Genomic DNA, 288,358 nt, shown 5'->3' on the forward strand with positions numbered 1-288,358 from the left:
GGTCAGTCCTGATTTTGCCATTTTTTCCTGTCTTTGGCGTTCTTCTTCTTCTTCTTTTTTTTTAAAAAAAAGGAATACTGGGTCAAATGGGGTTTTGACCTCACCAACCCTCCCTTGGGCACGTCACTGGAGATAAATGAGTAAGCATTTGATCATACTGGGAGACGAAACATTAGATGTGTTGGGGACGGAAGGGTTTTCACTGTGCATTAATTGTTTCGTGATCCACCTGTATTCGAGAAGACTTCCTTTGTTTCGTGCCGATACATGACAAGACAGCGGAAGCTGTGACAGGCATTTTTTAACACTTGTGAGTGCTAAGGCCTGAACCTGAACAATTTGGTGGGTTTCGGCTTTTTATAAGAGCTGCAAACATGGGAGGACAAGATACGTTAGTGGTGTTCAGGCTCGAATCAGAGAGAAATATTCGAGAGCTGTCTGCGTCCAGTTCGCAGCCCACAATTTGAATCTCGCGTTGTCGAGTGGATTGTCCATCCCGTGCATGTGTAACAACTTCGTAAAAACACTCAAAGACACCATAGATGTTTTTATCTCTGATGAGAAGAAATGGACAAACACACATACTGAGATGGTTCCGGCACACAATGTTAATCCATGGAAACAGAGGAGTCGGGTGGTAAAAAATGTTCCGATTTCACGTTCTGATTAAAATGACAGCCTTACAGTGGCGACGATTTAAGGGATAGTTGCTCCCCATTTTTTATTTTCTTGCCTCAACATTATGGCCTCTTAATGGTAAGCCTTGTCTACCAAGAGAAAGTAAACTTTCCTTGCAACGCCCTCCGCACCCCCCCCCCCCGTTTTGGAACCCAATTGCCACCACTGGTCTTGAACATACAATTGTGAGGTTCTTACTATACCCCTTAAAAAAATGGTGTTGAGCCCCTCCCGAAAGGAATTTCTGGATACGTGCCTGTCCACTGGGTATCGAACCCGGGAGCCCGTGATTATATATTACCACTGCACCATCGGGGAGATCCCGATGACATTGATTAGGGGACACTCACAATGAACATCCACGCCCGGGACTCCTAGTGTTGTAGTACGCTGTGCTAACCAATCCGCCACTTTGGAGTGGTTTAGAATCTGGAGTAATGCATCAGCTGTTTTTTCATTTCGATCTGTATTACTCATCAGGGGTGAACTTAGTTGAAGGCACCCTCAACTTCACTTCCACGTATAACCTATCCCAGCTAACAGTAGAACAGGGCCGCGCATATCAGCAGAAGAGGAGGAAAATCGAGTGGTGAAAGCGCAGCGCTGCCAACCGTACGGTCCAGATCTTAGTCCGTACGCTAAATGCACAGCTTGTCAAAATTTGCTCTTGCAGTTTTATCCCTAACATTTCCCTAAGAAATTCTTAAACCAATCGTACGGAACTAGACAAAAATACGGTCCGTTTGCCATGTGCGTTCGGTATTAACCTTTCAAAAGTTTGCAACGCTTACAGAATGAAGGAGGAAATCGGGTAACTCCCGCCGCCCATTACACAATTCTGTTTCTCTCAGTGTTCATTGGTGGAGCCGTATCGCGTCACTACTTGCGCAGAGACTTGTTCTCGTTCGCATGGTCTACAGTAAGCTGGTACGGAGTTTAGTTACACCTCGGTAACTTCAATGGTGCAGGCCAACGAGGCTCTGGCGCTTGGACCCACAGCGAATATAATCATCTGTGGTATTTGTGTTGTCCATGTGTGTTTATGATTGCCCTTCCACCAATTTCGTCACTGCCGACACCAGTGGCGGAGTGGTTACCACAGCGCGCTACGACGCCAGGGGTCTCGTATTCGAATCCCGGCCTTGGCATGGATGTATTTTGTGAGTGTCCGTTCATCAATTTCTTCATATCATCATTCATTCTCTTCTTCGCAATTAGCCAAAAGTGGAAGAAAAGCGAAGTAAAGTGAAACAAATCAATGTATAAAGTCCTAAGCCGTAAGTTGCATCATCTAAAATACAGTTACTTTCGACAAATTGCCGAAAACAACAAGTGTTATAACGATTATCATTGCAGATTTCTAATGTGTTAGTAAGCAGTAAGCGTGACTATTGTATTGGCTAAAAATTGGCGAATGACTAAAAAGAAAACTACGGAATTTCGCGGCTTCGACAGCAAAATCCAATTCCGTAAATTTTTCTGTCAACGCCTTTTTTTTCTTTCATGATACATGTGCTCGCCATTACTTTCTTGGATGCTGGAAATCTGAGCACTGCTTCCGTTCCGCAGACCACGTGTGATCTGCGGCAGATAAAGCTTTCTTCTGTGGGCTTCCTGGCCGTTCATCAGTTTCTGTCCGAAGTGCTTATTGCCTTTTTATCTCGGCAGCCAGCCTTGTTCAGCGATGCAGAACGAAAGATAACCTACCCGCAAAAGGGCATTGGGCGCCTCCAGAAAATTAGTTGTGGTGTAAGGTCTTGATAATATATTATTAGTTTCAGAACCAATCCATTTGAGCGTGTTAAAACTGACAAAGTTCAAGTTTTAGGGTAGCAAAAAGTACAGCACGTGTCAAACGGTGCGAACGAATGAGTCCAGTTGCGTACTCGTCCAGCTTTAAAAATAGTAATATTTTTGTTGGAGTCGTGAAAAAATTGTTTAAGATTTAAGGAACTTGTTATTTGAACTTGAAAATATTTCGTTATTATGATAAACATTTAGCAACCCGGGAAGGGGGTAAATGCGGCCGGAGCGTGGTACTGATCTCAACACCAAAATGGCCGAGATCGAGAATGTGTGGCCCTACACCCACATCCCCTAAATGTGCCTTCGTGGCACGGTGCGGTATGCGCGGCAACTTCACCATATTATGTTAAACATGAAGCAGCAGAACCTCCCACAGGAACATCAAGAAGGAGACACTAATACACAAGACAGTGATACGCCAAAACGGGGGGGGGGGGGAGGTTACGCCTCCCCGGAGAAAGGCAAAGGATAACACTGCAAGGACTCGACCCAGGAACCAACCGAATTTAACCCAGATTTTTCTTTTTCGTTTCTTTCTTAAACTGTAATCTTACACCCCCCTCTTATATTCTCGTTACTAAACACTCGGCAAACTTCTCTCACTGATTCTTGACAATTTTCCATATTTCCACTACGTACTAATGTACCCGATACTTCCCAGGAAATCTCCCTACTTCTTTCCTTCCTGATGATGTCCCGGGTGCGTATTTCACATGTGCACATTGAAATAGAGATTGGGGACGTGGTTTGTAATGGAGAAGTTTCTGGTTGGCTGGAGTGACTTTTTTTACTTTGTTGGTTATTTCTGTGGCGTGCCTTACAATTTGACTATAGTCTTGAACTTGTTGAAAGCTGAAAACCACTTATATTTTCCTTTCCAATCTATTATCTACTTTTAATACATTGCTTTCATCTTTTCTGCATGTTTCTATTACAGCTTCACTTTCACTAAATCGATACTTATCCTCCAACGATTTATTTACATTCTATTACCTTGTGCTGCCATCTACATTTCATTATCGAAACTCATTTATTTTCACTTTGTGTTCTTATATCTGGTTTGTAACAACTCTTTTTAAAACAAATAGGCGCGTGCTTATACAGTCAAAATTAAGGTTTTGGCGCTAAACAAGGGTCTGATAGATTTTTTTAAGTAAGAACTCAAAATGTTTCTAGCTTGCATCTGACGAAAACCGGAAAATGACCCAATATATTTAGTAATTGTACAAGAATTTTCATCAAACGCAACATTTTTAAAATTATTTCCTGTAATATTTCCAATAAGAAAGTCCATTCGCTTTCCGAGTATCGATTACTATTCGAGTACGTTGTCTTCCCCGACCAGATGGTTCTGCTTGTGCTGGGGTATAGAGTAGTCTGTGGTTTACAAAAGTGTTCGTCCTAGTCAATGAAAAAAATGGCAGTTTCCTATCATATAATAGATTATCACTGAGACAGTTTGCTAGCCAATAGGGAGCATTCATGGACAAACCACGCCCCCAATCTCTATTTCAATGTGCACATGTGAAATACGCGTCCCGGGTACCAACCGTCGTACCGATGTTCATCCCAATCCGACTAACTCTTGCTGGTCTCCCGCTAGCCTCCTTGCATCAGGTACCACTTGTTCTTTCATATCTCTTCCTACTATTAATACGTACATCTCAAAGCCAATAATAGTCTCACTATCTCAAACATAACATACTAGAACATAGACCCTGTTAACATTCATAGAATCGTGTTAATGTCTATTCCTCATCTCATCCATCAACACTAATGAACACGACACACAATAAAACTTATCCTAAGAAAACATTACCCACCCAATTACACACTTATGTAATTTCGTATCTGTGATCATAAATAATATTAATGTTAAACACTAACACTTATTTACTTCCTACTTTTTCTAACCTTTATCTTAATCTTCTTACCTTGTAGAATGATGTGAAACCAACTTTGTTCAGTAAAACCGAACGAATTTGGTTCTTCACACTGGGACATTCTTGCCAATGTCACAGTGAATTATTGTAATTTTAAAAAAATGGAAATCAAGGATGAATCAAAGAAAAGCGGGGGAATCCGTAAAAAATTCACGGAACTGACGCCCTGGGTTAATTTTCAGGTACCAGGGCATAAGCACATACCTCCGAAAGTAGTTTGACTACTTTTATCCCTATACATTAAATAATAATCGTTCAATGTAACCATATCTTGTATACTGTTTAGGAAATAAAATTCTTTAGTGTGTTATTATGTTAAACATTTAAGGCCTTGGCGTTTCTCTTGTATTTCAGATGTAAATTATTTACAGTCCACTGGTCAAGGTCATTCGCTTCATAAAATAGAAGTGTTAACATTGTTATTCATTACAATACGTGATATGTCGTACACTATAAGGTTGTTTATGTGCCCGAGTGGTTATCAGAGCGCGCTATACGACGCCAGGAGTCCCGAGTTCATATCCTTGCCTGGGCACGGATGTTCTTTTTGGGTGTCCGTTCATTATATCATCGCTCATCCCCATAGTTGCGATTAGCCAAAAGGGGCAGAGAAGCGAAGTGAAAATAAACGAAATCAATCAATCAAAAAACACTCTGGTCGTCTTGCTGCTTGCTTGCGCCTCCCCGATGGCGTAGTGGTAACGTCGTCGCCTTGTAATTAAGGGGTTCCGGGTTCGATACCAGGTGGAGGCACATAGTGGTTTGGATTCCACTTTAAACTGTAGGTTTTGTAAGTAAATTGTGCATAACGTGGACTTAATACAACAAATCAATAACATCAGTTACATATACTGTATTGTCTACACGTTGGGACACCTCACTCGCTTAATAATAGGGTTAGGGCATATCATACAAAATACTGTTTTGTATAGTCACAGAATCTATGTAAAGTGAAATGTAAGCGTAACCCTACTTCAAATAATAAAAATAAATAATAATAATAATAATTTGCAAGCTGTAGTTTGGTACCATAACTACCAAATGCAACCTTGATATAGCCCAGACAGAATCTATCGGCCCCAGTCTGAGAAAGAAGGCAGCGAGTGATTTGTTCTTTTTCGAAGCACATCCGTGGAAAGAGAAGTTGTAATTTTGGTTGTTACATCCGACAGGAGAGGAACTAACGTCCGCCCATATCTTTTACTTGTAGATGAAAGGGAGTTCAAAAGTTATCGCAGATGGTAACGCTAGGCTCGTGGATCTCTCGTGTCGTGTAAAATGAGCAGTAAAAACAGGTGTAATGAGTCTGAAGCCTTGGCTCCTATCCAGGCAATGTACGTCAACGCTGCTTGCCAAGTAAAAACACCCACTAGTCCCAGGGTTGGGCCAGGGACGAATGCCCGTACCCATCAAAACACGGGAAGTGTCTCCTTTCGGCAATGCGGCTGGCCACAGCCAAGTGTTGAAACGACTTAAATATTGATTTAAGGCAAAAACAAAAGCTTATTGGGCCTGCGGTGCTTTGGCGTGGTCCGAAATGTGCTTATCCTCTTCATCGTTTGCATTGCTACGGACGAACGGTGCGTGTGTTCATTGAGAACTTTCGCTCAAGCGTAAGCCTTTGGACGGGTTACATATTTACAACGAACTTGTAGTTCTCTTTGTTTATTATTCGCGTCTGGTTGTTTGCCACTACGGCCGTTGAGGAGTTGTGGCCTTCACAGGGCGAGAAATCATTGAGAACTTACGGGGAGGCAGATTTTAATCTATTAGCATATTTATAATGTTACTAAATATAAAAGTAAATTATTAAATATTTAAAAATACATTATTTTTTATACACAATTAATTTGTTACTTTTATATATAGGCTATATCAGAAATGTATAAAGTATAAAACTAATTCCTTTACTAACTGGCCTGGTTAAGAGATGCCAACAACAAAATAGTTGGATTACTTTTATTTGTAGGTTTTTGTTTATATTTGGCTTTCTATTTATATAAATCAATTAGATTTCATAATTGTATTTTTCTTGCATTGTATTTGTCTTTTTTTCTTCTATTTTGCGTATATTGTTATTGGTGATCTCTTGAAAGAGAAAAAAAAGTATTTAACACTCATAACCACACTACTGTGTGTGTGTTTTCTATATTATCCTTAGTGAAGTATATCTGGTCAAAAGTAACTCCTTATCTTTTGTTGTTACAACAAAAAATCATCCCCTGGAAATTTTTGGTGGTGGGTTTTTGAGGACAAGATTGTCGGGTGAATACCCCTCTTCCCAGGATTTCGCACCCCCTTCTCTATATTTTTAATCCTTCTTCTGTCCGTAATCTTCATCATCATCCATCCAGCCCAGCTCAATATTGATCTTTATCTTCTTCGTGTTGCTGATCACATCACCTCCAAAATTGCCGAGATCGAGAATATGTGGGGCCCTACCCCCACACCCCCTAAGTGTGCCTTCATGGCACTATATGTATGGCGAACTTTACCTTTACCCTAAATATTGTAAAAATCCTTCTGTCTTCTGCCATTCTCTCTACAGGTCGCCATAAAGTACAAAACAGCACATATGCTTAACGCAAAACATGCTTCACGTGCCCGCCACCAGTTTCACCGCACTTCTTTAACATGTTTTCTTGAATTCTCTTGAAAACGTAAAGATGCTGTGGTTATCCTTCTCGGAGATGATACAGATCCCAGATTTTTACAGCATACACCTCATATTTCAAAATATCTGGGGATGAGATCAAGAGACCGTGGTGCTCATCGACAGCAAGATTGTAGCATGTAACACAAACCCTACAGAGTATTGTACTGGCTGAGAATCCAGGCACCAGAGCCTCGTTATTCTGCAAAATACAATTCAGAGTGTACTACCGTGAAGAGAGGGTGGCATTGGGTGCCTTCCAAAAGCGTCATCCCGAACCCGTAGCAAGAGATCCTACTTTCAACAACAGAGAAAAGAAAGGAAGAAGCAGCAATATCTAGTGGTATTGAATAGAAGTATCTAATCCATCCATCATAATGAAGACAAGCGATGAATTAGATAATAGAATATCAGAATGGAAACACTTGATTCAGAGAGATAAACTCGTTTGCAAATCGTTGTGCTAAGCAATACAGCGGAAAGGATAGCCATAGAGTATTTTGGTTGGAGCAGTGATATTCTGCAATTTCTAAAACTAGAACAAGACACTACGAAATCATATTTAATGAAGTAGATTTAGTAAAAGTAGTATTTCCGCTGAAGGAAGCAGAGATAAGTTTTGTGTGGACCCTATCGAGATGAGCTGGTTGCACCACAAGTCTCGATAGGAGCAGTTCCGTTCTAGGTTCACAGTGGTTCGGATCCCACTTTAAACTGTAGGTCCGGTCCTGATTAGCCTATTTGAGCATAAAGTAAACAAACCAAAATTCGTTCTAGACACCATTCTATCGTTCATAACAGTTCTAAATTGATTGATTTGGTTTATTTTACTTCGCATTTCTGGCACTTTTCGCGAATATCGAAGATGAGGATGAGTGATAATTATATGATGAAAATGATGAAGGGACACTCACAGGCCAGGATTTGAAACCGGGACCCCTGGCATCCAACCACTCCACAATGGAGATCGGCCTGACCACTAAAGTTGGAGGGAATTTGAAGATCTCTTTCTCTATCTCTCTCTGTGTTTGTGGATAATTGACCGAAGAGTTGTATTTGATACACACAAAAACTTGCTCTTCAACGCGCGTGAAAGTTGCAACCAGCTCTGATTTGCATAATATTTAACAAGACCATGAATATTAAGAGACACATTTTCGAATCGATTACATCTTTTCGTTCCTTGTTTTCTTGAAGCCTTAATATCTCGCTTTAATTACCGCTTAAAGACTAAACGATAAGGACCTGAACAATGAGATCCTTATCGCATCGCCAAGGGTTCAGAGTCCGAACTTAACTTTCAGCGGTCTCGCACGGTTTAATATAGTGTTCACTTTCCTAGCGCTCACTTCGTGATCGCTTCCAAACAAAAGCCGCTAAAACATATCTGTTTTACACAATTCATTACCTCACAATTACGCCTGCTGATGTGTGCCAACTCGCTCTGCATGGTACTGTAAATTTCACGGCCTCGCCAGTTGCCTTTCTGGCTGCGGTGCTCAGTTTTGAGGTGGTGTCATTCTAATGCGGTGTCTTCGTTTGTTGTGGCGGGGTTGGCGTTATGCATATCAACAGGTACGTTATGGTTAAGTTTTCTTACTGAATCGATCACATTGTATGTTTTATAAAAATGTTGTCCGTCTCTGTGGCGGTGTGATTGGCGTAGCGCGATACGACGTCACAGGTCCCTTGTTCGAATGCAGGGTAAGCATCCGTGGCGGAGTGGTCAACACAGCGCGCTACTGCGCCAGGGGTTCCGGGTTCGAATCTCTTCCATCAATTTCGTCATATCTTCACGATTAGCTTACAGTGGCTAAAAAGCGAAGTTAAATTAACCAATTCAAACAGTCAGCAAACCAGAGTAAGGCATGGTTGTGTGTTTTATGATCCCATCATCTATTTAATGTACTCAACATTCATTCTCACCGTCTAGAGACCTAGTGGTAACGTCGTCGCCTTGTAATAAAGGGGTACAGAATTCGATACCCGGTGGAGGCACATGTGGTTCGGATCCCACTTCAAAATGTAGGCCCTATTAGCTTATCTGTGCATAAAGTGGACTTAAAAACTCAAATTCTCACCGTCAAGATCAACCCAGAGAGACAGAACAGTGACGTATAGTGACCGAAATGATAGATTCAAATATTATTTGTGAAATATATTAAACGTTTGAGTGTTTTTCCAACAACAGACATCTGTATTTTCACAAGTTTTTAAAAAGCGTTACTTTCTTTTGCTGGCAACATACTACTCGTACTTCGAGAACACTAGGAAAGAAAAATAACATTATTTTATTCATTCTTACTTTCCCGCGAGGAAAACTTAAACGTAGATGAATTAGGTAATTTGTATGTTAATAACATGGCTCGTTATAGCAACGGGCTTCATATCCTTTATTATGGCCTTCCTTTAAGAAATATTTCCTGTTGGTTGGAATGTATTCGGAAAAGTAAAGCTTTACCGAAACTGTACTTCGTGAATCCATAACAATTTAGTAAAAACATGTGGATTAGTGTCACAGTTGCAGGTTTTGTCTATTTCAAGTATTTATGCACTGTAGTTAATGAGAACTACGATGCTTGTAATTAGTTCATGTGAATCCAAACCAATGATATCCTAATTACATTGGTGAATGTGCATGTTTGCCACAAGCACACGAGCCTGATCCGGTTGTTGTGCAGGAGATTGAATGTGTATGTGGAGGGAGGGAAATATTGAATTACAAATATGCGTATGTGGAGATACAGGGGATATCTCGAAATAGAAAGATAGAGAACGGGTAACGTTAGAGATTAATTGGTTTGGTTATTTTACGTCGCTTTTCTGCAACTTTTGCCTTGTTGCAACGGGGAGCTGCATCGAGACGCAGAGAGAAGAGAGAGCCTCTCCGATGGTGTAGTGGTAACGCTGTCGGCTTGTGATGAAAGGGTTCCGGGTTCCATCCCGGCGGAGGCACATGGCATAGTGGTTCGGATCCTACATTAATCTATACGTCCAGCTCCGATTATCTGAGTCTACAACGGACTTAAACAACCGTTGGTAAACTATTTTTGAGAGAGATAAAGATATGATGGAGGGTGAGTAGATGGGAAGAGAAAAATTGTATGTAAGTGGATAGAGATATGTAAAAATGAGGAAGTATTTGAAACGAAAATTTTAAGAACAGCTTTCACACAGAACCGAAAGTGTGTCAGGTATATATTTATGTTGCTTTTTTGCCACTTTTGGTGATAGAATGAGATGGATGAAGAGAGAGTCACTACGACAACATAACCCATACCTCGCAGAGGATTATAGTGCCTGTGAGTTTACACGCCAGAGCCTCGTTAGTCTCCAAATTGCAGTCCAAGGTGTACTATGTGGAAGAGAGATTTATATTTTGCTGTCTTTTTAAGGGGTGACCTTTACTGAAGACATCCAAATGTCAACTTCTTTTCCACGTAGTCTTTTGCAGACTATCGAGCTTCTGGCGTGTGGACTCCCGGCCAGACTTATCAGTCTTATCTTATCACCATTCATCCTCATCTTCCACATTAGACAAAACTTGCAGAAAAGCGTACTACAATAAAATGAATGAATCAGTCAAGAAGAGCGAAGAGGGATGGAGAAGTTCGAGATAAGAAGATGGAGACCGTAATATGTAGTTAGATTATAGGCGAGGGAGGAAGGAAAAGGTAATTTCGTTTCGTTTATACGTTTGGTGTGTGTGAAAAAGTGATTCTAAGTCAGTCCTCCCTTTCAGAACCCGTTGAAAGCGGAAGGAAGAAAGGGCGAAGAACAAGAAATGCGAAGAGATCAATAAGAACATATATTGAAGCGAAATAATGTGGGTTTCCACGAGCGTAAACAGGTTCGGCGATCTTGGGAGATTTTCTGACCCGGCAGGCAACTCAGTTCCCACGGGAGCTTGCAGAACGGGCGCCGACGTGGTTGCCTAAGCAGCCGAGCCCAAAATGCCAGCGAGAGCAAGCCCTCGAGTACCATCACCGCAGTTGGCATAATCCTCGACGCCAACCATTGCGCCCTCTGTACTTTTCCTTTGTTGCACGCGAGTGGGCGGCTGTGAATATTTTACCGGTCTTGCCTCCTGAGACACTCCCAGACACCATTCCCTGGCACTGTGTTGTGATTCCTAGGTCGCCGAGAGCGTTTTTTTTTCTTTCTTTTTACTTCCCTTTCTCTTTTTGAGGGAAAGGGGTTAGGGGTTTCCGGTGTAAACAAATACATCTTTTGAAGTGAAGGAAAAATCTCTGCTTATTTGGGAAAATTATAAACCTGAGGGGCATAATGGACTTGAAGGACAATGGGCTGAGAACTTCCGAGAGCTCTTGAAAGGTGTGATTTGCTTACAATGAGCAGCGATGTGCTTGTGTAGTGTACAGTTAGTTGCATGAAAAGTTGTAGTAGTACATCAAAAGAAAAAGACAGTTGCTATTAACAACTAAATATGTAACTATTGCTGTTGTGGGGATTGTAATGTGAGCTTTGGACCAAATTTATGCGTCGATTTTTGGGTGTAGAACACGAATTTATAGTCGTTCAAAATGCCCTTAGTGCACATACACACACACACATACAGTTTACCCCTCCTTCAAAGGTCTGGTAGAGGGATATTGCACAGTGGATTGATTCGAATTGATTTTTATTATTTAGCGTTGCTTTTCTGGCACTTGGCTATTCGCGACGATGAAGATGAGTGATGAAATTGATGAAGAGACACAAAGAACACCCATCCATCCCAAGGCCCTGATTTGGCCCTGTCGTTGCATTCATTTGTCACACGTTTTGTCCGTAGTACACCGACCTCCGTGGCAGACTGGTTAGCACAGCACACTACGACGTCAGGGGTCTCCGGTTCGAATCTCGCTCTGGCATGGGTGTTCTTTGTAAGTGTCCCTTCATAAATTTCATCATATCAGCGCTCATATTCGTGATTAGCCAAAAGTGGCAGAAAAGCAATGTAAAATAAACCAAATCCACCAATCAATTTATCGTTGTATATTGACATACTTTAGTTATGCATGGAACCATTCTTTTTCAATTGAAGACTAAAATTGGTAAACGCTGTAAGTGCCACAATAATTCAAACACCGTTTTCCACGTCAAACTGTGAAATGTGCCATGCTTTATAATGTGGTAAACGTGAAATGTGGCTGGTAACCCTCTAAGTAGTTTAAAGGGCGTGTAAAGAGGTCACTATCCCTAAAATTTTACCAGTACTGACAGTAATTTGCAGGAAGTACAAAGCAGCTTTCACACCTGTCTATCTTGTTTCATAACGAACCAATCAATTGCGACCTTTCACAGAGCGGCGTGACATGCAGCATAAAATCCTGTATTTGATTGGTTCATCTTCATTCCACACGCAGCGCTTCGGTAGGTTGATTCAGAGAGATTTTATTTCGCATTTGTACTATTTTGTATCAATTGTAGTGCATATTAATGGACCGTCTGTTCATTCGGCATGCATTTACGTGATTACGTATCAACACGCGTCGATTTGCCGTAACGTAAAAAAAGCATCCTCCAGTGTATTATTACCTCGTGCGCTTGTCGCGCTCCGAAAATTCTGCTTCCTTCTCTCCTATCGACAACGACCGAGTGCCTACGCCTCCTCTCTTAACGTTTGAAGGAGCACAATATTGGCTTCGACGCTCGAGCCAAAATCGGATTTATTCGTGTGACGTGTTCTATTGGAATACTCAGAAACTCTTGTCGTCTGCTGAATTCTGATAACTCGGGCCATATTTTCCACGTGAAGCTACCTCACAAAGACGTCGCATCTGTGTCTAACACTCCTGTGGAACAATGTAATCATGCTCTTCTGTCGTAGCTAGAAATCCCCCCCCCCCACCCATGGGTATATTAAGAATATCGTTGCTATTAGCGTAGTTTTATTGGACAGTTTGCTCCGAAAATATCTGATTTATCAGTACAGTTGCATGTTCCATTCAACTTATGCAAAGGAACGCCACAAGTTACAAAATATACAGTCAGTAGAGTGATCATATGTTGCTATTCTTGGTTCTTGTAGTGATTGGAGAATAGTATATTATTAGAACGTAGTCGATTCTTTTTTCCTTTTGCGCACACTAAAATCTAGACTTGAATATGTTCTAAGTTGTTCTGCATAAGAGATTACATGTAGTATGGTAATATGTTATGCCGCATTTTTTTTCCTCTGTAGGTTAATCGCAACAATGAGGGTAAGTGATGAAGCACATGAAACAACAAACTTCTTTTCCTTACCCAGAATTCGACACTAGAAGCCCTATAGCTTTACATGGCTACTCTAGCTGGAAATTGGTGTTTAGAAGCATAGAAACCCTGCAAACCGACAGCTATAAGTGTGTACTAAATGAGATGATAAGCAGTAAGGATAGGCGCTAGAGTGGGTAAATAAACAATAGGAGAGGAGAGATTCGATTTACTTTACGCCGCTTTTCTTCCACGTTTGGCTCATCGCGACGATATGGATGAGCGGTAATGAGATGTATGAAGGGACAGTAAGGGAGAATTCACACCGAAGAGACAGGCGAGAAGCGACACGAGAGTTTCACACCAAACAGACAAGCTGCACTTGTGTCTTGCTCAGTTCGCATGATGATACCGATATAATTGAATTAATAAGTTTTTTTAGTCACCCGAAAAAAAACATAACGAGACATTGTTACATATAAATCGCGTTGTAAAATTTGTGCAAGTTATTGAAACTCGGGAGAGGCATGTTGTGCATGAGAAACGGAGAAATAATATGCACACCTCAAACTGTATACGCTAGACTTTCCAGCCTGGATAAAGCGAAGACCTAAACACTAGATAAATAATTCTCAACCTTCTTGAAAAAATGACCCGCAATTTTTAATTTTTTTTTAAGTCAATGCCCTTAGCCCAAGAATTTTCCTCGTAAATACCTTTCCAGTATTTAAGATTTTATGTATGAATTAACATGTACCCATGAAATTAAATATAGAAAAATAAATTCAAGCATAATCATAAAGAGTAATAATAGTTTGATTACGTGTAGGATTGTTGACAAATATAAAAATATGGATGACGAAGTGGTAACGCCGTCTGCATGTAATTAAGTGATCCCGGGTTCGATACCCGGGGAGGCACCGGCCAGATCCAGTTCTGATTAGTCTATTTGTACATAAAATGGACTTAAGAGACGAAAACTCACAACTCAAATATAATATTGGGTTTGTGTTATTTGTCAACCACTTCAGCAGAACCTTTCGCAGCTCAGTATAGTTGATACGAGGGCCCGGCGGTTGAGAAACAATGCACTAGAGTACTTTACCACGTTGACTGATCTATTTTGGACTAAACTGCCTCTATGAATGAAATCAAAGAACACAGACCCACTGAGAATTAATACTGACTATGAGTCCAGGCGTCAGACCCCAGTTAGCCTGCAAGAAGCAGCCCAGGGCGTAACATGTGGATGAGAATTTAACATTTGCGTTTCTTCAGAGGTGGTCACCCTGTACATCCCTAGAAGAGTACATATAATTATGTAAGAGATGTTACCCAAAACTGAGTAGAAACAATAATAAAGAACAAAATTATCGCGATTTAGCTAAAAGAGTTAGGAAATTTACGTATACGGTGACCAAATAAAAAAAAGGAGAAATCATTTGGGAGAACATACATTTTAGATGATGAAATTCATTTTCATATATATTATTCTAATTTATTAAAACTACATTTCAGTGTTATTTAATAGCGTGCGAGGTTGCCGTAGGCGCTCCCACAGCACGGAAAAATCACTCTATTACAGCGGGGCGCCTGTCTATATTGATTTCGAGAAAATGGAAAATCTACTTCCGCCTGAGGCTAGTGTTGACTGCCCGCTTGCACGGGAGGAAAGTGCACGAATCTTACATTATACATAAATTACGAAGATATTCCTCTGCGGTCGCGTGGTTTAAGCCACACGCAAGTGCCGTAGACCCCAACATGGAAAGCGAAAGCTTTAGTAAATTCATGCAAATTATGCGCCCATTTTCTGCGTGGACTGCCCGTACTTTACAATAGAAAAAAGTTTGTTTCTGTTCCAAGGGATTCGTAGCATGAATCTACAGATCGGTTTCTAGATATCTGTTATGGCTGCTCTTAATTTCACCACTCGCTTTCCCAAGTGTAGCCTATACATACTGCCAACAAATTCATTGTTTTCTTTTTAGATAGATCCGATCTGTTTTCGTGTTTGTTTTGTTCCGAAATGCCTTGTTTTCAAAGCGCAGGGAAATATTCAAAAGAGATAATGAAACTATTTTTAATGTTAAATAATGCCTAGTTCTGTATAACACGTATTGTACGGATTAAACGTCTTTCTCGGGAGCACAGCGCACTTCGACGCTAAGTGTCCCGGGTTAGAATCCTGCCCTGGGCATAGGTATTCTTTGTGAGTGTCCTTTTATGAATTTCATCATGTCATCACTCGTTCTCATCATCGTGATTAGCCAAAAGTGGCAGCAAATCGACGCTAAATAACCAAAATCAAATCAAATGTTGAGAGCTGGTCCGCTATCGCTGAAATCGCATATTTTCACCCACACATAACACACATTTTCTAATAATACTTATTTTTAAAGCACAAGAAAATTAATTATATTGGATTTTTTGTCTTTCGCAGGTATTTATATTAATATATAAATCCGTTGTACCAAACCATAACGTTTTTACACACAGGAACACACAACCTTTTCTACGAACCACGTTGCATTAACAAGTTCGAAAAACTTTGAGTTTCATGTACGCTGTATGAGTATGCTGTCTTTGCGAGAGCGATAAATCATAGTTGGCAGGAATGGGATGACCATTACTCTTGATTTGCCGTGGATAATCTATTCCATTTGGAATGGATTTCCAGTATTCCACGTTAATTCGCCCTCCAATTGCAGTGTAATTTTCCCTTAAGTGCTCCAAATAGATACCATTGTGTTTTGGGTGATTGAAGTCTCAACATGGCAGTGCTACAGGATCCGAGAATCTCGTGCCGATTGCTGCAGGATTCGAGAATTGGCGTCAAAACCTGAAGTATTCAAGAGTTGGGTGGCGAGTAAAAAAGGTAAAGTGCTCCCCTGTGCTTAGCACAACGCCATGAAGGCGTATAGGGGGTGCGGGGGTAACGCCCCACACTTTCTTGATCCGGTCGTGAGTGGGGGTGATGTGATCAGCGTCACGCCCCTGACCGAGTTGGGTGGCGAGTTCTGAAGGATTCCAGAATCAAATTACTGTGCTATAGGATTCGAGAATCGGGTGGCGAAAGCTGAAGAATTCAAGATTTATTGATTGATTTGGTGTTTTAAGTCCACTTTATGCACACTAAGGCTAATCGGGACTGGATCTGCAGTTTAAAGTGGGATCCGAACCACTATGTGCCTCCACCGGGAATCGAACTCGGGACCCCCCTGATTACAACGTAACGATGCTACCACTACGCTATCAGGAGGCCACTGAAGGATTCAAGAATCGTGTGGCGAATTCTATAAGATTCGAGAATCGGCTCGCTAACATTGCAGGAGTAGGTTTATATTGTCTTATTTTACGTAGCTTATCTTTCTCTTTTTAGCTAGTCGCAACGATGAGGATGAATGGTGATTTATTTAAATTTGTATTTATCGTTACTTTTCTGCCATTTTTGGCTAATCTCGAAATGAGGATGAATGGTGAACAGAGGAACTCGATGATAGGACACCCGGAACCTTCGGTTGTTAGATTGTGTGCTTGCCACTCAATGCGAGGCGGCGATGTAGAATTGTGTCCTCTTCATTCCTTATGTAACACTTTGCTAATTCAAAAGGCTATTTAGATATTAGGACGATATATAGCATGGACTAACTTGAATAGAACATGGCTCCTGGGGACGATTCCTGTATAAATGTATCCTGTGCAGGTATTTAGATTCAAGTAATTAATATAGGACCCAGACACGGCTCTATTACTGTGGGCGTAAGTATATATATTATATCCATGCCTTGCTTATCGGGGTTCAGAATTCGAGCCCTTGAATTCAAAATGTTTAGCTTTTCTTGACCAACCTTGCTGTTAATTTCTTCAACCCCCCTCCCCCACGTACCCTCGCTCTAACAAAAAAAACAATATTCAAACCAGAGATCAACGCCCTCGCGAGAACCTACCATTCTGAGGGTCCGTTGGCACTTGGCCTCATTCAAGGCTAATTTCCACTCCCTACCGAAAGCACACGCCCATCTCGTGAAGCACTCCTGTAGACAACAGGCGCCGGCTGTATTGATATGTATGGAATGTAAATCTGTTTATTAGTTATTTTATAGCTGGTCACAAACCACTAATGCTCTTGTTCCTGATATTAGTGGTTCCGAGTTCGATTTCCAGTAAGGACTGGCGTTGATCCAAATTTGCGGTCAGATTCGATATCTAATTATAAATAGGCTATTGGAGTCCCACACCGGTAGTATTCCAGCAGTAACCGTAAAATCCATAACATTCTACCGTTAAAATTTAACAGACGCAACGGTAAGATTAGGCGTATTCATGTTTTCACCCCCTCTGTGCTGTGGATAGAATGGGAAGTAATCATCGACCATGTCCGAATCGAAAGGATGCTTAAAAGTACACTTGCCACTTTTCCCGCCAGATGTCAGTTCGATTGTCAACCACCGTGCTCTGCGGCACTGGCGCACAATATGGAAGCAGAAGCCGGACGCCAACCAAACATCGCTGACTAAATTGAAAACATGGCACGTGATTTCTTATTTTACATTTTTTTTTAAAAAACACTGCCATGGCATTATGGCGTCTGACTACCATGCGAGAGACCCGGGTTCGATCCCCGGCGAGGGAGAATCTGGATTTTTTTTTGCACTTGTTGAAGCGGCTCCGGCGCCCGCCCAGCGTCGTATAAAGTGGGTAGCTGGAGGAAACTGGGGGTAAAGGCGACCAGGGGCGTGGTGCTGATCATATCACCCCCACCTTTGGCCGTGGTCAAGAAAGTGTGGGGCCCTAACTCCACACTCCTATACACCTTTATGGCGTGGTGCAAAGCACACGGGAGCACTTTACTTCTTAAACGTCGTCTCTACAAAGTGAAAGTTGCACTATGCTTACGGAACGTAGCGATACAGCGTGCTTAAACGCACACTTGTTGCAACTTCTGCCTCTTCCCTCACATTTCACATATGCCACGGATTCGGACTATAACGGTACAGAGATTCAGCGGGTAGAACGGTGCTTTAGGCGGCACCGGCTACCGATTGTGACAAGGCCACGAGTTCGATAACCGCTTGGAATATAAAACACGGGTACATATTCATACATGTTCTATACGAAAAAAATTGGTTCAAATTTAAGTTTAAATACATTATCGTACATAAAGATATATAACGATTATGAATTGAAGCTGTGTGCACCGTACTACATTAAAAATTATCATTGCAATTTTTTACAGCAGTTCATGGCACGAAAATTGGACGGTCTTTGACAGTCTTTTCTCCAGACAACAGGGTCCATTACTTTATACGTGGGCAGATCGGAAAGTAACGCACAATAATTTTTTTCGCAAAAAGTTTAATATGTAACAAAAACCAAACAAATCACAAATGAACTGACATCTTTGACCTACTTTTCTACATAGTCACCAAGTTTCTCAACACATTTCTCCCATCGTGGTACCAGTTTCAATATGCCCTGTTCGTAGAAGACCGTTTGGTTGGAGTATAGCCATCTGCGGACTGCTGATTTCACTTCCGCATCTGTCGCAAAGTGTTGGCCGGCCAGGAATTCCATCTTGGGACCAAACAGAGGAAAGTCCGATGGTACCAGGTCCGGACTGAATGGTGGTGGATGCTGGAGCACCTCCCACCCAAATTCGGTGAGTTTCTCACGAACAGGAGCAGCAACATGGGGACGGGCATTTTCACGAAGAAGTTTGACACCATCAGCATGAATGTTGCGGCGTTTGTCACGAAGGGCACGACGCAACTTAACCAAAGTTTTAATGTAGACTGCAGCATTCACAGTGGTCCCGTGTTCAGCAAAGTCCACCAATAACACACAAAACATGTCCCAGAACACTGTCACAAGCACTTTACTAGCAGATTGAGTCACTTTGAATTTTTTCGTACTGGGGAACCAGCATGTTTCCACTCCATAGAGGCCTGCTTGGTTTCGGGCGTGTAGTGGTACGCCCACGACTCATCACCAGTGACGATTCCTTTCAGAAAGTCATGCCCTTCTGCGGCGTAACGCGTTAAGTGATCCATGCTTGTCATCATTCGCTGGCCCTTGTGGTGGTCTGTCAGGATCTTAGGCACCCAGCGAGCACTAACTTTACGGAATTTCAACGTGTCATGAACAATGTGGTACACCGCACCATAGGAAATGTTGAACGTATGCGATAAGGTTCGCAGGTGCACACGCCGGCCGTTCACAATTGCTGCCTCAATGGCGCGGATATTCTGCGGAGTTGAAGCTGTAACCGGCCGCCCGGAGCGTGGCGAATCACTAAGGTTCACACGGCCCTCTTGAAAGAATGCACACCACCTGGAGACATTGCTACGGTCCAGACAGTCGTCCCCACGCATGTCCCTGTGAATTTCACTCGGTGTATGGTCTTTGGCTCACAAAAATCGAACCACACTTTGCTGCTCTTCACACGTGGACGACAGTAACATGCGCGCCATGTTTGTTTCGTAATTCAGGCTTCTCTCGCTAGAGCTGCAGAGGGGGAAAAATACCCTCTGTGGTGCAAACTTCAAACTTTCTCGTCGTACAATTTCAGCATTCCAGCTGCAATATCTGGGGAGAAAAAAAATATTGTGCGTTACTTTCCGATCTGCCTAGTATATATATTTCTACATAAAATATGCCAGGATTCCCAGGTTCGAATCTCGGCCTGGGCATGGGTGTTTGTGAGTGTCACATCATCACTTATCCGCATCGTCGCAAATTAGCCAAAAGTGGCACAAAAAGCGAAGTAAAATAAAACAATTCAATCAATCACACCAATAAAATCTACATAAAATATACTGCAACAAAGTTAAAAACGAGTTAAAACTTCAGAATGCCCTGAAAATGATTTTTTACAGAAGTTAGAAAAATGTGTATTTATTTATGCTACAGCGTTAGCCAGTCGATTATCTGATCCTGCAGGATACTCCACCTGATTATCGAATCCCGAAGAATTCTCTATCATATTGTCGAATCCTGCATGATACGCCTCCCTGTTGTCAAATCCTGTAGAATTCGCTACCATATTGTCGAATCCTGGAGAATTTGCTATCAGATAGTCGAATCCTGCAGAATTCGCTACAGATCCGCGAATTCCATTAGCATTCGAGATCCATCCGTTCATCGCTGTGAATGAATCACTGAGAGAACAAGCCTATGGTTGTTAACATTACTAGAATTACTCTAAATCCATTCGCTTCAAATTAGGAATGTGCTAGTTCTATTAGATTCGCAGTAAAGCGGAAACTATGTTTCTTCCGAAACCTTGCAGTAACGGTGATCTGCGAAATATCTTCAAGTGGAGAGAAGGTAAACAAATCAGGGGACAGGGCTTCTCGACTCTTGACAGAAAATTTGCGACGGTAATTACCAAACTTGACAGCACCATTCCATAAAAGTCTGAGAGTAAACCAACCTAATAGTAGCTCACAGGATGTCGTCAATTTGTCAATGGCCCTGCCGCCCATTGTGCAAACAAACTATCGACTTGCCGAGTTCGACCTCGTTGTTCAAGGATGATGCGGACCCACCTTTTTGGTAGCGGAAGTTTGGAAGAGCGTGCCGGGGCTCAATGGCTTCCCGCGCCTGTTCCGAGCGCTCGTTAATTCTCCTCCCTCCCTAATCGGGAACCACAACGCACGCAATGTGCTCGTGCCTTGATATATCCTTAATCAAGACGACCCGGGAATGAAATCTGGCGTTATTTTTAGGCATTATCCTCTTCTTGAATGGAGGAGTCGGGCTTCATCCAAATATATACTTCCTGTTGCACGCTGAAGCTTCGTTCCTGGTTCTTCCTGCGAGACAGAACTATGAGAAGTACTTGCCACAATTGTCTATTTCTCTGCAGGAAAAGCATTGCTGGAGCTTTTACGGCAGGCTAAACCTCTTCTTTTGTAGAATGTCGTGAGTCGTCTCTTAGTCTAGGCATGGTTTCGAGAAGAGATCAGACTTGGCATACGTTTCGAGTAGTAGGTATATTCGTGCCACGTTGTTGGTTTCGTTTTAAATACCGGTCACGTTCTTGGGATCATTTTCAGTTGTAAATTCCTGTCACGTTCTTGGTATCGTTTTGAATTGTAAATTTCTGCATGTTCTTGATATCGTTTCGAGTTGTAAAATGCCGGTCACGTTCTTGGGTATCGTTTTGAGTTGGTAATTCCTGTCACGTTCTTGGTATCGTTTTGAGTTGTAATATGCCGGTAACGTTCTTGGGTATAATTTTGAGTTGTAAATTTTCGTCACGTTCGTGGTATCGTTTCGAGTTGTAAATGCAGGTCAAGTTCTCGGTATCACCTCAGTACTCGAAATATACTGAGAAACATTCACAGCGTGTTACCGCACAAACTTTCACATCGCATAGAGGTCCTTAAACGCCTCGTTTCGGCATTACGAATCCTCGAGAAACGGAATTTTATTGTGGATAGATGCAGTCAGGCAGTAGACTCACAATTGCCAGTAATGTCTTTGTAATTACTATTAAAAAAAATATATATGATTTATTTATATAATAATCAGGCATATGTCCGCTTGCATGAAGAAGTCTTAAGGTAAATTTTTGAAATGTCATGTCGAACGAGATCGAGAATCTCGGTATCGTCTCGATTTTACAAGGTGTTCTTGGTCTCGAGACGAGACTCACTCCGTTTCGGTACTATCCCTATCGGATCCAAGACTTGATTTTAAAGCATGCTATGCAAATCGCTTCTTATCGTGTTATTATATTTCTTCCTTTTAAGATGAATAAGAAGATTAAAATGATGTACATACAGAAAGCATCACCCTAACCCGAAATCTTCGTCGACGATATCATGAGTCAATCGCTCAGTACTCCCGGCCATCGAGAAGACGAAACACTTCATATTTAACTGCTTCTATGCTACCGTGAGGTGGATATCAGCTAGTTCCTGCTGTCCTTGTAGAGGAGTGTTGTAATGAGATTTGAATAATTAGATTGTAAGTTCCTGTGCACAGTAAATGATATCTTCAATAAAATCGCATTAATATATTTATCCTCTCATGGATGATTTTATGGAACGCTTTCTCTTAGCTGAAAGAAGTTACATAACATCAAACTCCAGTTTCCAGTTGATATTTGCAATGCGTAGCTATATTATACGCATGCCGTTATTTCGCATACGTAAGTCCAGAGAACCACACAATCTCTTCATTTCGAGAACAATTATACTAATCAGTTGAAACTGTGACAATCCAAAACTAAGAATACGAAGTGGAACTAAATGAATTGGTTTATTAATCGATTGAAATCTGGAGCAAGTTAGAGTTACATTTACTATACTCTATCCAGGCTATCTCTGGAGCAAGGAGGGGGAGGGGGTGTCGAGTTGGCAGAACGAAGCAGTACACACTGCTGCGAAGTCTGGCAACTGCAGTCCTCCACGCAATCCTGCTCCCTCTCATGTGTTCATTGGTGGAACTGTCTCGCGTCACTACTTGTGCAGAGTCTTGTTTTTTTTGTTCCCTTACTCCATCGGTACTAATCAGAATATTGACACTCCCGTTGGTTTAGTGGTTATAGGTTTTATAGTGTACCACGAACGAAGATAATTTATTGGGGTTTGAATTGGATTTCAGTACACACAATTTTATCTTCATAGTTTTCTAAACAGCCAAATCGAGAAAGCATTGGGATGGGTTAAGTTATGTTGAAATGAAGCACACCATCGTGTTTCCGGAAAAAAATTCTAGCCCGTTTTTATGTGTCGTATTACACCTTTGATTTTAAGGCTCAACTGGGGTTGCCTATGTATTTGCAATAGTGTCGTGACTACAGAGGCCTACTAAAGTATTGTGAATATCTTGACAACAGTGAAAGTAAACCACATGAACATGACTGAATACTCTAGAAGGAATTCTAAGCAGATGTAATTTTTCAGAATGTTGCCTCGGCCAAAGGTCCAGCGAGTCTTTAAGAAAATACAGTTTATTCCAAGTTGGCCGCCATGTTGATAACGTTTTCTCCCCTTTCCTATATCATGTTTGTTTCAAGTTTCCCCATCCGTATTTGTTTTAAACTTGTGTTTATGAACCACCCTGTATATACTTGAGACCCGATCTTCATCATGACTTCTGGATTTAGTGCTCCTAAGAACTGGAATTTATGCCATGGTATGCGGACATTTTCCTACATAATCCATATTCATTTCCAACAATTTTAATTTCTTTCACGAAGGAGAGCGTCATAAATGTTGGAGAGTGTGAGAATTTTCCACTCCAACGAGTAATTATTATAAATTGCAGTTTGTTTGTTTTGTAAGTTGTAAATCACGACATTTATCAGCAACTTGTTTTTGACATATGGGAATGGCATGTGGTGATTGCAGCTTGTCAAGGAAGTGGGTTAATAAGATACAAGAAGGTTTAGCAGCGAAATGGATGAAAGGCTTTTCATTAGAGTTGATGAATGACAGATGCATAGCAGGCCTGAAAACATGCTGAGAATTAAAAGTACTGAATCATGTAGCGAAGTGAGAGTTTATTGTATATTTATATTTAACGGGTCAAATTGAGATCAATAAAGGAGAAACGAAACTTAACAGTGTTGTTCAATATTTAGCATAATGTTGATAATGTGAACCTTATAGGAAGAAGTGCCAGCGCGTTCACAGAAGCATATGAACTATTAGGAAATGGTTCAAGGAAGATAGTAATATTAAGAATATGACGAAATACATGGCAACAGAAACGAATTTAAGGACTTAATAGTTATACGCCAGTTGTATCTTAAAGATAGAACATCTGTTGAACACTTGGGACGCCAGTAATTAGAACATATGGTATGAATGCATAATGATAATGTTGGATGGATGGGTATAATAAGTTACTTGCTTCATGAACAGGTTTACGTTTACATTAGAAAAAGGTATCTTTGAGTTAGGGTCCCGCACCGTGGTCTAATGCGTCAAGTTAGGGGTTTGAGTCTCCTGGAGGAATCATGACAGCTTTTCCCGAGATTTTGGCCTGTGTATGGGACCGGTGGCCACCCACAAAGGTCAGGAAATTAGGGAGCTACTAATGAGTAGCGTAACCCGGCCATGTTAACCTACAACAACGATTGGGAGTTCGTCGTGCTGACCACACGTCATCTCTTAACTGGTAACATGATCTCCCACCGTGGGAGTGAGGCCGGTAATGGATAGGTAGGCCCTGGCTTTCACGACCTGTTATGCCATTGGTTATTTATATATAATATTTGAATGAGAAATTTGCTATCATGTTCCTGATGCGAGGGTGATAGTTATATCCATGGTAGGGGTGAAAATGAACCATTGTTTACCAGAGTTATATTAAGAGCATTTCTGGGAACCTTCAAAAATGGCCGAGATCGAAAATGTCGGGGGGTACTCCCATATCCCGTTAATGTGCCGTCATAGCACGGTGCTATATGCACGGGGAACTTTACCTTACTTTTGCCTCCCTTAGGTGGTTATCCTGGGTTCAATACCCGGTGGAGGCACATGACACCGTGGATACTATCTCACTTTAAACTGTAGGTCCAGTCCCGATTATCCTTTCTGTACATAAAAGTGGACTTTAAACAGCAGCAATGCTTGGATGGGTAGTCTGAATCGAGGTATGTCCATCTCGTTCATGTCGTTTCGGTATTGTCGCCATCAGAAGTTCGACAAACGATCACAGCAAGAAAAGAAAAAGGCCCGCGGTGATTGTTCTTCCAATTCGTTCCTCTTCCATCGAAAGGAAATTTGCGTGGAAGAAAAATCTTGCTTTCTGCGAATCGTGACCACATTCGCGAACTTACTGCACACGGACCATTGCTACCGGCTTGTCTCTCACCGCTGGCAGACACACTCGCAGGGAGCTCGAAACGAATCGTTTGTGAAAGAACTCCATCAGCCCCTGTGTCAACAGAGTATCGTGATGCCGGTTTCCCACGTTTTCACTCTTGCGTCCAACAATAATAAGATCTCGAACTCTGTGAGCGATGGTGCAAACCTTGGCGTGGGACAGGCAGTGCCAAGAAAGAAGAAGAAAAATCCTCATTTTTCCAGCCGTGTGCTTATCGAGTTCGATTTCGAGGCGTTCTTCCTGTTTCGAGAGTCGATATATCGCTGTGGAGATACGAGCTGTCGCCAGGATTCTTCATTTTTGACATTTAGTTGCAGTCACACAGATTGATTGATTTAGTTTATTTTACTTCGCGTTTTGTGCCTCTTGGCTAATTTGCGGCGACGAGGATGAGTGATGAAATGATGAAATTGATGAATGGACGTTCACAAACAACCAAGCCCGAGCGGGATTCGAACCCGGGACCCTTGGCGTCGCAACGCGATGTGCTAACCACTTTTTTTTTAACTTAAGAGGAATACCCCTAAGCGGTAGTATTCCCCGTTTTTCACTTTATTCTCAGTTTTTCATTTATCGGTTATCTCAATTTTCAGTTTTTATCATTTGGACAAACACAAATACCCATGCCTTACCCGGGACTTGAACCTGACCATTCGGTCACACAGAGAAAACTGACTTGTTTACATTAACAAAATACGTTTGGTTAAGCCTTCAATAAATTTAGTAAATTCAGTAACTTTAATTTGGTAACTGAACAATTTTTTTGCAACCTAAACAAATGTGCAGAATGACTAGAAGCATTTGATTAGTAGATTTGGTTCATTTTTTTACTTCATATTTCTGCCACTTTTGGTTAATCGCAAAGATGAGGTTGAGTCATGATAGGATGTAACCGATGGACACACAAAGAACACACATGCACAGGCTGGGAATCGAACCCGAGACCTCTGGCATCATAGCGTGGTGTGCTAACCACGGAGCTCAGGTAGAATAATTTGCTTCTGCCTATTTCAACAACGATTTGGTTACCAGAAACAATTTTTTGGTTCTTCCAAACAAACTTTTTTTCTCTCTGTTCACGGACACTGCCAGAGTTGTATTTTAGTTATTTTACGTCGCAATTTTTGCCAAATCGCGAAGATGGAGATGAATTATAATGGATGAAATTGTTGAAGGGATACTTACATAGAACCCCCACGCCGGGCTTCGAACTCTGAAACTTCGGTAGCGAGATCGAAAGTCGCCGACCTTCGTGGAGGAGTGGTAGTACAACGCGCTCCGACGCCTGGTGTCCCTGGTTCGAATCCGACCTGGGAATGGGTGTTCTTTGTGAGTGTTCCTTCATCAATTTCATTTCATCATTCATACTGACCTTTGCGATTGGCCAAAAGTGGAAGGAAAGCGAAGTAAAATTAACCAAACCAATCACTGGAATCCCGTTTCTTTCATTATTTATCAAGCAATTCATTATTTATCTTCATTGTGTGAATAACCTAGAGAAGTAGAAAGAAGACCGGAACAACAACAACAACAACAACATAATGCAAACAAGAACAACACGTCCTCATACTCCCTCCTCTAGTTTGGCAACGCAAGGGGGGGTGGTGGAGAAGCATAAGAAGTCTTTGAAACTTCCGTCGCCTCCGAGTGTTACACATTCAACACTACAGCCGCTGACTAGACATCATAGTTATAATAGTGCCGCCGTACGAACCGGTCCTCAATCACAGTCCAGAAAGGCTATTTTGACAAAATCCTGTTTCCCTGCTGGCTGCTTCGGGGAGGAGTGTTTGAAAGGTTTCCGCTTGTTGCCCAAAGAGGGGCAGCGGTAGGTCTAATTGGCTGTTTGACCGCAAGTTCCTTCGTGGGTAAATTCGGCAACAGAGGGTTACTGCCATAAAGGCGGTCCCCGCTCCGGCTGCTATACATAGTGTAGCATTAGTTCCATATTCCAACCCACTTTCACACGCGACTGTACAATCAAGCAGTAATATTTACATGCAAACAATTTTATGACTAAATTTGTTGCGCTAATGTACAGTTTCACATGTTGATGATTTGAACACGGCTGTCCTTGGACTTAACGTGCAAGAGGTGAAGGTTTATTCATGTCAGGCTTAAAAATAGCATATGCATTGTTTGCTAATGCGGGGTGCGATGTTACATAAAAGATGCTTCATTGATATTTCTCACCTGTTGCGCAACCGGAAGTCAGGGGAGGGGGAGATGAAGCGACGCTGTTCCTTGTCGTTACCATGACAGCGAATCTGCGTTGATAGGCTCGAAACTACGTTTCAGGCTGGTAATTTTGTGTTGCAATAGCCCTTGAGGGGGATTTCTATACAAATGTAATTTCCGGTGACGTTATCATCAAATTACTATTTTTTCCTGCAACATAGTGATAACTAAGTATATTCCTTCAGTCAATTCACATTTTGTATTATTATATACAGGGGTGTTCACTGTTCAACCGGTACACATACTTGTAGCAACATTTTACTTTTCGCCCAAGAATACGCTGTCATTTTATCACTCAAAATTCAACATTCTAAATCAATCAATGTGTTTATCATGTAAGATGTAAAAGAAACTAACTAACTATTAGTAACTATTTGCAATACGGCAATAATAAATTTTGTGATATGAACTGCTAGTTTTAGCCATGATAGGTAAAGTTCTCCGTGCATATAACACCGTGCCATGAAGACACACTTAGGGGATGTGGGATAGGCCCACACATTCTCGATCTCAGCCAATTTTGAAGGTGATGTTATCAACACCACGCTCCGGTCGCCTTTACCCCCCCAGTGTTGCTCCCAGGTACCAATTTATTTGAGCCGCTTTATGCGAGGACAAGGCCGGAAATGTCCGACCTTGGATCACCCACCTCGGGAATCGAATCGAACCCGGGTATCCCACGTGGCAGTCAAACACCCTACTGACTAGACCACCGCGGCTAGTTTTAGCCACGAATTTCTGGAAATTTTGGGTTCAAAACTGAATTTATACTTGAATTTTATCTTAGCCCGAGTAATCGTGCACTCTGTAAATATTTCTAACAATCTTCACTCTGGATATGGTTCATTTAATAAAGGTCTTGTTTGCACCGCTAAGATAATCACATGTAGGAAAGGAGAGGACGTTGGCGGAAAGAGCTTTGGATTTCTTTAAATGTACCATTTAAGAATTCGCCTGGAGTGGCTCAGGAAATCCAAAGGAAAATTCCTTCAGCTTGGCGGTTATTTCAGCTTACGACTTCGCGATCTGATAAAAGTTTGTTTGCTGTTAGCGTAAGCGGTGCAGAAATGCGTGACGAAAGAGCACCCAAGCATTGGTGTCGAGAGAATATCGTTTGGGTGTTGCTCCCCGAAACACAGTTTGACCGTAACTGTCATGACACTACAGTACTTTCTACTGGTATACCGCACTCTGCAACAAACCTGCCAGTGTTGCCTAAGTAGGTTACTAAAGAAGAGTCCAATAGAGCTAGTCCTTCTGCACATATCTATAAATACAAGGGTCGTTCAAGGTTGATCGGGACTTTTATTTCTAGACAGGAAATATACATACATAGAAGCACCAAACTATGTCAGTTTTTCGAAGTATTCCCCCTGAACATCCAGACACCGTTGCCGTCGTTGTGGAAGTTCCTTGATGCCTTTGGCGTAGAAAAAAGTAGGTTGGTGTGGTAACCACTGCAGGACAGCGTTCTTGAGTTCCTCATCTGTCTGGAAGTGCGTCTCGCCCAAATGCTCTTTAAGTGCCCCAAACAAGTGGAAATCACTGAGGCATAAATCTGGACTGTAAGGACTGTGTGGTAAAACCTCCCAGTCCACGCTGGCCAGTGTTGTTTGAGTCAAATGGACCATGTGGGGCCTGGCATTGTCATGGAGAAGAATTACGTGTTTCGACAACATTCCAGGTCTTTTCTTCCGAACAGCCCCACGTACAGCACCGTGAAGCAGTGTTGAGTAATACTTGGCATTAATTGTGGCACCCTTCTCCACAAAATCCACATGGATAACACCTTTCATGTTCCAGAAGACTGTTCCCAAAATCTTACCGGCAGACGGCAGCGCTTTGCTTTTCTTGGGTGGAGGGGAACTTTTATGACACCATTCGTACACTCTTGCCCGTGACAGTGTTTGTTCACCATACTGTGCTTGCAGTCTACGCCAAATTTGAGCAGGTTTCACCTTCTCCTTCACGAGAAATTTCATTATACACCGCTGTTCCACAGCAACAGATACACTACTTGCCGCCATCTTTGTTTACACTACTGCGCATGCGCCAAATGTGTCGCAAAGGATCATAGTTACTCGCAAGGAATCATGGTCTGTCCTGCCCTAGTAATGCAGTGCTACATTGATTCATTAATATTTTACGCACGAAAGGCCTGGTCAACCTTGAACGACCCTTGTATATTTGGCGAGGGGTCCGAACCGAAGCCTAACACATAATAATAATTGTAATAATAATAATCATGTATATAATTTACGCGTTAATATAATAGTAAATTATTTATTTTTGTTACTATTATTATTACATGAATAGGTAACAAGACGTTAAAAGAATAGAGATATATCAGCAGGTATTCCTTATCTATCTAGCTTACGTGTAGTTAAGATCGCAAACATTTGTATAAAAAACCCACCTGCTGCCCTCAAGGAAATTATTTGCAAATTAATAACAAAAACAAAGATATGTATTTGTTTATTAAACACACACAGAACATTGTTCCATTGAGGCATGCCTAGTTAATGAAAAGTAAAGTTCATGATTAATATTTTATGCATAGTATATTAAGTGTACACATCTTTCTTCGTATAAGTTCAACGTCAATAAATAACCCTCGATTATACAACAAAATCGAAACAAGTATTTTGCTTAATTAATTTTAATTCTTGGTAAGACTTTCGACGATGGGGGTCAGATCCCTTGAACCCCCCTCTAAATATGTCTTTGATGAACGTATCTGTAGTTGGACTTAAAACCAAACTTATCGTTTTGGGTTCAAGTGGTTCCGGGTTCGATACCCGGTGGAGGCACATGGTGGTCGGATCCCACTTTAAACTGTAGGTCCAGTCCCGATTAGCCTTACTGTGCATAAAGTGGAGTTAAAACACCAACTCAGTCAATAAAGTGAAACCAAACTCGGTGTGCGAGGAATTTTCTCTCTCTCTTTCTCTCTCTCTCTCTCTCTCTCTCTCTCTCTCTCCCCCTCTCCCTCCCCAGCTTTACCTTTATGATTTTTTTAGTGAGTTTCGCTTTCCAGTTGGCAACATTGCCAACAGTAAACGCTGCTTTCCTAGCGACTTCCCCAATGTGCTAATGCAAGCCGTTTGGCGCTGTATGTGCAGTGTACAACACGGCAACGTCCTTGCCACCGTTGCGTAAGAACTTACGTGACAATGTAGCTGTGTTTTTGCCCGACTGGAAAAAACGAAAGGTTCAAGACCCGAAACCTTGTCATGCAGTTACGTAACAGCCGAGTACACACGTAATGTCAGGATGGAAAAAGAATTGACTTTTTCTCCTCTCTCTCATCACAGGCCACGATTCCTGCAAGGTGACCTTGCAATGCAAGTTACGCGATGCTGATTGTCAGCTTGTTGTGAGAGCATCCTTGCGGGTAAGGAACGGGAGGAAAAGGTCACGCCATTGTAATCGTCTTTTAATTGAGGAAGATTTTTGCGCAACAATAAATATCTTGTATGGGATGCCTGAACGTCGGGTGAATTGCTGTTGCTGTTTCGTCATTGTTTATTGATTTGGCCAGGGGTCCCGGGTTCGAATTCCGGCCTGGCCAAGGATGTTTGTGAGTGTCCATTCATCATATCATCCATCACTCATCATTCGCAATTAGCCAAAAGTGGCACAAAAAGCGAAGTAAAATAAAGCAAATCATTCAATAAATCAATTTATTGATTTGGTTTATTCTACTTCGCTTTTCTGTCACTTTTGGCTAATTGCGAAGATGGGGATGAGTGATGATATGATGAAATTGATGAATGGACTCTCACAAACATCCATGCCCAGGCCGGAATTCGAACCCGGGACCCATAGCGGCTGTTTTGTCATGTATGGTGAAAGAAGAGAATTTATTTATTTCTTTGAACTGTTGTTTTAAGTCCACTTTGTGCACAGAAAGGCTAATATGGACTGGACCTACAGTTTAAAGCAAAATGCGAACCACTATGAGCCTCCACCGGGGTATCGAACCCGGAACCCCTCGGGAAGGCCCCGGTGGAAGCCCAGAGTATTAGATATTTACATTGATTCATTGAAATAACATTTTTGGATGCGTGAACGCTTAGGTTATTTGAACCCATCACATTGACGGCCCCTAAATCACTAAAATCAACGCTATGGTCTCTAAGTACTAAAATCTCCTTCACTCTTCCGATAATAACCATTAATAGGTATTCAAATGTGGATGCTGCATGAGGGACAATCTCATCTCCGAGTCTTTGGATCCTCACCAGCAATAGCGAGAAAGGGTTTCCTCTTACAGAAGGCCATCGTTTCACGTGTTTGCCTGCTCTGGCTGCAAGTCGCAAACTTTAGGAGAACCTCTCGCGGGTCGGCGGTTGAGAGACACTAATCTAGAGCGACACCCTATATATGTATGTATTGATATAATACACACCGTACGTACGCCGCATCTCAGTGCTAATCCCGATGTTGATGATTAAATTGTAAAGTCACCCATAATAGAAATGGGGCGCCTAAATCCTGTGGATTCCTGTAATGTGTGATACCTAACTGTACGGCGAGAAGCGAATTTTAATACCAAATGAAGAGTTAGGCGACACACATAACACATCACAGATCCAGCATTTCGCGATCTAGGTGTCTGATTTTTATTGCGGGTGACTGTACGTACCTTTAACAAAGCTGCAAGCGCGTGCTGGCACTTCAGTGCTTGCGTCCTTCCAGTCGATTTCTCCCTGTCAGCAATTATATTATAGATAAGCGCCGTTAATGAGGATTTTCCGAATAGGAATATTTGGTGCTTCAAGGAAACTAAACTCTATGACGTAAGTTTCTACTGTTCCTTTTCGAGTCGCTTCTCACGTGCTCTCGTCAACGCTGAGACTTTGGAATCGAACTCGAGACCACACATACCAAGGCGAGAATGCTCACCGTTCACCCATGAGGCTCCCACAATTTAAAAATAGCACTGAATAGAACAAAACACTTTTTTGGACGATTGTCTCTTTTTTCCTTTTTTTCTGTTTACTTCCGGCATAGGATTTTTTCCCATTTAATTCTTAAATTTCCTTTTAATTCTATTTCCTGTCTTTAGTGTTCTTTCACATTTGTTCGTTTTATTTCTTTATGCTTACGGTTCCTTTTTCTTTCTTTTCCATTTGTTTATATCTTATTTCTCTTCTTCTATTTCTTTAATTTCTCATATTGTTCCCTTTCTCTGTTTCCTTCTTTTTATATTTTCAATTTTCAAGTTCCCTTTATTCCTGCTAGCAAATACATGCGAAATTATATCACAACATGAAATCTTACAAGAAGTATCAGATTTTTATATTTCTGTATAACATGAAATAGATTTTGCGAATATTAGATTAGATATTGTTACTCTCTGGAGTAATATTGATTTAGTGCTCCAGGTTTAAGATTTCCGGAACCTCTGTCCAGGGAAAAAACAATGTTGGATTATTGCTTGTGCTTGCTAACAAGATCGAGTGCTTCGCAGCGCGTAAAACTTAATATGAAGATATTAAATTTCTTAAAATTACAAAAAGCTGGCTCGCGGGTGAAAGAACACAATGAAAATAAGAAGTGTGTGTGAAGGAAGAACGTACTTCAAGCGTAACCTGCACAAATTCAGCAGTAAGCAAGAGTAATTGGCCGAGAGATTGTTGTTGCTAGATTCGAGTACGGTATTATTATTATTTTAAATTAAAATGACTCTTATCCAATCGAGGAAGTACAGTCATGCGCAATAAAAATGAGAAACCTAGACGGAAGTTTTTGACTAGCAACTTCAGCCATCTCCGTAGAGTTAGGCAACACACATAACGCCAAGCAGATTAAGGGTGGCTACCTTTATGCAGCAATGTTCTCTACATTGAAAAGAGGGGCTAATGGAGGACAGATTCTCAATTTTTTTGTCAGCTGGCCAGTGTTGTATTTGGCATCTTAAGTCAAAGGGAGATAACGGGCTAGCTGTTGCACACGTTTATTTTAGTGGATATAATTCAAGATGCTATGTACCCGCAGCAGTTATACAAAAATAGCAGCCCCGTGCAAATGTGCATAGGTTTGGTGATGTCTACTCAAGTCTTGGGGTCAAATACAAGGACTTCCATCATATCAACTTGGGTAACTTCGTAATGTCTGATTTTTCTACAGGGGTGTATGTCTAGAAACTGCACTAATAGCAATCATACTGCTAATAATACTACTACCACTACCTACAGAGTGTCCGACAGGTCCCCGTACCCCTACTTGCATGAATCCTGTTGCGACTGTTTTGAAAATTGACCGGTATTCGGTTGCTTGGAAAGGTTTTTCTTTTCGTGGAGGCTTCCTTGCTCTGAATGTCACTTGGGAACACTAGCTCGAATTCGTATGTGTGGCTGTGAGAGGACATATACTCTGTCCCAGTCATCTCTGGGACAAGCGAACGAAAACAAGTAGTGACGCCAGACGGCTCCTCAATGAACACGTGAGAGGGAATAGGATTGCGTGGAGGGGAAAGCGACTGCAGTTACCAGCCTTCACAGCAGCGTTTACTGCTTCGCTCCGCCCACTCTCTGCTGCTATGCGCGCTCTTGCTCCAGAGATATCTGGGACAGAGTATGGAAACAGTGCTGAGGAACAGCTAGTGACGTGTGTGTCGGTGCACGAACGACAACGCACGGGGCAAACGATGTATTATAACGTAATGTAAAGTTCCCACGTATGTTACAATGTAAATAGATACATATATATGCTGTAATAAATAAATGTCATATATATCGATGTAATATTATCTAGGGGTATGGGGACTTACTTATCTCTATAGTTCATTATTCACCACAAAGGTTTCCTTCACCAAATTTAATCGTTTTATTTTCATCACGTATAAATATTATATCAGTCATATCATGATGGTGTGTTTGCACGACGTCAATCATTTCGTCTTCGTTGTTGTGCTCCTTTGTTTTCTATTTCCCTTGCTCCGTTCCTTCTCTGTCTCTCCCTCCAACATCCTCATCAGAAGTGAACGCTCCCCTTCTTCCAGAAAAGTGACAGGCTGCCTTGCTGAGGGCACAATCGCCCCAGTATGCATGAGAATGATAATGACGTCACGTTACCTTAGGATTCCTATTTTGCGAGACGGGACGACTCGAATATGGAAGTGAGAATTATGAATATGTTATAACCGTGGTTGTCGGGTGTATTTCGGCCAAGAGCAAGTCTTGGGTATTTGAGTAACATTGAGAACTTGCAGAAGTATTCGGCTTAGCTATCTTCCTAAAATCAATTAAATAGCATTAATTGGAGGTATGGTAAGTAGGTTAACAGGCAATGCAGTTATTTAAGGCTTTTCTTTGTGTAAACTGTAGTCCTCCCGTATATCTTGGACAGTAATATTTCTGTTGGTTGATAATTGTTTTAATAAATGAAAGGTAATGGCTATTTCAGGCTGAAATATGGAGCAAGAAACAAATTGCGAACTACGAAAACAGATTAATTTTCTAATTCTAATAGGATGGTCGGTCCTACTCGAATCCTGAATTCGATATCCGACAAATCTTGACTTTTGAATTCGATATCCGAATCTCTAGTCCTGTTTTGCTTATCCAAATCCAAGATCCTGAATTCGACTTTTATAAGTCTTGAAGAAACTTGCTTGAATATTGCAACATGATTTTTTTATATATAGTTTTGATGTAACGTTTTCAGTGAGAATGGTTAACTGTACTTATTGCGTCTTGTTTGTTACCATTGTCACTTTTTTCGAATTCTATAGGGTAGCAGTAGAATATTTTTCGTAATTGGTATTTATTTTTAATTTTGTACATTTTTAGTGCATATATTTTAGGTATTTACGGCATAATTGCATGTATATTTTGCTAGTTTTTAGTGCATATAAATCCTTAGTCTATATCAGTGATTCATAATGGAAGTAATACGTCACAAGTTTCTCATAATTATTGTTGTTATTAACTGACTTATTGCTGACAGTATTGCGCAGTACGCAGGCAAATTATTTACAGCAGTGGTTCCCAAAATGTTCGCCGTGTCGCCCTGGGGTGCCGTGGCTGACTTAGAAGGGGGCCGCCAAATGGTCCAATATTTTTATACTGAAATTACACTTATTCCAAATATGTACTTATTTAGTACTTTTTATATATAAAATGCTTGTGAATTTGAAATACGTGTAATTTTTTAAGTGGAGGCAAACAACCTATACTGAATGCAATTCTAACTGGCGCCTGGGAAACAGCGAATCAGCGATCAGTTGAATTTCCTTCGACTGAGATCGGGCATTTTCGAGTCACAAGGTGCCCAACGTTGTTCGTGGGACGAAACAAATGAGCGTTGGGTCCACCACATGTTGCCAAACGTACTGTAAAGCGAGAAAGAGTATTTTCGGGCAACGGTATTGCCAGCACCAGAAATCAGCGGGGTGTTAATGGTACAACTGCGAACGTGGTCACACGCAGACAACTGGCAAAAACAGAAGTACGCTTCGCAACGTTGGAGTTGCGTTCAGTATAACCACACTAACTGAGCGTTGCAAGTGTTAGAGAGGCCTACATTCTGACTTGGGCGCCGCGGAAAAATTTTGAATCACTACGAGCGCCGTGGAACGAAAAATTTGTGAACCGCTGATTTACAACATTCATCATCGCATTGACTTATGGGAACGTTGTAATTTTTTCATTGAATCGCCACACTTGCTTCGTATGATACCATTTACAGCTACAATTTTTCCACAATCTAATATATTTACTATTAGTTGATGTTAATGTTAGTTAATGATTACAACTTAAACCTTTTACTGATGCACATGCGAATACTACATTGATTTTTCTTCTTTCTTTTAGGTGAGTACACGTTTCTTCTTTCCATTTTCTTCACTCAGGTAAGGATGAAGGAGAATTTACATTTCAATATGTTTCCTCAAACATTATTCACAAGCTGAACATGATTGTCGAGTTTGTTGCATGATGACTGACCATTAACACTTTCGGAAATGAATGCTGTGTATTAATGATTAGTGCGAAAGTTATGAAAGTATTTTGTGTGAATTAACAAATGGAGTACATGGCAACAAACCTGATACAGTATTTAGCGCTGCCTCATTTACTAACTAACCTCTCGGCCTGGTAACCCGAGAACACCGGTTCGAAATGCCTCACCAGGCAAACTGTAATCCCCATTATCCTCTCGAATAGGGATAGCCATGAAAGCAGCACATATGGCCGACTAACAATGGAACCTGATTTTTGTGTGTGTGGTTTTATACCTAGATAATGTGTATCCAAATTTTAAGAAAAATATCAGATAAATATCTGATTTGTGAAATGCGGATTAAAATTATCCATTGTACGGGTGACAATTTTATTATGATTTGGCAACCCCTATTTAAATTTAGCCACATCTGGATTTTCACCGCTGTGAGTGCACCGGAACAGTCCATTTTTGGGCATAACTGCAGAATATACAAAATACTTTTCTGTGTATATTTCGGGCCTCTCCGATGGCGCAGTGGAAGGGTCGTCGTCTTGTAATTAAAGGGTCCCGGGTTCGATACCCGGTGGAGGTACATAGTGGTACGGATCCCACTTTAAACTGTAGGTCCAGTCCCGATTAGCCTTACTGTGCACAAAGTGGACTTAAAACACCAAATCAATCAATGCATATGTTTCGGATTAGGAAATTTGGGCTAGAATCAAGAAAAATTAAAATTGACTCCATAGAGTGTTATTAAGTGTATAGTTTTTAATATTTAGACCATCTGTTCCATTAATATAAAACCTTCTTCATCCGTATGTAATAGAAATGTTATGTTTCCAAGTGACACAACAGCATCGAGCAAGAAGCCAGTCTATTGGCGCTGGGTTGAGCTTAGGTCCAAGTGATTAGAATAATAATTTCAGTCTGAAAGGTTACGAAAATGCCGCCACTCTGCCGATAGTATTTGTACTGATGTTATCATCATTCCTCGCTGCAACTGCGTACCCATAGAGTTTCCAGAGTGATATTAGGCAACGTAAGAGCATTGAGACAGCCGGCAATTCATTTACGCTTAATTAGCCGCAATGACTCCGTGAAGCGTGATGTGTGTCATGATCTTTTATGATTATTAAGTATAGATGTTCAGGTATGCGAGACTTCTCAGACGGTTACATAATTATAATTCGAAGTTACTTTCAGAACAGGTTCTGATTTTTAGCATTCCCATTATTTAACTTCTTTCTCATTTGTGTTTTAATTGTAGGCCGTGGCATTTATTCTTTACAATGAGAGGCTTACCACTCCCTCCCTCCCCCTTCCAGGTGACAGTCGTAAGCTTATCTGGGTCGATCTTCGGTTTACGATCTCTGCAATTAAGTAGGATTGGCCACGTGCTTCTGAAGAAGAAATTTTCAACAAAGCCTTTATTTCCCGAGGGAAACGCTTTGGCGTTTTGAATTTATGCGATCAAGTTTTGATGAATGCATTTGTGGTGTTGCTATTGGTGCTACTGATATTATTTGAGAGTTCTAGTTTTCGGTTTTCAAGAAAATCGGTTCATTGAACTTTCCAAATCAAAAACAGATTTTGAAAAACAGAACAGAAGAAAAAAAGTTTTGTGAAAGATCTACAGAGTGGGTCACGAAAAAGTAGCCCCGGACTGGAACAACGAGCAAAGGGATAATGCATAACTACTTTATTTTTACCACTAGTACATTTATTACAATATTTTTTTTGTGGAGTGTTGGTAACATGTTCACTTGCTATAAGACGTACTATGTATGTGTGTGTGTGTGTGTATATATACAACATTACCAGATTTGCGCTAGAATGAAGATTTTTTTTTTTTTAAAAAAAAGGGCTATATACAGAGTGTTAAATACTATGTGGTAGACCCTATACTTTGCCGACTTTTGAATAAGAAAAAAATCGTGTATGGACTCCATGAACCGTTTTCTTGTATTATTATTATTACAGTCCAGCAAAATTTACATAATAAGAAACGCAATTTTACATTGCAAGAACGCAGAAAATAGCGTACATAGAAATTCTCCTGATCACTCTTTCAGAATCCGAAAATCGGAATATCAGGGCGTTTGTTGTAATCTAAAGATACTTATAAAAATATAATTCTGACGACGTCGGGCATGTTTGTTTAGAATTACCAACTAATTTAGTCAAATTTACTAATTTTAATAAAGGATATCATGCAATTTTTGTTTGTGGTAACCGAAAAGCTGAAATAAATCAGATTTTTCTGTGATGTGGGCTTCAATTTGGCCAGTTTACTAATTTCGTATCCTATGAATAAAGTTACATCTGCGGTGGAAAGAAGTGTGCGAATGAATACATTAAAACCAATCGGCAAGAGAACGAAATAAATTCGTGCACTGGCGGTTAATGAATTCATTGTTTGTCGGAGAATTTTTTATCGTCTTTCCTCTTAATTGAAGTTGAGAGGATTTTTAGGAAGTCGATTCGAAGAAAAATATTCATTCGTTTTCATTCTGCACGAACAAGAATTTGAATTAATTTCCTGAAAACAGAGATTTATGTCGACATTCGCGGGAACGTTTGTAAGGATACAATCTGAAATAGAGGGGGGGGGGGGGGGTACCAATCGAGAAGCCTAGCTGCATATCAAATACTTTGACTTATTTTCTCCATGAAAAAAGCCCTATTATGATGTCACCACAATTAGTGTAACATAGCACCTAATTGACTCAACGAATTCTATGCTTGGTGTTGTTTGACAGCCAGTGGTGTAACAAGACACCAAAGATGTTGCTGAATAACGCCAGTTTCGCATTAGTTGGCACCACTCTTTGTACAGTGTGGATGAGATTTTGGCATTCTTGTAGTTTCTTTAAGTCCACTTTATGTTGAGATAGGACAATCGGGACTGGTCCTACAGTTTCAAGTTTGTTTTAGGTTGTTTTTTTAAGTCCACTTGATACTGACATATGCTAGCCGGACTGCATATTCTTATCGAATGTGTCGGTTTTACTTTACGCAGACAAACTTTTAACCTTCCCAACTGTTTGTATCATCCATGTCGGGACATGATGACAGTGTTTTAACTAATGTTTTACGTGTTTGAGAGGAGTGGGCCCCTTTCATTGTCTCTGAGGAAGCTTTTATTGTCGCCTCACCTTTTTAATGTGTTGTGTTCATCCCGTGCAGGTCTTTTTACAACCTTGCACCTTTCACAAGGGGTTCTCTACACCCCTTTTCTAAATTTAAGGTAAGGGTTTTAGATAAGTAGATAAGAGGATTTGTCCTCGTATACTTTGAATGGTGCAAAATGACCATACGTTCTGATTCACCAAAAAATTTGAACTCATTCTTTCATTCGGGACTGGACCTACTGGTTAACGTCTAGGTTTGAGGTTTTAAGATAGGCTAATCGGGACTGGACCTACAGTTTTAATTGGGATCCGAACCGCTGTGCAGTGAGCCTTCGCTGGGAATGAACTCAGGGTCCCTAAGATGACAAAGCGGCTCTACGCCATTGGGGAAACCCGTGAGGTTTTGTCGACAAGAGGAAATTCTAATATCATATAGGTTTGGTGCGTTGAGACGAAATATTATTTTCAACATATTAATAATGCAAAATTCAACATATTATGTTTGTATTTGAAGAACCAATAATAATGTTGTTCCTCATACAGTAGGAGCCGATTCGTTGCAGACTAGATCCCTTGCTACACCCATCAGAGGACCGAGGTCGCCCAAATTACTTTTTTTTTTTTTGCTTGTAGCACGAGGTCAGCGGATCGATTCTCATCTCAGTGTCTTTTCTGGGCTTTCGAGACCGCAATCCTCTAGTCCTTCGTGTAACTACAGTGATCCTGAAACCAATAGGGTGACCAAACGACTTCAAGCAAAATGAAGGATATCTTCCCCCATATTGTATACCCTGTAGGCTTGTAATTTCAAATATACAACACAACTTTGTACAGCCAACGAATTACATTATCGAGCAATGATGAAAGTGACTTGTTCTCATTTAGAAAAATACATAGTATTGTAATAAGAAATAATAATGTTCATATCACGTCGTCTTTTAGATTTCTGGCCTTTGTGGGATATTAGTCGACTTAACACGCCACGTTCGTTTTGGAATTGTTTGTTTTGCCATAGGTTCATCGTCCATGCTCTTTGTCGCTCACTTTGACGAACAGATAGTGACAAAAACACGAATACCACATTATACAGAAGTATCATGGAACTCATAAGAATTAATACTATCTAGCTTTAGGACTACAAAAATCCTTTTCAGATGAGTAAAACAAGGAACCATTGTGCATGTTATTTTCTCATACCTCGTCTGAAAGTAATGAAGAGTTGAAAGCTGTAAAACGCTGAATGTGAACATATTTGGACATATGACAATTTTTGTTTCGGTATCAACAACGTAAAAGTACTAATTTATTAATTGACCTTAATTAAAATAGTCAATATTTGGTTTAGTCAGTAATTTCGCCCCTGTGACTAATTTTAATCTCATCTCAACTCCCTAATCCCTCTCATGACATCGACATTAAAGAATCGAACCCAGAACTGCCAGTTTCACACGAGCCTTTATTGTGCCCATCCTGCTATTGCGAAGCCTACAGTACTATCAATTTCCCGTTGGGAGAGCGGGAAGATTGCAACCGCTGGCATTCATGGAATCTCTTAAAAGAAGAATATGCCGAGCAGCAACCGCAGATCAATTTCGCGTTTCGGAACGGCAAGAAGCAGCGTATTTCAACCGCATCGAAGGACTGTTGTGATACACAGGTAGCGAACTATTAGCCTACTTTCGCCGTAATCTCTGCAGAAACAGGAAGTTTTGTCATTCCTGGTGCACCTGCTCTGAACAGGCACGCGAGGTTCCGAAGTAGAATCAATAACACAGGAGTAGACCATCCCGGGAGGGAAAATCCAACAGTGGTACTTTATCCTTTGCTAAACGTTGATTTAAAAGCTTTCTCGATGAATTTACCCAAAATTTTTCTTTCCTTCTGACGTGCTCAACCTAGAAGTCGGTGTGTTCGAGATCTTTTTGTCGAACCGGTCCGTCGATTATGTACTTACTTTGCGTCGACCCCCTGGAAATTGGAATAGTTCATTCCAACGTACAAAAATAGTGCAGAAAGTGTGTAATTTTTATTGTAAACAACAGAATAATTGATTGATTTGACCTGTTTTTACTTCGCTTTTCTTCAACTTGTGGCTAATCTCGAACATGAGGATGAATGATATGAAATTGATGAACCGGGACCCTTGGCGTCGTGGCGCGCTGAGCGTGTCCTCCCGTTTCGCCTTATTGCGTTTTCTCCTCCCCCCAATAGAATTTCAATACCCGGTGGAGGCACATAGTGGTTCGGATCCCACATTAAACTGTAGGTCCTGTCCCGATTAGCCTTACTCTGCATAAAGTGGACTTAAAACCACCAAATCAATCAATCAATCAATCAATAGAATTTCAAATGATTTATGTGACACGAACTTTCTAAGGCGAAACGGTACATCCCATTTCGCCTTACACACAAATAAATTTCCCACCTGGGAATGTTATCGACTTGAAGGGTAATTCATAATGGGAGCGCAGAGCTTGTGATGTTGCGTACCTTGGCTCCCATTGTCCTCTCGGTTACGTTAGGTTAGGTTAATAATACATTAATAATAATGACCCTTCGATAATATTCCTTGGTGGGAAATTTTTTGTGTGTAAGGCGAAACGGGCAGTAATCGCGCTGAGCTATTCACTCCGTCACATTGATTGATTTGATTGATTGATTTGCTTTATTTTACTTCGCTTCTTGTGCCACTTTTGGCTAATTGGCGAAGATGGGGGTGAGTGATGATGTGATGAAATTGATGAATGGACACTCACAAATATATATGCCCAGACCAGGATTAGAATAAAGTTAGATTAGGTAGTATTCGAAAAGAAAGACCAAAATGAAAACGTGTGTTAGATTGAAGAAATTGAGTGTAATAATGCATAAACCAGTGTATGTTTTTATATTCTGTCATTTAAACCAAGTAATAAATGGTTCCACAGTTTTCATAATTCCAAAAATTAGTTTTCTATGTGAAGATGAACTTTATGACTAAAGTTTCCCTCTGAGTTTTAAAAAAAAAATCCTGATCGAAGTTTGTCAAACTTGTTAACAAAATAGAAGTAACTATACATTTCAGTACAGTAACTGAATGAAATGTAAAAAGATAATGAGAAACACTTGTTCAGTGGGGATATTAATTCCGGGTAAACTGAGATGAAACTCCAATATTTTAAGAAAATTGGAATATGGTATATTATTGACATTAAAATGTGAAATAATTTCTACCCAATAATGCCATATGTCATAGTAACAGTGGCGTAGCATGGACATTTCGGGTGGGAACGCCAAGTCCGAAGGAAGAGTCTGCCCTTTCTTGCTTAATAATTTATTTATGGTATTAGTCGCCACAGGTATTATTTGCCTGAAGTAAGCTGGCTTTTCAATAAAACATCATCATTGCATGTTTTAGCTAGAAAATTAGATGCCCCACTATGCCACAAATGTTTTGAACTCTGGTGTTCTATACCTTTTTTTATATCTTTCTGCATGACGCAAGTCATTAAAAACCTACCTGAATCACAAGCACCTCTGCACAACAGTAGACGTCATTGTTGTGGATGATCCAACTACTGATTGATTTGGTTTATTTTACTTCGCTTTTCTACCACTTTTGGTTAATTGCGAATATGAATATGAATGATGATATTGATGAAGGGACACTGACAAAGAACATCCGTGCTCACGCCGGGATTCGAACCAGGGACCTCTGTCGTCTCGGCGCACTGTGAAAAGCAGTGTGGATGATCCAAATATCGTACACTCTACTGACGTAACAGTGCCGATTAGTAATTCAGACCACTGTTTATTACATCTTGAGAATGCTGATAAACATTTTAAAATAATTTTCTCCAGAGACCATTCGATGTTAAGAGTTTTCAAATGAATGCTAAACATTTCCATTCACACAATATTAAGTAGTTAGTTAATAATAACGAAAAGAAAATAAAAAAATAATAGTTTTGCGGGTTAAGTGGTAGAGCAGCCACAGGCTGAACTTCTACCACGAGGACTTCACCAACTTACTTCACAAAAACTGTGTTGATCTTTTAGTTTCTAATACACATCGCTGTTCGTGCGATAAATTATACAATGCAGTGCCCATTAAGAAGCAGTATATTTGAGATTGGTAAAGTTACGTCAGTCAATATTGCGTATTGTAGCATCACATAGCACGAGTTGCATGAGCGCTAAGAGCGAAGAACCGAGTAGGAATTCGTACGCTGGCGTAAGAGAGCCCATTTACGCGCGTGCTGTAGAAATGGAAGCTTTCCCTCCATAAAGGCAGCAAGGAATATAGGAGTCCTGTACGCCGAACCTGCTCGGCGTCCGGCCGGGAAAGGCATTGAAAAGAGATGCTAGAACGAGTGTTGAGAGTGGAGCGTTGCAAGCGGATCGCGAAAAATAGCTATTATAATGCCATGAAGGTCAAACATATATGAAATTAGTCACGTTTTACTTTATAATCACAGCATTTAAGCACTTTTGAAATTTTAAATGTGGGAACACCGGGCGTACGGGCGTACTATGACGCTACGCCACTGCATAGTAATAGTAGAGACGGTGTATTGTTGTAATAATTCCATGCCTAAAAGTCAGTCACAAAAAAAGGAACATTTTGGCGTCCCGTTTTACGTTAAAAAAAATCGGAACAGACTAAAAAGAAGGTCTGTCCTGGCTGATATGGGATGTCTGTTCACCTTAGTCTTGACCAAGAAGGTGTTTGAGATGTGTGCTATAAGTGAGTCCCGTTCTTCAGAGTCGCCACTGTCTTCGCCTACAGTCGTGGCATGGCCTTGGTTACGCTACAGCCTCCTTTGATTTTACATGCGTAATGTGTTTTCTTCCTGTCTAAATGGTTAATATGGAACCCATTGTTCCAAAAATGAACCTGCTGGATGGAGATCGGTGCGTTCCGAGCATTTGACGGGAGAGCTAAACTGTGTGACACGTGCTATGAATGATTGACTTCGTTTGAATTGCTCCGGCCTCGAGTCTGACGCCTACATTTCGTACAGACAATGAATAAGGCGTTAGCCTGGCTATTTCGGAGCTCCCTCTCCTCGTTTGCATTTGAACGAAAACGTCTCTACCGGAAATAGATGAGAGCGTTGCGGTACTCGTTGGACCAATCTGTGCCTGTTAGAAAAATTTTAGTGCGATGGAAATGCTGTAAATTCCATGCAGTAACAGTGATATGTGTTAGCTGTTTACAATTCGGCACTAATACGCAGAAATTCTTCACAACAATTTGGCTTGACTCTTTTTTTATTTTAGCGTCCCTTTTCAGCCATTTTAAGTTAATCGCGACGATGAGGATGAGATGATGAAGGGAGCTCACAAAGGACACTAATGTCCAGGCCGGAATTCGAACTCGGGATACCTGTCGTCGTAGCGCGCTGTGCTAACAACTCCACCTCGGAGATCGGCGGATTTCTATATGATTGTGTGTCTACGTATGTGGCAGTCAAACAATCAAAACTCGGTAATCTAACTAGGTAGGTATATATTAAAATAATCATTACATACGTATACATAAAAGGGGGGAGGTTATCTAGCGTGATTCCCCCAAAATGTCCCCAAACCAAAGAAAAAATATTCTTATTTTGTAAAACCGTATTCACAGTTTACAGGGTGCCCCATAAGTTATTGCATGCAGTAAAGTAATGCACTCCACACCACGAAATACTGGATGGCAGTATGTACTTGGTTTCAGTTTAGCTCTGTGTGTAATGATGGTATTACAGTAGGATATTCTTTTCTGTTGCTCTAAATGAAGACACATTCTTGTACACGTAATGCTGCAGTGACATATGGGACACCCTGTATATATTGAGTGCCGTAAGGATCAACTTGAGATACAAACATTTTTGCACGAAAGAAACCTTACCCGCTCTCTAAATGATATCGTAAATACGCTACTTGTAACCAATTTGTTGAATTGAGTGTTAGACCAAATTTTATTTGTGACAGTTAAATATAAAAAACAAACTATACTAAGAACTGGGAGTACTCACAAACTGTAAGATAACGTGCGTAGCTGCCAAGTTAAAATATTAGGTGAATTGGAGTGATGATGTAAATTTGTAAGGCCTGTTAACTCAAACACAAGTTTCTTACGTCATGGTAGTACGTCTCTGACCCGGCATTTTCCGTGAAGATCTGTTCGTGGGCGCCAAATCTCACTGAGAAACTTTACCTTAGTCCGGAGACCGACGTCCCCTTTCTAGGTGCCAAGCTAAACTGTTCGAGTCCAGGGTACGTGTGACTGGATTAGAAATTGTGAAATCGTGATTGGGCAAAAATTTTAATCAATACCTTTGCGACTTTTAATTTATAAACTGGTATCTTTTCGTCCGACGGCCGATCTTTGGAGTCCTGGGTCGATGATCACTCACACATATAGAAAAATAATAGTTGTGTACTGAACAATCTCGGCGTTCTAGAATTTGCAGCGACGTTTACCGTAGTCCTTTAAACGGCAGCGTGACGTCAATCCGCGGTCCTCTTCGCGACACTAACACTTCCCCACGTTACTTCTTTGTAGCGGCACTTCGTAAACTTCTTGAACACACCTTCCTTCTACGCTTCGACATCACGGCGACATAAAATGAGGGAAAACTGCTCTCTGCCATCTTGTCTGCTTCGTGGTGGAGCGATTAATTGCTTCTATATCGTCTCTCTCTCTGTACTCGGGGGACGGCGAAAATGGGCGAAGTTGCTTTACTGGGGGCATTCGTGGCTTCTCACCGCTAGTCTTTCGCGGGACGTCGGCGTCGTCTCGAGACGCAGTAAGTGTCGCTTCATCTCTCAATTTCTTCTTCTAGATGGTATGTACAAGTGAGGGCTGGTGTCGCTTCATCTTCCCATTCCACTCTCTTTCTCTCTCTGTAGAACTTTTGTCGGGCGTCGGTGTCGAAGTACTCAAGGACGCTGATTCGGCTGGCGGCTTTCGGCGGTATCATTACATGGCTTCATATCGGGCTGCGGACGTCATTTGTGGCGGCGAGGCGTATGTGACTTTTGTGGCGGCGTTTTAGTGGTGTGGCATCGGGACGCTGAGCGGTGATCTGCTGCGTCGGCTTCATGCAGGCTGGGAAAACCCATGGCCCTCCTTCTCTTGTGATTTAGCCCGCCATAGTTGTATTACTGTTCCTCGTCACAAAAAGAATAACACGAATCCAGTGCACAGGTCACTAATTAACACTGCGTATTTATACCAGTAGTCACTGTCCTCACTCAGGCAGGGTGAAACACACGGCGCGGTAGAAAAAAGACAAAGTCCCGAATCTTTACTCCGACTGTCGCAGAGGTGTTGCCGGAAAGAAAACTGGCGGTATACTGTGTGTGTTCGTCTGTTCTGTCACTGTTTAAAGACACCTTGAAATTTCGAATTCTAACAGAATGACTTTTAGGCGCGGAAATCTGAAGTTCCGTCGTTGGTGGTCAAGCGTCCCTTTTTTGCTTGGTCCAGCTTCTTCAGGCACACGTGTTGCGTTAGAATGGGGTGAAAAGAATAGTTCTATCGCCTGGATTCTCATCCGGTAAGTAACATGTTCCTCCACTAATTGGCGTCCCAAGTGGAACTTCCCGTCGCCAAATGCACAAAAGTCGCTCAAACAATGAAAGATTTATCACAGCACACTGTCGAAGTTCCCAGCTCCTCTGACCGAACGGGGGAAAAGTCGACAAAAGCAGAGAAACACAAAAGGTTCAGAAACGTGGTGTTTTTCTACCCAAACTTCAAGAGGATACGAAGTTACCCAAAAATATAAAATAATGAAAACCTATGATATAGAATAATAAAACCGTAGGTGACAAAAACTGATTGTCATACGTCATAATGATGCATTATGTTACACCTTTTCATCCAGATCTAACATTCAGTATGCTAAGTCTTATGTTCCGATACGTATCTGTTATATTCATCAGCGAGAACAGTATTTTTTTCAAATGACGCAAGTAATTTCGTTCCCAGAGTGAAAAAAACATTGTTTTGTGTGTTGATTCAATATATAATTTCTAGCAGTCGATATTTAAAATATGCAGTCAGTGTTGAATTCAGCCACTTTCTTCCCGGGGAATGAGGGGGTATCAAACTTCACTCCGGGGGGATGAAGTGTAATTAGGTTTAATTATCATTAAATTATCATTTAAATATTATCATTTAATTATCTGGTGAACGAGATCGCCATGCAATCGGCCCACCTCGACCTATCCATTGATTTGGAAAGCTGTTACTGAGGAAATCCCGGACGTCGTTGAGGTAGTGTGAATTTGCCAACTCTGCAAATAGTCACTGGAAAACAGTTAAGGCAGCCATTTTGGTACAACTGTCGCTAGCACTAGCGGTGCTGTGATTCGGAACTAAGCTACTACGTGAGTCAAAACTTGATGTATTTTGCTACAAAATGGCACCAAAACCAGCTCTGTGAGGCGTAAAGTTGTAAAGTCCTTTATGAAACACCCTGTATAATGGTCTTTACTACTTTGAGAACGGTCATGGCCTATTTTTTTCGCTAGTTTGATAGCTGCGGGAAATGATGGCCTTACTCCCCCCTGTCAATTTTTTACAGTGTAATGATAATGAAAATAAAGTCGGTTAAAGTACTAACAATTTAGAACTTCGTGTTAGTTTTTATTACATTTTGCCAAGACACCAGAAGAAATGTGTTTCAAACAGCTATACAATCAATGCAATAATATCGCACATATTTTAACGCTTGCTCAGCCTTAATGACAAGTTTGAAAACAACCACGACAACTTTCTGAGTGTCATCTTCATGTCGTTATATTTTATTACTTCATGTCTAGTTTAAAATTGCCGACCTCCGCGACCGAGTCGTTGGCACAGCGCCAGGGGTGCCGGATTCGAATCCCGGGCAGGGCATGGGTTTTCTTTGTGAGTGTTCCTTCATCAATTTCATCGTATCATCACCCATCTCCATCTTCGCCATGCTACCATATTATTGCGACGTACTTCGTTACACCCACATTATGTTAATCCTTGAATTTAGACAGTCTTAGGGTCAAAAAACATTTGAAGAAATAGTCAGAAGTGTCAATCAATCTACGTTAAAATAACATGGGCCTACAAGAACAGTATAGAGTAGCATCTTGACAATGTGTGGAAAACCAAGGACGCCATCTTACTGACAACTTATTCAAAAAATGAACATTTTTCAGGTATACTAGTAATTTCAACTCTTGTACAGTACATTCATGTTCAAAAAATAACTAATATTTCCTCTCTCTATTATTTGTGTATTTTTTAAATCTTCCCGTTTTACTTCCTCAACCTATACAACACACACACAAAGTAATATTTTATAACCGATATGAATCAGTACTGACAGCTATATTTTTTAAAAAATCACTACATCCAAACGCCAAACTCCTTCCGATTTTCGAATTGCACTTGCACATACGATTAATCAATACTCAGTACCTTGTATATCATAACATTAGAGATAAAATTGTTTATAATAACGGTCTTTTAGCAACAAGTATAGCCTAAACTTGCTACAGAAATGATAATATTGCGAGTGAAGCAAACGGAATAAAATATCAATTGAATAATTCATGAGGGACCCTGATATTTACACTTTCTCGTGCTCGAGACACCCCCCCCCCCCCGTACCTCCCCATTTACTGTACCAATGCCTCTGATTGGAAGAAGTGGGAGGAGTAATTATATATAATATATATATGCACAGATAGGTAATGTGTGAAGATATTAGTATTCAAGGATCATTTACGAAAATATCAGATTGGTAAATTTTTGGGCAAAATTACCAATATCAATGCTTCACCGATAGGCTGCCTGCTTGCAACTTGTTTTGTTTATTACGCTGTTATCTCTAAAGTAATTTATTATTTTAATAACTAGCAGTTTCACAAAACTGAAAAAAGAACTACGTTTTTTTTTGTCCATAATAATGAGGCTTTCAAGTAATATAAAATTTTCTCCGTACATTGAGTATATAACTTTTGTCAACAGATGTCGCACAAACACTTTTAATAAATAATGTAATTTTTTATATATGAAAAATGACATTTGCGAAACAATATTTGCAATATCTATTGCAATTAAATACACTAAATAAAAATAGAAAAGCATATGAGTTTTTCTGCCACAGTTTTTCGGGAGTTTGAAATTATTCTGGACTTCTTACGATCAGTTTTATACATTTTTCCTTGAAAGAATAGCTCTGGGGTTACATAATTGCTTCTTCAGTTGGTTCTTCTGTTGTCTTTTTGGGAGGCACGAAATTGGTCCGGTCCACCCGGGCATAATTTTCTGCCTAATCAGGAAAATAAAAACATGTTTGTTCTTAGCTCTAGTCTCGCAATGTGTAACGTGTCTTTTCTATTTTGCTACATAAGTTTTCCAGGTGGTTTGTAGAATATTGCACATACGGAATTTGTAGGTTTCAGAATCACTTTTGGTGAAAGTACATTGATCTCGTAATCATTGAATGGTGTTTATTAAGCTCTAAGAAAGGAAACAAAATATATGTACTTATTGGTTTAAGCTCATAGGGAAGGAAATGTTATATATAAACTGTAAACACACTTAAATTTCTCTTGATTTAAAATCCAGTAAATTTTATATAATAAGATTCGATTTAAGAAATCGCCAAAATGCAGCTACAAAGGCTAAAGAATATTTTAAGTTACAATTGTGTAGTATGTTTTATTTTCACTGGAAGGAAAGTTGTTATTATTATTATTATTATTATTATTATTATTATTATTATTTCATTAACGCGCTCAACAAACATTGCCATCTATATACAGTATCCGAAACAGAAAAATGTGATCATGTGTAATCAAACTGTTCAAATGTTTTGCAAGGCCGTTTACCAGAAAAAGCCTTTCTGTGAAAAGGGTATATCTATGTATGGTGCCAAAAAACATACAAGCAATTTTCAAGCGTGTTTTTTAAATAAAAAAAATCCGATTTAAATCAGAAAAATCATGAAAAAATATTGTTTTAAATTAAAACGTCATTATTTTTATCCACCTTGTTTGTTTTATAAGGTACGTGTGACATTTGTGAGTTATATATTGTTTTATATAGTAAGAGTAATTGCCATGAAAGCATTCCCCGGTCTCAATAGGAATTTACACTTCGAACACTGGTTGAATGAAAGTTTTAAGATTGCAACGGTCGAAATATCTAATGTATATAAGAATTGTATTATCATTTGTAAGGAAATTCGTTAAACTAAGTAGTAGAATGTGGAAGTGTTCAAATTAGTTATTGTAGCGCGATGAACCGAATGGAAACATCTGCTAACTAAACCTTTTTATTTTTTCGAAAGAAATGTTATAATATTAAATAATAAGTTTCTGTCATAAATATTAGAAGATACATTGATAAAATTCATTACAAAATAATGATATCCATTAACGTATATGTTATTGTAATATTAGTATCAGAGACTGTTTCTTTCGAAGAGCATCTTGGTGATATTCGAAATAAAGAGGACAAAACAAACATGCCATTATGCCCTGACTAGGCAGTAATAATACTTCATTATTTTCTTCTTCGTTACCTTCTCTTCTTCTTGGTTACCTTCTCTTCTTCTTGGTTGCCTTCTCTTCTTCTTGGTTGCCTTCTCTTCTTCTTGGTGTTCTCTCAGTGTTTCCGGAACTAATTTTGTGACTTCCTGGTGCACTGTTATGGGCGGTATCTATACAAGATGACACAAGACTTGTCGCAGTCTCGTCCCGTCTCGTGAATGAGAATGATCATCTCGGTCTCGCCTTCAGTTACAAACGGTTGCCTCGTTTTCAAACTCGTATCGAAACACCCGTTTACCTTCAAGCTAACGTTAAACAATGCACCAGATTCATGTACAGTCATGTACACTTCTATGGATTGAAACGATTCCATTGAAAGTTAATGAGATTTTTACAATCAAGAAGTGTCCATGACTGTACAATCACTCTTACGAATAGACATCTGTATCCTTTTCGGTCTCGTCTAACAAGCTACGAAGGGTACGTCTCGATTTTCGCCGACGGAGTGGTTAGCACAATGTACTACGACACCATGGATCACGGTTTCGAATCCCGGTGTGCATGTTCTTTGTGAGTTCTTATCATCAGTCATCCAAATCTTCGCGATTAGCCAAAAGTGTCAGAAAAGCGAAGTAAAATAAACCAATTCAATCAACCGTTTTGATTTTCAAACAGTGTCCTCAGTCTCTGTCCAGACTTGTTTCGTCTCAATAGAACCTCCTCATGATATTATTTTCAAGGAAGAATGAAAATTACTGCGGGTTTATTTGGTAACATAAATGGATGTTATGCATTGGCAGCTTGGAAGCGAGTCATGGCTCCCGAAGCACCCAGTCAACAAGCGAGCCGAACAGGCTCGCTAGCAAGAAAAGCGCGCACTCTACTGACCACAATGTGCACAAATTAAGCCAATGTGGAAATTTAAATTCAGGAAGTCTGGAATATGGCAGAAACCAACTAGTAAGCAGTTCACTTCGAAAGCCTCGTTATTATGGAAACCAGTGGTATTCATGGCTTAGTTTACGAGATTCCTCTGAGAACTTTAGGAATTTATTATTTTGCCTGCAAAAATTACATATCTTTAAGGAGACATAAAAAGATGCTCGAAAAACTAGTTCAAGTAAGAGTCAAATGCAAACCTTCTTTTGTTTTTGTTTCTTATCTACAGTAGTAGATTTCTGTATGTAGGGTTGCACAAGTTTGCTGCATTTTAGCACAGACCTATTACTGATCTACATATATTTTCAAGTTTGAATTAGTGCCCCTATACCTCAAGAAGAATAAATCTTTAGGGTCCACGTGTAGTGACTTACGAGCCACTGCGAAGGCCTTTCCACCTATCTGACAGCGAACTGAGGCCATTGTCGAACTTTCTCCTCCATTAGTAAACTTGCGGGTGTGGTAAGCATGTACACAGATATTGAATTTTTATTTGCCGAGAAATTTCTGTAAGTTTTAGGTTGACAAGAGGGCAAGAAAGCACTTCTCTTCACTGGTGTATAGGAGGCGCCATCTTTATAATAACAAATATGGCGTTTTTGGTTCTCACTTGATTACTGTTGCAGCCATGAGATTGTCTTATAAATAGCATTTGATACGTCATGTAAATTTGAGCTGTATACAGTTTGTAATTTTTGTCGGAATTTTAAGGTTTTCAGAATCATGTAATACATTCGCAATTTTTGAAAGAATCATCGTCCACGAATACTGGAAATTTGCTACAAAGTGCAAAATATACGGTGTACGCACTCTCCCTCTCTCTCTCTCTCTCTCCCCCTCCCTCTGTCCCTTTTTCTTCCTAGCTCTCTCTTTTTCTCCCTCCCCCATTTTCTCATCAATCCCTATTAGAAGTCACCGCACAACGCTGCCAATATGCAGACCAATATAATGCGCTACTGAAATCTAGAAAGCCGTACCTTTTTTTTTTTATCCGACAACAGTGTTTGTAATTATGTAAATCCTCTTTCCAAAATGAAGATGGTTAGCCATATTTCTGGTGGAACAATTGCAGATAAAACCTTATATGCCTAATAAATGTAGTCCCTCTGGGATGATTGTGATATTTTGGTAGTTTTGTTGCTATGAATACCATTGATAACAATTACTTTGGTTTCTCATTATTGCTGTTTCCTGGTTTAGTTGTTGTACAGTACACACAACAATTGCCATTGACTTATTGAAAACAGTCAGTTTTTATCAGAAGCTAAGTTTTTTCTTCTTCAAATATAGGCTAAGAAACCCATGAATCCAACTATCATAAAGCTATACACTTCGGAATATGATCTTAAAACATTTAATTCATAAATTAATACAAGTTTGGATTAAAATAGGGTAACCAGATTTTCTGAATCGAAAAGCAGTGTTTTCTTCTTTATTTCATTTTTGTTACTTAACGTCGCTTTTCTGTCACTTTTGACATGATTAAATTCATGAATGGACACTCATAATGAACATCCATGCCCAGGCTGGGATTTGACCCCAAAACCCCTGGCGTCGTAACGTTCAACCACTCCGCCACGGAGGTCTTCCCTTCTTATATATTTCCCTTTTCATTTCACTCTTTTTCGTTCTTCCTATTTGTTATCTTTTGAATTTTTCAGATTAACGTTCCTATCTCTCTCGTTCTTACTGTTTTTTTTGTGTTTCCTTTCTTTCTTACCATACATTGTGAAATAGTATTAATATATTAATCAATACTGAGAATATATTTGTCTCTTCCCGCAGCTGTAGTAATCATCTCATCAACACAGGCGCAACCATGATTTTTTTTGGCTGGGGGGAGGGGCAAGTACCAGGATAAACGTACCAATAATAATAATAATAATAATAATGATAAAAATAATGTTACTAATAATGTTATAACATTATTATTATTATTATTATTATTATTATTGATTTGCTTTATTTTACTTCGCTTCTTGTGCCACTTTTGGCTAATTTGCGAAAATGGGGATGAGTGATGGCATGATGAAAATGATGAATGGATACTCACAAACATCCATGCCCAAGCCGGGATTCCAACCCAGGACCAACATTATTATTACTATTAGTAGTGGTAGTATCAAAGATGTTGTTATCCTCGTAAATTACGCAAAAAGGGGGTAGAAGTTTGTGCTAACGCATTTGTGCTCGAACAAACTATTTGAATTATTTTTTAACACGTTCAATTCCAAATTAATAACGGAAAACAAGAACATAAACTATTTTTGAAAGATAGAAAATGCTTGATAAATGCATTCCAAATATAATTATTTTTTACATTAACATAACTTTTATGCACGATATATGTTTCACACATATGCAACGTGGACACTAAATTGTGTACGTATTCAAAGTTTCTTTAACAAACATTATATACAGCATATATTATTTAAATACATTACACAACCAATTCATCCATCTCACAATAAACCAACAGCAAAAATTACATAAATTGTCTCTGAAAAGTGCACGCTTCCTTTCCTCAAAACAATTGTTCATGCATTTAAAACAAAAATGAATTCAGACAAGTTTTATTTGTCTGTCTGGTGATTTATAGTGCATTACAGCGAATAAACATAAATTGCCAGCGAAGCGAGCAAGAAATTTTTTGGATCCAACTTATTGCAGGCTGAAATCAATATTAATTTAATAGGGCGCAAATAATTTCACGGAACGCCATGGCATTATATCATGTACAACTTTTGTGTCTCCCGATGGTGTAGTGGTAACATCGTCGCCTTGTGATCAAGGGGTCCTGGGTTCGATACCCGGTGGAGACACATAGTGGTTCGGAACCCACTTTAAGCTATAGGCCCAGTCTCAATTGGCCTTTCTGTGCATACTTTAAAAAAAAAAACACAATTCAATCAATCAATTTTACAACTTCTTTTCATTTAGATCGTTCGGCGCTCAGGGTCGTCTCCTGCGGTTCCCTAGCTACGGTTCTGAACTTGTTAAGACTAAGAAAAGCAGGTATTGCAATCGAAGCGAACAAGAAAATTTTACGAAAAGTATTTTCATTTGCATAAAATTTGAAGTTTTGGGCGGTAATTGCTCCCTGCAGGTACACTTGGCCGTCAATGTTTGCCCCCCTAGAACTCATTTCCGACAAAGGTTGCGGGGGGGGGGGGGGCAATGCTCCCCTGCCCCTCCGCCTGTGGTTGCGCAACTGCTCATCAATGCATCAAACATGCAAATCCCCAGAATTGGGCTATTTTCAATTTTCAAAGCGCCCCTGCACTCTGCACCTTGCATGTCCTTTCAAGAACAGATAGCATGCAATATCTGCTTCCATCCTCAGACCATTCCGCTCCCTCCAGGTTGCAACACTGCGAACCAACGTCGCCGCAGAGAATGGAGTGGGGAAATGTGGTGTGAGCTGCGCAACAGCTATTTGCAGCGTCTTGTTTTTAAACTTGTCAAGTTATAAGCAATGAACATATGCTTTACAGAGCGAAGCGAGCGTGAACATTTTGGGATCTACAAGTATTTCTATGCAAACTAACAATACTATTAATTTAAAAGGCACCAACAGTTTCACAGAAGTAAACAATTCGTATGTTTTGCAGGACATTTCGCAGGACGCTGTTGAAGAAAAAGGACATATTTGTTTTTTTGGAGCGTCATCGCAGACAGCAGGATATAACCATAAAAAAAAAGGACTGTCTTGCGAAAATCAGGACGTGTGGTAACCCTAATTAAAAGTAATTAATTCTTGCGCGGAAGGCTCTACCGGTAACAGCATGAATAACTATACTATACTTTATAATATGTTCATGGCTGACTATACCATATCGCCGAAGATTTTAAAATTCGTCTAGCAACAGTGCAAAAACTTATAATGGCATGTTTATTATTGAGATTTAATTAATTGGACACGTGATACAGTCTAATCAGGACTGGTCTTTCTGTGTTACTGGGGATCGAACCGGAGACAACTTGATTACACTACGAAATCGGGGAGGCCCGTAATTTCACTTGTAAAAACAAAGCATCACGTATAAAGTCGTCTGGAATATAATTGGCTCAGTACTTTCCCTAAAGGCGTTGCAATTGAATTTGACATTTTATAGAATTTTATGCAGTCACACTTGCAAGTCTTCAACCGTAATGATAGCAGCAATATAAATTAGTAATAAATATGCGCGATTCACATTCAATTTGAAATATCTAAAGTGACCTACTTTTTCAATATTCAGTTTTTAAGCATTACGAATTATGACGAGCTGTCATAAGGCTTTCTGGTAATTTGAGTTTCGGGTGTGGGTAAAGTAGACCATCTCACATCCTAAGACGATGAACTCGTCTAGTGCAGAGAATTCACGATAGGTGGAATGCCTATGCAATATAAAAACTTTGCTGCTTTAGTACTTACGCGAAGAATCGCTAGATGGCTCTGACCGTTGTGCGCGTTTAAATTGTGAATTCCTTTGTTTGATATCCGATTTTCTCGCGGTTTCTTTATGCACAAGGACATTTTGATGTGTCGGTCACTGCACGCATGGGCAATTCGCAGTAATGGCGCAAAATAATAAAATTTACAGCGTTTTGGTCTAGATGCCATTGGTTAATTAACAGCAAAAAGTTTATCTTAATAAACATTACAATAGATTCTTAACACATACGCATATTTGTTAACGTGTGATTTCTTAATCAAGTAAATTGTTGGTTTGGTAAAGACAATCGTGCTCTGCACAAAAGGTTGGGGGCAACGAGGACTAAAAGAAGAAGAAGAAAGGAGAGAAAAGCGGGTTAAGGATTCCGGGAAATGGACGCTAAACAAACGGCATCGTGAGGAATATACGGTGACCAAGATCTGCAAATTTCGGCGTGGACGCCTGAGTTGCACGATTACCTTACTTGGCCATAGGGCGAGAAGCGATGAGCCAATGTTTTGGAGTAAACACGGATCATTGGGAATGCGAGCTGGATTTGGAATACTGAAACATAACAAGGTGGTATGAGGAGCGAATTTTGCCTCGTGATATCTCAAGTGAGGTAAGCTGCATATGTACTTTTAGTATTGCATGAGCTCATGTTTCAACGCTTGTAGGTAGATCTACCCGTCGGTCAATGTACTTCGAAGCATGCTAGCGTGTGGTCAGTGTGGTTCTTTAGATAACGAACAAATCGTTATTTGCACCGCGTGAATGAGCGCGAGGAAAATGGACGCCATTGTAGTCTGAAATTTGAATTCTTGACAGCTTGAGCGAAACGCGTTTGACATTTGATAATATATAAAGTGATGATTTGGCCATGATACATATTGGACGTTATATGTCACAGAATTGCTTGGTTTGATGTATATTTGATATTGTTAATTTCACGTCGATCACAAATATCATATGTATATATTTTCGCAGTATGTTTTGCATGGTGTGCATTTGGTATTGATAAGTTCTTGAAGTTCACATGACCATATATGGTGGCTTTCACGATCAACATATTGTCAGTTGATTCGTATATCATAGTTCAATAAGGAGATTCTCTCCTTCATACTAAGAACAATACATGCTTCAATAAGGTTGAAAAAATTATGTTAAAGCATTTGAAAATCAGATGACTGATAATGCTCTCATAAAAATGATACGGGTGTAATTATTCAACTCAATAAATGAGTTCATTGTTTCTTGGTGTTCATATTTGCAGTCTTTAACATATACATTAATTTTGGTTATTCGTGACAATGCTTATATGTTTAATTCTTCCTTTTCAGAGGGGGGAATTGCGCATGTGTCAGTAAATTGGGTTAGTGTCATTACTATGGAAAGTGGTTATTGTTAGTTGTAAGTCAAATATTTACTGTTTAAAACCCGAAGGTATAGAAATTAAATTTCCAGCGATCTGCACGCGTCACCAGCGCTATCAGGCAAAATTTCGTAAAGTTAATAATCTTACTTAGCCCGTCGCAAGATTGATGAGACTCAATTATTGAGTCGTTGTTGCTGGGTTTATACTAATAAATTTAATCTAAATCTCATTTAGTCCGTCGCAGAATTCTGAGAGCTATGTTCTGTATGGTGTGTAACAGGCCTTCGTTCTCTTATTCATACTTTATGATAAAGACATATTCAAAATAATATTGCCCTTGTTACACATAATTACTGATAAAATACAAAGGAAAACTATTTTACCGTGAGAAGAAAAGGCAATAAAGCAGCGAAACCGTACAATCCGTGGGAAGCCATTGAAGCAGGAACAATATATAATGTGGTAAACAGTATCTAAATTGAATGATTCGTATTGGGAGTGCATCAACTTATTTTTCATTTCACACCTATACACAAAGAACGAATTGTAAAACGCGATAATGACAAAATCCCTATAGGTTATACGATGCGTATACACAGCACGCCACATAAACACACATAATGTCTACAAATTGAGGAGAGGTGGTGTACAGGGGTACATTTTCCCTCCCCCGAGATTATTGGAACGGACTACAATACCCCCATAAATCTTTTGATCCGAATTGTACCATCCCCTTCAAATAATGCTGCCGTTCAAAGAATATATTTATCGTATAAATACTAAAACTTTATTTTGTCTACATTCAAACCACCGTGAACTCCATTTTATATTCACATGTGGTTACTTCCCTTGTTCTGTGGTCTCGGAAGACGTCATAAGGAAGCAAAAATTGTTTAAAATGAGTGCAAAACGAGGCTTATCTGTTCTTGAATAGCACTTCTTAAAATCCTGTTAAAAGATTTCTTCAAAATGGACATAATTTAAAAAAGAAACAAATTAAGTTGTGAATATTGCTTTTTCATTGGCACTACAAAGTTATACAAATTTCATTTTGATTGATTGATTGACTGATTTGCTTTATTTTACTTCGCCTTTTGTGCCACTTTTGGCTAATTTGCGAAGATGGGAATAACTGATTATATGATGAAATTGATTAATGGACACTCACGAACACCCATGCCCAGGCTGTGATTCGAACCCGGGACCCCTGGCGTCGTAGCGCGATGTGCTAACCACTTCGCTACGGTTGCCGGCAAATGTTATTTTGAAAATTGAGAGCTATGTGACCTGTCCTAAAGTGAAAATACACATGCGCACACAAAACGCAAATATTTTTTTCATATGGAAATTGAACTTTGTACGCCCCTCAGTCAAAAACCTTCCTTTGGCGCTGACCTTGATGGATTGATTTGGTTTATTTTACTTCGCTTTTGTGCCATAATCGCGACGATAAGGATGAGTAATGATTAAAAGTGATGAAAGAACACTCACAATGACCACCGACACCCAGGCCGGGGTTCGAATCCCATACCTACTGACCTAGATATTCGAAAATTTTCTACTGACAAGAATTTGATTATACTTGAATTTCGCATTGCCTCCAGAATAGTACACGTAATGCGACACGCAAAGGTCGTAGGTTCGAATGTAGGACAATACATACATGTTTCGTTATTTGAGCAATCCATCATCGCTGAGATTGACCTAGAGATGTTCTCTAACCAACAATACAAATGAAACGCTGTTAAATGTCTGCTGTGCATTACTTGCTTTTCTAGCGTCTGCAAAGACGACCAAAGACCTTTGTTAAGACACAGCTCAGTCTGCAGCCTTTACTTTTTCGTCGATTTCCATCTCAAAGTGTCTCTTTGTTGGGATCTCGCCTAAGAACCCACGAGATCCGACTTTCACAGCTGCCGACGCTTCATAAAAAAAAAGGAATGACAGGGGGGGGGAGGGGGGGGATGTCAAATAAATACCCAGGCGAAGTCATCAACACAAGAGGGCACCACTTTCTCCCTCGTTCTTCTGTTTGTTTCTTCTTTCCATAAACAAGAAAATTCGTGCTGGGAAGCGGAAAGAGGATTTCCTTCGTCGATTCCGCTCGGTTTCAAATCTTTAATCAGAACTTGGCCTCGAATTGGCAGCAAGTAATGATTTTGAAAAAGAAAAGGGAAACAGCTTAAGGTTGGGAAACTGTATGTTCGATACAGTTCCTCTGCCATGATAGTGAATGTCCGTGCTGGTCGCATAGTTTGCATATTGTACGCCTGTAGTGTTCATTCTGTAATTTTGTAAGATAATTAATTGATATCCGTTTTAATCGAATACCCCATGCTTTCAAAGTATATGCACGTTAACAGTTTTCGAGGGACGTTAGATGTTCTTGGGGGGGGGAGGAGATGAGAACATTCATTCTGTTTCCTTTATAACTGCTTACTGCTTGCGCTTTCACCTGACTTAAGAATACAAAGCACTTTGTTTACATGGTAGATTTAGCTTTCCAACATCTTTATCAGGGAAGAGTTTGAGTTCTTAAGTCCACTTTATGTACAGAGGCTAATCGGGACAGATGTTCCCAAACTTTTTCGTTCCACGGCGCCCTTAGTGTTTCAAGTTTTTTTTCGCGGCGCCGAAGTCAGAATTTAGGCCTATCTAAAAGTTCCAACGCTCAGCAAATGTAATTAGGTTTCTTGCCTTAAGTTAAAAAGTAAACACACATTTCAAATTCAGAAATATTTTATGTGTAAAAAGTGCTAAATACGCACATATTTGGAAGTACGTTACATTTCAGTGGCGGCGCACGCTTTGGGAACGAACCAATTACCTGCAATTTACAGTGGGATCGAAACCACTATGTTTCTCCGCCCGGTATCGAACCCGGGACCCTTTTTTATAACAAGGCTACGACTATACCACTACACCATCAGAGAGACCTTTCGGGTAAGAAGCTGCCCTTTGAACTCCCAGTGCACCTTTTAGCACATTAATACAGAGGGGTCCCAAAAAATGTACTCACTGTTTGTAATACAATAATTTCGAAACAGACAGACTTATACGCACTAATCTCATGTGGACGTGTAGTGTAACTGTTTAATTTGTCACAGGTAGGTGGCGCTGGCAATTTGCGCCGCGCATGCGCGAGTGTTGGAGCGATCACGCCAGTACAGCGGAAGACAGTCGAGTAGCAACAATGGCTGCGGTACGATTATCTGTTGTGGAACGCAAGGCTGTATTGAAATGGTTCTGGAAGTACGAGAACATTCAAGATGTTCAACGGCAGTGGCAGAATGAGTTTGGAACATGGCCTACAACACGTCGAACAATAGCCCGTATTCGTGATAAGTTCGAATCCAACCGAACTGTTCATGATGTGCACAAGGCAAGATCCATTCGACAATGAACAGCTACAAGTCCAGAGTCCAGTGCTGCGGTGTTGCAACATTTCACCCGATCACCGCAAAAATCAGTGAACCAGGGAGCACGCGAAAGTGGGGTGAGCCGGTCAAGCGTAAGACTCATTCTGAAGGGTGCACCGTGGAAAGTGTACATTCCAAGACTGCTAGACGCGATCAACGAGGACTATCCGGATCGTAGGGTCGAATACTGCGAATGGTTTAAGCACATGGTTCGCTTAATGCAAGGACAGTTGTGTGGTCTGACGAGGCGTAATTCAAACGTAACGGTACTGTGAACCGCCACAAATGTGTCTACTGGTCGCCCGTCAAATCTCACGTTTATGTGGAGAAGGCAGTCAATTTACCGGTGCTTAACGTGTGGTGTGGTCTGTCATTGCGTGGTTTGATTGGTCCCTTCTTCTTCAAGGGTACCGTAACCGGTGAGGTGTATCTTGAAAAACTTCAGTCAAGGATTTTGCCTGCCATCCGAACCCTGTTTGGAGATGAACTGTTTTACCTGCAGCAAGATGGAGCCCCGCCTCACTACCATCGGGATGTCAGGTCGTTCCTGGATGACACTCTCCCCGGACGGTGGATAGGTCGACGCGGTGCTATTGAGTACCCACCTCGGTCCCCTGATTTGACACCACTGGACTTCCACCTGTAGGGGACCGTCAAGAATGACGTGTATCGCCAAAAACCAACTACACTCAACGAGCTACGTGAAAAAATAATAGTATCATGTGCTGCCATTACGCCAGATACACTGACGACAGTAGTACGGTCTGCAGTTCGGTGCCATCGGAGTTCTTTAGAAGTTACTGGTGATCATTTTGAACATCTAATATAACTCTCTCTCAGTGCCAAAAATTGTACCCACAAGTCAATTTTGTCAGAAGATATGGACTATCAAACAGTGAGTACATTTTTTTGGACCCCCTTGTATTCGCAGTAGCCTCTGCGCATGTGCGAGTCTACGCTGCAACGTCAGAGATAGGCTGATTCAATGTGCGCTGGTAGCTTCGTGCGCATGCGCGTGTAGAACAGACACGTGCGCATGGGTCATGTTTTATGACAAGCCATCTGCAAGTACCATTTTACCGTATTCAATCGTTTACACCCGTCTGTTCTTCAGTTAATTGGGTGAGAGGGATTAATGTATTTATGCGTACCGCCACTCGTCAGTGGAAGGCTATTAGTTCTAGCGACTGTTTACTTTTGAATGGTTAGCATTATCAGATGGTCCCAAGTGCGTCGAGAGCGATTTATGGACAGGACAGCTCTAAGAAGCGACATTCTTTTCTCTCTCGAGCAGCGACATTTTCTTCCTCCAAGTTTATACTGCACGCTTGTCTTTGACACGATACGGAGTGGAAAAGAAAAGCCTGCATGCTCCGAGGTCGACGACCTGGCCACACTGTATCTGCATGCAACTCCAGCGAAGTTGGTATACTTCTACGAGAGTGAGAGAGAGAGAGAGTCAGTGTTATCGCCCGGTATGTGAACGAAAGAGTTCACACACACAAACACGTATACAAATATACAGGAAAAAGAAGTAGGAAAAGAAAAACAAAGGAGTGTCGGCGTGTGAGAAAGATCGATTGCTAAGAAACGTGCCGAAATCGCTCACATGAGGAACGTGAGAGTTCGTTATTACATTCCCCGCAGTCGTACCCTACCGATAGTGCTGCGCAAGTCGTCGAAGACAAAGATACCCTTTTAGAACAATTTCCGCGCTTTTTTTCTTAACCGTGGGCGATTGAGTGGAGAGGATATTCTGATTTAAAAGTAGGTTACACATGCTGATCCGTGTTCGCACGTTATAATTTTCAATTCAAGGAGCCGTGGCGGAGTCGTTAGCACAGCGAGGTACCACGCCAGAGGTCTCGGGTTCGAATCCCGGCCTGGTTATGGATGTTCTGTGCGTGTCTCTTCATCGTATCATCCCTCAACCTCATATTCGCGATTAGAAAAAAGTAGCAGAAAAGCGAAGTAAAATAAACCAAATCAATCAATCGATCAATTTAATTCAAGGCAGTTGAAGAGGAAACGCCAGGTTAGAGTACAGTATTGGCACCAGAGTGGGGGGGAGCTATTTACCGCCCCTTCCAGCAAACAGAATCTAATAAAATGCTCATTTGACCCTTTTTGTGGTTTTTTGGGAGTATAGTAGTCGAGTGCCGCGTTGATTTGCCACCTCTCTAGGTTAATCGGGACGATAAAGATGAATTGATGAAACATTTGAGACAAACACAATTACACATCTGTAAGATTCGTAGCAGATTAAACGTACGATAGCTGAAAACTAAAGCCAAATTTCGGATCTTTGCAATTTTTTGGATTCGTAGAGCGCCTGGAGCACTTGGACACTCATGTATATGTCTTAAATTACATACATATTAAATGCACACACACATACGTATATTTATTGGAAAAAATACTATGTTCGATGTACGAGTATACATATGCACACAATTTACTCTGACACGACTTCTTTCACATCTGATAACTTCTCTACATAGTTGGTAACACTGACTCCCACGGTGTTCCACGGAGTGCGTTGAACACAATTGCTGTGCGTGTTGCATAGAGCTGACAGCTAAGGGGCTGTTGGCCACTATACACCGAAGATGTTCACTTCGCTGTGCGAACACTGATGCAAGCGGCAATACTTCTTACATTCGGCATCAGAGTGCTGCATATACAAGGCATGTCTAGGAGGACTCGAAAAGGTCTGTGCTAAATAGTTGCAAACTTTAGCGAGAATTCGCTAAACCTGTCGGATTTTAAGGGGAGAGGGACAATTTCCCCTAGGTCCTTCTTGTATTAATTCAAATAGCGTGATTTTGGGGGAAAATTGTTGAAAATAAATTGAACTGTTATTCTCACTTTTTCAATTGAAGATGAAGTTACAAGGCAGAGGAGTAAATCTGCATTCAGTACAAAAACATTATTCAGAACACACGTATGCGAACCGCACGAGACGCCACTGCTGACAATACATGTTTTGCATCCATTGTAAGGTATATGCCTGTAGCGTTTGTAAAGAAATGTAATAATAAGCTCTAAAAAAATGGCAATTTTCTCTGTATATTTAAGCAGTCACCGGCAATAAAAATGGGACACCTAGATGCTGTTGCCTACCTCTACGGCGGTGGTAGAAGTTGCCATTGAAAATTTGATATTAAAATCCACTTATCGCCGTAAAGTTAGGCAACACACATAACGCCTTGCTAGGAAGCGTGCATTTCAGGATCTAGGTTGGAAAAAAAAAGTAAAGTTCTGTCCTGTGCTTTGCACCACGCCATGAAGGCGTATAGAGGGTGTGGAGTTAGGGTCCCACACCTTATTGATCACGGCCGAAGGTGGTGATGATGTGATCAGGACCACGCCCCTGGTCGCCTTTACCTCCCAGAGTTTCCTCCAGGTACTCACGTTATACGACGCTGGGTGGGCGCCGCCGGAGTCGCTTGAACAGGTGGGAAAAATCCCGGTTCTCACCCGCCTGGGATCGGACCCTGGTCTCTCGTATGGTAGACAGACGCCTTACCCATTTTTACTTTACATGTTTCGTATGTTTTGGCTGCATAAAATTCCGCCGCTTTGTCATGAATTAATAAGGGCACATAGCATTTTCTAAACGTTGGCTTTTGTCGTATCGATTCTCCAGAAATGTATGCGTGAAGAAACAAAAATTCTGAATAATGCAATGGCTTGCAGGGAGGATCTAAGAGTTCAGTTCGTATTCTCCGGTATCTAGGAAACAAATTAAAAACGATATCCTTCCACCCAATTTGTGAGGACGTCATGCAGTACACTGTCTGCCTCGGGAATTGGAATACGCTTCGATCCTTTCCCTCTTTCGTGCATAAATCGATCGAGAGCGTGGGTGTATACTTTGTGTACTTATCGTTGTAGAGATGTGGGTATGCCGATGTGTAGATATGCGGGCCTAAATGGCCTTCGTATTGACCCGTGCGCACGCACTTTTTTTCTTTTTTTAATAAATGGGGTCAATTGGAATGTGGCATGTCATACTAGGATTGCACGCAAGGGGGAGATTTAAAGCACACATGCGTCTTGCATTGACAGGGTGGAGCGTGGGGAACGAATTTCTTACCTTTCAATGTTGCATTATAAGGCAAATACAAGTATTTACTCAAAATACTGTAATTATCTGTTTAAGGAATTGCCCCTCACAAAGGGGCCTCTGACAATAAATATCAAGTAAAAATGTTCTTTCTCGCTTCCCAGTACATAATGTTTCTAAGAGAGAGAGAGAGATAACATTTATACTTACAGCCTAAAAAGTCCTGCACCGTGGCCAGGCGATCTAAGGTGCAAGTTTTGGGTTCCGGCTACAGGACATGCGCAGGTTCGAATCTCCTGGGACCAGGGTTGTTAAAGGTCCAGGAATTTTAAATAAATTCAATTCCGGTCCAGGAGAGAAAATCAGCAAGCATAAATGGATTGTGGACCGGTAAGAACCTTTTTATCTGTAAAGTATTGCAATTTGGTCCAGGAGCCTTTTTTACCAGATCAATTTAAATACGGTCCAGGAACCTTTTTTCAAACTGAATTTAAATTCGACCCAGGAACTTTTTTCCGGCTCAATTTAAATACGGTCCAAGAACCTTTTTTCTGGATAAATTTCAATACGATCCAGGAAACCTTTTCAATGAAACAAAACACAACTTGTACCGAATTTAAATTGTGCGAGAAAAAAAGTTCCCGTCCTGTTACGGAACCAAATAGTGTAACGAGTGCACTCCCGGTCCCCGAAATGACGTGTCAATCATACCCCGGCACGGGGCCAAACGTCGTTATGTGTACGGGAAACCGGTCGTGACTCACGGTCCAGTTATCAAGTTCGGTACTGAGACGGTCGTTTATTGTCATACTATCGCGAGGCGGAGATTAATACCTTGAAATGTTACACTGTTTTGTTTACCTTTGATATGTAGATTCGAACAATCATAAAACACTAATAGCATAATATCTGGTACCTGAAAAACGTCAAATAACAACACTGACGAACGGTAAAAAAGTGAATATATATTGTAACAACAAAAAATATTGCAATCAACAACTGTTTACAAAGCCTCCTCAAGCTCTCCCAACATTCACTCTATCTCTCTTTCACACACATGAGGTATTTTTACATATGAAGTATGGATACAAATCATGGATCTCATTAACATATCATTCCTTTTAATTTTTAAACCTTTATGTGAATTTAAGGCATTTGTCTACCAGCTCCTGTGCTCTTTTAAATTAACTTAAGTGCCAGCCCTCGGAAAGCGGTTAACTAAGACAATTGGGTCGGCGTGGTTAAATCTTTCGTTCGAATGAACGTATGCATCGAGTCGTAAGGACGACATATTACAAGTTTCCCGGACGGGGGCATTACACACAAGCCTCTCTCGTCCCATGAGAACAACCACTCAATTACATAGTGATGCAAAAACTTAAATGGCTCCAGCTGCCGGAATACACTAATCAATCGTCGGCGCGAGCAAAAATTACCTTAAAAACCACTATGCAACAAATAATACTATTTCACGCACACGACCTTGCAATAAAAACAACTACGCTTTCCACAATTAAAAAAAACTCATCAGTCAAGTATTGACAAATTAAATGGCGCGACGGGGCGGTTGGTTACACAAAAAATGGAGCACACCTTTTGACAATTTACACTAAACATTAAAGAAATGAAATGGAGCTTGTAACGCTGAATGCAGACAATTAAATTAGAATATCAGAACATGAAATAACCCTTTTTTACAACAATACCAAAAATTATCAGACGCGGGGTTAGGTTTAGGTTTTTCCTGAGTAACTTTGCGAATAAGTGAGACTTCGGCGTTAACTGTACGGTGTTGATACTAACGACGCACGTTTACATGTACATGAGACCCTCTGAAGTATACTGTACCAGACTCTGCTACATGGCGTGGTCATTCATCTCTCCTGGACGCGGGACTTGCACACGGTTCCTTTGTGGCGAAATTGTCCTCCAAGGTCGATCGCGACGAAGAATAATTGCGACGATCTGTTGTACTTGCACCTCCTCAGAACTTCGGGCGTTCATCTCGTCACTAGCGTCGGGTGTACGTGGTCACGCGTCGGTTCGGAATCTCTCTGGTGACGGCTTCGATTCGGCGTCGTTCAGGAAGCGTCGTTCTGGAGTCGTCCTTCAATCTCTCCCTCTGGCTTCGATTGGCGTCGTTCTGGAGTCGTCCTTCAATCTCTCCCTCTGGCTTCGATTGGCGTCGTTCTGAAGACGTCCTTCGGGCTTTGGTTGGGACGTCGATCTGAAAGCGTCCTTCGGGCTTTGGGCAGTGGTTGGTTTTGGCGTCGTCTGGCTGGCTTCGGCGTCGTTGCAGGCGTCAGGGGGAGCGACGGCCCCTCCTTCTCTATCTTCTTTAGCCCTCCATCCTTATGTAGCCCACGCTTGGCAAAAACAAATCACCGCGTAATCTTCACCAAAATAAGGCGCACACTGGTAACTCCCTATCTGCAAGTCGCTCACAGTACGTAAGGAAACAAAGTTCACGGACACAAAGCAATGATCACGCGAGAGTGTAGCGCGGAGATGCTCTCTCTATGAAATCCGGGTAAAAACTGTGTCTGGGATGGTAGCACCGCGTATTTAAGAGAGATTCAAATTCGTCCGTTGGGAATGACGCTAAGGTGGCTTCGCTTCTCTTTCTGAGGGGGTGGAAATGACCTCTCTCCATTGTCTTGAAACGCGGTCAAGTGCGCGTCGTCGATCCTTGCAGGACTTGAGCTCCAGCTGGCTTTCCTGGTCATCCGTGAACATGGGTTCGAACGCCTGCTGCGACTCAAGCTCGGTAGCGGCGAAAACAATCTTTCCTTATCTCCGTGTTGGTGCAAATATGTCCTGTCCTAAGCCGAAAAGACAGTTCCGCTGTCACTCAAGAAAAACCTGTCCCCAGCTCCCGACGTCTGGCTTGGATACAAATTTATCCACAAAATAAAGAACCTCACACTTTTAAGCTGGTGCATAAAATGAATCAATAAACAAAAATAATTTTTATCGAACTGCGTTTTACCAGTCACTAGATACCGTGACATTTCGCCCTCCTTCCGATCAAAAAATTCTGTAGGCGTATAAAATTTTTTACTACTCAGGGGCATGAAATTTTGACTACAAATTTTTTAACACCCTGTACAAAGAAAATTAACCAGTTCGATAACACAAAACACATGATATAAATGATACCTCCAATTTACATAATAAATATGCATATTATACACTCAATAATTTACACAAAAATAGGATAAATGTACCTCACATCCTTATCAGAATTCAAACCAAAGACTCGCTTGTGCTTTTATATCGCGCTAACCACTCTTGGCGCTTTTCGTCGGAGCAGTTCCACCTTTTGCATTTGTCTGCAAAAATACGGCCCGTCGTACATGAAAAACGGCTTCTTGATCTTTCCCTTCACTTGCATAGAGCGTGGAAAGTGCGTTAGGAAGGCTTCCCTAAACGCCGAGTACGAATGAAAGTGTCTTTCATTCTGATCCAGCCAGTTCTTTGCTCGACCTTGCATCCAGCCTTTCAGTACAAGCAATCGCTCTCCATCCGTCAGTCCTAACCCCCGGGCTGTTGCTTCGAATTCCTCGACGAGGGCAGACGGCGATATCCGGTCGTCCCCGGAGAACTTCTTGAAATGTTTTTTATATTCAGGCGGGAACAGAGCTCTTCTCGTTGGTGCTGGTTCAGACCGTATATCTTCCCGGGATGAAGTTTGGGCTTCGAACGGTCGCGGCGATGGAGGATGTAGTCCAGGTTCCACTTCGCTTCCTCCGTTGACAAGCGTAGTCGGTCTTGCGTCACTCGCGCGCCTTGAAGACGAAGGAACTTCAGCTGGCTGCGATGACGTCATAGCTGCCGGCTCTCGCGGTGATCCCGGAACGTCGGCTACGTTCAATTGTTGCAGTTTTTCCTGGATTCCCTTTATCTTCTCGGAATTCCCTTCCGCTGGGTTCGCTGCTCGCCGCACTTGTCGCTCGGGGGCATCGTTGCTCCGATTACAGGCTGACTCCAGCTGTGCACATTGTTGGCCGATGTGTTGCAAAGCTCCTTCCTGCTCACTTACGCTCTGCGCCAGTGTTGCCACCTTGGCTTCCTGTTCATTGACGCGAGCGTCGGTCCTGGCGATCCTGGATTCGATTCGAGCCTCGGATTCTTGGATCGTCTGAAGGAGTTGTTGCTTTATTTCTTCTCCGGAGGCGCGAACCGTCCCTTGGAGGCGTTCTTCCATCCCTCGTACGTCGGTCTGCATCCCTTGCACCTCAGCCTGCAATCCCTGGATGTTGGTTTGGACTCTGGTTTCCAATCCCTGGATGTTGGTCTGGACCCCTTGCATTTCGGTTTTCATTTCTTGCATGTTGGCTTGCAACCTCTCGGAGTCGGTACGCATCCCTTGGAGCATCTGGAGGATGAGCTGGAATTGGTTGGCACCACTGCCACTTCCTACGTCATCTTGTTCCTTGCTGTGGTCGCTGTCCGCACGTGACGATGTACCCCCTTGGGCACTTGGTATCTCCCTTTCCATATCCAACGGGCCCTTGCACTGGGGACAAGCCGGTCTGGCCCCCTCGCTGTCGATTTCGAAATCAGCAAATTCCTTTCCACAAGCCTCGCAAACCATCATGACGTCACTCTTGTTCAAACAGTCTATACGACGATTTCTTAATCTCATGAAGGCCTTTCGTTAATTATCTGCTCAATCTTCTGTCGCACTTTGGAACAGTTACGCAAACTTACGCGAGCTCACACAAAATGTGAATTACAAATCGATACATAAAAAGAAAAAGGAGGTCCGTCGGGAATCCCTTATCCCGCAACTCAGCCTGATGCCATAAATTACGCCAAAAACCAAAAAAAATACACAAAAAGTACATAAAAATGCCCTATGCAGCTGCCCTTGTTGCTTTCGCCGAAAAAAAATCTCTGCCCTATTGTTACCAATTACGCCCAATAACGTGTCCTTACACGTGAACATACGACAAATACATGAAAATAACCCTCGAAATACAAAACGAAAAACACACAAATAACCAGGAACCTAACACAAGAATTTTATGCATGACGTATACAACAATGAAATTTCTATCGCTCTCGCAACCTGGTTTTCCTGGAAAGACATGACAAAAGTTGCCGTCCCATGTTCGCGGCGCCAAATGTAACGAGTGCACTCCCGGTCCCCGAAATGACGTGTCAATCATACCCCGGCACGGGGCCAAACGTCGTTATGTGTACGGGAAACCGGTCGTGACTCACGGTCCAGTTATCAAGTTCGGTACTGAGACGGTCGTTTATTGTCATACTATCGCGAGGCGGAGATTAATACCTTGAAATGTTACACTGTTTTGTTTACCTTTGATATGTAGATTCGAACAATCATAAAACACTAATAGCATAATATCTGGTACCTGAAAAACGTCAAATAACAACACTGACGAACGGTAAAAAAGTGAATATATATTGTAACAACAAAAAATATTGCAATCAACAACTGTTTACAAAGCCTCCTCAAGCTCTCCCAACATTCACTCTATCTCTCTTTCACACACATGAGGTATTTTTACATATGAAGTATGGATACAAATCATGGATCTCATTAACATATCATTCCTTTTAATTTTTAAACCTTTATGTGAATTTAAGGCATTTGTCTACCAGCTCCTGTGCTCTTTTAAATTAACTTAAGTGCCAGCCCTCGGAAAGCGGTTAACTAAGACAATTGGGTCGGCGTGGTTAAATCTTTCGTTCGAATGAACGTATGCATCGAGTCGTAAGGACGACATATTACAAGTTTCCCGGACGGGGGCATTACACACAAGCCTCTCTCGTCCCATGAGAACAACCACTCAATTACATAGTGATGCAAAAACTTAAATGGCTCCAGCTGCCGGAATACACTAATCAATCGTCGGCGCGAGCAAAAATTACCTTAAAAACCACTATGCAACAAATAATACTATTTCACGCACACGACCTTGCAATAAAAACAACTACGCTTTCCACAATTAAAAAAAACTCATCAGTCAAGTATTGACAAATTAAATGGCGCGACGGGGCGGTTGGTTACACAAAAAATGGAGCACACCTTTTGACAATTTACACTAAACATTAAAGAAATGAAATGGAGCTTGTAACGCTGAATGCAGACAATTAAATTAGAATATCAGAACATGAAATAACCCTTTTTTACAACAATACCAAAAATTATCAGACGCGGGGTTAGGTTTAGGTTTTTCCTGAGTAACTTTGCGAATAAGTGAGACTTCGGCGTTAACTGTACGGTGTTGATACTAACGACGCACGTTTACATGTACATGAGACCCTCTGAAGTATACTGTACCAGACTCTGCTACATGGCGTGGTCATTCATCTCTCCTGGACGCGGGACTTGCACACGGTTCCTTTGTGGCGAAATTGTCCTCCAAGGTCGATCGCGACGAAGAATAATTGCGACGATCTGTTGTACTTGCACCTCCTCAGAACTTCGGGCGTTCATCTCGTCACTAGCGTCGGGTGTACGTGGTCACGCGTCGGTTCGGAATCTCTCTGGTGACGGCTTCGATTCGGCGTCGTTCAGGAAGCGTCGTTCTGGAGTCGTCCTTCAATCTCTCCCTCTGGCTTCGATTGGCGTCGTTCTGGAGTCGTCCTTCAATCTCTCCCTCTGGCTTCGATTGGCGTCGTTCTGAAGACGTCCTTCGGGCTTTGGTTGGGACGTCGATCTGAAAGCGTCCTTCGGGCTTTGGGCAGTGGTTGGTTTTGGCGTCGTCTGGCTGGCTTCGGCGTCGTTGCAGGCGTCAGGGGGAGCGACGGCCCCTCCTTCTCTATCTTCTTTAGCCCTCCATCCTTATGTAGCCCACGCTTGGCAAAAACAAATCACCGCGTAATCTTCACCAAAATAAGGCGCACACTGGTAACTCCCTATCTGCAAGTCGCTCACAGTACGTAAGGAAACAAAGTTCACGGACACAAAGCAATGATCACGCGAGAGTGTAGCGCGGAGATGCTCTCTCTATGAAATCCGGGTAAAAACTGTGTCTGGGATGGTAGCACCGCGTATTTAAGAGAGATTCAAATTCGTCCGTTGGGAATGACGCTAAGGTGGCTTCGCTTCTCTTTCTGAGGGGGTGGAAATGACCTCTCTCCATTGTCTTGAAACGCGGTCAAGTGCGCGTCGTCGATCCTTGCAGGACTTGAGCTCCAGCTGGCTTTCCTGGTCATCCGTGAACATGGGTTCGAACGCCTGCTGCGACTCAAGCTCGGTAGCGGCGAAAACAATCTTTCCTTATCTCCGTGTTGGTGCAAATATGTCCTGTCCTAAGCCGAAAAGACAGTTCCGCTGTCACTCAAGAAAAACCTGTCCCCAGCTCCCGACGTCTGGCTTGGATACAAATTTATCCACAAAATAAAGAACCTCACACTTTTAAGCTGGTGCATAAAATGAATCAATAAACAAAAATAATTTTTATCGAACTGCGTTTTACCAGTCACTAGATACCGTGACAATAGAACCCATTAGAATGTATGGATTTCTAGATCCTTAATAATCCCAGGGTTGTTAATTTCCAGGAATTGTAAATAAATTCAAATCCCATCCAGAAGAGAAAATCAGCAAGAGTTAATGGTTTCTAGGCCGTAAAGAACCTTTTTATGTATAAAGTATTCAATTCGAAACAGAAACCTTTTTTCAGGATGAATTTAATAAATACAGTCCAGGAACCCTTTTTCCGGCTCAATTTAAATACGGTTGAGGAACCTTTTTTCTGGATCAATTTAAATGCGGTCCAGGAATCTTTTTCAATGAAACAATACGCAACTTGGACCGAATTTAAATTCTGCGAGAAAATAGTTCCGGTCCTGCATCGGGACTCAATAGAACCCATTAGAATTTATGGGTTCATTGACCTTTAACAACCCTGCCTGGAACAAGCATAACAACTTTTCCTGAGATTTTGGCCTGCATATGGGACCGGTGTCCACCCACCATCGAGAGGAAACTGTGAAGATATGAATGAGTAACGTAAACCGGTGATAGCAAACTTACAACAATGACGGGGGGTTCGTCGTGCTGACCACACGTCACCCCGTAACTGGTTGGATGATATTCCTCCCACCTGTCTGCAGTCGGTAGGTAGGCACTGGCCCTCACTGGCTGTTACTCCACGGGTTATTATTATTATTATTATTATTATTACAATTTAAAAACAGTTATTGGATACGATTGGTTATTAATAGTATGCGCAGGAGAATCTTCGAAATTAGGAAATACATGTTTGACGTTTTGGTGATTATATTATCAGACATAAAATATATTTTCGTTGATAGTAATTAATAATTATTAATTTCAATTATGAAATATGGTGGTGTTATGTACGAGCATATATACTTCCAAGATTCTATTGTCTATTGTCATTTTTATAGGTCATCTGAGACTTTTGAAGTCTATCAGTTTCCAAGCGTTTAGCGTGAGATAAAGGCTAGTGTGTACCATCAGTCATTTTAAAGAACGTAGTGTTATAATAGCGATTGCCGGAGTAGAGCATTATATCAGCGTCCATATAGAATTTGCTAATTTAGCGAACCATATTTGGTCACTTCGTGCAGATGCTGAGGCCGAATTTTTTTTTGGCAAATGCGTCCGATCATTTATGCGGTAGGATCCGAAGTGACAGATGCGTCTCTAAAAGAGGCTGGCGTGTGGGCAGGAGGAGGGAGGGGGAGGCTTCCTGATGCGTGCTTTGGGGGATGTTGCCTTGTAGAAATCCGTCTGCCTCATCTCCCACGGGCCCCATCGCGGAGACACGCCCACACCAGAAATAGTTCTTTCCTCCCTCCGCCGCTGATCTTTTTTACCCCTTTGCCTGCTGAGAGCGGCATCTTCCCTGAGCTACGCAGCAGTGTTGAACAGATAGTGGGTAATTCATCTTGGAAGCGGGTTAAAGAAATTTCCCTCCCATAGTATAAATTTGGGATTTTTTTCATATTCTGGAATAGTGGAATCAAAACAAAACATTTGCTTCAGAGTTCGTTTTGGGTTCATTTTATGCACATGGAGTGTAATAAGGACTAGACCTTCAGTTTAAGTTTTGATTTTTAAGTCCACTTTATGCACAGATAGGCTAATCGGGACTGGGCCCTACAGTTTAAAGTGGGATCCGAACCACTATGTGCTGCCTTCACCAGGGACTTCTTGATTACAAGGCTACGACGTTACGGCGAGGCTCTGGACCTACAGTTTAAAATTGGATCCGAAGTAGAGTGCAATGCAGGCCTATCCCTGCTAAGAATCGAATCTGTTTATTTGAAGTACACGTATTTGCATGAACCAATGTCACAAGATCTTATAGTGTGGGAGTATCCATGGTCTATTTTACACTTTATTTTTAAATAAACAATTGTTACTCCTATACGACCAAGTCACAGAATGTAAACCTATTTGTTCAATCTGACATCGCTTCTTAAAACCTTTACTAAACCGTAGCACAACAGTTCCGTAAGGGCCAGGGACTGTTAGAGCTGCTTTTTCATTTAGCTATCTTTAATCGTGATAGAACCAAGAACCTCTTGATAACAAAACGACAGCGTAATCCACTACGCTATCCGGGAAACCCTTTGGATATCGTAGGTGATCGATTAATTTAAAAGTTTAATGAGTGCGTTAGAACTTAGGCTATTTGTATCCGTTATGTAATACGGGAGGGAAAGCCCCTTGTTAATAGTAAAATAAAGAACAAGCGAAACCTGTTTGCATATAGAGCTGGTAACCTCGTTATCAATAGTAAAGTAAAGACCAGGTCCTACGAATCAAAGCAAAAAAAATAAAAAAATATTAAAATTCTCTTTCGAAGATAAACTTCTTATCAAGAGCCGAACTGAGAACTGAAATCGTAGCTAGGAAAAATGTTTATTCTATAATGGGGAACTCATCGCACATGACACACAGCGCACATATGATTACACTGACTGTGGTTTCAGGCGCCAGAGTTCGTTACCTACAGGGTGTGTATTCCAGTGTACCGTGTACCCATGGGTATCTACCGAAAAGGCCACCCCTTAGAGACGAGGCATAATTTTAGAGAAAAGAAACACGAGGTCCAGGAGTACCTTAAGTGTTTTGGCTACGGATTCAGTGTTTTCTAACCTTACCAGCCTAAGGAAGGGATTTTTTGAGGGGAAGTGGGATTTTTTATTGCGTGAGGGATTTTTTTCAGGAACGATTCTAGCATCAGCGCTACGCAGCATCCCGAGTGACCGAAACCACATGGCGAGCATCTGTTTGCAGAAAAGACCGCCGCAGCATTAGGGCTTTAAGTGTCTTGCGGAGAAGATAACAGTCGTGCGAAGGAGCCATCGGGAGTGTTTTGTGTTGTCGTTCCCGCATTCACGAGAATGAAGGTGTAGACACGGGCGAAGAGGGAATCATCATGCAAGTGCCTGCCATCCTTCACGCTGTGTTCCTGTTGCCTCGAACGAAAACGCGGAGGTGGAAGATATGTCCCCCAAAAAGCCTTTGAAGAAATCTCCGCGCGCTCAGCAAGCATCCAGGTAAGGATCAAGATTATTGGCTTTCCTCAAAAGCCCCAGGTCGTAAAAAAAAGCAAAGTCGTAAAATCAACAGGGGACTATAAAATTTACAAGGTCTTTTCGAGCTGCATCTGATTGCATTGCCTTGAGATCTCGGATGTTACCTACCTTTGTGAGAATTTGACTCTTTCATGCCATTGTCGGTAGGCTCCGGTTGTTTCGTGCCATTGTTGTGAGGGTTCGGTTGTTTCTATGCCATTGTTGTGAATTTTTGATTGATCGCAAGTAACTGTCTTGAGATTCGGATTGTTTCCATGCCATTGTCATGAGATTTTGATTGTTTCCGTCCCATTGTTATGATATTCTGTTTGTTTCCATGCCATTTTTGTGAAGATTCCTTTTTTGCGTGTCTTTAAAACGAGGCTTCGGCTGTTTCAGTGCTGTTGTTGTAAGGAGGCCGGTTGGTTCCAAGCCATTGTTTCGAAGGTTCGATTGTTTCCATGCCATCGTTGCGTCGGTTCGATTGTTTCCATGCCATTGTTGCGAGGGTTCGGCTGTTCACATGCCATTGTTGCAGGGGTTTGGTTGTTTACATGCCACTGTTGCGAGGATTCGGTTGTTTGCATGCCACTGTTGCGAGGGTTCGGTTGTTTCCATGCTATTGTTGCGAGGGTTTGGTTGTTTCCAGGCCATTGTTGTCAGGCTAGGAATGTTTACGTCTTTAGATCTTACCACAGAAGATCCCGGTTCGAATCCAGGATAGGTTCTTCGTAAATGTCCCTTCATCATCCAATATAGCAAATCATCGCTCATCCTCATCACAATTAGACAGATTTGGCAGAAAACCGACAACAATTAACAAAACTGCATGTGCGATTGTTTCGGTACCATTGTTGTTGTATCTTTATATTATTTGGCTATTATAGTGCTTTAATGTATGTGGTTTATAATCAGGACGCACTCTTTGTTTGTATATAGTTTGTTTCATCCACTTTAACCGCGACGATAGACATGAGCCACGATTAAGTATAGTCAGATTACTTTCGGAACACCTCTAGTCAACCACATGAACGCCAAGGGTCCCGGGTTCGAATCCCGCTCGGGCTTGGTTGTTTGTGAATTTCCATTCATCAATTTCATCATTTCATAACTGATCCCCATCTTCGCAAATTAGTCAAGAGGCACAAAACGCGAAGTAAAATAAACTAAATAAATCAATCAACCACATGAGTCCATCTAGCGAGCCTACTAACAGTGTATAGCGTGAGCGAGAGGCTTAGCGATAGGTGCTAGGTTGAGATGACATCAGCGGCTCACTTGTTGATTGGAGACCTCGGGACTTATGACTCGCTTCCAACCTGCAGACTAACACTGCAAAGAGATATGTGCGTCTGTGAGGGAGGATTGACAGAGACAACTATAGACCATTTTCATGACCATAAAGAGTGGAATCATATCGAACACATTCTGGAATGAGGTTCAAATATTCCCTCCCTCCTTTTTCCATTGGACATTCCTTCCGTTCGGCTGACATTAATCAAACAATTTTCATTTTGGGTGCAGATATTAAACAAACAGCACTGAAGAATTCTCGCCGCCTTGTGCCAAGTTGTTGGCATATTTCTTGGAACGCAAGATAGGAAGAAGTCACGCAACCGTCTCGCGTATTGAAACATTTCGAGTTTGTCTTGGAAACGGACCCGCGCCATGCCAGGAGCTTTGATTGCGGAGGAATGCGCGTTCCTCGGTGAATCACTCTCGGACTTTTTGTGGAGACGGCGTGCATTCTATTGGAGCGGAAGCGAAGGCTGCACGTGATACAGCGAGACTAGAGAGGTCGTTCTTTCCCGTGGTAAATAAAGGAGGAATAAAACAAATGACTGGTTTTATCTAAATGTTCGTATTTCGGTCAACTTGTAATTGTGTGTTATGTGTTCTTTGTGTACAACTGTTGTCAGTGGCGGCAATTGTGTTCCAAAACCGCGAGGGGGCAAAGTGTCAAAACGAAGGGGGAGGGGAATACAGTGTATTTACCTTTGTACATAAGATTTAGTATAGTGCATGGGCAAAAGTGGGGGGACAACTGCTCCCCCTAATCGCCGCCACTGACTTGTAATAAGGCATTAAATGCTGTTGTCAGCAGTTTCAACTCCTATAATATACAAATGAATAAATATTCCTACACACACGTTTGTGTACATATACATGTAGTTAGAGTTTTGCTTTAAATCCACTTTTACGGGACCTCCCGGATGGCGCAGTGGTAGCGTCGTCGTCTTGTAATCAAGGGGTCCCGGATTCGATACCCTGTGGAGGCACATAGTGGTTCGGATCCCACTTTAAACTGTAGGTCCAGTCCCGATTATCCTCACTGTGCATAAAGCTGAATTAAAACACAAACTAAATTAATCAATAAATCCACTTTTACGCATAAATAGGCTAATCCGCACAGGGCCAACAGTTCTTTAAACTGATTGATGGAATTAAAATTTTTGGAGACATCAACACTTAAATGGACGTATTCGGATGATGCGAGCGGAATCGGGTTCGATTCCCGGTGGGAGTTCCAGAATTTTGGTGTTGACCCAGCATAGCGAGGACAATTGGGAAGCTACTCGGAAGGAATAGTAACGAACTATGGTCTCAAAAAGCGAGAAACAGCGGAGATGGGACTCAATGCGCTCTTGGCAGAACCTGGCTCTCGGACGGCTGTTGCACCACAAGGTATTTTTGTTTTGTTATGTGCTGTTCAAAAATGCATACGCACTTCTGAACCCGAACTCACCAGATTTTCGTTTTTACCGAGTGTTCTAAAAGTCTGAATCCGTTTCGCAGATGATATTTCTCATTTTTGGTTCTTTTTTTTTTTTTTTTTTCGCGTGTAATGCTGTTGGCAGTTGTTTCTTTCGTGGTTATTTCTGTTGGCGGTTCGTTTCTTTCACGCTTCATCATTTTCACGGTTGTTCCTTTCACTCTTCGTCGTTTTCACGGTCGTTACTTTCGTGCTTAATCTTGCCACATAACCTTTTTCTTCCACGCTTAATCCTTTCACAATTGTTTCGTTCACACTTATCGTTGCGATTAGTCAAAAAGTGACAGAAAACCGACGCATAATAACAAAATTAGTCAAGAAATCAACTTTTCACGCTTAATCATTTTCGCGGTTGTTGCTTTTGCACTTAATCATTTTAGCGGTTGTTCCTTTTGCGCTTAATCATTTTCGCGGTTGTTCCTTTTGCGCTTAATCATTTACGCTGTTGTTCCTTTTGCACTTAATCGTTTTTGCGGTTGTTCCTTTTGCACTTAATCGTTTTTGCGGTTGTTCCTTTTGCGCGTAATTTTAGAAGTTGTTCCTTCCCGGTTGTTATTTAGATCGTGATCCTGTCAACGGTTGTTCCTTTCATACGATTAATGCTTTCATTCTTAATCTATTTCGGGCCTAATCTTGCCCGTGGCTGTTCCTTTTACTGGAACTCTCCTTTACGCGGTTATTCCACCAAACCCCGGACATTGCATCAACTCGACCGTAAGTAAATATCGTTCACGGTCATATAAGGATGAAGAAGCTTCCAGAGCGCTGGACAAGAGCGCCCCATATGGAATCAACGATTGTGCAGAATCGCGCTGGAGCCCAAGACCCCCGTTCAAGTATGCCTACCCTCTTTGCATACGAAATTTCAGCGCTTGGTGCATCCCGGTCGGGAGTTCCCAACTTTCCCTCGTGGGCGTTTCATGCCCGGAGGAGCGTCTTTCGGAAGCGTTTTCTTGGAGGAAATTTCAAGGCGAGGAAAATCTTCTGCAGGGGGTGAGACGGTGAACTAAGCGCCATTAGCATTTTAAATCTCTTAAGCCGGCAGCTGTAAGGGAAATGCTAAGGGTGATCAGGAAGTCTGCAATTAAAGTAGGTTAAGAGGCTGTTCCTGACAACGGAGAAATGTGCAAGCATTATAAATGCGAAATTGGGATTCCAATAAGGAGGAAGGTGCGGCTGAATTTTGAGAGACTTCAGAGAATTATTCTAGATTAATTTCAGTTGTGAAATGGTTGGATATGAAAGCATCGTCCGATTCAAATTTTGGAATGCACTTTATGCACACACGGCTAATCGGGACTGGACCCACAGTTTAAACTGGGTTTGATTGATTGGTTTAGTTTATTTTACTTCGCTTTTCTGGCAGTGATGAAGATGAATATATAAGATGGGATGGACGAAGGGAGAACAAAATACGAGTCCCACAGAGGATTATACTGGCTATGATTCCAGATTCCAGAAGCTCGCTAGTGTGCAAAATGCAGTGCAGGGTGTACTACGTGGAAGAGAGATTGACATTTGGGTGTCTTTGTAAAGGGTCGCCCCTTACACCCCAGTTGAAAGTGGTATCCAAACCATTGCACAATGGGCCTCCACCTTAAATCGAACCCAATATCCCTAGACTACAAGGCGAAAGCGACCGTCTGATTCAACAGGTACGATTAGTGTTAAATGAAGGGTAACACCATTAAGCCTTGTTTCCCTGATAACCAAGGCAGAATTTATTTTATTAAAACATAAAACTAAACGTTACGTTTTAACCTTATAGAAAAAAAGACCCTTATAGCAAGGTCTTCTTCAGACTCTGTACCAAATACAAATGAAATAAATTACAAAACAGGAATATTTATATGCATACGAAAATCGCTCCCCTCCAGACACAAGATTATTACAAAGTTGTTTATCTGGAACATTCCCTTCCAAATGTTCCAGATAAACAACTTTGTAATAATCTTGTGTCTGGAGGGGAGCGATTTTCGTATGCATATAAATATTCCTGTTTTGTAATTTATTTCATTTGTATTTGGTACAGAGTTTGAAGAAGACTGTCAACTGTTGTTTCACCTGACAGAGGATTTAGGTAAACATTTCCTTTCATCTGGAACGTGGTTGGACTCCTTATCTCATGCTCTTTTTCTTCATCCTTTCTTTCTTCATTCCTCTTCCTTCTTTTCTCCTCCTTCGCTCTTGTCCTTTCCACTCTTTCTAACAACTTCTTCCATTCTTTGTTTATCTTCAGTTCCCCATTTCAGTTCATTCTGTCTTCTTCCCCTTTCTTCTCTATTTCCTTGGTCTCCTTCCATTTTCTCACTAGTACTCTCTTCTCCCTTCCTATCTGCTTAGCCTCATCTCACTCTATGTCATACCCTGTTTCTCTCGTGTGCTTAAATATCGCATTTCTCTCTCTTAAGTCGTACATCATCCCTAGGTTCTTTCAAACTGTCATTCATCCTCTTTTTTTGTTTCTCCCATGTACACTCCGACTTTTTTTTATACTTCACTTCGTAGAGTCCCTTCCTCTTCTCTGTTTTCCTTTTTCGTGTTTGCATTCTTCGCTATTCTTAAGACGAAGGTTTAGATTAAAACAGATCAGTTGTTTGAAGAAGAGGCTGGTTGTTGAAGAGCTTAACAACACTTATGATAGAAGAAGGCGCTGATTTTGACCAAATTGATAGCGGTTTCGGCGATGATTTACAATTAGGAAAAGGGTCACTTGCAGAACGAAGTCTAACACTAGTTCATAGTAATGAAAACAGTAGATTGTCTTATCCTCCATCACCAACAAATCGAGAGAGAACAAAATTCCCTGAAGGGTATTTGGCCGAGGCACAGGAGAGGAGTACTTCAAAATTTAAGCTTCTCATTTTTATTGCTGGCGACTGTGGTGTTGTGTGTGTAGAAATAACTTTCTGATGCCTTTAGCATTCATTGTGTTAATCGATGCCATCATGAAATCGACACTGAACTTGCTCATTTTTTAAAAAAGGGGAAAATGTGTATGCGTCACAGTATATTATTTTTAGTATTGTGGGAAATATTAGTAAATCGCGTATTTTCGCACAGTTTTAATCTTATTTATTTTAAATGTTAATATGTTGATTTGTTATGTCCAGATATTCTTAGAAAAACTATCTGATTACCCTGCGTTGGCCGGGTATTTATTTGTCCCAAACTTGTATTGGACAGGAAAATAATGAATTCTGACTATAGTGTAAATGTGATCGTGAATGTCACCAATTAGCTTAGCGACTTCGAAAAGTATGGATTCGACACTAATCTAGGTCATTTGTGGCATTTTATTTTTCACCCCCTCTCCCCCCCCCCCCATGCCGATAGGTGATGAACTTGGAGTTGAACGGCGTTGAGAGCGACTCCGAAAACTATGGATTCCACACTAATATCGGCAGTTTTCGCAACACAGTCATATCAGCCTGAATGTTAGACAACCCGAGAAACACTATCGTTGTGCGGGAATGCATAGAGTCACGCATGTTTGTTTGTGCGGAATTTAATATCGGTCGTTTTCGATTATTTTTACATGTCACCCTTCCCATCCCACCCCTAAGGGTGCCAGGGGTGTCTTACCCCCAAAGTATTCTTTCCAGATTGCAAGTGATACGTGTACCAATTTAGGTTGAAAGTGCTCCAGGCGTTCGAGAGTTATGCCGGAACAAACATACATACACACCCACACACACACATCCATTGTTATATATATAATAATATATTAAATCAAGATGACTTAGGTGGGTAGTCCATGTGGCACGAATAGGAGAGGAAAGAAGAGTTTACAGGATTCTTGTTGGGAAACCTGATGGTAAAAGATCAGTAGGCAGACCAAGACGAAGATGGAAGGATAACATTGAGATGGACGTAAAGGAAATCTGTAAGGATGGAAAAGATTGGATTGAGCTTGTCCAGGATAGGGACAGATGGAAGGCTCCTGTTGCTGCAGACATAAACCTTTGGGTTTATGAATGCTAGAGAGTTAGTTAGTATGCTGATTTGTATCGAAATGCGACAGTGAAATAAGTAGCTCGCATATTTTATGATTTTTCTCTTTATTGCAAGATTTCGTCGAGTTTAATCTATGTGATGTCACGTGATGGGTAATAGTTCTAAAAATAAGTTTCCAAGGTTGGTTACTATTGACGTCCACTTCCTCTTAATTGCGTTTGTTTCCTCCCCGTTGCGTGCGTAGACTAGGAGATGGAGTCAGTGGTCCGGAACGTATGTCGTCTACAGTGTGGGAAAAGACCCTGTTTCAAGGATAGGAAATTTCCGAGTTACGCGTAAAAGCGAGACTGAAAATCTTGGTAGCGGCTTTCATACCCGGATGCTAGACGCACATATTTCACCAAAGTAATGTGTAATTTATTTGCATTGTTGGAAAAACACGTAGAACGTATGCAAACTTGGAACAGTTTTGTTGCATGAAATGATAAGATCTGTGTATTTTTGCTACATCAAACGTAATTGTAGTATTTTTAGTCTTTAATAGTCTTTATTCTTGAGCGATGTTCAGCAAATGCTGATCTACCACCTAACCCGACAAAGGAAGATTTAGCAGAGTACATGTTTATACAGGAAAATTAGAATATACTACATACATGACAGAACTTATAAAGGGTGTCCGAAAAGTAACTGTGCAGTGGAAATGTTGAAGTGAAATTTGAATTTGTACTTACGGCAGTGCATTTTTCCCTACAGGAGATGCTGGAAATGTCCTCCTCCGACCTGAAGACAGGTCTGCACACGACGCTGCATGTTAAACACTTTATGGAGGGTTGCTATTTTCTCACTGCACAGTTACTTTTCGGACACCCTGTATAAAAACTACTACATAAAGAAATGACAACAAGGAAACAGATTAAATATATACAGTGTGTGTGAGCAAATAAATGACGAAAATAATAATATATGTATTATTATTTAGTTTTACTCCACAAGTGCATTTCAGATTTTAGGTGCCATGTAACGAAACGAAAATTGCCAAGCAGAGGTTGAGTTAGGTTAGGTTAGGTTTTTCATTGCATAAACCAGGCTTTCAGTTCACTTTAGTATGTAACTGGAGTAGGAAAAACAAACTGGTGTGCAGTTTTGTTGAATTTCTATCTGAACCTATTTTCGGTCCGCTATAAGAATTGTGTCACTATAAACAAACACACCGGACTTGTGACAAAACCCATTGGTTATTCAGCTGTGCAGAAATGTTGCGCGTAAGAATATAGTGCATTTTCAATGACTCAGAAATATTTGGATTGACTGTATGGGGGAAAATAGAGAAGTGTCAGATATGGAAGATTAGTGATAGTAGTTGTGCACTTTGCCAAAAGTATACGAAATATGAATAGTTTCGTAAACATTATATTTAGAGTGTATATTAATTGTTTTGTTAGAATCATTTTAAAACTTAGATGATGATGACATGGTTTTAACAGTTCCCAAGCCAAATTATAATTTTAAATTATGTCTGGTCTTTTTAGAGGGAGATGGGGGGATGGAAGGGTAATAAATTACGCAATGAAAGAAAGGAAAGTATTGAGTTTGAATTTAAAATGGAACCGGATATCTTCTATTTTGATTTTCCCTTTCTCCTAGAATTTCCCTGCGCTGGGACAAATTTCGCTTCGGGTGGTCTTAAAAGTGCTTTATTTGGAAGTTTCCTGCATGATCAGTGTCGGAAAGCAATTTCTTTAGGGAGAAATATTGTACAGTCACGGACACTTCTGTGTTGCAGGAAACCCCATTGAATTTTTTCAATAATATCATTACAACTCAGAAGTTTTGAGATTTTGTTTTAAGCCAACTTAACGCACAGAAAATCTAATTCGTACGTTACCTACAGTTTAAAGTGGGATCCGAACCACTATGTGCCTCCACCGGGTATAGAGCCCCGGGACCCTTGATTACAAGACGACAACATTACAACTGCGCCATCGGGAGGCCCTACAACCCAGAAGTGTCCGTGACTATAGAATTCGAGATTGTCACAATGTCTGGAAATTCTGACCAATAGGAAATTCCTGTCCCGTACGTGTGGTGTGGTCATACAAATCCCGCTACAAATTCTTTAGCGGATGAAGGAAGAAGTGTTTAGAGACTTTTGCAATCGTTTGTGGAACAGTTTGGCTCTGTACTTCCTCGTCCAGCGTATGAAATTCCGCATTCCCCATACGGAAACATGGTGCGCCGATGTAATTGGAAACACATGCGTGCCGTCCTGCTTTTTTTCTACTTCCTTGGCTGGAGGGTCTGCAGAAATTGCGACACCAAGACTCCTCTGAGGAGGACATGCAATGTGAAACGTATAACACGGAACGAAAGGTCTGCTAAAAACGTTAATGCTCTTCCCCCTTCCACCCCCCCTTCATCTGTTCGCTGAAACGGATATTGTCGCATGTGAACATATGCAAGTCTGCGTCAGTGTTGGCAAAATTTTTGAGTTTGAATTTATGTTTTACGTCCACTTTATGCATAGATAGGCTAATCGGAACTGGACCTACAGTTTAAAGGGGTATCCGAACCACTATATGTGCCTCCACCAGGTATCGAACCCGGGACTCTTTGATTACAAGGCGACGACGTTACGTTTAAATATAACTAGAAATAATTTTCATCTAGCTAGATTTGTAAAAATGCGAAAGACAACCATTCTTCTTGTACTACTCTTTTTGGGCTATTATGCGTTGCTTTTCTACTAAGTAGGGTAATCTCGACATGAGGGTGAAAGGTGAGCTGAAGAAATGACTATAAATCCAGTACCTATTAGCCTATCTGTGCATAAAGCACAAGCTGAAAAACAGAGGTGCAACCACTCATTTTTGTCTGTGGGGGGGCAAGTACCAGGATAAACGTACAAATAATAATAATAATAACAACAATAATAATAATGGCATTATGATTATTATTATTATTATTATTATTACTAGTGGTAGTAGTAGCAGTATGTAGTATCAAAGACTTTATTATCCTCATAAATTACGCAAAAAGGGTGTAGACGTCGGTGCATTTGTTTGGAACAAACTATTTGAAATATTTTTTCAACACCGTCAATTTCACATTAGCTAATGATGGAAATCAAGCACACAAACTGTATTTTTGAATGGCAGAAAATGAATGAGAAATGCATTCCGAAGATATTTTTTTTGTACATATGTAACATGTATAAGTTTCATGTTCAACATAAGTTTTATGCAACATGGAGCGATATAGCTACGGCTCTGAACTTGACGAAAATGAGAGAAGTAGGGACTGCGAGCGAAGTGAGCAAGAAAATTTTACGAAATGTATTTTTATTTGCATAAAATTTGAAATGGAAGGGGAGGATAATTGCTCCTCTGTGCAATTACAGGTGCCCTTGACCACTAATGCCCCCCTCCCTTGAATTGACTTCCGTCGAAGCTGGGGGGGGGGGGGCTGCTGTTTGCCGTATCGCTTGTAGATTCTTCCTTTCGAGCTAGTTTTGTCTTCCGCCGCCAGGAGTCCCAGGTTGGAATCCCGGCCTAATGGGTGTTATTTGTTAGTGTCCGGTTCGTCAGATCATCACTCATCCTCATTTTCGGGATTAGCCAAAAGTGACAGAAATGCAAAGTAAACCAAATTAGTCAAATCATTCAATCTCCTCTTCGGCTGCTTGAGGTTCCGTGTTCGGATCCCGACCTGGGCATTCTTTGTGAGTGTCCCTTCATCAATTTTATCACTGATCCTCATCTTCGCGATTAACAAAAGTGGCATAAAGCGGAGTAGAAGAGACCAAATCAATCAGGCAATCGTGTTCAGCACCCGGACAGTACGACTGGCTAGAACAGCTGTCGAATGAATTTAAGGAATCTTCCGTGGCTTCGCTGAAAGCACCATCCCAGCATTCAGTTCGAAATGAAGAATGAAATATACAAATTTATGGTAAAAGGGAAAAAAACCTATAGAAGTGTGAGTTTGAGTTTTTTGTTTTTTTAGTCCAGTTTATGCACAATAAGGCTAATCGGGAAGTTGAATGTGTGATCCGAACCACTGGGCATCGAACCCAGGATCCCTTGATTACAAGCTGACTAGTGTTGCCCACGGGACGAGACGGGACAGGCTTTTAAAAATTCGAGACGAGACGAGATTGACCATGTGTCATAAGACAAACGAATATTTTCGAGACGAGACAGCATTTCCACGAGGCTCCACGAGACGAGACAGGCCAAAGTCTCGTCTCGTGGGCAACACTAAAGCTGACGTAAACACACAGAAATGAATATTGCAAAGGACAAAGCCGCGAGTGCGCTGTGAAAAAAGTAGTTCCCAAGCCCTCTCCCGTGACGTGGCACGTTCGCGGGAATAGGAATCCCGCAGGACGCGGATGCATCAGATCGGGACGTAGTTGCCTTGTGGCGGGAAACGGGACATGGGCAGGGGGCATGCGGCGTCCGTGATGGATGGATGCCTGTGATTGACATTTCGCGTCTGGTCACCCAACATCTGCGAATGTGATATGGCTAATTTTAGAGAGAAGAAACTTTGTTCGCTACTTTTTTCTTTTTTGCATGGTGTGATGTAACATAGCTCGAGGCAGACCAAGGTTTCTTTCTTTTTTTTTCCTATCAGCTGCCTACTTGATATAGTTAATTACATTGTAGAATGAACATGTCTATTATCGTAAATTTCTTTAAGCAAGTAGGCCTATTGTGTCAATGAATATCGGTTTGAAATTCTCATCTGTAATGTCAATAAGTACCTCTGACCTTTTGAAGAAAAAACAGCTCAAAACACATTGTTTAAAAATGCAGAATTCACGTGCGCATTACACCGTTCCATGAAGTCTCAATGAGAATGGTGTGGTCGTACGGTTTCACACATTCTCGATCTCGGCCATACTGGAGGTGATGAGATCGACACCACGCTGCGTTCTTAACACTCCGCACGTTGCCCCACAATTTCCTATTTATTAGAGGCTATGTGAACCCAAATATTCGCACCTGAAGTCACTCACCGTGCGAATCGTAATCGTTGATTTCGTTAGTCCAACCTGTTCATTGTAATAATTTGATAAGGTTTCGTTCTTAATTATATAATGTTAGATCTTCAAATAATGTTTCTTTGAAAAGTGACGTTTTAACTAATCAGCAAAAACAAAGCCACACAAAACGATGCAGCGCACATACACGCACGAAATATTTAACCCAAATTACAGATTTTTTTCCCCCTCATAGCCTCATTTTTCTATTTGCATATAAACACGTATCAGTGCAGCATATTCGTTCAAAGACCAACAAAGAAACTATTCATTACCCGCATGGCTTTGACAAATAAAGCATTTGATGTGTTTGATCCCTGTGTGGTCCTAATGACCATGATGGAGGACATTTTACAATTTGATTATGTATTCTCTTTTTCAATTTCAACGCTGTGGTTACAATGGTGTGGTCGCCCTATAATGCCTTCTGACAAAATATTAACTATCCTCCTCTTTTCCCCGGGACCTCATCAACAGTCGACATGCACATTGATGGTTAAAAGTTACTGTTCAAAAGAAAGATGCACAATGAAACTGTGTTCAGAGTGCATCCGCGATATTCTGAAAGGTTACTAATCAGAAAGCTAATTAATATTTCATTACTTACAGTTTCTTGAACAGACTGATAAATAATGTGAGTTTCTTTGCAATAAATTTGTATATTATACAGTGTCGTGCAAAAGTAGGTTGACAGTAGTATTGTTATTTTGTTATAGTGTGGAAGGTTTTCTCCACTTCTGGCGCACCGTTTCTGCATTTTCATATTTTCAGTAATTCTTCAGGATCTTCTCCTGGACTGTTAGCTTGCTCGCCATTACGAATCACCAACCTGTAAAATACAAAAGAAAATCTGTCAACCTACTTTTGCACCACCCTGTAGTTCTGTCAGTAAAGTAAATTTTGTTTATATCTCCGATAGGTTGTGAATAATCAATAAACAAGTGTTCTCGTGTTATCAGCCAGGTTAAGTCATGTTGGCTTCCAACGTTTCGAGCGCATTCATTGCGCATATGCATATATTCCCTGAAGATGAGAGCAATGTATGCGCTCGAAACGTTGGAAGCCAACATAGACTTAACCTCGCTGGTAACCCGAGAACAGTTGTTCGAATCACGTCGCCAGGAAAGCTACAATTCCTAATCAATAATGGTTCGTTCGATTCGCAACAAATAAATATAGAGCTAATAGTGCTAATCTAGAACAAATAAAACTTATGCCACTTTTGAGCATGTGTGATGATGATCTGATGAAGTTGATGAGGCACAGTCACAAAGAACACCCATGCCCAGGTCGGGATTCGAACCTTGGCGCCCTGGCGTTTGCAGCGGGGTGTGATAACCACCCCACAATAGTGGACGGCGCTACGTGGAAGAGAGGTTGTGAATTGTGTGCCTTCCGAAAGGATTATCCATAACCCGAACGTGGTAAAAATTAGAAGCCAATACATGATGGCGAGATTGATTTCAGGATAAGATACAGAATCTTGTAGGAACTTCAGCGTGTTTCTCAACAAGTCTCTAACAACGGCAATTTTTTCTTCACTGTACAGCGCTTTTCAGTTGTCGATTTTGTTGTAGTTTGTTTTTAAGTCCACTTTATGCACAGAAAGGCTAATCAGGACTGGATCAACGGTTTAAAGTGGATGCAAATCGCCATCGGTTATCGAACCTGCGACCCCTTGATCACAAGGCGTATACGTTAACATCACACCATCCTGGATGCCAGATTTTATCTCGAACGCTCTGTTTCAATGTCATTTGGTTCGGCTATGAATGGATTTAGATGCTCTCTGAATTGTAGTCTTGATATATGCAGATAGATGTATGCAGAATACTTATTTCTACAGCTAAACAATCGCATATACATTATACGTTGCCTATTAAACTTTCAGTAAGCGAAGGGGGATGAATTCGCTTTTAAAATCGTATGGAAATTTCCGTCTCTCTTATCCTGAGAATATAATAGATCTCTTATGAGAGTCGGCGTAGGATGGAACTGCATTTCGAAAGCTATAAACTCTTTTATCACGGGAAGAGCTATTACTGGAGCAAGTCTTTTAATTTGGAAGACCCGTCATTTGACGTCATGGGAGTTTGGCTGAGCGGTTCACCCAGAGAACTAAACGAGTAAGTATGTGAGTTGGGGTCTAGCTAGCTGAACTTATATGCAGACATAATGTACCGGAAAGCAACCCGTCTTCATTGCAAGGTTTATATGTCAACCATAAGGAAAAATATGAGGCCCTTTCGTTGGTTGGATTGTTGCGTTGAATTTTCTTCTTCGAGATTATGTCGGAGAGAAGAGATGGTACTCAGGAGGTTTTTTTAAAAAATATATTTCACTGTGGTTTTCCATTTACGCGTAATTTATGTAAAGTATGTATCGTGTAAAATACCTATCCAATCATGGAAGTCCCCAAATCCCTCTCTACATTTCCATTCAATTGGAATACCGTGTAATCTGAAGGAATATTTATTTATTAACCTTCAACAGATCTAACTATCCAATAACAGGGGATAAAATAATCATATTATGCATTTATAATATGCATACTCATACATTCCCAACCTACCCCCCCCCCCCTCTCTCTCTCTCTCTCTCTCTCTCTCTCTCTCTCTCTCTCTCTCTCTCTCTCTCTCTCTCTCACACACACACACACACACACACACACACACACACACACACACACACACACACACACACACACACACACACACACACACACACACACACATATATATATTCACATATCTATGGAATACATATACAATATATTATTGTTCAAGACAAGTTTATTAATTTACTCTAATAATTTTAAGATATTTGTATATTTAGTTTGTAACGTATTAAATACGGAACAAATAGGAAGCTTTTAGACCGAAGCGGCATGTATGAGGGGCGCCAAAAATCCACCTCGCTGTTACGTACCTGAAGAGCTATACGTATGTATATAAAGTTTACAGAAGTCAAATATAGATGGCAGCACTAGGTCGAAAACGTAAGAATAACGTTGCTGCTTATAAAACTGTTTATAAAAATTTAAAATACGATGAATAGGATCGTTCATAATAATTGCTAATATAAAAAGAAAGAATGACTAGAATAATGTATGTATATATGAATATTTTAACTTAAACTAAAGTTCTCATATGTAAGAATATATAAAATTATAAGAAGTTGGAAGGCTGATAGACATTTGGGACTCCTAACATTCTACGAGATGAAAAATTTTGTGAAAATTTTGACTTGCATCAGTGGTAACGTGTTCCAGCCGCAATCCCACATCACAATGGTTGAACGATGCTACCGCTGCACCAAGTTTACACTTGTGGTTCAGAACAGTATAGTTGGTGTCGCGTTCCAGCCGACGCCCCAAGGTTTGGGAAAGTTACTTTAGTGGAATCTTAAAGGAATCTATAACATTAAGGATAATTTAAAGAAACGCCGCTAGTTTTGCTCACAGACACATTGGGACTTGCTTGTGATGAAGAATCTGAACGTTCATAGACGTCAAGGATAGACTAAATACAGACTGAAATCTTTGGAATTAAGTGACGACAAGGAAAGTACATACGAGGACCTGTCAATAAGTAATAAAAAGGATTCGCGTGCATATAAGTTCGTCCGTAGACGGAAGGATGATTGTAGACGCCCAGAGTAATTAGAAAAGTGAAATTAAACGATAGTGTAGCGATACGAATATTGGACCTATGTGAAGAATGTGATTGGACATATTTATATTGTAGAGGAAAGTGATATAAATATTGGACTTATATAGATATTCAAAAGATTGTGATACCGATATTTATATAGATATAGCAAGAGCATGTTAATTTAATCAAGTGATGTAAAAGAAACGAGATAATACAATGTACTTGTCTCCACTGTTTGATTCACAATTCCAACAAAGAACCCATTAACCCTGAGATCTAGCTGTGGAAAAGGTGTTGCCGAAATATAGGTAGCATCGCCCGGGTGAAAATTATGTCACAGTTCAAATATAATAAATTGATTTGGCATAATATTTGTGATTTGATTTGCTTTATTTTACTTCGCTTTTTGTCCCCCTTTTGGCTAATTTGCGAAGATGGGGATGAGTGATGATATGATGAAATTGATGAATGGACACTCACAAATACCCATGCCAGGATTCGAACCCGGGACCCCTGGCGTCGTAGGATTTGGCATAATATGTCCATTAACAACGATACATTTTTATCATATTCTTGATTTGTCGTTTCAGAAAAGAAATGCAATACAAATATGGTACAAAAGAGGAGGCAAACAATACATGAAAAACAAACAACAAAAAAGGGGTGGAATGCGGCTCTTTGCAAATGAACGGCGGCCCGTTCGTTTTCCCTCTGCTCGAGCAATTTGCGTAGTCCTGCACGCTCTGACCGTAACCGAGAAGCTCCATCGGGATGAAACCCTCGCTGCGACTAATGAACGCCAGGGCTTCCTGTTCCGGCAACCGATACATCCCGCAGAACTCACAGCGGCAGCTGCGACGAGAACGGGAAAAAAATCTGTTCCAAAATTAAATTTCACGCTCGTTGCAAGTGAACTGCTGATATTGACTGCTGCCAATATTTGTTAAAGTTTCCGCGGACGTCGAATTATGCTTTACATGTCGACAAAAAGGTTTACCACCAATGCTACTCCCTAAAATGATGATGGTGATGAGTAGCCACTGAGTTTTTGAATCGAGTCTTCCTGTTAACACCCACGTGGAGCTCAAGCCGCGTCCTGCGATGCGTAATGCCCAGCGGTTGTGCGTGTACGCTAGACAATGTAATCTGTAAGCAACATGGTAGAGTTATCACCGTAATGTGCTACAACATCAGAGGCACCATTGTTTTGTTTGTTTGTCTGAATTGTTGTTTTAAGTCCATTTTATGCACAGATAGGCCAATCTAAAGCCTAAAGCCCCTATCACATGGAACTGGATTTCTAGTAGGAATGCCCTAGTTGGCGGCGAACTAACTTTCTAGGTAGCAATCATGGCCGCCTGGTTAACTGCTTGACTGGTTTGGAGGAATATGACATTTTCTAATTGCTACTTGCTTGGATTCTGTGGAACAGCCAATCAAAGCAAAGTTTCGCCATGTGAAGATAATCTGTGAGTGTGCAAAGGAGCGTTTTGTCTGTGGTTTCCGAGTGTTACTCCAGCAATGTATAACGTATACAGCACGTTGAGTTACACCATTTATGCTGAGTGCACGGTGTTTACATTTGAAACAACTAAAATATTCTTCCATACGTGTACAATAAACGTTGTAAAGTACATGTTTAAACAGCGCCATTGTTTTGTATCTAATAACGTTTTATACGAAACGTTATTCCTCTCGGTTGAATAGTTATCGGCTTTTAAAAATGTGAAGTGATGCATTGTTTACATCTCACGCGGCCGCCATTACAACTTCCCTCGTATGGGAACAAAAGTCTATCGACAAGTACGCTGATAAGTATCGTGTGAGGCCAAAACTAGCAAATTGCTAGCCAGTCCAGCGCCAACTAGGGCATACCTACTGGAAATCCAGTTCCGTGTGATGCGGGGTTAAACCTAACTTTATTCCTACTGGAAATCCGGTTCTGTATGATTCGGCCTTTAGAAAAGTGACGTAAAATATCCGAAATAGGAGAAAAGAACATGTAATGGTGAAGAACGCAAGGTTAAGACCGCCCGTTGCCGACCTCCTTTGGTTACCACAACGCGCTACGACGCCAAGGTGTTTTGTCTCCTTAAAAAAAAATCAGGTGGAGCACAAGGTAGATTCCAATGTACGTATGTTTGTAATCTAAAGAGCTCCATCATTTCGTTAGTGCGTCGAAGCACTAATTGTACTCGAAAGCTGTCAATGGGTGGGTCTGAACAGAAACGTAGAATTACGGAGTGCATCAGGGTATGCGACAATAACAGACAAAAATAACCATAAATAATAGATAACCGAGCATATTCTGTCTCAGCACGTATACATTTCGATAATTCGTTTGAAGGAACGTACAAAGTAGTCGTTGTGTGCTCGTTATTACTGACCGTGAAATTTTGTTTCCTGGAACTGGGAACAATATACAAGTTGTCATCTGTTTCAATTCTATACACTCTTCGTACAGAATTGTTTACTATACTTCATGGGCGTAACTTTGGAGAGCGGGACAGAATCGAACTTGGGGGCTTAACCTTGGGAATGTAAAAGTTTTCCATCCCATAAAGAAAGCTTCAAAGACTATTTTTGCTAAATAACAGTTACATTTGCCAAACCACAAAAATTACTCTTCATTATTTTGCGCCTCAGATCTCAGGAGGTTAACAAAAGTACCCTTTATTTTTGAATTTTAATAAACCTGAAAAGTTTGGGAAAGGGGCTCTTATCCCCGCCAAGTTCCGCCTATGTCGAGCTTAGTGTTGACGTCTGAGTTAGTGCCGACCATGTGCGCATGCGCTAAATGAACGAGTCCAGTGGCAAAAATGGTGGCGGTATTTCTTTGAATGTTATTGACAGTGGTTCTTTATTAGTAGCAACCTAATTGTGTTGCCCTGTAGCTAGATATTTTGGCTCCCCAGACATAGAATGTCGTTCGGCGCCCCATCTCCAACCCGCACTACCAAGCACCGACATTTTATGTCCATCCTTCGATATTTTCTTCTCATGCCATGGTTTGTGATTTTTGCATCCTACAAAATTTGAAATGACGAAACAAAGGAAATTCATTAGAAAATATATAAAGGATTCGTAGTTTAGCATATTTAAGAATATTTCAGTTATGTCTTGGTGTCTGAAGAACATCTTTGAAAACGTACTTTTACTACTATTTTGGGAAACAGAAAATTCGAGCAGTGCGTTAGCAGAATATAACTCTGCCAAGTGTAAATTTCTCCGTCGCATATTTTTTTTGTCTTAAAAAAGAAGAAAAGATAAAACTTTGAATGGTGCCCTAGGCTTCACTCCCCCCCCCCCCCCCCCCCCCGGAGGATACAGGCATCTAGTTGTACATGATCCACTAGAACCAGTTCTTCTCTCGTCTTCAGGCGAAGATTTTTTGCTGGTGGTGAGGAACCTACTACGTATCTGTGGTTTTACTGCAGAACAAAAATGCTAACCAACTGAGAGGGAGAGAGTCCCCTCTCTCTCTCTCTCTCTCTACGAGAAAGAGGGAGAAAGACAGAGAGAGAGAGAGGAGAGAGAGAGAGAGAGGAGAGATGAGAGAGAGAGAGAGAGAGAGAGAGAGAGAGAGAGAGAGAGAGATAGAGAGAAAGAAGAAAAGAGAGAGACAAATGGGGAGAGAAAGAGAGAGAGCTGGAAGGGAAGAGATAAAGGGAGAGAGAGAAAGAGAGAGAGAGAGAGAGCTGGAAGGGAAGAGATAAAGGGAGAGAGAGAGAGAAAGAAGAAAAGAGAGAGAGAGAGCTGGAAGGGAAGAGATAAAGGGAGAGGAGACTGCTCATTCTAAAATCGCCTCTTGTCCGGACACACTAGTATTGAACAACGAATGTTAGTCGTTATAGGCGCTGTGTTTCAAACCTTCAAAGGACCTTGCAGAGTTCTAATGCATATTTATTTATATCATAATTTTCAGTGGGTATACGTTACGTAACGCTGAAGAAATGCGTTTGCAGTCTTATGCAAGGGGAAATTTTCGAAACAGGATGCTTTACAAGCGATTATTAAGAGTTAAAATAGAACAAAATTGACGTTATGCCATAAAGTGAAAAAAGTACAAATTGTTCCATTGTCTTCTTCTGTACAATGTTTTCCTGGTTATTTTAACACCTGAAACTTGAAGTAGTGTTCTGCACTATATAGCATTTATAGAATATCCTGTATGGAGTAAACTGACACGTTAAGCATTGCGAGGGGTAGGCAAGAGGGGTTGAAACCAAGAACGCCATCAATTTTTTCTTATTTTTTTTTCTTTTAAGTCAGAATATAAGATGGTGAAATTTACACTTGGAATTTGGTTTCCAAAAGTAGCTAGTACTAACGGTGCGTTTTTAAAGATGTTCTTCAGACACTAAGACACAAACGGAAATTTTCTTAAATATGTTAAACTCTTTTTTAATCAGAAATGCAAAGTACGAATATTTAAGTATAACCTATATTATTTTTGGAGTTTTTCTTGATTTCAAAATTTGTAGGATGCAAAAATCACAAAGCAAGGCATAAGATGAAAATACGTAAAATGTGGGTGATTGGTACTACTACAATTCTGCCTAGGGCGCGAAAATATCTATAGCTACGGGGCTGAAGTTTGTGTTGCGCGACTTTTGAAACACACTGTAGTATATTTGGAATTGTACAGAGTATTTTTTTAAATGGAAAGTTTCCTAAATATTCATACTTCTGCACGCTGGATTCAAATCAACATTGAAGCATTTCCTCGTGTGGTGAAATTCAACTAAGAGCTTCTGTTTACTTCTGTGTGTTTTTTCTTCTTCTTCCTCTTACAGCTCTGGTTAACCAAAAATTAACAAAAAATTTATCACTTCATCGACGATATGGTCTTCCTAAATTTATTTTTCCTTTTGGCCTGTAATTTAATAATTTTCGAGGCAAACGGCTATCTGGTATTCTCAGAACATGTTTATTCCACTTTAACTCATATTTATGAATATCTTCCACCATTGCTTTGAACTTCTATTTATTTCTGATTTATTCACTTCTAATTTTGTCTCGTAAGGTCACTCCACTTAAAGACCGCAACAATCTAATTTGTGAACATTTTTTTCTAGTTTTATCATGTTGACGAAGAGTCCCAACATTCGTTATCATATAGAAGAGCCGGTTTTGAAATTATGTTATGGTATCTACTTTGATTTATTTTTTAGTTTGTTAGCCGGCCCCGGTTGCGGAGTGGTTAGAACATCGCGCTACGACGCCAGGGGTCCCGGGTTCGAATCCCGGCCTAGGAATGGATGTATGCGAGTGTCAATTCATCATATCATCACTCATCCCCATCTTCGCAAATTAGCCAAAAGTGGCACAAAAAGCGAAGTAAAATAAAGCAAATCTATCAATTTTCTAGTTTGTTTTCCAAAGATTCTTTTCAAAATGCCATTGAATTCTTTCATTGAGTTGCTGGTTCGGAGTAGGTGTGAGTTGCTGGTTTTAGCTCGGACAGGAGGGTAGAGGGTGAGAGAAGTTTCAGGGGTTAAAAAAAAGGGTATTTAAGCAAAGCACTTTTATCCCCCACCTGCAGCTTTGAATAAGCACCAGGAGAGATTTCGCCGGGAAAAAAATCCTCTGACTAAGCCCGGCTGAAATAAATTTGCTCCCAAACGTACAAAATCCACCATGAAACCTGTGCATTATCCAGCTTGTTTAACTCCCTTGAACATCTGATGAAGGACAGGGTGCTACCGCGACGGTAGGGTTAAAGCTTTACACTGTTATATTTTGCTTACCTCTGGAAAAAAAAGAGAGTTTGTTTTTCAACCCCGCTCTATCTTTGCAATGCCCCCCCCCCCCCTCCCTCGTGCCACATTTCTGTATTTTAATCAGTGTTCATAGCAGAAGCTTTTTGGTGCGATTAACCCTTGGAAATATCGATTCAGTGCAGAATACCTGAGGGACCGTTAACAGACCGCGAGGAGAAAAAGTTGAAAAGGAAACAAGTTTTGGAACAGGAGACCACAGAAACGTGAGGGAATAAAAAAGTTGAAGAGAAAATAACGTTAAAGAAAAAAGCTGTAGAGGCACTGGAACTAAAATGCGCTTGCCCTCGTGAAGGATTACAAAAAAATGGCAAATTGTCGAGATTCTGTTTGTAATTCTTGTGGTGGAAGGGTGAGTTGAGAATTACTGTGATGGCTTGCAGGTATACATTTCTTCTGCACCGTGCAGCGAAAAGAGAATTCATGAATTTCAATCCAAGGTTTCGATCATGGGAAGTAGCAGCACCAGATTTTATGGTGTGCGTGGACCAAATCATCCACTGCAAACATTTTCGGTATTCGTTATTACGTCACCGAAAACGACGATTGGAAAATTAAGTATTGGAGTAAACATAAATTATTCGAACTCCTATGTTGCATTGCAAGAGTATTACAGTTTAGGTCCGTCCAGGCCTCCACGATCGAGGGGTTATTGTTGAGCGCGTATACGAAACCAGTAATCCTGGAATCGAATCTTCGAAGGTTTCTCGTACCAATGTACAGAGTGGGCCAGAAGTAACGTCTTTTTGTAGTTGTTAGGAAGAATTACAGTTCAACGATACCATGAAGAAATGAATCATTTGTTGTAAGTTAAATGTTCAATAGGCTGTCCTCGTTCGGGACATTCACGTACCCTACCAACCACAGTCAAACAAGCCTTACGACATAATTCTTGGCCAATGCCGAACCTTTCGTCCCGAATTGTGTCTTGCAAATCAGCAGTGGTTCGGGACATGGTCTGGTGCACAAGATCTTCAAGATCACCTCACAGAAACAAATAGGCCGGCGTTAGGTCCGGCCATCGAGGTAGCCACTCAAGTAAATGAGCCATTTTACTTCCAGGAATCAGGAAAACAAAGATTACGAACGTAATACTCCAGTTACAATTAAATCATCTCGACAGTATTCACTGGTAAGAAAAGGGTGTTATACTTCTGCCGCACCCTATACTTTCATTTTACTTTTATTACGAAATTTGCCTATTGCGTTTTCACAGTAGCGCCTCCCTTTGTACCATACTGAGAACTCCAAATGTGTTTGCTGATTTGTGATGCTCTCCTGTATTTTAAGTTGATCGCGACGATGACGACAAATAGTGATTGGAATGTGATGAGCAGGTGAGATGGTTAGTCCAACACTAGACGCGACCGAGCTCCAAATATGTCGAAACGAAATAAATAAAATACATAATCTGAATGTTACCGTGATTAAGGATGCGCTCAATATAATGCTTATTAATGAGACAATTAAACGCACCTCACGAAGACTCACACCCTACACATACAAGCAGTACAGATCATTAACTGGCAAATTAATTATGAATTAAATTACTAAAGGTAACAAAAGATGATGGATCTATATTACATTCACATATGTCTTCATTATCTCTGTCACGTCTTCTATGAAAAATGTTTTAATTTGTTGAAGCCAGTGCGAGCGAGAGAGAGAGAGAAAAAGAAAGATGAGGGGACTCAGAGATACAGACTAAAGACACAGCCGTTGAGTATGGTTTTATCACATGCACTCAGTGGCGCGATTAAGGGGCCGAGGGGGTGGTATTTCTTCCCACGTGTATTTGTTTTCATTGACTTTGGTTCTACAACGGACAGAGAATGGATAGGCTAACCGGGACCGGACCTAGAGTTTCAAGTGGGAACCGAACGACTGTACAATGCACAGTAAAACCTCGTTAATCCGAACCCTGATAAGCCGGACTTAGCTTAATCCGGACAGGCAAAAGGGAAAAAAGGGCAGAATGCAGGGTTTTAAATGTGGCAACAAGAGAACTTCCAAAAGAAAAGGCAGTGAACCAGTGATGAAATTCTGTTTCCCGCAGACTTTGTACTGTACTGTATAATGTATTTAGGTTTGATTGATTGATTGATTGATTTAGTTTATTTTACTTCGCGTTTTGTGCCTCTTGGCTAATTTGCGAAGATGGGGATGAGTGACGAAATGATGAAATTGATGAATGGACATTCACAAACAACCAAGCCCGACCGGGATTCGAACCCGGGACCCTTGGCGTCGCAGCGCGATGTGCTAACCACTCGGCCACAGGGTCGGGCCAATGTATTTAGGCATATGCCCTTTAAATACACCATAATAAGCGTGTTTCGTTGCTATAAAAGGAGTTTTAATGCACTTTCTACTGTTCTTTTAGGTTATTTCAGTTAATCCTGACTTTCGTTAAACCGGTCAACTTACCCCCCATTAGTCCGGATTAACGAGGTTTTACTGTACTTCCCCCCGGGACTCGTTGATTACAAGGCGAGAGCGTAAGCCACAAATAGGCGTTTACAACAACCTACCTCAAAAATGTTTACACAGTTTGCGAACATCGATCACAATGAATCTGTAAACTTATTTTTTTATTATTTTCCAGTGACACCTCTTTTGTTGTTACAGTTTCTTTTTTAGGCCTCCCCGATGGCGCAGTGGTTGCGTCGTCGCTTTGTAATCAAGGGGTCCCGAGTTCGATACTCGGTGGAGGCACAAGTTGTTCGGAACCCACTTTAAACTGTAGGTCCAGTCCCGATGAGCCTTACTGTGCATAAAGTGGACTTAAAACAACAAATCAAAAAATTAAAAGTTTCTTTTTTAGAGTAGGTACTGTATCTGAATTAATATTTACTTGCACTATAAAGTGAAGAAGAATTATTGGTAAGAGCCCTAGACAATGGTAAAGGTAAAGAAAAAGGTAAAGTGCTCCCCTGTGCTTAGCACCACGTCATGAAGGCGTATAGGGGGTGTGGGGGTAACGCCCCACACTTTCTTGATCCGGTCGTGTGTGGGGGTGATGTGATCAGCATCACATAGTATCCAATTAAAATTGCCTGCCTATAAATAAACATTATCGCTAACATTCAGAGAATTAAAGTGTGTGTGCGTATTCAGTCCAATGTGCCCGACCACGTTGACTCACTATCCAAAAATGCGTTGCTTGTATGGCTTGGATTGCAGTCAAGTCTGCGTGTCGCGTTCCCGCACGTGCTGCGACTTCTTTCCCGACCATTTCCGCGCTCGCACCAGCTGATCGTTTCATTTCTTTTATATCAATCGTAGTTATGCTGATTCCTGCATCAAGTTTCGCTCCGAGTATAGTGCAGAAACTGTGCATGAACAGCTCACATTTGTTAGAGGTTCCACATAATTTTTACGGGTATTGCTAAAAAACTGTTAACGTTTTTAAAAAATATTAACAAATCAACAAATTAGGAAACATTTTATATTACAAAATTTGATTTTCTTTGCTTATCTAGGGATAGAGATGCTTTATGGTATCAATAATTATTTGACTGAAAATTTTGAGTTTTTAGGAACTCCCCGCCCCCAAAAAAAGATTCTTCTGTACGAACACACTGAATAAACACAATAAAATACATAGAAATCACTAAATGAATCATTAACTTCGTTCCATCTATGAAAACTATTTATTTACTGTTTCACAAGGACGTTGGGTGACTTGGAACACCCTGTTCACTTGTCGAGACCAATTTATCTATTAGATAGAGCTGATCATGGACGTTCACAAAATCTTTTATAAAAGGCAGAGGGGGCTCCAAAAATATGTGTTCTCAGATATACACTTCAAAAAATATATGACATGTTCTAAATTACCGCAAAATAGAAATAATTGAGAGAAAGGGGAAGGAGGAAGGAACAAATAGATGCGAACGAATGAGAGAGAAGAGACAGAGAGAGAGAAAACAATGAAGCTCAAGCGAAAGGTGAATAGAGAAATAGAGGGGCCGATAGGGAGGAACAAATAGATGGGAACGAATGAGAGAAAGGAAGAATTTCGAGTTAAGGGAGAGAAGTAATAGGAGAGAGAGGGTCAGAGAGATATAAAAGAAAGGAGATGAAGAGGAAAATAAAAGTTCGAGGAGAGGAGAGAATACAGGAGAAAACGAAAACTAGTAAGACATCTGACGAGGAAAAGGTAGTGAAAGCAACAATTACCGAGAGATAGGGAGAGCAAGGTAAAAATGTAGAAAGAAAGAACAACAGAAATGAAAAAGAAATACGTATTTTAAATGTTTCCATTTTCCGAGGGATCGAGTGACCACCATGAAGATTACATAGAAAAAGATAGACAGAAATGACGTCACAAAATTCCTTACATCTCCTCCCCCCCATTTCATGTTCATCAAAATACCATCTGGGGAAACAAAAAAATATATATTTTCTAAACAACAAAACCGAGACAATCTGCCGAAAGAACATGAACTTGCACAATTTTCCCCTTGTGCATTGTATTCCTACTTTACTGCCAATTCAAGAGAGAGATATGTTGATTTAAAGAAGAAAAAAGGGCACACTTGACCGTCATGGAGGCTCGTTCAACTTTCTACAACACACGAGCAACCAGCGATCCTCTTGAGATACCGAGTAAACACATGTGAATCCCTCAATCGGAACGTTGCGTAGCGCCGTCTCGTAATATACCGTACTGTTTACTCCCGGCGGTCGTTGACCGTTCTTGACAACGTCGCTCTACTCCCGGCGTCCTCTTGCGCGGTGATATCTGGTGCGTCAGCGCAAAAGAAAGTAAACTTCCGAAACATGGACGTGCAATGTGTATGGATATGCATGCTACCGGGTCACACAAGTTGCACTTACTGAAATGCACCAATGCCAGCTCAGTGTAGGATCTTACGTGAAGACAGTAATGTGTGACGAAGTGAGGTAGTGTTATGTTACGGTTCTTGTATGCGAGTCATTCTTAGCTTCGTTCACTGGCGATTTTAACTCGTGTCACTCCAAAAGCTGCTGGCGCTATGGGTTTCGGGTTCGAATCCCGGCCTGGGCATAGGTGTGAACGTCCCTTCATCAATTTGATCATATCCATCGTCGCGATTAGCTAAAAGTGGCATAAAAAGCGAAGTAAGAGAAATCAAATCACTTACAAATCACACTCCAAAAGCAATAGATAAGCCTGACTTTTTTCATGAAGGGAGGCGCACATTATATATTTTTTTAAATTTATATTTGTGCAGCTGAGGTAAATACAATTAGTACTTGGGCCTCTCCGATGGCGTAGTGGTAACGTCGTTGCAATCAAGTGTTCCCGGGTTCGATATCCGGTGGAAGCGCATAAGGGTTCGGATCCCAGTTTAAACTCAAAAGTCCAGTCCCGAATAGCCTTTCTGTGCATAAAATGAACTGAAACTCGGAAACAATGAGTACTTATGAAAGGAAAACTGAATAACAAATTCTTCAAATTCATACATTTCTGTGAAGTTCGCAAGCAGGTCTTTGCAAGTAATACTACCATCACAGAAATTGACTCCAGCGTAAGGGAGTTCCCGATTGAGGCAATGGTTCGCATCCCACTTTAGGTCCATTCCCAATTTTAGCGTATCTCAGCATAAAGTGGTCTTAAAACAGACTTTGACTTTGGTAACGTACTTAATTGACGTTGTTAAGTACCTCTCTAGATTAGTTGCAACAATCAGGATAATTAATTAACTCATTAAATAGATAATTCAAAGTTTGTTTCGTCGCCCCCGGGACGAAGTGGCTAGCACATCGCTCTGCGACGCCAGGGGTCCCGGGTTCGAATTCTGCCCTGGGCATGGATGTTTGTGAGTGCCCATTCATCGTATCATCATCCATCCCCATCTTCGCAAATTAGCCAAAAGTGGCACAAGAAGCTATATAAAATAAAGCAAATCAATCAATCGAAGTTTGTTTCAAGGCAACCGTGCACTTTATCAGAGTATCTACCAAAATTCGTGACTTTTTCTTCCTTTTTCTTAACCTTTACCCAGTGGCGTCGATTAGGGGGGGCAGTTGCCCCCCACTTTCTGCCACTTTTGCCCCCGCACTGTGCTAAACTTTATCTACCAAGGGAAAGTGAACTGTCCTTGTCCCCCTAGGTTTGGAACCCAATCGCCGCCACTGCATTTACCCCTACTTAGGTAAAGTCGGAAATTTACAATTAAGAAAATAAATATATTATATTTAACGAAAAACCCATAACAAGAGGCCGGTCAAGACGAAAACTGAACCTGCACTTCAACAAGTATTTATTGATTTAATAATTAATGCCCCCTTCCATGTAGCCCCCTTCCTTCCCCTTTCCTGGACTGCATTTGATAGACTAACGAGGCACTGGCGTCTGGACTCACAACTACTAAGATCTTCTTTGAGGCTCATGTTGTCGTCCGTATATGCTTGTGATTGTCCCTTCATCCATCTCATCTTACCACCATTCATCCTCAACTTCGCGATTAGCCAAAGGGGCACAAAAGTGAAGTAAAATAAACTGACAGGAAACTTCTTGACCACAAGTATAATTTTTTGACTTCTTGATCTTTTTGTTTATTTCTTTACTTTGTCTTGACTTTCATATCTGGTAGACACCCTGTTTATGCACAGATAGGTTAATCTGGACTGGACCTAAAGTTTAATGTGGTATACGAATTACTATGTGCCTCCACCGGAAATCGAACCTGGGGCGCCTTGATTAGAAATAGGCAATTGATCAATTCAACAGACATATTAGGGCCTCCCCGATGACGTAGTGGTAACGTCGTCGCCTGATTAGACACAGCGACCCACTCAAATTTGATCCAGAATCCCTAATTCGTATCAACTCAACTACAATATGGGCTAAGTCAATAAAACTTGATGAAATATGGAAAAGTATGCGAGTTACGAATTCCATTAAAATTGAAATTTCATTAAAAAAAGAAGAAACAAGACTATTACTTGCGAAAGCCACTCAGTGTTGCCCAACAAAAACCGCCAATTGCCAGAAGAGTTAAAAGAAGGGAGGAGAAATGACATAGAATGCAGGAATTCTTTTTATAAGCGATTTTAAGCACCACTTTCCACTTAAAGCAAGAAGAAAAAAGAATTAATAGCAAAGCCCAACATTCTTCGGAGAAAGGGTAACTCTATAAAGAAAACAGAAAATTGATCTTAATTAAGAGAAACCCCGTTAACTTGCAGTGTAGCCAGGCGATTACTCTTCATTTTCTCAGACCCACCGTTCCACTTCTGCGGTCAAAACCCAGTAATCTGATTTCGATGCGATAGGTCGGCGCGAAATTGCTTTGTCCAGACTGCAGGGAAAGGTGGGAGAGAGATAGGGGGACAAAGCCTTAAATCTTCGAAGACCACTTCTAGTAGGATTGAAAGCCTTTTCGCTTGGATAGGAGCTTAATTCCTAATGTAAATGGCCCAGCAGAAGGCAAGAAATGAATCCAGTTATTGAACTTGAACAAGAGGAGATTTCACTTTCCCTACTTCACAAGGCAGATTTCATTGAATCCACGAGTGGAACTCTCTATTAACGATACAGTAATAAGGAATGGTAATAGTTAATAGAAGGGCTTAGTTTCTGCTCGTTAGTCCAGTGACAGTAAGGCCATCCTCCGTGGCGGAGTGTTAGTATAGCGTGTTACGGGACCAGGAGTCCCGGGTTCGAATCCCGGCGCGGGCATGGACGTTCTTTGTGGGTGCCTCTTCCTCATATCATCACTCATAATCATCTTCGCGATGATTAGCCAAAAGTGGCAGAAAAGCGAAGTAAAATAGAATAAACCAATCAGTGATTGTAAGGAATTGCTTCTCAATGCCTTAGCCAAGTTTGGCGAAGTTCCTTTTTTAGGTACGTCTAGTTGGTAAGGCATTTGGCAGCCATGCGGGAGACTCTGGTTCGATTCCCGGGGTGGGAGAATAAAGTGACTCTGGAGTTCACCCAATCTGAAATAAATGGATACCTGGGAGGCAAATGCGACTGGAGCTTGGTGCTGATCACATCCCTCCAAAATGGCCGAGATCGAGAATGTGCCTTCGTGGTCCAGTTCAATATGCACGTGACCTTTGCCTTACCTTGTGATCAAATAAGCTAATCGAGTCGAGCTAAAGTTTAATGTAGGATCCGAACCACTGTACTATGTCACTCCTAGAGAGGGTTTCAAGACAAGACGAGACTTGGCAGTATCTCGTTCTCGTCTCGATTTACAGACATCCCTCTCGTTCTCGTCTCGTACCTGGAAATATATAGTATAAACAACACACAGCGTAACACCGCACAGATGTTCACAGTGTAGAAAGTTCATTAATAGCGTTTTATTTTTTATTTCTGACCACGTAAAACTCTATTTTTATCGTGAATGAATATGCAACAACACACACAGTCACAATTTATGTCACTAATGGAGTGACTTCGCAATTGCTATAAACACAATATAAAACTTCGCTTTTCTGCCACTTGTTGCTAATCGCGAAGATGATTGAGTGATGATATGATGAAGGGACACTCACAAAGGACACCCATACCCACGTCGGGATTCGAACCCGAGACCCACGGTGTCGTAGCGCGCTGTGATAACCACTCCAACACGGAGGTCGGCTGTCACCCCTTGAAGTACGTTTTGAAGGCTTAAAGGCAAAGTCTGCGCCTATCGATTGATATACAGGGTGATCCGTTTGAGATGTTAGAAAAGTACACAAGAGGTTAATGTACGAATCTGTGAGCAGTTTGTTGTAATATAAGCACAAGGGATGTAAGTTTCGAGTGATTGGAGGTTTACAGACTTCAACTTCGTGGCGATGGAATACTCGAAAATTTCGCATACCATACAACATACTGTGTGCGCTGTTGTAACGTACCCACCACCTTTGTTACCATGCACATTATGGCCGTCATGTGGCTGAAGTCTGTAAACCTCCACTCATTCGAAACTAACATCCATTCTGCTTATATTACAACAAGCTGCTCGGAGATACATACGTTAACCTCTTGTATATAACGGTTTACTTTTCTGACATCTCGAACGGATCACCCTGTATATTGATTAATCGGTCTCATCCCTCGTAAAAATGACCACGATTGGTGACGTTTTTATTGCAACACCCCAAAAAGTGCTAACTGCATTCGTTCAGTTACCCACTAACTGTCGAATGAGATTTAGAGAACGGGCAAGAGGCGCTGATCTCAATCATCTTGAAAGATAGACCGACCTGTCGTTGCCATGAATACTGAAGAGAAAGGCATCATTCGTGTACCAGGAGATGGGGAAGCTTTGTACCTTTCCTTTTTACGCCCGGAGCTGTCCACTTTCGATGTGCAACTGCACCGAGCAGTGTTGCCATCTTCTGAGGGCACAATTTCCCTTTGAAAGAAACAAAATTTTCCTTCGCCCAATTTTCCTCCTCCATCTAAAGAAATCATATATTAGTAGTAGTAGTAGTATTTTCGTTATGGTCTGGGTTCCTCGGAAGACTTTAACAATTACTAAAATTAAGTAATGAAAATATACTTGATTAGCATTTGTTGAATATAATCTATGGTTATTTATCTCCTGTAAACTTATTGGGATCATACGGCTCTGAAAAACAGTACCAAAGAAAATTTATGCACACTACTACTAATAATAATACATAAAATATTAATCAGGAACTTTACTTTTCGTGAACTAGGTCTAGCATCCTTTTTTGTTATTCAATAAATATTCAATTCTTTATGTTTTTGACATTAATTTACTTGCAAGTACAGTTGGTTTAGCGATCTGCTTTACAGGTAATATAGATAATGAATACGTGCTCTTATACCGTCTTTTTATCTATTCATGTAATAATAACAATACAATATTAATTAATTTACATGTTACTATGAATAGACTTTTATATTATATTAACATATTAATTTTAACATTTGTATTATTGTTACGATTATTATTATTATTTCTAATTCACTTGCTACGGACCTCTACCCTCGAAATATATTTCTAGATACGTGGCTGGCTATCGGGTCAGATATCGCAGGTTCCAACCCTGATCAGGTATATATTGATGAGGTATAATGAGTGAAGATAGAGAAGACGCTCGTTTAGTGAACAAAGGCTTTCCACGCGACTTGAAAGTAACATGCTTTCCCTCTGGAATATTTGACAATTTTATTTCTATCTTTGCCAGAGCCAACACATCCGCTGCAGCACTCATGGAGCTCACAAACTCTGTAACAAGAACAAGCTCCATAGGCTCCTCCCACACACCCTCCTGCACCAATTAAGTAAGTAAAAGATTTGCGAACCTCTTCTTTATCTTCACTCATTATATAATAATAATAATCCTTTGCGCAACAGCCCTGAAGGGCCTTGGCTTACCTACCGACTGCCGGTCTCCCTCCCACGCTCTCCTTCGTCACCTCTAAGCGTGGAGATCTGCAACCAGTATTGGAATAGTCGGGGGGTCAGCCCGACGTATCCCCAGCCGTTATAGTAGGTTTCCGGGACCGGATTACGCTCACTCATTCGAAGCTCCCCCAATTTCCTCACGATGGTGGGTTGCCACCGGCCCTATACGTAGGCCGAATAAATTCCGACCAGAGCCGGATTCGAACCTACGCCGTCCCGCAGCGAACGATCTCAAGGCGAGTGAATCTTCACTCATTATACGTCACCAATATGTACAATTGTGTTTGTTCCATCACCCGTTTCATAAATTCATCATTCATCCTCATCGTCCCTATTAACCGCAGATGTAAAAAAAAATTACATAAACAAAACAGAAATATAAAATGACATGCCGACTTCCGTGGCAGAGTGGTTAGCACACGGCGCTACCACGCAGGGGGTCACGTGATGGAATCCCGGCCTGGGCATGTATGTTCTTTCTGATTGTCCCTTCATCAATTTCATCATAATCTTCGCGATTAGCGAAAAATGGCAGAAAAGCGAAATAATATAAACCATATCAATAAAAAAAATATGTAGAAAAATCAGTAAATTGAGGTTTATACTCACAGAGGTGAAACAAGAAATAACAGCTATGGATGTGTACTCTTATTGAGTATGATGTCTTCAAATTTCCCTTAATTTTTTTTCATGGGATTTTCCTTCCCCCCCCCCCCCCCTTTTTTTTGCCTAAAATTCTGTCCGAACCTTCCTCCATGTGGCAACACTGGTATCGAAGCGGTCAGTTTGATTGCTTTCCTTTCTACCTGACTCCACGGTGACCGCGGGAGAGCACTCTCTATGCACGTCATGAAAGGGGCCGGGGGCAGAGACCTGGTTGCGGACAGTTTATCATCCGCTATTTATTCGCGGGTGACAAAATGTACGGCGCTGGGAAGGCCGAATATTCAGAGTTTAATAACCCCATAATTCATGGCCAGGAGTAAAATTGAGCATCCGCAGAAGGTCGTACTTCATCGCTGCCATCTGCATGTCGGTTGTCGTCCGCAATGCAAGGAGTGGCAAACGTATTAGAGGAGCATCCCGGAAATGATTGGTTCGGATTTTACTTTTCAATTTTCAGTAGCACCCTTGTCATTTACGGGAGCACCAAGAATTGGGTCACTATGAACTCTTCACACGCTTCGTTAAGCCTTCTCAGAGGTAAAAACCTCACAGGAACTATAAAAATAGATTTTAGAAAAAGAAAAAAAACGTTACTTATGCTCACGCCTTTTGTTATTGAAACCCATTTTGTTATTAAATCGCGGCTTCCTTTGTTGTTTATATAGGTGCAGTTACATAATAAGTTCAAAAATTACCATAATATATAAAGAATAAAAAAAATATATTGCATATGACTACCATGCTAAAGGTCCCGGGTTCGATCCCCGGCGGGTTCAAATCCGGGAACTTTTCTAACGGAAGCGGCCCCGGCGCCCATCCAGCGTCGAATAACATGGGTACCTGGGGGAAACACTGGGGGGTAAAGGCGGTCAGGGGCGTGATGCTGATCACATCACCCCCACTCACGACCGGATCAAGAAAGTGTTGGGCGTTACCTCCACACCCCCTATACGCCTTCATGGCGTGGTGCTAAGCACAGGGTAACACTTTACCTTTACCTTTTTTGCATATGACTATCATGTACTTATTTTATCACACACTAAATATCAACAAAACATATTAATGTTGCATCAATGCTTTTTTATATATAAATGTGCAGTTGGATAGTAATTATAATAATTCATCATTACGAACCAGCTGTACAGTTACTGGAATGGGTGTCATGTCGGAACACATAACCTGTAGGTCCATCACGTGAGTTTTGCCTCCTATGTACAGTTACCTTTATCATTTTATGAACAAAGTAATCATTTTATGAACTGAAGTAATACAGAAGCACTGGTAATAACGTAAGGAAGAATGTAATTTATTTTCAGTTTTTTTTATAAAAATATTCACAGTTGAAAAATCGAAGAACAAGAGGTGGTGTGGCTGGCAACCTCTCCCGCCGTTCCTCGGTTAAACTAGAGTTAAAACTAAAAAGGAAAAAAATCAATAAACTTGCAAGTTTTCAGTCATGTTTGAGAATCAGGATTTCATATTCGAAAAAAATGTCCTTAGGCACCAAATTAAATTTTTGATGGATTAGGTTGATTTTACTTCGCTTTTCTGTTACTTGCTAATCGCGAAGATGAGGATGAGTGATGATATGATGAATTTGATGAAGCGATACTCACAAAGAAGCCGAGATTCGAACCTAATCCGCGACTCCACTCCGGCATAGAGCCCGGCTGTTGAATATTCATTTTATTCTTGGAGGGGGAATGTTAAAATTTAACTTCCCCTTGGAGTCCAGCTCTTCCAAGACAGAAAAACACGTTAAATCTTTAGGATAAAAGAGACGATCGCCTCCAGATGATGACGTCAGGACTGAGCGCTGCGGCCTGAACCTCCGAGATGTCTTGGTCCAACGCCCTGCCGTTGCAGAGGACCCTTCTTGGTTAATTCGGAGAGACGCCGATGAAGATATTGAGAGGACGAGAGTGGGCAGGGCTGCATGCAAGGCACGCGCCTCATGAGTCGGGCACCGATGCGCCACACGTTCACCCACCAGACCAGTTCTCGTTTGCGAGAGGAGAGTGGCTTCATCAGAATGGATGCGCCGTCACGACAGGGTTTATGCATGGTTAACTCCTTAGACCGGCCCTGCTCTTGTTACCGGCAAGGCGGCTTCTGGAACTTCTGTTTTCGGTTAATCCTGCGTTCAGTTTCCTGCCGTCTGCGTGCGAATTCTTCTTCTGTTCCCAGCTTCTCTTCGGCTTTCGTCGCGAGTGGCCATTTCGTTCGTAATCTTCTTATGTAATAACTAACTTCGTCTTCTGCCCGCGCTAATATGTTGTAAGCAGCTCTTTTGAAACCGTGCTGAATCTTCAAAGAACAATGGCAACGCTGGGTGGTGGAAGCGGACAGCCCCTCCCCCTTTCCCCAACAGACAAGGAAAAGAAAGACCTGCCAATTAAACGAAATTTTCTTCCAAGCATGAATAAAGATCATTTCGAAATATGACTTTATTTGTATGTAAATGTACTGCAGGAAAATGAAGAAATAGTCCGTGTAAAGCACAAATTAGTGAAATTCATTTGATGTTGGTGAAGGGTGAGTTGATAGGGTTTGCTTGTAGAAGGAGCATCCTGATTGGTTGAAAAATGTCGTTTCTAGGACTCTTTTGTGACTAGGTAAGGTTTACCCAGTTACAAATCCAAATTGGCCATTTATAGAAGCAAGCGCACCTGGCAGCGAGAGCTCGTCTGCCGGCAAACTTTGTGCAACATCCGCGTAACTGGAAAGGCTAGCTATGTAATGAAATGAACTAACTCTCTAGCCTTCTTAAACCCGAAGGTTCATGGCTGCAGCAACACAGGCCTTCCATCTGTCCTTATCTTGAGCAAGATCTATATACTCTTTTCCATCCCTACCGATTTCCTTTAGGTCCATCTCAACGTTGTCCCTCCATCTTCGTCTTGGCCTTCCTACAGGTCTCTTACCATCAGGTTTCCCAACAAGAATCCTGTAACCTCCTCTTTCCTCTCTCATTCGTGCCACATGGCCTGCCCACCTAAGTCTTCTTGATTTAATTATTCTAATAATATCTGGACATAAATACAAATTATGTAGTTCTAAATTATGTAGCCTTCTCCACTCACCTGTCTCCTCATCCCTTTGAGGTCCAAATATTTTCCTAAGAATCTTATGTAATGAAATGAGCTCGTACAATTACGTGGACAGTTAGAATTAGAATAAACACGTACGTTGTTACAAGAGGCGTTCGAAATGTTCTCCTCCTGCATCCAAACATTTACGGTATCTTTTTTAGCAAATTTCCACTAACACGTATCAGTTTCTCTTCCGAAATTGCTTCAATTTCTCTCCTGATATTTTCTTTAAATTCTTCTATATTTTCTTTAAATTCTTCTAATGTATGGCTTCAGGTTTAAAAGCTTGGTAGCTCGCAACGCAGACGACTTAAAAATGTCTGTTTCTTGTGCAAGGCGCCGGGGCAATTTTTTTAGGATTATGTTTAATGTCGTCTACATTTTCCTCAGTAAGCTCACGTCGTTTCACCGTTTCTTATCAAGAACAAACCCTGTTTCCTTAAATTTGTTTACAAGTTTTCGAACACTGTCTCTGTGTGGAACAGGAACATCTGGGAATTCTACTGCGAAACGCCTTATAACTTCCTTCCCTACAAGAATTCGTAATGACTTAAGAGTTGTTGTACATAAAAATTCGTTGTTTTAAATTGTACGGATAGCGTGGCATTATTAGACTGCAGAAAAGCACTAATATCTAAAGTAAAACAAAACAATAAAAAAACACTTGTTAACATCTTAACACTTCACAAACACATGCAAACGGGAGACCAGATATCTGGATGCTGAAGCACTGACGCGTCCAGTGTCAAGGTCAGCGTACAGCTTGTGGATCTAAATGCCGGCAGACGCGCTTCCACCTGCCCGGCGAGCTGGCCACCGCTCCGCGGACGACTCGACCGTGAAAGGCACTGTATAAGGTAATTTCCTGCAGAAAATTTCCGAAATCCTACAAATATCTGTTTTAAATAATGAATAGTGATAATAGATTTTACTTCATTAGCAGGATTACTCATTTTCTAGAATAAGTTGCAATATTTTTAGAAATTCATATGCAGGGCTTTAACCCCCCAATTTTTTCGCCTTTAGATGGCAGCTGCTGATAAGGGATGACATCCCCCCCGAAATCAAATTCCAGCAATGGGCCTGGTTAAGTAAGCTGGAAGATCCAAAACGATGCACTACTAATACTTGTTTAAGGGCATGTGGGACAGTCTCCACCCGACTTTTCCCTCCGAGTCAGTGTTGCCAACTTAGCTCTCTTGGAGCCAGATCTGGCTTTTTCGTGCACTTGTTTGCCTGTGAACTGGCCCACATAGGCCTACTTTTGCCATGATTATTGCCATGATTATAGATACATTTAGATATTGTTATACTGGCTGCGTCGCCCCATCCCCTCTTATATCCCTAGCTACTTTTTTTATAGCGCCGTGTTGACGTGAAATTGGCATAATATTGTTATCAGGGAATCCCTTATTTTCGATTTCGTACGACCATGAGATGGGTGATGCCGCCGGATCTAGATGGTGAAAACTAGGAATATATTGTCATCAATTTAGAGTTAACGGTAATAGCAGCGCCCCACCCTTTTGACAACTAACATTACTCTAGGAAGCACTTCATAAATCTAGCTCCTTGAAAGTCAGTTTTAACTCCATTTAAGGTGAAATGTAGCTCTTTTATGGGGACCAGGTTTGGCAACACTGTCAGGAGGCTAGGAGAAATGCATTGGGCATATGGGAGTATTTTCTGATTTGTTATCTCGGGAATATCAAACTTCCGATGGAATAGAAAATGATATCAACGGGAAGAGGGCAGTTTGAAGAAGTGATTACCCAGCAGAAAAGTCGAAACTCCCATTTGATTAGCCGTAACTTGATGTTGTAGTTGATTCCCCATAAGGAATACATGGGATTCCGAAAATTCTTATTCGTCATATTTTTTACAGGTCGTATCAACTTTGAAAAACGCTCCGACCTGCCACATGTGGAGAAATTCATACTCTCTTGTACCCCCCACGGTTTTCTTCAGTAGCATTGCCCATTCCGACGATATTCAAATAAATACACACATGGTGCGTAACTGTATCTCCTCCCCTTAAAACAAATTAGTATATGCAGTTTATATTTTTTGTAATGGCATATTGTGTTCTAACATATCATGTCTTCAATTCTTGTACAGTATCTGAGCAGTTTAATAGTAAAACAACCATTTAATACCCTCATAAAACTCTGGAAATACATAAAAGTAAGATAGAAATGACTATTTCCACTAAAATTGCTATTTTAAGTATCCTATTAAATTTTTACTTATTTAATCTTTTTATGTGCAATCGAAATTTGTATTTTTGCTGTGGTTGTTTTAACCGATATGATTGTACTTTCATGCTGTGTGTATTAGTACAAAAGTGCTGTAAGTTGGTGCCAATGTACAAAATTTTTCATTTTAAACATTAGGAAAGTTGTTCTAATACACTGATATTAATTTTTGTCTTTCTTTCTAGGTAAGTACCAGAATTATCAATTAAGTGCTTTTCTTCTGTACGTGGTAAGTACCTTTTTGAACGTGCTATAATTTATTACCATAGTCTAATTTGTTGAGACTTCAAAGGGGTTTTGTCTTCTTCAAACACAGGTCTCGTATTAATTGCCTTTCAAAATAAATGCTTTCTGTGCTATTGTGCTTGTTCTAACTGGAATCTTACAATAAGTAATCACAATATGGACGATATAAACCTTGGAAGTGATAGTATATTACATAAACTTCTCACCAAAAATTTTGGGACACACACTAACTGCCGACGGTTAGTTTACATTCCAGTAGTAAAGTAACTAAAGGGGACAATTGCTGTGTCCAAAAATTGAATGTAAAATGCAAGGAACAAGATTTTCATAGTCTACCAGTTAATTCAGGTTATACATGTTTGTACTTGATACAGAGTCTGAAGAAGACCTTGCTAGAAGGTTGAAACGTTACGTTTAGTTTATGTTTTTAATAAAATAAATTACTGCCTTGGTCAGCACATATTTAGTTTTTCATGTTTCCAAGAGTTTTCGAAATTCTAAAGATAGGATTTTTGTGTGAATGATCAATTCATGACTAAAACTTTTCCTCAACTTTCAAATATTTTTATTGAACGTGACGTACAAAAGTTAACAAAATAGAATAAGTATGCATTTTAGTAAATTAACAGAATGAAATGTGAAAAATAAAGAAATATTGTGTGTCAGATATTCACTCCTGTGGTGAATCGAGTAGAAGATATCCAAAGATGATACTAAAAATAATAATTGGCAGTAAATAATAATTATTATAGGTTTATAATTAAGAAGCTTTGCATTGCCGGGTGGCTGTGTAAGCACATAGGGGGTGCAGAAGTAGGACCCCGCGTATTCGCGATTTCATTATAGTAAAGTTGCTGTGATCAGCACCACGCTTCGGTCGCTTTGACCCCTTTTCTCCAGGCTGGGTGAACCCCAAGTCCTTTTTATGCAGTGATATTGCCGGAAAAAATCCTGCCAGAAATCACCCACCTCGGGAATCAAACCAGAGACTCCAGCGTGGCAGTGTGATGCCCTTTGTGATTTGATTATTATTTCTGTTTCCACTATTCTCTCTCCCTGCACTTGTACAAAAATTTCTGGGGTCGCCTAGAATTTGGAAGGAAATTACATAAGAATGTAGTGAGTGACTACTGAACAACTTATTTTTCAGTTCGTCGTAGTAAGCCCGGCTCCTTAAAAGACAGACGAAATCCATGGGGAACGCACAATTTTTCCTTTCTCGAGAAAGGAATTGAAAAGTTGAACGAGCCGGCTTAAGAACATAGGTCGGAGCGAACGCACGTGCTTGTCTGCAGCTTTTTAAGACCGTCTTGCCTTCAAACAGTTCACTCAATCCCCCTGCCTTGACTACAATTCCGCTTTAAACCCTCCAAGACTTAAAAAATACGGAGTTGAAGGGGGAGAGGAGGTAAGCAAGGGAACGAAAAAGGGAAAAAAAAGAAAATAGATAGTTCGAAGGAGACCGAATGGAAGAGCCCCCAAAATGGCCATTGAGTCGAAAGGAAAGCAAGTGAGGATTTTTAAAGGAAATGAAAAAGAAGGTGGCTCGATCGTGGGGTGGAACGACAAATGGAGGAAGACACGGAATACGAATTGTAGCTCCGGGAGAAAGTCGTGGCTTGCAAGACGGTTTGCAACAGAGTTCCTAACCCTTCAAGAAAGTTGCCAGGAAATATAATGTTCCGAGTTTAACGTACTCAAGTACACTGTTCGAAGTTACTGTAAAATTTACGATATTGTACTGTTAAATTTTAACAGCCTGCCTGTTACTTTACACAAACAAAGGGGGGAGGGGGGATAAAGATCAAAACTTACTATGGACGTTTTGTTTAAGGTGAAGTTTCAGCAACTTTGATGCGCTGCCTTCGAGTTATGAATTTTGGCCTTTTTTCCTCATGTTTGCTGCATTGACATTCTTCATGAAACACTTCTTTCACACAACTGTCGTATTACTAGAAAATTTTCCCCTGTGATACATGTCCAGGTTATTAAGCAAGACGTATATAAGACAATCTATAATATACGCATTGCATGGCAGAATCGGATGTTCACGGGTGTAGACCCAATCTACTTATTCTACATTTAGATAGAGTACTTAATTAATTGATAGTATGTGAAGTTACATGTAGTTGCATATCCTTATGGATCAAAACGCGGCATTTTGAGGATATGTCGTCTTGACTCCGTTTGACCCTTATTGTGGATTGTAGGGTTTGGATGGTGAGGCTGTTTCGTCCAGAATTTTATTCTTTCTCTCTGCATAAAGTCCAATAGGGGCTCTTGATCGCAAAAGTTTTTTATTTAAATTTGAATCAGTGGGTATGCATATGTCCAAGATGTAATTCCAGCCTCCATTAGTTGTGTATTCGTCACTTAACTACCTTTAATTTTAAAGCAGTTGCCAGCATTTGTTTTGCATGTCTTACTGGTTTATTCTTTTTTTTACTTATATAATACTTTTTTCTGGTTTTCTTCCATTATATATATGTTAGTTATACACTATTAGCGAATAATGTATGAGACAAGTATGAGCAGTGGCGAAGCGTCCTATGAGGCCAGGAGGCCGGGCCTACCCACGCCATTACTCTTTTAAATGTGTATTTACTTATTTCGTCAAAACACATGTAATGCAATGGAAAAGTTTGGAATTTTCATTTATGATAATTACAAAAAGATTCTAACCCTGTCCAGTCAGTATACGAACTTTCCACGGAGTGAGGCACATTTGCTGGGGCCTCTTCTCTTCACATTCCGTCCTACGGTGGTATATGCGGGAAGCCTAATCTTACGAGTACTGTACGTATGCTTATAACGCGCTCCTGAGGCCGGCCTCGCGGTGTTACCAACTAGGACGAACAGCATATCAGCAACACTGCATTTCCGGCAGGGTTGGAAATTTGTGGTGTACCGGCATTTTTTATAAACATTAGCCTGTGTTCGTGCCGAGACACTTCTATTTCATTGTACATTCTCCATATTTTGTACGAAACTTAGGTTTTCCTTCCTTTCATCGACAAGTGTAAGTGAAATTGAAAATTACGGAGTACTGTAGTTCTGACTTCGTTTTCTGGTCAGAGTGCTGATGGTCTTGTCGATTCACCCAACACCGTAGCGTAAATAGAAAGTCCAAAGAACTTATATTTGTAAAGTAAGTCTTCATACCAAATTACGTAAATTAAAATGATAGTTACGCCTTATATTTACAAAGTAGTTTTACTTTCACTGGGAATAGAATAATTTATTTTTATCGTAAACGGGGATTCCCCTCTCGTTCACCCTCTGGGAAAACTTGCCTCCTGCTCACGACGCTAGAAGGGAGCTTGGCGCTTGGCTCGGAGCGCGAGGTTCGTGGCGGTAGAGCTTTGTTTTTGATTGGTGTCGTGTGCAGCGATCAGATTTATGTAAGAAGTGCTGGACTGAAATGCAAGAACAAGAACAATCGAGTTCTTAATTGAGTGAAGAAGTAATCATCGGTAAGGTAGGACCCACTTTTGGTCTTTCATGTTTCCTTCTTATAACAATCATTTCTAAAATGTTTTCAAGTATATTTTCCTTTGCAAGTAGCAGTGGCAAGTGACAGCAAAATATTTTTAAAAAATTCAAAGTTGTTGAAACGTTATTTAATGCGTTAACACTGTCGTTGAATAAATATTACAAGCAGATATTTTTTTTATGCAGCCGACACAAGCGAAGAGGTAGGCAGTTTCGTTTACCCTGAAGGGATAACAAGAGAAGAGGGCGGCCAAATAAAGTACAATGCAAGACTTTTTTTGGGTTTAGGACAAAGAGGGTTATGGGGTTATTGCGCGGGCCATGTCTGTTTCAGGTCTGGCGGAACATGCCAGTGTTGTCACATTGGATTGGCAGAAAAGAACTAAATTGCGCCTAAAATTGGGATTCTATTCTCTCAAGCAACTACATTTATTATAACCTGTTTATATGTTACATAGTAACCTGTCGTGTTGCCGGGTCCCAAACAAGGATCCTATGTTCTGTTATCACGTAAGGGGTAGAACAAACTAGGATGCGAAGTATACACACTGAATGAGAGAGGTCACCTTTACTTATGTTTTTTTTTCTTGAAAGCCCCGTAGTCGTCATCCTAACACGTTACGAAGCCAGGTGACCTAATTGTTGTCATGTCAATGTTTCCTGGTCATCTTTAATTCATTCTCCATACATTCTCATCGTCACGATTAGCATAGAACAGAACAAATGAGACGAAAATATCCAAAATTTAAATTATGTTTACTTGCACATACAGGTGTCAGAAATTCATTTATCTAGAAAGCCAAGACTGGAATTAACTACAACCATTCCTTTAGTTAGACAACAGATAACAATGGTGTTTTCCTCGGTGCGAGGAAGTCTTGCTACAAAAACTAAGTTGGCAGCAATAGAACATACCTAACTGACAGTCGCTGAAAGTGCGGAATTCTGTCGTCTGCTCACGGCACAAACGTCAGACTGACCCGAAAATTATGGGGTTCTTCTAGCCCTTTTCACCTCAATTGCAAAATAAATAAATAAATTTAGAAAAAAGTGATGAAGAATTGACAACAGGGCTCGAGCACTATTCGTTGGATTTTCGCGATGTCTCATGATTGGTAGTTCTTTCTGGAGGTGCGTGCATAAATCAGGGGTTGAAAAAATACAAACAAATAAAAAAAACAGAAGTGAACAAAAATCTAGATCGATGACATCTGGTGGGTGGGGGAGAACGTCTAATACACAATTATCGTGCTGATGGCCGGTAACAACACTTTTGAAAACGTCACGCCACTGGCAAGTAAAGAAGCGGTCTGGAGAGACATTGAACCACTCTCCATGACATAGCCCCCCCTCCCTTTCTTTTTACAGATTTAAGCAACTAATGGAAATTATCGCACTTCTGTGCCTACCCTGCTAGGAACTCTACGCTTCGCCACTGAGTATGAGACACTTTTATGTGTGTAGGGCAAAAGTTACTTCACAAGGTTATAAATGTTGTAAAAATAATTTTGCAAGCACACCTGTAACCTTACTGCAAACAAGATCAACTATTTCTAATAATAATAATAGTAACCTGAATTGCTGTGTACAGTTCTAAACAAACATAAAGTAACTTGTATCTTATCTTTCACACAATCTCGACGACCACCTGTCCCGTCGATGTTGCCAATTCTTGTAAGGACACCCACGTCGAAAGGATGGTACGGGGTGGTGGTGGTGGGGGGTAAATTGGGGGAGGAGGGGATGAAACACAAAAATTGTAGCAACGCCGTAAACCTAGATCTCAAGCTGCTGTGTTCCTCTGTCCATCTCTTGAGAGAAGTAGCGGAGTTATTGTTGACAGTTTCAGATCTCTTCCAGGAAACGAACTTCCTCTAAGTTTTGCCCAGTCTTTATAAATCTAGAGATATATTACATGAGTCAAATTAAAACCTTATAAGTCCGACGAAAATTACAGGGCAGACTGTATATCAACTGTTATTTACAAGACAATCTCTGATTAAGTGAGCTTCAAAACCTCATTTTTGTCATTTTAGATATGACGCCTCCTCTACACACTTGCAACAGTGAAGAGGAGTGGTTCGTTGCGCTCTGTCAGCCTAGAACTTACAGAAATATCTCGGCAGATGAAAATTCAATATCTCTATGCATACTTACCACACCAAGTTTACTAATGGAGGAGAAAGTTCAACAATGGCCCCAGTTCGCAGGCAGATGGGTGGAAAGGCCTTCGCAGTGGCTCGTAAGTTACTGCACGTGGACCACAAAGACTTATTCTTCTTATATACATGCACTAACTCAAACTTGATAATATATGTAGATCAGCAATAGCTAAACTTATGCAATCCCACATACAGAAATCTAACTATCTATCTTTCTTCTATATTTATAATTAGCTGATTACCCGGCGTTGCCCGGGTATTTAGTTATCCCAATCTGGTATTAGACAGGAAAATATTGAAAACTATGGATTCGACACTAATCTAGGTCATTTGTAGCATTTTATTTTTCACCCCCATACCGATAGGTGATGAACTTGGAGTTGAACCGCATTGGGAGTGTCACGAAAACTATGGATTACATTCGCAACACAGCCTGAATGTTAGACAACCCGAGCAACACTATCGTTGTGCGGATTGCATAGAGTCACGGATGTCTGTTTGTGCGAAATTTAATATCTATAGTTCTAGATTATTTTTACGTCACCTCACCCCACCCCACTCCTAGGGGTGCCAGGGGTGTCTTACTCCCACAGTATTTCTTTCCAGATTACAAGTGATACGCGTACCAAGTTTGGTTGAAATGTCTCCAGGCGTTCGAGAGTTATGCCTTAACAAAGAAATATACACACCCACACAGATTTTGTATTTCACCAATTCATCATTCCTTAACGTCGCGAGTAACCCTGAGATAGAGAATAAAAGTGAAATAAAAACACAAGCAAGCAAGGTCTTGGGTTGGCAACTCTGGTCTGAACATCCAACGAAAGCTCTCTAGAGAGTGTACTGGGCCGGGAGGGGAAGAAGCGAAGACGAGAAAAAGTGGGGATAGGAAAAGGAAAGCACGGGAAAAAGTGACAGTGGGATTAGCACGATGGATGTACGGTTGAAAATAGGCCTATGGGCTCAAGGAGAGAAGCGTCACCATTGAAGCGTTCTTATTTACCAGCTTGCTGCGCAAGCAAGGTGAAATTTGGGAACCTGGGTGTTATACACTGCGCGATTTTACGTATGGTAGGACTCTTGGGAGGAAGTTTCTCCCCCACCAGCGATCTCATCCGATATCCTCCCAGTAGAATTTTCTGAGAATTTTTTTTGCCATAATATGAGGATAGTTTGAAAAGTAAGGTAAACGAAACAGAGATGGCAGCACCATAATCGAAATCGATGTCCGGTCGATAAGTTGGATCCTTCAAACGAGCCCTTGCAGAGTTTCAGCCCAGTGCGTTGTGAAGTTATTGTTTATAAGATGATTTCTCATGTCCTGCAAAATTGCCGTTCACAGCGTGAATCACTTCATCGTTATCGGAAAATCGTTGCCCTCCGAGCCATCTTCTAGGTTAGGTTAGGGAACAAATGGAAGTCAGAGGGAGCTAGATCGGGCTAATAGGACGGATGATCCAACAATTCGAACTTAAGTCTTTGGATTTTAGCCATAGAAACCATTGACATGTGAACAGATGCATCGTCCTGGTGGTTTTGACAATCATTTTTAAGACGCTTGCAAGTTCACCTACGTCGCGTGATCAAACAATAACCTCGTAACGCACTAGGCTGAAAAAAACTCTTCAAGGGCAAACTATCCTCGTAGCAAAGATAAGCAGTTACTTTGGACTTCATATATACTTTATGTGGACTCAAATTGCTTATCCTTCTTTTCAATGTTGACCTCTCTTATATAAATATAACTCAGCCGCCCCCCGTGGTGGAGTGGTTAGCATGTTTGTGAGTGTCCGTTCATCAATTTCATCATGTCATCATTCATCCCCGTCTTCGCAAATTAGCCAAAAGTGGCACAAAAAGCGAAGTAAAATAAGCAAATCATCCATAAATATAGCTCGGGAAGGAAGTTCTTTGTACACTCACCGACAATAAATGATACATAGCGATCCTGAAATTATCCACTTCGATGTATGGCGTTATGTGTGTTGCCTAACTACTGCGATTTAATAGAAAATTTTCAATTGTACCGCCGTAGAGTTATAGTGAAAATACCCGCCTTTCTGGCAGTGACCCTCTGTTGCCGCGTTTACCTACGAAATAACTCGCGGTCAAACAACCAATTAGGCCTTATGCTTGGGCAAGAAGCGGAAACAAAAAATGTCCTCATCCCCGCAGTAGCCATTAGGGATACCGGATTTTGTCAAAATGACCGTTCTGCGCAGTGATTGCACACCGGTTCCTAGCTTGTTTCTACTGTAGGCAACACACACTACGCAACACCTTGCAGGGAAACTAGTATTTCAGGATGTAGGTGGCTGTACATTTACAGATCCTAGTACACACGCACACTTATTTTTCGCTATTTTCCCTCCACTTTGACTAATTTCACGATGGACACGAATAATGATAAGCTGGAATGGATGGAGGGACACTTGACAAAATACCACTTATTGCAAGTCCGGGACCGTCGGCGGTGAGACCGTGAGTCGATTTCTCAACGTGCGAAACCTTCGAAGAGGTGTATTATGTGTTTGTGTCACTGTAAACTGTAAAACGTTGATGGGAGAAATGACTGTAAGAGACCGTAAATTTCCGTTGGCATCCAACGACCTAAAGAAATGGTCATGGCTGTTTTTAAAGTAGTAACGGCTATTTCGTACCTACCATAATTAACGTAATTTGAATGATTCATTTTTTTTTTTCAAAATTATTAATGTGTAAGCAACTGTAATGTACCGTGCGTCCATTTCCTAGCGGTGGCGCTAGCGTAGATGCCGACATTTTCGACCAGTAACGTCCCGCTTAAGTTTACCCTCGAAATCGTTTTGCTTCGCTCGGAATCGTTTGGAGTTTTCGAATGTGTAACACTGCATCAAGATTCCGTTGCAGACTAAACCTTTAAAAGTCAATGGTTTTCGTGAGCATTGTTTGCAATCTGAAAGCTCCGAACTTGAGTTGTTCTTTCCTTCGCGACTGCAGGTACCCTAGACAGAGCTGCGAATGGAGTGAGGAACAGACCTTGAACCAAGAGCGTGGTATAATCATTATCTATCTTTCTGCATGATGAAATAGTTAAATTTAACCCGTTTTTGTAAATTAACATGCAAACTGTTAAAATTTAACGGTAGAATATTACATTTACGGTAACTGCTAACAGTGTCACACACACATACTCGCACATAGATATATATGAATGTGTGTCGACTACCTTGCGCTCTCAGATAAGCCGCATACTTTGATTGTGAAGTACGCTTTTTAAAAATGTAATATCACACACACACAAATACACAGTCGTAATTATATTCAGTATCACGACCAAGCTTGTTCTTTAGTGGCAGAAGTTGTCTGTGTGAATTTTAATGTAGCTACATCTCTGCATTTTACAAACCTGCCATCTGTTGGTCTCATTAGAAACACATTTCTTATGAATTAGAATGGTCGAACCTGTTGAGAGCAGTGGAGTTGGGGGATGAATGATTGATTTGGTTTATTTTACTTCACTTACTACCACATTTCGCTTATGAGTGATGATATGATGAAATTGATGAAGGGACACTCACAAAGAACACCCATGGCCAGCCCGGGATTCAATCCTGGGACCCTCGCGGAATTAAGAGAACAAGAAAACAACATAATAGAGCGATATATATATATATATAATTGGCAAATAAGCCATAACACTGGATTCTTTTCACTTGAAACACTGATTTTAATGTGCATACATGTTGTTTTCTTTATTATTTGCTTTCCAGCTACACCATTATGAGGAGCTTAACAGGTTGCTTAGTTATGTATATAAATCGTGTTTAACTTGATTAGGGGCTCTGTGCACGTATAAACCGCACACCCTCATTACTACCATTCTGAAAAGATGTGGGCGGGTACTTGAGTAAATACGGTACACGCACACAACCTTCCACCCCCACTATTTTGTAAGGGTTTCCCTACGGAAGAGTCAATTCCGTCACATGGCGCGTAGAGGTCGCCAGTTCAAACCTTTCTCATCTTCGTAATTGCTCGACGAAAATACCGAGATTGAGCAAACGCAGAAAGTTGTCGGTTATGTCCCCCTCCACCTCCCCCGCCCGTGCCCCTTCCACTTGCCTTCCGATCGACGCCCCAGTTAGAAACGGAGACCCCAGAAATTCAGCTCGCTTTCGGGTTGTGCAAATTTAACGCGGAATGATGACCCAAAGGCTCGAAACATTAAATGAATGCGCAGTCACGTTGGCCATGGCTGTGTTTGGTCTGTCCTTTCATTTTGGCTAAAATGAAACGGAATATGTACGGAAGGATTACATGGACTATTCTCTTTGACGGACACGTTATGCAAGCCAACGCTCCGAGGGCGAGAGCAAATAATTTAGCGCATTGCAACGCCGTGCGACACGAGTGCCATCTCCTGGCTGTTTACCCGAACCAGTTAGCTCAGTGATTAACACACTGGGAGGTTGTAGGTTCGAATTCCGCGACCCAACATCCTGCCTGAATTTCTCCATAGCCACACACACACACCCATACATGTCCAGTTCGGGGTTCGAACCCGGAACCCTGGACCACACAAAATATGTCGCAGCAATCAATCAATCATACCCATGCACAGTGGTCCAGATGCATGGGAAACCAGGCCAATATTCATTTTTTGGTCTGTGACCTCAGAATGCAGATTTTTTTCACATATTCTATCATTTTAGGGAAGGAACACAATATTGGACAGTATTACGATATTTTTATACTAATTTCACTCACAATGCAGTATACCACGACTTATGCGTTGTTCAACGTATTTACAATTTCCATCTCGATCGGTCTCAACATCAGCCAGTGACTGGAGGGGACGTTTAAGGAAGTCGAATGCATCGTTTTGAAGTGTCTATCTCAGACTGCTCTGTGGAGATGACTGGATTTAAGGAGTCTAAGGATTACATGCATCATCTCCCCTCCCTCCAGAGAATTGGTCCAAATATGGTGTTACGGATAATACTTCTTTATATGCTTGTTTCCGGCATCTTAAGCAGCCGAAATAATCGCTGGACCGTGGACAAGTATCTTGTGAATGGAAGCTGGCATGTTGATAGAGCGAGAAGTGCAGCTCAATTTTCTTCTTGGTCCCCATCTCAAATTTCACCACGTCTAGGCCCAGTCCATAAGATATTGCCTATAGGATCATTTCTTGAGGAGGTCTCTGTAGGCTACATTCCCGTTATATCCACCACTTGCTTGGATTTCTGGGGGGAAAAAAATATTTTTTCGGTATTTGTGTCGGTGGACGTCCCACTTGCTGCATCTATAATGATGCCTAAATTCATCTTCATCTCGGCTTGTATTTTCTCTTTTACTTTCTTCATCAACTGTTTATTTACCTTTCAACTCACCTGCCATGCTTTGATTTCCAAGCAGTTCCACGAAGTGTAACGTAACCAGATTTTGGTTCCTGCTGAAACACATGCCACTATTGTGTAGATCTGGGCTAAGTAAGCGCATGTAACACTTTTCTGTGAGAGCCGCGGTTTCCTTTTTTAATTGAAGCCTGACCTGCCAGCAAGATCTTGTCGTTGAAGGTCAAAGATTTTGTCAAATTTTTCTTACATTCATAGTGTATCTTATGCTGCACGAGGGATGTGAAGAAAATGTCCGTGTCTGGAAATCCCTCTTACTTGGCCCTCTGCTTACATTCAATTTGCCCGGATGTCCATCCCAAGCCAACTTAAGAAGAATGAAGATCCCGCGTATCCAATTACATTTTACAACTTTTTATGAAAAGGGGCAAGAACGGACAAAAACTACTTGTAAACCCTGAAACTAGAAACATTATTCTAACATAAGATGGTTTAATCTTAACTTGAGGTTGTTTGAATTATCGAAAAGGAAGAAATCTGTGGCTTTTAGCACTAAGTTGAGTTCCGGCATATTAACAATTTAATACTTGATTAAACCAGATGACGAAAGTACCTTCTTACAATTAAAGCTTAAAACTAACAAAAAATAAGTTTCAAACCGCAATTGGCATCGGATAGATGTTTATAAAGACACAAATCTAACTACGTGGAAAAGTCCTTTCTGCAACAAACGAACATCATAGCAACGCTTCAAGGGTTGCTAGCCAACTGAGGGCGACACTTATTGTGTAACATGAGGTAGTTTTCAATAGAATGGACCTTTTACTCTAGAATTATAAGGATACCAAACCTACTTTCGCAATTTCAATTTTGGGATTTTGGCCAGGTTTTGCATTCACTTGGACCACTGGGCCATCCATGCTTGGATTCGAAACCGAGACACCTGTGCGCGCGCCTCCAGCGAATGTTGGGATGGTACTGGTAAACAATGGCGGCGCAAGACTTTCTAGTGTGAGCGGACCACTGGATAACTGTCAAGATAGTTACTACGTGAAATATTATCCAATAATAGAAAGTATACATATTGTAGTAAAAATTGTGCAAATTCAAATGTTCCATTGCTAAAATCATTCAAAACAAACTTTCAATACGGCGCGCAATCTGAAGAGTTAATAATATAGATTTTACTGTTATTGTTATTATTGTTTTGTGTGTATGTGTGTGCACTAGCATACGCAGGATTTTTCCCGAGGGGGCTGGAAATTTGCTGATTTCCAGTGCGTGTAAGGGGGCTGGATACACTGCAAAATATTTCGTAATTGCATATGCCAGTGTGTGTGCACATTTTATTACTGTTGGTATGGTGATATAAAATAGATTTGTCCTGTATTCATGATTTTTCAGATAAATAAACTTTTTTGCCAAGGATTTCAATATGGCGAGCTACGGTAACCACCCCGCAACGGAGGCTTGCTGCATAAAACACGTGCTGAGGACGTTACGTACCATTGAAACAGCATCAGATAAAAAAGGCGTGTGTTTGGGGTGAGAAAAACCCCGAAGCCCTCCTCTCTTCGCGAAAGCTCTCGTCTGCAATCGAATCTAAGGGAGACATTTTAACCCCACCCCTCCCCTCAGCTGGCAACGCTTCTAACGTCCCAACATTACCCCTTCCCTCGCATTAATTAACCTACTCATTTCAACCCTGGTGCCTCTCGTTATTGTCATAAATAGGACTGTAATTGCATTGCAGCGGTGCTTGTCGGGAGCCACAGCGCACCCCCACCCCGTTCGCCTCTGCTCGTTTCCCTTTAAACACATCAACCCCGGCTCATTCTTTCTCTTTCTAGACTGCCTGGAGGAGGAAAGGAAGCCATGGAGAGCCGTAACTGCCTTTCTTAGATCGGGGAGGGAATTCATTGCGGAGTTTTTTTGCTTCTGAAGGAAGGAAACCCACTCCATTATTGCACAGTCCCCGCTCCGAAAGAAGGCAGTGCGTTTGTGTGTGGCCACCATTTTCGTCTAAAGGAACTGACGTGTCTTTCTTCTCGGGAATTCTTTCAGGGATACTACTATCGGATTAAAAATTATAGATACTCGAGTTTGGACACCAATTAAAAATTAACCAGTAGACTTAGATAAAAACGAGTTACATCAAAATTTAGCTTATTTTATTCTGCGTTAATCTATGCTAACCTAATTTTTTTCCAGCATGCCTTATATTTTATATGGTCATGAGAACAAAAAAAGAGCCCTTCTTTTAGTTTTGCAACGATCGCTCTCTTTGAAATTCTATAAATAAAAAAATAAAAAAACAGGTGGTCTGTTTTGTGATGGAATTTTAGTACGGTGCAAGCAGAAAGGTTGTAAACACAATTATTAATTTTCAGGTTTTCAAAATTTCTCAAGAAAACAGTTTTTAGCAATTTTACGAAACAACGTTTTCTTAGTATTTGGTAATTTTACAAATACAATATTGGTCTTATTGTAGATTAGGCACACACAGGAGATGTACTGCGTAGAAATTTTCAGCGAAAAATCAGGCGAGGCCAGCCCGGCTCGGCAGCTCAGTGGTTAGAGCAATGGCCCAGAGACCCGGGTTCGAGTCCTGGTCGAGCCTGCACTTTTTTGCTGAAAATTTCTACGCAATGTTGATCTTGTTTTGAAGCTCTTTGTATCTGATTTTAAAATGCATTATCATTGTCAATTCACATTGCGAAACCGATTTTATACAGATTTTTATTCAGCGGAGTAAAGCTGGTCGCAGAACGTGGCAACACGACACACAGCGATGTCCATTGAACCGCGGATGTGGAAGGGCGATTGTTATTTTTTATTGTTAACTGTGGAAAAAAGGAAAAATGTACCGGTATTGCGTACCGTTAGAAAATAGGAATTGATGTTGTTTAATGTGGAAATGTACGTATGTTTTAAATTTGCTTTATTAAGTATTTTGTTTACAAATTCGTATTTACTATTTCGAAACTGGAGACGAGACAGACTTTCCGTCTTGGCATGAACAATACTCGAAAAGGACAGTCGCGAAATTTTGATTTGGAAGTAATTATCATTAAAATTGATTGTTAGATTTTCTCCAATTGGTTTATAAATTTTTGAGTTTTTGAAAATGTTCCATCATCTCTAGAACTTACTTTTGAGAAAAGTTCCTGTCAAGCCAATAACTTGCCAAACTGCATCCCTTGGGAACGAACTCTCTATCAGTTTTTCAGAAGAACGAACGAATATTGATTAATTGATGTTTTAGAATTGTATTGATGTGGTAGAGGAAGTGGAGGAACGCAACACTCGACCACTTTTTCATTTCATCTCCTCCAGAATCCACGGCGCCTTTCCTTCTCAATCCGAGAGAGATGCCAGTGGCGTATATGAGGCTTAAGTCCTTCACACTTATCTTCTACTGTAAAATTTGTATAACTAATACTTGAGGATGAATTGGTATTCACCTGAAATGCCATTTAGTGTAGATTTCATTACAGTAGTGTTGCTCACGAGACTCAACTCGTAAAAATTCCGTCTCATGTCTCGTGAGCAACATTAATGTATAGTATTTGATTTATTTTACTTCGCTTCTCTGCCACTTTTGGTTAACCGCGAAGATGAGGATGAGTGATGATGAAGGGAACTCACAAAAAACATCCATGCCCAAGCCGGTATTTGATCCCGGGATCCATGGCGTCGTAGCGCGCTGTGCTAGCCATTACGCTACGAAGGCCGGCAACAGTAGCAGTAATGAAAAGTTATTCAAAATATTGATCAGTACGTATTTTACTCCACTTGTATTCATCAATTTACGAAGAAATTTTGCTTTGAAATGTCAGGAATTACATCAGAATATTAAAACACATATAATCACAAAATTCAGTTTTCCACTCAAAACTGATGCAAAATTTTTAAAAAGTTCCAATTTTGCATAATTTTCAGGAGAATTAAACTCCTCGAAAGTGTCGCGCGACATTTTTGCGGACGCTTTGAAAGACTAAAATACCGGGAAAGTATCGGTTGGTATCGGTAAATAAATTCCAATCTATATTTACCGATACCAATACATCGGTTCAGCTACTTATTTATTGTTTATTGGTAGTAAATATTATGTTTTTTTGTTCCAAATATAGCAAACAACGAAGCCCATGTAAAATAATTGATAATACCTGCGCACTACTACGTACCGACTTCAGCACGTGCTGCGTGTACGCCGTGTCGATATGCGACAAACTAGCTTCTCCTTTTGGATCGACCCGCATACCTCGCAGTGAGGTACAGTTACGACCAACATTTTTGCCCGTCAGTGTGTGCTGTTTACGACCCTTTACGTGCGATAACAGATCCGCCACCGTCCCGTAAAAAAAAACGTTAGAAGTTGGCTCCGGTTATGTCCTGTCATGGCCGTTCCCCGTCGCCTGAATACACAAACGAGCTCGTGAAGCGTTGCCCATTGGTTAATCAACATATCGTATCTTTCCGAAATGAATTCAGGATTTTAAAAAGGCAGACACGAACTTTTATGTTCTCGACTCTACTAAACTTCACTCTCAAAGTTCGCTATATTGTTTTTCATGTACAGGGAGTAACTTATACGATGACCGTAGGTGGTGAGAGACCCTCAGGTATATGGAGACCCATAAATGCTTCCTTACCGAATTACTTCTGTCCTGCAGTCATCTGTGAGTCTTGACGTTTCAGAAATGTGCATCCCCCTCTTTTTATTGGTTTTTTTGCCATCATACGTCACCTGTCAAAGTCACTTCTACGTAGTTACCTCATATCTGCAGCCCTGCTTTGGCCTTTTTCTCATTTATGGTCCCAAACAATTTGATTCCTTGTACGTATTCTATCTTAAGTCTTCACCAATAGATGTCGTGTATTTTACAATGCATGCAACCGCTGATCGTACTTCTCTGCCAGCTCTCAGTTCGAGTCCTACAGATGTACTTTTAATGTCTATTTGTCTTCATTTATTGTACAAAATTCCATATGCTACAGCCCATATGCCAGCTCTTATTCCACAAGGTTATTTTATAATGTGTCTAGGTTCTCTTTGAAATACTATCAGAATGCCTGTATTGAAGAAAAGATAGTATAAGTTTAGGAGCTATATTGGAAGCATAAACAAATGAATCCGCGCAGAACAGCGTGTCCTATGCATTGAACTCGCACGTGGAAGGGAGGGGCTGAGTTGTGCAGACTTCCCAACGGTTCGAGCTGAACTGATGGAGGGGAAGGTGCGCGAAGGCTTCTGGCCGAAGGTTCTTTTTCTTGTGGTCGCTCAACAGCTGCGAATGGCAAATAAATTGATAATCAAAGAAAGTCATATTATGAAGTGGTGAAATAAATTCCCTTCAACTATCTCGAATCTTGGGCTTCCTACGAAATTCTCGAATCTTAGAGACTCTACAAGAAACTTAAATCCCCTACAAGAATCTTGAATCTCGAATTCCGTAGTAGAATCTTGAAGCCTGGATTCCCTACAAGAAGTTTGACTCTTGGATTCCCTACAAGAATCTCTTGACTCTCGAATTCCCTACTAGAATCTTGAAGCTTGGATTCCGTACAAGAATCTTGAATCTTGGATTTTGGATTCCGTACAAGAATCTTGAATCTTGGATTCACTACAAGAACCTTAGGATTCCCTACAAGAATCATGAATCTCGAATTCCCTACAAAAATGTTGAATCTCGAATTTCCTACAAGAATCTTGAATCTCGAATTCCCTACTAGAATCTTGAAGCTTGGATTCAAGAATCTTGAATTCCCTACACGATCTTCACTCCCTTTCAAGAATATTGAATCTGGATTCCCTACAAGAACCCTGATTCTGGAATTCTCTACAAGAATCTCGAATCGCGGATCCGCTGCTCAAATTTCAATTGCCCGAATCTCAAAAATCGAATCGACCAAGCCCTAGTTAGAACCACTTCTTGCATTTTCCTTATTTGCCTGCTTGTTGAAGATCAGCATGCTGCATCATTTTCATAGTTACCTTTAGCACACATCAATAATTAATAGACGCAAAGTCTGCTGGCGAAACAGACGCGGCGGCCGTGCACGAGCGAGGTCCGTCCTCTTTGGTGTGACAGCCAGCGCGAGGAACACAAAGGCGACGGGCTGCGGGGTTGCCTTTGGCAGGATAAATGATGCATGAAGCGTACAGAGATCGATTCCAGCGGCGCCAAGCGTGATCGTCACTTAGAACGTTAACTTTTTTCCTCTATCGGAATGGACGCTCTTCCTTTGATATTAAAGCTTCGAAGAAATTTCCCAAGAGACCTGTATTCACTTTTAATAGAGAGGTTTGGATTGTGAGACCCCCCCCCCCCCCTCACCCTCTTGTTTCGCACATAGGAAGAACAGCAGACGCTGCCCTGATCCCCTGCTATTGTAAATATATAATGCTCTGGGATTGGACATCCTGCGTACGACGTCATTGTCGCTGGCGAGCGGATTTGTTGGCCTTCCTGTCATTAATTAAACATTGCACTTTCAACAACTCAATGACTGTCTGTTTCGCTTTCCATTGCTTCGACGAGACTTCTTACAACAGCTCCTTCCTACGTGCTGCATCACCGAGTCTTTCCCGGCAACCTGGGGAGATGTCGCGCCTGGTAGGATATGCAACCAGCACGTCGTGCATGCTTGAGCGTGCTGCAGTTTCGCAGGCGACACGATAGATCGGTGGACGCTTGATAGGTACTCGGAGAGTAGCAGCATACGTTTCAGCGGATACTTATCCAGGTAAATACCCCTTCTATCACGTGAACGTGCGAGCTATAAATTCTAGCAGAGGGAGAACGAGTAGTTAACGAGAACGAAACACTCGGGGACAATACGTCTCGGTCTTGTTACGATTTTAAAACGCTGGTCTCAATCTCGCGTCAGATATTGAGAAAAGACCCAGACTTATCTCCTATTGATATATTTCCTGAGTTTAACAGTTCCAGATTTGCTAGTAAGTTATATAATATTGAAGTGTTGCCAACCCTCTCGGTGTTTTCCTTTGCTTAATTTATTGATTTTACTTCGCTTTTCTGACACTTTTGGCTAATCGCGAAGATGAAGATAAGCGATGATATGATAGCTTTGATGAAGGGACACTCCCAATGAACACCAATCCCAGGCCGGGATTCGAACCCTATCTCCTGGAATCGTAGCGCACTGTGCTAACCACTCCACCACGATGCGTACACGTTTGCGAATTTATGTTCTTGAGGTTCCTTCTGGAAACAAGGTTTTTGTCACCAAATTAAACTTGGGCCAAAAAGTCGAAATCCAATCTCAAACCTTGACTCTCCCTGGTTTACCACATTTGTTTCATGCTGATTATCTTATCACACCAGTAGCTCCATAAATATGCCTTTCTATTCGAATGTACATAAAGACTCGCCTTTATTATCACAGTTCCATGGCATCATTTTAGATGCACCCTGTATATTGTTTCCTGGCGACCTTGGCGTTCGAGAATTTTCGCGTACAATAACGTTACGGAATGTGGATCTGCTGTGTCCGTAAAGATTCGTTACTCCTGTGTGCGTGTCGTGGAACGAGCTGCCTGAAAGAAAGACTTACTTGAAAACGCGGAAGACCTTTTTTTTTCCACCCTCCGTACGCCTGAACGACTTTCGTCACCTTGCTTTGCAGTTTACATCAGCGGATTTTTTTTCGGTAGTTTTTGTCGTTTAAAGTTCGGTATTCCCATCTTGTGCGTGGAGGAAAAATAAAACTGGGACCATAAAAGGAACTCTTATTTATGAGACATGTGCGATTTGCATGTCGCGCAATCCTGAAAGCACCTTCGAACGTGTTAACGATGTTTAAGTAGGGAAAGTTGGCCGGTGTGTTCAGATAATAATAATAATATAACGTTGACCTTTTAAATTAATTTTATGTAGCTTAGGTGAGTTGAATTATGCATTTCGTAAGTGTTTTGTCACTTTAAAACTGATTCCAGCCACATCAAGAGCTGAAAATGATTCCTAGCTATTGATAAAAGTTATTACAAAAGGTTCATAATTAGATATACACATCCTATGTAAGTCTATCACTTGCGATTATTTTTTATTCATAAAATACTGCTTTTTCACGCAATGTTACCGAATACAAGTGCAGAAAATTTGTGGTTTTCTGTTGTTTTTCTCAGAATATGAGTAAAATATGAAATTACCGGGAAACACTAAAAATCACGCAAAATTCCTAAATTTACATTCTTTAGGACTTATTATGCATGCAAAAGTATGCATTTTATAAGCAAATTCGGACAATGATGATTTTTTTTCCTAGTTATCGCGATTGAGCAAATTAAGGTCTCTCCCATAGGGCATAGATTACAACATGTGCATGCGGTTTACAGCTCCATGCGCAATAATATTTTTGGCAGGTCCTTAAATTTAAATTTCAACTCGCCATAAATCCAACCGTCATGCAGGGAAAATGTTTGCATATTCATATTCTGCACAACGAGAGCTTTCGAACGATTCTAAAGCCATGAACAAAAGAGCAATCAGTTGAGGTTAATGGCACTTTTTAAAATCAGCACCTCAAAATGTAGTTTAAAAGAATACTATGTGTGTTTCTGTAAAATTTACAGAATTCCGAGAGGGGCCAGGGCCCGGTGAGCCCATGTTTAGCTACGTCAATCGTTGTAATACCAATTTACGGGCTCGGTGTGTGCGTGGGCCCTTCACTACACGAGGAAGCTGCAGCTTCTACTGGAATATAACTCGCATTTGTTAAACAAACGGAGGCCTGCTTTCAGAGTGATTCTGTGCTCTTACTGTAACGTAAAATGAACATTCCTGTATTTTTTAAACAAAATTTTTGCTGAACACAGACCAGAAACAAATGTAAATCGATTTGACTATACATACAGTTAGGTGTTTGTAATGCGCAGTAAATAGTTGAATATACACAATATAAGGGAAGGACTGCTATAATACACTCCTCGCAGAAAGTTAGGAATATTGTTACGTTAGACAATAGGCGATAGACACGGCCTCGGAATGCAACAACACATAGTATCAAAAAAAAAAAAAAAAAAGGTAAAGTGTTCCCTGTGCATAGCACCACGCCATGAAGGCGTATAGGGGGTGTGGGGGTAACGCCCCACACTTTCTTGATCCGGTCGTGAGTGGGGTTGATGTGATCAGCATCACGCCCCTGACCGCCTTTACCCCCCCCCCCCCCAGGGTTTCCCCCATATTATTCGATGCTGGGTGGGCGCCGGGGCCGCTTCCACCGTTAGAAAAGTTCCCGGATTTGAACCGGCCGGGGATCGAACCCGGGACCTTTAGCATGGTAGTCAGACGCGTTACCGACTGAGCCACCGCGGCCACATGGTATCTGGTGGACGTTTTCATCTTTTTACCGATATATGCCTATCACATTCCAAACTCATTGTATAATAATAATAATCCTTTGCGCAACAGCCCATGAAGGGCCTGGGCATACCTACCGACTGCCGGTCTCCCTCCCACACTTTCTCTCGTCACCTCTAAGCGTGGAAATCTTCAACCAGTATTGGAATAGTCGGGGGGTCAGCCCGACGTATCCCCAGCCGTTATAGTAGGTCGTCTCGACCGGATTACGCTCACTCACTCGGAGCTTCCCAATTTCCTCACGATGGTGGGTTGCCACCGGCCCTATACGTAGGCCGAATAAATTCCGACCAGAGCCGGATTCGAACCTACGCCATCCCGCAGCGAACGATCTCAAGACAAGTGAACGCCTTAACCTGCTCGGCACCGGAGGAGGACAAAACTCATTGTATACCTAATATAACAATATTCCAAACTTTTTGTGAGGAGTGTAGAAAGGTAATAGCATTTTAAAAATACATTATTATAATTAATATTAATACAAGTTCATATCAGTCTACATTGCTGGTGCACAGTTAGAGAATCGTTTGCCGCCATTTTTCACAATTGGAAGTCCACATTTAATTCCATATTTTGATTAGAATAACTAAATATATATTTACATGTCACTTTTTAGTGCATATAAAGCCTTTCCTTGCTAGTGACACCTGCCGGATCTAACACGAAGCTGTCAGAGTTATGATTCCCTTCCGAGTACGCACCTGTACTCGTAGAACCGAACCCTTTCGGGAAAAGGTTTTAAGATTCGCAAATGTTTTCTCGCCTGCTCCAAGCGAGGTGAGGACGTACCCGAGTGGCCCAAGAAAAATGCCGTCACCGGGAGAGAGTGAATGGATGCCCGTCAGCATTTCGTTCGTTTTAAAAGCCTCCCAACTTTCACCATCGCCCCGGGCAACATATTGCGTGCCTGAGCTCGTTTCGGTCATAAATATCGGCTCGTCTTGGTCTGGCAAGACTGTGGCGGCATTTGCGAGCTGCTCTCGGCCCATCTTAACTTCTGGAACGTTTAACGACTGCTTTTTATGATTTACGCTGCTCTTGGGAGAGACGGGACTAGAAGCTTGTTTCTCCACCGACTGGGAAACATCGTTTAACAACAATTCGCAGCGGAGAGATTGTAAAGTGTAGAAGGATAGTGCTTTTTGTTTCTTTAACTCCTAAAAGTATTCTTCTGGAACTTTTCCGCCATCCTTGCACATTGGTTTTCTTTCAACTTGGTAGAGGTTAAAGTTTACCTTCGAAATGCGTTACTAAAGCCACGTATCAGCTTGAAGTGAAAAAAAAATGTGACTTCAGGAGTAAATCGGATTAGAAATATAAGGGTTCCCACTGACCTGGATAAATGAGGGAATTCCATAAAACCTGGAACAGCGTGAAAATATCAATACGTTTAGCAAGGACGGCCGCAGGATGTGTCCTCGGGGTCGGCTATTCACCAGTCAAGAAAATTCTCGCAAAGCATCCCCTAAACCCACTGCATTTTCTCCATTTCCATCCATACAACCATCCCCAAACTGGGCAAGTCTCCCCGGTGGCGTAGTGGTATACCGTCGTCGCCTTGTAATCAAGGAGGCCCGGATTCGATACCCGGTGGGGTCACATAGTAGTTCGGATCCCACTTTAAACTATAGGTCCAGTCCCGATTAGCCTTACTGTGCATAATCAACCAAACGGCCAAGCATCCTCCTCCCTCCCAAGCTAAGCATTTCCACTTCGAGCACAGAGGGCAGAGTCAGATTGTAGGGGAGACCGGGGCTAGTTGACACACTTTTTTGTTTTTTGCCTACAGCTATCTAAGTATTTATCCAGAGTAAGAAAGTAAACTATTGCAAGAACTGCCATAGTGTCCTCTACTAAAGAGAAGAATCAGAGAGATTTTTCGTCCAATACGTTCGGAGCTATGAGCACAAAAATGGAGGCATGTGAAGTGTGTCAATGTGCCCCATACACGTGGCTGGTTGACACACTATGTGGGGTAGGTTGACACATTGAAAGGAAACATAAAAAAGCTGTTTTGTCTACCTCTTTTGTATTTGAAGCTCATACATTGTTCTGTTTTAAACGATACAATCAATATACAATTCTTTTTCAAACTATAGAATTGCTAATACTAGATTGAAGTACACATTAATTCTTAGTAATGAGATTAACACAAATTGGCCAATCATAATTTAGTGATTATACTAAAATGATGTACACTCCACTCTTCTACCTAAGCAGTGATCAGTCTTTTATCATTATGTTTCAGTCAGATAAATCATCCATGGAATCACATAGAAATCTCCTCCTGGGGTGCATGCTGTATGAGCCCAATACTTGCAACGGGAACACTGAATCGATGACTCTTTTGGCCTACTATTAGAATAAAGATCTGTGCAAACCAAGCAGAAGACATCATCTTCATCAGAAGATATATCTAAACTATTTGACTGTTTATGCTTCTTTGCTGACTTTCTCTTATCACTGAAGAGTCGCTTTGGTTTTGATGTTTTCTTCTTCTGTTCTTCTAATTTTGCCTTCACAGGTGTGACTGTCAATATAGCAGAACGACGTTTTCTTACATTCCTGTTGTGGCGTTCTTTTCTTGGTCCTGCCTTTGGTAATGGACGTACATCTTCAGGGGATTTTGAATGATTTGCAGGACTAATAGTGAGTTTTTGAACACTGCTAACAGTTTGTGATGTTCCGGGTGTTGCCTGTATGTCCATATTTCCCGAATCCTGAACAGAGTCTCCTTCTGTGCTGGTAAGTTTGTCTACTTTTGTTTCTTTAACACTTTCAGATTGAACATTAGGTCTGTCCGTGACATATCCTGGCATGAAATCCTCATCTTGAAAGATGTGTGGATTAAATGGCATTATTCCCGTTGCTACAAATCCTGATTGGATATTGATTTGAGTTGCTGCTAAAGGTAACGCTGTTTGAACTAGAGCAGGAACATCATATATGGTAACTGTACGTCCTGGGTTGTTTGCCATCCAAGCGTCTGTGGCTGAGTTAATAAACTTTTTCAAAGGACCAAATACGGATCTGTCTAGGGGCTGAAGTTTATGAGAACAATGTGGAGGAAATGATAATAATGTTACTCCATTTTCTTTGCAGTAGTTTAGGGCGTCTATTGAAAGGTGGGAATCATGATTATCAAGAAGTAGCAGAATAGGAGTTTCTTTGGTACACTTTACTTCGTTCACAAAGTGTTTCATAAAATCCACAAAGTTAACTTCGTTCATCCATCCTGATGGGTTGGCTCCTCCAACACTACCAATTGGACCCTTACTTACAAAATGATTCTTGAAATGAACCCTCGGGAAAACAAAATAGGGTGGTATTTTATTTCCGGTAGCAGAAACATCCATTGCCAAGGTAACCAACTGTCCCCTCTCAGAAGATGTAATCTTCCCTATTTGCTTCAAGCCTTTTCTAGCAACTACTTTGTCAGGTTTTTGAACGGTCGAAATACCAGTTTCATCCATATTCCAGACTTCACTTGGCCGTAACTTCAAACGATCATAAACTGTCCTCAGATTTCTGAAAAATTCATCAACATTTACTCTGTTAAAGCCAGATGCTCTTGCTAAACTCGTTGATTCTGGTGTCCTGATCGAAAGCTCTTTGTGACGTTTCAAAAAATTCGAAAACCAATCTGCTCCGGCCAGTTCAGTTTCACTCCAATTTAAAGGCATTCTAATATCCAATGCTTTAGCATACTGAAAGGCAACTTTCCGAACTTCTTTAGGGGTCAGTCCAAAATAAATGTCCGAAGCTTTCTTTAAATAATTTACAAGTTCTTCCTCCTGTTGCTCTGAAAACACCATTCTACTCTTCACATAACCCACTCTTAAAGTTATATTATCGTTTGCACCTGTACTTACATCATTTTTGTCCTTCAGCGTCTTCACGTATCTAGCCAATATTTTAAATGGTATCCCGAAGTCTTTGGCTGCCCCCCGAATAGATCTGCCATCGATCTGAACAGCTCTTGCTGCACGCAGCATAACATCTGCTGAAGTTTTTGCTCGTTCAGTCTTCCTATGATAATTGCGTACCATTTTCTGGAAGGAAAGAGAAGCAGATATGTAACACATGTACTTGATCAAATGAGAGTTTATTGTCATGAAAATACGGAATTACAAAGATAGAAATTTAAAAATCCTAATTTCAAAAATGATCATTCAGACAATGACAAATTCAGAATTTATTCTGAAACCGAAATTTAAACTGGAAAATATTATTGTAAAATTTAATTTTCTCTTTATTATATTTCACAATATCAAATTGTGGAATACTTGGCAAAAAGTGATCTACATGTAGCCAATACATCCAGCACTAGCAATAAAACATATATTTATTGCGGAAAAGTATTACCAACGAATATCTATGGATCATTATTTTGCACATGGGGCAAGTTGACACACTGTGTCAACCAGCCCCAAGCGCTTTGTGTCAACATACCCCATTGCGCCATTTTGAACAAAGAACTTTCCTTCACAACAACCATTACTAAGAAAGATTCTCTATTCATACATTTTATCAACGAAATATGGTTGCTTGAAAGCCAATACCCGGCATCTTCATAACTTCAAATAAACTATACAGAAAAACATAAAATCTGATGATGTCAAAATTTACTTACCCACTCGAAAAACAGTATTTTTCTTCTCACAAGCTCTGAATGGTTGCGATCCGCTCCAAACTACACCAGCAACTGCGTTTCTGTCGCGCGCAACCACGACAAAGCCATCAGGACTACCAACTGCAGAATATGGATTTTATCGGCAGCGTGTCAACTTACCCGTGTCTCAACTAGCCCCGGTCTCCCCTACATCTTGTCATTCAGAATGGAGAACGCATATTGTATCGTTTATTATTTTACAAATCATAAAGTTGAAATTGGATTAAAATACCTTGGTTGTCAAATCCAGACTTTAGTCTACTACTTAAAATAGAAACTATACTCGGACTTGCTTCCTTTCCATAAACATCTGTCGCTATGTTCATGGTCAGTTCTTCGTCTTCTTTTTCACGATGCACAGAAATCACTTATTCTGCTGTCCTTGATGGCTCCCCTCTCATCCATGTTTTCACGCTACACTTTCATCACTTGTTACATGAAGTTTTTCCTGGTATTCCTGGAGGAGGCAAGTGCCACCCATGGCCCCCTCTACGGGCACCCTACGTAGGATGTATCCACGCTACGCAGTCAGACGTGCCATGTTCGAACTGTAGGTGAGGCATGTGTTTATCAAGTCGTCAACTTTTTTCCATTCATTGTCGTGATAGAGTGGTAGAGAAGCTTCGTAAAATAACAGAAATAGAAACAAGAAAAGAAAATAACGGATGTACACCCAACAGCAAAAGTAATAGTGGACGAAGTCTCAGTCACCATTTTCATTCAGTCTGTTTTCCGAAATGTGATTATTATGAATTCAAATAAGAACGTCATTCATCACAGGACAACATCTACTCACGTCAACATAATTCCATTTCAAACAACATAGAATAAAATAGAATGAATACTGCGATGAAAGTTTGCCTACTATTGTTTTTGCCGTGAGCTGTACGTGGTTACCATTAATCTGAGTCTTCTGAGTCCTAGACCACGTAGGATTCTCAGCTGTGAGAAATTCTTAAATCCTTCATCACTTACATAAATTATGTTGAAATTCACTGTTAAACCTTTAATTAATTGTCAGGAAACTTATGTGTTGGTATTTTAAACTAAGGGTTGTTTGTAATTCACCAATTTCTCAAAGTTTCTGTTTGTGTCTGTTTTGGACCATCATTATCATAAGTGTGTCATTCTGGTTTCTGCTCGTTGGCTTGTATGAATTCTTTACTCTAATCGAGAGAGAATATTGTCTTAGACAAGGAGGAAGAAGCAACTTTGAATTCTTCACCATTTGTTTGGAAGTGATTTAATGATGGCGAACCGAGCTGGAAGTGGACGCAATTTTTTGGAGTAGAAGAATTGGAGCAGAGACTTACGTCAGTTCTTGAAAAAAATGTTCTTTTTTGTCCTACTTCTTTCAAACATCTTCCTGCGATCGTTAAACCCAGTTCCTTTCCCTTCATATGTGCCTCAAAACATACGGTTGTCTCTCTGTTGGTCTCCTTCATATAAAAGCATAGTCTACTGTGACGTGCTCAGAATAGGAATCATTTTACCATTTTTTTCTTGCATTCAAAGTTATTTTTTTAAGGAGGGTTGGGAAAAAGCGCGTGTCACCCTGCTTTACACTCTCCATGTTGTCCTGATGTACACAATATGACTGCATTTATAAAGATTTACTTATGTAACGTTACTTTTGCTAAAAGTGCACTACTAAAAATGTTCTCTTCTCGTTACTGGAGGTAGTTCTTGCATATTGCCACTAATAAAATGATTGTAAACAAAGGTCAAGCTAGTTGAAACCGTACAAAATGCTGTGGATATTTTGTAGGAAGTACTTGGAAAACAAAGAACCAGTGGCACCAACCCGTGGAGCCCGAACCCACTCAATAATTTCTCTTATTATTATTATTATTGACCGTGATTCGAGGTGGTGTGTTTGTTGCAATCGGTAAATAACAGATTTTTCTAGAAAAAGTAAGTAAGATCGCATTGTTGGTGTGCATTAATATTGTGATACATGATACATGGAAAGTAGGATTTATGACGTTTTTATGAACTTATAACTAGAAGTGTTTGAGCCCACCCGATGTTTTTCAAAAGTTTGCACCCCACGTGAGTGGAAACCATATGAGAGAGACTTACCACACAGACTATAGGCGCAAACATTACGTGAAAAACTTCCTAATAGTAGAGAAGGCAAGTTCCAGCTTCTAACGCTAATAGGAGGTGTAATTGTATCGGTTACTTCGGTGTCCAAAGACTAATTTTCAGCAGACTGCAACCTGGCGGTTTCCCCTTGAAGTGTGCGGAAATTCAGTTTTCCACGTTGAAAACTCCGGAGAGAGCAGTGTTCTTCTACTTAATTAGACGGTGACCCCTGCCACCGAGCTTATGGCTGATGCATGGTGCAGTTTTCGTCGCTGGGGGCCCCTTTGATGTGGAAGGAAGGAGGAAAGCGCCATGTGTTTTCTCGCGCGGCGCTGTCGTCGCACCGTTTCCCGCGCTTTCTTTTGTTCTCTGCTTCCTCTTTTTCTGCAATCCCTTTGACACAGAGAATTTCTTTTTCAAAGCAGTTCTACAAAGCAGTTGAAGTGAGCAAATTGTTAAGTGGAACTACTGCGCAACAAAAAGCCACAAAAGGATGTTTAAGGGGGGGGGGGATGTAACTCACCGTCACTTAAATTTAACCACTGCGAATTACTCCCCAAACGGACTCGCGTTGGCACTTGGTACGAGTAATTTGACATTTCGTTCTCAATTATAACTAAAGCCAACTCTCTGACATTCCTAAACCAGATGGTTTATTATTGCAGCAATAAGTCATGTGTCCCTCTCGTAGTCAAGATCGATGAATCAGTCTTGCTCTTGTCAAGAGCAAGAAGTTCTCAGTGGAGGCACATAGTGATTCGGATCCTATTTTGACCTGTAGGTCCAGAGACCGTGCTACAAGAGTAGTTTTAAGGCATTTTGAATTATGTTTGAAAATTTTGTGTTTTTAATTATCTAATTTTCAAATTATATAATAGGTGGTTCTGTATTAAGGTTTATTAACTGTTATTAACACCAAATATATAATTATATAATCAGTGGCGGCGTTTAGGGGGGCGAATGGGGCTGTTGCCCCCCCCCCCCTTTTGCCATTTTTGCCCCAGCACTATGATAAACCTTATCTACCAAGGAAAAGTAAAGTGTCCTTGCCTCCCTAGTTTTGGCATCTTGCCCCCTCCCCAGTTTTGGAGCCCAATTGCCGCCACTGTTTATAATACATTACCATATCATTAGCATTAAATATATGTGTGCGCTTAAGAAACAAAAATCGTCCCTTTACCCATTATTTCGTATGTCGTTTGCATAATTTGAGCTTGGTAAGCTCCCGTAGCATTTTGAAAACTGGCTAGAACTTGCAATTTTTCGCTGTATTCGTAGGTTCAGGGTTCGAGTCCAGGCGTGGCCCAGTTTTTATCCCTTTATCAGTATCATCTAATCATTGTTATTCTTCGTCGTCGCAATTAACCTAAGCAGGTAGAAAAAGCAACGTTAAATATAATTAACCCAAATACCAATACCCCCCATACCTTCAAGCTTTTCTAGGTTCATAACAGTTTCTTCCTATGGTTATGTAGCGCCGCTTTTCTACCTTTGTAGGTTAATCGTGACGATGAGGATGATTGATGAAATAGATCATGAGAGAAGCACACCCATGCCTTAGTCAGGATCCGTAACATGTTAACCACTATGTCACGGAGACTGGTTCATAACTTTGACAAAGGTGAAAAGTCAGGGGTCGTTCAATAAGGCAACTTTGTTTTTACGTCCTTCAGATTATCACCGAAATGTGATTTCTGGAACGAAGAACTTCTTGTCAAGAGCAAGAAGTTAACAGCAAAATTGGACGAGCTTGTCGAAAGACTCATTACAATAACAAAAGAGATCTAGCCTGCGGCTTCATCAACATTCTGAGGTCGAGAGGGAAAGTAATTAAACAAAGGCAATTATAATTTGAAATGACTCCCCCCCTCCTCTTTCCTCCTCCTTTCGGAAATTGTAGCGGATTGTGTTCAGACGAACACCAGAAAACGAGAATCGGGTAGGACCGGTCGTGTTCCGCTAATTGAAAGCGACGATTAATTTATGGAGGATGTTTGTCTATGCACAGCTCCTGTTTACAATGGCCTTGCTAAAGGGAACTCGTGTCCGGAAGGGGGCAGGAAATTTTTGCAACCCCTTCTTGGAAATTGAATAATAGGCGAGTGAGGGATTCCATACATGTAATCTCGGATTATGTTTCATTAATTCTTATATAATTATTTATTATCGCAAGAACAATTATGTTTAACCTGATCTATTAGAACAGTAGTAGGGATGATGCCGAGACAAGACTAGAATTTGTAAAGTCTCGTCGACGACGCTTTGTTGCACATGCCCATCTCGTCTCTTTATTTAAACTCTGTTCTATCTTGGTGTCCCCCAAAACTGAAGTGATGAATTGGTGTTCCTGCAAAACTCTGATGTGGTGAATTCATGTTCCCATAAACTAATGTGGTGAATTGGTGTTCTCCCAAACTCTGATGTGGTGAATTGATGTTCTCACAAACTCTAATGTGATGAATTGATGTTATCACAAAGTCTTATGTGATAAATTGGTGTTCTCCCAAACTCTGATGTGGTGAATTGGTGTTCTTCCAAACTCTGATGTGGTGAATTGGTGTTCTTCCAAACTCTTATGCGTTGAATTGGTGTTCTCTTAATCTCTGGTGTGGTGAATTGGTGTTCTTCCAAACTCTGATGTGTTGAATTGGTGTTCTCTCAATCTCTGATATGGTGAATTGGTGTTCTTCCAAACTCTGATGTGGTGAATTGGTGTTCTTCCAAACTCTGATGTGGTGAATTTGTGTTCACCCAAACTCTGTGGTGAATTTGTGTTCTCACAAACTCTGATGTGGTGAATTCATGTTCTCACAAACCCTGATGTGGTGAATTCATGTTCTCACAAACCCTGATGTGGTGAATTCATGTTCTCACTAACTCCTATGTGGTGAATTGGTGTTCCCTCAAACTCCGATGTGGTGAATTGGCGTTGCCTCAAACTGTAATGTGGTGAATTGGTGTTTCTTCGAACTGTGATGAGGTAGATTAATGTTCCTACGAATTTGAATGTAATGGATTGGTATTCCCTCAAACTCTGATGTGGTGAATTGACATTCTTCCAATAGACTTTTCCTCATTCCTTTACTTGTACTTTGTCAAGTAATGAATTGATGCTCTTGGATTTTGAGTAGATATTCCACCTATATTTTGAGGGGTTAAATTGACGTTTCCCGAGGCTCTGAGATGATTAATTTGTGAAGTGAACTCTTGATATATTGTTGTGTTCCCCTAAAATAAAGTGGCCTAAGCTCTCGAATTCTCTTATCCACAGGGGAACATTCATTGTTTGGGACTGCACTTAAAATAGTTGTCTCATTGAATTAGGAAGAATGCTTTGCTCCAAAGTTTGGAGAACTTTGACTGCCAGTTTAAAATTATTTATATTAAATACACACAAAAAATGTGCAGTTATTTTCATACTGTTAATAGGGAGAGTCGAAATCATAGTATGAGTTTACGCCGGCAAATATTTGGCATGAAAGCAGTAAAAATTTAATGAAACAGGGTTTGCAGAATATTTAATACAATATTAATGCAAAGCGAAACAAAGACAAGGAAGCAAGGAGACTTAGAAAAAAATACTAACAAGTATGACTGCTTGTTGTAGCAGGAGAAGGAAAGTTTGGGACACAAGGAAATGTTAACGTCAAGAAGGAAGTTTGTCGTCCAATCACAGATGGAATTTCGAAATTTTAAAGCAATTTCAGTTTGCATGGAGATTGTTGATAGAATTTTCAGTTTTGTTTCTCTCTTCTCGATTTCTTGGAAACTGGTATTTAAGTAAATCCGATTAATTTTCTCAACATGAAACGCTACATTTAGTGCACGTTATATGCTATGTATAGACGGCTCGCGCACTTTCGACGTGGCCGTGGGCTCGCATGCTGAGATTTTTTTTTAAGTTTATTTATTTATAGTATTTGACAACGTCACAGCATAATTTTCCTCTTTATGAAACATGTATAAAGCCCCGATCTCACTGACTCTCTCTCTCACGCACTCAGACATAAATTCTCACCATGAAGGAAGCCTTGGACCCAGAAAAGTTTCCTAACGACCCCTGAATTTTTTTGAGAAGACAGAGAAAATTCAAATATCGCTCATTTTCATGTCATATCATGCTCTTTTTAAAGTTCCTCGCAGCATTCGGAGGGTCTCCCCGATGGCGCAGTGGTACCGTCGTCGTCTTGTAATCCAGCGGTCCCTGGTTCAATACCCGGTGGAGGCACTTAGTGGTTGGGATCCCACTTTAAACTGTAGGTCCAGTCCCGATTAGCCTTACTGTGCATAAAGTGTACTTAAAGCACTAACTCAAACCAGCTCATCGCAGCGTTAACAACTCATTTCAGAATTTACTCTAGGCGTGACGTTCATTTTAGCAGGTGTGTTTCAACTAGCTAGATAGCGTTGTTATGGAAACATAATTTGCAAGTGGTTTGATGATTGTCTGCGAGGAACCCCCCCAAATGGGCGTCTAAACCCTGAAAACTACGGAAAATGAATGATTTTTAAAGATTTTTTCGGTGTTTTGAGACAATTTCATGGAGCAATGGAGCATTTTTTTGCGGCTGGGACTTCCTTCATGGAGAACATTTATGTCAGTGAGTGGTGGGATTGGGGCTTTATGTATGTTGGATGAAGGGACACTAATGCCCAATCCGGGACTCGAACTCGAACCCGGGAATTTTGGGACTTAAATCTCTCAGCCACCGAGCTTACGAAGTTCATTTTTAAATCATTTGGAGTTTGTTTAAGTTGTAAAATATGGACTGTGTTGCGCATTTTTGGAACACAGTCTAGAAACTACATATTAACACTTTTAGTGCATATTAAGTGTGTAGAACTAGAACGGCCTCAAACTTGAAAGTGTTCTAAAGTCATATTTTTTGCACACATTTGGAGCACATTCACACGTGCATTAAAGGTGACCCAATGCAGCTTCTGAAAAGTGTTGTATTAGACGCGTCAAAAATCATTCCATTCCCACACTCAATGCACCACACCACCAGCATTTATGTATTTCGTCCGAGAATTTCAGGAGAGGGTTGGAAATGTGGGCCGATAATTAGTTCTGGGGGTTTTGTGGCAACGAAGCAATTAACATCGATGAGTCGCATATTTCACATCATTCTGGAGCGGAATAATTTGAGCGAGGTCCGTCGCGACATGGGAGCCATTGTTAAAATAACCAACGATTGGCTGATATTGCATTAGAGGTGTAATTAAATGGACAAGAACCGTTGCCAACTGGGAAGAAACATTACTCAATCCAGTGTTACAAAACTAGAGCTAGGATTGCGCTCACATTTGTTTTTTCTGTGATGTTTTATGCCCGGTGTTCTTGATAATGCCCTGTTCTTCCCCAATTTATTGCATATTATTCTTTCAATGTGTTTTTTGTAGCTTCTAAGAAAGCCATTGCGTTCATGGTACCGGCCTCCCCGATGGCGTAGTAGCAACGTCGTCGCCTTGTAAGGAAGCTGTCGTGGGTTCGATTCCCGGTAGAGCACATTGCACACTGGTTCCGGATCCCACTTTAAACTGTAGGTCCACTCTCGATTAGCCTATATGTGCCTAAAGTGGACTTAAAACAATAATTCAGTTCAATTCAAACATTCATGATACTGAAAATAGCTCACACTTTATTTACAGAATACATTATACATTATGTACAGTCACGGACACTTGTGGATTATAACAATTCCATTGACTTTTAATGGTATCGTTACAACCCAGAAGTATCCGTGACTGTACCATTACCAAAATCCAATGCTGTGTTCAAGATTTCATTTTGAGCTGGTATTTTTTTTGTCGCACATTCTACGATGCAATTAAATTCATTTTATTGCATATGCTTTTTGGCTATTGTTAAAATTCCCTGTGAGGCAACAAGATAACATATTTCATATCCACCTGAAAGGGTAGAGGGGTGCGGTGTTTCTCAGGCAGGCCCACACTTTTTTTATCGCTAATATTCAAGAAACAATTTTGTTATTGAATCACTGCTTCCTTTGTTGACTATAAATGTGCAGTTATTTATTAATTATAATAATTACAAAAATTGCCATCATTAATAGGAAAATAACCATTGTTGCATGAGTGTCAGATTCACCATTCGCTTAAACTCACAAACTATAATAGTCCTATATTTATGTTTTTTGTTTATAGAGGGGCAGTTGTTTATTAATTATAATCATTACAAAATTACCTTCATTACCAGCCAATTGTATACTGTTACTGGCATGAGTGTGTCGAATAATACACATTCAAAGATGGCACCTGATAGGCCCACCTAGTGAATTTTGCCTCCTATTTACATTAGATTTATGTTTTTAGCAACAAAAGTAATACAGAAATATTGGGAAGACTCAAGGGAACAATGTAATTTATTTTTAGTTTTTTTATAAAAATGCACAGTTGAATCGAAAAAATGTGGGTGGAGTTGACAGTCCCTCTGGTAAGCTAAGGTTAACTATAATACTATAAAGCTGGGAACAACAATAAAAGGACTAAGACGACGGACTCCTTGTGGACTGAGGTGAGGCAGCAAGTTTCTACTCCTCGCATACACATCAACAGAGCGCGTTCACCCTGTATGTGTAATTGCTTCCAAATTATCTCACCACAATGGATGTTACGGTAGCTCCCGGAGAGACCACACAAAGAAAACATGTCAATTCCTCCATGAACAAACCTGCAGCGTTCACATCATCATTGTTTGTACTGCGGTTAGAAGTATTGAGGTAATTTCTTGGGCAGTTAAGGAGCAACGCATTATTGGTACGCGACACGCAACAGAGGCGGGTAATTGGGAACACCATTAAACCCTTTTCTTACGATTTCACAACTCGGCAATTAAGTTCGGCTGTCATGGAATTATAACAGTACTCGGAGACTGGTGTTACGCACGTTAAGTGTTGGTTGGAGATGAAGTTATCCTTGGCTTGGTTCGTCATACCGTCATGAATGGAATCTGAACGCTGTGGGGAAGAAAGGGATTACGTGAAATGAATAAATACCGGGTGGCCAGAATTAAAGTTACCCAACTCAGAGCCCTCTGTAGCCTGTTTGAGGCATCGTAGATCTCTGAAATTTTGTGAATCCACTATGCAGACCTTGGGAAAGACGATGGCGATAAAAAAATAATGTTCAATTTTCCGGCACCAGGTTGCAATGTGGCGCTGTACTTCCATGATGGGTTGTAAACTGCTCCAATTGGTTATGGATTTACCTTTACCTTGCAATCTTGCAATAAACGAGAGATTATTTTCTCGCAACTTCCAGCCACTAACAAATGTCTTTCTAACTCAGCTAAATCACTTAACGTGAGTCCTGAACAAAAGTTCGGAAGTGATCACCATGCCATTAAATAAGAAAGAAAGTGCATTGCTGGTGAAGTTGTTTTATGAGAACGGTAGTAATAGTGCAGCTGCACTGCGACGTTATCGTCGTGCGAAAGGTGCTATGACGACGCATGGGTTAAGAATGATGATGAAGAAATTTGTACATTATTACAGCGCCACATTTCAACCTGCTGGCGGAAAATTGAACTATTTTCTTATTTTTTTTATCGCCATCCTCTTCGCCATGGTCTGCATAGTGGATTCACCAAATTTCAGAGTTCTATGATACCTCAAACAGGCTACAGAGGGCTCTGAGTTGGGTAACTTTAATTCTGGCCACCAGGTACACCTTTTCGCTTTCGTCTCGAGTTCACTGTTTGTGTGGTTTTAGACAGCCAGGCACGTATCTATATTTTGGGACGGGTCCGAACTAGGGATGGCCAAATTCGGATAATATTTTATCCATATATAGGATAATTTTCTATTCGGATATCTGAATATGTGTATCCGGACAGTTTTATCTTGTGGGGGCCTCCCCCATGGCGCAGTGGTAGCGTCATTGCCTTGTAATCAAGGGGTCCCGGGTTCGATACCCGGTGGAGGCACAAGTGGTTCGGATCCCACTTTAAACTGTAGGTCCAGTCCCGATTAGCCTTACTGTGCACAAAGTGGACTTAAAACTGCAACTCAAAGCAAAGTTTTATCTTGTATCCAATTACGGGCTATCCCAGGGTGGCGACAGACCTGGAAAACCTGGAAAACCGGGAAAAGTCAGGGAATTTGAGGTGTCAAAAAAAGTCAGGGAAATGTCAGTGAATTTCGTCTTCATTGACATTTTTTTTTATTATTATTATTCTTTTTATTTATTTAAATATATCGTTATGGAACTCTGCACGGCACGGGAACAGGAAATCTCGTTCTTAAGTTTCGGCCTCAACTTGTAGGCCCCTTTTATGCGCAACACAACCACGGTGCCAGAAACTAGTGATGGCAGGAGGAGAGAGAGAGAGAGAGACAGAGAGAAATTTCTCTCGCCCGGGCTTCTCGGCGGGAATTATAAATTCGAACACTCTTTTGAGGAAAATTGTTATAACTCTGGCACTATGGGAGCAATCTACTTCGGATAAGTTTTGTTTTGCAGCTAGAACATCAGAGCATGCAACCGTGTACAATTCAGAACGCCGAACCGAGGAAGGGGGGGGAGGGGTTGGTGGCGCGACCCCCGAATTTCAATGAAAAAAACATAAAAATCTGGAGTTTGACCCTTCTTCTCCCGCTATTTGGGAAGATGGCGCGAACTTTAGTATTCTTTTCAAAGAATGGACATTTCTCAAGAGAATGAAACATGTTTCATGTTCTTGGGTGCCATACAAGTTTAATAATAAGCCAAAATGTGATATTTTTTTTTACGAAAATTAGGTAATTTGCATTTTTGGAGGAAAATTGTTATAACTCGGGCACTATGGGAGAAATGTACTTCGGATTAGTTTTGTTTTGCAGCTAGAACATCATAGCATGCAACCGAGGAAGGCGGGTTTGGGGGCGCGACCACTGAATTTCAATGAAAAAAAACATAAAAATCTGGAGTTTGCCTTGTCTTCCCCCGCTATTTTAGAGAGAAGGCGCAAACCTTAGTATTCTCTTCAATGAATGGACGTTTCCAAAGAGATTGAAACATGTTTCATGTTCCTGGGTGCCATACAAGTTGAATAATGAGCCAAAATGTGAAACTCTGTTCTGAAATGTGGCATGGATATGTTGCGGAGAGTGGGAGAGGTTGATCATCAATATGAATTTCCTAGGCTTGCTCCAGACCTGTATCAGATTTCCACCCAAACATAAGAGTATGGAGGTCCAAAAAGCACATTTATTTCGTAATTTGCACCATGGTACCATATGGTATCATCGGGCCAGTACGACCTTACTCTGATGATACCATATGGTATCATCGGGGGAGTAAAGGTTAAGCCTCTAAATTTTACGTGGAAAATGCATTGAATTATCATTTTTTTCTTGTGATTATGGGAGTAGTAATGGGACTTGTCAACAGATGGAGGGGATAAGAGCGGGTGGCGCCGTCCGATAGTTGTCAGACGTCGTAGTAAGGCATTTTGTTGGGCAAACTGAAGGAACATGGAAACAAATAGGTTCCATTGATACATACGATTTTTGTCGAATATCGCCACCTGACAAAGTATCTCATGGACTGCAACATCCAACAAAAATCGCATTCATAAACAAGAAGAGCTTTAGACTGCAAATATGCTGCTGGAATTTTATTACTCTTCTGGCTCACTTCACCTTATTTAATGTAGCAGTCCTTACGAAGGTTTTCTTTCATTATCCTGACGTATTACTGGTTTCGCACAAGTTAACATACGTTTACAATGACATTGCACTATTCTTAGATGTCAAGAAGAATCCAACAAAACGGGATATATATTAAATACTATCACGAAAAAGTTAAACATAAATCTGCATTGGCGAACGTGCATGCTCCCAACCTCAAATTTACTGCAACACTAGTATTGCAATGAAATTAACGCCACTCTCTGTCCTGTATGTTTAAACTCATGAGAGATGGTCATTTATGTCTCACTGAGTCAGGTTAATGTCCAATATTATGAAATAAAATACTAATAATAAATACGTAAATATTTTAATATTTACTCGAATCATTCAATCATAAAAGCAAATCACTCTCTTCAAGAATTGACTTTTCTCTGCCAGCCCTGCTAAATTTTCACTTTCCATCAACTGATTTATACAAGGGGTGGCCAGAAAGTGATTTCCGATTAGTAGGGACATTGATTTTTCGCGAACGCCAAAACCGTGGAAAATGGTAATTGCTGCGATGTTATGTTTAGGAATGTGCAGTGATGTTTGGACACATTTTTCGCCCGTTCGAAATATCGAAATAATGCGAATTGTTGGCGTTTGTAGCGATTTTTTTTAAAGAAATGTCCTAAAACAACGAAAAATTCCATGAAATCCAACATTCTTGTCTTTTCTAGGCCATGTTTGTGTACATAGAACATGCAAGTTTTCCAACATTTTACTCAAGAGTAAACTATAGAGTTAACCTATACGTACATGGAATAATTCCGAGAGCCACATTAAATCATGTATTTCCCACGATTTTTTCAACTTCTATCAAAGCCATTTGCATCACAGAGCAAAGTGGCAGGGTTCTAACAGGAGATCGAGTGCGTATCTACCGTCACACGGGAGCCACATCTTCGTATTTGTCGCACGAGATATGTTTTGAATTACCAAGCTGAGTGCGCACCATCGGCATTTGTTGAGCGAGTAATAATGGAGCTCAGTCGTTAGGGCGTCTGACTACTATGCGAGAGACCCGGGGTCGATCCCCTGCGGGGGAGAACCGGGATGTTTTCCACCTATTCAAACTGCTCCGGCACCCACCCAGCATCATATGAAGCTGGTACCTTGAGGAAACTTTGAGGGATAAAGGTAGCCAGGAGCGTGGTGCTGATCACATCACCCCCACCTTCAGCCGTGATAAAGAAAGTGTGGGGCCCTCACTCCACACCCCTATACACCTTCATGGAAAAGTGCAGGGAAGCACTTTACTTTTACTTCCTCAAAAATCTGTTCCAACATATTAAACTGTCACGAAAATACGTAGACCATGTGACCTACAATTTAACATAATAGTGTAAAAGCACAATCGAGTATTAAGTTTCGGTATATTTGGCAGATAAATGTTCTACAACAAAAACGCGAATTTTGGGAAACGTAACACTAACAAGTCAAAAAAAGATATTACCAATTTTTGGTGCCATAATATATCGGTATCTGTCACGTGAGATTGATTGATTTTAATTTTTTGGGTACGTCGCCACTTATGGTCATTATGCACCCTTCAGTATATACGGGGAAAATTCCATTTTCTCAAATCCTTACCTTAAAATTAAAAAAAGGGGTATGGAAAATAACTTTCCCAAAATAACTTTAAAGATATCAAACTCTCACTAAGAGGCGTACGCCATGTGACTTACAATTTGAAACAGTAGTTTAAAAACACCATGAAGGTATAATTTCAGATATTTGCCAGAAAATGCTCTCAAATGAAAATGTGAATTTTGGGAAAAATAACACCGTATAGTAAAAGATAAAAAATAAGAAAATACACCAATTTGAAAACAAATATCAAGATATCAAGGTCCCTACCGATTAGGCATAAATAAAACAAGAATATCAGTTGTAATTTATTGCATTAGTAACAGTGATAGGCCTAACCTAATTTTCGACATAACCACCACCTTTGTTCTAGCATTTGTCGTAGCATGGCACTAAATTTTGTATGCCCATGGCATATGTGTCTGATAGCAAAGACTGGAACTATCTCTACCGCAGTGTAGCTGTCAAATCCTTACCCTACCAGAAACCTCTACAGTTAAACAAAGAGATGAAAGTCGGTACATTCAAGTCCAGGGTTGTACAGGGAGTGGTCCAAGATCTCTCACCTGAAGTGATGCAAAGGGCCCGCGTGTACTCAGGTGTATGGGGTTGTGCACATTCGATTGGCCTTCCGTGAATTGTCTGCACCATCGTCTGACCATACTATCACTCACAACGTCCGGTCTGCACACCTCACACGATTGCTGGTGGCTCTGTGTCGAATTCTGAGCGTGCAATGTAGGCTACATCGCAGTCGGTGGGAGACTGTATGAGGGCCGCAATCTTTAACCTAGAACTGTCCTAAGACGGCTGCATTGCAACTGTACCAGATTACAGCTACATGCCACTTCTTCCTGCCTGCATGTGTGTGTATCTAACTCTGACCACTAGTGCTGCGTATAGGCACCATTGGAGCTTTTTTTTCAGGATGCCCCTCGTAATTGAACTTTAAGAAGATTTTATTATTAGTGTGTTTCTGTTTTAATGTGTGGTTAGCTAAACCAACTACCTATACAATGCAATTCTATAAATTCCTTGCGTTAAATTTCTAATACCTACATACGCTTTTCGTCAGCAATAATGGTATAACTGCATGTTGTCAGTTTCACAGTCAGTTTCACAGTACTTCACTTGGATAAACTGTACTGAAGCAGAAATCCCATTGATAATGTAAGGAAATATGACACTTTATTTTCTTCGATTCAATTGTTTCACTTATATGCAGGAGTTAAGTTGTTTGCTTTACAGAGAAGAGAGAAGTAGCTTTATGCATCGAAAAATGAGTCCGCACTCATGGTTCTTGCAAGCAGAGGGTTCCAAACCTCAGTGGAAATATCAACATATAATACCGAGAATGTATAAGGAAACTGATAAATTACAAATTGTATTTCTTATTCAATCACTCTTCACTCTTATCTCATTTAGTCGTAACTTTAAAAATAATCAAGTATTTTATTTTAAACTTACTGCATATGACAAAATTCCGTAATCCTTCCCTAGCTTGTGAATTGTAATAATTTTCCAAATTCACTATTTTGCAGTTTGAATTCAAATCATAGAGAATAGAGAAATTAAGTCAATTTCATAGAAGATAATATTGGTACATAACAAATCCATACCTGGATCTGTATGAATTTATTATTTCCATTTGCAAAAACATCGATTTAGTTTAGTTTGTAATTGTCAGGGAAAAATATAAATTTTGTCCTGGAAAACCTGGAAAAGTCAGGGAATTTCATTTCTGCTTGTTTGTAGCCACCCTGTATCCACATATTCTTTTATTCGCCATGTTCGTTTTCATTGTACGGATATTCTACAAATACTTCATCAAATCTGTACTATCCGAATATATTTGGATATCCGATTTATCCGGATATCTCTAACCTATAAATTACTACTTTATGTTTAATGCAATCTTTAAAATATTTTTTTGTTTTAAAAATGCCTTCTTTATTGTAATATGCCTCTTTTGTGTCAATCATCACCAGTTCTAATGTGAATGACTTTCTTTCTTTTTTTGTAAAGTTAATTGATTTTATCCATTTAAAACATAATCCAAAATTAATGGAAACATGATCTACTTTTAGAGCTTCACAAAACTTAGCGTATATCCTCTGAAAATGTTGGGACTGCAGCACTGCTTTAAACTGTACGTCCAGTTTCAGCCACCCTGTCTGCGCATACACAGAGAAACGTTTCTTCGCTTATTGGAAACAAACTTATGATAGGTCACCAGCAGACACGTATCTAGAAATATATTTCGGGGGTGTCCGAACTAAATAAAGTATCTCAATAATAATAATAATAACATACATATTTAAATAACTAAGTTATAATTAAATTAAATATTATTTAAATATGTACATTTATTAATGGTGCATTTTTATTATTACATGAATACGTAAAAAGATTGTATAAGAATATAGATATAACGTCATGTAATTATTATCCAGCTTGCGTAAAAAACAAGGAAATTAATGTAAACAGATAAAAATTTAATATTTATCGAATAATTTTAAAAAAATATGTTAAATACAGTTGACGAAAAGTAAAGTTCATGATTAATGCATATTATCATTAGTAGTAGTGTGCATAAATCTTCTTTGGTACTGTCCTTCAAAACTGTATGACCCAAATATAATAATAATAATAATAATATAATAATAACGCCTTGCCTTCAAAGTTCATAGGAAATAAATGACCATCGATTATAGTACAATCGTGTACAGTATTATGCTGAAAAGTACTTTTTCATTATTTTATTTAAGTACTTAGTAAGTCTTTCGGTGGGGGCTCGGACTCCCTGACCCCCCTAAATACGTCCTTGGTCATCAGGATTAGTGATCGGCCTATTAGTTCAGAATTACCAAACAATTTACTCAAAATTTCCAAACCTAACAAAAGCTGAAACGCATTTTTTGTTACGGTTACCGAAGAGTTGAAGCACTTTGTTGGCTTAAATCACCTGTGCAGTATTATTAAATCAAAGAATATACCGGTGAGATAGTCAAAAGAAGTGAGAGCGTATTATGATGGCAAGGTTACATAATGTAGCTTGGTTAGGACGTATGTAAATACAGCACAAAAGTCAATATCTCTCTTCCTAGCAGTGGAAACTGAAGATGGATGCTATTCGGGATCTGGGGATTTGAATCACAGTCAGAATGTTTTATCGTGTCTTTCTTGTCTCCATCTGTTCACTCTGCTTCATTTTCTACCGTGCGCATGAGAAACCGCTTCAGTACTTTCATTTGTTAGTTCTGTTCCTTTTTGAAAGTTCTTGACAAATAGATTGTCACCGTAACCCCTGATTATACGCGAGTTCTTGTCGCCACAAACTTGTCAAAGTGTCGTTTTTTTGCTGCACTACGTGTCTTCGTGTTTCGTGACGTGATCAGATACCGTAGCAGCACTGACGCATCCACGTACCATCAATCAATCCGCTTAAAATTGACTCTCCTGGCTTCAAAGTTTTCTTCCTATGGTCCGTACGACAGACGTCAATTCCTGTGTGCCGGGGAGATGATGTATTCGATGCTCAATATGGCATTTGCAGTCGAGTTTGGGTTTGCTGAGAGACAGACAGGCTAATCGGGACGACCTACAATTTAAAGTTGGATCCGAACCACTGTGTCCTTCCACCGTGTATCGAACCCTGCACCCCTTGATTACAATACGACGACATTACCACTACACCATCGGGAAGGGCCATATTTGCAATCGACAGCTAAATGGTTTTACCTGTATGTACGAGGGGAGAGTAAAAAGTTTTGAGCCTCATATGGAATGGGTGTTTGAGTTACAGTTTCACATTATGATTTCTCTACCTAATCACATAATCTTTATAATCACCCCCCAGATCAATGCACTTATGCATTCTGTCTTGCAATTTGTTTACAGTCATCTGGTACAATGACTTGTCCTGGGTGTCACACCTCTGAATGACCGCCTTCGTCCGTGTGGAAGTAACGCCCCCGAAGTGAATTCTTCATAGCAGGGAAATGATGAAAATCCGACGGCACAGGTCGGGGGTATAAGGAGGATGGGGAAGTGCGGTGAAGCCACACTCGACCAAAGCAGCCTGTGCATTGAGGCCTTGCCGACAGAGGTAACGAATCACGGCCATGTCGGCAACTGTCTTCTGACACTTCATTCATTTTCAACCTGACAAGAAAATAGAAGAAAACATGTGAATTTCATAAAACGTTCGCCCAGAGTGTCCTAAAACTTAAACCTTACATCCTCCAAAATTTTCACTACCTAGCGTCACTCCTTCCATGTCAGGCTCAAAACTATTCACTCTCCCCTCGTATATGGAGTCTGGGGTCATGTGTTTTTGAATCAGAGTTAAGACACGAGCGTATATTTGTTCCTTTGTTATTTTTTCATTGTTCGTCCTCATGTCGCGATTAATCGAGACACGTAAAATAGCAAAAAATTCCAACAAACACCAATTGTCAACATATCTAGGGTATTTTGTGTTGACGTTCACCTTCATTCATGGACGTCCGCAGGAATTTTTCCCGGGAGGGGCAAGCAGGGTATTTTTTTTTCAGACGGGGCGGCAAGGAGGCATATTTTTCCTCCATAATAGTGATGCCTCCTCAAGAAACAATAAATTACTGTGACTGAAATGAAATTATGTGTGACATATGTATTTTTTAGGTGAACATTCATTCGCCCCCCCCCCTTGCTCCCCCCTTCCTTCCGGACGTCCATGCACTCATTCACGCCGCCCGCCCTCAAAGAAAGAAAAAAAATCTTTAGAGGTTTATTAAAATGTTTGTTAGAGTTATTTTTTTAATTTTTTTTTTAACTTTTGGAACGTGAGGGTCACTTTCTGCCCTCCCAAAGTTTGGCCCCAAGTATGGAAAAGACTGTTTATGAGATAATTGTTCGTCTCGTTGCCGAGAACATGTTGCAACTTGTAGATATTACTGCTTCGCAAAGCCACTGAGTCGCTTTTCTCGTCATAAGCGAATAATAGCTCAACAGTCCATTATCACGCTGGGTGCTTTTAGTGCGACAAAAGATACTCGTAAAACCCAATGAGCATTCTTTCAGAGGAACGCCCTTTCTTCGACGGGAGCGCGCTCAAGAGTGCCAACATCCAGAGACGCATGGAGACAAAGTAGTTGTGTCGAAGGCTTGTTTAGTGTGGACGACTGAACATATCGATCCGTTAAGGATGAACCGAAAGAAGCTTTTCAGTGTGCTTCCTGGGGAAAAGGGGAAGAGGGTAGGGGGAGTACTTCTTTTAAGAGACTTGTATTTCTCTGACAAGATGTAAGACGTTGCAAATTCAATTCGCCCGTATCGAAATGATCCTAAAAATGAAACCGAAACGAAGTTTTCTTAAAGGATAACAAGATCTTTCGTACCGACATGAAATCAGTGCTTGAGGGTGTTGATTTCAATATTATTATAACAACAATTGAATTATGGGTCCCGGGTTCCAATCCCGCCCTGGGCATAGGTGTTCTTTGGGATTGTCCTATCATCAAAAATCATCACTCATCCTCATCTTCTCGATTAGTCAAAAGTGGCAGAAAGCGAAGTAAAATAGGCCAAATCAATCAATCAAATATATTGCATTATGGCATACGTCAAGTGGAAAGTTAATATATAAAAAAGTAGGTTTGTTTGAAGTCATATTTAGGCACAGATAGGCTATTCGTGACTGGGCGCACAGTTTAAAGTGCGATCCGCAGGACTATATGCCTCCACCGAAGATCGAACCCGGGACCCCTTGAATGCACGCCACCCAGAAGGTCAATATACTAAATAATACAAGCTTACAGCAAGACACAATTCATATATGGCTGATTTCAAATAAATAAAAATACAGTGAATGCATGGAAATGGTAAAATATATTTTAAAATTATAAAAAGTGCTACATTATATCATGTTATTTGTTCATTCATTCTATTTGAACACTATTGTTAACATTATCATCACTGAAGGGTTCCGGGTTCGATACTTGTGGAGGCTAGGGCCTTCCCGATGGCGCAGTGGTAGCGTCGTCGCCTTGTAAGCAAGGGGTCCCGGATTAGATACCCATTGGAGGCTCAAGTGGTTCGGATCCCACCTTAAACTGTAGGTCCAGTACCGATTAGCCTTACTGTGCATAAAGTTGACTTAAAACAACAAATCAATACCTGTGGAGGCACATGACACTGTGGTTCATATCACACTTAATCTGTAGGTCCAGTCCCGATTAGGCTTTCTGAGTATGAAGTGGACTCAAAGCAACAAATCAATCAATTATCATCACCATTATCAGATCATTGTTAACGTAAGGCAGTGTAGAGAAAATCAAAATTATTTCAATTTATAAATTCAAACTTCTGTCAATTTCTGAGCCTTATATAATATAATATATAATAATATATTTGTAGATAATACATAAAAATATATAGAATTATATTTAACTTAAGATTGATGCCAAATACATTATTGACTATCTTGGCGAACAGGTTATTCACATTCACATTTAGTCATACGTACACACAAGCAGAAACAAATTCATTAAGTCTTTTGCACAAGGTTTCCACCGAACAGGGCATGGAAAAGACCGGCGATGACGTTACCACTACGCCATCGAGGAGGCCGTGGGATCGTTATAGTCTCGTTTTGTAAACAGTCTAGAGACGAGCTCTGATCATTCACTCGCTGACTTAATTGCTCCATTGTGCAGTGTCCTCTACACCAGTGTTTCTCAACCTCCGGGCTCTGTTGCCAATTACACAGGGCCGCGAGAAGTTCTCCTGAAATTTGCGACTTGCAGACCAAGCTGGCAACCACCTGGAAAGATGGTCTTTGGTTCGGGATTCCACTGCGATAACAGAAAATGCTTCGGTGACCGTGGTGGTGAGCAATCAAACGATCTAACAGGGGTGGGGGAGTGCTTTGCTTCCCTTCCCGCCTCCAAATTTGGAAATTGACGTACAGGCACCATTGCCCATTTAGTTTGCGCAGCAATTTTCATTAACAAATATATCCAAGTGAAAATATTCTGATTAATAGGAATTTCCTGGTGTCATATGAATAGGGCTCGTAAGTTGAGGAAAAATCCTTTTCTTCCTAGTGTCCGAAGACGAGGCCCAACATAATATATATGTTCATTTTTGGGTCATTGTAGGCCAGAAAAAGGTGGGTTTTATTTGTCCTTTTTTGCCTTTTTCGGCGTTTTTTGGCTTATTGGTCCTTTTTTAGCCTTTTTTTAGGTCATTTTTTTTTGCAACTTCACCTTCCTTTACTACGTTTTTACTGCCCATTCTCAATTCGAATCATCATCAGTTCATCACCTCTTAAACATCCTTTCTGTTGTAAAGAGAAAAAAAAAGAAAGAAAGAAATACGTACATTTGAACCATCCCTGAAACGAGAGAAAAACATTTCTTGACTGAAAGAAGATGCATTTCATTCATATAGTTTTTTTGCACTGCGTGTTTTCCATACCACCAGATTTTTTTATTTTTTTTATTCATTAAATATGTAATTAAAACTGAAGTTATCAATTAATTTGGATCACATTTATACGTCCTTTTTTCCGTTTTTAGGTCCTTTTTTTTATATTTTTAGGTCTTTTTATAGGTCTTTTTTTTTGGCAATTTATAGGTCTTCAACTTCCGAGCCCTGCATATGAATATCAGCACTTACCAAATTAATGTAATCATATTAGCCAGAGGAAACTTAAACCTTTCATTAGATTCATTCGTATCAACAAATTTATCCAAATTTTATCTATTTGTCAACAAGCCTAGACATGATCGAACTAATGCTGTCTATTGTTATGCCATAATTTACAATTTTCAAGAGTACATATTAGTAGTAGCAATGTGAGTTAACGGATGTTAGTACTTAGTCTTTAGAACTAATTTACATGTATTTAGAACTAAATCAATTATTTTTTGTGCATATTTACAAGTTTTATGAATATATGAATATTCATTCATTTATGAAAAAATATGTAAATAAAAGGTAATTAGCGGTACTAAATGCTTTGTATATGGTTTTATGTTAATTACTGCAAGGTATAAAACGATAATTACCTTGTATTTACATATTTTTCATAAATTAATATATTCATAAAACTTGTAAATATGCATATAAAATAATTGATTTAGTTCTAGGTATATGTAAATTCGTTCTAAATACTAACATCCGTTAATTCACATTGCTACTACTACTCATATTAATTAACTTATAAAGTTTAAAAAAAATAGCTATTTACGAGTAAAATTATTGGAATCTGAGCATCAGCTTTTAAGAAACGAATTTACCGTGCTGCGAGCTCACGAAGGGTGAGAACTACTTCTCAACAACAAGGCGATGGATATCATCCCAATATTATACCATGGCTGTGCCTAAGATTACTAAATCTGCAAATCAAAACCTACAGAGGCTATCAACCAGTCCTGCAGCCACAGTCTTTGCAACAACAGTACAATAGCTTTCTGCTACTTCAGAGGAGAAAGAAGAAACGGACGCTCGTACGGGCAAATATTTGTTCAAACAAGCAAACACTCCCGAGTGAAACTTACGTTGCTTCCTTACTGTACCCGTAACAGGTTTGTTGGGCCTCTCATTCTGAAGGGAATGCTGGAATGCAACGCAGCACGTGGTCTTGAATACTAACGCGAAATTCCGTTTCCATCGCAATCCAATTATATAACGGCTGGGTGCACGTTGATGTATGGCGGAAGTACTCTTATTTTTGCCTTAATCGTATTCCTTTCAGTCTGCGCAGAATTCCACAGCTCAGGCTGTTAATTTCCGTATGTCGAACATCTAAGCATAAGGCAGCGTTGCTAACTGCCGATAGTACGCAGACGAAACGAGACAGTGTCTCGGTCTTGGAATCTCGAAATAAACAACATACGTATACATCTTGCCACAACATAAACTTTCAAAGCGTAGAAAGGTCGTTAAGACAAACATATTTTCATAATCCTTTATTTCCTGTTTTTGCTTCGAGCCGTCGAAAATCGGAATTTTATCCTGAATACATGTGCAGCCACACGTCACAGCCTCACAACTGCTAGAGTCGAATTACTCTCGGAACATCTCCAGCGGACTACGCGAGTATGTCTAGTGAGCCTAGTGGGCGTGTAGAGCCTGAGCAGGGGCTTAGCGATAGGTTCTGGGTTGAGATGACGTCAGTAGCTCGCTTCGTTGATTGGCTGCTTCGAGAGTTGTGACTCGTTTCGAAGCTTCAAATGCATAACAGCCAAAGATGATATGGAAATAATATCCCTCTACTAGTGGGTTGACATTACTGTAAACAAAATATATGACTTACTTTTAATCATGCGCCGACCTCCGTGGCTGAGTGGGTAACATGCGCGCTACACGCCAGCGGTCCCGGATTCGAATCCCGGCCTGGGTATGGATGTTCTTTGCGAGTGCCCATTTATCAATTTCCTGATATCAACTCTTATCCTCATCTTCAAGATTAGCCAGAAGTTGTAGAAACGCGACGCTAAATAACTAAAATCATATCAAATCAAATCTAACTAATCATGCAAACAGAAGATATGTATAGGATTGTGTTCTTGTTTTCATTATTTGGTTTTGATGATGTGGGTTAAATTACTTTTATTCTCAAGAGATGGCGTATGTGGACCATGTATCAGCGGTTTGCGTGGGCGCCAAGCAAAGAAAACGGTTAGTGAGTGAGCAACAACATGGCGCGAATCACGGTAACCACAGCTGGACATTACTAAGAACATACGTCGTCTAAAGTGATTAGAATTGCCTTTCAGTGATACTTCATGTAGTTAGTGCATTACAGGTAGAAAATAGATGTCTCAAAAGAATCAGCGTGTGCATTTGTGTTTGTGTTTTCTTACAAGAATCAACGCAACTCCAACATTTTTATGGTCCTCCAAGCCTTGGATGTCTTACCTCTACCTGACTGTGAACTGTAAACTTTGTGGTGAACGGTGTGTTCTAGTTTTGCATTGACATAGCGTGGTCCAGTTGTGTGGATTCGTGTCTCAAGAACTGAACGTTTCGTGCGGGTGGCAGAAGGGACATTCCGGAATCGCGATACTAAATTTATTGCGTAGCAAGCATATTCAGAAGGCGGGGAAGGAAATCAGCTGATTCTTGGTGCGAGCAGTGCAGCAGTGTTTCCAACCAGCGAGACGATTGTGTGTCCAACATCGGCAGCGCTGAAGTTTGCAGGTAATCAGGCTCATTTTAGTACCATTTCCTTTTCCTTTCTTTACATTACATTACGTTCATTAATTGCATTATTGTGAAACCTTATCAGTTATCCTTTCACCATGACAGAGGCAGAGATTAAACGTTTAAAAGTTGTGCGAGGAAGCTACAAAGGGCAATTGACCCGTATGAAAGCATTCGTCGATGCATTTGACATTAATATACAGAGTGTTCAGGAAATTAAATTGAGATTAAGTCACTTGACAGAGATGTGGGACAAATTCAATGACGTTCAAACCAGTTTGGAACTTCAATCGGAAGCAACCGAAGAGGAAGTTCACAGAATAGAATTTGAAGAAAAGTACTACAGCATTAGGTCTCAAATGGAGACAATAGTGATGCGGCATGATCAAATGAATCAGCCCAGTGTTAGTACTAGTTCTGTTACGTCAGTTCAGTCTCAACTTAGACTTCCAAAGATTTCCATACCCTCTTTTGATGGAAATTATGAAAACTGGCTTCCATTCAAGGACAATTTTAAAGTGTTGGTCCATGATAACAATACATTACCAGCAATACAAAAATTTCATTATTTGCGGTCCTCTTTAAAGGGACAAGCCAGTAAGCTCATTTCAAACTTGCAAGTCAGTGAGGCAAATTATACAGTAGCATGGAACTTGCTCACTGAAAGATATGATAATAGCAGGCTTATTGCATCACATTACGTTAGTGAACTATTACACATAAAGTCGGTGCGTAAAGAAGATGCAAATGAATTGAGACAGTTTGTAAATACAGCAACCTCAAATCTGAATGCTTTAAAGGCTCTTAAACTTGAGGTGCCTTTGGATGAAGTCATTTTATCCCAACATTTTGTATCTCATTTGGATCACAATACTCGTAAGGAATTTGAATTATCACAAGAGCATGATTACTTTCCTACCTTGTCAGAATTATTTGCATTTGTAGAGCGCAGGTGTCAAGCTTTAGAAAACATGAAACCGACACATAGTGACACCAATGCTAAGCAGTTTCAATCACATGATAAGCAAGGTAAATTCATGAAACAAAGCAACATGTATTTAGCAACATCCACTAACATTCAGTGCATGTACTGTTCCGCAAATCATACTTTGTACCAATGTGAGACTTTCTTACAGGCAAGTTATAAACAGAAGCAAGAATTTGTGAAGAAGAAAGGTCTTTGTTTTAATTGTTTATCTTCAAAACATTCATTGAAATTTTGTAAATCTGGAAATTGCAAAATTTGTAATTTGAAACATAATACTCTCTTGCATAGGGATACACCTGAAAGACCAAGATCGTCGAGTGTCAGTAACAATACAAGCAATAGACAACAATTGAATTCCAGGGTTTCTCCTCAAGAAAGCAACAATGGGGCAAGAGATGAAGCACCTCAATCTTCATATTGTACAGTCAAAGAAAGACACACTTCACAAGTTTTATTGTCAACTGCCTTAGTGAAGGTAAAAGGCAATAATGGACAATTTCATTATTGCAGAGTCCTCTTAGACAGTGGGAGTCAGTCAAATTTTGTAACTACATCATTAGTGCAGAAACTGCGACTGAAGAAAGAAAACTATGTTGTTCCAGTCCAGGGAATAAACAATTCGTGTCTTGAAACTAAACATTGTGTAGATGTTGTAATCCAGTCTAGAACGTCTAATTATACAACAACAGTGAAGTGTCTTGTGTTACCAAAAATCACAGGCGACTTGCCCACACAGGTAATCGATTGCAGTACTTGGGATCTCCCAAAGGATATTCAGTTTGCTGATCCTTCATTTCATCAGCCAGGCAGCATAGATTTGTTGATTGGATCTGAACTATTTTTCTTGCTACTACGTTCAGATAGAAGAACAAGAATAGGAAATTATCCTGTACTTCAAGATACAGAGTTAGGATACATTTTAGCAGGAGCTATGCCTCAACAATGTGAAACACCTACAACAGTTACTTCATGTTTTGTTCGTACTGAAGATAGCCTTCAATTACAAATACAGAGGTTTTTTGAGTTAGAGGAAGTATTCACGAAGACCAAGAGCAAAGAAGAAATGGATTGTGAAAGGCATTTTCAAGAAACAACCATCAGGCAGAAGGATGGTAGATTTATGGTTAGGCTACCATTCAAACCAAATCATACTGAATTAGGGAATTCGTTTCAACAAGCAGACAAAAGATTTCATCAGTTGGAAAGAAGATTAACAACACAGCCAACACTCAGGCAGAACTATTGTGAATTCATGGACAATTATGAATCATTAGGCCACATGAAGCAAATTAAAACTACTGATGAAGAGAACAAGGAGTCATATTACCTACCGCATCATGCTATTATTAGAGAAAGTACTACAACACCTGTGAGAGTTGTATTTGATGGATCATCGAAAACAGACAGTGGACTATCCATTAACGATGTTCTAATGACAGGGCCTACAGTCCAAGAAGATCTATACTCTATTGTACTGAGGTTCAGAACGCACAAGATAGTTTTTACAGCAGATATAGCACAGATGTTTCGCAACATTAGAGTCCATCCTGAGGACACTAAATATCAAAGAATATTGTGGAGAAAATCACCAAACGAAGAAATACAAACTTATGAATTATTAACTGTAACTTATGGCTTAACCTCATCGCCGTACCAAGCTGTTGCAGCATTACAAATGCTTGCAAGACAGGAAAACGAAAACTTTCCCAATGCATCCAGCATATTATTAAGGGATTTTTATTGTGACAATGTAGCATCAGGAGGTGATAACATTGAAACTATGCTCAACTTACAGTCTGAACTGAATGAACTCTTGAAACGAGGTGGATTTATTTTACGCAAATGGTGCTCCAATTGTGAGGAATTGGTGCAAGCAGTACCAGAAGAACACAGAGAAGTTCATTTACCATTTCAGTTCAATAATGAAGCAGAAATAAACACATTAGGCCTCATCTGGCAACCATCAACAGACAAATTTTTAATTTCGTGCAAAGTAGCGAAAGATGGAGACTTTTGTTCACCATTAACGAACATAACCAAACGACAAGTTGTGTCAATTGTTAGCTCCATATTTGATCCACTGGGACTTATCAGTCCAACTGTCATTTTATACAAGATGTTTTTGCAGAAACTTTGGAGTTGTAAATTGGAGTGGGATGAACAATTAGATTCAGATTTAAGAAACCAATGGACGAATTTGTATCAACAACTACCAGATATAGTTCACATCCAAATAGAGAGATTTGTACTTACAACAGAAAAGACAAATGACATTCAGATACATGGATTCTGCGACGCAGCAGAAGAAGCTTATGGTTGTTGCATTTATATCAGATCAAGAGATGAGTCAGGAAGAATCAATGTTAAATTACTGTGCGCAAAGTCAAGAGTAGCGCCAATCAAAAAAGTTACTTTGCCACGACTAGAATTGTGCGGTGCTCTTCTATTAGCTAAACTAGTTAAGAAAACAACACCAATTTTGAGAATTCCAATTGACAGTACATATTTTTGGACAGATTCAAAAATCGTACTTGGGTGGCTAGCAGCGTCCCCCACTCGATGGAAAACCTTCGTAGGTAACCGTGTTGCACAGATCCAGGAACTTTCTGTTATTAACCAATGGCATCATGTCACATCTAAGTGTAATCCAGCAGATTTGATAACAAGGGGAGTAGAACCAAGAGCCCTCAAGGATTCGGAAATTTGGTGGAATGGACCTACGTGGTTAAAAGAAGATACTTGGCCATTACATGTTATGGAAAATAGCGAACTTGAAGAATGCATAACAGAACAAAGAAAGATTGTTACATCAATGTTTAGCAAGATACATGGAACAGAAGCAGATTTCATGTTGAGATTTTCCACATTACAGAGATTGCTTCGTATAGTAGCAACATGCTATAGATTCATTTACAATGTTAAGAATCCTACTTCGAAGAGAACAGGAAACTTTTCTTATGTTGAATTACGTGCAGTACTAATGAAATGTATTTTAATTGTGCAACGCATTTCATTTCCACAAGAAATTCATGATCTAGAAGAAGGAAAACAAGTATCAAAAAATAGTCCTATCAAGGATCTTCATCCATTTATTGATGACAGACAGCTGTTACGAGTTGGTGGAAGACTCGAAAATTCAGAATTGCCATATGAGAGCAAATATCAATTAATTTTGCCTACCAAACATCATCTGACGCAACTCATAATTGAATCAGAACATCGTCGTTTATTACATGCAGGGCCTCAATTGTTGATAAGCTCTTTAAGACAGGAATACTGGATTCCACATATCAGACAAACAGTAAGATCTGTCTTGCATAAATGCTTAATATGTTTTAAGTTGCAAGCCAAGGCGTCACATCAACTCATGGGACAATTACCAAGCCCAAGAGTCACACCATCACGTCCATTTTTAAATACAGCAGTAGATTATGCTGGTCCTTGTATCATAAGAACAAACAGAAGAAGCAGAATCACTACCAAGGGATATGTAGCTATATTTGTGTGCATGGCTACTAAGGCAGTGCATATTGAAGCAGTTATTTCCTTAACATCAGAGGCATTTATCGCTGCTCTACGCAGATTTGTTTCTAGAAGAGGAAAATGTCAAAACATATACAGTGACAACGGGACTAATTTTGTTGGTGCTAATAGAGAACTGAGAGAGCTCATTCAACTCTTCAAAGCAGAACAGCTAAAAGGTGGACTTGAAGATTTTGCAATAAAAGATGGAATCAACTGGCACTTCATTCCAGCTAACGCGCCCCACTTTGCAGGATTGTGCGAAGCCGCTGTAAAGTCTATGAAATATCACTTTAAGAGGATAGTGGGAAATGCTACTTTGACATACGAAGAGCTTGCAACATTATTATCGCAAATTGAAGCATGCCTCAATTCCCGACCCCTGACCTCAATATCTGATAATCCCAGTGACACCTTTTACTTAACACCTGGTCACTTTCTTATAGGGTCACCTCTCATGTCCATACCTGAGCCTGATTTAACTAACTTGCCCCAAAACAGTCTTTCTAGATGGCAACACATTCAGCAATTACAACAACATTTTTGGAAAAGATGGTCGAAGGATTATCTCCACGAACTACAACAGCGTCGTAAATGGACGGCTTCAACAGAAAATCTTCAACCAGGCATGGTGGTTCTGGTCAAAGAAGACAACGCACCTCCACTTACATGGAAAATAGCAGTAGTGGAAGAGACGTTTCCTGGTAAAGACGGTGTAGTGCGTGTGGCCAAAATTAGATCAAAAACTGGTTTTACTAAAAGACCAGTGAACAAATTGATTCCCTTACCTAATGACAATTGAATTAGTAAATCTGTTGATTGGAATTTATCCAATCAAGAAGGGGGAATATGTATAGGATTGTGTTCTTGTTTTCATTATTTGGTTTTGATGATGTGGGTTAAATTACTTTTATTCTCAAGAGATGGCGTATGTGGACCATGTATCAGCGGTTTGCGTGGGCGCCAAGCAAAGAAAACGGTTAGTGAGTGAGCAGCAACATGGCGCGAATCACGGTAACCACAGCTGGACATTACTAAGAACATACGTCGTCTAAAGTGATTAGAATTGCCTTTCAGTGATACTTCATGTAGTTAGTGCATTACAGGTAGAAAATAGATGTCTCAAAAGAATCAGCGTGTGCATTTGTGTTTGTGTTTTCTTACAAGAATCAACGCAACTCCAACAAGATATTACATACATTTTGAATGCCATACCAAAGTCTCGAATGAGACCGAAAATCCCCGACTCTTTCCAGCTAGTCCCGAACGATCTGATCTCGTTCTCGTCTCGATTTTTAAAACGTTGGCTCGGTACCATCACTAATCAAAATCGTACATTGCCAGATGTTCCCTTTTTTTATTTCCTGCACTGTACGCATTTCAACCCACTTGAATTACAGATTAACTACTCACTGTAATATTACTTGACAGAGGAAGTCTTCTGCCAGCAAATCGAGAACGTATCTGAGTATCATGTGATCATGAACTTGATTTATATATATATTCGGTTTTTTAAAGGCTCTTCTCCTTTCTTATGTATTTCGCAATAGTTTCGCTATTTGGAAATCTTAAGAAACCAATAAAAGTCAGAGAATTTTGTTAACATCTTCAGGAACCTAGGAAAACCGGAAAAATATTATATATATATATATTCTGGCAAGTAAAAAGCACCACACATGAAGATCTACTTTTTACTCAAATATTTATACAATTCTTAATTTATTTGTTGTTGAAGGAACACCACTACATAGTTTATACATTTTGAAGATAGAGGAGATTGTAGATAGTGCCATCTGGCGTCGATGTGTTGCAAAACTTATTCACAATTAGAAAATGGCAAGTTCGTGCTGGGAATCAGTGTATACGTCAGCGCCAATTGTCTTCAGTCTATGTACATGAACGTTTTCCCAGGCCGTATGGTTTGCAACGCTGCCCGATGCAAGCGTAATGGAGGCACAGAGAAGGATTTGCGATTGTAAGAACATTGTGGCGACGTCGTCGGTATTTGACAGCCCGTTTCATAAGCTTAACGACGTGTGGCAGGTGCCGTGATGGTTATGGTTTTTTTAGCAAATGGAAACCGAGACGAGCTAGGATGTTTGGGAAGCTTCCAGAAGTTGACGAAGTAACCTTGAAACAAGTTTTCTTGCGTTCCCTTGAGCTTCCGTGATTTGTGCAACTCTGGGGCGTGATTTGACTAAGAAATGATAATTTGTAATTTAAATTATTGTTGCAGATGGCTTTTCCTCACCAGCGCCTTCGTCCAAGAAGTAAATGAGTGGATGCAGCACCTATAGAGAATACTCGCAATATACAGTATGGTGCTGCGTATTATTACATAAGGCCATAAGCAGAATGTGTCGAAATTTCCCCCGCAATCAGTCTTGAGATGAAGATCTATGAAGATCTTGACATTATTTTCCATTTTCAGTGTATCATTGATATGGACAATATTAAACTTCATTCTTTTACCCATAAAAGTGACAATTTTTAATTATTGCTAACGCGGTTCTTTTTGTTTACATTCTATATTCTACCCCCGATCTGTCTCTACTGAAATCAAGACGAAAATATTTTTTAAACACTTTATCACTCCGGTGATTAAGTATTATAAATGAACAAAAGTCATAAGCATAAAACATAAAGAGGAACAGTACACTCTGTCTCGGATTCTATAAATCAATGCCGCGCATAACGGTGGAGAAAGCGAGCGGGCGGAGCAAAGCAAACAGCTGGTAGCTGCAACAGCTTTTTACCCTCCATGCACTCACTTCCCCTCTCACGCGTTGATTGGTTGAGCCTTCTCGAGTCCTACTTGCGCAGAAGACTTTTTGTGCGCTTACTCCAGAGATTACGTTTGGAATTTGGATCCAGCTAATAGCATCTGTACGTCAACTTCTAAGAATTTGTTCTTTGTAGTTTTTCTCCAGATATACGAGTACATTTTGAACCAGAGGAATGCAGATGCAAGATTCCCCGTCACCTCTTACAAATATTACCCTTGTTATTAGCCACCGTTACATTAAATTATCAAACTTTCTTACACGTATTACATCGAAACTATATAACGCACATTTTGTAAAATGAACTAGATTTCCAGTGTACTTACGTTTCTGGAGGGCTAGGAATCGGAAGCAGAACAAACAAATGACTTTTGTGTCTTGTTTCAAAAGATAAAGAGCAAATGCGTTCGTTCTTATGCACACATAATCGTTTTACACGCCTCATTTCAGTATTCAAATTGCCGCATTAAAGCTTTCAAAGTCTTGTTCCTCGAATGTAAATGGCTCATGAGGGTAAGAGCTTACTTGCGAACCGTGAAATAATGGGATTTAGATTGCAAATTTCTCGTTTCAAAGTTGCCCGTCGTCCTTGTTAGGAAACCAGAACGAAATATTTGGGCCATATTTATTGTATCAAAAAAATTATGTCATTGGGTAACGCACAAGAGTGATGGCTTTTCGTATCTTAATGGAATGGAATAAAACTCTAAATATACAGATTTGGCCTATTAACGTGATGTTTTCCACGATGCATTGCGCGAGGCGAACGAGTTCCTTTCATTGTACTAGTGATGTCGATTTTGCTTGTCGAAGCAGGGTATCGCTAGTCAACAGCTTAAAGTGGTGTTTGTGTTAAGAGCTGTCAAGGTATTGAGTGTACAAGGGGATATGGCCACCTCGAGGCCCGATAAGTGTCACTACAGTGCGGGGAGAGTGTGTGAGGTGTGAGCATTGTCAACACGGGATCGGGGTGATGGCGAGATAAGGACTTCAATGTGTGGTGCAGTCAGTTGTTCAGGAAGTAACCATGGTGGAAATTTCAACAGGTGCAGAGGAGAAAACGGAAACACTTCTTCCAAAGAGGAATAATGATGAGCCACCAGAGTAAGTGATTTCAACATGTGAAAGCTCGGTTAGCATGGCCATAATGTCATGCACATCGACCCGTCCGTCGGCCCCCTGGAAATTATCATAGTTTCTTTAAAGTTACAAAAAAGACAGAAAGCTTGTTTGTTATTTTTATACTCAATAACATAAAGTTACTACTTCAGAACAAAATAACCAAAGTAAGAAATTGCATTACATCGAAGAAATTGAGTGTAGAATGCTGGAAGCAGGCGATTTTTTCTTCTTCTCTCCATACTTTGCCATTTAATACAAAACAGAACAGTTTTCGAAATTCCAAAAATGAGATGTTTGTGTAAGAGATCAAACATATACTTAATGACAAATAAGTTTCGCCTGACATTTAGAGCTTTTCCTTGAACGAGTTGTGTACAAATTTTACAAAAATCATTGTGGGAAGGAGACTGGCAGTCAGGAAATAGGCCCAGGCCCTTTCGATGGCTATCGAGCCATGGGTTATTATTATTATTATTATTATTATTATTACATAAACATACAGGGTGCTCCATAAAAATGCATACACACGTTAACAGGAATATCAAAATCAAGTATCAGTTGCATTTTGAAGCACTGGTATTGGAAGAGTTACATTCCAAGAAGAATCCATACTCTCAATAAAGATGATCCAGACCGGAGAGTGAAGTTTTCTGAGTGGTACTACTTGAGAAAATGTGTCAAACAGATGCATTGGATAAAGAGGTTCAGAAAAATGCTATCTGCTTCCATCAAACCTCACGCCACTAGATTTGTTGTGTGTAGAGATGGAAAACAGATAGAGTTTACAGCACAAAACCTGGCAAGAGTCGACAGATTGAAGGCAGCCACTGAACGAGAATGCGCCCAAATACCGAACGAAATGATTCTTGCGATTGCATTGCTTCGGATTTCCAGCAGTGACTGGACCACAACAGTCAGTTTGAAAATATGCGCTTGACCAAGAAAATTATTCATGTCTGTAGATTATTTTAAATTTTGAAAATGACGTTATAATCATTCAAAGTGTGTATACATTTTAATGGGACCACTCATTTGGTGGATCTAGTAGAAATCTTCCCAATAATATAATGATGACTCGCGTACTTTCGACGTGGCCTTTGGCCACGTCTTGTACGCTCGCATGCGTGACCTTCGGCCACGTTGTGGGCGCAATCATGTTATAGATGAGGTTCTTCATAGATCTTAATGACTTTGAAAATGTCTGCATGTTGAATTGGATGATGGGGAACATATGTATAACTTTGAAAAGTTTAGAAAGTAACTTTATGTGTGTATGGGCTCTAATAAGGTACAAATATTCAAACTATTATTGTCTATTTTCTTAATAATGAACTGATTAAGTAATAACCGTTTCAACATAAGTAGTTGGATGTTTTGCTTAAACGAATTGAATAGCGACTAAATTGAAAATGCAATATTTACCTATTTTGTTATTTTCACATTTTTTAACGTAATTGGATAATAACTGTTTTCTGTCATTCCCCTCAAATTCCTACCTTGCCTCTGTAATAAATTTTGATGCTCGTATTTTGAAATTGGAAAAGTCTAGCATAATTCCCTTGCAGTAGTTTTCGGGGTGAAAATAAACTTTCTTTAAGTTCCCTAGCAACGTCCGTTTCCATGGACAACAACAGGCACGGCAAGCTCTAAGGAATTGCATGTCATTATACCTAGTGTTGCCCACGGGACGAGACGGGACAGGCTTTTAAAAATTCGAGACGAGACGAGATTGACCATGTGTCATAAGACAAACGAATATTTTCGAGACGAGACAGCATTTCCACGAGACTCCACGAGACGAGACAGGCCAAAGTCTCGTCTCGTGGGCAACACTAATTATACCCCCTAAACATTTAGTTAAAACAAGCACGATGTAGATATTTACGAATTGAGTATAACGTAATTGTATCTGGGCTGAAACTCCTTATTATGTAGATGTCACCCTTGTTTCAGGCACCTTTTCAAAGCCAGGAGTTCATTCATCTGTGTGCTATTGATCTGTGAGAAATATAATGTATCTCGACAATTAAGAATTGAAGGAAACAATGTGTGCAAAAGAAATGCCCGTGGCAACGGTTGCTAAGGACGTGAAAAAAGGGCATTTTCACCCTTAAGGAAGGGCCAATTGAGAGATTTTTGAATTTTCTCGGCCTTTTGGGACGATTTCATGGGGGGTCGTAATCGGGCGTTTTTCGCCTCCGGGGCTTCCTTCATGGAGAACATTTATGTCAGTGAGTCAGTCAGTGGTGGGATTGGGGCTATATATATATTGGATAATTATTATAATAACAATATAGGGGAGAGTGGGGGATAAGAAACAGGGGTAATAAGAAACTTATTTTTTATTTCCATTATTTGTGAAAGTAAAAATTTGAAAAAAAATCACAAGCTAGCCTCATTAATTGTCTATCACTGTAAAAAAAATCAAGAAGATTGTGGTTATGTTAAAGATTATTCCATCATTTGTTTATGCCTGTGTGAAACTTTTCCATCGGAAAGTAGCGTTTTCACACTAATATTATTTTCTATAGTAAATTTCTTGATATTTTTTACGTTATTCTGTGGACAAAAGATAGGACTTTCTGGTCCTATTTTGTTAACTTTCTGTCACAAAAATAGAGAGTGATTATTGTCATGTATCTTATTACCCCAAATATGAAAAGCAAATGGGGTAATAAGATATTGATGTCTATTACCCCTTGCTTTTGGCAATAATCAATAACACTTTGATTTCTCATCATGGCAAGCAGAAGTCATCTCATGAAGATCAAGAAGATAGTGAAACAGATACTATTATGCCAGAACGATACTATGCCATTTACTATGACATCAGCTGGTATGTGGGACGAGTTACTAAGACAAGAAGACAGCGGCATAATCAAGTTCCTCAAATAATCTTTGGGTACTTTTAATTGGCCTTCTAATGACAACATACAAAGTGTACATAAAGATTTTATCTTGTGTGGCCCTATATCTTTAAACGGAAACGGACCATTTACTTTAAGCCGCTCAGACCTAGTTAGAATCAAAACACTATATGCAGAGAAGAAAAAGGACGTTATAAAGTCACAAATATGATTTTCTTTGTTAATTTACCATAAAACCTATTAGAAATAAGCATTTGAAGATGTCAGTTGCTTTCGCTTTGAAAATATAAAGCTGTATCAGAACTTTTGCCATTATATTTATTTTCTAGCATTTTCATTCCTTTGTAGTAAAAAATATATAAAAAAAATATATGCACCAAAATTTTATGGGTAAATAAGATACACATGTTGATTGTATCTTTTTATTCCAGCCAGTTTAATAGATAGAATGCATTAAAATACACACCTTGTTTCTTATTACCCCTATTGGGGGAATAAGGTGAAAACAATTTATCAATTATTTTATAATTTTTGTGTGCTCGTTTTATTGTACAATTGAGCTCATTATTTTTTTCTGGGTACATTGGGTTACCAACTATCCAAGAAACAATTATCAATGCTAGAAATTTAAAATTTTTGGCTATGTTAATTTTTCATGTTCCTTATTCCCCCACTCTCCCCTAGTACTAAGGAAAATAAGTTTGTAAAATTGTTTATTTTTGTTAGTTTGTGATAGTTATTTTATAATCGTCACAATAATAATTATTATTATTTCTATAAAAGCTGACCTCCATGGTGGAGTGTTCAGCACAGCATGCTAGCAAAGCCAGTGGTTCCAGGCACCCTGCCTGGGCATGGGTGTTCTTTGTGAGTGTCCCTTCATTAGTTTCATCATATCACTCATCCCCATTGTCGCAATTAGCCTAAAGTAGAAGAAAAGCAACCCTAATAACAAAAATAAAAATATTTATGTACAAGTTTTATCAATTAACTTCCCCCTTCCTTACAAAAATTTCTGGCTATGCCCATGGAAATATTTTGGTGGAAATTTTACATGAGAGACCATCAACAGCAGGGTACAGACAGGATGCCCCACACTAGACCCATTCATCCCTGGCAACTAAAGATTCATTATAATGTAATAGTCCCATTTGTAAGAGATATTTCCATAATGTAGACTTCTTTGCGATTCATTTTGTTTTTTCAGCTGCCATCAACAGAACACATTACGAACTTTTGATCTGATCTGAATATTATAATACATCACTGGCGAACTAATTGCAAAATATAAATTCTTGATTTCAGAATCAAAGTACCATGCTTCTCTTTCAGAAAATTTATTTGATTCATTGAATTAATTAAATTGATATAAGAAGTTGAAAAGATTTTCCCGGGCTATCGACCAGGTGAGTTGTGGAAAAGATGCCAAGCTTTCGAGAGCTAACGTTACTCTCATCTTCAGGGTAGAAGTCCTATAGTAGATGAGAGTGACTTTAGCTCCCAAAAGCTTGGAATCGTTTCCACAACTCGCCTGGTCGATAGCCCGAGAAAATCTTTTCATCATTCGTCGCCAGGAAAGCTTCAAGACTTACTTGATATAAGAAGTGTTCTGCTAAAAAAAAGTACGATTATAAATAACCGACTAACTTAAAATCTGGATTTTCTATGAATGTTAGTGTTTTGGGTGTGTCCTTAATTATAACTGCTGATGTCATATTTAGTTATATCTAATGAAAATTGTTGTATGACGTTTTTGTGAGAAGATGAACTTGCATTTCGTTTTTGAGCCACCTTCTTTTAATTGCTTTAATTTTATGGTGTCTTATCATTGTATATAATATCAAATAATTGAGTATAGTAATGGTAGATTCTTTTATTTTCAGTCATTTAACTCAGACATCAACTTGGCTACCACCGGCTGAGAATTGGATACCAGGCTATAAGGGATTCCCATACGGTTGGGAAGAGGCATTAGACAAGGATGGAAAATTGTACTTCATCAAGTAAGTTCAACCAATATGTACATAGAATATACTAGTTATATTATTAATTTATTCGTTCAGGTAAGCAAGAGTAATTATATTGTCTTGCCAAGTGATGGTTCTCATGCAGATGTATTGCAAGGCATTGGATGATGATGATTACTGTTGCCTGTCATAGTTACAAACAAACCTGCATGGGATCTCTTGTCAAATACCCCTCCCTTTTCTACCACCATATTTTTCTGTAGAGAGAAGAATCAGTGTGTTATGTATTGTGTGACCCTGTAATGTTTCCTTGATTTTTTTTTTTTGATTTTTTTTACCTGTAGGAGCAAGTTGGGTGTGGCATGGCAGATTCACTAGACTACCCTTCTTCTTATTCCCCTCTGAAAATATTGTTTTTTTTCTTTTTGTTTAGAGCAGTTCCACATTCCTTATTATACTTCTGTGTAGTTTGTACCATGGGGCCCATAGTTAAAGTTCCCCTACCCAAAGCCCTTTGGAGCCCGTTCGAAGCCATGGAGAGCATGTGGAAGCGAACGCTGACGGAAAAAATAGTTCAACATTTCACCACCAGGTGTAAATGTGGTACTGAAACCTGGTGCACACTGAACAAAATCCTGGGAAATACTTTGTGTGACTGCTGCATGTGACACTGTCTTACCCTTCCAAAGGGTCATTCAGGTTAACGCTGTGCATATTGAATACTGTTGAACTGACATAAACTGAAAATGGCTGACTTCTGACAGTTGTTATTTCAGCATCACATTTCCACCTGGTGGTGAAAATTTGAACCTTTTTTCCCATCATCATTCGCTTCCCCCTGTTCCCCAAGTTGTACCACAACTGGATGCTTTGAATGAGCTCCAGATAGCTCTCATAAGGGGAACTTGAATTATGACCACTTGGTAACACTAACATAATCTTCATAAAGTGCACTCAGGACATGCACTCATCATTTTGCGTCAGTAAACAAAGACACTATACAATAAAAGCAATACTCCTAAATATGTTACTGCCAGCATTTCAACAAAACAGACTGGTGCGTGCATGCCAGCAAAGCAGTGGTGATTATTTTTAATAGAAAATTTATTCGTTTGTTATGGGTAACCCCAGCCATCAATTAAATTCAATAACTAAGGATTATACGAGGGGGTATCAAAATTTTTTTGCCTGTTGAGGTATAATTTGTTTAATAATGGAAAGATTGAAACAATGAACATACATATAGTTTGTCTGTAGTGTCCTCAACTCAGAGTTACCCCTCCACACAGTTGCCATCACGTTCGATGCATTTGTGCCAGCGTTTTATCCAGCCCTCAAAACCAGCTTGGAAATATTCCACAGAACACTACCTGCCCCACTGTTCAGAGCTGTTTTAACCTCCTGTAGGTCATCGAATCTCATGCTACGAAGCACAGACTTAGCTCAGGGTATCCCAGACTCTCAATCATTGCATATGCTGACCCATAGGACATGTGCACTGCATCAGAAATTTCCTGGATGGTGATGCGTCTATCCTCTCAAATGAGCTCATCATCCCTGTGGCGGTTGTCGTCAGTCAACGACGATGGCCTGCCACTACTTGTCATGTCCACACTTTCTGTTTCTCCCACTTTGAACCTAACTATTTAAGTCTGAGCTAAGTCTTGCTTCGTGGCATGAGGTTCGATGACCTACAAGAGGTTAAAACATCTCTAAACGGTGGGGCAGGGAGTGTTCTGTGGAATGTTTCCAAACTGGTTTTGAGGGCTGGATAAAACGCTGGCACAAATGCATCGAAAGTGAAGGCAACTGTGTGGAAGGGTAACTCGGAGTTGAGGACACTACAGGCAAACTATATGTATGTTCATTGTTTCAATCTTTCCATTATTAAACAAATCATACCTGAAGAGGCAAAACTTTTTTGATACCTCCTCGTATATGCAACTAACAGCATCTAGAATTTCACCTTTTTTTTAAAAAAAGTATGACTTTTCGAAACATCAAAGGCAATGTATTTAGGAGACTCTTTTTGTTATTGTTGTAAAGTCTTCATAGTTTACCAAGCAAGGTGCGCACGCATTCAGTAAGTTCCATCATCATTGAGCAAATTAATACAAATCGTATTTATAGTTGAGGGAAGGTTGTACTTGTGCTTGTTTTTATAAAGTGCAAGTTCATTTTTGCATTTTGTTATTTGTTTTGAATAAAATTATAACAGAAGTAAAGGCATTCACTGCCTTTTTATCTCAAATGATCACCAAAAAGGTGACTGTTTTAGACATCAATAAAGAAGGCCAAACTAATGATAGGAAATCACGAAATTGATATCTAGATAAGATAATGCTGGTGAATATAAATTTTGGGAATGTCAGCAGATCATTGCATTTTGAACCAAATAAATAAATCTTTGAAGATTTTTACAAAATACTATAAACCATATCTTGAACTTGTATGCAAATTGAATTGCTTAGCACCATGTTTCGGCTTATCTCACAAAAAAGGCATTGATAACGTACCGATCATATCATAACTCATATGCCACTATAGCTTTCTTTTGTATATTTTGGAAGAAATCATTTCAGATCCTGTAATTAAGGTTTTATTTACACTGTCAACAATTAGAATAAGAGAGAATTTTCTTTAGGATGAACAAACAATAATGTGTAGTTGAAAGTAACATAATGCTATAGTTTTTTTTTTTAAAAAATGTTTATTTAATAATTAAATAGCAGATTTTAAATGTTAGATAATAATAAGAATGTAATTACTGTATATATATATCTTATTTAAAATATTTCAGTGATTTTAACAAATGGAACTAACAATAAAGGGAAAATTAAAGGCAAGAATAAATTCACGTTATTTCTCTATACTGAAATTCTTTCCTGCAGTTTAATATGTTTAATTATGAGGCCTAAAATGTACAGAATTATTTTTTTTGACTGTCATGAAACTTTGCCTCTTACGTTAAATGAGGAACAAAACTTAGAAATATTTGCAAACAATTTGGACTAATAGAACATAGGTTAATGGGAAGGATATTGTGATAATGGACTTTAAAGACAACACCGAGGACTATTGTGTCCTGCTATGTAGTGAAACTTCTTTGTTTTGTTTTGTTATGAAATTGGAGATTTGAAATTTTCAATATTTTATTTTTAGATTTTATTTTTAAATTTATGCTAGTAAGGTTTTTTACTTAACGTATAGCTGATGCCACATACCAACATATCAAAATAAAATGTGAAAATTATGTTTTTGTGCTTTCGTCACAGTCACATCATTCTTGGGGCATGTAAAAAAAAAGGGCCAATTGGTTATTACAGAGAATAAAATCAAGAGAGAAAATTTTTATTTTGATGCTATACAAGTCCATACCCTGGCTATTCTTCTACATAGTCACCATGATACTCCAAGCATTTTTTGTACCATGGAACAAGTTTACGTAGACCCTCTGCGTAGAAATCTGCCACCTGGGATCTCAGCCAGTCGAGAACTGATGACTTAAGAACTTCACTATCATCGAAACGTTCCGAAGCAAGCAACTCTTTTTGATGAAGGAACAGAAAGTAATCACTTGGAGCAAGATCGGGACTGTATGGTTGGTGATTAAAATGTTCCCATCGGAATTTTTGAATTGTCGCAACAGTACGGTGAGCTGTGTGTAGGCGGGCATTGTCATGAATAAGCAGAATTCCAGACCGTAACATTCCTCTTCGCCGGTTTTAGATGGCATGTCGCAGATTAGACAGTGGCAATACGCATCTGCTGTGATGGTTCATCCCGGTTCCAGGAATTCCACGAGGATTACACCTTTTTGGCACCAAAACACGGTTGCCATGATTTTGCGATGTGATGGTGTTTGCTTGAAATTCTTCAGTTTCAGTGAACTGGAGTGACACCATTGAATGGATTGCTGCTTCGACTCACCAGTAACGTACGATAACCAGGTGTCATCTCCAGTCACTATGTGAGAAAACATCCTTCTCCCAGCGGGCCAAAAAATCACGTGCTGATTTCATTCTTTCATCTTTGTGAGTGTTTGTCAACATTTTTCGCACCCACCTTGCACACAGTTTGCGATAACCCATATTGTCCATTACAATTCGGTGCAGTGTTTTATCAGACACTTCAGGAAACTCCTTGCCTAGATCAGTAATGGTGAAACGGCGATTGGATCGCACTTTCTCATCAACACGTTGCACAAGGTCGTCCATCTGAACACTAGACCTGCCGCTCCCTCAACATCATGAACATTTGAATGTCCTTCCCGAAAAGCACGGCACCATTGTCTTACCTTTCCTTCACTCATTACTGTTGGTCCGTGAACGGCACACAACCCGATGAATGTCAGCTGCACTCAGTCCTTTTGCGTTGAGAAATCTAATCACCGACATCACCTCGCATTTGGTGGGATTTTCTATTACATCAGCCATTTCAACTTCCTGCTACTCGCATGTACGCACCTCCACACTGAGAAATATACCTCTGTTGCAGGCACAGAATACTAAAGCATGCTTCCATGCACACACAGCTTCATCAGTGTTGCCAGGTACAAGTAAAAAATTATCGGCCCTTTTTTTTACATGTGCCTCGTACATGGCTTTATTTACTTATATTTTTTGTCAAAACATATTTTTGAAATGTGCATCAATAAAAATGAATTTGCATATTAATCCTCATCAACTTATATGATAAGAGAAGTTAAACATGTTAAAAAATCAAAATGTAAATATAGTGAGAGACTAGGAAATGTTTAAGTGTAATAGGAAATGACAGGTGTTTGTTTGCTTTAAAAAAAATTAGATTCTCTATTAAAAACGTTCTGGCAGAATTTCTTTTTTCCACTCTAATCTTCTGATTAGTGACAGATTGAATTAATCCTAAATTAGTAGAAATGTTGAAAGTTAGGATATAAGTACAGTTTACTAGCTTTGATATTCATTCCTAATTGGTTGACTCAATTGGCTTTTAAAAATTTTTGCATGATGGTTTTACCATACACCAAAGATAATTATTAAGTACAATCGAATAGATTTTTTAAAAAGTAACAAAAAATGACATTTTAATCTTAACTAACTTTGAACTTTGAAGACAATGCATGTGATATTTGTGCCTGATATGTGTGTGCTGATGAAGCGTAACTTACATCATGTTCCAACATTTTTAACATAAGAAGTAATATTGGTAGTCACTTTGCCTCACTTTGTCAAGTACCTATTTTTACTGTTCCTCCAAATATTTTGTTAAAAGTTTTTCGTTTTGGTTATAATATTAAATGATTAATTAATAGTTAATTTAAATAATTCATAATGAATAATTAAGATTAAGCTATGATTTATATTTTGAGAAACAGGAATGAATAAATGATTGAGTTATTAAAAGTAAGAAACTCTTTTAAAGCCCTTTTGAAAATGACCATTCTTCGTGCAAATCTAGCTTTGTTAAAAATTAATTATCAAATAGAATATTCCTTTTTATTTTAAAAAAATCGGTACTGTTTTATGTGGAGTGCAAGGATAAAAACCAACTGAGTCAAACTTTTCTTTTTGATAAAAATTGATATTAACTTTTTATTTTTTATGAATTATTTTATGAATCACATGGGTTGTGTAAATTTCAAAACCTTTGTGCACCAATTTATATTTCAAAAAGAGAAAAACTTTAAAAAAGAGTAATCATGTTCTGTAGTGCCTGTTTTGTGTGTGTGTGTCAATCACTAAATCATAATGCAAAATTACATATTTTTTAAGGGTAATATTCTTGACTCAGTGCTTTTTGTGCGTGTGATATGATAATCTCCTCTCTGTTTTAAATAGGCAGCATGGTCCGTCTGGTTGACAATACTGTGTATATTTATGGTACTAATAGTACACATGTAGACAGTTTGATACAGTGCATATACTTTTTTCTTTTTCAATTCTTCATTCTTGTAGGTGGTTGTGGTATGCACAAACATTTGAAAATTGCATAGGAAGCATTCAGTAAATATTAGTAAATTCTTGCAGATTTTCCATTAAAAATATTCTTGATTATTTACTATTATTCTAGCTAATTCAAAATATGTGCATTTTTAGTATTGTTGAGTGGAAGTAAAAGTATAAGTGATAATTAATCTATCAACTAGTTCTGATTTTATCTGTGTTTGTGACTCATTGTAATTACATCGTTCTGAGTGCATGATTTAATTGGATGTCTGCAGTTGGTACATGTAACATGTCAGTGTTAAAGGAAAATGGAAGTCGTAATTCATTCTTTCTTCAGAGCAGTTCTTGAAATTCTTTCTTTGTACTGGTTCTTAATGTTATCCTTCTACTATTGCTGTCTGTCTGCAGTGTTGTAGTTGTGTTTCCTCTGACAACTGTATAGAACTAGCAACCTCCACTACCCCCATCCATGGTTCCGCCAGTAAACAAGCTTACGTGTGACGTAGGTATTGGACGTACCATGTATAGACTAGCTGAAAGAAGACATAATCCAGGTTCCAATAAGAACGGTTGTCACCACTGCTTAGTACTTCACAGGCCAAGGTAGTAGCACGCCACTCAAATTTTACTTTTTTTTTCTTTCCTGTGAAAAGTGTAGTGTATTGTTATAGAGCAATTCTGCATTTGTTATTTTATTCAGTGCATGAGTGTGTAGCTTTAAGCTTCTTATATTTCACTGCCAGGGATATGCAGCATATCTTTTGTGTTAAGCATCCTGCTTCTTGAAAGTGTAACAGTATTAAAGACCATCAGTGTTATTAATTTCTTAAAGCAGAGTGTATTAAAAACCTTGAATATGAATTTCTTCCATAAGAATAAAGTGTGGAGATGTTTTACAAAGAGAGTTTTGGTTTCAAGTGAATGAATGATATTTAGCGAACAACTTTTATCACAATTCATTGTGCCATATTTTGGGCAAACAGCTCAGATCCTGCATTGAAAACATGCCAGGTGAGCATTGTGCATATGGTCTTTGCCAAAGTGATTCAATGCATTATTATCATATTAGGAATATGTACTCCGAAGTCCTACAGAAACCACAAAAAGTGTGCAAAGTGTTAAAATGAAAATTTTCATTATTAATCCTGTATTTATTAATAAATGTTGCTTTCTGCTTCCATGAGATCTTCATCTGCTTCCAGTTTCTAAAATCTGCAGAGAGTTAATTTTCTGTGTAGCTTTGAAAGCAATGTCACATGTAAATCTCATGGTTTGCCATACAGTGATAGAACAAAAAGAAGGATTTTGATAGCATCATATCTTTGGCACTGGTGTAATATAATATTCAGCTACATATCATTTCAATATTTGTGAATTAAAGTGTGAATGCCATATCCCTGGTCTGTCTGCATTGGAAGTTTAGGATACATACTAGAGCTTTTTAGTTTGTTTGGCTGCAATGCACAAATGCATGTTTGGTATTCTTTAAGCAAAAAGTGTGGAGGTGTGGAATAAATTGAATGAGTTTGTCAGCATGGTTTTTCTACATTTTAGTTATTTCATATTTATTCTATCATATAGTATAGTTTTAACAGAAATATCATATAGATTTAAAGTTAATGGAAATGGTGACTTTTAATCACAGTGCTTCTTTTTCTACAAATCTATCTTCTTGGTCTCTGTAATTCTATGCTTCTTGTCCTTTAGAACATGTTCCAATGTGAACGTTTCATTGCAGCTTGTGTGTGTACATTTTCTCAAAATATTGTAAAAAAAAAAGTTGCAAGTCATGAAAAGTAAGTACTCTTTCAAGCCACGCATGACTAATTTACATAACTGCATATCCCAATATGAAAGATGGGAATGCAACGTATTGAATCATCAATACAATGTTGTGCAATGAGAAATGATAGAGGGCAGTAAAATGACTGTACTATAATGAGGAAGTATATTTTCTCACTTGTGAACTGATTCAGTGTAGTCTCTGTGAAAATGGCATTTGGTGGTATGTGGAGGGACCTTGCATCACAAGCAGAATTTAATAAATAATTTATATGAAAAGAATTAAGCAACGAGGGCTTAGAAAGCTGAATTAGAACACTGTGGAAGTCAGTGTTCTCGCACAGTAAAAGCTACCTGACCAGGTCATAATTCTCAAAGGGCTGTTAAGTCATGAGTCTGTTTTCCTTCAGGTATAGACCAATCAACATGCTTAAATTTGCAAAATGTGTTCATGATATTTTGCTTCTGTTCATAATGTTGAAAATTAATCAACATTTGTGAGGAATGTTATACTTTTTTATCCAAACATATGTCATGCACAAGAATTTTGCATTGTATCATCCAAACATAAAACATAAATAGGAAGAAAAAGAGTTGGAGAAAGAAATATTGGATTAGATTTTGCGTATCTGCTTCTTTTGGTTAATCACAGTCACGAGGATGAATTGTAATTAAGCAAAATTAATGAAGCAACAATCACAAAAGGAAGATTTAAGCCCAAGCTAAGACCTTGAACTTAGCTCAATTCAACAACTTTCCACAAAAAAAAACTATCAAAACATACTGTCACCGTGTCACCAGGAAAAATTATGCAGTATGCGTGATTGCAAAGTAGAAAGATGAGAACAAACTAACCAACTGAAGGATATTGAACAATCAAGAGAAAAACTTAATGTAATTTCTTATCACTGAGGATAATAATGTCTAGTTAGAAATATTGTAAAACCTGCTTCTTTACTGGCATTTTGAATTCAACAAACCAAGCTCATTCAAACTTAAAGCAACATATTTAGTATTAGTTCCAATGTGATCTTGTCTATGAAAAGATTTAAAAATAAAGTATGTTATTATTATCAGAGATGTCTAAAGTTGCTTTCAAATATGCCATTATTGACAACATTAAATATTTGATGCTGAATTAAGTTTAGTTGAACTATTACAATCTTGATACTTGGTTCCATTAAATAATTCCAATATATCATAATAATGTGCCAGTGGAATAGAGAGAATGTGTTTTTGAAATAAGAGGAATTACATTAATATTTTTCAAATGATTTCAAGTTATAAAAATGCATTGTATGAAAGCTTCACAAGTTGTTTCAGTGTTAATGTTGCACATCAATAAATTATAATAAGCTGCACCTTGACCTGAAATATCATTTAAAAGAATGAAAAGATGATCTTTACTTAAATAAGTCATTAAGCCATAAGCCATATTGTTGGTCTTCAATTACAGTGATACACAAGGAGGTAAAAAAAGGTAAAGTGCTCCCCTGTGCTTAGCACCATGCCATGAAGGCGTATAGGGGGTGTGGGGGTAATGCCCCTCACTTTCTTGATCCGGTTGTGAAACCCCCTAGGGTTTCCCCCAGGTACCCATGCTATTCAACGCTGGGTGTGCACCGGGGCCGCTTCCAATGTTAGAAAAGTTCCCGGATTTGAACCGGCCAGGGATCGAACCTGGGACCTTTAGCATGGTAGTCAGACGCGTTACCGACTGAGCCACCAGGTTAAATGAAATTAAATAAAACGTGGAATATCAATTACGGGACAGGTTCATTATTGTTGGTTTGAATTTGTGTTTTTTAAGTCCACTTTATGCACAGTAAGGCTAATCGGCATTGGACCTACAGGTTAAAGTGGGATCCGAACCACTATGTGCCTCCACCGGGTATCGAATCCGGGAGCCCTTGATTACAAGGCAACGATGCTACCACTGCGTCATCGGGAGGCCCCCATTATTGTTGGTGTAGCATTCAGATTAATCTAGATGACAGTAGTGATGGCACTAGAAAAGGGGGAGGGGACTCATGCCAGTCTGTCACTCCCTGCTGCTCCCCCAGAAAACAATAAGAACTACTTAAAAATAATTCTTGAAGCTTTCCTGGCAGCAAATATTGAAGAGGTTTTCTCGGGCAATCAGCCAGGTGATTTCCGGAAAGGCTTCTGAGCTTTTGAGAGCTAACGTCACTCTCATCTTCAGGGATTGGAGTGCAGAGATAAGTCAAGGTGAAGTTATATGTATTTGGTGTGGGAGGGGACCAGTGTAGGTGGCGTTTCTTCGACGTCCGTCCTCCCCGTCGACTATTGCTAACCAGGCTGGGTCAAGTTCGAGTCCCGTGTCCCTGTTGAGGTTTTCCTTTTTCCCGCGTATGGCTATTGCTTCTTTGATGAGACGGTCCCAGTAATTTGATTTATTGATGATCTTGGTGGTTGTGAAGTCAATTGTATGGCCCTCCTGGATGGAATGTTTTGTGGATGAAAATTCTTGATGTAGCTTGCATGTTCTTTGCAGCGCTGTTTGATTGTTCTCCCCGTTTGTCCGATGTAGGCTTTACCGCAGGAACAGGTGATACGGTAAACCCCGGGTGTCTGTACTAGGTCGGCTTAGGGTTTTGAAATCGGCTTCTTACTTTTGATGGCGGTTTGTGGATCGTCTTGATGTTGTGTTTCGAAATAATATAGCTGATGACTGCAGAGAGGTAACCAGTGCATGGGACGATTGCTATCTTCTTGGTTATCAGGTGGTTCCGGGTTTGTTTGTTGCTTGTTCTTGTGTGTCACTCTCTTTAGTGACTTGTTGATAATGCCTTCACTGTATCCGTTCTGTCTGAAAACTGTGCGCAGATGTCTTATTTCCTCTTGAAGGTGCTCTCCGTCCAGCAGATGACAATGGTGTCATCTACGTATCTGTAAAATACAGAAAGTTTCTGTAGAGCTGAACTGAGTGCCTCGTGTTCACCTACCTGGCTTCACGGTGAGGCAGCGCTAATGACGTTCATGGGTCACCTCAACAATGAGCACCAGAACATTAAATTCACCATGGAAACAGAGACCAACGGCAGCCTTCGTTCCTGGACATCCTCATCACACGCAAACTGGAAGGGACCTTAGGACACAGCGTATACAGGAAACCTACTTACACCAACCTATATCTCAATGCCAAGAGTTTTAACCATCCAGTGCAGCGATCAACAGTATTCTTGACATTGTTTCACCAAGCCATCGCCATCAGCAACACAGAGCACCTTCAAGATGAAATAAGACACCTGCGCACAGCTTTCAGACAGAACGGATACAGTGAAGGCATTATCAACAAGTCACTAAAGAGAGTGACACACAAGAACAAGCAACAAACAAACCCGGACCCACCTGATAACCAAGAATACAAGGAGATAGTCATGGTCCCATACACTGGTAACCTCTCTGCAGTCATCAGCTATATTCTTTCGAAACACAACATCAAGACGATCCACAAACCGCCATCAAAAGTAAGAAGCCGACTTCGAAACCCTAAAGATAACCTAGGACAGAAGACACCCGGGGTTTACCGTATCACCTGTTCCTGCGGTAAAGCCTACATTGGACAAACGGGTTGAAAAATCGAACAGCGCTGCAAAGAATATGCCAGCTACATCAAGAATTTTCATTCCGAAAAATCAGGGTTAGCAGAACATTCCATCCAGGAGGGCCATTCAATTGACTTCACAACCACCAAGATCATCAATAAATCATCAAATTACTGGCACCGTCTCATCAAACAAGCAATAGCCATACATGGGAAAAAGGAAAACCTCAACAGGGACACGGGACTCGAACTTGAACCATCCTGGTTAGCGATAGTCGACTGGAAGCTCAGACATCAGAGAAATGCCACCTACATCGGACCTCTCCCACACCAAATACATACCGGGTGTCCGAGAAGTCTCTGTATGAAAACAAAAATTAACTGTATCCGCTATATGCAACATAGACATGAAAAAATGGTACCAAAATGTTCGGAAACTATTCAAGTTTTATTGGCAATAGGAAATAAATAGGTGCTCCACGTGAGCACCCTTGGTAGCACGGAGTACAGAAAAAGAATGGTCCGATTATTCTGTCATGCAGCAGCGCGCACCAAACATTCACCTTCGGGCTGCCCATGGTCGACTCCCTCACCTCATGAGGAGGCTCTTTACCCCAGATACGCACGTTGTGTCTATTCACTAAACCACTGACATGAAAAACCGCCTCGTCTGAAAAAGCAACACATTCCAGATAGTCATTATCAGCGTCAATGCGTGACAACATATTCACTGCAAAGTTATACCGACGTTTGCCGTCATTGGGCAACAAAGTCTGCAGGGTTTGCACTTTGAATGCACGAAACAGTAAACATTTGTGTAACACATCATGAACAGAACTTTTTAGCATCTGTAATTCACGTGAGGCCGTACGCACGGATTTCTTCGGACTGCGCACAAAAGCCACTCTGACATCTTCCACCCTTTCGTCTGAGGTTGATGGTCGGCCACTTCTCGGTGCGTGAGCAACAGATCCTGTGGTCTTGAATTTGTCACGACTTAATGCTCCTACCATCGGGCGCACCTTTCCGTACGATGTTAAAAACTGTCTCTGCACTGTTTTTTGTGACCTGCTCTCGTGAAACCACAGGACACACTCAGCTTTTTCCTGATTTGTGTACATTTCCGGTTTGCTGGACACTGGCACTGCTACACTACTGAAACGTTACAGAACCCTGAAACAAAAAAATCTTGAATAGTTTCCGAACATTTTGGTACCATTTTTTCATGTCTATGTTGCATATAGCGGATACAGTTAATTTTTGTTTTCATACAAAGACTTCTCGGACACCCTGTATAATTTCACCCTGACTTATCTCTGCACTTCAATCTCTGAAGATGAGAGTGACGTTAGCTCTCGAAAGCTCAGAAACCTATCCGGAAATCACCTGGCTGATTGCCCGAGAAAACCTCTTCAAGAACTACATAATTGTTCTTTTAGCCCAAATGTATATTTTTTTGTATGGTAGATATATTAAATGCATTAAATATATTAAGTTGCCTCCCCCTAGAAAATATTTGCCCCTATACTTAACACTGGTGCTATCACTGGTTGGCAGAGGGAAAATGTGTATTGCATGAATTGTACGAGGGCTATTTTTTTTCAACCTCCAATAGCTATGAAATAGAAACCACAGTGAATAGGAAAATGGATTTATTGACAAAAGTTACATACACGTATAACTACTTTTCAACTTAATCACCAAGAAGATTCAGACATTTATCGTATCGATGCACCAGGTTTCTAATACCCTCTGCAAAAAAAGGTGCTGCCTGTCTGTTGAGCCAGGTCTGCATGGTGTGCCGAAGCTCCTCATTAGTGTGGAAGCGCCATTCTCCCAACCACTTCTTCATCGCCGGGAAAAGGTGGAACTCACTTGGTGCCAGGTCTGGGATGTAGGGAAAGTCTTCAGACAGTTCTGAAATCGTGAACCGATGCTTCATCCGAACCACTTCATGCACACGTTGCATGAGTTCATCTGATCTCACCATGGACTTCCATCCCTGACCACCTTCATCATGAACTTCCGTTTGGCCATTTTGAAATTCCCTGCACCATTCACGAACCACGCTGTCACTCAAAAAGTTTTCACCGTTCACACTGCTCATTCGACGGTGAATTTCTGCTGCATTGTGCCCCTCGGCCTGTATCATACTAAGCACCTCGCACTTGGCAGTAGAGTCGATTGTAGCAGACATCTCTGTGTGCCTGTCGCTCAGCTTGTACTTGTACTGAAGCTTCTACGCTGCATAATGCCCCACTTCCTAGTGCTTCACGGGCCACCTGGCAGCGCCATCGGAGGTTGAAGAGAAAATAGCCCTCGTAACTAATTTATACATCATCATCTGGGCTTCTTTAAAATCACTGTTTGCTGAAGATGCACAAAAATTGCAATCATTCTCTTCAATTTTCATTAACACATTTCTTCTGAGATACCTAAATGCACTAATGACTAATGGTGTGATTCTAATGCTGGTATTTTCTGACATACAACTTTCTTCTGCACTACTATGTATCACTTGGAAATGACAACCTGTTACTATGCAGTGTACATGGGATCATATTCTTTTGTGTGACCAGTACAAAGTACTAACATGTGCGTGTGCATACACACTAGGGAAACTGACTGTTCCATTTAATCACATATTGTCCTGTAAATACGGGAAAATTTAGTGCTCACTTTACCACAAAACTGGGTTTTGTGTGTTCCATTAATTTCATTGACCCCTGCCACCATCTTTGTTGTGAGTTGCTGCACTGTTTTTGATGTGCTTCTGTTGTTTGCAGTGCTACAAGTTGCAACAAGAATGGTGGCAGTGACCACCGAAATTAATAGAACAACCAAAAACAGCTTCGTGGAAAAGTGAATACTAAATGTCTCTGTATTTATCTACCACCATATCTCATGAATATTGTCCTGGTTTAGACACATCTTGGACAAAACTTTGCTGGAAGGCGTAAAGTTTTGGTTTATTCAAAGTGCCTTTTAACAAGCTACAATAAAGGTTGTAGCCAGTGTTATTACGGTACTGAATGAATAAATTTTATGTGGAATGACTCATATGTCTTAAATAAAAATAGTAGAAATATTTGATTATACCTGAATAAATCTATGGACATAAAGAAAATAAATTTTAAGGCCAATGTTGATTTCTAACTTATTTTTAGAACATGATAATATTTGTTTTGATTATGTTGCAGTGCTTGTGATTTGCCTAAGATTTATGTAGAAAATTAAAATGGAATAATAATAATCTAGATTTACAATCATGTACAATAATATGTAAAATAATCATTTAAGTTTTAATTTTAAAAAGTAATATGTTTTGCACCCTATATTCACTATTCAAGTTTTTGTTTTTGTTGGATAAGGATTAAATATTAGGAAGCATCATATTGTATTTGCAAATGCTCAAGGAACATATATAAATAACATATTTACATGTATATACACTGAGTGCTCAATGAATTGTGACCACCTACCTAATACTTTGTTGGTCCACCTTTGGCTCGGCGGACAGCCTGGACACTTCATGACATGGATTCCACGAGGTGCTGATATGTCTCCACGAGGATCTGACACCATATATTCCTGATGGCATCCCATAACGAGCCAACTGACGTTGGTGCAGGATGCATGGTTCGAAGAGCTTGTTCCACAACATCCCATAGATGCTCTATGGGATTAAGATTGGGGGAGTTACGGGGCCAATTCATATGCTGCATCTCTGCGGAGTGTTCCTCCAGCCAAGCAAGTACAGTTGTACCTCGGTGGCACCGTACATTGTTGTTCTGAAAAATGTCGCCCCTGTGTGGGTAGAAGTGTTGCATTGGTCCCCTAACACCTCTCGATACACACAGGATGTCACAGGGTGGTCAGTGCACACCAATGGTCCCAGTCCATGCCAACAGAAGCAACCCCACAGAATACAGCCAACACCACCTGCCTGTACAGCACTCACCATGCAGGAAGGGTCCATAGCCTCGTGCTGTTGGCACCACACGCACACATGCCCATCACAGTAGTGTAGCAAAAACTGACTGGGTGACAAGTGGGTAGTCTACTGTGGAACATCATGCATGCCATTGTGCAGCGCACAGTTGCATGGGATATGGGTGTTGTGCATCCACTGTTGTATTGGTCCCGAATTCCCGGATGCTGATGGTGCATTCGGCTGTCACAGGCCATTTGGCTGGAAGCTCTCCCTGCAGTGTCACCTTCCGTACACATTTGCAGTTCTGCCTCTTGGTGGTCATTGGCCCGTTTTCTTGCCACTCTCTGTACACCTTCACTACACTGGAACGTGCACATCCGACCAGTGTCTCGGTCTGGGTTATTGACGCGCCTGATGCTGGGGCACCCACAATCGTGCCCTTTTGGAATGGCATTAAATCCTGACCACCTCCCATTTTAACGTGTGCTGTTCGACTAACATGTAGCGTTGTGTCTATACATTCACCACGATACTTCAGTCGGGGTGGTCATGTGATCAGAGCAGCTGCTAGGCCATTCCTTGTTGTTTGGACGGGTGGTTGCAATGCAGTGAACACTCAGTGTATGTACACCAGGTGTTCCAAAATATTCAGAATGATAAATTTGTTGCCATTTCCTTGGACAAGAGAATTATTTGTTTTTATACTTCCTAAACTGAACAGGAAATTAGATTTATTCACTTGTGCGAACCTAAACACGTTATCCTTTCTATATCAGTGTGTTTCACCTACGTCACAAACTGTTGCATTGTGGCTTCGAGCAGCCATGATTGAGGCCAGTTCTTGTAAGCATAAGGAATTCAAGCAGGCAGACGGGATATACTACCCCAGATATTCATGATTTTTAACTAACATGCAGTTGGTGCAGATGTAACGAACACATATATACATGTATCGTCTTAAGAAAATTCCAAGGATGCAACCTGCATTCAAAAGCTCCTGTAAACCCCCCTGAATTTTACAGTTGTGTACGTTCAGCATCTTGGGCAGAGAATTTTGGGGCAACTTATAATCTCTGTGTTCTTCTAAATGTGGTTGTTTATTGAAGTGAGCATCATTTACTGTTCTGACAAGTGTTACTTGAGCCAACTATTACAAATTGAGTGGTCTACCTTTTTGAGATTTTTTACATCATGTCGCAAAATAACTATGGAAATTTCCATGTCATGTGTAGCATTTTGTTTTTGTAACAATTTAAATCTATACACTATGTCCAATTCTCATGGATTATGAAGATCATGCAGTCATTTTGAACTGAATAGGTTGCTAAAAATGCCATTATTTGTTTTTTCTACTACTTTTTATAGGAATAGTTTTTTTAGAGTTATTTGTGTAGGTTCTTAATGTCATGCATAGTTCTTCATGTGATATTATATGTTAGTCTAAAAACATGACAAACAGCTAGAGGAGAGTAAGTAATTGGTTAAATTAGTCTCCACAATGTTCCATTTGCTTGCAAGTTGGTTGTGCTAGATTTTCATTGTCAAGACATTTTTTCTAATATATATACATAAACACACCATATATACAAATCAATCAGTGCATTGTAATAGAAGACTGTTCTATTGCAAAATATGATAGAAAATATAGGTAAGATGTGTACAATAGTTAGAAATCATCTAAAAGTAATGAGTGTTTCTCTCCTATATTATGTACCATCTTGAGCATAATTCACTCTTAAATCAAAGCAGTTTCAATTACTACGAAGAGGAAAATTTTAGAGTATACAATGTTCTTTTGTATTAATAACCATTTTTTTAAAAAAAATGCAGTTTTGGTTTTGCCATTTTTCTTTATTTGCTGAAGTTAGCATCTTCTGCATTGTCAATACACATAATAGATTGAGGTGCAAACAAGTGATTTATGAACTGCAAAATCAATGTCAAATATATTTTCGTTCTTTGATGCATGTAAATGTTAAAAAAAAACACAATAAAAGTGATTTTGTTCCATATATTTGATTGTTGCAGCATATAATTAGGAACATGCTTACTATTAGATTGAGATTAAATTAACACCTACGAGAGAGGGAATGGGAACCATGGAAAAGAAATGATCAAGTGAAAATATAGGATCTCAAAAGGCATGTTACTGTGATCCTATTGTTAGAGCATTCCCAGAAAAAAAAAACGTGAGGGGTTTTGACGGTCATATAAGGCCTATTATTATTATTGTGGCAGACACTGAAACAATTAATTATATATATACTATTTTATAAAATTACTACTGGATGCATATTCACTGGAGAAACAGAGATAGTGTCATAGTGCAGTGAAGCCAGATGTGAGAAGAGCAATGGGTATGTGGAAAAGAAAATGGAAAGATGTGGTTGGAGAAAGATTACTTAAAATCCATGGGCTATGATACTTACATAGTTATGTTAAACAAAAGGTGAACCTTATAAATGTTCACTTCTGCAATGACCACAATTTAATCAAACTGTAAGTGTTACATCATCTCAGACTTCCATGTGGATATTACGGAGGTAATGCACTGGTGAAAATGTTAATCTTCCTCCAGTGTAGGCAGAAAATTAATATTTTGTTTCAAACAAAATATCTAAGTATAACATTAAATTTGTTGGTTTTTACATGCATGTGTTGTAATTTACTTGTAGAAATTGTACAAAATTGCATGTACTGTGTCATCAGCCTTTGTTTGATGCTAATATCTAGCAATCATTTGTTTTAATCTTTCATGATACATTCTGCCTTGACATTTGTCAGTTCTCCATTTGTGCATTGAGAATGTGGGCTGTGTACAGTGAGGAGAAAATTGCCATTTTTATGGAATTATTAACATGTCCTAAATTCCCATAATTTATATTATTTTTGGGCAGAGATTTGAAGATTTATTTGTTTATTCTTATTAGTTTTTATTCTTATACACAGCACGGTAATTAATGAATAATAGTTGTGTTTTCTGTACTGTCCCATGATAAGGCCACTGTGTCCTTACTTGGGGCATGGACAAATTTCCATATTTATACTGAATGAATGGATATTATTTTATGATACTTCAAGGTTTTGTCCTATGATTTATTACCAAAAATGCCAATGTAAAGAAACTTAAGATTGAAAGAAATTAAACAAAACGCAAGCTGTTAAAGTTGGAAAGTGTCCTAATGACTGTAAATAAACAAATTTTCACCTGTAATATCTTTTGCTCATATTATTAATAATTGGCATACAGATATAACATAACAGTAAAAGTGACTGTACTCAAGTCTGCTTATCAGAAACTAAAATATATTTTATAAACAAGACATCTGATGGGATTTTTTCATAACGTGGCTATGTTGTAAAAAATAAAGAACTAAGGATGTGATGGTGATTGATGATGATGATGTATAGCATCCAGTAAAGGCTGTTGATTTTGCAACAATGCTGCTGCTACTTCCGTTAACATGCAGGCAAGAATGTTTATTGAAGTTACAACAAGAACGCCATAGCTGTAAAAGCTACATTCAGAGAAAATGCTATGTTTCAATACTGTCGAGTTTTACTTTTTCTATATCTAGTAATTATTTTGACTTGGTGGAAGATATTTCTGTTGGTACAGTTAGAACTTCAAAAACATTGTTGCTTTATTTATCTTAAGTGTAGTAAACATTGAATTCTGTGCTATCCTTACTTATATGTTTTCCTTATTTTGCAGCCATCTTAATAAAACGACAACCTATGAAGACCCAAGGAAAGACTGGACGGAGGAACCTCCACAACCTAGAGAGGTGGAGCTTACGAGGCACCCCGAACTTGGATTTGGTTTCGTAGCAGGCAGTGAGAAACCGGTCATTGTGAGGTGAGGAGAATATTACATATATTCATATTTTTTTATCAGTTTTACTTATTTGATAAAGAATGTTGAACACTGCTGAGATCAATCAGTACGTATATAAATATGCAGGTTTCTTATTGATCTGGAAAACAAGTGATGTCGGGAACATCAACTTGGGAGTAAGAATTTTCAAAAGTGTTTTTTTTTTTTGCCACACTTGCGGAAAATATGTATTTTTCTCAAATTAGTAACAACAAATGCTCTTGTGCAATAGCAGGTGTTCTTTATGTAATAAGAAATGCTGAAAAAGGAAACTACATCTTTTGCAAATGATGCTAGTGGTATTTCATATTTTCACTACGAGCATACTGTATACATGAATAAGTGTATAATATTTTCTTTAATCTTCAACTGGCAGGCAATGGAATGGAAGAAATTGCATTTTCACCTGCTAATTGTTGAAGGGTCATTTTGTGTTTTCAATCGCAGGTATCTAGAATTAGGCTCAGTAGACATTTGCAAGAATGAATAAGTGCTAGAACATTTCATGACAGAAACATTCATGCAGAAATTATCAATAATTGTAATATTTGTAGTTGACAGAAGTGAAATCACATTCATTACTACATTCCGTACATGTATGACAACATAATCATAGATATTCTGATTATTATGGCTGTTCTTAAGTTCATTTTTTCTAAGCTCACAACATTTTGGTGTGAAGCAAAATATTGTGAATGTTTGATTCTTAATCCATGAAAAATTTGTATATTCAGGAGCTAATGTAATTGTAAATTTTTGTACTTCTCCAGGTTTGTCACTGAAGGAGGTCCAAGTGTTGACAAGTTACAACCAGGTGACCAGATCCTGAAGATCAATGCCGAAGACGTGAAGAAAGCCCCACGTGACCATGTCATTCAATTGGTACGATCTTGTAAGGAGACCGTTCACCTGACAGTTTGTCAGCCTCCACTCGACAATGTACGTATCTGCCTATATTAATGTGAAACCAACTAGAAATTAACCTTCAGCTGAAAGCATTCACACATGAGTTCAATGCACAGAACATGTGGTTCTGGCAGGTCCTTTTGCCTGTGATCCCACTATACCATAAGATATACTGCCTTTGTTCTCAGATAGTGTTTTTTTCTGAAGTTTCTAACAAAAATCGGTATTGTATTGATTAACCTCTTTGGTTATATAGGTACTCACGTTTTCCGCGAAGCTGTTTTAAGTAATTTTATATTAATTTCGGTAGCCACTGCCACCAGCTTCATGGAAAACGTGAGTACCTATATTATCTTTTACCGCATCTCGCATTCCCATAGCATGAACTCTTTGGTTACTTGTGATAAATACATACTGAAATCTGAAAATGTAGCACAAATATAAGGTCCGGAACAAATACACTAAGAAAAGTGGTCTTACACGTTGGTTAAGAGTTTTAATTGAAAAGTTAACAATATGTTGTGAAAGATATCACAGTTCAGATACATAAATAGATTGATAAACACATCATGTATATATATAAATAAAAGTCACAATCTTCTTACTTTTTATGTTAAATTTTGTTTGTTTCTTCCAACTTATTCAAATCAAAATATCCACATTGATTTATTTAATCTGTAAAAATTGAAAAATAGTGTGAATACTTTGCCTAATTTTGTAAGTTTCATGGTGTTATGCAGTTATCCTGATATCTGTTATGTAGTGATTGAAGTAAAGAAATTATGACCTACATTTATCAGTAGTTATTATTACTGTTATTTTTTATAATTTATGATTTTAGCAAAATGTGATTTTTTATATTATATGGCATTTATATGGTGTTAATACGTTATGGACACTAGTACATCATTAAGTTGGTCCTCAAGTAGAACATGTTTAATACTAACTTAATAGGGAAAGTGTTAAGAAGAATGACATAGAATGATTGATAAAGCATGATTTTGTAACTTCTGTAACTAGGACAGCGATTATTAAAAACTGATATCACATTTTTTTTACAGTCTGCTCGAAAGTCTGCAATTTTAAGTGCAGCAAAAAAGGCCAAGTTGAAATCAAATCCATCCCGAGTTCGCTTTGCAGAAGGTGTTGTTGTCAATGGCTCTCCACTATTTCCTGTAAGTTCTCATAATGTTTGTTTTATTTATTTTTTGTGTAAAGAGATATTAGTGAAATGAAAAGATATTTAAAGAAATATTTATTTTGGTGTTGCAAATATGCATCGCATGTTTAAGAATTATTGCAGTTAAAATATTAATCTTTAAGGATTCACGTTAATAGCTCAATAAGCAAAGTGCAATATGCTTTGGAATAAATATTGCTATTAACAAATAATATATGCTTACCACAAAAATACCATAAAATAACATATTCTTTTCATGTATGATTTATCAAATAACACAAATAAAACTAGAAACATAGTTAGTTTCTACATAAAAAATGTTGAAGATATATTTTTCACTAAGATTTTTTTAAAAAATGTTACTCCAGCAAGGAATACATAAAATGTGGTTATTTACTTTTCCTTTTCTTTTATGTAGCCGTCCGACTTTTCAATCGGAGACTCTTATATCCCTTTCATGCCCAACGTGCTGAAAGTCTTCCTGGAAAATGGCCAAACTAAGTCATTCAAATATGATTCTAATACAGCAGTCCAAGATGTCTTAGAATCTCTTCAGCAAAAGCTCTGCATTAAAGCAATGGAACATTTTTCACTTGTTGTTGAACATGTCAAAAGTTTGCGAAGAAACAAACTAACATTACTTGACCCTATGGAGTCACTAGCAAGAGTAAGTAATTTTCTTCCATAGGCTTGCTTCTACTCATTTTCTTGTACTCATTTTTTAATCATATTTAAAAGATAGTAGATGTTGTTAAATAGAATATTGTATTTGGATGTGAATATCTTCAAAGATAATCCAAATAGACACTATTTTGCAAAACATGTTTCAGATTATAATTCTGAGGCTGTAACAGTGTGTTTTTATGTGTGGTAACTTGGATAAATTGTATTTGTTGGGTGTACTTTAATAAATTTTTAAATGGATATTTTTATATTTATGTCTTCCTTCAAAGCAAAAAATAAAATAAAATATTTCCACTTTTCATACTTGAAGAATTAGTGTAGTAGTTTATTAAATAAAAATTGTAGATTTTGTGCTTTTGGGGGGGAAATAAGTATAACAAAAATGTTGAGATTTTCATATAGTGTTAAAAAATCCAAACATCCAATTGCTGAAGGAAATTAACATTGCTTTCTGTGTTTTACATCCAGCCTCAAGAAAAAGAAATATAAAATGGAATTCAAGAAATATGTTCATAGACATGATGAAATCACAAGGGGAAAAATCTTATAAATATATAAATACAATAAATGTGAAAGTATTGCAAAATACTACTTTTTTGAGACTAGGAAGGCTATTTACATTATACAGGAAAATGTAAAATCTAAGTTCTACTATAAACAAAAAAGTTATAACAAAAATTGTGTAATTTTAACAATATTTCATGCATAATGTGAACTGGAAGAAGTTTCTTGTATGTTTCACAAGTACTTTTAGTAGTCATTTTTACTTGTCCTTCAGTTATAATATACATGAAATTACATCTGAGATAATTTGTATAATTGTATCCATTTAAATTGCAGATTGCAGCAAGACCAGGAGCTCATAACTTACGGTGCTTGTTTCGAGTCACATTTCTACCCAAAGATGCTTATGAATTAGTGCAGAAGGATATTGTAGCATTTGAGTACCTGTATATGCAGGTAAAAAAAAAGATATATTTTATTTTTGTAAATGAAAGAATCAAATTCTAAGCGCACATGAATAATAGATTCTACTTAATGGTAAATGTCACATACATTACAGGTGGCTGAACATGTTGATTGCTGGACTCAAAAACCTAAGCACCGATGGAAGATCTTTTTTTTTGTCATATGCTTAACCCTTAACTGGGCAACCAGTGTCTATCAGACAATTTTGCTTATATTTTTTGTCACATACTCCAAACGATACTTCCTGCAAACATGATATTTTTTGACTTTGTTTGTTTCTCACTTTTTCTCATTTCACAATATTTGACTTTGTTTGATAAAGAAAGTCAGGTGCAAAAAAATATTTTCCATTTCACTTACGCAATATTTTAATTCGAAGTTTGTGTAACATATAAACAAAATTTGTAATATTACTTGAATATGTATTAACAAATGTTTAATAAACAGTAAAGTATTTAATAAAAACATCACATAAAATAGTATTAACGCTAAAATAGAAAAAATGAAAAAAATATGAGCAAATAAAACAATTTCCTCACGCTACCTTCTGGCTTAACATATTTCATATACTATGCTGCAAAAAATGCAATTACGATGATGATGATGATGATGACTACAAGAATTATGGACATAACAATGATGATGAGGTTAAATATCATGTTACTCGCTTGTTTCCACAGCAATGAAACATAAAAATCACGCATTAGAAGGTCAAGATCCATTTAACCCTTAGTACGCCGCACGGTCTGACGAAAGTAAGCCCAGTGTCGCCGAGGCTTTGAGTGGGAAATTTGAATTCGTATACATAATGGAGAAAAATCGTAATAACTCTGGCACTATGGGACCAATCTACTTCGGATAACTTTTGTTTTGCAGGCAATACATCGGTGCATGCAACCATGTAAAATTTGGATGCCCCAACCATGGGGGGGTTACGGGCGGGGGCTGCATCCCCCAATTTCAATGAAAAAAAATAAAAATGTGGAGTTTGCCCCCTCTTCTCCAGCTACTTTGGGGAGAAAACCGGTACTTTTGCTTTTTTTTTTTTTTTTTTTTTCAAAGAATGGACCTTCCGCAACAGAATGAAACTTGATTCATGTTCATGGGTGCAATACAATTTGAATAATAAGACAAAACGTAAAACTCTAGCGAATTTTAGCCAATTTGCATATTATTCATAAAATTGTTATAACTGACACTATGGGACCAATCTACTTCGGATAACTTTTGTTTTGCAGGCAGAACATCAGTGCATGCAACCATGTAAAATTTGGATGCCCCAACCGCGGGAGGCTTATGGGCGGGGCTGCATCCCCCAATTTCAATGAAAAAATCATAAAAATATGGAGTTTGCCCCCTCTTCTCCAGCTATTTTGGGGAGAAAACTGGAACTTTTGCTTTTTTTTTTTTTTTAAAGAATGGACCTTCCGCAACATAATGAAACTTGATTCATGTTCGTGGGTGCAATACAATTTCAATAATAAGGCAAAACGTAAAACTCTGGCGAATTTTAGCCAATTTGCATATTATTCATAAAATTGTTATAACTGACACTATGGGACCAATCTACTTCAGATAACTTTTGTTTTGCAGGCAGAACATCAGTGCATGCAACCATGTAAAATTTGGATGCCCCAACCGTGGGGGGCTTACGGGCGGGGGCTGCATCCCCCCAATTTCAATGAAAAAATCATAAAAATTTGGAGTTTGCCCCCTCTTCTCCAGCTACTTTGGGGAGAAAACCCGAACTTTTGCTTTTTTCATTCGCACTTGCATCTTGTGTAGCTACTGTGAATCTATTTCTCCCCTTTGACTCGGCTCTTTGTGGAAATATGTCCGGAAGGAAACGTTTGTGCGTTAGGGAAATCGATGAGCTGTTATATGATACGAAGTGTTTATGGTGAGGCCATTGTTAGTCCTAACAGAGGAGGGAGGGAGCCTTTGCAATCCTTTCTTTTGTCTATACTTCTGGATAGACGCATGCTTTAGACTCATGCTTTTGGCCTCTGGCTATCGTCAAGCTTCATTGCATTTCTAACATAGAGGCGACAGAAAGCTGACACTGCCAAACCTCATCCAATCCCCTCCCTGCCACTACTTCAGCTCGATCACCAGGTCTAAACACAAAGAAGAATGTGTGCCTTATCAGTACTAAATCACAGCGTTGGAAGCTTGGAGGAAAACAGCATCGTAAATACCAAGCATTTCTTGTGTCTGTCAACTGAAGAGCGAACACGTGTCATATTCCGAGAAAGGAGGGTGTGGGGGGATTTGGAATTTTCGAAACACAATTGCAAAACATGTTCCCGAACGAACTGTCAGTGTTTCAACCTCAATATACAAATATAAGTGTGGCAAACCCTCGATAATTGTACCTAAAGCTGTTTGTAACATATGTGTTACAGCGGCTACAAGGGACATACTTTTTTTGTAACATATGTGTTACGGCGGCGAACTAAGGGTTAAAACAATGCAGTGTCCCAGACACTGCTTGCCCGGACATGTTACAAAAATAGCATGCCCGGATAAGGGTTAACAGTGCTGTATTTCACAGCATGATGTCATGCCCTTGATTAAGATCTTAGATTGAGATATTTTGAACATCATAACAAAATTCACGTTCTTCATGAGCAATTTCTTGGAATGGCAAATGATGATAATTTTGTACTAATTTTGGAACACATCAATAATGTGCAGTAGTAAGTAAATCATCAGTGAAGTGTTTTCAGGAGATATGAGGTAAATTTCACACCTGCTAATTGCATGAGTAAAATTTGTTGAATTGTGAACTTAGAATCTTGGGTACAAAGCAGCTAATATGATTTTTTATGAGATGGTATGTCTTACATTGGAAGATTACACTTTGAATTATTAATGTATACATTTATAACATGCTGTTTATGATTTAGAGTGAAATGTTAATTGGTTTCTTTGATTTCTTTTTAGTGTTGTAACGATGTAGTGCAAGAACGTTTTGCTCCTGAGTTGAAATATGACATAGCATTACGACTTGCTGCACTCCACATTCAGCAGCATGCACTTTCTAATAACATGACAGGGAAGCTCACTGTGAAAGCAATTGAGTAAGTAAACTAAAAGATAATATACTTCTTAAACAATAACATGTTGTATATTTCTGATATTTTTTTGTTGCCTGTGGTACAAAGCACTAACATGGCGTAATCAAATGCAGGTTTTAAATTCCAACTCCAAATACCAAAAAACTCAGGACATCATTTTATTTTCCCATTGCCTGAGTTGTGCAGTTACTTAGAGAAGGTAAACTACTTTCACTTTATCAGCTTATGCATGTTAGATAGATGTGACAATGCATAAAACAACAAATTGAAAATTTGAAAGGAAATTATATGTTTTGAGAACACTACATATAATAAATAGTAATGTTCAAATACAAACCAGCCCAAATCAATATTTTGTCTCCAATTCCAAATGTGCTAAATCTTACTTTTGAGATAAAAGCATTTTGAATATTCAAAGTCCTGGAAAAAAACAGGTTTTACATTTGAACCTATCAACAAAAAGTAGTCAGAAACTGTGATAAGCGAAAAAGTAAAAATTTGCACATTCGTGGGTTTGGTTGATGCATCGATATGGCTATTTGATATCGCTTTGTTGCAAACCTTTCTTAATTCATCCTGGTGAAGAAAGTGTAGAGAGCCTAATTTTGGTAGCAGAATTGTAGGAATTTGAGGACAAGTTATTCAAGAGTTATATTTAATGAATGTAGGTCAGTTGCATAAACATTTTGTCTGTAGAAAGAGTAGAAATTCAGGAGTTACGTGAAAATTGAATTTTTTTACACCATGACAGAAAATGTAAAAGTATTTGCCTCTTTTGCATGCACCGTTATTTTTATGTTTATGTTTATGTATGTGCTTTTATCCTTATCACAGGCGTGAGTTTGGATTGGAGCGATTTGTACCTGTTTCTCTGATTGATACTATGAAGAGGAAAGAACTGCGGAAGCTTATAAGTCATTTCTTAAAATTAAACCAAAACATGTCTGGACCTGGACAGAAAAACCTCACCAGTCTTCAAGCCAAACTTCATTACCTCCACATCATTGGCGAACTTCCTAGCTATGGAGCAAAGTGTTTCTCAACAAATCTCAGGGTAAGCTTCTAGTGGTTACTTTAAACAGATATGCAGATAGAAAACTTTGTAACCTCCAAATAAGTACAGTGTGCTTGGTATAGCTACACTTCATTTGGAAATGGAGAGCTTTGAGTGAGAGATGTTAGAAACATTACTATGCTCATGATGTAACAGAAAACACAGCTGTTATATGTAGATGACAATTTTCTGTATAGATGTGTAAGAATAAGTTTCAAGCAAATGTTTGTTTGTCAGGCTGGAATGTTGGTTTGTCACTTTTGCCATCTCAGGATAATATGTAGAGATTCATAGTTGTATGCAACAAGGGAATTAATAAACTTTATTCTATCTACTCCTCAAGTTGGACTGCTTTCTGAATATCAATTCTCCTGCTGCACAAACCTGGAGAGAAATGTCACTTCAGAGAGTTGCTACAGTGGAACCTCGATTTTATGTTTTTCAGGGAACCAAGCTGATAAAACTTAAAATGTGAGGAAATGTAAAATCGAGGAATATTTTATAATATTTTGCTATGTTAGGACCATCAAGGTTGAATGTATAATGCATAGGAATGTAAAATTGGGGTTCCACTATATTTTTCATTCTGAATATCTGAAAATGTCCGACTCTTTTTATTGTCTAAATCAGTGAAATGGGAAAGACACATATGGACAATTTTTCCAAGTGCAGAGCTAGTAGGAAAAGAAAAGTAGTTGTAAGATTTTTATAAAATATTATTAATAATAAAATGTAATTTTAAGTTCTGCAATAGTATTTCAGTGGTCTTTTTTTGAAGCTTTGTTTCCTTACTTGTTTTTGCTATGATTGTGTGTTTCTTAGTAGAAACTGATTTGTTAGCCAAACTTTGCTATAGGCAAACAATGATAGCAATGGTAATTGTGTTTTCTGTCCCAAAGCTGCAACCTTCTTTTGTGTGTACCTATTGTACAATGGTTGCATAAATACAGAGTAAACAAAACTATTGAAATTAATTTCCAGTCAATTTCATTAATATTTGTTTAAAAAATTACATGCTATATATTAGGTATCCTCACCCTCTATTTTCTTTAGTAGTTCAATTTACAATGAGATAGAAAGTTGTTTATTTGAATTTTCTTTCTTCTCAGGATTCTAATATGGAAACTGTCATTCTAATCAGCCCAAAGTTTGGAATCAGTCAAATAGCTGGAATTAGAAATAGCACAGTAAGTACAAATTAATTTTGTGTGTCTTGAATTTTCTCATTTCATGTTGATATAGCTTGATAAATGTGTAAAAACTCAGTAATACAATGGCATAGTTTCTGACTAATAATTTTACATAATAAATGTCCTAGAGTAAGTAAGATCTAAAAATGTGAGTGTCATATGAAGATTGGGTTGATTTTAAATAAATAAAATGGCAATCTCCTCCTTTTAAAGTGAAACTACAATCCATTCATTCCCATGAATAACTACAGTGATCTACAGGCCAGCTAAAGTGAAGTTAACGAAAATCATTATAACAGAATACTAATTTCTCTGCACAGGCATGGAGTGGTTTTTTTTATATAGTAACTAATATTACATAATCAGGTCTTATATAACTGCTACATTTTCATACTGTGGTTGTTAACACAAGAAGTGGAATCTTTTTAAAATCACAGATGTAAAAAAATGCTGTACTGAACGTTAATTTCATTGCCTGGTGTTATCATATTAAATTTAACATCATGAAACTGAGCTTTCACTTATCACATTTTTCTGTTCTTTTCAGCCTGTGACGTTAGCAGACGTAGAGCAGATGGCCCAAGTGACAGTGACAAAGGAAGACGAGCTATCTAGACAAGTCCATATTAATTTCACTTCTACAGATGAAAACGTAAGTTCGTCCAGCAAAAATCTTGATTTAACTACCAACTGGTATCTGTTGGTTCATGTGCAAATTCTAGTTGAAAAGCATGCGAGGTGAAATTTTAGAACTCTGCTCATTTATCACACGCATACTGTGTCTACATTGTTAAGGACTGTCAACATTTTTAAACTGTGCTTAAATGAATAAATTTGCAATGAGTCATTCCATGCGAAATCAACACAGCCTTTGACCTGACCATCTCCGATTTTCATGAAATTTGGGGAATTGAAACTATGCATGGAACTTAGTAAATATAAAAATTTTTAGTTTCGTGCGTCTTGTAATTGTTAAATTATTCAAGGTCAAAGTTAGCATAAATTGCCTTTTTTGAGCCCGCTTAGCTATACTAAATGTGCTGTAATTCCGCCCCTATTTCACCTAGGAAGCTCAAATAAAGCTTATTGTACAGGGAATTGAATAAACTTTCCAGTGATATATAACAAGCCTACCTTTGGATAAAAATATAATTTTGTCACGTGACCTTGACTTTTGACCTTGAATATCTCAAAACATGTCATCACCAAAAATCGTGAAAAAAAATATTTGGTCCCTCATACCATACCCTAAAACATACCAAAAAATCATTCTGGGACTGCAATGGGATCAGAAGATACAAAATAATATGTGTAACTATGTGACTGATAAAAGCCCCATTACATGAACTATGAAGAGTCAAATGTCCCTTAACACTCCCTACAAAATGTGAAGGAGTTATCCTGGGTATAATTGGTCATGAAATAAATAGGTTAGGCACAGGGAGATTTCTAGCCGTGTGTGTCAAGCGCAGGTCCGGCATATTGTTGATCGCCATATTGAATTCAACGCAAAAATTTCAAAGGAAAGGGGGTGATGTGATATATCAAATGAGGCTAGAATTTCACGAGAAATGAAGTGACGAAGGATTTTCCAACGTATTTTACGCCAGCAAAAAGTTATCCACATATCTTTCACTTACGATATATGCACATTATAATGTTGTCAATGTTCCTGTGAGCACACTCGTTGACGTCTCTCACACTCGCATAGAACATTTGGTAATGTAGCATGTGCAACAACATCGCAAGCAGCAACTATGCCTTCTCTCAGATGGTCAATATCAGGTACTTTTAGTGCATGCACCATTCTCTTCAAATGTTTCTGAAGGTAAAAGTCCTCCTAAGATGTTAGATCTGGGGAATGTGCAGGTCTTTTAATAGATCCCCGTGTGCGAGTCGTTTTCACGTTCAGAAGACACAATGGGCTCTTATGGGCAATGCTTTTCTTATGGGAAATACGAGCGCGCTGTTGTGAAATTTCTGGATTTACAAATTTAGCTTAAGTAAAATCGGTACCTGCAGTTTTGCAGCAAATTTTGTAGAGAATACGATGGTGAACACAAAAAACTGGTAACTTGCTTACATAATTTTAGATAAATTAAAAACGCAAATTTTCTGTGAAAACACAATTTTTACATTGTTTTCATTCCTAACGTTGAAACATGCCGTAAAATTGAAGCTTTCATTATGAAAAAAATTGACACTGTTTTTTAATTGTCCTAGGTGACGGTGGTACTCAGAATTTATCAATACTTTAAAGCATATTTGCATTAAAAAATATTCAAATAAAGTATGTGGAGATTTTTTATATTCGTGCAGTAGAAAATGTCGTCGCTGGCCATTTTTTGTTCTGTAATTCCAAGTAAAAACTTCCAGCGACAAAGTTGTGGAGAAAATAATGAAATTATTTTTTATAACCACTCAAAGGTTCCCAGAAATATTACTTCCATGCATTTGGAGTTTCTTTTTAACCCGAACCGCGCGCGAAGTAAGGAGACGTTGTCTGGCCATCTTGAGCTGACTCACCGCAGCATTCCGGCTAATCACCACCAAGTTTTCGAGTTGTTATTTTATTTCCATTCAGTAAAAATATGAACTTCATGCAGTTAACATGTTATAATAGAATTGAAATTACTTAAATTTAATAATTGACAATTATTTCCAATGCTGCTGTTGTGAGCAACATTAGTGCTGTCGCAAATACACGTTGTTTTCGTTTACATTAATGTCGACATTAATACTGAAATGAAGATCACCTTTCAGTTTCCAACGTACACATAAATTCATAGACACCATATTAACCTTTGAAAGGCTTTCGAACACGTGACAAAATATGGGGCTTCAAGATAGAAATATGACATGCCTTGCTTGAGTCATTCACGTCTTATCAGTTCACGTGGGCCATAACTCATTTGTTTGTTTGGGTTGCAACTTGAATCTAACCCATGTGCCATGTTTCCCTTACTTGAGTGAGAGATCTGCTTTGGTCTCTTTAGACTTTTTTCCCTCTCCCGAAAAAGTGTTTTCAGTTGTGTGAGCGCTCAGTGATTTTTACTTTTTTAAGGGATTTCTGAAGTGTCCTATTCGTGCATTACACTCGCGTGTGTAGTGATCGCAATGGATCATAGTAAAAAGGGTAACTGTAACGTTCACAGTATAATATTAATAATTACATATAATTATCATTATATATACAAAATATGTAACACTTTCATTGTGAAGGAAGGTCATCATTTCCCGGCGACATGAGCTAGCGCTGTATTGGCAACACTGTGCAGTTTCTCCATAAGCGCCGTTGTGTCTTCTGAACGTGAAAACGACTCTAGAAAATTACCATGACCAAATTGCGAAAATGTCCACATACTGTGGTCACACTCTGTCCTGTTTCAAAACTCTCGAAAAGTGCCATATCCCGTAAGCAAGGGTGAAAAACCTGTTCACTTAACAAATCCAAGAAGCCCTCACCATTTAAGGTTCCGTTGTTGAATATGGACCAACCATTTCCGTTCGCCATACATTATACCACATAATTAGATTACCAGCAACAACCATTCGACTGAGCAAATCACAGGTATTGCATATTATTTTTATTAACTTCACCGTGAACATAAAAATTTGCCTCATCACTGAAGAATTTTTCATTCCAAAGGAAGTGTCACGTAATTGTTTGAGATACTTTTCCCAATATTCTTCACTATTCAACTATTTGGTGAATGTCGCTGATTAAAATCATATGCAATGGTGAGTATACTTCTTTCTCTCCCAAGATGTCAGCGTGATCTCGATGAGTTCCTAACACGTTAGGAGCATTCCAATGCTTCGATTTTAACACCTCGAAAAAGAGAAAATGGTTACAAGCATGCAGTAATAAATTTTTGCTGGTTAAATATATGTTGGAAAATCCTTCGTCACTTCATTTCTCGTGAAATTCTAGCCTCATTTGATATATCACATCACCCCCTTTCCTTTGAAATTTTTGTGTTGAATTCAATATGGCGGTCAACAATATGCCAGACCTGCGCTTGACACACACGGCTAGAAATCTCCCTGTGCCTAACCTATTTATTTCATGACCAATTATACCCAGGATAACTCCTTCACATTTTGTAGGGAGTGTTAAGGGACATTTGACTCTTCATAGTTCATGTAATGGGGCTTATCAGTCACATAGTTACACATATTATTTTGTATCTTCTGATCCCATTGCAGTCCCAGAATGATTTTTTGGTATGTTTTAGGGTATGGTATGAGGGACCAAATATTTTTTTTTCACGATTTTTGGTGATGACATGTTTTGAGATATTCAAGGTCAAAAGTCAAGGTCACGTGACAAAATTATATTTCTATCCAAAGGTAGGCTTGTTATATATCACTGGAAAGTTTATTCAATTCCCTGTACAATAAGCTTTATTTGAGCTTCCTAGGTGAAATAGGGGCTGAGTTACAGCACATTTAGTATAGCTAAGCGGGCTCAAAAAAGGCAATTTATGCTAACTTTGACCTTGAATAATTTAACAATTACAAGATGCACGAGACTAAAAATTTTCATAGTTACTAAGTTCTATGCATAGTTTCAACTCCCCAAATTTCATGAAAATCGAAGATGGTCAGGTTAAAAATTGCACATATCTGTGTTGATTTGGCATGGAATGACTCCAATGTGAATTATGTACTGGCACAATGATCATTGATTGATTTGTTATTTTAAGTCCACTTTATGTACAGGAAGGCTAATCAGGACTGGACCTACAGTTTAAAGTTGAATTTGAACCACTGTGCCATGTGCCTCCATCGGGTGCACAATGACCATGAATCCCGTCCATATCTTTGGTGCTACCATATCAACGTTACACAATGGTGGTGCATTTAAACTGCTTCCAAATGGTAGATGATGACATGACAGCACTAGAGATCAAACGTGTTATCTTGTAATATTGCGGGACGAAACCAAAGTACACTGTAGTAGTAGTTTTTCAGGGAACCAAGCTCAAAAAATTTAAAATGTGTCAAAATGTAAAACCAGGGAATGTAAAATTATGGTTCCACTGTATATCTTTTAGTCTTTACATGATAGTTATTACAGCACTAAATTTTGTATAACATTTAATTTTTCCATCAGGAATTGGTGCTAAGTTTAGAGGATAGAGATGCTGATGAATTAGTTCTCGTCCTTCAAGGATATTATCGTTTGCTCACTGGGAAGGAATTGATTGTAGAGCAGGACAGGGATCCCTGGACAGAAGATGTCGGTATGTACAGCTGTGTAATGTCTATATTATTTAGAATATCACTCTTGATTGTGGAGAGGTAAACTGTGATAACATAACCATAGTATTTTCTTATCTGCCAAAGTCCCAGGCAACATGGATACATGTCACAAAACTATCCAGATACAGGCTTCGCAGCACTTCAGATCACTATGTTGTGACATGTTACATTTGATTGATTCATTTTCAAATGATACATGAATTATGACTACATATTTGAGGTAAATAAAAAATTATCAAAATTTTGGTTGCAAGAGCAGTCTGAATTGCATATTTGATTTCAGTATATAAAATATGTTTGTGTTTTTGTGGTGAATAAAATTTCAAATCTGATTTTGAAACTGGACAGTAATTACAGAAAATCTGGTTATCACGTGTTGCAGGATTTTTAATAACCAGGGTAATCTTGACTCAGGAAAGTATTGTGTTGGCAAATAAAGTGTAAATTTCAAGTTTAATTTTTTTTTACATAAATTTTGCATCATTGTGGACAATACATGGTAGTAGGATGTACTTCTCACCTTGTGAAAGCATCTAAAAATTCAAATTACAAGGGGTAATCAGACATTTTGTGTAATTGTCTTGTCAGTTTTCTTGATAGTCCAACAATATAAAAATATTTATTTGCATGTGTATGCATCCTGCTTCCATTAGTGGTAGGAACAATCCGTGAATAGACATACACTTTAATAAAACTACCTAATACTGCTCTTGTTGATATAGTATGTGGTTGAGTTGCTACAAATTATATTGAAAATAAATATTCCAGTACTGAAAAGTCAATATTTCAAAATATCAAAGTATCAGTACTGGAGAAATTTAAATATCTATATCTATTTATCTACACACACACATTGATAGATATTGTGGTGTTAACCTGCCTTCATGATGGAGTGGTAAGCATATTGCACTATGAAGACCAAGGTCCCAGGTTTGAACTCTGGTTAAAGGATGTATGTATGTATCATTATATTAAATTATCTGTTGATAAACATCTTGTCATACTATTTTCTAGGGATGTGACAGATTAATTGGTGCTCTATCGGTATTTTACCGATCCGATATATTTGTAAATGTATTACAATTTACTGCAATACTCTGCCATTTTTTTATAATTTTTATGGATATAAATATATAATCTCCTTTCCGCACTTTTTTTTTAAAAGGAAATATGTAAGTATGAAGCTTCTTTTGCATTGCACAAGCTTGGTTCATCTGGTAACATACATTTATTAAGATATCAATGAACAATTTGGAATTTTATATCAGATCGGTAGAATATTGGTTATCAGTATTGGTAAATTTTGTATCAGAACTATATCGGTATCGGCCAAAAATTCATATCCCTACTATTTTCTTTGTGTATCGGTGCTGATAAGTTTATCTTCTGAACACATTGTATCTAAACTTTGTGTAATATATTCACATGTTTTGCAGTGTGACAGTGGTTAATGCCAAAAGTTCTATATTATCAATGCTTTTATTAGCATCTTTGCTCCCAAAAGTTTTTGGTTATGTACATTTAGTAATAAATGTGTCCTTTTATTTTGCAGCTCCTCCGTATCACTCACAGCATAAAGTTCAAGCCGACAAATGGAGCTATGGATTGAAAGACAAGATCCATGAGCACCTCGTTAACTTTTCAATACCTCCACCATATCATCCTATTCCTGATGGCTGTTATGTAAGTACATTTTCATTAGAATTAAGAATTGGAGTGTACATCAAACAGATGTGCACTTGTTTCTTCACTTCCACATGTTTTATTGGTTAGTATGTTAGATGTAACTGCAGCCACACTGCATGTTATGAGTCAAATGACATGCATAAGATGACCATGAGAGAGATCAAATCCAATCTGTAACTAAAATATCCTGTAATTCAAACATATGAAACAAAGTTTAGCCATCATTGTTATGGAAGAAATACTAAAAGTAATTGCCCATATGAGTGGGATGAGATAAGGGGGAACAAGCTCCGAGCTATCAAGCCCATCACTGGTGCTTGGCGTTCCTTGTTCTGTCCCTCCCACCGAGAAGAAGCCATTTTAACGTGACTCTGCATTGGACACAGCCTTCTCACACATTGCCATTTGCTGCAAAACTTGGACCCTCCATTGAGCTGTACTTGCAGAGTTATTTTAAATGTTCGGCACATTCTTCTTGAATTTGACGTTTTTAATTACCTCAGACTGGGTTTTAACCTTCCCAACGATTTGCCCTCTATGTTGGAAGATGATGAGAGTGTTTTAGCCAATGTTTTTTTAGCTTTTCCACTGTTTTTGAGGTAGCTTTTAAATTATCCTTACCTTTTTTAATGTGTTGTGTTTGTCCATTTACAACCTGCATTTTTAACCTTTCCCAAGGAGCTTTTTACACCCCTTTTCCTTTAATTTTGAGGTAAGGGTTTTAGAGAAGGGGGTCTTCCCCGCATACACCGAATGCTGCAAAATGGCCATACGTGGAGACGCACCCAAAAATTTTAATTCCAATCAATCAGTCCCATATGAGGTGTTTTACAGTTACTGATGTGGAAAGGGATTTAAAGAGTGTACTTTTGACTACAATACAAAATCAAAACTCTTAGCATTAACATTGACACTTACGAATATTAAGCAATATTTATTGACTAACTTATAAATGCAGTCTAGTCAGTAGGGCATCTGATTGCCATACATAAAGCAGTTTTGGGGTTCACCCAGCTTTAAAAAAAAAATGGGTACCTGGGGGGCAACCAGGCTTGTGAAGAAAGCCAGCAGGAGCATATTGCTGACCAAATCACCTCAAAAAAATAGCTGAGATCTAGAATATGGAGAACTTTAACTTACCTTACCTTATGAAAACAATTACAAACTAACAGGGCTATGATCAACCCTGCATGGGCACTAAGCAGCAGAAATGAAATGCATTCCTTGGTTGAGCACATACTATAATGTGGACCTAAAATGCATGTCTAGGTGTTTAGTTATGTAATTTTTCATATCTGCATAGGACATCATCACTACACAGATTTTCATTTTTTTTCACGAATAAGTCCACTCTACACCAGATTGAATTGTCAGAATACACCATGCAATTGACCATACTTATTATTCTAATAACCTTTGCTGTAGCGAGTTGAAGCACAATCAGGATAATCTTGTAATGTTATTGCCCCTTTTATTGTTTTTTTTCTGACTCTTCCTTGTTTCTAAACATTTATTTTTTTGTCATAGAAGCTTGTCCCAATAGTTACAGTGAAATTATTGGTATCAATATATCAAAGTTGACATTTTTACACACTTCCATATTTTAACACTTTAACTGCCAGGCAGAGTTTTGCATTTTCTCATGGGAGGCCAGAGCTATTTTCATGGTGTGTATAATTATTATGCACGTGGCCTGTGTAATACACTTTTCTTAAAATTTCTTTTTACCTAGGCCATGTGTACAGTGTCTCTCAAAAGTTTTAGGACAACAACATTTTAAACTAGGCAACCCAATTTACCCAAGGCGTTGGTGGGTTGGGTGTAGAGTTAGGCTCAATTTCAGGGTTGCCACATGTATAATATATAGTATATATGAAATACGCAAAAGAAATACATCTAAAGATTATATCAGTATTACATTTGTTGCAAATGAGAAATACTTTCTGAAAGAAAGAAAATCGATTTTCTAGTACTTCATTTGCTGATGATTGTACACAAAGAAAAGAGGAGAGAGGAAACTGAAGGGGACAAAAGAGAGGAGAACAGAAAAAGGGGAAGAGGAAAAGTAAAGGGGGAAAGAAAACAGAGGACAGAAGTGGATAGGAGAAGTAATGAGGAGAAAGGAAAAAGATTCTATCAGAGATGAGGAAAATGGAGCAAAAAGAGATACGAGGAGGAAAACAAGATCAGAGAAGAGGAGTTTGGAGAAGAGAGGAGAGGAGGAGACGAGACGACATACTAATTTTATCCATTTTCCCACTCGAGTTCAATGCAAAGATATTCATATTCTTTATTTCCGTTGACCCGTGTCCATAGATATGGAAATCGTCATTTAACAATACATACAGTAATACAATATTAAAACAATTTTAGACAAGGATTACAGTAATGATTTTAAGAACTACTACATGAAGGAAATCCAAATACACTAATAAAATATTAATACAATTATAGACAAGAATTACAGCAATGATTTGAAGAACTTCTACATGAAGCAAATCCAAATAAAGGAAGAATACACTATTGGAGTGAAATTACATACAATATCTAAGGCAAGCACAATAATAAGCGAAGAAAATTTTTTAGTTTTTAGTGTAAAAATAAGATGTAAAAGTAAATATGTAACTTATACAACATGGAAGAATGCAATATATATACAGAACCGATTAATGATCATTTAGGCACAAAAATAGCATGTAGTGAATACTTCGTACATGATAACATAAATAGTATAATTCCATTTTCTGTACAACCAAACCCTCTTTGTTGACAATTTATGTAATTCAATATTTACAAATTTAGAAATTCATTTATTGCATAAAAACAATGTCGTAATAAGAATTTGTTAATTCCCTGTTAAATTGGGTAGTTGATTCCATTGTTTTCATGTGATCAGGTAATTTATTATACCTTCACAAATATCGACTGAAAAGTTTTCATCATGTGCAATTCTCCAATTCTCAATGTTTTTGCCGATTCATACTACACGTACCTTCGTTTTCTTTGTTACAAACAAGTATTCTTTGCACATTACATGTAGGAGGAGAGTTGGATCTACATTTCACATTGGGCAGCTCCTACCTGCTTTCAGGAGCGAAAGCTTGTAGTGTACTGGTTACCGTTAAGGATTTTCAAGGTGATGGTCGTAGGTTCAAACCCCTCTGGCAGCAGAAAATTTTTGTAAGTTTTAGACATATCCCATTGTGTTCATTGTCCACGCTGTATGAAACGGAATGATTCAGTTTGGAATTAACGATTGGGGGGATATTAAATTACAAAATCTCCAATTTAACGAACCGAGAAGTGGAGAAAAATTGGATAATTCTTATAAATATTAAAATTACATTCATGCTTTTAGTGATATAATCGCAGGTAAAATCAAAGATCTTACGTGGAAGATTTTATCTTGCTCTGTACTCAGCCAATCAGCCAAAAGGCATTTTGCACCGATCTAATACATTCTCCAATACATTTCAAAATGTTATTGAATGTTTCTTGTCGAGAATTTGATCAATGCATCAATTCTTGACGCAGAGGCGATTTTTCTGCAACTACCTCTTCTCTCCTCCAGTCCCTTCTGTTCTTCTCTTCTCCTTCTTCTCTCACCTCCTTCTGCTCTGCTTTTATCTCATATTGCCTTCCCTACTTTTCTCGCATCTTGTCTCCATCCCACTCTTCTCCACTCCTCTTATCTCCTCTCCTGTCTTCGATTTCCAAGTCCACTGCATTCTTCTCCTTTTCTTTTTGTTCTTCTCTTTTTCTTTCTTTTACACTACTTTCCACTCCCCTCTTCTCATCTCCTTCCCTCCTCTCTTCTCCTCTCGCTTTCCTCCGCTCTTGTCTTCTTTGCTCCATTTTCCTCATCTCTCCTCAAATCTTTTTCATTTCTTCTCACTACTTCTGCTCTCCTCATCTATCCTCTCTTTCTTCTCACCTCTACTTTTCCTCTTCTCCTTTCACTTTCTCCTCTTGTATGTCACCTTTCATTTCCTCTCACTTCTATTCCTTTCTGTAGACTCATCAGCGATGAGTTCGTTGAAATGGAGATTTTGTAATTTAATCTCCCCCCTTTTTTTTTCAGAAGGAATTTTGTCATTTGCGATGTAATAGTGAATTTTTTATACTTTTATACAATAATACTTGTTTCTATTTATTCGCATATTTCATACATATCTATTGTGCATGTGGCAAACCCTGAAATTGAGCCTAACTCTACATGCAACCTACCAATGTCTTGCATAAATGGGTTGCCTAGTTTAAAATGTCATTGTCCTAAGACTTTTGAGAGACAGTGTACAACAATTATACACACCCTGCACTAAGAAACTAGTTTTATGCACACTTTTTTTTTCCAAAGGATCTGTGTATAAGAACTGTACATGCTGCCTGCAAGTTGTGTATCAATCTGATACACATGGCCTGTGACAAGACACACCCTTTGTATGAATTTGATGGCAGTTGAGGTATTAAAAATACAGTGGAGCCTCGATTTTATGTTTTTCAGAGGGCCAAGCTGAAAGAACTTAAAATGCGGGAAAGTGTAAAATCGAGGAAAATTTTAAAACATTGAAGATGAATGTGAAATGTGGAAAAATGTTAAATACGGGAACGTAAAATTGAGGTTCCACTGTATACAGTCTGGCTGCCTTAGCCGAAACCATGGACAGAAGTGCGTATGCACCAACTGGACTTGTTCAATTTCAAAATAGGGGTGACTGCAGAAATCACAGATCTCTAAGTACAGACTAAAAACAATAAGCTTTTGTTAGAAGCCGTGCATAGTTCTGGGGCTAGAAATATAGCGGAGATGCACATTAGAGCTTGATAAGTTTTCATTTTTGTGAAGAAATTATTTGTACTCAATTGTGGAGTATAATATATAGAGTAATATACTTTTTAGTAAACTTATAAATTATAATCTTGTGTGGTGCAATGACTCACAATCTTCAAAATAGATGTTACAAGTAGAAATACGAAGGTATGCTCGCCGCCATGATAGTATCCCCCTCTCTACAAAATTTTTGGCTTAAAGTTGACCCATATAAGAAGGCTTACGTTTCTGGTCTGGTACCTGGAAGTCTGTGGCAGCAATGACATTTTGGGAAAGTAAGGGTTCCGTGAAATTCGTTTGCTGTGGAAACATCAATGAAGTAAGTAGAATATGTTTCAAAATATATAAATGAAATATCACAGTGTAGTTTGGTTGGTACTTCTACCTGCTCCCCCTCTAGCATTTGGAATAGACCTTTCCAGGTAGTTTGTCTTCCTGGCTGGACTGTATTCTTGATATCACTGTATTAAAACATCGCACAGCCCTGCTTGTAGTTAAAGACAGCAAGTTCTCCATTCTTATGAAAGAATTATCGTATCTTCTGCCTAACTAACTGGATTTTGTTTCTATTTTGCAGGTGAAGTCCAATGGGCATGTGCCTTCAGCAATAAAGAAGACTGAAGCATTGGGAAATACTAATAATGTTAATGTTGGGACCACCTATGGTGTTGACAACAATATGAACAATATGTAAGTTTCTACAAATGTGTACTTCGCTAAGCATGTTTGATATACATGTGTGTATATTGTGTATACACAATAACAACCTAAAATAAATTTCTCATTCATTTTGATCATTTGTAACATGAAAACTAGGAGAGATGTTTACATAGTTTTTTTTGCAATGTGAAGTCTTGTGCAATGAGATATTTTGAAATTAATTCATGACTCAAGTCAGAGAAAATATTTTGATTCCTGTTACAGGATAGAAAAAGGAATAAGCTATTGTTGCAGGATCATCGTAAAAAAAAGTGCATGCCTAAATATGGTTAGTGAAATGAAAAAAAGTGAAAAGTACTAACAATTATGCAATATCATTCAAAATTATGGATGGAGCAAGTTGTATTCATAAGGGGCAGTAACAAAAAGACCGGTTTTGTGTTCGCAGTTACAGACCGTTTTTAGAAATATTGGATCAGTCAAACTATGTGCATTTTTAGTGATAAACTAACATGTCTTATCACTGAATCTTAATGACGTCCCAATTAATTTATCCAAACCCTAGTATATTTATTTTTCAAATAATATCTGTAAAGTGTAAATTATCACCTTTTTGTTTTTTCCACAGGCATGGTTTGCTCAATATGAATGGTACAACAAAAGACTGTAATGGGTATGGATTAGATGACAACAAGAAAGCAGTTGCAAATAAGGAAGTCCTGGATCTTAATAGTAGTAGTCATAAACTTGGTTTTGACATTCAAAGTGTCGTGTCTATGGAAATCTTAGAGTGCGATGTGAACTGTATTGAAGCGAAGAATGAGGAGGTGAGTAACACATCTACACTTCATTAGGCATATGCCACTTTACCTACCTACATAACTATAAAGTGAAAACAGAAAAATCATTGTTGCTGTTAGTTCTTGTTGTGCACATGGACATATGCAAACAAAAAAAGTGTGTGGCTGCACAACATTTTAAAATTAGGTATATAGATATGTACGAGGGTGAGTTAGCTGTGACTTTTAACAATGACACTGGATGTTACTTTTGCACCCTTCAGCAATTAACCTTTTTTCGAGAAGCTGTATCAGGGGCCAAAATTTATCAAAGACTTGGCATGTATGCAAACAAGTGTTTTGCCGCAATAGTAATGTACCATTACTAGTCTTAAAACCCTGTGGTTTCAAAAAAAACTTATGCAGTGGGAAATTTAAAATCTGGGAAAATTTTAATCAAATGTCCATGTTTCAAACTTGTAATAATAATAATAACAACAATAATGTACTTCTAATCATTGAAATGTTATTTATATCTTCATGCAACACAAGTATATTTTCAAGTGAAAATCTGAAATAAGTTAAGATTTTCTCTTGAGGAAAATACATTTACTTGTTTCAGATGCAGAGAAAATAAACTTTGAGCACTAGAAATAAATGCAATTTTTTGTAAAGTTTGCTTGTTTTCGTAGTAGAATTTAGCAACTGGTTTTGTATTGTGCTGTATAATTCTATAAATTATGCTGTTTCTAAACTGCTAATAATAATCACATCTAAAATGAGAGACGTTCAATACTATTACATTTCAGTACGTTGTGATCACTCCTTCAATTTATTCTATTTCATTCAGTCATAATGTTGCTCACACTGTTTCATTATCTAGCCTCAGAAATTTAACAACCTGTAATTGTCCCATCATTTAATTTCCCTTCCTTTTCAGGTGATAAGGAGAGTGGCAGAAATGCAGGAGCTGGTAGAGAACTCTGAGCAGTACCTGACAGAACAATCGAGAGAGGAGAGTGATTCAGAAGGCTCACATTTGTCATCTTCTCATGACTCTGATGCCCCGGGCCAACTTAAGCATAGTGATTCGTTGTTGCTACTCACGCAGGTACAGCTTTTTTCAGTTAAGATTGTGTTGATGTGCTTTTGTCTCAAATAGTACGCAATAATTTACAGAGGGTTTTCAAAAGTCCTGATGACATCAGATGCCACAATGGTTAAATGGAAGCAATGTGCAAAATAACTTTAGAAAGAAAATATCACATATGTTAAGTTACAGTTTTTCACTTGTCCCATAAGTTATACAGTAACCCCCCTCCCCACCCCCAGTTAGGTAAGTAATGCATTCATTAAACCTTTACGTAACTTGAATTACGGAACTGAATTTTACGTAAGTCGAATTTGTAAATTGCGTAAGTGTAACTTTGTATCCAACTCCACCATCTCCACCATCATACCAGACAATCCCTGCACCCCCACTTTCTACCTCCTCCCCAAAATCCACAAATCAAACTGGGAGACCCATTGTGTCCAGTTACAATTCACCCTCAGAACGCATATCAGCCTTTGTTGACTCCCATCTCCAACCCCTTGTCCAGAGCCTGCCCTCCTACCTACGTGACACTAACCACCTCCTTGACATAATCCACAACCTACCACCTCTGCCAGCCAACACCAACCTCACCACTGTTGATGTCACCTCCCTATACACCAACATTCCCTGTGCCCATGGCCTCCATGCCACGGAATCATTCCTCAACAGCCAACCTAAACCATACAGCCCCAGCACCCACTTCCTGATTCAACTAGCCAACCTTGTACTCACCTGCAACAACTTCCGCTTCAGAGACCAGCATTACCTGCAAGTACATGGCACAGCCATGGGAACCAAAATGGCCCCCTCCTATGCAAACCTGTTCATGGGCAGGCGGGAACAAGAGTTCCTAGACTCCCAACAACTGAAACCACTCCTCTGGCTCAGATTCATTGACGACATTATTCTCCTCTGGACACATAGCAAACCATCCCTCACCACCACCCTCCTAAACCATATGAACAACTTCACCACCCTCAAATTCATCTGGTTCCACTCCCATAACCAAGTGACCTTCCTAGATGTGGATATCCACATCGTGGAAGACCACTTGGAAACATTCATACATATCAAACCAACCAACCACCTCCAGTATCTTCACTACTCCAGCTCTCACCCCCACCACACCAAAAAAGCCATACCATTCTCCTTAGCCCTTAGAGGCCAACGCCTCAACTCATCCCCCTCATCCCACCAAAACTACAACCTACACCTGCACCAAGCCCTAATCAACCGGGGCTATCCCTCCACCCTCATCAACAATCAAATAACCAGAGCCACGTCACACACCCGTACCATGCAACCCAAAACCAACCCTCCCACTCTGATCACCCAATACCACCCTCACCTCCTGAAAATTAAACATACCATCCACTCCCTCCTTCCCATCCTCCACAGTGATCCTGACACCAGAGACATCTTTCGGGACAAACCTAGGGTCATCTTCCGATGCCCCCCCCCAACCTCAAGAACATCTTGGTCCATAATACACCCACCGCTCCCATCCCACCACCCCCAGCCCACAAGTGTAACAAACCCAGATGCAAGACCTGCCCCTTACTTATCACCTCCCCCACCCTCCAGATGCCGACTGCAGCTGGTGAATTCACCCAAAGAGCGCATGCCACTCCTCCAACCTAATATACACCCTCATCTGTCAAATCTGTGGTTACTTCTACCTGGGTGAAACCTCTACTCCCCTGAACCTCCACATCAATAACCACAGAGCTTCCACCCAAAACTCAGACTTCACCGTCGCCACCCACACCAACAGCCACACCACCACCTTCAACAACTGTTTCCATGTAGCCATAATACACCTATTACCCCAGCACACTGACACCTCTACTCGCAGGAATGCATGCCTCCATACCCCCCAGAATCAATCTAGCCACCCAATAAGTATTCTCCCACCCACCATCCATCCTACAGTAAACACTGGTGAAAGGATATTTTCGCAATACCTGTGTTCTATCACTTGTTTCTGGCACCACTGTGTTGACAGACACTGGCATCTGTATTCTGTGCCTCTACGCTTTTGTACTCCATACTTTCTACCTACTGTGAAAGTGAGGTCATGACCTCGAAATATCAAACTTTTCTTCAATTGTGGTAAGTGTTTTTCTTTCTTTTGTTCTTTCTTTATTTCCTTCCACTTTCTTTCTTTACTGAACGAAGGAAAAATGATAGAAAGAAAGAAAGATCACCTCTCTTTTTACCTCTCTTCTTCTTTTCTTCTCCCCCTTTTTTCCTCTCTCTCTCTTTTGAAAAAGAGTGAAGGAAGCAGGAAAAGGACTACTTCTCCTCTCTCTCATTCCTCTTGCAATTTTTACCCCCCCCCCCTCTCTCTCTTTCTTAGTAGTCTCCTACGCCATTTTTGTTTATCCGCCCTTCTGGCACTCTTTCTCATACTATCCCTTACTATACGTATATGTATATGTATATTATTTAGATAGTATTATTTTATAAATTTAACATCATGCAGCAGTATTTACTCAAATATAAACTATAAAGGAATATAAAAACAACTGAAATCACACTTTTGAAATAAAAAAATATCTTGTGACAGCTACGTACAGTTATTACGTAACAGCGAATTAACATAGTCTCAAAAGACATACTGAAATACTGTATTTAACCATCATTAAAAAATCAGTTTTAAAAACAACAACATGGTGTTCTTATGAAACGATGCTTATGTAATTTGTTACTTATTAAATTCTTAATAAATATTCATGTATTATTTATTAAATGCAAATTATTATTTGAGTTCTGTGATGTTTTATTAGTTTTCTATAGAACATTGTTGATTTACTCAATTTGTTTCTTCAGGGACAAAAATTGTTGACAGAGGCAGTGAATGATGTTGTCAAAAGAATTGAAATGGAGGACAATGAACCATCTGAAAGTGATACAGATTCAATGAGTACACCAACAAACAGTCCATCACACAGACCTGTGGGTAAGTATTCCTTCTGAAATTAAAAAAAAAACTATTCAATATGTGCTCAAATTATAGTAATTTCAGTATACAGCTACTCTGTCATCAGAATTTTGTACTGTGCCCATCTAGTGGTGGTCACAACAGTTAAAAAGCATTTTTAGCTATAACTTGATGTGTAAGATGTTTAGCTAACTTGTAGTGGTCATATCTCGGTTGTTCCGAAACACAGGTTATGTTTGGAGAAGGTGTCAATATGAGGAGTCGGGACACAATACAGAAAGAAAACAAAATACCTGATAGGATTACATAGAGGTGGCCGAGACTCCACTTTATCCAGTAGTCTGGGTCAGGCAGACCAGGTTTCGTGGTGTGAAGGCACATCATTAACGGAAGCTCTTTTTTTAGCATTAATCCATATGCGAGGTAAGGTAAAAAAAAAAAAAAAGGTAAACTTCCCCGTGCATATAGCACCATGCCATGAAGGCACATTTAGGGAATGTGGGAGTAACATCATTCTCAATCTTGGACATTTTTTGGAGGTGATGTCATCAGCACCACACTCCAGCTGCCTTTTACCCCTGAGTGAGTCCCATAGCCACTTTATGCTGGAACAAGGCTGGAAAAATTCTGACCTTAGATCACGGGAATCAAACCTGGGTCTCCTGTGTGGCAGTCAGACACCCTACTGACTAAACCACTGCTGCTCCATATGCAAGTGGGTGGCTAATATTTGCTACGAGGCATATTCGTAAAGTAAGTACCGTTTGGAAATATTGCCGCTATAACGCTGCAGTCGTGACCATGTAAGTTCTCGCTGACATCCTTTATCCGTTAGTAAGCCACAGGCATTCGTTGGAGCAGGTCATGTTTTTTCCTCATAGTTTTCTGAAGGTTTGATATGTTCATGAAAATCAATCGCCCTGCAGACTGTGAAGTCCGATCTGTGATTCGTTTTCTGAATGCAAGAAATGTGAAACCGGTAGAATTCTTGCCTAGAGGACAGACCATAAACAAAGATGCCTACTGTGACACATTAATCCGGCTGCGTCATGCAATTCAAAACAAAAGATGCGGAATGCTTAGCGAAGGCATTGTGTTGGTTCATGACAATGCTCGTCCTCGTACGGCCCAACAAAGTCAAAAAAATTTGATCAAGTCATTCAGCTGGGAACAATTTGATCATCAACCCTACGGCCCTGATGTGGCACCAAGTGACTTTCATCTCTTTCTTCCTCTGAAGAAGTTGTGGAAACTACATAGAAAAGTAGTTTAAGGTCTGTAGAATGCAATAAAAATAAAAAAAGGTACGAAATTACTTTTCTTTTTTTTTACACCCTTTCGGTACTTACTTTCTGAATACGCCTCCGTATATTCTACAGTTTTGTTTGAATTCGTATATTGTGGCTTAGAACTTGACACCATTTATGATGTTCATCATGTTTGTGTGTTCTGAACTCAGCTTTATGTCCTTTCAGCAAGAGAACAAGCAGCACATCGAACAAGTACTATTCTGAAGTCCAGTGACTCTAGTTTTGGCCTGCATAGCCCAGATAATTTGCTTCCTGCAGGTTTTAGAGCAAACGATCATGACATTCAGGTATGAAACATTCCATAATAAATCAGTGACACATTTTATTAAATTTATTTTATATACAGTGGAACCTCGATTTTACATTTTTCAGGGGACCAAGCTGAATGAACTTAAAATCAAGGAAAATGTTATAGCATTTTGCTCAGTTGGGACTATAAAATTTGAATGTAAAAGTGGACAACATAAAATCAGGGTTCCCCTGTATATTATTAAGGTCAATCCAATACAGATGCTGATGTGTCAGTATTGTCCATTACCACTGGTATTAATGAAAAAAAAAAGGATTTTATGATTAAATTACCGCCATTTTAATCCTTATGTACATAATTCTATAATATTTTAAAGCAAAACTCTGGGAAATTGATGCATATAAATGCAGTGGAGTACTTCCATGTTAATATTAATAACTATTTTGTAATATTGCTGGATTCAGGTATAAACATAAAATGCATATACAGTGGACTCTTTAATTTGAATTACTCAAGAAGTTTATTCCCTTGAAATCATCTTCAAATTATCCAAAATTCAAATAAACAAAAACATGCCCCCTTGGAGTTTGACTTAAATAGAGTCCACTGTATTTACAATAAAAACTACAAAATGAAATATTCATTTCTTCATGCAAATATATTTTCCAACCATCCTCTGTTCAGTTGATCTATACTGATTTTCTTTTTTATTTATTGTGCATTGCTATTGCATTTTGCAACATCTGTACAGTAATTTTCTTGTTCTGTAACAAATTTAAGTATTTTTTTATTATAATAAGTGGTATCAGTAAAGGATGCTATTGGTTCTTTTCTGCAGTTTGGCTATTTCACGAACTCCAGAAAGAAGCCACGTGACAATTTTGCAGAGTCTAAATATCCTAGAAATGATACAAAATGCATACTTTTCATTATTTTTACAACAACATTGTGTGAGAAGAAAAAAAGATTGTGATTAAATGATTATCTTACATACAATTATGAACATTTTCAAACAAAATTATGATGGATTGTTATGATATAGTTTCAGTAGAAAATTTATGTATTAAAATATGCTGAACTGCTTCGAGTTGTTTCAATTTTCAAGTATCAGTATCATTGGGAATATGTAAGAGAATCGCAGTGGTATCGACTCAGACTTGGTTTTTATGAAACCAATATAAAAATTATAACATCATTATTTGGATCTTATATGTAAATAAGTTTTGCTTTCCTGTGCAACTAATTAATGTGAGGATAACTAAATGAAGAAAAAAAACATTTAATTTTATATATTTTCCTGTCTTTTAAGTTTTTTTGCAGTAAATTTATCAATATATTTCTCATCTTAGCCAACAACAATACTAAATATTGAAGAGGTACAAGGGGTGACCTTCCACATAGTACACCCAATTGTCAACCTCCCTTCAACATAGTACACCCTGGACTGCATTTTGCAGACGAACAAGGCTCTGGCGACTGGCCCCATGGCCAGTATAATTTTGTGTGTTGTCCTGTGTTGTGTGCTTGTGTGTGCTTAGTGCCTCTTTACAGCCTCACCTTTTAACCGGTCACAATATTTTAGTTCTGGTAAGGGGCTGGACCCCGTATAAAGTGACTGGTGCAAAATAGCCTCAGTGCTGATCCACCCGAAATTTTAAAGTCATATTGAAACAATTGATGATTTCTTGATTATAAGCAGGACACACACTCGTACTTTCATGATAATCAGATGTCTCGTCAACAGGTCAATGATACTAGTGATATAAAATGTGTAACTTCATAAGTTATGGTTGGAAATCTAATAGGTGTATTTTTTTACAAATGGAATTATGATATATGGAAGGGGAAGGGGTTCTTTTGCCAGGGATACCCGAGTATATTGGTGAGAAAATCCTTGGCATTCTGTCTTTCTGGGAGTAGTAAGATTCAGGGGAGGTATTCTTAATGTACATATTGTTATGTAAGTTTTACCTAATATTTGAACCATCTTCTTCACATTGCATCTAAAGATATCAGTTTGACGATTACACGGAGATAGATAATAACAGTTCACGCTTGACGAAGCCACCAGACGAGTGGCGAAATCGATCGCTGAAAAAACTTTCGCGGAAAAATGAATAGTAAGTGTATCAGAGTTAATCATCTTCTTCATTTTGCAAACAGTTTCAAGTTACATTTTAAATTAATTCCTGGTGATGTATCATTTGCTATTTTTATTAATCGTAATTACTGTTGTTTTTTTTATTTTAATAACTGTATTTTGTTTACATGTAGGAACTTTTGAAAAAGCTGCAAGAGGACAACTCTTTACCTTATAATTTTGCTGAAGGCACATTGTATTTGGATCCAGATATCATTGATCTTACAATGATACCTCCTCCTGTAACACCAGATGAGGTATGTATGTTCTTTGAAACAGGTAATGTATTTTCCCCTATATATTTACTAACTGCATTATTAATTATTTTTCAAGTATATGATACTGGCTAAAAATAAACAATATAAGAAAATATTTTGAAATCTATGATAAGTGAGAGTTTGTGTGGTCAAGTTGCAGCACTATTTATGTACAGCATGAGAAAATTATGAATAGTGTCCTGATTATTTTTAACTGTCTTTAGTCTTTCAAATAGTTACAAGGTCTATCAGAACAACATTATTTGCAAGAGTTCGAAAAATTTTAAGTCTTAAAGAAAAGAATCTACAGGGTGTCCAACAAGTCCCGTATCATAGGCTAAATCATAGAACTTGTTCAATATGACCGCCTCCAAGTTCTAAACATGTTTGGTGGCTGAACTTATTGTTATTTCCAATGCGGTGTAGCATATCAGCAGTGATTTCATGATACTTTTCCTCGATTTGGGTTGGTAAATGTTGCAAATCACAAATCTTCACTTCGTATATCTGTTGCTTAAGATAACCACACAATGCAAAGTCAAGTGGATTTAGGTCAGGCAACCTGGGAGACCATTCCCTGGATCCTCTGCATCCTGTCCACTGATCAGGGAAGTTGTTGTTGAGCCAATCCCGTACAGGTGTGGCATAATGTGGTGGAGCACCGTCCTGTATGAACCATTCTGGTCTTTCGCTTAGCAGATCAAATTCCAGCATAAGTTGATCTCCCAACATCTTGATGGATGTCGGGGTCACGGCAAATCATTGACCGTTGCCTTGAACTTCTCCAGCAATCAAGAGACTGTGGTTTGCCTCGCACCTCTTCCCAGATGACGTCTGTTTAAATTCATCAGCCACCGCTCTCTGTGACCAACCCTCACATCCGCACAGCTAAATGAGCTCAATGTATTCGTCCTGCATCAGCAGAACCTGGAAAAAAACAAAAAGTGATTTTGCCTATGATGCAGGACTTGTCAGACACCCTGTAGTACTTTCTGTAACTAAGTTTTTTCTGTTTATTGCCGAGGGAGAAAAATGCATTTTTTGACATGATGTGAAAAACATTTAATGACCACATACCTCCCAAAGTACAGAGTTGCCTGGCATAACACACAACAAAACCAACTTTTGATTTTTAAAATTTAATTATGCAGGACACAGCATAAGTCACTACTCCAAATATACAAGTTGCATACTGAGGTAACTTCACATCATCACAATGCCACAAGCTTAGCTGCAACTGGCAGCTATATTTGTCCTACTCTGGCGGCATTTAATGGATCAGGAATACATCTGCATATCAGCAGTCACTTTTTACAACATTGCAATCAATTCAATGCCAATTCAGCAGGGTAGTGACTTATGCCATTGTATATTATGTCTACTATACCAGGCAGATTAATTTAGATTGTTCAGTGTGTATAGGTGGAGTTAATTGTTAAACAGATGATGTGATGAAAAAATCAGATTAAATCATAGTTTAATAAAAGATGGTTGACATTGTCTATTTTTATTTTAGGATGGATTACATGGACTTCCCAATCAACTGAGCATGCCTCCAACGCCTTTTGCTGACCACTCGTCTTTAGAGGTGGAGCTCCAATCCATGGAACAAGTTGCAAATGAAAGGAACATGCTTACCAATCCAGGTGGTTGGGTTGCAGCTGGTGTGCTTACACCAGATGAGATTCTTGACCATAATGCAATGTTAGGTAAGCATTTGGTACATGTTAGAAGAGTCTTACAATACATGCTGTAGTAACATGATACAAGAATATTCACATATTTTGGAGATTTATATACTTTTTTTGCTGATGTAGATAAATACTGATCAAAGATTTAATGAAATAAAATACCAATACAAGGGCACCCACAGAGGGCCCCCCTCCCACCTGTGAGACATCGGAAAGACTTCATATCATTCTAATGGGGAAATTGTAGCATAGAAACATGGACGAGAGGTGCCATGAAAAACAATTAAGTGGTTTCTGATACATAATGCTTTACGAGAATTTTCTTAGCGGGAAGAAGCATCACCCGACACCCTCCTCCACTTTGAGCACTGCTGCCCCTCTCCTGTGGGCAGCCTTGAACCAATATGGTACTGTATGTTCAGAAAGTAAAGGCACGGTGGATGTGGTCAATTCTGGAACTAAGGTTCAGCAATGGAAAATTGCATGTTTAAAATACATGAGATATGCCACATGGAGTAACTAGACAAGAATAGTTATCACAGAAGTCTAGTTCTGAGTTGCAGGCTAAAGTCCATTGTGTTTGTAAAAATCTAGTGAGAACCTGTAGGAAGCATAGCAAGTTTCCTAACTGACATTGCAATTCAGTTTGAGTACAGCATAACCCTTTCATGTAAAGAGGTGGCAGAGTGTTGGCAAGCTGGCTTTGTTATACAAAATGTTCATGTTTGATTCTTGCGTATTTTTGTCAGTCCAGAATATGTGTGGATATGCGGATGCATATTATTATGTTTGTTGATTCTAATACATTACTGATTAATCTGCTCATCCCTAATGAATTTAAATTCTCTTTTGTTTTGCAGGAGATTTGCTGAGCTTAGATTCCAGCATGGCTGTGAATGACGAGAATGTTTCGGAAGCAGAAAATGCTTTGGCTGGGTTAGATCTGAATCTCGACTTCGAGTCCTTCTTAGCAACTGTAACCGTTCCTCCACCAGATGAGCAAAATGCTGCAGCAGTAGAACTCACACCGGAAGAAATAAAGTCCTACATCATTCCTCCACCTCCAGGTGAAAACAACATCCCGTTCTATCAAGGAACTCTCTCAAGAAATGTAAGTAGGTCATATCAAGTGTAACAAGTGTGATATGTTTCAGTATGTAAATTAATAGGCTACCTCTCTTCCTTTATCTATCTAATCTCTTTCCTGATTATTAAACATGACAACCATTCATATTAGGGTAAATATAAAATGCAATTGATAAGAAGACGTAAGTGAGTTACTAAATTATTTCCGCGAAATTTATTTGTAAATGTTCTATTAATTTCGGTGGCCTCTGCCACCATCCAATTGGGAACTCGATGTTTCATTGTTTGGTTGACTTCTGGTTCCTGTTGTTTCCTCTCTTACCACTAGGAGCGCTGGTGTAGCCAGTTTGTCTGCTGCACGTTCGTTGATGGATATGCCAATGTAATGCGAGTTGCACTCACACTGGCCATAATATACTCCTGGGTTGTCAAGTGGTGAAAGGAAAGATCACTTGCATTTGTTTAGGACACTGGCCATTTTGTTCACTGGTTTGTGTGAGAGTTTGATGTCCTACTGTTTCAGGGTCTTGGCTAGGCAGTTGAATGTTGTCTGGTGGTAAGGGATGGCAATCCATTTGGTTTTATTGCTGCTGGCTGGGTGGTATTCATTAGGTTGTCACACCTGCATTTCAGCTTTGCTACACCATGTAAAAAATTGATGTACTGTGTATCCACTCTTGAAGTCCTATGTCTGTAACCATGGTAACTTCTTCCTTCAGATCCTCTTCAGCTGTGCAGTGTGAGAAAGCTCTTCAGTAGAAGTTAAGCCATACATTAGTTTTATGTTTGGGTGGGTGATTGGAGAGGGAGTGGATATATTGGACCCTCCCCTGGTTTTCTGTAGACCCTTGTGGTGAATTTGTCGCCCCTTCTTTTGATGGTTATGTCTAGAAAGTTGACGCTGCCTTTGTTTTCCAGTCCTATTGTGAATTTCAGCCTGGGGTGAATGCTGCTAAGTTTTTCATAAGTATGTCTATTTCCTCATCCTTTTTGTAAACGACAATAGTGTCGTCTGCATATCTGCCATATCTTATGTACCGGAGTTCTGGTGAGTGAAGGATGTCCTTTTCGGCTAGGTGCATCTCAATATTGGTTATGGGAGCGGACAGAGGGTTGCCCATGGCTAATCCTTCTGTTTCAGTGAAGTATTTATCTTCAAACTGAAAATAGTTGTGTCTGAGGCAGATTTCCAATAACTTGGATACCTCACACACTTCCACTGGTGAGACCTTATTGGTAGCAAGCAAGCCATCTTTCAACCGAGGTGAGGGCAAGATCAATCGGGATGGAGTTGTACATGTTGACTATATCTATAGTAGTGAGTTTGTCATGGTTGGCTTGCGCTATTGAGGTTAATTAGTTCTTTGGCATCTGTGCTGTTGCGGAAAATGTACGTCAGTTTGTGGTTGTGTTCAGAGATTTTTTTTTTTAGCCAGTTTACGAGGTGGACCGTTGGTTGGTTGAACCCTGCAATGATGAGGCACATCGGAATCCCCTGTTTGTGCATTTTTTGGAATGCCATTGGCTATGGCGAGGGATGGGTGGGTCTTAAGGAGTAGTTTGCAGTCCTGCTGGTTCAGAATGACACAACTTTCAACTGCACACTTAATGATACGCTTGCACTTTTCGGTTGGGTCACTGTCGATGGTTTTGTATGAATCACTATTTACTTTTTCACGCATCTTACGGGAGTAGTCATCTTTATACATGATCATGTACTGGTTGTTTTATCTGATTTTATGCACCAGCAGTTGTTTGCTTCCAGCCACGATTTGAAATCTGTTACTACTGACCTGATTTTTATGTGGGTTGGGTGGGATTTGGATGCCTTGTTTAGCACCACCTACTGCAAGATGCCTGCTGCCGCTGTCCAGTTTCAGCCAGTTTTCTCAGGGTGAAAGTGTGAACAATGTTGTCAACCTAACAAACCTCAACTTTCCCCAATCCTTCAAAAATCTCCTCATTTTCGGCGACAAATTCAATGTGCTAACTAGTGGACCTCATATGTGCAGCAGAAAAAGCAGCGCATTTTGCACCCAACATGCAGACAACATATGGACAGCAGCAGCAGGCATCTTGCAGTAGGTGGTGCTAAACAAGGCATCCAAATCCCACCCAACCCACATAAAAATCAGGTCAGTAGTAACAGATTTCAAATCGTGGCTGGAAGCAAACAACTGCTGGTGCATAAAATCAGATAAAACAACCAGTACATGATCATGTATAAAGGTGACTACTCCCGTAAGATGCGTGAAAAACTAAATAGTAATTCATACAAAACTATCGACAGTAACCCAACCGAAAAGTGCAAGCATATCATTAAGTGTGCAGTTGAAAGTTGTGTCATTCTGAACCAGCAGGAACCTTTACTAAACAAAATAGACTGAATATATGTAAGTAGACCAGTTCCAATGGCCTTAATTTTCACACAAAGCAATCATTGGTACAGGTTTATATCTTCTATCACTCAAAGTACTGAGTCACGTAATTGGTCTAGAAAATATATTGTCTTTACCTTGTATATAAAATGTTTTATAATGAATAAAATTCGTTCTTAGCTCTGTGAAATCCTTAAGTAAAATATTTTATTCAAGTTGACCACAAATTGTAACTTCCTTTTCTCTTCCTCCCAGATTACTAAAATAAATTCTTGCGAATGTGTTTGTTTGATATTGTGTAATATGACAGTTTGTTGGTAGGTTATCACTTCTTGGTTAAAGAACATAATATGTACATCAGTCAAAGTTTGTCAATATGAGAAAGTTTAGTGCATATCATTAAAATGCATTTATTGCTCACAATGCTTAATGCTCATAATGAACTCGTAAATTTGTGACCAAAGAACAGAGCACCACAATCCAGAAATCATCATTACTACACCATTTCTTTACCGACTTATTTGGTCATTGAAATGGTCACTACTATCATTCTTTGGGGAAAATCGTTCAATGTAAAGTAAATCAAAGGAGTGACTTATTCATTCACCACATTGACTGCATAAGCGCCTCAATTACCAGGCATAAATCTTCTTACCTGAGCGTCATCGAATGACAGGCTTCCACCCCTGCTGAAGTAAGGGTGTATAACTTTACATTCGCTTACTTATATATAAACCCCTTATTCGAGGCGTTAACTTGCATGGTTTGCCTCCCACAACTTTTAACATGGCAAGGCACGAGCAGGAAGCAATTAAAATGTTCCTAGGAACACAGCAAAACGTAACGGATTTCTTCTCTGTACGAAACTTAAACCATTAATACAACCATGTTTTCCAACAAATCACCACACGCGCACGCACCTTCCTCAGTACGTCGAGCACTTTTTTTCAATACCAACCATAAAACCTTTTACAACAATTGCTAATGCCTGTGTTAAGGATCAAGACTCACTCTGAAACTTACCTAGGTATATGGCTTATTAAATAAAACAAATATGCTACATCATCGTCAGATCACTGCAGCACTCATTTTTGTGACAATGCACCAGGGACTTTTTCCTCCTTCTTCCTGTGAACAGCAGAAAGAAAGTGAAGTCGCAGAATAGCAGGCTAATTTTGAACTAAGTGAGCTCGAATTTAGGTTTTTTAACAAATCTAATGAGTTTGCCCTGTGGCAAAGATCAGAATACTGGATACTTTTATTTACCATGTAAATACACCTTGTTAATTAAAGGTGGAGCTGAAATACCATGTTAATTTCGGGTAGAAAAATAAATGTTTCGTGCTTTGTATAGTAATTGCTCGAGTGCCAAGTGCTTACTAATTGCACAACAAATGCAATCTTAATCCACTTTGTGGCTGAACACTATTAATATACCGTCAGGGCTATGACCATATATCGTTATATCCTGATCAGATAAAGTATTAATTGATTGATTTGCTTTATTTTACTTCACTTTTTTGTGCCACTTTTGGTTAATTTGCGAAGATAGGAATGAGTGATGATAAGAAGAAATTGATGAATGGACACTCACAAACATCCATGCCCAGGCTGGGATTCAAACCCAGGACGTAGCACGATGTGCTAACTACTCTGCCACGGGGGCCGGCTCAGATAAAGTAGCACATGCTGTTAAACCCTATAAAAGTCAGTCATTCTATATCAACAGGAGTGTACAATCAGCACTTATAGCTTCCAACACAGCACACATACATTTTGTTACATCCATGTAAAAAAAAAAAAAATCAAAATCATCATCTTTCTTATTTTTCAAGAGTTCAACATACAGGTTAGTCACCAACCACTCTAAAAATGCATCATACAGTGGGAAAACCAAGGTCGTTACAAACTGTTACGGTGGGCAGAGTAGCCCAAAGTGGGCACTGCGAACCGAATAATATTCCTGGCTTCCGAACATTAGAAAATGGAATAATGGATGATCCTGGTTAACTAGATCCCAGGGGTCAAAGGAAGCGACATTTGAATGCAAACAGCAGGTGCGACATTCATTGTAAACCTTGGAAGCAAATTATGTGTGGTGAATTGTTCCGTCTCAACCTGGTGACATTGAATAATGCGAAGCACTGCAAATGCATTTAATACACGCTTAAGAGATTACAAGGCAGCATCTGTGGTCTATCACAAAACAGAATTCCCAAATTCTAATCCCCAGAAAGATATGGAGCATTCCTTGTATTCGATCTTCTATTTGTTAAATTAGCACATGCTCTATCTTCCTTCTTGCTATTGGCACAATGAAGAAAAATCAACATATCTCATATGCCATAAATAAACCATATATATCAACCCTAGAACATTAATGTTGAGCTTGTTATGTAGCACTTCCTTCAACTATTTTCTACCAAAACCCAAATAATGAATAGAAAAATTGATAGGTAAAGTTCCGTGTGCATGTAGCACCTTTTCATGAAGGGGATGGGGGTAGTGCCCCACACATTCTCAATCTCGGCCATTTTGGAGGTGATGTGATCTCCACCACACTCCGGCCACTTTACCCCTCAGGGTTGCCAGGTACCCATTGGTTTGAGGCTAGGTGAGCCCCAGAGCCACTTTGTGGGAACAAGGCTGGAAAAATTGCAAACTCACACATGGCAGTCAGATGCCATACCGACTAGACCACTGCAACTCTGGTTTTGGCAGAGGAAAATCTGCAAGACTATCAGTGCTAGAGAAAAACTCTGTCAATGCAGGACCTTCCTTAAACTCTGAACAGCAAAATACAGTTGACTGCAACATTTGGTAATCTGCGGCAGATTTCTTCATAGAAGCACCAAATATCAAGGAGACACAAAGCTTTCTCCATACTAACTCCCTATTGAGCAAGACTAGAGCCTGGATGCAAAAAAAAGTCTGCTATGTAGACAATCGTGAGATCCATGCAACAACCCACTTCAAGTTTTCCATGGCGGTTCATTCACATCCATACTAGTTTTGAATAGAGGATCACTTCCGAAAAAGTGATAACATGCTCATAACTATCTACTTACATTATTATGGAGGTCAAATTTACTGCATTCTTTCGTAATAGCCTCTCGCTGAGTGTAGCACATGTCAAATTTCTGGCAATATTCTTATGCTGTCAGCAGAATAGTTTTTCCACATATCACTGAGGGACACTATGGCCTACAATATGGCATTGATGGTCTTGAAGTGACGTAATGTTGCAGAGCTCTTTCAGGAACTTCCACAGACTTTACGAATTGGTATGGCAAACCACTGAACTACTGTTGGATATGGAACTAAAAGGCTCATCACCACCTCAAGTCCTGTGTGACACTTTGTAATATTTCTTCCATGTGAAATTTGAATTTTGATGAATGCAATTTGTTCGTTTCATGAGAACATTGTTTTAGAGTTCACTACTCAATAAGGCTTCACAGTGCTGCTGCCAAACACCAATCTGTGGAACTACAACATGTCACATGTAGAGACAGGATTAAAACTATTACCTGATTCCACGATTCATTTTTGCTACCAGTAGCAAACAGTGGACATAGTGTTGAGTAATCATTTTTTTTTTCTAAATGATCCTCATAATACCCTTACCCCTCACACTATTCAATGGTGAGAAATTCATTCTTGTTCCTTATTATGTCATTTCTTTATAATGTATTTTTAATTATGGTTATAAATATATAATTATCACTAATATATTTATTATAATAAATTTACAAATTTTAACCCTTTCTGGTTTCTGTCCAATAAGACGAGCTACAGACTATTCATTATAAAATTCCATTGTGAATGAACAACAGGTTATAATCGGACCTTCTTCTCTTGTGCATGAGTGTTTTAACCACCTCTTTGAAATTTCAACTGCTAGATGTCACGTTTTCTTTGTTGCTGAATTTTACTTGAACTCATGTCAAATTAAGTTGCACTTTTGTTTATGCTCTTGAAGAAAAAAAATAAAAGGAATTTAATAATTTGTATCCACGTTGTGGAAATTTCTTGCTATGATTCCACTTCGGATTTCGATCTGAATAGAAAGTTTTTACATTATTTTCATGAATTAATTTTATATTACCAATTCAAAATATGTTTTCAGTAACTTTTATGCAATATTATTTCTTTTTACTTTCAAAATTTGTTACAGAAAAGAATTCATAAATGTGAGAAACATGATTCTTTTTAAAAACAGCAAAGAAACCCTGGGGAAAACCTGATATTCTAAGTCCCGTCTGGAAAGGGTTAAATAAACAAAATATATAATAAATACGGAGAAACTAGTACTCACTTTACCCGCGAAACCATTTTTTCTTTTTTCTTCTATTTTCATGAATTAATTTTATATTACAAAGAACAAAAACTGAGTTTTGCGGATTAAGTGAGTACTAGTTTGTCCGTATTTATATACTACCGCGTCTACTTTCCCAATTATGAAAAATATATAATGTTAAAAATTTACAATTAATGAAACTTTGTGATTTCAGGGAAGTAGGAAGGAAAGCATTGGCAGACACCCTGGAGATTACATGAGACAAGATCTAAACGAGAGGAAAGCTGGAAATGGCAGAGCAAAATACAGTCCTGTCCTAAACAGAGATCAAAACAGGCTCGACTTATCAAAGTCGCCGAACGAAAGAAGTAAGAGCAGTAACGGTTTCTCATGTTGCGGAAGATCCAGAGGGGAGAGTACATACACACATACGCCAGTGAATCCAACGGCCAATTACACATGGAATACGTGGAATGGCTCCATTGAAAAAGCACCCAAACCTGAATCAAGGAATGGGCCGTCAAATGAAGCAAGTCGTAACAGGTTGAACCATGGCAATGTCAGCCACAATGGGTTAGGATATGATACAAAATCTGTTAAAGAATTGGCGTATACGTTCCAGTGCCAGTCACCAGCCCTGCCGGCTAAACTTGACCAGAAATTTCCATCAACTAAACCACCTTTGCCGCCTGTTTCATCCCAGGTATGTGGATTGTTTCATGCAGTACATTTAATAGGATACATGTTTCATGCATTACATTTAATAGGATACAAAACAATAATTCAGGTTTTTATTTTTTTATGGGCCGGTGGCCGAGAACATTAAATGGTTGATTTTCAAACTCGATACTGAAGTTACTGTTTCAGAGTCTCTTTGTGTATCCCTCCATCAACTTTATCTAATCATTACTCACCCACATCGTCCCAATTAGCTAAAAGTGGCAGAAAAGTTACATAAAATAAACAAAAATACATTTTTTTAAAGTAACTGTGATCTGAACCAGAAAAAGAAAATCCTGATACTCTCTCCAATTTCTGAGAATACTTAAACAAAGTAGACATTGAAAGTTGTCATAATGTCACCAAAACTGGCCTACAATTCACCTATGAGATAACCATGATTTGATGTACAACTTAGTTTATTCATATTAGTAGAATGTTCATATGGGTGCATATTTTTTTAAAAGATAGACATTCTTCTAGTTACTTACTGCATTGTAAAATGTTTTTTTTTTTCTGATTAACCAATAGACTTCTGTGTTATCCATTATTGTGGGCAGAGCTGGCCCTAGTTGTGTGAAGACATGGGGCATGGTACCAAAATTATTCTTATGATTTCATGAAGTATGGAATAGTTTATCAGTCTGAAGCGTTTTTACATTTTATAATCATAATAAACAGTATAAAAATTAATAAATTATCAAGTTCTCTCTCTCACAAGGTCATCTGATTTACGAGGCCTAAAGTGACTGAGTCTGTGCCCCCTTCTCCCACTTACCTAGGGCCAGTTCTGATTGTCACCAAAAGGTGATAACTATTCATATATTTCGAGTGTAGTAAAAATTTTAATTTTTTTAGGATATATTGAAGAAGAGTTGTCAGAGAAGTCCTCTTCCGGTTCCAAAGTTCAATGGTGGCCATCTGAGAACAGACATTTCGCCTCACATACATTCTTTGAATGCTACATTGCCACGTCAAAATGATAGGTTGTCCAAGGGTAGCAACTCCACACTCGTGAGAAACGGGAGCGGTCCGAGGAACGGGCACGTCATTCGAGGGAAACTGGACGCACGGGATGAATACAGGGAACTCTATGCGAAGACCGACGAAGCAATGGAAGACTTACTTCAGAGGTTGGAGGTGCAGTCCAAACTATGTGGTGAGGCCCAGAACGCGGGAGGTGGCATTCATATGAACGAGGACAAATTTCAGGAATCGAAAGAACTGTTGACGGTCGAAGTGCGACACTTGGTTACCGGATCGAAGCTTTTCGTCAAGAGCATTACGGAATTGAGTTCAGATCTTCCGGATCATCTCTCTGGCTGTCTTGTGCTTCTTGAGCGTCTCACGGAACTGACGGAGGACATTTCTAGCTACACCAGCACCCCCTTGCAGACCCAGAACCTCGTGCATAAGGTGTGGGATGTTGCCATGGTGTTTCGTGAAACTGTGGCTTCCGCAGCAAGGCCTGAACCTAGCATGGATCACTTAATGGAGAAAGCTGAATCTCTTGCTAGAGTCTTAGCAACATTGATTAGAAGTTTACGAGTGTTTGCTCCGTGAATTTAATCTTGAAAAAGAAAATTTAAAAAATAGAAATCCAGCATTGGAATATTTGGGTGTCAAATTGCAAATGATTGTCTTTGTACTATACGTTTCATGTGCTGTAAACAATAAGTGTTATGTATTCAGTATTTTTCTTTGCTCTCTTCTTCAACTTGTAAAATAATTTTGTACATCACATAGTGCTCTTCAGAGCAGAAGCAATAGATACCACATCACTGTGTTTAGTGTTTCATATGTTTGTTGTTTGTAACATCACCTTACCACTGCCATGTTGCTTCTTCCATTAGAAGTTTATTTAATTTTGCCCAGCCTCATTTTCAGCGATTTACTGTAATTATTTTATGTAACAATGTTTATACCATGAGCATAAATACTGTACACGAGATGATAGGTGACCATCTTTCATCAGCTGACATTTATAAGACAATTCATAGCTTTGAGCTGGCAGAATGGAAATTTGAAAATAGTCTTTGTACAAAAGAGAACAATAGATCAAGCACAACAAACTAGTCATTCATATGCACAATGTTTCATAAGAAAGTCATTTTTATAACATACATTGTCATCTGCAATATTCCTGTTGTTTACAGTGTAAGGGAATGGTTAGAGGAAAAGTGAAAGCTGTTTATAAATAGTATTTCATCTCCACACAAAAATAGTTGTGTGTTTTTCACGTTTGTGTGCGCGTGTGTATGTATGAGCATTAAGTAACCTGTTTATGTGAATAGAACTAATAGTTTTAACTGTAACTGAGAAGAATAGAAACAGTGACCAAATTAGAACAGGGATAGAGTAATATGAATATAAATTATCTGTACTCAAGGAATTTTTAGTAGCAAGTATAGTGTGAGAGGAAACAGAAATGTGTATATGTCTGGTATATATAAGTAATTTTGAAGCTTTACAGGTGTTAAGAATGTTAAAAACATGGTCAGAATATTTAAAAAAGTAATTTATGAACAGCTTGATGTTATATGATGACTGGCTGTTGTACCCATGTGGGAATGGTATAGGAAATGGACAGAAACCATTGTCGTGAAAGCTATAATAATAGTATTATATCTTATGTAAAATAATTAATATACCATATCAAAAGTACAATTCTTATTTGTGATTTGATGATCAGTATCTCCTGTTTCGTGAAAGAACATTTGTTTTTTTCTTCAGTGTTACTGTGTAAACAGATATTTACAATTCTTGTATATGTTTTGTTAAAATGTGAATATTACCAAATTTGTATGTATGTATATATTAAGTGCAATGTTCATGACAATGGTTAGTGTATATACAGTGAAATGAAAGGAGGGTGTTATCATGTTGAAGGATGTTAATCACACATTTAAATTGCATGTTATACTACGTGAGAAATGACAGACAAGGAGATTCTATAGATCTTTTACAGTAAGCAGTTTAGAGAAGATAACCTTTTTGTAAAGTAAAAACATTCAAGCAGCGAGTTCTTGAATCTAGTTCTTCCAATATATGTTATAGCGTTATGGTAGAACTTTAGAGAACAAACATATCTGTTAGACTTAAAAAAAGAACTGTAAGAACTTCATTCTTTCTACACATCTACATTTTTCTCATGGAAGTGATGTTTAAATGAAATGATGAGTTTGTTGTTGTGAAGTAGTTGAGGAGTTTAAATTCTATAGTTGAGAATTCATGTCAGAACATTAATGGGTGATATTTTTATGTCCATTAAGTGTCGATGGTGTTTTCGTCGGAGGTACAGAGTAAATTATGAATGGCCTAATGTAACTCAAAGATAAACCTTACTTTTAATGTAGTGTAGCTAGTACCATTTTCAAAACTGTTTCTCGTATCTTGTGTGGAAATAACCCTACCAGTACGGATGGTCCTATCAGAACATTTTGTATTGCTGTTAAAATGTAAAGTAATATAAATGTGGGCTATGAAAGAAAAGAAGAAAAAAATGAACCAATGCATAACATGATAGCGTTCGTTTTGGTGAAAAATGATGAATTAAATGGATGTTTGCTGTAAGCAATGAAACTGTTTTTGTTGCATTTTTCTCTTAATGTACTGTTATCATTGTGGTCTTCTTTTTCTAAAACATGTTCAGAGGTAAATATCAGCTATCTGCTTTTTATTGGCAATTTGAATGGCTTTAAAGTTCTAGAGTTTCGAATTTTAATTTTGTTTAGTACAGCTCCTCAAAGTGAAAAATCTAGGTCACACTAGGATTATTCACAACTGTATAGTAGAATAAAAAAGGAACTTGGAACCAGTATCACTATCTTAGTGATAGGTAATAAATTAATAACAACAACTTGCAGAAATCCTTATCATGACATAAATAATAAATAAAATTTGTAGTACCTAAAATAATCCATTATACTATTAAAATCCCTTACTACACTAACTATAGAAATATTTATTTTAACATAGTATTGGTTATTATACTAAAATACTCACTTATACATGAAGATGATATTATTGGTTGTTGCATCATTTCAAAATAGTCATATATATACTTGTTATATTCATAGCTTGATTTTTAAGTATCCTTACATAATGCTCAACCTACCTACTTAAAGAATAATGTTCTATTGATGCCTTCCGTTTTCTCCTTGGAAATGCATATTGTTACAAAAGTTCTGTTAAATTATAAATGAATACATATCATACAATAATGTAATTGTATTGATAAGAAGATTTCAAAAAAATGAAATGTAATTCTAAAATATTTTTTTTTATTTGCTGTTTCCTACTAATATATATATACATATTTTATTTCATCAATCAATTTATTAAATGATGATGTTTTTATAGTTTAACCAAATATGGAAAATTGTAGATTAGAAGTTAATGAAAATAAACAGAACTGTTAAGTATTGCAAAATAATATTAAATATTCAATTTTTAAAAAGTACAAGGTTAAATTTCTAGTTTCGTTAAGAGTTCCTTTCAAATTCCATATTAATTCTAATGCCAAATCATTACATGCCCGGTCATTCAAAATTAAGTTACTTTTTACTATCCGATGTATTGTAAATATTATGATATTGTCCTGATGTGTATGTGTGTGCATATAAAAAAATATGCAGAATATAAAGTGTCTGTGTCAACATCCAAATTTAAGTTGGTCTCGGAAAATTTGTTAAATAGCAATGAAGCAATTTTGGCGGAAAAAATGCTTCTGGAAATTTATTACCGAAAGATAAGATACACTCATGTTAGCAGTATTTATAGTACAATTTTCTTAAATTTACTTTGTTCTTGAAGTTTTTAGAAATCATCTTCAAATATGTAAGCGTATGCATCAGTTTTCAATTGAAAGATCTGAATTTTCTAAACTGTTGTTATTCTTTTGAAATGTGGTACTTGCTGTGTCAAGTCAAGCTGATCTTGCTGTGTCAGTAACTACAATGATTACTGTAAAATAAACATTCGAGATCCACTGTATTGAGAATCAGATTTTCAGTAAAAGTAGGAAAACCTAATAATATTGAATGTTAAGCTTTAATAACCATATTAATATCAATACCATAGACTTTTGATTACAATATAAATTGTCCCAATTTCTTGATTTCAGAAAAGGTTGAAAATATATTTCATTTTCCCAGTTCTCTTTTAAAATGTTAGATTCTGATTTAATTTAGAAAGTTCGAGTATACTGTCATAATCAAATGATAGGCAATTAAGAACAAATTATTTTGTTCCTCTTTGCATATTTTTGTCCGATAACTATGATTCATTTTTACAGTAAATACATTTTTTTGAATTTCCTTGTTCTTCAAGTTGTATCAATCTTTATCAAGTATATAAGTACAGCAGCGTACACATCTATGTTTTATTTTCATAATAGACACATATATGTAGTAGCTTTATTATTTAACTATAGTATCCATAATCGTATTGTATTATCGATTTTACCAGTGATTTTTAGGAATACGTTTTAATAATACCAAATAAGATTTTATTACATGACATTCATGATGACAGTGCTTTTTTATTTTATATATTTTGTTTTTCTAGGCTGTGTCTTGTAGCTTACTAGCTCAATTTTACATGAAATTATGAACAACTATATAATGAACAAAATTTCCTTGAAAAGTCACGTTTCCCTTCTGACAAGAATTAAATAATATATATTTTAGTGAGACAAGACTTTTGAGTATCATTTTTCTACTTTACTCGGTGATGATTGCTTGATACAAATGATATAATATGTCTAAAATAAATATTATGTTATTTAGAAGTGGTTGCTAATAATAATTTATTATTACGTAGTTTAATCCATAAAATCAGCTGCATTTTTGACCGATTATGTTCTTACGGCTACGTACAATGCTGTTCCAAGTACTTTTGTTTTTAATTCCTCTGTTGCTGCCCGTAATCACACTAATTTAGCGTTACTGTGTGTGTGTTTGTACGTGTACTGGATAATTTGTGAAAAGCATAGCAATGAGCATAAAAATATGTTCAGCAACTATCTTGAATCAGAAGGGAATGAAAGGGATAATACAATTTTGCAGAGAACTTGTACAGAAGTTTCAATATGGAATATACTGTAACTAACAAGTGTACATATTGCATGCTTACATGTAGATGATTATTTAAAACTTAAAATATAATTATGTTCATCCTCTTATGATATAGAGTGTGATAATGACCAGTTGATTAACTGGAAATTCATTTTTTTTAAAATAAATTGTAAAGAAACCACACACTTCTCTTCATTATGTGTCATGTGTACATATCATTGGTGCTAATGTCATGGAACTTATGTATGTTATGTGCTTGTTTTAAGGTGTACATTACTGTTCTAGGACCAACTTGTAATCTCTTGTACATATATACACTGAAACTGTCAAATAAAGTACAGTAAATTCTATGTTGACTTATTGTATTTTGTGATCATGGAGATGCCTACTTGAAAAATGTGAAATATAGTAATGAAAATAATTTTCTTCCAGGTAAACAGCGGTTCAGTGTAGTAGTGGCCAAATGGAACCAGATCCAAAAGTTCCAGTTCCATAGATCTAGATCGGAAAGTTTAGGTTCCATCAGTGTGTCTACCAGTCTGTAAACCTGGGAAAGTTAGGGTACTGCACTTAATTTTTTGTGGAAAAGTCATAGAAATGTCAGGGAAATTTACCGAGTTTCTGGAAAAATCAACATTCTTGCAGTAGTGCAATGAACGCAGTTTTTCAAACAAAAGAAAAAGGACAAGCAAGAAATTTTAAATCTCTTGAGGACAAATTATACTCGAGTCTGATGTACCAAGTATTACCTGCATATTAAATACTCTAGCAAAAAGGAGTCACATTTTGAACTATTTTAAAACAAAAATCTACTGCAGTAAGTGGTTTGTAGCATTTATCACTTTCTCGTCAAATTTTTGGAGTGTGTTTGCTTGATATTACAATTAATACACATATTGCTAAATTTTACTATAATTATGTATTATTGATGCTTAATTATTACATTTTTTTTACATAAAAAATAATTCTTTGTTTACCATTACTAGGGCAAGCATTACGTAAAAGCCCATCCTTGGTGCCCCTGCCTAACAGTCAATTTCTGTTCAGTTTTCCTTCTCGTTATTACTTTTATTTAGCTTAAATTGGATTCTGAGTGTGGTGTGTGTCCTTATCCAAACACAATGCATGAATTGCCATAATGACTTGGTCTGGAAAACCAGGAAATGTCTGGGAATTTTGTTTTTACAGAACCAAAAATTCCAGTTACATGGATTGGGATCTTGGATCTGGCCATCCCTAATTTAGTGTACCACAATTTTGTCAAAGTGGTAAGAGAGGGGGAGACAAGCTCTGGATTTAGTTGGGGGAGTGGGAGATACTGAATGCAACCTTAAATGAAAAATTTGGATATAACCCCCTTCTCTTGGTTCCATTGTTAGTAGGGGGCCATGTGATGTTTTAGTCCAATGTTGTTACTAGAGGGGGAGGGAGGGGGCAGCCATCCTGGATGTTGAGGCAAAGAACGTGCTGAATGAATGGAGTTGTTTTAATTCAATTTTATCCACAGAAAGGCTAATTGGGACTGGAAATGCAGTTTAAAGTTGGATCCAAACCGCTGTGCATCTCCCAAAGGTATGGAACTCTGGGCTCCTTGATTACAAGGTGGCAGCGTTACCACCATGCCTTCAGGGAGGCCCTGGATGCTGAATGAGCAAAAAGTGGAAAAAGTTCTTAGATGAACTAATAGTATGTTCAAGGGTGTTTGGGAAATTGAAAACAATTGCATTAGTAAATACGTTTGCTATTCAACAGCCTTCCTAAATAAATGACTTTAACTGCCATTATTGGGGGTGTGATGAAATTTATAGGAACAGGGGGCTATCGTGACACTTTCAGACCAAATTGAACAAGACTGCACTGTAAGCTATACACATTCACTGGCATGTTAATGTTTAGCGACAATGCCACTTTCCATCACAATTATGTTAGGATTTATGGGACATGTACGATGTTTGGCTAGAAAAAAACCGGATTGATGTTGCTATTGGCAAACAACGAATGCGCGAAGGTTGAGCAATGCATGATTCTATACTACCATACCCTGCCTACAGAATGACTAATTGCCCTGGGTGCAGGCCTCTCAGTTTCGCTGTGGCACTTCGACAAAGCGGAACGTGCGTCTGTGCTCCGTCGGAAAAATGCTGAGTATTAAAATGGAACAGCGTGTCAATATGAAGTTCCTTTACAAACTGGGGAAATCCGCAACAGAAGTGTACGACATGTTAAAATCTGTGTACGGGGATGAGTATTTATCACGCACACAAGTGTTTGAGTGGTTTAAACGGTTTAAAGAAGGACAGGAAATGATCCAAGACAACCCATGTTCAGGACGACCATGCACGTCGAAAACTGAAACAAACATTCAAAAAGTGAGTGATGTGATTCGAAAAGATCGTCGATTGACCATTAGAGCAGTTGCTGAAATCACAGGAATAGACAAAGAAAGTGTTCGACAAATTTTACACGAGAATTTGAACATGAGTAAAGTGTGTTCAAAACTCGTGCCAAGGAACCTGACATTGGAACAGAAGGAAGCTCGAGTGAACATTTGTACGGACACTTTGAAGAACATTGAAACAGACCCTACATTCTTAGAGAGAGTGATAACCTGTGATGAATCGTGGTTTTTCACATACGACCCTGCCACAAAGTGCCAATCAATGCATTGGAAGACCCCGAGTTCGCCACGTCACAAGAAACCTCGCATGAGCAAGTCCAAATTCAAAGCCATGTTGATTGTCTTTTTCGACATTCGAGGCATTGGGTACCCGAGGGTCAAACTGTAAACCAACATCATTACATTAATGTGCTGAAAACCCTTCGTGAGCGAGTAGGAAGACTACGACCTGATTTGTGGCAATGGAAGTCATGGATTCTGCACCAAGACAATGCTCCTGTCCATACGGCCCTGTCAGTGAAGACATTTTTGGCTAAATATGGCATCCCAGTGTTAGAACATCCGCCGTATTCACCGGACCTTGCTCCCTGTGACTTCTTTTTATTCCCCAGAGTGAAGTCCGCCCTAAAAGGAACCAGATTTGAGACAGTAGAAGCTGTGCAAAGAAAAGCGACGGAAGTAATGAACATGATCTCCGAAAATGACTGGCAACACTGCTTCCAGCAATGGAAAATTCGTATGGAGCGGTGTACAGATCGTGCAGGGGAGTACTTTGAAGGAGATAAAGTTCCTGTTGTACAAAATGGCGAATAAAAGATTTCATAGCATCAGTCCGGTTTTTTTCTAGCCAAACCTCGTAACTTCAAGAATAAATAATTTAACTTCATTTTTAAAAAAACAAACTGTATACTGCTCAAGTGACTAGTGACATGCTCTCAACAGAGTGGCCACTGTAGGACCATGATAAAAATTCAAGGGTACAAGCAAATGTTTTCTCTATGTCAACCTTACATATTACATATAAAAAGACTTTTCTCTTACCTTCATAATGCTTGTCCCATTCAATGATCCACATCTAGTACGTGCTGGTAACATCAAGTACCTGAAACACAAGGCAATCATTGAAATGATGTGCACAGCTAAGGAGCAAAAAAAATTATCTTTTGCATGCATTCATGTTACCATAAATGGTCCATGTTGCAAGAAGATTCACTTGTGCTATCATCTACTGACAATTTCTGAAACTACGATAATTACAGTTATCCTTTAATTGTTTGTGTTTAAGATACACTACTATAAACCAAGTATCCTGATAGACATTTCAACAATCAGTAATGGACTTATGTTCTCAAATGATTTTCCATGAGTATACAAATATGATATTTGTGAAGTGTTTTGGAGCTGTAAGTGTTGTTCATTACTCGGAGAAACCGTATAGCTTTAATTTTAAATATAGTAAATAAACAGAACTATAAATAGAATGAATGTTTCTCTTCCAATATTCTACCAAAAACACACACACGGAGAGAGAAAGCAATTTGGCACAGCCATAGAAAGGACATTTGTATTTAATGTAACTATAATAAAATGTTCATGATGAATCTTAAAAAAAAAGTGAAAAATAAGAATTTCCAAATGAAGTATTAACAATGAAGCACATCAAGATGTCTGCGCTTCTTTGGAACTGCAGAAGTCTCGAGCAATTAATGCAAACCACAGACAAACTTGCCAATCTCTTCCCATAATTATCCAAATGATGGCTTCAACGTGTTTGCGAACTTTGATCCAAAGACATGTCATTAGTGCACATTATTGAAGAAAAACATTCAGTTTAAAGAGGAAACTAAATAAGAATGGCAATGGCAAGGGTTAAGTGGTAGAGCAGCCTATGGCTGAACCTTGCCTGCTAAATAAATGAATTATTATTATTATTATCTTGATTGTGCATAGACTTCTCTGTTTCTCAAAGATGGGAAAAACTTGCACTCTGGAATTTAATCTTACTGCTCGAGAAAAAGGGACTTCAGCTATTCTAAGCATTTCATCAATTACAGAAAGTAACTGACAAAGTTTCATTAACCCCTAAGGCAGTGGCGTGGCGTGACTTTTTAAAAAGTGTTACCGGCTATCAGTACGACAATTATGCACGCTAGACGTTATTACAACACTCCCCCCCCCCCCCCTTCGGTAAAGAAAACATTTCTTCGAGCTAGATATTTGTTCATTTCGTTCTTGTTTTGCAATCAGCACAGTGATTTAGCTACAAACACTCCTAGAAAGAACTACCACTCATGAGACAGTTACCACAGATTAATCAGTTACCACGAAAATCCAATGAATAGTGGTAGACCCTTGTCAATTCTTCATCTGTCTCTGTTTCTTTGCAATGAGCTGCAAAGGGGAAGAAGAAGAACCACGCTTTTCTCGGGTCAGTTTGAGGTTTGTATGGTGATCACTGAGCAGACGACAGAACTCCGCTCCTTCGTGGAAGGGAAACCCAGCTGTACGTACTACTGTTGTCAACTTAGTATTTTGGAGCAAGGTTTGTCCAAATCACAAATCACAACAAGGAACTATATTTTCGTCTATTACGTAACTGGTCTCAGTTGTAGTTCAATCCAGCCTTGGCTCTGCAGTCTACATCTAGTTGCTTTACAGAAATTGTATTCCTATTTAGGTGGAATTTAGCTCTTTTCTGCCAATCCGATGTGACAACACTGGCTGCTCCGGTGGGTCTGAACGGCAACAGGGCCCCTTAACAGGTATATGAATAACCCCATAAAGTCCTTCCCCGCTCTTTCCTTGCACTGGCGCCCTCTTCTCCCTTGTTGCCTATTCAGGGTAGCGGAACGGCCTTCCTCTTCGCTTCTGTCAGCTGCAGAAAAAATGTCCTATGCAATATCTACTCGACGGCAATGTGGTTCATTAACGTATTTAACAATGTTGTCATTTTATTGAAACAACTTTTTAATTCTTTACATTTAGCTGTTACCTGCGGTAACACCGGTTACATGCACGCCACGCCTCTGCCCTAAGGCCAGTTTGACGTACAGTGTACTGACCTACACGTTTCTACCATGGGCGGTTTGACGTACACCATACGTCCGCATCATGGCTCTAAATGAATGCCTGTCCTGTGCCATCTATTGGCACGGAAAGAAACTAATTTTCTTCTGCTTTCTAGTGAGACTGTATTTCACTGCCACCTAGTGTCATTTTGCGAAAATATTTTGAAAGTTACTTTTGCTTGTCCCTTGTTTGCGGTAGTTTTTCGTAAAAAAGGATGGCGGGGAGCAGCAGATTGAAGGGTCTTGTGAGCGACAAAATTCGTGAAATTATTGAAGAAAGTGACGATGATTCTTCCTCTAGATTATTGCCAGGTAGTGAGCAAAGTGATTTAGACTACGCTGAAGTGGAATCTCAACAATCAAATGATCCGAAGATTCAGCATTTTAAACAATGCCGTGCAAATCTACCGTGTTTCTGAGTTTAAAATTACCACCCAGGCTTCTGGGTATAAAAATTCTGGTCTTAGAGGTTAAGGCTGCACTGAACATTTGGCCTGCATGAGCTAAGTCGTTCTCGGAATTTACACTCTGTTAAAAAAAAAAAAAAAAAAAAAAAACTATGATATTCCAAATTGAGAGAAAATAGGCCTATGATGCCATGAAACTATTCCAGATAAATAAACAACAGCAAAATAAAGCCACGCTAAATTAATTCTGAACAAGTGTAATTTTTCAGAACTTGGCAGAACAGCAGTTTCTTGAAAGGATAAGAATTCTGAAAGTAGCAAAAATAGCCCAATATAAGAAAACCAACACAACCAAAAAAATGTAAAAACACACTTACAAAACATATGATATGTTCGCTATTAAATGTAGGGATTGACAAACAGATTTTTTTTTTATGAACACTCAGGGATGAACTAAATGGCAGAAATATGAAATTGACATCATTATGAGTAACGTGTGGAATGCATGCTGTTGTGAACTATTGGTATTGGTCAATTTTATATTGCCACTATATATGTAGATCTTACTTCTTTTAAAATCTCCTTTCTCTCCTGTTGCACAGATGCCTTGCTTGATATTCCACTCTGTCACAGCAGTAGTCCTTAGTGTTGCAATGGTGGTCGAAGAATTGTACATTTACATCCCACATTGGATCTACTGCAATATACAAACACCACCATTGTAAGAAATTAATACAGTTAACATTAGCATAATACGCTGTATACATGGTGTCAAAAAATACAAATATTTCAACAGTATAAAACTGCTCTATAAATATATAAATGGGGAATTCCATGTAAAAGTCACCCTGAACCTCAATTTTTAAAATCAAATACAATGCAGTAACTTTATTCTATGTTGCGAGTGAACAATCTAAAATTGTCATTTGCATAAACATTCAAGTATTATACATAATTAAGTTAGAAGGTAGAAAGTATTTTACATAGTGTTCGTTTATTTTAACTTTTTGATTTACTTGTGTTTTGTATTGTGTCCCACCCATGACACCAAAAACAATTAATTTATCTTTTAACTTTTACATTTCTCTTAAACTCCAATAGAATATTCAAAGGTCAATTACCTTCTCTCTCTGTCTTAAATAATTTATTTTTCATCATTTCACAATTCACACAAATTAAAATAAATTTCTTATTAACAGTGACGTGCGGTGACGTCGACACTTGGGGTAGCAGTCAGTGGCGTGCTCAAGGGGGGGGGGGGGGGTGGTTTGAGTCACACCCCTCGTCCCTTTAGGGCCAGTATTCGTTCAAAAAAGAAGAATGTCAATAACAGGAAAAGATTGCAAAATTATGAATGAGTACTAGAAAAAAGTACACGTAACCCCCACCCACATTTGAAAATAAAAAACTATTTGATTTGACTCTAAGCCAGAGATCCTGGGTTCGAATCTCGGATTGGCCATTTGTGTTCTTTGTGTGTGTTCCTTCATCTATTTTGTTGTACCAAAGGTGGCGGAAAAGCGAAGTAAAATAAACCAATTTGAGCAATCAATCAATGATTTGATTCCATTTTTGTTACTTAGCGTCGCTTTTTTGTCACATTTGGTTAATTGTGAAGATGATACGATGAAACTGATGAAGGGACGAGCACAGGGAACGCCCATGCCCGGGTTGGGGTTCGAACCCGGAACACCCGGTGTCGTAGCGCGCTGTGATAACCACTCCCCCGTGCTTGGTTGATTTGGTGACAGGTAACAAAACACAACACACTTTTTTGTAGTTTCTTCAATGATATTCATTTGACTTTTTGAGTTCTGAGATACATTTTTCATTCCAAATTATTTCATTATTCACTGCAACACATAGGACAAGAATGCGCACTCATCACGGGTTCGAATCCTGGCCTGGATTGTTCATATGAGGTCCCTTCACCAATTTCATCATATCATCACTCAATCCTCATTTTCGCGATAACCAAATGTGGCAGAAAAGCGAAGTAAAATAAACCAAACCAACAACAATATGAACACACGCTCTCTTGCCCAAATAAATACATCCGTATTTATGACTGTTACAGGCCAATATATTAGTATATTTAAATAAAACACTACTAAAACGAGAGTCAGATAGAGCCTGAGCATATATTTGTAATTTAATCATTATATATTCCATATTTGAAAAAGAAAAAAGAAAGAAAGCATAACATTATTGTCTGCACATAACACGTTCCCATTTTATAAATAATAAAACTACATCCCATATTATACATACACACATATTGTACAACGTGTAAAAGGTTGTGTAAATACAGAGAACATAAGTACTGCAGAAAATTTTACCCTGTGTTCTTTAGAGGATTTACAAAAAAAATATGAGAAACCAATCCCTATCTGTCCTATAGGAGATAGACTGGGGGACCTGAAAGCCTTGGCTTTCAACCATTGCAGCGGGGGGCGTGGGGGCAAGGGAAATAGAGGTAGAAATCTTCCTTTTCCTTGGGCCGGCCGTTTCTACCTGAAACTGGTCTGGCTGAAGAAGAGCGAGCTAGGGTATCCAGCCTGCTTTGCCCGCGGAGAACACCGATGGACGAGAAGCGCGTGGAAAAGAAAGTGTTGCGTATGAGCTGTGGTGGCTTTAACAAGACAATAAATATTGTGATTTGAATATAATTCGAGATGTGAGATTGATTGATCTATCTCTGCTAGACTAGCTACTCCTCAGTGCACGTCACTGCTTATTAAGTGTATGGACAGTGTTTTGTCTGTCCCATTCACGACACAAAATTGTTCACTTATAGATACAAATCTGGGAAAGTATTTTAAGCATGTTAAGTACCATATTTCATTGCAGATAAACTGAAAGAAAAATGTTGCTTAACTATCAGTAGAATAGTGTATAACTCAAACTTTCTTTATTTCATTGCTACTATAGAACATTTTATACTGTATACTCATGTAAATACATCTCATTTTCCTTAGATGTAGCTTTTGTATATTTTTTTACCACATAGAGCATCAAGTCATTATTTGTGTTAATATTGTTCTAAATGAAATGTTGTATGGCTTAATTGTAACCCTATTCAGATAATAAATAATATCAAAAATGTAGTCCACGTGTCCCTCCTGTGACAGTGGATTGCCCCAAATCTAAGCTAATTTTTCAAAAACGTTTATTACACTAATAAGAACAATAACCAAACAATAAAATTCCAATAAAAGTTATTTCCTTGAGCCTCAATACATTTGTGAAGTCATATCCAAAAATTATTTATTGACAATGGTCACATATTGTTTGACAGTAGTTTTGTGCCATGCACATCTTGAAGCTATTTTGAGTGCATCGACTGATTTGTTTTGAACATGGAAAATCTTCTCCAAAACTGACCATCGGAGTAATGTATGGCATTCAAGTCCAGCGAATTTGAGGGCCAAAATCCTTGCCCCAAAAAGCATGAAACGGCTCTTCACACATTGCAATTGTTGACTGAACTGAATGTGCTGGAGCCCAATCTTGCTGAAGTGTGAATCAATCTTCACCAAACTGCTCCGTTGCCCATGGTTCCAAAACATTGTGGAGAACAATTTCCTGATAAGCTGGCAGCATTAATTTTCACAACAAACATTCAAATAACACTTTCTAGTCTAAAATTAAACGAGGAATAATAAAAAGAAACTTAAGTAACATGAAAAAAATAGCTGAAGAAAGTGTGCAAAATTTTTTGCCACCCTGTACATTGCTAAATATAACAAGAAGAGAATTAGACTCCGTTCTTGCTGTGGATGCATGATAAAAATTTGTAATATGAAAGGAATGAAGAGAACATTGCTTCAACAGTGAATACAAGGCGATGATGACAGAGTAATTTATTGTTAAGTCTACTTTGAGCATTTAGGCATTAAATTAATTTTCGTCTGGTTCTTATGGAAATTTACATACACTACAGGGTGTCCGTATTGGGATCAATTATTGCAGTTTACCGACAGTTTCGTGCAGAGTATCACAGAGACCCTCCCAATGCCAAGAGAATCAAGGTGTGGCAAGCAGCATTTCTAGACAGAGGATCTGTCGTTAAGAGGCATGGTGGTGGTCGATCACGAACATCAGAGGAAAACGTTCATCGCATTGCAGATGCATTTGCATGAAGTCCCAAGAAATCCGTTCGTATGGTGTCACGTGAGATTGCTCTCCCAAAATTCACAGTCCACGATGTAACAGTTGGGCTGAAAAGTTCGTAGGCTGACTCATAGATGGCGTTACTAGAATTAAATCCATGTGATTTTTACTTAGTACTAAGCTTCAAAAGATACGTGTATAAATTTCACAGCTGCCGGATAATTAGTTCGTGAGATATAGCATTGTGAGTGAAGCAGCTTTTGTTATTGTGAAAAAATGGATAAAAAAGAATTTCGTGTGTTAATAAAGCATTGCTTTTTGGCGAAAAAAAATACTGTTGAAGCCAAGGCTTGGCTCGATAAACATTATTCGGACTCTGCACCAGGAAAATCAACCGTTGAGAAGTGGTTTGCTAAATTTAAACGAGGCGAAATGAGCATCGAAGACGATGCACGCAGTGGACGCCCCAAAGAGGCTGTTACCGACGAAAACATCAAAAAAGTCCACAAAATAATTTTAAATGATCGTAAAGTGAAGTTGATCGAGATAGCTGACACTTTAAAAATATCAAAGGAACGTGTTGGACATATTGTGCATGAATATTTGAACATGCGAAAGCTGTGTGCAAAATGGGTGCCACACGTGCTCACAATCGATCAAAAGCAACAACGTTTTGATGATTCGGAGCAATGTTTAGTGATATTCAACCGTAATAAAATTGCTACCCCATCCACCATATTCTCCAGATCTGGCCCCCAGTGACTTTTTCCTGTTTGCAGACCTTAAAAGAATGCTCACTGGAAAGAAATTTAGCACTGATGAAGAGGTAATCGCCGAAACTGAGGCCTATTTTGAGGCTAAAGAGAAATCGTACTATAAAAATGGCATCGAAAAATTATATGACCGCTATAATCGTTGTATCGCACTCGAAGGCAACTATATTGAATAATAAAATCGAATTTTGTCAAAAAAATATTTTTTACTATGTTAGCCTACGAACTTTTCAGCCCAACTGTTAATTCACAAGCGTCTTAAGCTTAATGCATCCCAATTCTGCGTACCACCATACAGTTTGCGCTTTATCAGCATTGCTTGTCATTTTCACTTTTCACCTCCTGGAACGATATAAAATAAACAAATCCTTACTTTTCATTACCTATTTAAAATTTCCACACCTAAGCTACAATATACCACCTACGACACTGTTCTTGCCTGTATATTATGTTTAATATAAGTATTTGAAATTAGGGCATTTCAATTTGGACACCCATGTTGGCACAACATGATGCAGTGTAGAGCTTCTTTCAGACACTAGGCACCATATTTATAAATAACCAGGGAACGGATTTATATGTAAATACATACTTATGTATGAAGCTGAAATCAGTTATATTTTGTATAATCTTTGCACACTCAAACACAAGATAAAACATAACATTAAATGTCAAGGCAAAGAATTAACTAATCCATATGATGTAGGAAATGTATTCAACACCTTCTTTATAAACTCAGTACCATGTGCTGGCCAAAATAAAAATACCAAGACAGGCACAAAGGCTTTAACAGCTCTGAAAAATTAAAAATCAATCTTCATATCACCCATTTCTGAACTAGAATTAAGGGAAATATTCAGGTCATTAAGAAACAAGCACTCATTTGGATTTGATGAAATACCAGATTTTCTGATTAAAGGTAGCTACAAACAGCTTTGTAAACCTCTCCTACACATCATAAATCATTCCTTTGAAACAGGTATCTTTCTTGACAGACTAAAAATAGCAATTTTAAAACCAATACACAAGAAAAATGATCCAAAAGATGTAGCCAATTATAGACCTATATCACAACTTTCTGTGTTCTCAAAAATTTTTGAACGTGCAATGTTAATAAAAGTTGAAAAATTCTGTGAAAAATATTCAGTACTAAGCAAGACACAACACGGTTTCACAAAGCAAAAAAGCACAAATTCAGCCCTGATTGATTGAACAAGTGGGTGAATCACTTGATAACTGCAAACACACACTTGGGATTTTCCCTGTGACCTGACAAAAGCCTTTGACTTAGTCAATCACAAAATGCTCCTAAACAAACTAGAAAATTATGGCATATGAGGACTAGCACATAAATAGTTTAGATCATATCTTCATGAAAGAAAACCATTTGTAGAAGTATGTTACTTAAATGCTGATGGAAATACAATATATAATCAATCTCCAGTTCAAAAAATAAATTGTGGAGTTCCCCAAGGCAGTATACTTGGACCTTTTCTATTCCTGCTCTATGTAAACGAAATGCCAAATCTTTTGGATGAGGCACAGGCTATACTGTATGCAGATAACACAGACATTATATTAACAGATCACTATGAGCATGCCTTAAAAAATAAAGTAAAAGACACATTGCTAAAGCTTGATAGCTGGTTCCAAGGAAATAATTCAATCATTGTTTCATTAGAATTACAGAACCTTAGCTTAATGGCGAGAATTTAATATGGTTCCTCCTTCAAAGAACTCGCCCCCTCTGCTTGGGGTAAATATAATTATTTTAGTAATCCATAACAGTAATTACGTGGATTCTATCTTCAGTGCAAATGTCACTTGTTAAAGTAAAATTGTCCTGGGACAAGATGTTACAAATGCGAAGGAATTTGATATTATTTATTTTTATTTTTCTGTTTTATCGGGTAACATGCAAGGTGTTACTGTATGAAGTACGTACACTTAGTACAATTATTACAGCATACAGGGAATCAATACTATAATAATATGGCTAATAGAAGTACATCATCCAAATGATGCACCTGCTTTAAATTAAGCAGAATACCAACATTATAAGCATTATATGTTAAGAAGTGATGTTATGTAATGCAGCTATAGTAAAAAACTTTAGTAAAATGCGGTACATGCATTATCGTAACACAAATTTTTACATCCATTTCTTTGCAGTCTTTCAAGAATATTAATTGAATGGGATGTCAATACTTTCTTACGACCCCACGATATTTACTCTTTTCCAGCTTCTATTTTTGCACATTCCACGCCAAAAACGTGTGGATAACATATCGCTAAATATAATCCCCTAAATATAATATTCGAACTCTCCCCCACTACAGAAATCCATTGACAATCTAAGATGTAACACTTTCTCAAGAGCTTCATATCTCCCCCCTTAAATGTAATACTCAATCCTCCCACAAAAATTTCCGTGCCAAGTTTAGACTTACTGTTTATGTTGAGTGCGGATGTTGTCTCCTCCAAAACAAATAATTCCCAGTCACCAGAATTTTTGAAACAGTCTAGACAATAGTAATATACAAGAATTGGATACCCCCTCAACTTAAAGCTCCACCCCCTAACTAAAATACCCTCTATAATCTAAGACTTGACACTGATATTCAAGAGTTTGATAGTGCCCCCCCCCCCCAACGTTTAATTCTCAATCCCCCCCAGAATCCATGTGTTAATATGTAAGAGTTGGATATTTCCTTCCACCCCCTTCCGATAATACATATTATCCTTTACATTTCCCTTGGAAATCTACAAATAGCTATTTATAAAGAAGCAATGGTAACTTGTGTCAAAGTTCCATCATAAAAACCCTCCCTTCAAATTGGGTGGATGCAACGGGCATCTACAAACCAACCTGTGAGCACCCCTGCCAATAAGAACTTTCTTTTCTTCATCTAATGGATTAAGTATGGTGCATCTAAGGTGAAAATTTTTTAGATATACGGTATTTTAGAAAAAAATATAAATGTTGAATTTTATGTTATTTGAGAGGGAAAAAAATTCCCCCCAAAAATCTTGATGGCGCAGTCTGCACCATAGTCTCCCCCTGTGGGCACCCCTGATTACAGAGTGTTACCAAAATATTTTTATAATGATTTGTTACATCTTCAATATGATACTTTTCACTGTCCTATCTTATTAACACTATCCATGTGTAGGTAGATAATGGAGGATAAGGGTTTATTACCAGGATGAGGACTGATAGGCTCTAAAATTGATGAACATCGACAGACTTTTTATTATTTCCCAAGATTAGGCGCTCAAAAAGATGTTATCTTTGAATTAGGCACTTATGACTAATATAGGCAAAAACAGCCACTACAAAATTCATGAACTTCCTTCCTCTCAGAAATGGCTTGAAACAGTTTTAAAAAGCAAAAGCCTACCTTTTCTGGCCAAGGAATTTATGGCAAATCCTCAGCCAACTTATGATATATATATTGTTGCATAAAATTATGAAATAAATCTCAGAGTTCAGCCATTCAACATTTTTTTTCAATAGTTGGCACCACTGATTACATCCGATTAATCTAGATGGGATGTATAAAAAAAATTATGTATACAATAAATAAGAATTGTGGTAAACCAGGTAAAATTTTCAGAATACGCCACTGTACAATATGAACAAAGATAAAAACCACTAACGAGTTCCATATCTGAAACATTGAATTTAGAAAATTGGGGGAGATTTTCATACATCCTAATACTCTCACTCACTTGTACAGACATGCAACAAAACATATATATTGATAGTTTACAACAATAATTACATACATAGTACATACACTTAACAAAATGATGACACTCATACAGCACATGCATTCCTCTAGTCCTGAGTCAACTCTTTGGTAACAGCTCCGGTTCCTTACAGTCAACATGGGGGCCCATGGAACACTTCACAATAGCGAGAACCTTTCTTTAAACAAAAATAAATAAACAAGGAATTGATTTATGACATAATAAACTCTAACACACATGTGCAACAAAAGGCTGTGAGGGTATAAAAAATTAAAATCTTTACACAATCACCACAACTCTCTCTACACAGGGACAAGGCACAGAAAGCTAAACAAAACACTAGAAAAATAAGATATATATATAGGAACCTCTAAATAAATAATATGTATGGAAACAAGTTTAAAAGGAATACATATTAATAATACGAATAAATATATTGGTAATAGTTAAGAATGAATTGGTAATAGTTTAATGTTATATAAATACATATGAGGAAAATGATGTAACAATAACAAAAAGCCAAATCATGGAGATCCACTTCCAAAATTGTTATGCATGCAGCTATCCACAATGTACCATAAGGTATATTGAAGACAGACAGACAGACAGACAGACAGATACACACACACAAACATGGAATATAATCCCAACAAGGAATATTTAGCTATTCTTCCTGCACAAGAGTTCTTGTAAGTTCTAAATTTACCTAGAAAAGTAAAAATAGCATCATGATAAAAAATTTCAAGTTTTAGCTGTCCTGTCTAATGAAATTTCTGCATAGAAAATGTTGACACTCCAATTTCTAGAGAGGTTATGTGTGAGAGAGGGTGTATATACAGGTTTTTTCCATGACCATGTAACAAACTTTCAGGAATGATGTTCATTATCTCATGTTGGTGCATGTTTGTAACATGGCCACGGAAACAACCTGTATAAAAAGGGTAATTTGTTGAACTTTAATTTTTCTAACTGCATATAAACATCTGTAATTACCACAAGAGGTCTCCCTGTTAGCGTAGTGGTAACGTCGCCGCCTTGTAATTAAGGGGACACGGTTTCGATAGCTGGAGGAGGCACATAGTGGTTCGGGTAAAGTTACAAGCAACTGAAAAAAGGCATTACTTTTGCCGCGCCCTGTAGTTCTGGACAAACTTGAAGACTGGTTTACGTACGCCACTGATCGTTTTCCACCAAACTCTTCCGACGACCGGGTTTCCTCCCCGCGGGGAGGGCGCGGGAGTCTGAGAAAATTGGGCGGGTGGCTATTTAAGAATACATGGCCTGCGGTGTGGTTGATTCCACCGCTGGAAACAGTGTTGTAGGGAGAAAACTGCTTGTTCCATTGTTGCTGTTCCGCGCTTGGAAGAGGCAGTGTTGCTACATGACCAGAAATTTCCATGGAAATTTCCGATGAATATTTTTTATGGAAAATTTCGAAATTTGAAGTTGTCGGACTCATCTTTTGTTTTACTTACATGCCTCCACTGGGGTTTTATTTCTATTACATCTAATTATCTGCGAAAAATGCAGGCTCGACCAGGACTCGAACCCGGGTCTCCGGCATACAGTGCCATTTCTCAAACCAGTGAGCTACCGAGCCGGCCTGGCCTCACCAGATCTCTCGCTATCGCTGTTTTACCTGCCCGGAATCGTCTCTGCCAGTGCTACCACAACGGGATCTGTTGCCTTTGAAACACAGTAGACTTCGACGTTGCCTGGTTCCTCCCAGCGTAGAGATGTTAATTACTGAAGATTAGGCACACACAGGTAGAAATTTTCAGCGAAAAATGCAGGCTCGAGCAGGACTCGAACCCGGGTCTCTGGTATACTGCCATTGCTCAAGCCAGACCGACTCGGTATCTCAATGGTTAGAGCAATGGCACAGTATGCCAGAGACCCGGGTTCGAGTCCTGGTCGAGCCTGCATTTTTCGCTGAAATTTTTCTACGTAGTTACATCTCCTGTGTACCTAATCTTCAATAATCTAATAGCCGAGACGGCCTAGGATCCAGCGCGGAGACCGCCTTTATGGCAGTGGGCCTCTGTTGCCGCGTTTACCTACGAAGGAACTCGCGGTCAAACAGCCAATCACGCCCACCGCTTGGGCAAGAAGAGACTACATTACAATCCCTCCTCCCCGAAGCAGCTAGCAGGAAAACAGGATTTTGTCAAAATAACCGTTCTACGCTGTGATTGCACACCGGTTCCGCGACGGCGGAATTATATTAGGGGTGGATAAGAAATATATACAATAAATAATAATTGTTGCGGTAAACGAGATCAAATTTTCAGGAAACGCCACTGTCAAGATTGTGAGCAAGGTAAGGTCCAATGGTATATTTTAAAAGTTTGTCCGCAACTATATTTCAGGATATTTTTTTGCGGGTTACTAGGTAGACAACAATATTTTAAAAATATTTTTGCTAATTGACATTTTAAACGGACTATGTCAGTTTAAATACTATGTCCCGAGAAACTCTGGAGCGAGCAAGTCCTCTGCGCAAGTAGGACTCGAGAGAGCTCGACCAATGAACACGTGAGAGGGGTAGTAAGTGGAGGGGGAAATCGGCTGCAACCAACAGCCGTTTGCAGCAGCGCGCACTGCTTTGCTCCGCCAACTCGCTTTCTCCCCTTCTCTACTGTTATGCGCGGACTTGCTCCATAGATTGCAGACACGGGGCAGCATACAAGTTGTCTTTGAAGCTGGTTTATTTTGCGTATCTCCGAAGTTGCCTCTGGCACTCAAAAACAAAAATCGGACAGGTAGAAGAAAAACGTCCCGGATTTCCCGCCTCCCTCAGGACCTTCCTCAAGCCGAACTACCCCGAGTCTCCAGGGAACTTAGAGAACTTGAAGCGGAAGGGGAAAAAATAACTTTTGGACGTTCCGCGTTGTGCAAGTTCGGGGGTTTTGAGGACCACGGAACGCGTATTGATCTGAGAGAATTCGCCGCCGTACGGATACACTGCAGCCAGCGAAGAGACTGCAGTCAGTTGCAGGACGCGGGAAAGTGCGGACCGGTTCTTGCAGCGCGGTTGTGTCATGTGAGGAAAACCATGGAGGACTGTCTAAGCAGGAGGCCCCACCAGTACTCGAAGATCCGGCCTATACCGACCTCGCCGCCGGATCCTTATGGCTACGTGGAGGAGGACCCTCCTTACTATCCAGGAAAGTACAGGCGGGATTCGCGCGAAATCAGGGGCTGTGTTTCGGGTGAGATAACACCGGGGTGTCTGCCTAGTGTGTTCGTGGGTGTTACGGAGGATTACCATGCGATAGCAGGTCTGTGCGATCAAACAAAACACGCTTCAAACTTTCCATCTTCTCTTCTCACGTACCTTTTTTGCTTTTTCTTGCACTGGGTGCATGAATCCTTTCAACTGTCAAGTCCAAACACGCAAAGACAACCAGTCTTTTATCGCGATGTCAACAAAATACTAGATTCTTTCGATAGGAATAAAACGAAACACTTGCTTTAAAAACTTGGCACGTTCTCAATTTTGTACGATGTTATCGAACGTGCATGCATACCGAATGTCTAAAAATAGTTCGGGGTAGTTCCTTATTTCCTTATCACGTGTTTATTCTTACATTAACTGTAGCGCATTGATATATGCTACGAACATGAGATAACAATTGAAAAATAGTCCGCGGGTCCAACAATGCATACTTACAGAGAAAGTTCGGTCAGCAATGAACAAATAATGCGAAGTAAAGCATGTTCTTAAAGCGCGATGTCGGACATCAACAATTGAAAAAAAGTTATGCGGAAATAAGCCACTGTCAACAATGATACAAGATGATACAAGAATGATTGTAGTGAGGTCAACTCAAGCTCCGGGGGAAATACCATCCTCTTATCTCTTATATTGCAATTCAGAATCTCTTTTCATATTCCCTACTCCTTGCCATGTTGGAGGATAATGACAGTATTTTAGTAATGTTTTGAGCTTTTTGAGAAGTAAAGGAGGCGCATTGTCTCTGAGGATACTTTTAGCATCTCCTTACCTTTTTAACGTGTTGTGTATGTCCCGTGCAGATCCCTTTACAACCATGCATTTTAACCTTTCCCAAGGGAATTTTTACATCCTATTTTAAATTTCAGGTAGGGATTTTAGGGAGAATTTTACAAATTTTCAAATTGGTCATATGTACCGACAAAACCATCAAAATTTTACTCGTTCATTCACTCAATTTCTATTGTATTACAGTTATAACATGATCGTGGCAGATATTACTTTCTTTAGTCATCCCTAATAGTGTAGTGGCTAACGCAGTATCCTTGTATTTAACAGTAGTAGTATATGGAATTCAGTGTTGGGAAGTAACTAGTTACAAGTAACAGTTACTTTTTTACGATAGAAGTAACGTTTTAACAGTTAGTTTGCGACACTTAAATTGCTATGCAAGTGTCGTAAATTATTGACGATTCAGGACTTAAAGTGAGCCGGAATTCAGTTTCTGCTGCGATACAAAAGCCCATTCTTTGATACATTAATTCTTGCAAACAATACAATAGATGAAGAGGTAAGCAGAAAGTAGTTGTACTAAATTTGTGTCCTGTCGGTTGGCAGTCTCTAGATGCCAGAAATTTCAAGGTGACGGGTTTATCGATGTGTCATATTTCGTTTGGTAGACCTGAATTCCAAAGCGATACACACACCTGGGAAGAGTGGTGGATTTCCCAGAAGCGTGAAGATAAGCTTCTAGGAGGAGAATTCCTTCCTATTACTGACAGTTTGCCAGTGTCAGTTGTGTGCTGTGAAGTGTCTCTTGTTTCTGTAGTTTGTTCCTCTGCGACCTTATAACTTCCCCCTTGTGTAAGCAGCATCCGATAGTTTTTTCCTTTGCTATAATATCAGATTAAAATGAAAAGGGGCGTATGAAATATTTCAGTGTTTTTACGAAAGAATTCAACGGTACTGGAACTATCAATAGAACTGAAGAAGACGAGAAGTAGCAAGTGCGCATATGAATGGAAAACAATGTAATTGTTTCCACGTGATTTCATTTATCCAGGGGTAAATGCTTATATGCCAGATGTTCCGGGTTCTAGTTCGATTCGGGCATGCATGTTTGTGTTTGTCCCAATGATAATACAGAAAATAGATAATATTGACATGCATGAAAATTAAGAAAATGTGAATAACGGGGGGTCGTTAGGGTGCCTGACTACCATGCGAGAGACCCGGGTTCGATCCTCGGTGGGGGAGAACCTGGATTGTTTCCACCTGTTGAAGCGGCTCCGGCGCTCACCCAGCGTCGTATGAAGTGGGTGGGTACCTGGAGGAAACTGGGGGGGAGTAAAGGCGGCCAGGGACGTGGTTCTGATCACATCACCCCTAACATCGGCCTTGATCAAGAAGGTGTGGTGCCCTAACTCCACACACCCCCATACGCCTTCATGGCGTTGCGCAAAGCACAGGAGCGCACTTTATTTTGTAATAAATATAAATATACGAAGACATATTATGATCCAGTAACATAAGTAAAATACATGAAAGTCTTCAAAAAATATTTTATTACAATTAATGGTCGATTTGTGTAATTTGGTTGCAAGAAAATTTCAGCAGAAAGTAACTGTAAAAGTAACTTAGTTACTTTTGAAGTACAGGTAACTGAGTTACTTTTTAAATGAGTAACTGTAACTGTTAGTTTTTAAGCAAGTATCTGTAACTAGTTACTTTTTTAAAAGTAACTTTCCGAACACTAATGGAATTATATTCTTCACAAGTTCTTCATTCAATCTCAACTGGAGAAATGAAAAATTACCACCTTCCTTCCAATGTGTAAGTTAAACCGGGGTATTAAGGACCACCAAATTGACATTGAAGAAATTCATCAGGAGCTGTTCAAGAAAACACAAACAGGATGCATTCTAGAATGTATATTTTCTAGTTTACATTAATGACAACACAAACGAGTAGGAATATAATGCAAAGGCAAGAACAACAATGAATTGAAAGGTAGGTTGTATAGTCCCAATTGCCCCTTTGCTGAGTAATAAGGACCAGCCAATGGGGTATCAAGGACCGGTCCGCTTTTGAATGGTACGTCCTTCTTTTTCGAAACACAATAATCTTGAACTACGTCACACAAGTCTTGTTTGTTCATTCCAAAACCCCACCGAGGAAATAGAATGAAGCACTCCTTATGGCGTTTTCGCGCGTCTACCTTTTGGCTGGTTCCGTTTCCCGGTCTAACTACGCAGCTTATACGCCATTTGTGTGCAGAGTAGGTACTATTTACACAAACAAAAGAGGATCACAGGCCGTGCACACGGCTGGTGTGCCTGCCGCTTCGCATTTCTTTGCGCTTTTTATGAAATTCTAGCACAGGATCCTTAATGCCCCGTGGTCCTTAATACCCCGGTTTACCTTATGTTTCCACCTTCGTTATTTTTTATTCACCGATCATTTCAGTATTGGATTTGCATCCAGCGATGTGTGCCCAGAAATTCTTCAAAGGAGAGGGGTAGAAAGTGACTGGGTTATGCCCTTTTCATCAGTCAATATTTGATTTGATTTCAGTTTTAAGTTCACTTTGTGCACAGTAATGCTAATCGGAATTGGACGTATACAGTTTAAAGTGGGATCCGAATCACTATGTGCCTTGAACCCAGGGCCCCTTGAATACAAGGAGATGACGTTACCACTACGTCATCGGAGAAACCCCTCATCAGTTAATAATATATCTTACTCTCTTTACCTGCATTTCACATTCTTCTTTTGGGAAAGTGGGCCAAAGACAAAAAAAAAAAAATGTCCGCCACTAAACTCCGATGTTTACGCCATTGAATGTAAACTAATATTTGCACATGTAATTATACATAAAAAGAAATATTACTATTAAAAAACTTCATAAATTAACAAAGATATAAGAGCATAAATTTTGCAAACATTCCTGAAATTTTACACATGTTGCTATTATCAATCATGGAACAATTTGAGTTGAATGTCTAAATGTGAAACGAGTAAGGAACGTTAAGCACAAGATAAAGCCGATACATTTCATTTAATTTGAACAATAATCTGGAGTTCCGGGTTCAATTCTCGGTGGATGTAATTTGAGTGCTTCGGATGACACCGAAAATAATATGTACAGTAGGATCCACAAGTATTGCTCGGCAAATTGTCCATGACTACTTTCATTAAGTTCTCTCTTGTATTCTGTTAGTTTTTAAGGAATGCATTTTTACATATGTTGATGCAGAGGTTGCCAACAGCCTATTTGGCGTTTTGATCGATTTCTTGAAGCTCTCATTGCGTAAAATAAAGAGAGTAAACTTGGTGATGGACAATTTGCTTGGTAATACTCATGGATCCCACTGTACAGTCCCAATTAACCTATATTTTTAAAATTACAAAACTATCTCCCACTTTCGTCACTATATTTGCTTCTTTCTGACTGAACTTTCTCACGCTTGTGCCACCATAAATATAAATTTATGACGAAATAAGATTGTCATTGTTATTACGTTTAACTAAACCGACCAGAATCTTTTACTTATACGCAATTTGTAAGTGCAAAAAACATTTACTACTGAGTGAGATAACAGTAAAAAAGTTTAGTGAATTTAGGCTTAGGCATACATAACTGCATGCTTACACAATCATCTTTATAAATGACAAGGCAACATTTACAATAGCTTAACTAATCTATTCATATTTTCAGTTAACTGCAGAAAAAATTCTCTCATGCTACATTATACATAATTAGTAAGTTTGCATTTTTTTACTAATCAATTCTCTTGTAAGTATTGAATATCTTTCACAGCAACAAGCTTGAAATTCGATACAAATATAAGTTGTTGACCAATAAGTTTTCAAGTCTATTTGAAGAACAGTTAGGATTGCTAAACGTTATTGTTCAGTAGCGGCGATTACGAGTGCAAGGGGGCGGTTGTCCCCCAGTTTTTGCCATTCTTTGTCCCCGCACTATGGCCTCTTAATGATAAGCTTAGTCTACCAAGACAAAGTAAACTGTTCTTGTCCCCCCATTTTTCATACCCAGTCGCCGCCACTGTTTTATAGCTGCAGTGCAAATGAACTGTTGTCTGCGTTTAAGTTGAATCAACAAATTCTTTCATTCGCTCTTGTGCAAAAAGTACTAAAATACTAGAACGCGAAATAAGTCGTGCAGAAAAATTCTAACTTAAATTGTTAAGTAGGAATGCAAGGCACTATTTCCATGCTATATGTTGACATTATGAATACTTGTAGTCTTCCACTTTTCTTCTTCCTTCATCAATGGTTTAAGTTTACCACACTGCATGTACACTATTTGAATTTAGTATAATTTTAGTATGTACACTAAATATTGTCTAGAACATTCAGCGTGACAAAGTTCGTTCAAATTTTCCTTGTACGGTCTGGAGATACCATTTACTTCTGACTTTCAGAACAGGGTATAAATTGTAGAAATTTCAGTAAACGCTAAATCTCTACAGACTGGTTCTTACTCGCTCATTTGACTGCACCTAACCTATTCATAAGATAGTAAGTGGTTATCGTAGTTACATTACAAAGGAACGATTTCTTACAAAAACTTAAATGGGACGTGTCTAATCTTATCAAAGTTCTATGTATCATGTAAATAATGTGTGTGCAGAGTTTAACGTGCTTGTCTATGAAGATATACAAGTTGTTTCGAATTATTGTTTAAGTTTTGCCAAACTCTTATACTGCTAATGAATAGTACTCTTAACAGCAGGACTCTCTTTATATATGCTGACAAGATTTTTTTCCTGAGAAAATTTTCACAGGGTTTTAACTCAGTAAGGCGTTGTGAGCCCTCTGGACGGCGCTGGTCGCAACGATGAGGATGAATCGTTGTAATCGTACAATTCGTGTTACATTTCAGTAAATCCTGGATACTGGCAGGAAATAAAAACTTACATTTCACGGTCACCTGGTATAGAATCAACTTAGAAATTCTTGCTTTGGCAAGACGAAGTTTTGAACATATCGTTTCTAATAATACCTTTCATCTGTTCTTGACTTTAGCATGCATAGGTGAATCTTCACAGATAGCGTGCGAATAAAGATTCCACAGAAGCTCCATCTAAAGAACGATTGGACCGGAAGAAATAATAAAAGAGGTCATCCTATGAATTCAAAGAGCTTTTGTCCAGTTTCGACACTGGTCGATTCTTCAAGAGCGGGGTCGCTGAATTTGTCTTTCTCTATTTATACACTGCTGTGCATGACACACGCCATCCTTGCAAAATATGCTTTTTTCCTCTCTTCAGAAACATAACGGATATAAGAAGTAAAAAAAATATTAAAAAATGGTTCCCTTGAAAAATATTTGCCTCTTTGTTGTACACCCGCCGGCGACGCCAGAGAGAAGCTAGGGGTGTTCCCCGTTTGCTCAGTCCATTCCTTTTATTTTTCATGATAAAGTCAAGGAGGTAAAGTCTACATACCGTTTTTACAACGCGTTCACCAAATAAATATTTAATTTATGATAAAACATTTAAATGCTGACCAAGGCAAAATTTATAGTTAAAAAATATACACTAAAAACGTAACGTTTCCCTCTAACAGGGTCTTCTTCATAGTATTACTTAATAATTTTTTTCTTAGTGGTTTATCTCATATTTTTTTTTAATTGAGTGTCTATGTTACCTTTTTGGAGCAGAGTGTCCTGTGCTGGTCCCTTTACAAGTTTGCACTTTTAATTTGTGAATATTCGTCTGAAGAAGGCCCTGTTATGGAAACGTTACGTTTTTATTGTATATTTTCATACTGTAAATTTTGCCTTGATTAGCATTTTAATGTTTTATTAACATGGAAACAAGGCTTAACAGGATTAATTTATGATGTATAAATTATGTTGAATGAAGTTAAATTTTAGTTTAATTTTTAGCTTTGAAATCTAAGTTATTTTGTACTGCAATTCGGTAATAATTTAAAATAAAATTGGTGCAATTTTTGTATTATTTTAATACGTATTTAATGTCATTTTTATACGTACAGAAATTTTTACGTTGATAAAAGGCTGTAAAACTCAGGCAACTCAAAATTTCTAACAATATATATAATTTCTCTACGTGAGAAGTGAACAAGTATCCTTGATTTGAATATGCAGGCTACTATTATTGCACATTAAATGTGAAATGTTAACCAAATAAGATCACGAACTCTTTTTTAACCACTATTATATTCGAACAAAATATCCTTTTCTGTCCTTTCTGAAATTTACTTTCCATTTCCTTAATGATAAGATTGAATGTCTTCCATATAGCTATCAACGTTAAATGTTGACAATATTGACCAAGAACGCATTTTTTATGCACACGGTGTCATATAACACAAAATTTCTCTCCTTGAATGAGAATTTCGTCTCTCCGCGTTTTTTTTTCGGAGAAATTTCGTCTTCTTACTCTTAAGTACAGTACTGAACCCTGACAAAACTTTCTTTAGACACTAACTTGTATGTAAAACTCCAGTTCATACTGGGTTATTCGCGGAATTATTCGCTTTAATGTGTAAAATTTCGTGTTATTCCGATAAAATAATCAAATTCCGAAACATATTTAGATAACACTGAACTCCATAATCTATATATTCATCTACTTGATATTATTAGAATCATTAATCAAGAATACTTGAACAGGCCATGGGATAGGATAGAAAAGTTAACAACGTTCTTTTTGGGAAACCTGATGGTAACAGGCCTGTGGAAATGTCAAGACGAAGAACTGATTGACAATATTAAAATGAGTCTGACGGAAATTATTGAGGATGGGCAAGAGTCAATTGATGTTGACCAGGATAGGGACAGACGGGAGAGTTATGTTGCGCGGAAATAAACCGTTGGGATTAGGGATGCCATAGAGTTAGTTATTTAATTTATTTTATACACTTTGCTTTCAGCTATGCTTCTGTGCATGTTAAAATACGTTTGTAGTTATTAATAGCTCGTAATGGTATTTTTTTGAGTCAAACGTTATATTGAGAATATCGTAAATACGGATGTCATGCAGTTAGAAAATTTCTTGGGTTTATATCTAATGCTTTCCGTGTGAAGTTTTCGTGTATGAACCTACAGTGAAATGTGAGTTCCTTCCTTAGTGTATTTATTCTCGTTTCAAATGGCTAGACTTGCTTATGTCAGTCACATGTCAGATTAAAACTTTGCTATTCTGGATAAACTTGACGAACGGAAACCCACTAATTTAACGTTAACCTTCTTGGTAATTGTAGAAACTGTTAAGAACTTCCTGTAGGACATTTAAAAAAGCTAGAAGAGTCCCGTTCGTTCGTGGCCCTTCTCGACATCTATCGATATCTCAGGAACCGTACAAACTAGAGATGCATGCAGACGGACAAGAAAGACTGAACTCCATGGCAGAACACACTCGTCAAAGCCAAGGTCTGCGAAGACTGCTTTTCGTTCGGTCACGTGTAGTCAGCGTATCGAGCCCTATTGTCGCTGTTATCCGGCTACTTTTGACGGGGGTAATGCCACTACAATGAAAGTGTGATTGTGAAAATATTAACGTTATCAAACGCTAATAACTTGCGACTTACAATTGGTACAGTATGCAACCTATATACATACAACCTTTATAAATAAAACCTCTAAAAGGGGTTTCTCCTCTATGTACTTTCATGCTGCAGGTTGTAGTTTCACAAACTGTTATAAGTTCAAGCCAAAACATACAATTTACACTAATTATACATCTTTACTCGATTGCCACCAAACTGTAAAAGACACGGATGAAAGACGTAAATCAACACTGTGATCTTTGAATATTTGACAATTGATCTTTGAATATTTGCAATCAGATTTTAGCTAACGTTAACCGTTTTCAATTTGTCGTGAGGAGATTCCTTTGTAACGTCACTTAGTTATGTCAAGCTATAATAACTAACGCCATGCTGCTTTTAAGGTTAAATAATAACTCAAATCACTCTAAATGAATGCTGGGATAATGCCTTTCATTAAGGACATGCACGCTTCCCCATTTCCCACATTCTTACACTTCTGTTGCGGTTGTCTTAATGGTACGAGTAATCTACGTTAATTAAATAAAACAGGGCATCCCCAATGGCATATTATCCTTAAAATCAAGGGGCCTCGGGTTCGGTTTCGGGTGGAGACGCATTGAACAATGGTTTGATTTGATTTGATTTGATTTAGTTTATTTTACTTCGCGTTTTGTGCCTCTTGGCTAATTTGCGAAGATGATGATGAGTGATGAAATGATGAAATGGATGAATGGACATTCACAAACAACCAAGCCCGACCGGGATTCGAACCCGGGACCCTTGGCGTCGCAGCGCGATGTGCTAACCACTCGGCCACAGGAACAATGGTTTCAAGCCTAGTTTTAACTGTAGGTCCATTCTCGATTACCTGTGTTTTGTATGTCTCATAGTTATTGGGGTGCCTAGGGAAAGGGTTAATAGTAGTCAAAACCTTCCTGTTTCACCCGATCTTCCTTAGAACGTCGCACCCTTGGCTAATAAGTCATAAACCCTTTCCCTGCACATTTACTGTGACCCTTTCGCGAAATTCAGAGCCCTGTTATACTGCATAGCCAACATTTCTCGCCAGGGAGGGGATAAATGCGCAGTGACACATAGAATTAGCATTTTAGACGAAATTACTTAGTTTGGAGACCTCCGGTGACGCAACACAACACAGAAACATTTAAGGCAGAAGCAGCCTTGTTGGATGTAAAATTACATTTCTGCGCTATTCTCCCCCCCCCCCCACCCTTCTGTGCCTGCTTACGATTCATATGTATGCGATATCAAGTTCCTGCGGGACTTCATGCAGCGCATGCAATGGGATAAAATTTCTCCTTGACCTGTTCTCCACGACCTCCACATTTATCTCGCTTTTTCCTACACAGCTTCATTCGTTCCGTTTAAAGTCATGTCTCTTGCTTTTCTTGTCCCGCTGCCAAAGTTGGTCTCGGTGCTGTCGATAAAAGGAATGTTACTTCCGAACTTATTTCCACAGGCCTTCCTACCTAGAGGCACAACAAAACCATGCAAAGGGATTTGGATATTTAAGTTCACTTTATGCAGAGATAGGTTAATCGGAACTGGACCTACAGTTTAAAAGTGAGATTCGAACCACTGCAATGAGCTTCCATCGGGTATAGAGCCCGGACCCATTGATTACATTACCACTACCCCAAACGAGAAAAGCACGCATAAGAAACTAGAGAATCGAGACATGTAGTAGAGAGTGTTTTGTTCTGTCTCATTGAAATTTGTTTACTCCCTCTAGATCATCGTTTCTCAACCTATGGAGCGCAACCCACTGCTGTGTCCCGAGAGGGCGTTTGGTGGGTCGCGAAGTCGGGCTCGAAATTTTATTTACTCTGTCTTAAAAGCCTATTACCGTTAAATTATTAACATTCAGATCCAGATTTTTAGATTCAGACTTAACAATGTTTTGGATATCTTTAAGAGGTGAGTATCCTGAACTTCTTTCGGATGAGGCATTAAAGTTTCTCATGCCGTTCTCCAACTCATATTTGTGTGAAAAGGGATTTTCATCTCCGATTCAAGTGAAAAGCCATTACGTATATAGACTTGACGCGCACTCAGATTTACGACTTAAGTTAACCACCATTGAACCGAACATATCCCAGCTTATGAGGATAAGCCGGGATATTCAGTGAGTAAAAAGAAGAAGTCAATTTCAGCATGTGTGTTTAGTTAGACCTTCTTTTAAATTACATATTTACTTTTCTAGAAGGAAGTATGTGTAATTTGGTTAATCAAGCGAAAAAGAGAGCTTCTTAAAGTACTCGATGTTAGCAAAAATATGACTATAAACAAGGTGCACACCCATACAAGTAATTCTGCCAGCGCTCATGCTTATGAGTCCCATGAAGTGCAATATCCTTCAAGGTGGGTCATGAACTGATAAAGGTTGAGGACCACTGCTCTAGATGCTTGCTTGCAAGATGAACATTCTTCTATATTGCGCTTTCGATAATAAGCACAGATACATCCGAATGAAAAACTCAATATGCTGACCAAGGCAGAAATTTATTTTATTATAAAACATAAACTAAACGTAACGTTTCAACCTTCTAGCAAGGTCTTCTTCCGACTCTGCACCAAGTACAAATGTAACAAGGTACAAAACAGGACGATATATATACACAAACATTACTTCCCTCCAGACTATTAGAAGTTGCAAAACAACTTCACAACTTTCTAATAGTCTGGAGGGTAGTAAAGTTTGTGTATATATATCGTCCTGTTTTGTACCTTGTTACATTTGTACTTGGTGCAGAGTCTGAAGAAGACCTTGCTAGAAGGTTGAAACGTTACGTTTAGTTTATGTTTTATAATAAAATAAATTTCTGCCTTGGTCAGCATATTGAGTTTTTTCATATCATGGAAACAAATGGTGTTACAATCGGAATGACCTACTAGTTGACTGTTTTCCCTTATCATACCATAATATGTTAATTGCCGGTGGCACTTGTACGAAGAAAACAGGGCACTACGAGATCACGTCAACTTCATGTGTGTTTCTTTGTTGACGATATGAACGAAGGTCTGAGTCGAGAACAGTCATCCGAACTGTTGCGTGACGGAGCGACACGCGGTCTTTCTTCTTTATCAAAACAAACTATCAGACTAAGGCAGGGGAGACGTTATAAAGACCGCGTTCCTGATTAAAAATGCCTTGTATGTCAAGTTCACGGTGTTCAGAAATTTTCAGCCCCATTTTTTCCCCCAACATTGGGATTCCTTGCCATTTAGAAATGCGTTTCATGGAGTTGACATGTTTATCAGTGCTTCAAAATCATCATCTATACTCTGTCCCTGGTATCTCTGGAGCAAGCGACCGAAAACAAGTCTCTGCGCAAGTAGTGACGCGAGACGGCTCCACCAATGAACACGTGAGAGGGAATGGGATTGCGTGGAGGGGGAAAGCGACTGCGGTTACCAGTCTTCGTAGCAGCGTGTACTGCTTCACTCTGCCCACTCGATTTCGCCCCTTCGCTGCTGCTATGCGCGAATTTAACTTTCAAGTTCCGGTTACTATACTATGTCCCTGGCATCTCTGGAGCGAGCGAACGAATATGCGCAAGTAGTGACTCAATAGGGTTCGACGACGAATGAACACGTGAGAGGGAACGGGATTTCGTGGAGGGGGAAAATCTGCTTCGAGCAGTTTCCTGCAACGTTACTGCTTCGTTCCGTCCATTCGCTTTCTCTTCTTCTCTACCGTTAAGCGCGGCCTTGCCCCAGAGATTATCGGAATAGAGTGTATACCGGGTGGCCAGAATTAGTTACCCAACTCAGAGCCCTTTGTAGCCTGCTTGAGGCATCGTAGAACTCTGAAATTTGGTGAATCCACTATGCAGATCCTGGGGAAGAGAATGGCGATACAAAAAAAAAGTTCAATTTTCCGCCACCAGGTTGAAATGTGGCGGTGTACTTCCATGATGGGTTGTAATAATAACGTAAACTGCTCCAATTGGTTATGGATTTGCCCTTACCTTGCAATAAACGAGAGATTATTTTCTCGCAACTTCCAGTCACTAACAAATGTCTTTCTAATTCATAACTCGGCTAAATCGCTTAACGTGATTATTTGTACAACCCATTATGGAAGTACAGCGCCACATTTCAACCTGGTGGCGGAAAATTGAACTATTTTTTTTCTTTTTTTATCGCCATCCTCTTTCCCATGGTCTGCATAGTGGATTCACCAAATTTCAGAGTTCTACGATGCCAAAAACAGGCTACAGAGGGCTCTGAGTTGGGTAACTTTAATTCTGGTCACCCGGTATTCTACAACCGCTACGTTGTATAATGCCGGTCTTCAGTCCCGTAGCGAGAGGTAGGCTAGGAGGCTGAAACATAGGCGCCATGCACCGATGGCGCCATTCAAACTTTTTTTTATATATAACTAGAAAAACAATCAAAACGACAACAAAGTCAACAAATCCTGGAAAGGAAAAGTCGAACGGCAGAGAAATCGATCCTGGAACTTTGCAAACAATCTGACCAAGAAAGTCGAGATCTTTGTGTCCTGTTAAAACAAGACAAAAAATAGTGGCCTGGGAAGGCACACACACCACATCCTTGAATCGGAATTTGTGCAGTGTAAAGGCTGGATCTTCACCGTTAGCCACAAGTGATAGAAAAGCGCAGCCAGCCAATTTCTATGGGCCTGTGGGGCTCGAGCCCACCCAATAATTTGCCTGTTACATTTTTATTTTTGAAAATAAAGTTCCCGCGCTTAAGAAAACAACGTGTTTCATTATTATACACCTAAAAAATTCTCAGCTTCATTACTGGCGGTTTCCAAAATATTTCATAAAAAAAATTGTTACATCTTTAATATGATACTTTTCGGGGTTCTATATCTTTTACAATATCTGCGGTCATATTGTTATTAGGAAAGTAAGGAAGGAAAAGGGCTTAGCCACTAAAAACTCTCAATCTAGGCAAACAAAAAAGCACCGAAAAATAAAAAAAGAGGCACATCTTCGAAATAGGCACTTCTGACAAAAATAAGCAAAAGCAGCCACTAAAAAAATCATGTATTCCTTTAGAAATGTCCTGAAACTGTTTTTAAACGTAAAAGCCTACATTTTTTGGCCAAGGAACAAAAAAAAAGCAATTTAGGACAAATCCTCAGCCTGCATATCAACGAAATTTCTCATTTTTCCAAGTTTTGTAACGAGGCAAAACCTATCAAGAATTTTCGTAATTTCATGCATAACAAAGCTCTTCAACTTATATATTGTTATTTCGACAGTAGAATTCAAACTTTCAGTATTATACAAATAGGCGTTCATCGCTCCTTTTGCCAAGAACAAGAAAATATGTCGCATATTCCAGTTTACAGACCAGTTCACATAGAACTAAGCTCTGAAAACTCACAGAATCTGTCATATTCCTCAGTGCGATCCCAAATTTCATTTTTTTATGCAAAAGTAGCTAATTTTGCACTGATTGACGAAATTACTCATTTTTCCCAGTTTTAGGAGGCAAATCATATCGCGAACTTTCGTATTTCCATCCATAAATAAGCTATTAAAACTCATATATCTATTCTGTTATTTCGACAGTAGGATCCAAACTTATTATACAAATAGGCGTTCATCACCAATTTTGCCAAGAACGAAAAAAATTGTCACATTTTCTAGTTTCCAAACCAGATAAAACTTATCGAGAATTTGATATTTTAACAGAGAACTAAGGCCTTAAAATTCATGTCATTTTCTCAGTGTGATCGCAAATTTCATTTTTATGCAATTGCATAAAATTATAAAACAAGTCTCATAGTTCAGCCAACATAATATTTTTCAAAAGTTGGCACCACTGGAAAAGCGTGAAATTAACAAAATACAAACGGAAGGATGACGAGGAAGGATGACGGAACGTCTACAAACACAAGTGGAGAGGAAGCACAAAACGGTCCAGCTTAGTCCTATTATTATCCGTAGCACTAGTAAAAAGAGCCATAAAGTGGGTATGTGCCTCCTACGAGCAATATTATTGATTAGTCGTGATGGCAGCTCCAACTTTTTTATCCACGTCACGGAAAGCACACATCTTGCCAACGTGCAGTTCGCGAGAGGAGAGAAAGATTTCCAGGAGACGCGTGAGAAATATTACAAGGGCAGGCAACCGTGTGCCATTTCGCCGCAGTTAGCAGGCAGTCTGCCAACCCAACTCTTATTCATGCCTTCCGCCGGGCCGTGACAAAAGTCTTCGCTGGAAGAGCCTTTGTTCCAGCTCCAGACATTGTTGGTTTCATGAAGCAGGAATTTCCATACAAAGGCCAAGTTTTCCGTAAGAACAAAAATCTACGACGGGCTTTGCTTTCCAACCAGACGCAAACTTTGTATCGTTCGCATTGTTCTTCGAGGAACTTATTTGCATTGTGTTCAAGGAAGGTAATAGTTTCTTCAGGTGAGTCAGTCACTTGCTTCTAGACAGAGATGATCCTTGGGCGTCAAAGTGAGGTGACTTTCTGCATTGTCTTCTTCAACCTGTACTGTAAGAGACAGACTTCTTTGAGAGACAAAGTCTATGAAGAGAGGGGCTGTACAGAGAAAAGGCCAGACTTGTCAAAATCTCAACTCGAAATGTGAATTAGGAAACGCTTCTCTCTGTCTCGTACACAGTTTCAAACGGCTACCTTGTTCTCGGTATAGTCTCGAGTTAATAATGTGTCTCATTCTCGTCTCAAGTTGATACTGCCTTTCTCATTCTCGTCACAACAAAATCCATTCTGAATAACACATTTCAGTTACATTCCTCCCACCTCCTCCTCCTCTTAAACGCAGAACTGAAACCTACAAAGTTAGAGACAACTTCTTCCATTTTTTTTTTCACATTCATGTTTGATCTTCCAGCCAATCCTTTGGAATTGTATCATGCAAAGCGAGGTAACTTTTTATACCAACATTTATTACTGTGTGACGTAATAAGTTTCCTGCAGTAAATATTTATTCTCGAGATTTAAATGCAGTCCATATTCGGTATTTTTTTTCCTCATGGTGGGTGTCCTATGTGGGTTTACATGTAGCGTAATGGTCGGATTCTTCTGTGTTGCGATTGGTCCCTGGTGTAATTTTGATTTATCGGCGTTGATCCAAAAATCTTGAGGATAACCGCGAAGCTACTTGAGATACAGAAAACAAATTAAAAGTTTGATTTTTCAAAAGTATATTTTTTAAAGATTGCTTAAGGTTTTTTTATGTTAGCAAGGGATAATGCAAAATGATTGCTCGTTTGAATTGGAATTTTTGTTTAAGTCCACTTTATGCACAGACAGGTTAATCGGGACTGGGCCACTATGTGCCTCCACTGGGTATCGAGCTCAGGACCCCTTTACAACAAGCCGTCGACATTACACCTACACCAGCGGCAATGATGCCTACTTGTGTGGAAATAAAACGATATTCCTTTCTTACATTAATGATCACAGAATGAATATTCTATGCAAGAATGAATATTCTATACAAGAATATAAAAAACGTTTGTCTCTAATGCCTGCCAAGAAATTGTGCACATGAAATGAAGCTAAGAACGAAAAATAAATATCTGTAAATAGCTAACATTATTATTAAATGAATGACAACCTGGGATAAATTACCCATAAGATCGACTTGTCCCATTTATGGCTGAGTGCATATTTATTGATTTATATGATGCACTAAAAAGAAAAAAAAAATCTCCCTTAGGAGTGTAGCAATCGCACCTTTATCCATACTTATTGGAGCAACTCAAAAAATAAATTTAGAGGGCAGCACATGCACAAACGTTATTAATTTGAAATATCGGCACTATGATAGCGCACAGTGAAATTATATTGTAGTACTAAATAAAGAGCAAAGGAATTCTTTATATAGATTGGACAAGTAAGCAGCAAGCAACAAGATGATGAGAAGAAACAGTAATAGCTACGCAATTTACAGAACAATATTTACTACAGTATCCATAAATACAAACCCACCATACACACAGCTTGTTTTATATACAGAGCATTCCCTGGCATTCGCTACGAGACTCGGCGGCAAGCGGCCCGGCATCAGAGCTTGTCTTTCCCGGTGAACGGGTCCGCGACAGTCGCTTATATTGAACCTCGTAAAAAGGTGTAGAGTAACAGGGTCAGTTTTGAATAAAAGTGGAAAGAAAAATGGAGAAATAAAGTACAGAAAGACAATCCGCACATAATCCGTGAGTTAAAAGAGAGTATTCTACGAAAAATCGGGAGAATTACAGTAGACGAACTTGCACGCGTAAATGTTAATTTCCTTCGGAGATTGTAACTGTAATTTTAATAGCCGACTCTAGCGACTGTCGCTGACCCGTTCACCGGGAAAGACAAGCGCTGATGCCGGGCAGCTTGCCGCCAAGTCTCGTAGCGAATGTCAGGGAATGCTCTTTAGAATAATTGAACAGAATTCTGCAGTTACAAGTTCTTCGATGTAGGTCACAATTTGCTCTATTTTTGCCTAAAAAGAAGGAGTATTGAAGGGTCAGTTCTTGTCAGATGTTATTCTTGGTCCATCTCAAAGCGATCAGAACGCAAAAAGAAAAAGAAAGCAACTTGTTCGAGTCCCAGAAGACGTCAATGCTATGCGTACGAAAAAAGGGAGAGCTCTCTTCAAGCTAAATCAAGATAAGGCTTAGGGGGTGTTTTCTGCTCTCACCGATGGTGGAGAACCAAGGGTCATTTGTCTTCCTTACGAATTTTTCCAGAGACCTGTCGCCCTGCTACTCGACCCTGTTAGCCCTTCTCCAGCAAATCCTGGAAAGGAAAAGTCGAACGCCAGACTAATCGATGCTGGAAGTTTGGAAACAATCTAACGAAGGGAGTCGAGGTCTTAGCAAGGAAGGTGTTAAAGCAAGACAAGAGCAGAGTTGTCTAGGAAGACACCCACATCGTGGAAACTGAATTTCACATCGTGGAAACTGAATTTGTGCAGAGGAGGGATTGGTTCGTGGAACCCCTGGCGTCGCAATGCGGTGTGCTAACCACTCCGCCACGGAGGTCGGCATACATAATTACAACACAGGCGACATCGACAACACCCTCTAATCGCCGCCATTGGTCATCAATTTTCTTTACGGTAGTTTGATGGGAGCCGAAAAATGATAGTCGTCTGTGCAAATTCGTTTCATTTTGTCAAACAAGAAAAAATGATGATTTAATGTGACGCGCAATTTTCGCGAACATTAGGTACCAATGAAAGGTCGTCAAAATGTACGTATTGACTACCTAATTATCCCATCATTGTTTTACTGCTAACATAAGATAAGTCATTTACAACCAGGCTTGTTAAAGGTCCAGAAATCCATAAATTCTAATGAGTTCTATTAAGTTCCACTGCAGGACCGGAACCTTTTTTCTCGCACAATTTAAATTCGATCAAAGTTGCGTATTGTTACATTGAAAAAAGGTTCCTGGACCGTATTTAAATTGATCGGGAAAAAAGTTCCTGGACCGAATTGAAATACTTTAAACATAAAAAAGTTCTTTACGGTCCAGAACCCATTCACGCTTCCTGATTTTCTCTCCTGGACCGGAATTGGAATTATTTAAAACTAGCTGATCACCCGGCGTTGCCCGGGTATTTATTTATCCCAATCTTGTATTAGACAGGAAAATAATGAATTCTAACTATAGTGTAAAATGTAACTAATTTTAGTTACAGGTATTTAAAAGTATAAGTACAGTATACAAATTATAAAGTAATATCTTTTACAAATTCACTATAATATAACTTTAAGTAAAAACTTGATTATGAACAACTTTTTTAGTTCCACCTCCAGGAGCAAGAATAGATAAATTGAACGGCATTGGGACTGTCACTATTCATCTTAGCGACCCCGAAAAACTATGGATTCCACACTAATATCGGTCGTTTTACGTCACCCCTTTCCCACCCTCACCCCTAGGGGTGTCAGGGGTGTCTTGGAGTTGAACGGCATTGGGAGAGTCACTATTCATCTTAGCGACCCCGTCAACTATGGATTCCTCACTAATATCGTAATATCGGTCGTTTTAGATTATTTTTACATGTCACCCCCTTCCCACCCCACCCCTAGGGGTGTCTTACCCGCACAGTATTTCTTTCAAGGTTGTAAGTCATATGTGTACCAAGTTTGGTCATCGTGAATGTCACCAATTAGCTTAGCGACTCCGAAAACTATGCATTCGACAATAATCTAGGTCATTTTTTAAATTTTAATTTTCACCCTCTCTCACCCCCATCCCGATAGGTGAGGAACTTGGAGTTTAACGGCATTCGGAGTCACTATTCATCTTAGAGACCTCGAAAACGATGGATTCCACACTAACATCGGTTGTTTTCGATTATTTCTACATGTCACCCCCTCCCACCCCCACCCCTAGGGGTGCCAGGGGTGTCTTACCTCCACAGTATTTCTTTCCAGGTTGCAATGATAAGTGTTCCAAGTTTGGTTGAAATCGCTCCAGGAGTTCGAGAGTTATGCCGGTACAAACAACACATACATACATATAATTAGATAATATATAAATAATAAAATAATAGAAGATACTGTTTACAATGCAATGAATTTCACAATCTCTTTGAAGTAGTGGTCCGTGTGGTCGTTGCCTACAGGATTGTATGAATTAAACATTTTCTATTTACAATCCTGCATGCTTTATGGAGAAATGTTCACTCAACTCAGTTGGTATGAACAAGCACTCTACACAACGCAGCGCGGAAGTTAATTGTACGTTCAAGTTTCTTCGTTCTCTTCACCGAATAATCTTCCTGCCGAGAGGAAGAGGAAGTGCAAGTTTGATTCTAATGACGTAAGAACGCGTCACTTAACTGCCACGGACCTGACGTGCGTATAAAGGGAATTAAGGATGAAATATCCAGTGATTCCGGTTATTAGGTTGCATAACTTTGCCTGGTTTCCTCTCCAGGTTGTCTTCTGAATATGTACGTGATGGGTTCAACACAGATTAGAACCTGTGTAAGCTATTTCTTTGGGAAGTGATTCTCCTGACGATGACAGTAAAAACATATCAGCATAGTTTTCTCTCTCATTAGACCGATCTATCCCAACTATTCGTTCTTTTGTGTTTGTCCTATCACCTATTTCATCTGATCATCACTCATCCTATTCGTCCCGATTAATTAAAGTGTTAGGAAAGTAAGGTAAAACAACAAAAATGAAAAATTAAAACGTTTGTTATATTTGTTGAAACATGCCATTCAAATACTAATACTATCCATTATTTTAGAATGTCCTTATTATTGGGATTGAAATTATTCTTTTTATGATTGATTTCGTTATTTTACGTCCTCCCCGATGGCGTAGTGGTAGCGTCGTCGCCTTGTAACCAAGGGATCCCGGGTTCGATTCCCGGTGGAGGCACATAGTGGTTCGGATCCCACTTTAAACTGTAGGTCCAGTCCCGATTAGCCTTACTGTGCATAAAGTGGACTTAAAACAACAAATCAATCCAATCCAATCGTTATTTTACGTCGCTTTTCTGTCACTTTTGGCTAATCGCGTCGATGAAGTTGAGTAATATTTGAATTTTGAATTTGAAGTTAATTTTTTGGGAGCGTCAGCACTTAGGCTATTTTGCTCCCGTCACATTATACGGGGGCCAGCCCCTTATCATTACAAATAACTCGAACGTTGCATAACTAAAAATCTTAAAATGTTCTGACTTCTGTTAAAAGCTGAGACTGTAAATGGGCACTCAGCACACACAAAGACAAAAAAACAGGACAACACACACAAAATTATACTGGCCATAGTGCCAGTCGCCAGAGCCTCGTTAGTCTTTAGTCCAGGGTGCACTACGTGGAAGTGAGGTTGACTTTTGGGCGCCTACGTGGAAGGTACCCCTTACACCCCAGTTGAGTAATATGATGAATCGATGAAGAGACACTCACAAATAACATTCATGCTCAAGCCGGGATTCGAACCAGGGCCAAGTTGATTCTCTTGAGCAAACTATTTCGGACACCAATGATAGGTCTCTTATTCGAGGGCGATGCTATTGGCTTTTCGGTAGGGGAAAGAGAGAGAGAGAGAGAGAGCGAGAGCGTGGGGAAATACATAAAAATAATTACTTCTAGTAAGAAATATCACAGGAGATGTTCGAGGAAAGGAATGGTTAGTGTTCTCGCATTTTTGTCCAGAATTAGATTCTCGTGGAAAATAAAAATTGCCTTTTATCTTGATTTGCTTTATGTTACTTCGCTTCTTGTGCCACTTTTGGCTAATTTGCGAAGATAGGGATGAGTGACGATATGATGAAATTGATGAATGGACACTCACAAACATCCATGTCCAGGCCAGGATTCCAACCCGGGACCCCTGGCGTCGTAGCGCGATGTGCTAACCACTCCGCCACGGGAGCCGGTCCTTTTATCTTGAGAATGATTAGAGAGCTACTTGACGCAATGGGATCCGGCCAAAAATTACAGCAGCGATGGGACATGACGCGCCGACCATGCGTCACCCTACGTCATTTTTTTTCCAGGGAGCGACAGGCAAAGTACTCGAATCTCAAAGGGGGCCAAAGGGGGCATATTTCCCCCCACAATTATAGTGGCCGCTTAAAAAAGAAACATTCCTTCAATTTGAAGTTACCATGTTCTTGCAATGTCCTCATAATAATTAATATAAATTACTGTGGACTGAAATGAAATTATACGTGTGAAATATAAGCTTTAGGTTTGACATTCATTTTCTAGGCGGCACCCTTAGGGATGTCCATGGGTTGATAAAGGGACGAGGGGAAGGGGTGGTCACTGTAACCATTTTGAAAGTTTAAAACCAGCAATAAAGCTTCAATTAGATTAATACTGCCCTATTGGACAGCTAAAAAATAAAAGCATCTTCAATACTTTATTTTAAGTTCACTTTATGCACAGATAGTTTAATGGGGACTGGAGTTTACAATGGGATTCAAACCAGGATGTGACCCCCGTACAGGTATCGAACCCGAGACCCACTGCGACGACGAGTGACAAAATGACATGATCGAGTCAACCAGCTGTGATTTGTCAATACTTTTTAGTTCTATTGTACCAGTTGGAAATAGTCTGAAAATATTTTTTAGTTTTAATTTATTATATTATCCCCTTTTCTGTTATTCTACAATTGAATGACATGTTGACGTTTCATAATCGTGTTGATTCAGTCTGGCCAACAGAGCCCTCATTGTGAACTTCCTTCTGCTCCAGTAGAAAGCCTTTTTTCCCTGTGTGTTCTCTTCCAGGATATTATTTGCATAATCTAATCCTGGTTTGAAAAAAGAGAGAGCATGGGAGAAAGAATAAAAAGACGAGAAGAGTAGAAAAGGACAAATCGTCTTTTCTTCTCAATCCTTGGAACTTTCTTAATTGCGGTCATCCATCTTCAAAGTTTGCATTCCAGAGACATTCCAAAGAGAAATGAAAATGGCGAAACTAGAAAGACAAAGAATAACATGCTATGAAAACAATGTTAATCAGGCCAAAGTCTTGCCTCGCAGACTCATGGAGATTAGTAATTATTACACAGGCCAGCGTAGAAATCTTCTGCCTATAATCTGTCTTCGTCAGTATTACATACTTTTCTTGCAATATTATTTAATTCCCTTTTAAGAAACTAGCCCCCTTTTCGTTTTATGCACGCAAGCATCATGAAGCAACGTCCAGGAAATTTATCATGAAGGAAAGTCTAAAAGATGTCGCTAAGCAACCCAGAGACGATTTGTCGAGAAACGCTCTCGAAAAAAATTAAGTACACGTGTATCGTGAAACAATACAGAGGTGATTTTTTCACGGAACAACATAGATTCAATTTGTCACGAAATACCGAGTAGGTTTACACCCTTCTCCATAAAATCGAGAGGACATATCTCGGAACTCCTAAACGACACCCCCCCCCCCCCAAAGCAGCTATCCGACGTATCTCTCTGGAAAATGGCGCGACGACACATCCAGGAAGAACGAGACGGTATATCCATACAACCCGTAAAAATACTGCGACGATACAACGTATGTTTCGGATCATAATATGCATCTTAATTTTAGGATGAAAAATTAGATTACATAACACGGGTATAAGAAATACCCATTATTTTCTCAGCAGCGGGTGGCCGCAAGTTTTTTTTCTGCCTTCTTACGGTGCTCTTGGTCCGTATTGTTGCACAACTTGCAATTTAAATGCGGCACTAAATGAGAATATCTTGTGTGCAGGCGGTTTTGTATATAGATTTACTCTAGAGCTGAAAGCTTGATCGCTGGCCACCGTACACATTTCTTGATTGATTTGGTTAATTTTATTTCGCATTTCTGCCACTTTTCACTAATCGCAAAGATGAGGATGAGTGATGATATGAAATTCATGAAGAGACACTCACAAAGAACACTCATGCCCAGGCCGGGATTAGAACCATGGACCTCTGGTGTCATAGCGCGCTGCGATAACCACTCCGCCACGGAGGCTGGTGATTACCGTACATTAACGGTACACCTGTAACGGTAACTGAACACGGAAGAAACGAATTGAGGGTACGACAAGAACTTACAAAAAGCCTACAACATTCCTTAAAGGGGATTTTCCCTTATAATCTCACACTGGGGGTGGAAAACGGATCTTGCATAGCTTCACTTCAGCATGCACTGGCACGCCTTCCAAAGATAGGACGCAGTAGAATTTTAAACAGCATTTTTCAAAGAAAAAGTCTCTCTCATTGTACAAAAAATACGGTATGCGGGAAAACGCCGAGATGATATATCCGTATATTCCGTACAAACATCGAGTCGGCACAAGCTCAAAAAAACATTAATTGAAAACACAGCGACGATACATTCAGAAAACATGCCGCGATGATTAAACCTAAAATCCCATAAAACATCCGGACGATATATATTTTAAAATACTACTAAACTTCTAGGCACCAACTCTTCGAGCGCTAATGCCTCCCAATCTGTTTTTAACAGGTGTTCAGGGCATCGAGTCCCATCGTTGCTGTTTTCTGGTTTTCGGGACCGGAGTTCGCTTGTTCTCACGATGTTGAGTCAAGACAGCAATTTTGGGGTTCCATCCGGGGACCGCATGCGCCAAAGGTGAGAGTGCCTTAAGCAACAAGGAAGATCCCGGTAAAGGTTCAGAGATGGTATATCTCGCAAGAACACCAAAACTATACTCTGTCCCGGCAATCTCTGGAGCAAGCGCAAGAAAGCAAGTCTCTGCTTCGCCACGCCCACTAGCTTTCTCCCACTTCTCTACCGCCATGCGTGGCCTCGCTTCAGAGATTCCCGGGATAGTGAGTATATATATCCAGGATAAAATATGTGGACGATTTACAACGAAGCAATGGCAAAATGCAATATATTATGATGCAACAACGAGTCGAGTGTTCTCCAAAAGAACCATGATGGTTTACCCAGAAAGAAAAGTGACAAGACTATCCGTGAAGCATCACCGATACCACGTGGAGCTCGTATGGCATTACCAAAGAAATAGCACAATATCGTGATGTCAGTTATTTGACACTATATCCCACGAAGTCGAACATGTTTACTGACTTCAGTCCCTGGATATGACGGTTCATAGCCGTCTACGAGACAGATGATCGGAATCCCCCCTCTCAATCAATCTGACAGTTTCCCCAAGTTTCCAGAAATGATATATCGAAGACATAACTCTGCAAAAAGCACCGATACTTCTGTTCTCGATGAATCGAAGAACATTTTCCGAGGAGGAAAGGAGAATAACGCTCTCAAGAACCGGCGTAAAAAGGGGCAGGGAAAGAAAATATCTCGATGCATTAGGTTCGAATTGACGGATGCGATTTCGCCGGAGGTATTCCGGCACCCGAACGATCGGGTTGCCATTCTCAGCCAGACAACTACTCGTATCAGCCTTTGGCATTCTGGGGAACTGGCACTTGAACGCCTGAAGAGAGATCTTTCGTTTCTGGTGGGTGCGTGGATTCACAGCGTGTGAAAATGGGCAGCTGAGATGACGATCGTCGAGAAGCATGAATTCTTTCTCTCACATACACTTGTTCCACTTCATATACGTTTCGTAGCCCGGCACTCAACCCCGACATAAAACGTAAAAAGAGTGGTGAAGCAAGCATCAAAGAAATGCCATTGGAATGCACAGTCGTGGACACTTCTGGGTTGAAACGGTAACATTGAAAGTTAATGGGATTGTTACAACCCAGAAGTGTCCGTGACTGCACGTGAAAAGAGTAGGAACCAAATGAATAAAACGTGACAGAAATAGACCGGGGCCTCCCTGATGGCGCAGTGGTAGCGTCTTCGCCTTGTAATCAAGGGGTCCCGGGTTCGATACCCGGCGGAGGCACAAGTTGTTCGGATCCCACTTTAAACTGTAGGTCCAGTCCCGATTAGCCTTACTGTGCATAAAGTGAACTTAAAACGACAAATCAAACGCGAAGACAGTTCTCATAGTTTGTAATGTGCACAAAAGAGCGCAGTTTAATTTAATTCTTAAGGGAGCTTTCAGTCCAAAGCAACATGCGACACACGTGCAACCCGTAATGTCGCTTCGGCGAGAAAGGTTGCATTTATTTTTTAGGGTCGCCTTTCGCGTGTCGTTTCGGTCTGAAGCACAATAGTTACTTCAACAAACAAGGTGACTAACAAAGATATACTTTCGTGTCTTCTTGAATCTGCAGTACAATGAAGATAACCAGCGTGATCCGTTTGGGTATGGATAAAATAAAATGGATGTGAAATTTTTTTGGTCAAATGTAAACCTGAAATATTGTATACAAAAGACTGAAAGGTGGGAGTTTTTATTTTTATACGCGTACTACTGACAGTTTGGTACACTTTTTAGTTTTCTACATTTCCTCAATTGCGAACTCTACACAACTCATAACGGTGATTCAATTCATTCCATGTCTTGTGTAACATCTCTGGGATGATTCTGTCGAAAGCCTGTGTGATTTTGAGTTTCAAATCATCAATGTCTGTGGGTTTTTGTGAATAGACAGTATCTTTACTCTTTAACGAAACCCCAGACGAAGAAGTCTGGAGGGGTTAAATCTGAGGAGTTGGGAGGCCAAGCAATTGGCCCCAACGGCCACACCAACGACGATTGAAATGTTGGTCAAGAAAACCATGAACCACTTGTGAGGGGGTGCACCATCTAATTGGAACACAATGTTCAAGTTGTTGTGTTGTTGGAGTTAGGGCAGTAGAAACAACTGCAACATGTCTAAGTAAGAAATATGACGTATTGTGTTCTCAGAAAAGAAAAATGATTCATACACTTTATTGCGACTCACTGCACACCACACGCTAACAATAACGAATAAGTTCAAACTTCATTGTTGCCAACACACTACAGCAAAACTTCCATGTTTCACGCACGAAAACGCCAACACGAAAATTTCCCTACTATCATATTTATGTTTTATTTTATCCATACCCAAATGGATAACCCTGTACAGTGAACAAACTCGAAGTGCCTTATTCCCCTGATGATCAGCGGACGACATACATACCTACATAAGTGTACTTTGGAACAGAAAACCGAGAGTGTAGGGTTTTATCTAATATAGTTCATTGCAGTAAACCGATTCAGATTCGCGTTGCAGCGTAAGATAAATATTGATTGAGATATCGAAGCTGCGTTCTCCGATTTCGAACTCCCGTCCAGGGAATTGGGAACAAGCCGATACGACCGTGTTATCCACCGAATCGATGGATCCAGCCTCCCAGTAGTGCTTCGATTCGTAGAATGGGAAAACGAATAGACTAAAAAAAATAGAAATGGGATTTATGTGGAAGGAAACAACACTAACCTAGCGAGAAAGAGGAACTGAATAACCTTAACACAGATTAGGTTAGTAAAACTTACGATCAGAGCAGATTGAAACAAGTTGAATGCGCATTCGCTACGTCACCGCGACGAGCGCATTGGCACATCAAGTTTCATTAGTTATAAATTTGTAAAGAGTTGCTAATGAGGATAATTAATTGGCATTCGAATCTTGATAGGATTGCTTGATTGATTGAGTTGGTGTTTTAAGTCCACTTTATGCACAGTAAGGCTAATCGGGACTGGGCCTACAGTTTAAAGTGAGATCCGAACCACTATGTGCCTCCACTTGGTATCGAACCCGGGACCCACTGCGCTTTCGGGGAGGCCCCAACATTTGAATCTATATTCATTATAAAAAATTGTATCTTTCTAGCATGTCACCTAGTCAAATTGATATAACTAATTCTTGTGTTGAATTTTTGTTTAAAGCCCACTTTACGCACAGATAGGCTAATCGGAACTGGACCTACAGTTTAAAGAGAGATGGTGAAAAATAAAATGTCAAAAATGACCTACATTCGTGTCGAATCCATAGTTTTCGGAGTCGCTAAGCTAATTGGTGACATTCATGATGACATTTAATCAAGCTTGCCACGAGGGTAATATCTTGTGTGGAGGGGTGGGTTAAATACCTGTAAATAAAATTAGTTACATAACACCCGGGCAACGCCGGGTAATCAGCAAGTCAACTTTAAAAATCGCGTCCATTTGCAACATGGGGAGAAATTCATACTCTCTTGTTTACCGGGATTTTTTTTAGTAGCAGTACCCATTCGGACGATACTGAAATAAATTCATACGTACCTGGTGTGAAATTATCACTCTTCGCCTTAATGTACGAAGACACACACTAATCTCGCCACTTCGATATGAAGGTAACTGAAATCATTGAAACGCGACAGGAGGGACTTCAGATCTCCGATGCGTTTATAAGGATTCTAAAGTCTTGAGACTTATCCCGGCGCGTTTAAATTATCCAGAACGAACCTGTCGGCCGCTTTTGAGGGAGAGACCGCACTAATTATTTATGACGGAGGATCTTGTCCCGAGCTGGAGACAGGACAGACTGTTAGGGACAAGAGAGGCGCGCAGCTTTGCGGATTTTATTTCTGCGTTGCGTTGGCTTATATTAAGAAACAGCAAAAACATTTCAATTCGTACGGCTAAGCTGTTTAACTTCCATGACAAGGCAAAACCTTTCGTTTCAAGACGTGCATAGTAATACAGAGTGATCAAAAAGTCACGCAACCCATGAAGGGACTATAAAAGATGTTGGAAATGGCCACCATCCAGTTCCTCACACATGTGCACCCTTTTGATGATGTTCCTGAAGACCCTCTGGAGTGCATCACATGAAATGTTGTCCACAGTACGTTCAATATTCGTCTTCAGTTCATCCAAAGTGTGTGGATGCGTTACGTAGGCCGCCGACTTCAGAAATCCCCAGAGAAAAAAGTCCGGCGGAGTGAGATCAGGAGACCTGGGCGGCCATAGTGGCTTCGTAATGATGCGCCCAGGTAACACAGATTCAAACAAATGTTACATGGGTTGCGTGACTTTTTGATCACTCGGTATAACGGGGAATAATTTCATATGCGAGTATCTCTAAAACGACTCACCCCCCAACCCCAACACACCCAGTTCGTCTGTCAGAGGCTAATACAATAGAAATGAATAACACAAAGCCACCCGTCAAAAGTTGATTGATTTATTATTTACTTCGCTTTGATAAAATTGATTGATTGATTGAGTTGGTATTTTAAGTCCACTTTATGCAGAGTAAGACTAATTGGGGCGGACCTACAGTTTGAAGTGGGATCCGAATCACAATGTGCCTCCACCGGGTATCGAACCAGGAACCCCTTGATTACAAGGCGACGACGCTACCACTGCGCAATCAGGTGGTGATAAGATGAAACTGATGAAAGGGCAATCAAAAACACACATGGACCCCAAAAGAGTAATATACTGCGTCTGTGGGTACAGACGCCAGAACCTCGTTAGTCTGCAAAATACACTACAGGGTGTACTATGTGGAAAAGAGTTTGACATTTTAGAATATTCCGAAAAACTCGCCCATTTTTTTAGGGTGAATGGATAGAAATGAGATAGGTATTTTCAAAAAAGCTTTTTTGTTCCGAACATTTCTAATATGGAGTATTTATTTGGTCTTATTTCCCATGGCAAAGTTAAAGTTGTGGAGACTTTTCTACCACGTAACCATAAGCTTACTTACATACTTGCTTAGCATAGCTTATTTTGCTTCTTCTACCTCGCTTTTCAGCTTCATTTGGCTAATCGCGAAGATGGTGAGTGATGATTACATGAAACTGATTAAGGGGCGCTAACAAATGACACCCAAACGCTTAACGCGCTCGGTCGCCGAGCCTGTGATAAGAGTTTGCATTATTCTTTTCATGCTTTAAAAAAAAAAACAATTACAAGAGCAGAAAAGATGCCAAGACAAAAGAAAATCTCAAACACTTAAATAATGGATTTCGAGAAAGTGTCGCATAGCGCTTTTTGCGGACCCCGCGAATGATTAAAAACCGATATTTTCGATACCGTCACCACTGGTATCGGCCGACAGCGATACACAAGCCTAGATCTAATCGAACTAATTACTCTTTATGCCATAATTTATTTATTAATTTCAACGGTACATACATACTAATTAACGTACAAAAGTTAAAAAAAATAAAATAGAATGATCTTGACGCGTAAAATTCTTGGGATCAGGGTATCGACTTTTTATAAATGAATTTACCGGGTCACGGTCTCACGAAGGTTCAGGACCACTGTTTTCGACCGACGTGACTTCGTTGCTTCAATCCCAGCCATTATGCATGAGGAAGAAAGTGCGGACACTTGCTTCAGTAGCACTCAAAATGTGCAGGTCGGAGTTGTTTATTCAACTAAACGCTCACCAACCCGGTCCAGACGGTGCAAATGAAAGTGGCGCCTCCAAGAGACGGTTGCAAGAACTGCGTCCAGGGCTGAAGCTCCGGAGAATACCTCCCCTTCTTATTATAAAGGAGAGAAACTAAAGTAATTGAATAACCTTGTATAAATCCACAACTTATACCAGAGTCGTTGTAGTTTTCGGTGTGAACTCTTCCCTTTCGCACAGGCTGTTGCGTCACTGAGGAAGTAGGCGACGTGATTGGTAATTTGCTTGGCCTTTCCTACGCGTCACAGCAGGCGCTCGAATTAGCCAATCAGACGAGCATGCTCTTGAAATATGACCAAGCTCTTATGCGAATGGAGGTTGGAAATAACCTGGCCGTACATTAATAACAGACAACATAATTGTTGCTTCATCCACAAATTACAATTCACCTGTATTTCCTACGTGAATTATCCATAGCAAAACTAAGTCTTGAGTAAATTTAAGTATTTAAGACTTAAATGATTAAACTACACCGGTAATTTCTTTTATGCATACACAATAGTAAGGTTATCTCACGTAAAGTTTGAAATTCTTTATACTTAACTCAGGATGATATGTTG

The 288,358-nt window shown here is 39.2% G+C and overlaps 2 protein-coding genes across 5 annotated transcripts in view; both read left to right on the forward strand.

The window, feature by feature from the left end:
* Nucleotides 1-8,626: 8,626 nt before the first annotated feature.
* LOC145985429 (uncharacterized) lies at nt 8,627-241,375 on the forward strand. 3 transcript variants are annotated; one of them, XM_083119452.1, is made up of 23 exons: nt 8,627-8,655; nt 175,318-175,437; nt 194,328-194,471; nt 195,260-195,428; nt 196,457-196,570; nt 196,994-197,242; nt 198,100-198,219; nt 201,175-201,311; nt 202,143-202,362; nt 203,472-203,549; nt 204,100-204,204; nt 208,672-208,801; nt 210,373-210,503; nt 215,915-216,027; nt 216,626-216,824; nt 217,717-217,887; nt 220,705-220,834; nt 222,292-222,413; nt 224,651-224,773; nt 226,290-226,482; nt 227,325-227,575; nt 234,443-234,931; nt 235,807-241,375. In XM_083119452.1, exons 1-23 carry the CDS (start codon nt 8,642-8,644, stop codon nt 236,509-236,511), a joined length of 4,227 nt encoding a protein of 1,408 aa, XP_082975578.1. In that variant the 5' UTR covers nt 8,627-8,641; the 3' UTR covers nt 236,512-241,375. The 3 variants fall into 3 exon arrangements, with proteins under 3 accessions (XP_082975578.1, XP_082975577.1, XP_082975579.1); XM_083119451.1 differs by lacking the exon at nt 8,627-8,655 and adding an exon at nt 75,498-75,695; XM_083119453.1 differs by lacking the exon at nt 8,627-8,655 and adding an exon at nt 181,737-181,931 and having other exon boundaries at nt 175,360-175,437.
* A 17,167-nt stretch (nt 241,376-258,542) lies between these two features.
* LOC145985430 (uncharacterized) overlaps nt 258,543-288,358 on the forward strand; it is a 153,205-nt gene continuing 123,389 nt past the window's right edge. For both annotated transcript variants that reach the window (XM_083119455.1, XM_083119456.1), the window contains exon 1: nt 258,543-258,818. In XM_083119455.1, coding sequence (XP_082975581.1) covers nt 258,593-258,818 — 226 coding nt within the window. In that variant the 5' untranslated portion in view covers nt 258,543-258,592. The remainder of the gene's footprint in view (nt 258,819-288,358) is intronic.

The sequence above is a fragment of the Lepisma saccharinum genome, chromosome 3, assembly GCF_977018435.1.
Source record: "Lepisma saccharinum chromosome 3, izLepSacc3.1, whole genome shotgun sequence".
Taxonomy (NCBI): Eukaryota; Metazoa; Arthropoda; class Insecta; order Zygentoma; family Lepismatidae; genus Lepisma; species Lepisma saccharinum.

Coding starts and splice junctions, on each gene's coding strand:
- LOC145985429 (XM_083119451.1), top strand. CDS start 75,643: ATGTCCCCCAAAAAGCCTTTGAAGAAATCTCCGCGCGCTCAGCAAGCA. Junction 75,696..175,317: donor CGCGCTCAGCAAGCATCCAG/GTAAGGATCAAG, acceptor TTTTATTTTCAG/TCATTTAACTCAGACATCAA. Junction 196,571..196,993: donor ATGGCTCTCCACTATTTCCT/GTAAGTTCTCAT, acceptor TCTTTTATGTAG/CCGTCCGACTTTTCAATCGG.